The sequence below is a fragment of the Lycium ferocissimum genome, chromosome 12 (genome assembly GCF_029784015.1).
Source record: "Lycium ferocissimum isolate CSIRO_LF1 chromosome 12, AGI_CSIRO_Lferr_CH_V1, whole genome shotgun sequence".
In the NCBI taxonomy this organism is placed as follows: Eukaryota; Viridiplantae; Streptophyta; class Magnoliopsida; order Solanales; family Solanaceae; genus Lycium; species Lycium ferocissimum.
In genome coordinates this window covers 36,188,333-36,472,207 of record NC_081353.1, presented here as the reverse complement: position 1 = coordinate 36,472,207, position 283,875 = coordinate 36,188,333, and the positions used below count along the sequence as shown (strand labels likewise).

At 33.7% G+C, this 283,875-nt stretch overlaps 32 protein-coding genes, 1 long non-coding RNA gene and 4 other non-coding genes across 54 annotated transcripts; 12 read left to right on the top strand and 25 right to left on the bottom strand.

The window, feature by feature from the left end:
* Window positions 1-7,783: 7,783 nt before the first annotated feature.
* On the bottom strand, window positions 7,784-17,906 carry LOC132038943 (protein CLT1, chloroplastic-like). Of its 2 annotated transcripts, none has more exons than XM_059429448.1 (11): window positions 17,571-17,906; window positions 17,266-17,478; window positions 12,256-12,401; window positions 11,270-11,307; window positions 10,599-10,714; window positions 10,191-10,287; window positions 10,049-10,084; window positions 9,540-9,590; window positions 9,338-9,461; window positions 8,962-9,087; window positions 7,784-8,552 (listed from the first exon to the last, which is right to left on the bottom strand). In XM_059429448.1, the coding sequence occupies exons 1-11, from the start codon at window positions 17,762-17,764 to the stop codon at window positions 8,377-8,379; spliced, it is 1,317 nt and encodes a 438-aa protein (XP_059285431.1). In that variant the 5' UTR covers window positions 17,765-17,906; the 3' UTR covers window positions 7,784-8,376. The 2 variants fall into 2 exon arrangements, with proteins under 2 accessions (XP_059285431.1, XP_059285430.1); XM_059429447.1 differs by having other exon boundaries at window positions 17,266-17,487; window positions 17,571-17,905.
* Window positions 17,907-19,754: 1,848 nt separating this feature from the next.
* Window positions 19,755-23,580, bottom strand: LOC132040378 (signal recognition particle 9 kDa protein). 2 transcript variants are annotated; one of them, XM_059431011.1, is made up of 4 exons: window positions 23,377-23,580; window positions 23,199-23,267; window positions 20,293-20,435; window positions 19,755-20,094 (listed from the first exon to the last, which is right to left on the bottom strand). In XM_059431011.1, exons 1-4 carry the CDS (start codon window positions 23,446-23,448, stop codon window positions 20,043-20,045), a joined length of 336 nt encoding a protein of 111 aa, XP_059286994.1. In that variant the 5' UTR covers window positions 23,449-23,580; the 3' UTR covers window positions 19,755-20,042. The 2 variants fall into 2 exon arrangements, with proteins under 2 accessions (XP_059286994.1, XP_059286996.1); XM_059431013.1 differs by having other exon boundaries at window positions 20,342-20,435; window positions 23,377-23,575.
* A 2,867-nt stretch (window positions 23,581-26,447) lies between these two features.
* Window positions 26,448-36,132, bottom strand: LOC132041181 (serine/threonine-protein kinase BSK7-like). Of its 5 annotated transcripts, none has more exons than XR_009410922.1 (14): window positions 36,078-36,132; window positions 35,706-35,839; window positions 35,159-35,332; window positions 34,590-34,807; window positions 33,756-33,891; window positions 32,002-32,135; window positions 31,808-31,913; window positions 30,273-30,358; window positions 29,245-29,433; window positions 28,217-28,369; window positions 27,861-27,974; window positions 27,101-27,364; window positions 26,975-27,017; window positions 26,448-26,826 (listed from the first exon to the last, which is right to left on the bottom strand). XR_009410922.1 is itself a non-coding variant. In XM_059432006.1 (14 exons), exons 3-12 carry the CDS (start codon window positions 35,235-35,237, stop codon window positions 27,119-27,121), a joined length of 1,461 nt encoding a protein of 486 aa, XP_059287989.1. In that variant the 5' UTR covers window positions 35,238-35,332; window positions 35,706-35,839; window positions 36,078-36,132; the 3' UTR covers window positions 26,448-26,826; window positions 26,975-27,020; window positions 27,117-27,118. The 5 variants fall into 5 exon arrangements, 4 of the variants coding, with proteins under 4 accessions (XP_059287989.1, XP_059287986.1, XP_059287988.1 ...); XM_059432006.1 differs by having other exon boundaries at window positions 26,975-27,020; window positions 27,117-27,364; XM_059432003.1 differs by having other exon boundaries at window positions 26,448-27,017.
* A 3,911-nt stretch (window positions 36,133-40,043) lies between these two features.
* Window positions 40,044-42,768, bottom strand: LOC132039835 (pentatricopeptide repeat-containing protein At5g12100, mitochondrial). Its single transcript, XM_059430365.1, has one exon. It carries the CDS (start codon window positions 42,662-42,664, stop codon window positions 40,229-40,231), a length of 2,436 nt encoding a protein of 811 aa, XP_059286348.1. The 5' UTR covers window positions 42,665-42,768; the 3' UTR covers window positions 40,044-40,228.
* Window positions 42,769-48,025: 5,257 nt separating this feature from the next.
* On the top strand, window positions 48,026-53,996 carry LOC132039638 (rhodanese-like/PpiC domain-containing protein 12, chloroplastic). The gene is made up of 8 exons (XM_059430137.1): window positions 48,026-48,378; window positions 49,914-50,042; window positions 50,563-50,654; window positions 51,012-51,112; window positions 51,189-51,299; window positions 51,753-51,861; window positions 52,658-52,708; window positions 53,656-53,996. Exons 1-8 carry the CDS (start codon window positions 48,147-48,149, stop codon window positions 53,734-53,736), a joined length of 906 nt encoding a protein of 301 aa, XP_059286120.1. The 5' UTR covers window positions 48,026-48,146; the 3' UTR covers window positions 53,737-53,996.
* A 503-nt stretch (window positions 53,997-54,499) lies between these two features.
* Window positions 54,500-58,858, bottom strand: LOC132039635 (calcium-dependent protein kinase 17-like). The gene is made up of 9 exons (XM_059430135.1): window positions 58,622-58,858; window positions 57,381-57,983; window positions 56,795-56,938; window positions 56,090-56,242; window positions 55,855-55,970; window positions 55,556-55,723; window positions 55,340-55,467; window positions 55,068-55,167; window positions 54,500-54,955 (listed from the first exon to the last, which is right to left on the bottom strand). Exons 1-9 carry the CDS (start codon window positions 58,713-58,715, stop codon window positions 54,854-54,856), a joined length of 1,608 nt encoding a protein of 535 aa, XP_059286118.1. The 5' UTR covers window positions 58,716-58,858; the 3' UTR covers window positions 54,500-54,853.
* A 4,905-nt stretch (window positions 58,859-63,763) lies between these two features.
* Window positions 63,764-67,728, top strand: LOC132039760 (uncharacterized). The gene is made up of 4 exons (XM_059430279.1): window positions 63,764-63,951; window positions 64,912-65,430; window positions 66,339-66,533; window positions 67,354-67,728. The coding sequence occupies exons 1-4, from the start codon at window positions 63,934-63,936 to the stop codon at window positions 67,399-67,401; spliced, it is 780 nt and encodes a 259-aa protein (XP_059286262.1). The 5' UTR covers window positions 63,764-63,933; the 3' UTR covers window positions 67,402-67,728.
* A 1,708-nt stretch (window positions 67,729-69,436) lies between these two features.
* On the bottom strand, window positions 69,437-69,509 carry TRNAR-ACG (transfer RNA arginine (anticodon ACG)). Its single transcript has one exon. It is a non-coding gene; the product is annotated as a tRNA-Arg (tRNA).
* An 859-nt stretch (window positions 69,510-70,368) lies between these two features.
* LOC132039686 (mitochondrial fission 1 protein A-like) lies at window positions 70,369-74,029 on the bottom strand. The gene is made up of 5 exons (XM_059430186.1): window positions 73,781-74,029; window positions 71,273-71,411; window positions 70,915-71,036; window positions 70,582-70,645; window positions 70,369-70,486 (listed from the first exon to the last, which is right to left on the bottom strand). Exons 1-5 carry the CDS (start codon window positions 73,871-73,873, stop codon window positions 70,401-70,403), a joined length of 504 nt encoding a protein of 167 aa, XP_059286169.1. The 5' UTR covers window positions 73,874-74,029; the 3' UTR covers window positions 70,369-70,400.
* A 1,712-nt stretch (window positions 74,030-75,741) lies between these two features.
* Window positions 75,742-81,888, top strand: LOC132039689 (homeobox-DDT domain protein RLT1-like). Of its 2 annotated transcripts, XM_059430193.1 has the most exons (9): window positions 75,789-75,807; window positions 75,900-75,992; window positions 77,620-77,727; window positions 77,823-78,449; window positions 79,414-79,493; window positions 80,011-80,481; window positions 80,566-80,649; window positions 80,736-80,833; window positions 81,535-81,888. In XM_059430193.1, the coding sequence occupies exons 2-9, from the start codon at window positions 75,986-75,988 to the stop codon at window positions 81,605-81,607; spliced, it is 1,548 nt and encodes a 515-aa protein (XP_059286176.1). In that variant the 5' UTR covers window positions 75,789-75,807; window positions 75,900-75,985; the 3' UTR covers window positions 81,608-81,888. The 2 variants fall into 2 exon arrangements, with proteins under 2 accessions (XP_059286175.1, XP_059286176.1); XM_059430192.1 differs by having other exon boundaries at window positions 75,742-75,992.
* A 3,973-nt stretch (window positions 81,889-85,861) lies between these two features.
* Window positions 85,862-98,775, top strand: LOC132040790 (PH, RCC1 and FYVE domains-containing protein 1). 2 transcript variants are annotated; one of them, XM_059431462.1, is made up of 9 exons: window positions 85,862-86,634; window positions 89,767-89,853; window positions 91,130-91,219; window positions 92,601-92,681; window positions 92,833-93,027; window positions 93,156-95,285; window positions 96,764-96,910; window positions 97,057-97,430; window positions 97,978-98,775. In XM_059431462.1, the coding sequence occupies exons 1-9, from the start codon at window positions 86,563-86,565 to the stop codon at window positions 98,108-98,110; spliced, it is 3,309 nt and encodes a 1,102-aa protein (XP_059287445.1). In that variant the 5' UTR covers window positions 85,862-86,562; the 3' UTR covers window positions 98,111-98,775. The 2 variants fall into 2 exon arrangements, with proteins under 2 accessions (XP_059287445.1, XP_059287446.1); XM_059431463.1 differs by lacking the exon at window positions 92,601-92,681.
* A 1,075-nt stretch (window positions 98,776-99,850) lies between these two features.
* On the bottom strand, window positions 99,851-105,751 carry LOC132039267 (histidine kinase CKI1-like). Its single transcript, XM_059429792.1, has 7 exons — window positions 105,698-105,751; window positions 105,506-105,586; window positions 104,177-104,555; window positions 102,555-103,147; window positions 102,008-102,019; window positions 100,504-101,577; window positions 99,851-100,063 (listed from the first exon to the last, which is right to left on the bottom strand). Exons 1-7 carry the CDS (start codon window positions 105,749-105,751, stop codon window positions 99,851-99,853), a joined length of 2,406 nt encoding a protein of 801 aa, XP_059285775.1.
* Window positions 105,752-114,167: 8,416 nt separating this feature from the next.
* LOC132040539 (uncharacterized) lies at window positions 114,168-115,409 on the bottom strand. The gene is made up of 2 exons (XR_009410708.1): window positions 114,751-115,409; window positions 114,168-114,710 (listed from the first exon to the last, which is right to left on the bottom strand). It is a non-coding gene; the product is annotated as an uncharacterized LOC132040539 (long non-coding RNA).
* A 2,060-nt stretch (window positions 115,410-117,469) lies between these two features.
* Window positions 117,470-122,018, bottom strand: LOC132040453 (uncharacterized). The gene is made up of 3 exons (XM_059431091.1): window positions 121,870-122,018; window positions 119,042-119,079; window positions 117,470-117,668 (listed from the first exon to the last, which is right to left on the bottom strand). Exons 1-3 carry the CDS (start codon window positions 121,940-121,942, stop codon window positions 117,555-117,557), a joined length of 225 nt encoding a protein of 74 aa, XP_059287074.1. The 5' UTR covers window positions 121,943-122,018; the 3' UTR covers window positions 117,470-117,554.
* Window positions 122,019-123,319: 1,301 nt separating this feature from the next.
* LOC132040037 (lipoyl synthase, chloroplastic) lies at window positions 123,320-128,171 on the bottom strand. Its single transcript, XM_059430644.1, has 6 exons — window positions 127,536-128,171; window positions 126,079-126,169; window positions 125,799-125,956; window positions 124,230-124,401; window positions 123,877-123,987; window positions 123,320-123,663 (listed from the first exon to the last, which is right to left on the bottom strand). Exons 1-6 carry the CDS (start codon window positions 128,027-128,029, stop codon window positions 123,577-123,579), a joined length of 1,113 nt encoding a protein of 370 aa, XP_059286627.1. The 5' UTR covers window positions 128,030-128,171; the 3' UTR covers window positions 123,320-123,576.
* Window positions 128,172-131,737: 3,566 nt separating this feature from the next.
* Window positions 131,738-138,904, bottom strand: LOC132039266 (uncharacterized). The gene is made up of 4 exons (XM_059429791.1): window positions 138,098-138,904; window positions 134,625-135,170; window positions 134,007-134,189; window positions 131,738-131,836 (listed from the first exon to the last, which is right to left on the bottom strand). Exons 1-4 carry the CDS (start codon window positions 138,902-138,904, stop codon window positions 131,738-131,740), a joined length of 1,635 nt encoding a protein of 544 aa, XP_059285774.1.
* Window positions 138,905-142,394: 3,490 nt separating this feature from the next.
* Window positions 142,395-153,474, bottom strand: LOC132040674 (uncharacterized). 2 transcript variants are annotated; one of them, XM_059431331.1, is made up of 3 exons: window positions 152,460-153,474; window positions 143,524-144,069; window positions 142,395-142,602 (listed from the first exon to the last, which is right to left on the bottom strand). In XM_059431331.1, the coding sequence occupies exons 1-3, from the start codon at window positions 153,300-153,302 to the stop codon at window positions 142,504-142,506; spliced, it is 1,488 nt and encodes a 495-aa protein (XP_059287314.1). In that variant the 5' UTR covers window positions 153,303-153,474; the 3' UTR covers window positions 142,395-142,503. The 2 variants fall into 2 exon arrangements, with proteins under 2 accessions (XP_059287314.1, XP_059287313.1); XM_059431330.1 differs by lacking the exons at window positions 142,395-142,602; window positions 143,524-144,069 and adding exons at window positions 149,841-150,048; window positions 151,006-151,551 and having other exon boundaries at window positions 152,460-153,451.
* An 11,251-nt stretch (window positions 153,475-164,725) lies between these two features.
* LOC132040442 (histidine kinase CKI1-like) lies at window positions 164,726-181,392 on the top strand. Of its 5 annotated transcripts, none has more exons than XM_059431080.1 (6): window positions 164,726-165,009; window positions 166,372-166,522; window positions 166,632-168,552; window positions 169,327-170,415; window positions 170,474-170,523; window positions 181,361-181,392. In XM_059431080.1, the coding sequence occupies exons 3-5, from the start codon at window positions 168,412-168,414 to the stop codon at window positions 170,519-170,521; spliced, it is 1,278 nt and encodes a 425-aa protein (XP_059287063.1). In that variant the 5' UTR covers window positions 164,726-165,009; window positions 166,372-166,522; window positions 166,632-168,411; the 3' UTR covers window positions 170,522-170,523; window positions 181,361-181,392. The 5 variants fall into 5 exon arrangements, with proteins under 5 accessions (XP_059287063.1, XP_059287065.1, XP_059287062.1 ...); XM_059431082.1 differs by having other exon boundaries at window positions 166,372-166,867; window positions 167,959-168,552; XM_059431079.1 differs by lacking the exon at window positions 166,372-166,522 and having other exon boundaries at window positions 167,959-168,552.
* Window positions 172,161-172,873, top strand: LOC132039265 (uncharacterized). The gene is made up of 2 exons (XM_059429790.1): window positions 172,161-172,503; window positions 172,560-172,873. Exons 1-2 carry the CDS (start codon window positions 172,161-172,163, stop codon window positions 172,871-172,873), a joined length of 657 nt encoding a protein of 218 aa, XP_059285773.1.
* On the top strand, window positions 172,870-182,025 carry LOC132039264 (histidine kinase CKI1-like). Its single transcript, XM_059429789.1, is given in 7 exon segments — window positions 172,870-173,199; window positions 177,054-177,134; window positions 177,762-178,128; window positions 179,538-179,706; window positions 179,708-180,116; window positions 180,652-181,263; window positions 181,710-182,025. Coding segments are annotated over 7 exon segments (2,181 nt in total). The 3' UTR covers window positions 181,923-182,025.
* A 1,360-nt stretch (window positions 182,026-183,385) lies between these two features.
* Window positions 183,386-193,214, bottom strand: LOC132040615 (glucosidase 2 subunit beta). Of its 2 annotated transcripts, none has more exons than XM_059431270.1 (16): window positions 192,979-193,214; window positions 192,569-192,691; window positions 191,221-191,316; window positions 190,603-190,842; window positions 189,281-189,477; window positions 188,346-188,459; window positions 188,186-188,251; window positions 186,133-186,472; window positions 185,949-186,053; window positions 185,732-185,833; window positions 185,571-185,628; window positions 185,418-185,486; window positions 184,562-184,649; window positions 184,187-184,248; window positions 184,035-184,086; window positions 183,386-183,898 (listed from the first exon to the last, which is right to left on the bottom strand). In XM_059431270.1, the coding sequence occupies exons 1-16, from the start codon at window positions 193,082-193,084 to the stop codon at window positions 183,836-183,838; spliced, it is 1,881 nt and encodes a 626-aa protein (XP_059287253.1). In that variant the 5' UTR covers window positions 193,085-193,214; the 3' UTR covers window positions 183,386-183,835. The 2 variants fall into 2 exon arrangements, with proteins under 2 accessions (XP_059287253.1, XP_059287254.1); XM_059431271.1 differs by having other exon boundaries at window positions 189,299-189,477.
* Window positions 193,215-195,944: 2,730 nt separating this feature from the next.
* LOC132039263 (uncharacterized) lies at window positions 195,945-198,653 on the top strand. Its single transcript, XM_059429788.1, has 4 exons — window positions 195,945-196,179; window positions 196,617-196,953; window positions 198,288-198,388; window positions 198,486-198,653. Exons 1-4 carry the CDS (start codon window positions 196,123-196,125, stop codon window positions 198,651-198,653), a joined length of 663 nt encoding a protein of 220 aa, XP_059285771.1. The 5' UTR covers window positions 195,945-196,122.
* A 524-nt stretch (window positions 198,654-199,177) lies between these two features.
* On the bottom strand, window positions 199,178-199,729 carry LOC132039631 (photosystem II 5 kDa protein, chloroplastic-like). Its single transcript, XM_059430131.1, has one exon. It carries the CDS (start codon window positions 199,657-199,659, stop codon window positions 199,321-199,323), a length of 339 nt encoding a protein of 112 aa, XP_059286114.1. The 5' UTR covers window positions 199,660-199,729; the 3' UTR covers window positions 199,178-199,320.
* Window positions 199,730-200,309: 580 nt separating this feature from the next.
* On the bottom strand, window positions 200,310-204,865 carry LOC132039630 (uncharacterized). Its single transcript, XM_059430130.1, has 7 exons — window positions 204,751-204,865; window positions 203,547-203,729; window positions 202,221-202,303; window positions 202,048-202,134; window positions 201,311-201,459; window positions 201,096-201,227; window positions 200,310-200,736 (listed from the first exon to the last, which is right to left on the bottom strand). Exons 2-7 carry the CDS (start codon window positions 203,689-203,691, stop codon window positions 200,547-200,549), a joined length of 786 nt encoding a protein of 261 aa, XP_059286113.1. The 5' UTR covers window positions 203,692-203,729; window positions 204,751-204,865; the 3' UTR covers window positions 200,310-200,546.
* A 4,611-nt stretch (window positions 204,866-209,476) lies between these two features.
* On the bottom strand, window positions 209,477-214,845 carry LOC132040494 (mitochondrial thiamine diphosphate carrier 2-like). Of its 2 annotated transcripts, none has more exons than XM_059431144.1 (8): window positions 214,761-214,845; window positions 213,693-213,830; window positions 212,151-212,267; window positions 211,884-211,995; window positions 211,309-211,436; window positions 210,776-210,928; window positions 210,455-210,598; window positions 209,477-209,715 (listed from the first exon to the last, which is right to left on the bottom strand). In XM_059431144.1, exons 2-8 carry the CDS (start codon window positions 213,807-213,809, stop codon window positions 209,497-209,499), a joined length of 990 nt encoding a protein of 329 aa, XP_059287127.1. In that variant the 5' UTR covers window positions 213,810-213,830; window positions 214,761-214,845; the 3' UTR covers window positions 209,477-209,496. The 2 variants fall into 2 exon arrangements, with proteins under 2 accessions (XP_059287127.1, XP_059287126.1); XM_059431143.1 differs by lacking the exon at window positions 214,761-214,845 and adding an exon at window positions 213,929-213,952.
* Window positions 214,846-215,777: 932 nt separating this feature from the next.
* TRNAD-GUC (transfer RNA aspartic acid (anticodon GUC)) lies at window positions 215,778-215,849 on the bottom strand. Its single transcript has one exon. It is a non-coding gene; the product is annotated as a tRNA-Asp (tRNA).
* Window positions 215,850-217,733: 1,884 nt separating this feature from the next.
* Window positions 217,734-258,280, top strand: LOC132041100 (pentatricopeptide repeat-containing protein At4g32430, mitochondrial). Its single transcript, XM_059431876.1, has 2 exons — window positions 217,734-220,973; window positions 258,169-258,280. The coding sequence occupies exon 1, from the start codon at window positions 217,846-217,848 to the stop codon at window positions 220,327-220,329; it is 2,484 nt and encodes an 827-aa protein (XP_059287859.1). The 5' UTR covers window positions 217,734-217,845; the 3' UTR covers window positions 220,330-220,973; window positions 258,169-258,280.
* On the bottom strand, window positions 220,986-222,284 carry LOC132041102 (flowering-promoting factor 1-like protein 1). The gene has a single exon (XM_059431879.1). It carries the CDS (start codon window positions 222,271-222,273, stop codon window positions 221,950-221,952), a length of 324 nt encoding a protein of 107 aa, XP_059287862.1. The 5' UTR covers window positions 222,274-222,284; the 3' UTR covers window positions 220,986-221,949.
* On the bottom strand, window positions 221,264-221,335 carry TRNAD-GUC (transfer RNA aspartic acid (anticodon GUC)). The gene has a single exon. It is a non-coding gene; the product is annotated as a tRNA-Asp (tRNA).
* TRNAD-GUC (transfer RNA aspartic acid (anticodon GUC)) lies at window positions 221,812-221,883 on the bottom strand. Its single transcript has one exon. It is a non-coding gene; the product is annotated as a tRNA-Asp (tRNA).
* LOC132039962 (probable protein phosphatase 2C 40) lies at window positions 224,969-229,848 on the bottom strand. Its single transcript, XM_059430527.1, has 5 exons — window positions 229,646-229,848; window positions 227,351-227,819; window positions 226,453-227,051; window positions 225,844-226,108; window positions 224,969-225,369 (listed from the first exon to the last, which is right to left on the bottom strand). The coding sequence occupies exons 2-5, from the start codon at window positions 227,811-227,813 to the stop codon at window positions 225,242-225,244; spliced, it is 1,455 nt and encodes a 484-aa protein (XP_059286510.1). The 5' UTR covers window positions 227,814-227,819; window positions 229,646-229,848; the 3' UTR covers window positions 224,969-225,241.
* LOC132039262 (uncharacterized) lies at window positions 239,535-239,975 on the top strand. The gene has a single exon (XM_059429787.1). It carries the CDS (start codon window positions 239,535-239,537, stop codon window positions 239,973-239,975), a length of 441 nt encoding a protein of 146 aa, XP_059285770.1.
* LOC132040590 (WAT1-related protein At3g30340-like) lies at window positions 240,419-243,843 on the bottom strand. Its single transcript, XM_059431242.1, has 6 exons — window positions 242,603-243,843; window positions 242,410-242,472; window positions 242,019-242,135; window positions 241,531-241,942; window positions 240,897-241,048; window positions 240,419-240,799 (listed from the first exon to the last, which is right to left on the bottom strand). The coding sequence occupies exons 1-6, from the start codon at window positions 242,782-242,784 to the stop codon at window positions 240,652-240,654; spliced, it is 1,074 nt and encodes a 357-aa protein (XP_059287225.1). The 5' UTR covers window positions 242,785-243,843; the 3' UTR covers window positions 240,419-240,651.
* Window positions 246,800-250,589, bottom strand: LOC132040328 (heat shock factor-binding protein-like). Of its 2 annotated transcripts, XM_059430969.1 has the most exons (5): window positions 250,438-250,589; window positions 248,066-248,119; window positions 247,617-247,640; window positions 247,492-247,534; window positions 246,800-247,231 (listed from the first exon to the last, which is right to left on the bottom strand). In XM_059430969.1, exons 1-5 carry the CDS (start codon window positions 250,438-250,440, stop codon window positions 247,089-247,091), a joined length of 267 nt encoding a protein of 88 aa, XP_059286952.1. In that variant the 5' UTR covers window positions 250,441-250,589; the 3' UTR covers window positions 246,800-247,088. The 2 variants fall into 2 exon arrangements, 1 of the variants encoding a protein (XP_059286952.1); XR_009410665.1 differs by lacking the exon at window positions 250,438-250,589 and adding an exon at window positions 249,450-249,523 and having other exon boundaries at window positions 246,800-247,534.
* Window positions 253,788-264,540, top strand: LOC132041101 (probable histone-arginine methyltransferase 1.3). Of its 2 annotated transcripts, XM_059431877.1 has the most exons (15): window positions 253,789-254,115; window positions 255,810-255,872; window positions 256,484-256,586; window positions 257,853-257,996; window positions 258,200-258,303; window positions 258,435-258,533; window positions 258,714-258,783; window positions 259,291-259,387; window positions 260,040-260,094; window positions 260,872-260,955; window positions 262,004-262,081; window positions 262,771-262,874; window positions 262,958-263,130; window positions 263,212-263,342; window positions 264,250-264,540. In XM_059431877.1, the coding sequence occupies exons 1-15, from the start codon at window positions 253,918-253,920 to the stop codon at window positions 264,337-264,339; spliced, it is 1,593 nt and encodes a 530-aa protein (XP_059287860.1). In that variant the 5' UTR covers window positions 253,789-253,917; the 3' UTR covers window positions 264,340-264,540. The 2 variants fall into 2 exon arrangements, with proteins under 2 accessions (XP_059287861.1, XP_059287860.1); XM_059431878.1 differs by lacking the exon at window positions 258,435-258,533 and having other exon boundaries at window positions 253,788-254,115.
* A 10,752-nt stretch (window positions 264,541-275,292) lies between these two features.
* Window positions 275,293-276,881, top strand: LOC132040616 (F-box/kelch-repeat protein At3g06240-like). Its single transcript, XM_059431272.1, has one exon. It carries the CDS (start codon window positions 275,349-275,351, stop codon window positions 276,447-276,449), a length of 1,101 nt encoding a protein of 366 aa, XP_059287255.1. The 5' UTR covers window positions 275,293-275,348; the 3' UTR covers window positions 276,450-276,881.
* Window positions 276,882-277,664: 783 nt separating this feature from the next.
* On the bottom strand, window positions 277,665-278,827 carry LOC132039260 (uncharacterized). The gene is made up of 2 exons (XM_059429786.1): window positions 278,793-278,827; window positions 277,665-278,532 (listed from the first exon to the last, which is right to left on the bottom strand). Exons 1-2 carry the CDS (start codon window positions 278,825-278,827, stop codon window positions 277,665-277,667), a joined length of 903 nt encoding a protein of 300 aa, XP_059285769.1.
* Between the last annotated feature and the right edge of the window lie 5,048 nt (window positions 278,828-283,875).

Genomic DNA, 283,875 nt, shown 5'->3' with positions numbered 1-283,875 from the left:
ATGTTATTAAAATAAGAGCAAAATACTATTAATTAACGTCTTCACTCTTTCCGAACAATTAGGGAGGCTAACTATCTATGGTTAAAATGGTGAGAATGTCTACTCTTGTGAAGATGTGGGTTAACTTTATTCATTATTAGACAATTACACCATTATTTATGAGCAAGAACCCTCACAAAAGGAAATTATGCTTTCTTTTTAATCTTTTCATATGTAGCAAAATATGTTCTCCGTTGAATCCATAAAAGAAGCTTAATTGGATGAGTCATCATGAGAGATAGATTTGATGAGCATTGTTGACACCCAATTTTGTCCCTCCTTTCTTCCAAATTCATTTCCTTGAGCTTCTAAGTTGTTATTAGACTAAATATTTTAACTGTTACTATTGATACTTCTACTATATTTATTATTAATAACTATTATTATTATTATTATTGTTATTATTATTTTAAAGTATTGTTACTTTATTAATACCTCATATTATTATATTATTATCTACCCATTACATATTAATCATAAAGTATAATCTATATAATATTTTTATTCTACTATTACCTTACTTATATTTTTATCTTTTAATAATGAAATTATCATAGTAAAGTCCACTAGTTACTAAATTATTATTATTATTATTGTTAGATACATGTAGTATTTTGTTAATATAAAGAAGCTCAAGGAAATACAAGGGAAAATAGGTTTAAATCCTAAAATAGGCCAAAATATTGTCCATCACATAGACCCATCAGCAGCCCACGTTTTACATTCAAAATAAGCCCAATTCGTGTATCCACAACTCACATAGCTAATTAATCAGCAATGTTGAAGACCCAGCCCATATGTTATGTCCAAAATCTGTCTAATAATGGCCCAAAACCAATTAAATTCGACTCCCCACGAGCCCAAGTCTCCAAAGAGTCAAACCAAGGTAGTAATTTGGGATAAAAACACAAATAACCGGCCCAATACTATAGTTTACTTTCTTCTTTTTTTTTTTTTTTTTTTTTTTTGCATTAATAAATACGGATTGCCCTTTATTTGGGTATGGTCTTTAATTTTGCCCTTCAAATCGCCGGAGTGGTCTTTAAGATTTTACCGTAAAAGTTTGCCTCGCGACAGAGCATGGGTGGGGGAGAGGGGGGGAGAGAGAGATGGGAGGATTTGTGGAAACAATAATGTAATTCGTATGAATTATTTTATATATATATATGTGCTTTGATGTTATTTATCATATAATTAATTGGAAAAAAAAAAAAAAAATGAGGGAGAGAGAGATAATGTTGAATAAGTTATGGGGTATTTTATTTTATATATTTCGGCCCAATACTATAGTTTACTTTATAAATATGTACTAATGTTTTTTTTTTTTATATATATACTTTCTTCTTTTTTTTTTTTTTTTTTTTTTGCGCGCTAAAATGTATTATTACTTTATTTGGGTTGGTCTTTAATTTTACTTTCTTCTTTTTTCAAATTGGTGGTCTTTAAATTTTACCCCTCGCTTTAAACAAGGTTGTGGGTTCGAATCCCAGCTCAATTAAAAAAAAAAAAAAGGGGTAAAAATTAAAGACCACCTCCGGCGAAGGGCAATCCTGCAAATTTTAGTTGGCCTTACAAACTTAAGCCATAAATTATTTAAGCAACAAGTTTAAAAAATGGAAGGAGAAAACAATCCCTCTAGGACTGTTAGCTAATCACGGACTTTTCATGCATTATCTCCAAATATCAATTCCTAAAATTTCTCCAACAATTACATCATTTCATTATATTCAAAACATTTGTTTCAAACGTTGAAAAAACTTTGGTGAAAGAAGTAATTTTTTGTTACCACATCTTCACCAAAAATTCAGAAAATTTATATGCGTATAATAAATGTATAAAATAATGTATAATCAGTACATAAGTTTTTTTTTTTTTTTAACCACATCTTCACCAAAAATTCAGAAAATTTATATGCGTATAATAAATGTATAAATCAATGTGTAATTAATATATAATGTATAAAACAGTGTATAATCAGTACATAACGTACACACACCGATTATACACATATTATACAATGACTATACATGAATTACACAATGTAAAAATGACTTCACCAACAATTACGTGTATAAAATCAGTGTATAATTAGTATATAATGCATACACACTAAATATATAATATATGTATCTGTATATATATATATTATACAGTGATTATACACAAATTACATAATGTATAAATGACTTATTTTCTCTGTCTCTTATCTTCTCTGAAAATATACATATTATACAATGATTATATAATGAACGATAGTGAAGGAAGACCGTCGAATCTAGCTGGACAAAATCACCAATCTTCCATTGTTTCTTCATCTTCGTACGATTAAAATCAGTAAGACAGAAAATATGAAAACACTTTTGAAGGTTATGGGCAGTGATACAAATTATCAAAGAGAAAGAGAGATTATAGGGAATGGGTGAATTGTGAAGTAAGAAGTGTGCTTTAGTGGAAGAGAAAGAAATATGGTATATGCTTAATGAAAAATAAATCCCTAAATTAAAGGAAGAAAAGGCTGTTTGAGAGAGAGAAAACGTAGGTTTAGATTTGGCTAAAAAAAGTTATTCAAGTACTTAGAAAGTTAAAGTCGGATGGTTTTGAAAAAGTAGGGTTATTTTTAGTTTATTGTCAATATGGGCTGTTAATCTAGTTAATTTCTGTAGTAATAATTTCCTCTCTCCACGCCTCCCTCTGTCATATTCTCCATTTTCAGCAAAAAATCCAAACTTCTCCATTCCTAAAACAGAGTTTGTCCTGCCATTTTTGTGCAAGAAACTGTATTATCTGTATAGAGTTCGAGGCCCCGACGTCCTAGTTCACTGCACCACAAAAAGGTTAGATCTAAACTAATACTTATAATTTTCATTTGATAGGTTACTGTGTTTACCATGCTATAGTTGGAACTTATAAATTGACTCAAGATTCTGTTTTGATAAGTTGTTAGAGACCACGAGTAAGATTTTTATATTATCTGTATAGAGTTCATAATTTAAGAATTACGTTCTGGCCACATTGCGTTTAAAACATTACTAACAAGGTATTTATGTATTAGTTTTGGATATCATGTTCATTAGCCATATCATTTTCCTTGCCCAACGTTAAAATGATATATTTGTAGTTGTTAGTCTAATGGCTTTTGTTTCATAACCCACGAAGTCATAGTTAAAAATAACAAGTTGGAATATTGTTCATGGCTTAGGGATATAACTGCATAATTCCTTGTTTATCATCTGCCTAAATATTGTCACAAAAGGGATACATGTAGGGTTGTCTGGAAATGAATATTAGTGTCTTCATCTTACTATATTTGCTAATGTTTGGAGTTATGTCTTGATCAGCAAATTTTATACTATTGTGAAAGAGAATTTGGTATAATGATTTTCACCATCCAATTTTGCTTTAAAAATCAAACCCCCCCCCCCCCCCTCAACTTTGAACAATAGACATTTTTCCCCCTTTATCCAATACAATGACTATTTCACCCTTGCTTTTTTCAACCCTCCATTTATGTAATACATTTTTATATTATACTATATGATATTTATTTATTTAATATAGGTATTTATAAATTCTTATTTAAGTTCATTAACATTATGAGTAGAATAAACTTTTATGAATTTGTAACAAAATCTAATCTCTTTTTTTGTGATTATTATTTCAATATCATATGCCGTAAGTATGTATATATGCATGTGTGTATATATGCATGGTACTACTCCACCCTTAACCAAGAGGTCTAGAGTTCGAGCCCCCTTGGATACGAAGTCACCATTGTTAGGGAGTTTTTTGCCCCCCCCCCCCCCCACAACCCCCCTAATGTGGGACTACCTGGCATGAATGCGGATTTAGTTGGGCCTGGATATCGGACACCGGATGGGAAACCCAAAAAAAAAAAGTTTCATTTCTCTCTTATAGAGAGGAAAACTCTGTAGCAGATATTCTGTCTAAACAAGGCTCTGTGTATGGTCTGAATACTGTATTTCTAGACCCTTAAAATCTACCTAGGATTGTTGTTGGTGCTTATCAACCGGACAAGTATGGCATGACCAATTTTAGGATTAGGAAAAAGAAAGTAGGCATTGACTAACTTGTATAGAACAAATGGTGAATCTGCTAAATGAAAGAAGATTCATCATTTGTTCTAAATTAGTTTTTTGATAGTTGATAGTATAAGGAGGCAACCCCTCTGTCTTTGCAAGAACGTTGTTGCCATACTTTGCAGGATGGTTATCTTGTAACTATCCCCTTTTTGGGAGTTCTGTTCATAATAAAATACCTATTTAAGTTTTAAAAAAAAATTATTCATATAAATAAATAAGTATTGGTTATCACTAGTGGAATATTTCTTAAATTATAATAAAACTCATTTACAGTATAAATAAATCATTTTTAAAAATATGCCTCTATTTTTAATTGGATTTGCATTACCTGCATAGATATATATTTATGAAGTTATTATGACCTGTCATTTTTCACTTGTATAAATAAATATTAAAGTTTTGATTATTTTAAATAAAATTATTTTTTTGTTTATTTTGCTAATTTATTTTATTAAGAACACCATTAATTTATATACTCAATTAGTATTTCTCACTTTTTTCTTTCGGCTAAAAGATAATATTTATTTTTAATAAGAAATATGTTACATAAATTGAGAAATTTAAAAATGTCAGGATTTTAAAGAAGTAAAAAAGTAAGACAAAAGTTATAATGTAAGGGTAAAATAGACATTGAGAAAAGTCAAATAGGATAAAGGGGAGAGAATGTCTATTGTTCAAAGTTAAGGGTGGGGGGTTGATTTTGAAAGCATAGTTGGGGGTATAAATGATTTTCACCCAATGTTTATTTTTGTACATTATTAAGGATTATCTTACTCTTTCTAATTCCTATTTCTCCCATTTCTTCTTTGTTTGACATGTACACTGGAGCCCAATAGTTTCACTTGAGACTCAACGACGCTGATATTGCGAGAAGTTTTAATATAGGACTCCATGTCTTTGCTAAGTCAGGAATCTGCATCTAGAGTCTTCAGTCACTCCTATATCCTGTTCCATCAAATACATCCGAACAAAAATGAAAGAGGGGCGAGGAGAAAGTAATGGCTATTCCGCTCCCTATCACGCTCATTAGCTTTATTTTGTGTTGCGTATTTTGACTACCAATCTATTTCTCTTTACTTGTTGCTTGCCTTGTGTGATGTTTTTAAATTGAGTAATATTATAGGTTATAACTCTATTAGACAGTTCATAGATCATTAGATTCAGACAAAAATGGTCCCAAAATAATATTCTTTGAAAAGTTTAACTAGGACTCTTTCTCAACTGTTACATTTTTCATCACTTCAAATTGAGCTTTTCTGCATTACAAAGCCCGTGAGTTAATTGCTAAGACAACGATTTGGAAACTTTTCTCAAGTTAATTTGTTTCTTTACTCTGAAAAAAAAGAACGTTTTTCTTTCTTTAAGTTTGCACTACTTTTCAATTCTTAAGTCCAAACATTAGTCTTCCACTTTTGAGTCTACTTTTAATCAGTTTTTTACAAAGACACCAAAAAGCCATTTACTTTAAATATGAACTGGATAACTTCTCTAGTTATTAGTCTAATATTGTAGCTTATTTTCTTATAACTCAATACCTTTTTCTTAAAATAAAAAAGTCACTCTTTAAACATTTTTACGTTCACACTTAGCCTTTTAATTATAAGTCCGGTCGGTTAATCATTGTTAATGGATCTTAAAGGATGTTTAATACCTTTCCTTTAGATTAATTGAACTCTTACCTAGAATTTTTTGGTTTCGTAAACTTTAAAATGGAGTTAACTTTAGACAATAACTTTAATTAACTTTAGGTGCCCTAATTCACCATAAATAATTAGGTGGCGGCTCCTTAACTTTAATTAATCCCGAAATTACCGGAATGTTGTAAACTATTTTAATCCTAGTTAAAATGGGGTGTAGCAAGCATAACTCCAACTTTCGATTAGATTTTAATTTGAAAACAATACAAGTATAATCTAATCAATTTTTTATTTTTATTTTTGTATTTTAATTATGTTTATTTCAAATACAATACACACACACGCGCGCTCTTACAAAAAAAAGATTTCAACACAGTTTGACCCAAATTTTTAAAAAATCAATATCGAACTTTTAATTCATCTTACAAGGGTATGAGGAGCTGGTCTTCCTATTGATTTTTTGTTTCTAATAAATTTTGTAGATTCTCAGTATATGGCTAACAATAATTTAAGTATTTTGATTTTTGAGAATTAATATGTTTAAGATGTGAAATAAATTGAAGTATTTCTTTAATAAAACGAATGTCTATTTCTTCTCACGACCGCACAAAGCGCGGACTGTTTTACTATTCGTAATACAAAGGAAGGCCCACCGGTTACATTTTCTCCCACATCGATAATTCAGTAGTAAATTTTCCACTATAAAAAGTGCTGGTATAGTTCATAGCCATTACTTGGGGGTGTGGGGTTGGGAAATACACACAATTGTACCAACCTGAAACCTATCTGCTCTGTTATCAGAGTATAAAAGTGGGGGTTATTTGCCCGGTTGTTTTCCTCTGGAAAAAAATAAACACCGACGCCTATGTGTGTGTATTCCTCAAACGTTGTTTATATCCCCTGGCAAGTTTGCAGGTAGTGCCATTGATATGCACGTGTCATATGGGTCACTTTCTTCCTCGCTTGCCAGCACCCCCATTTTTTGACCTTTTTTTTTAAATCGAAAAAGTCCTCTCTACCTCTCAAGATTAGAGTAAGATCTGCGTACACCCTACCTTCTCCGGATCTCATTTTGTGAAATTTTACTGGGTATATTATTGTTCGAACTTATACGTGACCTTAGCTAAGAGGTTATGAAGGACACATATTAGGGCAGAAGGGTAATAGGTAATTGAGCGTTGTCCCGCTTATCCAACATTTTCCATTTGATACTAGTAGTCGTAGTATTGTTCTTGTAGTCTCTCAAAATTAGAGTAAGATCTGCGTGCGCCATATTCTCTCCGGACCCCATTGTGAAATTTTACTGGGTATATTGTTGTTCCAGCTAACGAGGACGTGACCTTAGCTAAGAGATTATGAAGGACACCGATTAGGTAGAAGGTTAGTAGGTAATCGAGCGTTGTCCAGCTTATCCAACATTTTCCCTTTCATACTAGTAGTCGTAGAATTGTTCTTGTAGTTTCTTGTGCTTTGGTTTCTGATACTATCTATTGTTCATTATACTTCGATTATCTTATATAATTGTGGTAGCTATTTCTTCCTTTTAGGCTCTATCATGATCTTTTTCGCTTTCGTTATTTCCTTTTTCATACTACTCTGAATTGCTTGTCCTTTTCTACCCTTCCCAGATGCCACTTTATATGAATTTATTGGGTATATTGTTGTTGTTAGATACAGTTAAATTTGTGCTGGTTAAAAGAAGTTACGTTAATAAATAAATAGATTATTAACCCACCTAAAGATTATTGTGTTGGGTTTTTGGCCCGGTGTTTTCCCCATTGATTAAAAAAGTAAACACCGATGCCTATGTGTTTGTATTTCTCAAACGTTGTAACTCATAATTATCATAGCATGTGATCAAAGAGACCTTCCACCATCCAAGCAAATTGGAAACATTTTTAAAATTCTAAACATTTTGCAAAAGAACTTGTAAGTTAAAATTCTAAATGTCAATTATGTTACACAATATTATGATAAAAGTTGTCTTCCACAAAATAATATTGTGAATAGTCTCAAACCAGCAAAATGAATAATGTCCAAGAACGAACTTTGAAGAGAGCCTTAACAACACCTGTTTGTTAGTTCTGAAAGAATAGCCATATACAGTTTGTCATCAATTGACTTTTAACTTAGCCAGAACCCCTAGAATGCGGCTAGAAAAACAAAATTTATGTTACAACAGCAAAACAACCAAAAACCAGGAGCAGATTTTCATACCCCTTTTTAGTTCTGTTCAATTAACTTATGGCGAAACCGGGCTTCTCCACTGTTAGATATACAAGAACCAAGTTTACTCTGGCATTGGAACTACAAATTTCTTCCTTATAACTTCCAACTTCCTAAGGACATGAATGGTAGAGACTCCATGCATTTCAAAAAAGAGCAATGGATTCGAGTAATAATCCTGTCAAACCTCCACTGATCGATAACGATTCAGAAACGAGGTTTGAGAAGTTATAACACAAGCGCCGTGTTCCTGAGGTTTGAGAGGTTATAACACAATCGACCATGCACGTCTTGATCCCTCGTTTGCTTATTGTGGGAAGTTAGAAGGATAGTATCGTATCTTCTTCTCCCTCAAACGTGACAAGGGACACAAGTTAAGTACAGTGGCAATCAACTTCCTGATTTTTTAGGCTACTTGATGATGGTCTCCAAGTATAAACAAGCATTCCCAGGACAAGGATGATGGCTCCTGCTATGAAACCAGGTGGAAGAGAGGATGCAACGCCAAGATATGGTAATGGTAATGTGAATAAAAAGACTGATATTGGTACTGCAAAGAAAAGAATCAAAGGCAATTAAGGTTAACAGCTAGATACTCATCTAGAAAGAAGGAGGTTCAACTGCAATAAAATGGGACTGATAGCCTATTTGGCCAAGCTTTTGGGAAAAGAGAAATGCAATATTCTATAGAGTTGAGGTGTTTGGCCAAGTTTTTAGGGGGAAAATAAGTGCTTTTGAGTAATAGCTGAAAATAGTTTTTCCATTGGGACCTTTGCTAAGCACAAACTGATGCTCTAATATTGGTGAAAGTACTTTTCAAATTAATTAGCCAAACACAAATTGCTATTCTCGAAAAGTACTTCTCCGAAAAACACATTTAACGAAAAACACTTTTCGAGATAAACAAATTTGGAAGGTTGGCCAAACAGACTATAAATCTGCTAGTGTCAATAAAATACCTGAAACTGTAGACGCGAGACAAGATACCACAGCAGAAGAGATCTTAAGAAGATGTAACAATGATATATTGAAACCCATGTTGACAATGATAAACAGCAGCGGTAAAAGTGGTGCACCATCACACCCTAGAACAAGAAGAGAAAGAAACAAACTCATGATCTAGCTTTTGCTTCGAGTGAAGTCCACGGTTCATTTTCTTAACACATATTAATATGAGAAATGGTACAGAAAATGTGAAATAATCCAAGTAATTCAATCATGCTTCTCCTTCTTTGCATCATCAAAAATTAGCTAGTTATTGACACTTACGAGCATCATTGATGAAATCACATAATTCCATAGATGAAGCTGAACTCAAACTATACCACTACTTACCACCGGATAATGTGCCGATATTCAAAAAGCATGCAGCACCGTCTCTAAGATAGTTGGGCAGTTGAGTAAATGGAACACCCCATAACTTGGACAAAAATGGGAGGAGAAGGCATATAAAAACTGCCTGCAAAAGAATTGAACCAGTTTCAGTAGTTCATTCAAAGAAAAGAATACAGTGGATAGAACAGTATAAGATGCCTACCTGGAAAGCAGATCCATAGGAGTTCACGACAAACAGATCAACGGTACCTCTCTGCTTATACCATGGTAAATTAGGACAACTACCATCAGATCGTAGTATGTCAAGCAATAACAGAACAAAGTTAAACATACATAGGCAAAGTTGCTAAAGACGTTCAAGTCTTGGTACAACTCATTCTAGTAGCAGAACAATTTTCCTCTTTCTTTGTCTTTCGATAAATATATTTAATACTTTCTCTTATGTGAGTCACTTTGTGATACGGACGATATTAGTAATGTTAATGAAATTATGCTCTCATCCTAATCCGACTTATAATGAGTAACTTGTCCAACTACCACTTGATTGAGCATTCTAGGCAGCAATAGATCTGTCTAGGAAAATTAGAATATGTTCACCATAATACTACCATCTACTCCAAAAGGACTGTTCTAAACAAATAAAAACTTCTTATTCAGATTATAGTCTTCTGACTTTTAACAGCTAAATCAAGTAGTAGAAACAAAGCCTACCTTCAGCCTTTGAGCAGCATCCAAGAATATTACTTCCTGCATATAAGGAAAATGAATCCTCCAGGTAAATCCTACTGCAATGATGAAACCTCAAAAACTCTATTGGAATAAGAAAAGAGGAAACAAGAGGGAAGGTATTAACCTTCAAGACAGTATCTGCAGCTTGGAACAAAAAGGAAACTATCATCAAAAGACTCCAAAATACACCAGCTTCCATCAATGAACCAGCACTAGATCCACTGCAAATTATCAGGAAATTGAGCCAACACTTGGAAGTATAGTTTCTTGTTTAAACCTAATTAAAAACTAGGATTTTCTCAAGATTTTCCAAAGAGGATGACTTTTGTTGGGAGTAGATTATCACTTCAAATCTTTCATTTATCCAAGAGGAGCACCATCGTCCGTTTTAGGAAGAATTATCACCACAAACTAAATGAACGATGAGGCTTCAGATCTTAAAAAGTTAAGAAACTTCCAGCAACTTGAACAAAATTTTCAAACTGCTAGTGAGGTAATCACAAAACACTATAGACAGAATTGTGTCACAAACCTTGCTACAGTTACAATAACACCAACTGCCACGAGAAAGCACCCAAACAACTGGTTGAGGCTATATCTTCTCCCAAGGAAAATAAAAGACAGGAGAAGTTGCCAGACAAGAAAGCTCTGCAAGATCAATAGATAGCCGAGTTAAATAACAAATTCAATTTACTTGTTGAAGGAAGCTTTAGTAAGTCTACAAGCATGTCAGTAAGACAACAACAAGGACTATGCCTCAATCCCAAAATATCTGGGGTCCTCAATATTCATTCGGCTCCATTTGGACCGTTTCATTTCAATACTCAGTGATTTGTCTTTTGTCTATCTCCCAATACTAGAAGTTCTCTACATTTTCTATCGACATACAAATCTCAAAACAAACTAAAAAGATTCCTGACAAACATCTGTGGATCTTTTGCTTCCATTTTGTTCTATGTTTGCTACTAACTAGCCACTCCTATATTAGTTCTTGCTCCCTATTTTTGATTTTTGTTTCCGTATCTTCTAAGTGTTTGGTCATGCAATCAAATTTAAAGGTAAGCTTCCTAGTTTTCTACCAACAGACATACGCACTTGAACTGATGGATTGATTTCCTAAAGACCTGACATCATATGGATCACTATCAGTAAATGCTCTCAGAAGTTCATAAAAAAAGCTGAAAGAAACAAATTTCAAATTACCTGCGAGAGTATTGGAATTGTGGCCCCGGAAAGAATTGCTGTTTGGGAGGAGAATAATAAAAGAGGATTAAGTAAAGAATAAAAAATTGACAAAGTTATATAAATTCCCATGTTCAAGATTTTATTAAATGAACAGAAGTGCAAGAAACAAATTTCAAATAGATGAGTCCATTGACTAAATAAAAAAATGATACAAGATCTCAACAAATTGGCATATCAAGACCAACTTGTTGAAGTCTTGTCAAAGTGACTCTTTGTATTTTGTAAGCAATGAAATGTTTTTAGATGTCTGCAACTAATTATGGTGCTCCTTTGCAATAAACACTTCGAATAAACATAATCTACTTAGAGGATTGTGTTTCATAGCATCTTCAATTCATACAGATATCACTTTCCTTTTCAGATTCCTAAGATCCAAACAGCATAGACATAGAAATATTAAACTCATACCAATTTTATCTTCTTTAAATAGAAGATACGGTCTTACGCTCTAGAAATCAAGAGAATGCAATGGCTCAAGACAAAGGTAATTTAGGTCATGGATCTATTCACTTTAATTTATTACTCAATCAGAAAATTTAAAGCCTTTGATGCAAGTTTTTCATTTCATAAACAGGTCAATACTGTTGCTTGACATGCAATTAGTTATGTAAATTAAATCGCTGCTCTGGTGTCACATTCTTATTCATTATAAGCTGCTGAGTATCCCTTCTTTTTGCTTTGGATTTTATTTCAAATATTGACAAATTTCCATCTCCTCTTCTCTAGTTTTCTGTAGCAGTACATAATGCAGGTGACACACATCTAGTTTGTTAGCAGTAAATATAGGACATGAAGAGATAATGGTTTGATGAACATGATAGTTGACAAAGAGGATAACCAAATCCGGCAAGAAACATCTAATCTGAGTAAAGAAATTAGGAAAATACTTAAAAAACATATCTTGGACATTCTAGTAATGGGATTCAGTATAAAATTTGTATTACCTCCAGCTGCCATGCCGGATGCAGCAGCAAGAGCCTCTAATAGACCAACAGCAACAAATGGAATTTTTGGAAGGGAAAGCATTTCATTAGTAACCTTGCCAGCATGATACCGAAGATATAATATAGAGAAGTATACGAGTACATATCTGGTGAAAGGAGACAGAAGAAGCAATTAAGTTATTCCAACCATTAAACAAAACAATTGGAAATAAACAACTTCTTTACTGTTGAATCTGAATACATATTTCTCTAAAGATATCCACTGCTTGATTTTGGAACATATGAATTAAAAAAAAGCTAAAGAAAAAATATTAATCAGTAACAAATGTGTCTAATAATTTTTATTATAGATGCATTGTACTCAGGAATTCAGCATATCCCGCGCCAAAAAAAGAAATTTGCACTTTCTTATTGTTATTTGTTAGATGGATATTCACACAGACATACTAAAACATACTATCTTCCCTATATTAGACAAAATGCTTTGTGTCCAAAATATGACAGATTTAGGGAAGATAAGTAACTTTAGTTCTCATATCCGTTACACATTTCACCTTTTTATGGAATAAGCTCATTGTATGGAAGCTACTTATGACATATTAATACACCTTTTTAGATGAGAATGAGTTGCACCGTTTCTATTTTCACCTATATCATTATCCCTTCAACTCATTGTTAGGAGACTACTGGTGACGTATCAATGCCATTTTATGTTAAAAGGCAAAGGTTAACCATCTTAACGATTCACAAACACATTACCACGATACTGGCAGTGCAAGAAGAGCCCGACATAATCAAGGAAAGATGAGCAAAGACGGATCCAAGATTTGAAGATTATGGGTCCTAAAATGACTTAAGTTAATATTCATTAATAAATGGGTTCATAATCAAATATTTTTACTCCCTCCGTCCCGATTTATGTGGCACCTTTCAGACTTCGAGTTTCGAACAAGTGTTTCTTTGACCGTAATTTTTTCATATAGCTTTTAAATATTTTAAATTACAATCATTTTGACTTATAGTACTTTTTACGTCATTTCCAAATATGTAAAATTTATTTCAAAAAACTTGACGATTCCATGGCCGAATTCACGCTCAAAATTAAACTGTTTGACTCTTGATATCCAAACTGTGCCACATAAATTGGGACAGAGGGAGTAGATATTTTTTGAATATTTTAATACATATATAGAGTTTGAGAAAAATCTACTGGGTTTCCTGAACCCACACATAACATGCTGGATCCGCCCCTGGTGCCATGAGTAGAAAAGCTTGGATCTAGTTTGGGAGCACATGGTAAAATAGGACAGAAAAGCTAGTAGATCTAAAACTAAGTGAATACTATAAATAGCTAGTATTAGAATAGAAAAGAAAACTCTTGACAGTTAATGCTAAACCTAGTCTCCACACTAGGAGAATCAGACACATACAAAGAAAGTATATTATACTAGCAAAAATGCAGATACTCCTTAACCACTCTTGTTTGATGGCATATGCAGAAACAATAAACTATTAAAAAGTACAATAATGCACATGAACTGCTTTTTTATGTCTTTAGTAATGTGAATCCATGTTGCTCGGACTCTCCAAAATGTTGTAGCCCCGTGTCGGATCCTCCAAAATTGCATTACTTTTGGAGGATCCGGCATGCACCCGTCGACATTTTTGAAGAGTCCGAGTAACACAGATGTGAATTAAGTGATACTGGAATATTTACAATAACTTTAATAATAAGTTTACAACATCAAAGAGTTCCAGTTGCACTTTCAATACTGCCTAAAGTTGACTTAAAATTGAACTTATGTGGCTAAAGTTAACTAAATAACTAGTTCATCAGGACCAATGTGACATTTATAACAGTTCTGCTATTTCTGGTTCATCTCATTTAAAGCATTCTTTGAACCAAATATGGAAACCAAGCAAAACAGTTACAGGGCACGCAATTCAATCTCCCCTAATAAATTGCATAATAAAGTTACTCCCTTCATCATATATCATCAATCAACTCATTATCACAAACAACATAAAACAAAATCACCCTGCTGGAGCATTTTTTCAGTGACATTGTATATATAGAATAATCATAATGTAATACTTGTTCTATGTATAATACTTAATATTTTTCCTTTAAACTATAGCAAATTAGAGCCACTTCTTTAATCCTACCACAGAGATTAACAATGGTTTCTCACTTATTCTCCACATGAATCAAATTCCTGACATGATAGATGTTTACCATTAAAACATCTTCATTCTCAACGAATTTTAAAAAAGAAAAAGGAACAAATGTAGATATGTCACACATGGGATGCAAAACTACAACCTAGAGCCAGTGGCGGAGCCAGGATTTTCATCCAGGGGGTTCAAAAATTCTAAAAGGTAAATATACGAAGAAGTCAGGGGGTTCAACACCTACTATATATACAAAATAAAATAATTTTAAGTTTGAAAATACACTGTAATTTTTCGCCGAGGGGGTTCTGAACCCCCTGGATATAAGCTAGCTCCGCCCCTGCCTACAGCAATTCTCTAACGACCTTTGTGTTGTGTAACGCCAATATCCTGCCTATGGAGAGGCCTCGACGACGCTTTTGCTATGAGTTATAGCTTTTAGCATGATTGGTAAGACAACATGCTACGTATGGCAGGTGTTGGGGGAATTGCACGGTAATACCAACATCCTGCCCAAGGCGAGGGCCAGGTAATGGGCTGGTCATCGCATGAGCCGATCGCTCGTTAGGGACGGTTTATAGATCATCTCTGGGTTGGGTCATGGTCAAACATGGTAGTTGCTTGATGAACTTGGTTAAGAAATAAAATTGTGCCCTTGTCATCATCTATAATTTTGGCAAATGATGAGTTTTTTATTCTAACAATTGAGCTTGATTAAGAAATAAAGTCGAAAGTCAGCACCCATGCTATCAGCCATATAGCTTTTGGCTTTGATGGTAACATTCTACCTATGCTAAAATAATAAACCTACAACCCCAATAATTGATCATGCATCATTAGATTCACTAGAAAACTATGGTAAATTGTCCAGTGGGTCCAATGTGCAGTCAAAAGAATCCATTCTGTGTAGGGAAAGTGATGAATTGAAAGAGACTCTGCAAAGTACTACTATTATTCTTTCATTGTGAATCACCAGTGTGCATTATCAACATTGAGAATTACTCTATTGCCCTCATCTATTGGAACAGCCTGACAAGGACTGACACTGACATAAAAAGGCAGTTACTTAAAATGACTTTATTACCCTTGACATTTTGTAAGACAGACATCATATCAATTGACAAATATCACGTGATCTTGGAACTTTCTCACGTGACTTTTCATTCTCACATTTTTTTTTTTATTATTATTTTTTTTTTGTAAAGGAACTTTTGTCTTTCAGCTAAGGGCACACATCACAAAATGTGGATTTACAATTTGCGAATTACTAAGAAAAACAAATTTATGAAAATATAATAGACTTCATTTTTAAACATGTAAAATCTAGATGTTCTTAATTTACCTGAAAATGACAAAAAATTCTCATACCAAAACTGCAAAACCATAAAGTTGAAAAACCATAAATTTTAAATGTTAATCAAAGTTCAATTAACTTAATTATAGGAACAGGAAAGATTGAGTATGTTTTACCGAATGTACCTTGCCGCTTGATATATTTTCTATTTTTGTCTTATCTTTTATTAAAACTTTTAAGTGCAGTTTTCTTTCATTATTAAATCATTGACCAAGTTAATTATTCTCTCCATTCTGTTTTACTTGTCATGTTTATGAAAATAATTCCAAAATACTTCTAGCTACTAATGACTTTCTATTTTTAATTTTATCTCTCTCTATAATAAACGTGGAAAGCGATTAATGTGGTGAAAGCAAGAAGTAGTGTATTAAATTGAAATTAAATATAATTAAGGATATTTAATTAAATTATCTTTTTAATTAATATTTTCTTAAATTAAACGTAAACTAAAGGTGACAAGTAAAATGGAACTGAGAGAATAGCAAATAGATCGTTGCTTTACACTATTCACGGAGTCTCTTCCGTTTCCAATAATAAAACCAAAAAAATAGCACAAAATCAATAATTCTATTTTCTAACCCCTCATTTTACCTTCCAAAAATTGATAATCAATATTATAGCAATATGATAAATATTTATGCACCGCGTGTTTACATCAGACTCATAAATGCATGTCATATATTTTTATATAGATTTATGTAACATAACCCTGGTTAATCTATTCATATTTGCTATTTTATTAAATTACTTAATTTTGATAAATAGAATTGATTTGGCGTGAAAATTCGATACAGGTAAATAAGTTCCATAAACAATAACATACTCAGTGTAATTCTACAAATGGAGTTTGGGGAGGGTAGGATATACATAGTCATTATCCTACCTTTCTCGGTTAAAGAGGTTGTTCCCGATAAAGCCTTGGCTCTAAAGTAATGTAATCAAAACAGGATTAAAAGAAAAATGACAACAGCAAAATAGTAAGATAAACAAAACATATGAAACAACACATCATAGTAAGAAAAATATCTACCGTAAAAATATTCATAATGAAAATGAAAAGGGTCATATTTGTCCCTTTACTATCGAAAATAAGCTATATTTGCATTCCGTTATACTTTTCAACAAATATACCCCTACAGTCATACTTTAGAGCTATATTTACCCGACTTATTAAAACTAGCTATATTTACCCCTCACCCGTCAAGATTTTATTTTCAGCATTAAAAATTACGTGTCATGCATAACTAATACCTACATTATAACAAATACATATAACAAACCAACATCTAAAAAAAATAATTTATGCATAACTAAATCCTGCATAACTAACTACTACATTACTAATATCTGCGTGATATTACGCTACCAAACGACCCCTTAATTGACCGAAAAACCCAGCCCTATTTTTTACCAGCTCATCAAATGTAAAAAACAGGAAGAGACAGTTGTGAAAATATAAATTTTAGAAGTAAAAAAGAAAGTACCCGAAAGTGGCGAGTTGAGCGAGAAAAAAAGGATAGTTCTTCAAAGGAACTAATGCCAACTTATAAAGCACACGATTCCCTACACCTAGCACCACCGTAGCTGTCGCTGCAACCGCCACCTCCACCGTCCGATCACTACTACTTTTCCTTCTCTCATTAATCTCCACCACTTGATCTCCCACTGCACACCTCCTCCTCCATTCGCCATCGCCCCTAGAAAAACTAAAAGAAAATCATACATTGATTCAGATAAATTCATTTTTTATAAAAAAATATAAAACGAAGAATTTCATGACTTTATTAACCTGACTCTGTGGCGGAATTCTGCTTCCTCAATTACGTAAAATCTCGTCGTTATTGATTTCGGTTTTTGATGACGAGATATTGAGGAGAGATAATCCGGTGACCGGACAGCTGTCAGTTTTGTTACCGGAAAATGACGTGTTACCGCCGGCGCAGACAATTCGCCGGTGATTATCCGGCGAGTACAAAGCGACATGGTAAGAGCCTGATTTAATTGTATAGTAATTAAATTATCACTGCAAAAATACGATTTTTGTTTCAGTTAATAATAATAAGAAGAATTTTGAGAAGAAGCTCTAATAGACAAAACTTAAAAATCACACAAACACTATATATATAAGGTGCGTGTGTGTGTGTGTTTTTTGTAACGTGTGATGTATTATTACGATGGAGAGACAGATAAGGACAAAATGGGAAATAAAATTATCTCATTTTGTTTTATGTTTTTGGAAATTACAACGAAGGAAACATATTGATAAAAGAATTTGAAAAAGAACACATATAATTTAATGGGAAAAAAAATAAAAAATGACTCAAAATGTCATCTTTCCATCTATTGAATAAAATTTGCCGCTCGTTCTACCTATTTGGAACAAGAAATTACATGGTGAGGTTATACAATTGAATATTCAGTTAAATAATACTCCCTCTGTTTTAATTTATTTGAACTTATTTTTTTTTAATCCGTGCCAATATAAATGACCTTCTTCCTAATTTGGAAACAAATTCACTGTATGAATGATATACAGCCACACAAATTTTCAAGGCTTATTTTGAACCACAAGTTTCAAAAGTCTTCTCTCTTTCTTAAATATCGTGTTCAGTCAAATGGGTTCATATAAATTGAAACGGAGGGAGTAATAAGAATTTTTTGAAGAAGAAGCGTCAAAGGATGATGGACAAAAGTCACACATACAGTATGATTACGACCAAAAGACAGATAGGGACAAAATAGGAAATAAAAGTACAGGTCTTCTATTTGTTTTTGGAAATTACAACGAAGGAAACATATTTAAAAATGAGAATTTGAATGCAGTTTTAATTTTAGTCAATCCCCATCATCGCATACGTACGCATTTTATTTTACTTCCAAACTTTCAAAGAGGGAAGTTCTTAATGAACTTTTCTTCTCTTGTTCTTTTTGCTCATGCATTCGATTTTCAATTTAATTTTAAACCATTCAATTTTACAGAAATGTCACCTCACTATAGTGAGTGTCGTATACAAGTATAAGTGCGTTTCAGATATAGGTATAGGTACGTAAAATTGCGGTGCACATCAAGTAGAAGTGTATTTAAGTTTCTAAAATAAGAATTATCTTTATCACATATAAACAAAGTAAATGAGCAAAGGAAATGAGATCTCTTGCCCTCTTATAATTTACACGCTTGGTGAATAGTTTACGAATTCAACTGAGCTCGGCAATTTTGCTCTAAATCTTATATTTATCTTAAGAGATCCATTGAATGTGTATAAGTGATTAATTGAATTCAATAACTTAAAAAAATTAAAATCTGAAACTCATAAATTTCAAATTTTATCTCTGCTCCTGAAAATAAGTACTTACGTTAATATTTCCCACGTATTCTGTACAAATAAGTAAATGTGAATTAAGAATTTAGGTGACAATATTGACTTCCAAAAAGATAAAAATATCTACTTATTTCATTTTTAGCTAAATACATCGGATTCAGCAAAAAAAACTGTCATTATTTAAAGTTGACGCAGCCTTTGGCCATTGCTTTTAGGAGAATCTCGTTGGCTTTTAATATTTAATGGTCCTCCTTCACTAACCCCAAATATTTTATGCAGAATAATTACACTTTATAGGTTGTCTTAAATCATCAGAGAAGGTCCCCCACCATGAAAAGGCAATATAGTGACTAGGAACAAAGAGAAAGGGTAATTTAAAACTTATAAAAGACGATAAATCCTCAGGACTTTTGGAGTAACGCTTTTGTTGTTTCACATTCTTTTAGCTAGTTCAAAGTGACAAAACCCGATAGAAGTTGAGAGAATATAAAATGGATATCACTTCTGCGAGACGTTAACTACCCCTTCATCCTTAAAAAGAAATTTCGAGTTCAAACCTGAGAATAAAATCGCTCTAAAAGAGCTTTTACCCCCAAAGTAGGGCTTTCCAGCGTGAACCCAGAGGGTCAAAAGCAGATAACGGACACTGGATGGGAAACAATAAAATGACTACTAGGATAACATTTGTCTAGTCTAATTAATCATTGTCAAGTTTAACTCTGCAAAGATAAAGAAGCTAAGATACCAGAGCTTGCGAGTTAGATGAAGAAACCAATCAGGAAAAGAACTATCTTCAAAAAGCAAAAAGATGTGCTCCACTAATAGTACAAAAAAAGTTGGAGAGAAAAAATTCCTTGCAGGTTTCAAAAATATCTTCACAGCAGTAAGAGAGTTGCATAAACCCATCATTGAAAAATTATTGTTTCCTTCCTCTACCCTTCTTAGGTGCCTGTGCTTCGGTTTGTTCTTTGCCACCCACTTCTGATATATCCGCTGCAGTAAAACGAAATAACAAAACGTTACGATGAGAGGAACATGGCGAGATGCAACTACGCAAGTATCAAATAGAACTGCTTAGGAATCAATACACGAAAACATAGAATCATGCCTGAGTTTCCAAAAGGGGGACAAAAAAGAGAATAAAAGAGAGACAGACTCAACAAAAAAGATCAGATCGTCATTGGACGTTACTTATACAATACAAAAAGGTACTTGTGAGGAAAGTTTGATTGTGCAATACCCTCTGGACCACGAGCCATCAAGGTGAAAAAAATGTTGTTAAGCTTCTCCATCTTCTTGGCATCCTGGGCTTGGTCAGTCTTGAACTTGAGACACTAGCAAAATTCAAAAAACAAACCATCAGGACAAGGCAACTCATATGGAGAATTCCTTGACTAGCTTACACCAAGCATGGGATACATCTATGAGATACCAGATGCATAAAAGGGAAATATCACATAATGGAGCAGCAAATGTCCCTCTTTTCATTCAAGAGACAACAAAAGGAACCCAAACATTTGATGCAAAGACCGATAACAACTCTAATTCAACACCATAAAGAAACAAAAACATTTGCATAGCTAATGGGTCCAGCGCTTTGAAACAATGGCAGAGGTAGCACAGTGCAAGATGTCTGGTAGTGCCACGTTGAGAGTTCGAGTCCTGATGTGAACTAAGTTTGATATTCAAGTGGAGAAGGGTAATGCCTAACCCCAACCAGCCAAAAAAAAAAAGGTGGAGAAGGGTAAAAGGGACTGACCATATCCATCTAGTTTCGAAGTGGACATCTCAGTTATAAAAGCATAATCATCGGGAGAGTTTAACCATAAAAGAATATGAGAGAGTGGAAATGCATGGCAGGTACTGCATCAAAGATCTTAAATGTGCCGTCTGCTGAATATGAAGCCTAGAAGAGATTTCCAAAAAAACATCTGGACAATACTAAATTTGTGATTTGAAGATCAAAAATTTTGCTAGGCCATATATGCAACCTCTCCTAGTAAGCTTCACAGAAATAAGCTTACAAGCCACCCCCTGGTAATCACAAAACTGTAATTCACAGGTCACCTGACAAAACAGATCACCCTGTCTGTCTCTACCCTTTGACTCCACCACACACCTTCCCTTCTCTTCGCCTTAAAATGTTAACTTGTACTTTCTAGTGCTTACTACATCTTTCACAATTTTCCCTCTTTGCCCTTTGACCAGAAGAATCAAATTCAAGAACATCCAAACAAAATCATATACATGATAAGCTTTAGAAATAAGAAAGAGAAAGGTCCATGTTATTGTAAATAAAACGGAATATGGTCTGCCAGTGATACCATCCATTTAAGAACAGTAAATTGATAAGGAAGAACAGTAAAAAAAAAAATGATAAGGAAGAACAATAAAAAAGAAAAAAAAAAAAAAAAAATATATATATATATATATATATATATATATATATTATCCCGGTAACTATAAAATTTTGGCTACTTGGCCTTGATACACTAAAATTTCAGTCTGCCAAAAGAAGATAATGTCGAAGGATCGCAAAGGACTCCACCTTTTAGACCTTAAAAGCTTTTCTAGGAATGCTTTCTAACTGTTGGCATCAGTGCATAAAAGCATGTTCTTCTTTAGGTGTTAAACTAGTTGGTTCCACCATGCTTGGTCATAATGGATAGAAAAGTATTTTCTTCCCATCAAACTTAACTAGCTTTCCTCTTAATAATTTCTTTCCATTTATCCCAACTAAGTAGTGTTCTCATCTGATTCTGTCACTTTAACTCCTTCCATTTACTTCCCAACTAAGTAGTGTTATGGTCTGATTCTGTCACTTTGACTCCTTCCCTACACTGAATCTCTTCGAATTCAATCTTATCGAGGTTATAGCTGTACGAATTTTAACATCAGAAAATTAACTATACCACAAGAGAAATTGTAAAATGACTACGTCATTATGAGTCCAAAATGATTAGGAGAAAAGAAAATGGTGCATATGGATTTACTAATTTGCACATACAAGAATCTTCAACTTGCTACTTTGCACATTCACAAGCAACTAACTCAAAATATGCCATCATGTATGATCTGATATCTTCATATATGCAAAAGAGTTCAACTTCCAATATGGAGTCCCAAGGCACTCATATCTATAAAGCCTAAGCAGCATACTAAAAACCTACTACAAAACAGACAAACATCTCAGCCAACCAGGTTTTAAGCAATCTTGCTTCCACATGAAACAAGAATAACAACTATGTCTCAGTCCCAACTCCCAAGTAAGTTAGGGTCGGTTATATGAGTATTTACTGACTACATACATTGCTCCATTCAAGCACATCTTAGACGGTAGACCCATATTATACAAATATAATAGTGATAGTATTTGATCAGTCTCTTGATAGAATATGACCCTTAAATACATGTCAATTAGAGCCTCAAACATGACCATCTTCACTCAGTTGTTTTTATTTCACACACAAAAAGGAACATTGTATGCTTGCTCTAATCATTATTACATCACATGTCTCACTATGACAAATAGCATCTTCAATTGCATCAATTCAATCCCGCAAATATGAAACATGTCGATTTCGATAATCAAAACTTAAGAGAAGCTAATCAATACTTTACACAAAATCACTGTACTGCCAATCTCGTACAGCATTGTATTTTTTCCACACACCCCAGTAGGATTCAAGAGAGAACAACAACAACAACAACAACAACAACAATAACAACAACAACAAAAGCAACCCAAAAATTTGCACTAAATTACACTCCCTCTATCTCAATTTATGTGGCATTTTTCTCTGTTCGAAATTCAAACTATGTGAACTTTGATTTTGACCACTGTATTTTTTTTTTCATCACATAGACATGAGAAGAATTGCAACTTATAGTATTGCTCGTGTACTTTCTTAATATCTAAATTTTAAGTTTAAAATATTGAGTTGATCTAATCTAATTTAGCTTCACAGATTAGTCAAATTGACTCTCGATAAACGAAAGGTGCCAAATAATTTGCGATGGACGGGGTAATGCAAAGATTGAAACTATAGCTAAAATTCACACAAACATTAAAAATAAAAAATAAAAAAATGTTATACCTCTTTATCATCGGTGACCTTGAGAACCAATTTACCATCAGAATGTCTGTATTTCATCACATACCGAGTCTAAACAACCAACAAAATTACTACCATCAGTTACATTAATTCATACATTAAAATAACAAATTAAATGATGATACTATATAATTAGCGGAGTTGAACAAAAATTAATTACTTTCTCGGGATCGGAGCGAAATAACTGTACGGATCTCTCAACAAAATCATCCCATGAAGTGATATACACCATTTTTTTTTCTTCTTCACTCTGTATCAGATATATATATATATCTATATATATAACGTAATCAAGAGGTTTTCGATTTTGCTGCTTTGGGGGTTTTTGTTTGGTGTTTCAAAAGTAGTTTGGGAGTCGCTTTGAGCAAAGGGAATGTTAATGGGCCTCGATAAAACCGGGTCTCCACCCGCATCGGCCTGTGGGCTGGCTTTCAAGCCTGTTTTTTTTTTTTCGGGGAAAACTACGTATATATACATTTTAAGGAGAAATATTTACGAAATATGATGATAGTTTTATATTTACAAAATATACCATTACAAACCCTATACAAAACGTTCTTTTTTTAAAAATATTTTTTTATTAAAAAAATATACTTTTTTTATATATTTTTTCGCTCAAAATTTTATGTATGAAATGTGTATATCCCGCTCGACGCTTAAAAAGTTCGCTCAAAATTTGGTGTTTGAAAAATTTATGAAATGTGTATATCTCATTCAAGGCTTTAAAATTTCGCTCAAAATTGTGTGTGAAAACAATATGAAATTTGTATCTCGCTCAAGTCTTAAAATTTCGCTCACATTTTTGTGTCTAAAGTTCATGTTAGATTTACTCGTAAAATTAATACAACTACAAAAACATTGTATACAACTTTGATACAACATTCAAGACTTAAAACAATCGCTCAAATTTTTGTGTATGAAATGTGTATATCTTACTCAAGGATTAAAAAGTTCGCTCAAATTTTATGTATGAAGTGTGTATATCTCGATCATGGCTTAAACATTACACTCAAAATTTTATGCATGAGAATGGTATAAAATGTGTATATCTCGCTCAAGACTTAGAATTTCATTCACATTTTTCGTATATAATGTTCATATTAAGTTTCTGGAAAATTAATACAACTACAACAATATTATAACAACTTTCATACATTATTCAAGGTTTAAAGTTTTGCTCACACTTTTGTGTATGAAAATTATATTAAAAATTTCGCTCATACATACACATTTCATACATTTTTCGTACAACTTTCATACACAAAAATTTGAGGTAATTTTTTAAGCCTTTGAGCAAAAAAATTTTTTTTTTTTAAATATAATTTTTTTTTAAATATAAAAATTATTTTTTTTAAAAAAAATAATTTTTTCTTAAATCATTTTTTTCATTTTTTTTAAAAAATAAATATATTTTCTGGAAAAAAATAAAAAAATGAAAAATATATGAAAATCCGTCATGTTTCGTAATATATCGTTATGTTTTGTAAATAAGGAAAACTATCATCGCGTTTCGTAAATATTTCTCCTTAACATGTATATATATATGTAGTTTTCCCTTTTTTTTGTGCGGAATGCTATCACAAGCACGGTCTTTAATTTTTGTCCTTCGCTATAAATCTTTTGGTTTTGGGTTCGAACCCCCGCTTAGCTAAAAATTTAAAAAAAAAAATCGCAACATAGAGTTTGGATTCGCAAGGCAGAGTTTGCCTCAAACCCTCCCTTATCAAGCAGAGTTTTGCTACCTTCCGGCAGAGCTTAAGGCAAACTCTACCTTAAGGTAAAGTTTGAAACTCTACCTAATTAGGCGAGTTTTTCACCGCGCAGTTTGAGGCAACTCTACCGATCGGGCAAAACTCTACTTTTTGAGGTTGGCATTAAACTCGCCTTTTGCTATACCTGAAGGCAAAGCTTTACTTTAAGGTAGAGGTTGACATTAAGATAATTTTTTTTTTATTCAGTTGAAATTTTACAAAACTCTGCCTTAAGGCTTAACTTTTGCCCGAATAGGCCTAATTTTGCTACGAAACTCGGCTTGCAAATTTTTTTTTTTTTATTGAGCCGGGGTTTGAACCCAGGACCTTGTGGTATTAGCCGAAGGACAAAATTAAAGACCACCAATTTGAGGGACAAAATTAAAGACTACTGCCTTTGAAGGGAAACTGTGCAAATGACCCTTTCAAGCTTCTCTTGTTTAGAGCATAAATTTCATAAATAGCTATAGTTTAAAGCGTAATTACAAAACGTAGCTATAGTTAGGTATACTATAGCTATAGTTTAGAGTTGTATCAACACATACGCTATTACATGCGTGTATTGTATATTTGCTACGGAACCCAAAATGTAGCTATCTTTCGTAAATACAGTCTAAATGTTTGTCACATTGCGTTATTTTTCCTGAGAATAATCTGGATTTGTGCCATAATTTTTACTTTAAAGGGTGAAAAAAGTAATGACTAGCAGGTATACTTTAGTGGTAAAAGTATTCATTCTATTATCCCATAAGTTGTGAACGGGTTATTTGATTTAATTCGTATTCCAAAAAAAAAAAAAAATCTTAAAAAGATTTAATTCCTTTCCTCTCAGAGACAAATTCGAGAACAAAAACACATTCTCATAATTTGTGACTTTTGAACTTTCACAAACTATATTATAAAATTGCGAAACATAATTTTTGAATTGGATCAATACTTCTAATTGATTAAGTATGAACAAAGGATTCATGAATGAAGATGAAAGTTGATTTATAATCGTAACTAAATCTTCTATTTGCTATTTGTAAAGAAAAATTGAAGGAAAATCACTATTAAACTGTGATTTGATTTATTGTATACATCAACATATTATTTAGCTCGTTAGAAACAAAGTCATTTTCCTCAAAAAATTCTAAAGCAGCGGAGAACGAAATAACTAAAACGGTTGTTAGAATCACCCCTTTTTAGAAGGATAATCTATAAAGCTAGTCGTTTTATTTTACTTAGACCAAAAATTAACATAGGTCTTTTTTCTTTTGAATTTTATTCACACCTAAGATCTATAAAATTACTTACCTCCGTAAAGGAGTTCCAATGAAATCAAAGTTTAACATTCAAATTTGAATTAGAGACGTTTAGAATAATGAATCGACATCAATTAAAACACTTAAATGCTAGGCTCTTTAACCATTATTGTAGCTCACCATATGTATTATATGGCAGTACCTCGCCAGTTGCTACTGACTACAGTACACAAGTATCATTGTTGACACATCATATTTGAATTGGTGATGTAGCATTCATACTACAAGAATCTTGAGAAAGGATACAACATTACAAACAATATTTTGCAAGTTACATCAGTTACAAATACTTAAAAATAAGTATTGTAAAATTAATCCCACAATAAAACCATAAGAGAGAAAAAAGGAAGAAGAAAAAAAACTCAGTTGACCAACCACATAGCACTGTACAAAAATTACAGCTTGCTATTCTCTCTCCATACTTTTCCACAGGTCTTATATGTTTAGGAACCCATGGTACTATTTTTTTTTAAGACCGAAAAACCCGTCAGGAACCGACCATTTGGGCCAACCGCAACCTTCAAAACTCGGAGATGATGGGCCCGCCCCATGACACTATAAAAAATTTCCAGAGATTGTGTTATTGGCAAAGATCAATCAACTACAAGAAGGACTAACTTGTAGATACAAAGGGAAATATATGACCAAAACCAACCCCATCCAATTATGTTGCAAAAGAATGCTCTATAAACAATTTACCAACCATTGCGTACACGAGGTGAAAGATCAGTAGCTCCTCTAGGTTTCTGCTCCAAAAAAACAAGATAATTTTGTGATTTATGTGCCAAGTAAACGAGGATTCGATCTACAAAGTAATGATAATACATACAAGCTCCACTTGCCACTTTCAAGAAGATGCGTTCTTTTCTTGTTCGAGTATGGCAGCCTCTCTAAGTGCGATTAGTGCCTCATTTTCCTTCCCCAATGTGAAAAGAGAAGCGGCTTGCAGATATGATGCAATATGCCAAACAGGAGATATCACTTGTGCTTGTACTATGTCATTGAGAGCTTCTTGTGGCATATCATTCATGAGATAAGACAGACTACGACGAACATATACAGTTGGGGAGACCATAGTTCCAACATCAATAAACTGCAAGAGCAAGCAAAGTAATAAATAAAAATGTAGTCCAGAAATAGATTACATTCACATTGCAAGGTAGCTTATAGCATAAACATTCAACAGAGATCAAAATTCCAAGAGGAGGTAAGTAACAAATCAATTACTCCCTCTATTTCACAATTTGTTTGCCTTACTTTCCTTTTTAGTTTGTTTCAAAAAGAACGCCTCTTTCCTAATTTGACAAGCATTCTTTACTTTCTTAAACTCTGTGCCCAGTCAAACTAAGACAAACAAATTGAAACGGAGGGAGAGTATTTTCTATATGCCATTTGTTTTTTTCTCACCAGTGTGTATAAGCCTTCATCCACTAGACGATGCCTATGTTTAGAAAGAGTACTTGGTAGAAAGAACTAGGACTTGAAATACACAAGGAAAATCTTGCTAGTCATATCAGAACTGTCAGCGGGAAGCGAGATTGTTTATCAAAATACATGCTGGTTTAGAAGAGGAATAGCGGATTTCCAACCTGCGTATAGCAATCAATGGCAGCACTAAAATCCTTATTCTTGAAAGCAACATCACCCTTTTTCTTTGAGTTCAATGTTTCCAGCATCTGATCTGTCCACATTTGAAATGAAAGCTGCAAGCAAGAAAATAAGTGTAATTATCATGAGATGCTAATTAATTGGTTCGTAAAGACATATAAGCTGTTGAATGTGATCACAATATGAATTACCAACATGCATCTAACATCTCTACACCAAGAGAGAGCTCATACAACATTAAGGAAACGGCATTAATACTATAGAACAGGAACAAGTTATAGAAGTTCAGAAAGCATGCATAGACAAGACCAGAAAGAATAATTATTGATAGACAAACCTCAGTAGCTGCTCCCCCGTCATCTTTGTACCCAAGCGCTTCTAAGATCTCATGGATGGCAGTCAAGTCCGTTTTCAGGCAAGCTTCACCAAGTGGAGATAGAGGCATAGTTTCGCCATTACATGATATACCCATTAATACATGAGAGGGAACCTGAAAAACAAGTAATGGATGATTTATGGTGCATTTTTCTATCAGCCGTTATAGATGAGATAAATCAAGTTAATGGAAAATAAATGTAACCTAGATGCTTCTCACCATATTCTAGTTCTCGCTTTGACTATAACTACTGTATCTCAGAAGTGTTTAGAAACAGAGAAGTTATTTATCTAATAAAAAAAATTAAACAATTCCTTGCAAGCAGCTCCATATCCTCCTACTCTCTGACAGATTTTTTATTAGATCAGTTTCATTAATCATAATCCATTTTGTCCGTCATCTAGAAAATCCATTTATAGAGCTAATAACTAATCAATTTTCAAGGAAACTGATTCTTACTTACCATAAATAAGGATAAACAGTTGTCTATTATACAAAACATTTTAAAAAAAAAAAATTATCATTATAGCTAATACTTAAAATTCAAGAAATTGGATAATCATTATCATTTATAGCTAATATAGAAATTCATTATATCCGTATCATACATACAAACACCTAGAAGATTTCACGGGTGACTTTCCAGGTCTAAGCAAACAGTCTCACATAAAATGTCTAGCAAAGTTCTTAAAGACATTTTGTTTGGTTGCCGTGGAGAAAACCAGTACTAAAACAAAATTATACAAACGAAAAAGCTTCAGAAAAAAAAAATGTAAAAAGCAAAAGCAACCAAACATATAGGCAGAAAAAGAAATACAACAAAAATTATGCCTCGGTCTCTAACAAGTTTGGGTTAGCTACATGAATCTACATTGACCATATTTCTCCATTTAAATTCAGCTAAGGAAAACATTACGCGTAGGACTCTCAGATCCATAAAACTCGAGAAGCTAATAATTGATATTAGACAACATAAGAAAAGCACAAACCTCGGCTTCTTTTTGAAGAGGATATAATGCAGCAACTAATGACTTTAGATTCGGCCGCTCACGAGGCTCGTATTGGAGACATCTTGAAGCAATCCGTACCAATTCAGTTATGTCATCAGTAGAAAACTGACCTTCCAAGCAAGAATCAGTTAGCATCTCAAGATTCCGGTCTTTTATCAGATCCAGTGCCTGACATAAGTAGATACATATTAGAAGGAACAAGAGCACTGGGAAGAATTGTGTTAACTCATGTAGAGCTCATCCAAAGTGCAAATGGTGCCATGCGATCACAGTTGTCATTAAGTACGTAGCATATGATACCTTCAAACTCAAAACTTGAGTTGGCTCGAAAAGAATCGATAATCTATTTATGTAGCCACAGAAAGATATACTTATTGAAGAGAAACTAAAAAAAATGTAGGACACTTGTTGTCATGTTTTCTTGTCACAATCTAAGTTGCCCGGACTCTTCAAAATCCCTGCCACACTCGTGTCGACATGACACGGGCGTGATGTGGGTGTGGGATGCACACCAAATTTGGTCAACTTACCTCGGGCGCTTTGGCCACATGAATGACCAAGAAGTATAGATTAATTGGGTATTTCGTTCAATTTTTGGTTTTATGTCATATATATATAATTATTTTTGAGAAGGGTATATACATCTATAATTATATTAAGTATGAGAATGCTTTGCTATAACACCAACTATCTTATGAATAAAATATTAGACGTTTATCAAGAAATAAATTTTATTTGCAAGTTCAGTAACTTTAATTAATCGAAATATATACTTTATATGTTGCGATATACATTTATTGGGGGTATCCCAGCATCCGTATCCACACTCGGATCCACACCCCTGAATCCTAAAATTTATGTGATGAAGAATCCGACCTCTAGATCCATACCTGTATCAGATACCCACACCCAAGTCCGAGCAACATAGGTCACAATAAAGTGTGAGCAATATGGTTGTAAGGAACATTTAACTTAAAAAGGAAACAAATTTAGCAGGAAAACCATACATGGCTAGGAGGGATGTGCTTTCCACTGAGAAGGTCAAGCAAAAGTGTCCCGAAGCTAAATATCACACTCTCGGGGGTGATCCTTCCTACAAAAGTTTCAAAAGAACTGAGTGAACTAAAACAAGTTCAGTAATACAAGAAAGATAAATGTAATTAACACCATGAATTCAATGAACCCTACACATTGAATGGGTTGCAACAAAATCCTACAAGGCTACACAAATGCTATAATAGTCAAAGTGGCTCCTTTTGTCTTAATAAGTCAAATTAGCTCGTGGAAGACATTCCCCTTTTTTTTTTCTTTTGAAATTGGTAACTGTAGAAGACATTCCCCTTTAATCTTGTAAGTAATAGAAAGTGTTAACAAGGGCTTTCCAGGGAACATGCAAGAGACCTCAAATCAAAGATTTTTTTATACTTTTAGCATACCATACATAGTAGCAAAACATATCATCCCCCTCTCTCCCTACTCTCTCTAATAACTAAAACTTTTCGACAAGGCAGTTTTAATGTTCATAGACTTTAGTACAAACATTCAAATTCATTCTCCAACATCCACAGCGACCATGACTTATACTACAACAACAACTGCTCTCAATCTCAATCAAGTTGATGTCCACTATATAAATTCTCATTATCCATGTCGTCCTATGTAAACCTGTCTTATTCTAATATTTACAAAAAAAATTAAGTTTTCTAGCATAAGAAGTTCTCCGCATTTCCTATTAGCATATAGATCTCCAATAAGAATAAAACGCTCCTAGCAAACATTGGATCTAAAGTAAGCATATCAACATGAATAAAACTTAATCCCAACTAATTGGTATCACATACATGGATCTTTTTCTTCCACTATGTCCTATTTTTTGCCAAGTCCTCATGGATTCAAGAGATTCTCGATCTTTTGAAACACTTTCTCTCCATGCGATTTTAGGTTTACCCCATGCCTTTTTAACACCTTCAATCATCATATTTTCACAGATAGATGCATCTGGAGGTCAACGTAAGAAACTACCAAACCATCTCAAGAGACCTTCTCTTCATTTATCCTCTACGATGATAGAAAGTCTCTTGAGATGGTTTGGTCATTTCCTATATCGACCCAGGGCCTAGTGGTAAGAGCGGAGTGAGTGATGTGTGTTTAGACGCACGCAGAGGTTCAAACCATTCCGCAGACAAAAGTCTGGTATTTGAGTGGAGAAGGGTAGTGGGGCAAGCCCATTATCCATCAAGTTTAGAACCACAGGGCGCAGGCCAGTACAGAGATTTCTCAGTTATCAAGAAAATGCATTACATACACCGTGCGCCGAATATTTTCTAAAGATAACTCAAGAGACCTAGTTCTATAACCAGTACCCATATTAGCACTTCAATTTCAATGGATATGCATGCCATACAACTTCATAACAACTGAAAGTGTTCCAAAGAAAAACAGCAGGCAGCTCAACTGGTAGTGGTTGGTTAGTGTGTGACTCATTAAATGACAGAAAATTATGCCTTAAGTTGGCCACATTTTTTATTAGGATAGCTCTTACCTGTCCTCAAATATTCAGGAGGAGTAAATGCCAAGTTTGTGCTGTAACTTTTTCCATCTCGACTGTTCTTCATCAAACCAAAGCAAGAGAGTCGGGGATCACCATCCTGCGAAATAGACGGAGGCAACCATTATAGGCATTTAAGTACTTGAACTGCAACATATAATAATACCAATGAAAAGATATCTACTTACTTCATCGAATAATATTCTATAAGCATTAAGATCATGATAAAGAGCACGCCCTTTGCCTGTACAATATTCAAGAGCCTGCGAAATATACAAGGCCACCCTTAACCGCATCGCCCACTTCATTGGTTGTGTATCCCCTGAGTTAAGCTCTCGTAAATAAGTCAACTGAATTTCATTAATCATTATCAACGAAATAATAAAGGAAATTCATGGTTTTTCAGTCATCCTTAAAGCAGTTAAATCAAATAGGGATCCCATATCAATATACTATCCAATCTCATTTTTCACTTTCCCATAATTGCTCTATAGGTGAAGTTTGGATAAGCTCTTCACAATTTCTAACCAAAGCTAGAAAGAAAAAGATAGAGAAAAGAAAAAGAAATGTACCAAGTATAAAAATTGCCAAACTGATTAACCTCGTCTGTTTCTTTGACTTCATTATGATAGTCATTCCTTCGCTCTCTTCTCAAACTAATCCAGTATGCTTCTCTCATCACATAAATCTACCATAACAGATTCGAGCTAACACTGAAAACACGTCTAGTTGAGCATTTAAACCACAAGTAACCGACCCACTTTAGCTTGAAACAGACAATGCTGGTTGCAAAAGTAGAGCACAATTTGAGAAACAGAGGAAGACAAATATGTGCGATTAGGGCTGGCAAAATGGTTCAAGAAACAAGTAACCATCCAATCCGACCCATTAGACATGGGTTCAATAACTGACTTTTTAAAAATGAATCAAATATGGATATTATCCATATTATCCACTAAAATAAATGAATATAAAGATGGATAATATGGATATCCATATTATCAATACCCATTTGTCCGCTTTCATGAGTTCTTACTTTCTGGAAATCTAAGCTTTATTTTGGCTTTTAACTTGTGTTCTCACCTGACTATTCCTGAAACCATGGATAATATGGATATATATATATATATATATTATCCACCAGTCAACCCATTTTTTATCTATGTTAAATATGGGCGGGTCAGATATTTTATCAGTTTTTGTTTAACCCATTTTCGACCCGCCCGCTTGCCACTCCTATTTGTGATATTGGGTCTGGGAGACTTAAGGTGATCCGTTGTAGGATTCCTATCAAGAGACATGGTAAAAGGGGTAGCTGTGCTACTAGCCCTAGTAGAAGGAGAAAGCAACAGCAGTAGCGGTGTGTGAACATTTGAATTTGTGGATGAACGAGAAAGGTGATGATCTTTAAAGACTCTGTATAATGACCTCCATGTATGGACATGCTAGCAAGAAAACACAATTTCACTTCAGAATTTAAGCAAATATACATGAGAACAAAGTTAGAACCCAAAGAACTATTTTTTGATAAAGCAAAAGAAATGGGAAGTCATTCTCTAATCTTTGTTTGGGGAATTTCAGAACAAGATTGCAGATTGGATCCGCTCTTGTTATCTAATTAGAACTGAAAAAATCTAGCTGCACCATCATCCAGCTTACAACTATCAATTAAGACAAAAATCCCTTCAATAAAATTAGTTCCGCATATCTAATATTCAACATTTATATAAATATAACATATCATCAGTACATAAAATATGTATTACCAATGAACAAATAGAGAAAATAAAGAAATTAAAAGAAACAGCAATACATGTTTATAACTTATAAGCACGTTTCTCTGTAAGCAAACTAAATTTGAATTTGTTTCACTCTAAGTCGCCCTTGGAATAAAACCGGTTCAGAGGTGGGGAAACAAAAGTATCAATGTAAACGGACTTACAATGAAATAGATGCTTTGCAAGTGTCTCATTGGGCAAGAATTCTGCAACTAGCAACCTCTCATCACCCTCGCAACAACAGCCAAGAAGATTTGCTAACCTATTGTTGCGGAGTTGACCAACGGACCTTGCTTCTTCCTGAAGTTTCCCATATGAAGTAAGAAAATCAAGTTCGAATCTATTGCTTAACTAAGTTAAGCATTGGTCAGCAGGTGAATCACAAGTTAACTACAAGCTACAAATACAGTCAAAAGAGTGTAAGCAGCGAAAATCTAAGGCACGCATTCATTTCTCTGTTTCCATTTTGTTGTTGATGCATCAGATACATAGAACTCCTTCCGTTTCAATTTGTTTGCCTTACTTTCCTTTTAAGTCTGTTCAAAAAAGAATGCATCTTTCCTAATTTTGGCAACTCCTTAATTTCAACATTCCACCTGGCATGATTAAGACCACAAGATTAAAGGGCATTTTGGTACATTATACATAACTTTGGTTAATAACCACAAGATTCAAAAGTCTTCTTTACTTTCTTAAACTCCGTGCCCAGTCAAAATAAGACAAATAAATTGACACGGAGAGGGAGTATACGGAGTAATTTAAAAAAAAAAAAAAAAAAAAAACTGAACTGGAATGATGCCACCTCATACTCACTTAATATCCAATTACCTTTTTATTTACAATTTTCTATTCTTGTCACAATAAATCATCACCAACATTTAATATAAGAAGAGAAAAAGGGAATCATATCATTTTAGATTAGATAAATATGGGGACATTTTCCATAAAGTTGAAATATATCAAGGAATTAACAGACAAGCTCTTTCAGAACTACTTACTAAAAACTGGCGGGAATCAGGCCATGCAGATCTATTGAAGCGTTTAACAGCAACCGACCTCTGGTTTTCCAGCTTTCCTTTATAAACAACATTTGGAGCTTTTTCACCATGTTCCGAAACTATATTCTCTACAGCAAATGCAGATGTAGCTATCCTGAGCTGATCAAATGTAAACTCACAGAATGCTGGCAAATCGCCAACTTCGTCTTTCTCCTCATCTATTAGAAGCACGAAACCAAATAAAATAACAATCATTAGACACTGCAGGAGGATGGTGACATAGTAAAGCTTTCAATAAAAGAAAACTCCCTCAGTTCACTTTTCCTTGTCAAATATACTAAAAATAAATTCACTTTTACTTGTCCAGTTCAGCATATCAAGAGAAAAACAATACTCTTTTTCCTGTTTTAACCTTAACATTAACTACTCATTGCCCAAATCATTTCCCAAGTCGTCTTGAAATCCTGATAGTTAAGGGTATTATGGTAAAATGCACTTCATTAATTATTTCTCAAGGGGAGTGCAAAGTCTATTGTGGACAAGTAAAAGTGAACAAAGGGAGTACATACCAGGATTTTGAGCCTCGTGAATGGGGCCACTCTGTCCTTCCCAGCAACAAGAGGCAAGTTTAGAACACTCACAACCCATCACACTACCCCACTGGTTTAAAGCCTTTAGTAGCTTTGAGTTTGTAGCACAACCCGACAAATCACACTTTCTATTGCTTCAACATCTGCATTCGGCTGCATTGAACCAAACGGTCAGTTCTAGTTAATTCTAAGCTCAATTCTAGTTAACGATTCCCTGGGACCTCCAAATGTTTCCTGATATACACAACAGAAACTGTACAACAGCACTTTCAAATCCAAAACTCAAGAACTGCATAGAAATTCCAGGGTCCCGATATGTCAAAAAGGGAAATGCAGTAGAAAACTACAGTAAAAATCCTAAACCTCAATCACAAACTAGTTGGGGTTTGCTATATGAATCCGTTCTGTCCATTTGCTTTATACGTGCCTATTCCGTTCCGAAAGAAGGCCAAGACCATATACATTTTACTTTAGCTCCATCAGAAATCAAGCAAATAGCATTAGCAGAATCAGCAAAAGAAAGTACCTTTAATATCACATCAAAGCTGAGTCAAGCGATATCCAAAACACAAACTTTCTCTGCAATGAAACCAATTCCGGCCCACCAAAAAGCTTCCTTTTTCAACTGAATCAACAGAAAACTTCAACATCACCTGAACTCTATATAGGTCAACCCAAGTCAAAATCAAAGCACAAGCTTACTGCATAAAAAATCCACCTAAAAGGCTAAAAACACACAACCTTAAAAGCCTATAGCTCAAGAAACAGATGAGAAAGAGCAATAAAAATGAATTCTTGATTCTTTCTCAAACCCACATCAAAATTAAAGCTTTAAGCTTAATGCACAAAATCCCACATACAAAATACAAAAATAACAAGAATCCATAGAGAAACTAACCCAATAACAGTTCCTGAACGAAGTGGCTGAATTGGTGGTTCTTTGTTTAAATTAACTGTAAAGACAAAAGATTTAGAGTCAACAGACCTGAACCTTATAAGTCAACCCAAGTCAACATCAAAGCTAAAGCTTAATGCATAAAAAATCCACCTAAAAACACATAACCATAAAAAGCCCATGTAAATATACAAGTATCTAAGACAGCTCAAGTAACAGACAAGAAAGAGCAATAAAAATGGATTCTTGATTCTTCCCACAACCCACATCAAAATTAAAACTTCAAGGTCAATGCACCAAAACCCACATACAAGACACAAAAGTAACAAGACCCATACACATATATCTACAGACAGCTCAAGAAATAGATGAGGAAAAGCAATAAAAATGAATTCTTGATTCTTTCTTCAACCCACATCAAAATTAAAGCTTTAAGCTTAATGCACACAAAAATAACAAGAATCCATATAGAAACTAACCCAATAACATTTCCTGAACAAAGTGGGCTGATTTGGTGGTTCTTTGTTTAAATTAACTATAAAGACAAAAGATTTGGAGTCAACAGACCTGAACCTTATAGGTCAACCCAAGTCAAAATCAAAGCTTAAGCTTAATGCATAAAAAATCCACCCAAAAACACACAACCTTAAAAACCCATATATATATACTACATGTGTCTATAGATAGCTCAAGAAATAGATGAGAAAGAGTAATAAAAATGGATTCTTGATTCTTCCCACAACCCACATCAAAATTAAAGCTTTAAGCTCAATGCACCAAAACCCACAAACAAAACATAAAATAACAATACCCATATAACATATATACATGTATCTGCATATAGCTCAATAAATAGATGAGAAAGATCAATAAAAATGGATTCTTGATTCTTTCTTCAGCCCACATCAAAATTAAAGCTTTAAGCTCAATGCACCAAAACCCACATACAAAACACCAAAATAACAACACCCACACAAATATATCTACAGATAGCTCAAGAAATAGATGAGGAAAAGCAATAAAAATGAATTCTTGATTCTTTCTACAACTCACATCAAAATTAAAACTTCAAGCTTAATCCACAAAACCCCACATACAAAACACAAAAATAACAACACCCATACACATATATACATATATCTACAGATAGCTCAATAAACAGATGAGAAAGAACAATAAAAATGGATTCTTGATTCTTCCCACAACCCACATCAAAATTAAAGCTTCAAGCTCAATGCACCAAAACCCACATACAAAACACAAAAGTAACAGCACCCATACACATATATCTACAGATAGCTCAAGAAATAGAGGAGGAAAAGCAATAAAAATGAATTCTTGATTCTTTCTTCAACCCACATCAAAATTAAAACTTCAAGCTTAATGCACAAATCCCACATACAAAACACAAAAATAAATATATACATATATATATATGGCTAAGAAATAGAAATAGAAACTAAACCAATAAAAGTTCCTGCTGACAGTGAACTGAATTCTTGATTCTTTGTTTAAATTAAACTGTAAAGACAGAAGATCAATAAAGTGAATAAAGAAAGAGAAAGGAGTCAGTAAAAAGTGAGAATATTCATATTCATATAATATAGTAATAATCATTATAGAGTAGATGGGATAAAATGAAAAATGTGACTGTACAGATCCATTTTAGTGTGTACAACTGTACATGTACAGTTGCTCCATTATTTATTATTATTAAGCATAATTTTTGTGTTTCTTTCATGATGACAAAACTTTTTTTTCCCCTATATTTAGGACACCTAAGAACCATAATCATTAGTCTTTTAAAATTTAGAAAAAAGTTGTCAGTATTTGAAAAAAAAAAAAAAAAGTAGAACTTGTCATCATTCCGCCTAAGTTGATCAACTGTCACTCCCTACGTGAATATTAGCGACTTCTCTTTTTTTTTTAAAAAAAAAAAAATCTATTTTTAATGATTTGTTCGGTTTTTTACATTGTTTCTGGTTTAATATATTTGATATCTATTTTGAGGTTCGATTAACTAGATACGCGTCGGACGCTTGCTTGTTTAATATTACTAGTAACTATTATAGAAAAATATTGTTCCTTGAGACAACCACTAGTTTAAGTAGGCGTTTGGTTATGAAAACCAAATATTTTTCACTTTATTTGAAATTTTGAAGTTGAAGTCGAAGATAGAGTTATGTTTGGTTATAGTTTTTGCAAAGAATATTTGATTATTTGAATGTATTGAAAGTGAAAAATGTGGGGAAAAAAAAGTAAAAACAAGGTTTTAGGTGTTCAAGTTGTATTTGAAATTTTCATGGCCAAACGCTGATTTTCAAATAAAGTGAAATAATTTTTCAGAAAAAAAGTGCAAAATTCTCATGGCCAAACGGGTCCTATTGTTGAATCTCGTTCGGTTATTAATTGTACTAATGATTCAAACTCCCAATAAATACGTAAGTTGATTGTATGATTAACTCTATTAATTGGTATTATTTGAGGATGTCAACGAATTATGTAGGAAATGAAGTTTCTATTGTTAAATCATGCTTGTATTAGTGTAAATGTGACTAAAACTCTCAATATAAATACGTAAGTTGATCGTATAATTAACTCTAGTTAATCCATATTATTTGAGGATGGTAATGAGTTAAGTAGGAAATGAAGTTTCAATTGTTAAATCTCGTGTGCTTGTTAATGCAAGTGTGATTCAAACTCCTTATATAACACGTTAGTTGATCATATAATTAACTCTAGTAATCCATACTATTTCAGGATGTTAATGAATTAAGCAGGAAATAAAGTTTCAATTGTTAAATCTCTTGTTTCTATTAATGCAAGTGTGATTCAAACTTCCGACATAAACACGTAAGGTGATTATATAATTAACTCTAGTAATCCATAGTATTTGAGGATGTTAATGAACTAAGTAGGAAATGAACGTGGTAAACATTTCTAACATTGGGGTGTTCTTCAAGCTTGAATCCAAATGGTTCAAACCTATAATTCTGATAAAACTAAAGAATATTAGTTGACTAAAACTTCAAACCAAAGCCTAATCCAATAATCTCAAAATGATGTTATCCAAATTCAACTGAAGTTTTTTTAAACCATTAAGGTTGGTTTAGCTATTTGCAAATTTAGAAGACTTGCATCTTCTTAAACACGAAATATATTCTAGCAAAAGATACAAAAAAATAAAAAAGAAATCATTCTCTAACACTTCAAAGTTTACATTCCATTATAGCTTTTACATAGTTTTCAAGCTGTATTTTTTGTCATGAACAATTTTACTCTGCTAATGCGTAACAGGATTCAAATGGTAAAAGAATACTACTCCAACATTCACAACATAACTTCAGAAGACAGAATACCAAGTAATAGAGAAATTGAAAACTTAACTAAATTATGAACTATCACATTCAAGTTCTAAGTATACATACAATATGAACATCATCAAGGAACTCATCCCAAGTAATAGAGAAATTGAAAAATTAACTAAATTATGAAATATCACATTCAAGTTCTAAGTATATATTCAATATTAACATCATCAAGGAATTCATCAACTTCCAAATGTCTAATTCATCTCCTAATCTTCTTCTGTAAGCGCAGCAACTGTACTCTTAGTTTTAAATCTAAGGTCGACTTAGAATTAAACTATACATAACAAAAAGGTGAACACACCAAACAATGGAATTCGATAAATTAACATCGCAATCATCCAGTCTGTAATAGAATTTGTCATCACGAATGGCCATTGCCTAGCAATCAGTTCATGACACAGCACCTACTTTGAAGAACAATATTCTTTCATTGTAGCAGAATCATCCAAGAGCGTTGTCACGCCTAAAATGGGAGCTGTTTTTATGCGAAAACAAAAGGAGGATAAAGGGGAGTTATTCGGCATCTAAGACGATGAGTTTTAGCTGGAACAAAGAGACTGAAAATCATAGAGGTTCTAATAATAAGGGCAGAAAAGAATAGAAAAAGAAGGGCATCTTCCATCAACTAAACAACAAGGGCAGTATAAGGGAATAGGTATCCTGAATGAATGTCAATGAGGAAATAAATTAATAAGAATACACTGATTTTTTAATATATTACAAGCTTTTCATTTGCTGCCAACGTTTTTAACTAACAAGTTCGAGTGCAATGTCTTCTCTGTTCTACGCTTTCACAACAGTAGAAAGATCCTCATTTGTGTTACACTCTTCAATTCCTTTAGAGCTCATTTCTGAACATATAATCTGTGCCTCTTGCAATCTTCCTTCTTCTCGAAGGCCAGATAATAACTCGTTACAGATATTGGCTACCGGGAGAAGACCATTGTCAACCATCTCTCTATACCAAATGTATGCACCAGAAAAATCTTTAACTTTGCAATGCCCTTCGACCAGAATATTATAAGTCTCATCATTGGGAACAATATTGTTAGCCTTCATCTGATCAACAAGATTCTTGGCTTCTTCACGTTTTCCCTCTTTCAAATGCACCATAATCAAGCTATTGTACGTCTTCTTGTCAGAAGGAATCCCTCGTTCCACCATCTCTATGTGCATATCAAGTGACTTTTGAACCTCTCCATGTAAAGCATAGCAATGGATGAGCTCGTTATATACCACTCGGTCAGGAGAAAGATCCATCTGAGACATTTCTTGAACAATTTTGTCGATTAACACCAGTCCATTCTTTTCCTTTTTGCAAACTCTAATTAGAGGATGAATTGTGTTCATTGTAGGCTTTATTCCAGAAGTTTTCATCTTCTCATACGTTTGGAAACACTTTTCGGTGTCCCCTGCATCTGAATATGCAGAGATTAAAGAATTGTACGTGATAACATCTGGAGTTAAACCCTTGACTAAAATATGCGCAGCCAAATCCTCAGCTTCTTTGATCATACCCTTTTTGCAAAACCCATTTATTAGAGTATTGTATGTAACCAGTGTTGTTTCTATATCACTTTCTAGCATCTTCTCGAAACATACGAAAGCATTACTCATTGTTCCTCTCATGCAATGTCCATCTATAAGCATATTATAGACCTGTGCATTCGGTTTAACCCCTCTACTAATCATGTCACTTAAGGCTACATCAGCTTCAAGAAGCCTACCATCCTTACACAAAGACTTGATTAGAGAACCGTATGTAATTACATTAGGCTTCAATCCATTCTTTTCCATCTCCTCAAGAATCTCAAAACACCTCACGAAATCCCGCTTGCGACCATATCCATCAATTAAGATGTTATATGTCTGCTCATTCGGGGAAACTGGCTTCTCGAGCATTTTCCTTAACCATTCTTTTGCCTCTTCCATCATACCCAATTCACAGAATTTCGCGATTAGAGTATTAAATGTGACACAGCTCGGCTTCACCCCAGAAATTTCCATTTCGTCAATAGTTGAATAAGCCTTCTCCATATTGCCTTCTTTGCAATAACCGCTCAAAATGGTATTAAACAACACCTCCGTAGGAGTAAGCCCGTTTTCCATCAACTTCTTCAAAATCTCTTCAGCCTTATCCGTCTTCCCTTTCTTGCACAAGCCATTCAACAAAACACTACACGTGTACTCGTTCATTTGCACCCCTTTCTTAACAGCTTCTTCAAACAACGCCAACGAGGAATTAACATCATCACATCTCGAATGCCCATCGAAAAGTATACTATAAGTAAACCCATCAGGTACAAATCCACAACCCTTCATTTCCTCAACTACGCGATCAACTTCCTCCATCTTCCCCGACTTACAAAGTCCACTAAGCAACGTATTAAACGTCACGATATTAGGTTCCACATTATCACTCCTCATCTTTTCTCTCAACTTAAAAGCCTCATCCAACTTCCCAATCTTACAATACCCATCCATAAGAATATTATACGTCACCTTACTCGGTCCAACTCTTCTCTCAAGCATTTCATCGAACAATTTTCGCGCTTCGACAACTCTCTTCTCTTTACACAACCCACCTATAACTACATTATACACAAACTCATTAGGACTCAACCTAACACTTCTCATACAACTCAACAACTCCAAACCCTTACCCAAATCACCAATTTTCACAGCTGATTGTATAGCTTTACCATAACTAAACCTATCAACTCTTATACCCCAATTCATAACATCACTAAAAACTTCAAGGGTCTTTTTGTACATCCTCAAACTATTCAAAGATTCAAGAAACACATTAAAACATGATAAAGATACAAATTTTTTATCATTTCTTATCAAAAAATAAAGTTCTTGAGCTTCATTTATAAGTTTCTTCTCTAAATAAACTGATAACAACAAATCTGAGTAAATTGGTTTTGTTGGGGAAGGTTGAAAAAGAGTATAAAGTTGAAAAACTGAGTTTTTATGAATAAGGGTACCCAAAATACCCTTTGCATTTTCAGTACGATGTTGTTGGAGTAAAATTCGGAGTTTCCTAAGATGTTCTTCAAGATTTTGAGTTGATGGATTTGTGGGGTTTTCATTTTTGATAGTATTGGTTTGTTCTTGGTTTAGAAATTGAGTTGAATGGTAGAATTTGCAAGCAAAAGGATGATTATTTGTGGTGGAAACTTTGAAGGAACGGCGAATCATAAAGCTTTTGGACATTTTATCGAATACCTGAAGTGCAGTTTTACAGTTCAGTGGAATGCTTGTATCATTCGATATTTTCGTTGTTTTATTAAGTATTTGTGACTTGCGGGGATGAAATATTACATTAAAATGATAAAATAATAGTGTTAATTTAGTTTATTTAAAGGAAAAATGGTTTAAAATATCCCTCAACTATTCGAAATATGTTAAATTTACCCTCCGTTACGTTTTTGCTCAAAATGTCCTTGTCATTGTGTTTTTAGCTTAACGTTATCCTCCAATCAGCAAAATAGCTCAAAAATACTTTTCTGCTGACGGTTGAAATTAGTCATTTTCTCCTTTGAAACAGGGTAATTTTGTTTTTTCTGGGGTGGGGGTGGGGGTGGGGTGAATGTGTAGACATATAATAACAACATGATAAATTAGTAGTATGAACACTTTCAATTTTAACAAATAAAAAATGATAGGTACTGTTTTCTTTGAAGTATTGCGACTTCAGGATGAAATATTACATCAAAATGATAAAACAATAGTGTTAATTTAGTCTAGAGATAATGGTCAAAAATTCACCTCAAGACCTTTTTTCGAGTTTATGAACTATCACCAATTAATTTGCAAAACACAATACCATCAACACCAACTGGTTTGCAAAACACACATCAACTATCAGTTGTTCACTTTTAATGAGGTGTGTTTTGCAAACTAGTTGGTGATAGTTCAGGTAGGAAAAGTAAACAATTGATAGTTGAGGAGCGTTTTGCACATTAGTTGGTGATATTTTAAGTAGAAAACTCTGACACTTGATAGTTCAGGCAAGAAACTCAAAAAAATATGATACTTGAGGTATGTTTTTGATCTTTAACTCTTTAGTTTAATTAAAAGGAAATGGGCCAAAAATACCCCTCGACTATTTGAAATATCAAAGTTACACTCTGTTAGGTTTTTTGCAAGTTGAAGAACAAACTTGCAATGCAATTTCAGGTAAATGCAAGTACATCTAAAGGTTGTGGCTTTGCATACTGGTTTTTTATGGCATGTTATATGATCCTGCAAATGGTCGTTACGGGTCCACAAGCAAAAGCATAAAATGCATTTGAGGAATGCACTTTAAGGTTCGTATTTTGTGACCATAGATCAGCAACAGTAGATAAGTTTTTGGGGTCAATTTGACGGTCAAGATTAACAGGCCGTCTTTGATCTATGGTCCGTAAAATGAAGCGTACAAGCAGAAGCATAAAATGCATTTGAGGAGTGCATTTTACTGTCCGTATTTTGTGACCGTAAAACCGTAACAGTGAGCTCGAATTTTGGAACCAATTCACGCCTCAATTTACGATCCGTAAATTGCCTCCGTAAAAATCCTTTGGTGATGACGTATTATATTTTGTACCTCGATATTTGGGCTGGATTTTTCTGAATATTCATTGTATTTGAGGTACCTTGGGCCCACTATATTATATGTTTTGCTAAATTTGGCCCAACAAACACGTTTTTACTTTTTGTACTTGAAATTTGGATTAAAAGACTTTTTTGGTCATCTTTTTCCTCATGAATTTATGAAGAATCTCAAGAACACTATGAACATTCAAATTATCAACCCCTTCAATTTCAACTCTAATTGATCCCAAATTTCGGATCTAGCCTCCCCTCAACCTAGAGAACAAAGCTCACTCCAAATTGAGACCAATTAAACGCCACAAATTGAAGACCCACTTGCTTGTTCTTTAAGTTCTTTAAAAGCTTCAAACTCAACAATGGTGTATGACCCAAAAACTTTAGATCTAAGTAGATTTGATATCAAGGAACTCAAATCTACACTCAATTTCGCACAAATCCAACAACAAACCAAATTTTCAAATTTTTTTGGAATTTTCATTTTTTTTTTCAATTTTTTATTTGAGATTTTCAAAATAAGATGAACCTAGGATTGGGGATTGTAGAAACAACACTCTAGCCTAAGCTCTGATACCAAATAATACGATCCGGCTTGTAGAAGACACGGATTCAAATAACAAAAATGCGGAAATAAAAGATAGATTAGAAATCAAGGATGAGAAGTGAAGAAATTGGGATGAGAAATAAAGAGATAGAGTAAGACCCAATTAGTAAAGGAATTATAGGCAAACTTAGGTATGTCAAATCTAAAACCTCCTAATCGATTCCTACTAACAAACCTATACTATTTGATAATCAATCAAGAGTAATCCAAATGAACCACTTTATTGAAAATCAATAGAAAATGGTTTCATAGCCAACAATGGAATCCACCATAATTAACTATCACTAATCACTAGATTAGCACTACACTAAACAAACTATCACTCAATTTAGAGTATTCATCTCAACATCATTCAAAACTAACTAATGAAATAAACTAAGGCTAGTATTTATACTATTAGGCTAAAGAAGACTAGACTAACCATTACAAAAACACCCTTAATGAAATAAGGGCCTTGTTTGGTAGTCTTCTTTAGGGATAATGGCTTGAATCGTGAAATTAGCCCAACATGGGATCTTCATCTTCCAAACACCAATTGTCTTGCAATTTGTAGCCCAAATTCCCTAGCCTTGAATTTGGGATCTTGGCCATGATTTGCATCTTATAGCCACAATTTGCACTTTTAACTCTTTGCGCTTTTAGCCACTCGGTGTAGAAGCCTCCACAATCTCTTCCCATGTTATCATCCAAATGTCCCACGTCCTTCTAAGCATCCTTGTGCCATTTGTGCCATTTACGATCATATCAGTTAATAAAATAACTTAAAAACACCCTTCATGCTAATGGTTACCGCAAAATAAGAAACTGAGCAAATTTTATCCTTGAACTATTCGAAATGGAGCAGTTTTATGATATTTTTGGCAAAAAACGTAATCGAGGGTAAAATATTCGATATTTGATTCTTAGTTTAGGGTCAGTTTCGTTGTTTTTTAAAGTTAGGGGTGGCAAAAAAATATGAAAAACCGCCGGAACCTAACCATACCGAACCGATTTATAGTGTTTTTTCAATAAAACCGTGGATTTTTATTTAAGCTTATAACCGTCCCGAACAATTAGGATGGTCTTTTTAATTTATTCAAAAAACTGAAAAATTCCCGAACCAAACCAAATAACCTTACATGCATGAAATATATTTTATATATTACAAATATGTTAAATTGAATATATAAAATATATTTTATAAGTTCTGTTTCAAATATAAAAAACAATTTTGGCCATTAAAATTTTGGGCCTTTAGTTGATTGGATTTAGTTTCAAAAGGATACCTCATCTACATAGTCATACGGTCATAGATTTAGATGATTTAAGTAGGCATTTTTGGTTATAGTTAGCAGTAACAGAAGTTTACCTCTATCTTGATCTCCTCTACTATGTTGTTTGATGTATATGTATCAAATTCAAGCTGTGGTTTCTGTGACCTACAAGCTAATGTTTGTTTTGGCTCAATTCAACATTGTTGTCTTTGGCAAGTTATTCTTCTCCTTGGTCAATCAGTGAGGATTCACGTCGCGATGATGCCATCGTTGTTGTCTTGCTACTTGATATAACACATTTCAGTTTAATTACTTTGCGTAGTTTTTTAATAGCTTTTACATTAAATATTTCATAAGAAACAAATAGAAGCTTTATTTGATGGTGTACTACAAATAGGTTTGTGGAGGTCTGTTTCGTTACATTTAAATGGTGGTGTATTCTTAGGTGACACTTTAAAACTAAAATAATCGAAAATTAACCGAACCGTACTGATACCGAAGAAAAACCGAGATGATGGGACGGTCTTGAAAAGTCTAATTTTGGTTATATAAAATAAAATAACCGAAAAATTGGGATGGTATAATTTTTTTAAAATAACTGATCGAACCGTCCCATTGACACCCCTATTTAAAGTATTGCAACTTGTGAGAATGAAATACTACATTAAATAATCGGAAAAGAGTAAAAAAAATAAAATGCATTTTTTTTTATTCGAAACCCACTGCCTACAACAGTAGGGAATTTGCCTTCTGGGTCGAGCTAGTCGCACCGGGCTTGCCTAGTGCGGGTTACCTCTTTTGTGTGGCTTGCGAGCTATTACACAGAAGCTGGGTTTATCCTGTGCGCACCCGAAGGGTAGCGGCTGCGGGTTCTCATATCATAAAAAAAAAAATGCATTGAACTGTGCAAAATTGAATAAAAATGCGCTCCCTAGTAGTTTGGCACTTTGGCCCAACAACACTTGGGCTGTTAATGATTTGATTAAAAAATGAACCTATTGTTATTTAATCATTTTTTTGCGCGGAGTGCCCTTCTTTTGGGGTGGTCTTTAAATTTTGCCCCTCATATTTGTGGTCTTTAAATTATGCCCCTCATATCTTGCGGTCTTTAATTTTTGCCCTTCGCATTACAACTTTGAGCTTTCGCGCCGAAATAATGAGGTTACGAGTTCGAATCCCGCTCAGCATAAATTAAAAAAAAAAAATCGCAAGACAAGGTTTGGGTCGCGTGTATGACCGACCGCATACTTTTGTTAAGGAATTACACATTTTATGCGGGACTCGGCATACCTACGCTTATGGGCGACTTGGCGTAAGTATGCCGGGTCCGCATAACTTTGATAATTCCTTTACAAAGTTATGGCGGTGGGGGCATACTTTTAATGGGCAACTTATGCGGGCCGACTCCGGCATAACTTTTGTGAAGGAATTATCAAAGTTAGCGCCGACCCGCATACTTATGCCAAGTTCCATAAGGCATAAGATCTCGTCCGTATTAATTCCTTCACAACGCCGGTGGCATACTTTTAATGGGCAAACTTTTATAAAGGATCCGCATAAACTTTGAACGAATTATCAAAGTTATCTGACAGACCCGCATACTTATGCCAAGTCCTACCTAAAGGCATAAGTATCTTATCGCATAACTTTGGTAATTCCTTCACAAAGCCGTATCGTCGTTGAAAGACAGTTTAAATTTAAACTTACTATGCGAATTTTTTTTTTAAAATTTTAACCGCGTGGGTTGAACTTGGAACTATGGGTTTTAAATTTGAGGCAAAATTTAAAGATTTCAAATATGAGGGAAATTTAAAGACCACCTGAGCATTAACGCTCTTTATTTAATTGGTCGCCTTTTTCCTAATAAGGTATTATTTCTTTTCATTTTAAATATATATTTTTTTCTAATAAAAAATTCCTTTTCTTGTTTCTTTTCTTTTAAAAAGACCTTTTCTTCTTAGTTCTTTTAAATATGAGTTGAACGTGTCTAATTGGAACGTTTATTATACTTTTAGGTGCTAAATTGGAACATAATAAGAGGCCGTGTATCAATTAGATAATTTGACAATTCCAAATGTCTCACATTAAAAGGGTACTATTTGAAGTACAGTCGTGCCTTAACAGTTTAGTTTGAACATCAGCAGATATAGTTTAAGTTTCTTGCAAGTACAAATTGCAGAACATAGATTTCAACCAGTATCTCAATTTCTCAATTTTTTTTTTTTTTTTTTTAAAAAAACAACAAATGTTGAGAGTTTCTTCTTCTTTGCATGTTGTTCCACCATCACCACTAGGTCTCTCTTTCTTGAAATTCACATCACAAATAAATCCAACTAGTCGTAAAATATCATCATTTACTCGCTTAGCTTTACTTAATTCAAGAACCCTTTTGTCCAATTCGCGTAATATACAGTTTCCAAGCTTTAAAAGGGTGTTAACTATGATGGGTCGTCAATCTTGTTCTAGAGTAATTACAGGTAAATTGTTTATTGTATGTAGGAACCCTCTATTTTGCATTACTGTTTTCTCTTATTTGTAACTAATGTTAAAAAAAAAATAAAAAAAAAATTGACCTTGTATATGTAGTGTAATTTTACGGTAAACCCCTTTTCGCCCCTCTAGCACCGTCCCCTAGATCCCCGGTGCAACTATAGAGTTGCTCGTTTGGTGAAATGTAGGTCAAAATGGAGATGGGGTGTGTGGGGATTGGGGGGGGGTAGAGTTGCTCTTTCCGATGACCTGTCATTAACGGGATTCAAAATATAAAAAAGTAAACGCACAAAGAATCCCACTTAGAGGAATGTTTTGGTAAAACTTCATTTGAAACGATGTGGTAGAAAGGATAGTATGGTAGGCCACAAATTGGGAGTCAACATTTACTATATATACGTATAAAAAAAGTGATTTTGACCTTGTATGTATAATGTACTTTTTCCGGGGATTGAGAAGGTTCTAGAATGTCATAGCTGGGATTTGAACTTATGACCTAAAACAACTTTTGAACCCCTTTTACTACTACACTATAATTGTTCTTCATATCAAGGTGATTCAACGGTTTATAACCAAAAGATTTCATTTTTTACCATTTTTGCGCAAGATAATTGTTTGACGTGGGATTCAGGTGAACCCCCTTCCTTCTACTTAGATCCGCCACTGCCCTTCCCATCTCCGTATGTAATTTTAAATTAAAAAGGGGGGGGGGGGGAGGGGGGGGGGGGCTAAAAGCTCACTCTCCCCCTACTCTGGCACTTGTGGGGGAGCACTTTGTGTGCGGTGGGGTGAGTACTTTAGCTGCTGAATTGTTGGAAACTAGATAGGGATATACAATAATAGGCAAGACCCTGATTATCTTCTCAACCAAATAGCTTAACTTGATTCTAATTAAGACTAGGTGGGTTTAAAGCACAATGAAAGATAGAGATGCGTACTCTAGAATGCAGTAGCAATACAGAGTTATGGAACTCCATCAGTGTGAGCTTCACAAAGTATAGCTGGTGAAAAAGGAGGAGGCTGTTGGTGGGTTGACGGCCATTGGAGGGTTGACGGCCATTGGAGGATAATCTAACCATGACGAATCCTCTGAATATTCTATTTGGACATAAATATTCATATGGATCACACTTATTTTTAGTATGTTTTACGAGAGTTAACCCCCTTGGACAGACGATCTCAAACTTGTGCTTGTTTTGGAACTTCAAATACAAGAGAATTGCTATTCCTCCAAATAGTTAGGGAGTGGTTATTAGTCAATGCATCAGGGCTTGAATAGTCCATTGAGCTGCTTTAATATCTTTGCCACAAGGCTCCCTATTGTTGGAAATACACGATTTGTCTCTACTAGGCGGTTCCTTATGCTACCAAAAAGTGGCTTCATCAGAAATTTGAGTATAGCTTAGTATAGGTTTGAGATCGTGTAGTGGTTGTTCCAGAATCTGCAGGGTGAAGAGAGTTCTTTTCCTTTTGCTATCATCTGTACATGCTGGTACTAAATCTCACATTATATAAATTTCAGCTTCATATAGTGCTGGAAGTGGTCCTGGAGGCAGCACTGGAGGTGGTCGGGAGATATTGGTACAGCATTTACTTGTCAAAGAAGATGACCAGAAGCTTCTACTGGAGCTTCAGAAAAGAACTAGAGAAGGTTAGTTTTCGACTTAATTTCTTATAGCCTGTTTGGCCAAGCTTCTCCAAGGCCAAAAGTGCTGTTTTCCAACAAAAAAAAATTGCTTGTTTTTCAAGGTTGAGGTGTTTGACCAAGCTTTTAGGAGAAGAAATAGTGCTTTTCCCCGAAAGTACTTTTTGAGAAAATGCACTAGAGGAACTTTTAAAATCTTGGCCAAACGCTAATTGTTGCTCAAAAGTGTTTTGCAAATTGATTAGCCAAACACAAACTGCTTCTCAGCAAAAGTACTTTCTCGAAAAGCACTTTTCAAAATAAGTTTTGGAAGTTTGGCCAAATAGGCTATTAGTGAGAAAAGCCCAAGTAACATTTCCTTCCTAAATTTAAGAAGCTGAGAGCAAATGAGGATTAAATTTATAAGCTAAGTTATCCAAATGTCATGATTAATTTTGAGAACTGGGTATATTAGTATGAAAACAAGTTTTCTCTTGATGCTTAACCTTTCATTTATAGTGCTGACTGAAATGCTTGTTATATTCAGGAGAGGATCTAAGTGATCTGGCCGTTGAGTATTCTATTTGTCCATCAAAAGAAGATGGGGGAATGCTTGGTTGGGTGAGAAAAGGACAAATGGTATGCTTCTTATGATTATATCTTCAAAAGTATTGTTCTTCTTTTTCTCCTGCTCTTGGTGAAAGGAATCAAAATTTTCTCGTGACTATGCTTCCAGAATGTTAATTTTCATACTGAGAGGGCTTCGATGATAGCAAACAAATATTATACATGTGCTGTCTGACAAACATTTCTATAGAGATTTGACTTTAACTATGATATTAAATTTCCAATTCTACATAACTACATCGTTGTTTCCTTTGGTTATTTGCATCCTAATAAGGTAGTTTCTATAAGCTGCACTTTTAGTCACCTTGATGCCCAAGCTTAGTTGACTTGATTTATTTCTTTTTGTATTTTCATTGTTAATATTATTAGGTGCCAGAATTTGAAGAAGCTGCATTTAGTGCACCTCTGAATAAGGTTGTAGGGTGCAAAACTAAGTTCGGATGGCATTTGTTGCAAGTTCTATCTGAGAGGTAATCAAAGAAATCCTTCTTCACTTGAACAGCACAAGAGGCTTGTTTTCTTACTTGTTGTTATTGCTACGTGCAGGGACGAATCTGTACTTGAACACATCCAACCGAACGAGTTTCATGTGAAGCTGCAAGATCCCTCTTTCCTGGAAGAGGCTCAATTGATTGATGTTCGCGAACCAGAGGAAGTGTATGAGCTCGTTTTTTTTCACTATTTTGGAATACTCACTTGCAGCTTTTATTTATTTATATAAGTTAAACAGCATACTGGACTTAAAATAGATAAGCCTCCGAGGGGCTTCCCAAGTAATGAATGTGGCTTTGGTTTCAAAGTTTGTTCTCATGGTTCATTTTCCAAGAGACCTGGCTACTGAAAAGATTCAAGAGCTTTTCATCTATATTGGTATTTGAGTGATAAATTTGCAACACAAGTTTCTCAACTACATTAAGTTGCACAAAGCCAACGAGAAACAATTTGGATATGCTTGTATGACAAAAATCTTGTTGCAATATAATAGATAATTTATGGGTTTTAGTTTTCCCACAGTTTCGTTTATATGAATTTAACTTGCCAAAAGTAATTCAAGTCACATGGCTTATCGAGTAATAGTAGTAGTGATTCTGCTTTGTGTGTTTGTGACAGGGCCCAGGCTTCTTTACCAGGATTTCAGGTTCTTCCTCTTCGCCAATTTGGAAACTGGGGACCAGAAATAACAACTAAGTTAGATCCTCAAAAGGACACTTATGTGTTGGTTAGTGCATGTTCTTCTCTGCAGATGCTTCTTAATGAACTATTTAGAAGCCAGTCCTCTGTTCTGTACGCCTTGAGCTAAGAGTTTCTCCTTAAACAGAACTGTTTCACTCAAGTTATTGACTGCTTATTTTTTTAAAATATGACATGATAAACCATGATAACACATAGAGAGGAACAGACAGTTCAATATTGGTTATACAAAAATAGGGTTAATAGTATTTTTGGTCCCTTAGTTATTGGTAAGTTCTGATTTTAGTCCCTATAGTATCTGACTAAGGACATTAAACCTTCTATTAATTGAAATTGTGCAGTTTTGATCCATTTCCTTGTGAATATTCACAAATTTAACATAATTATTAACCATTTCAACACTCAATTACTCATGTGATATGTTAAAATATGTTTGTTACTTTATATTTGACGGTAATATAGTTCTGTAAATAGTCAAATATAATTTTTTACATGAAGGGACCAAAAGCATACAACAACAACAAAGCCAGTGTGCTCCCACAAGTGGGGTCTGGGGAGGGTAGGATAGGATGTATGCAGACCTTACCCCTACCTTTGTGAGGCAGGAGGCTGTTTCCGGTAGACCCTCGACTTAGAAAAGGGATCAAAAGCACACATTTTATTAATTGAAGGTTAAATATGCCGAGTCATATAACACAAGGACCGAGAATTTATCAATAACTCGGGGATCAAAACTGCTATTTATCCCTACAAAAATATGTTTCTCCTCTTCCCTTCCCTCCCTTTCCGGTGTCTCTTCTCAAAAACTTATGTCTATGCTGCAGTGTCACCATGGCGTGAGATCACTACAAGTCGCCAAGTGGTTGCAGACACAGGTAGGGTCTTTACCTTTATTTGTAGTTTGGTATAATGTCAAAAGATTAACCTGTTCTACATGTATATAAGGTTTTCCTGTTCCTATCACCCTTCTGAGATGCAAGGCATATATTGGAACGTTTTTCTCTCATATCAGTAGATGAAGATGGTCTATAGATCTTCGCTTCTAGACGTCGAGGCATAAGTAGTGATGTGTACAAGAATAAAGTTGGGGTTTGGGTTGAGAATAAGGTTCACTAAAGCATCTCTCCAGTTAAGTATGCAAAAAGCCTAAATACATGATTATATAAGAATTATTTATTTTCACAGCATACACTTACAGAAACTAGATCTTTCTAAAAGGTGCTGGTTTTAGCGTTTTCACATAACGATGGACCTAACGCTAGCTAAGTAAAAAGTCTTTTGTCAACTTACCATGAATGCAATATTTTTTAAGTTTTTTTTTGGTTTTGATTACTATTATGAATGTTAAAGCTGTTAATGAATACTACTTGATTTTCCCTTTCAAAAAAGAATTTCTTAACGGGCTTTTCTTACATCATCTAAGAGGAAGAAAAGGACAGTTACATAGGAACTACCATATTAGCTTCTGGTTATAGCACATAGCTGGTGTATTTTGATAGTCAGTGTAAAGTCCCACCTCAAGCGGCTTATTTATGCTATTCAATTCAATGTACCCCAAAATGCATGTTAGTTTTGCATTTGGTCCTCTTTAGTGCCTTGCATGCTGCGACATGTTCCATAAACCAAATGATATGAGAAGTGGTGAAACTAATTATGATGGCTTACTTCCAGTATGTCGATAGATCTTAGGTGGCATTATGACTAGAACATTAATCATAACACAAAATCAGGCTATGCTGCAATTCTGTCATTGTTCATCCTCTCTTGTTGAACCATTGTTGCTTCTTTACAATTTTTTTTTTTTTTGATTTGGGATTCTCAGGGATTCAGGAAAATATTTAACGTGGCTGGAGGAATCCATGAATATGCTGTCAAAGTTGATCCATCGATCCCTACCTATTGAAGCGGGTACTCTTTGTGTCCCTGCTCTTTCCCCTGCCCCGTCCCCTGGTGACAGAGCTAAGTTTGCACAAAAACACTTTGTTTCCGATTTGTCCTACAATTTTCACTCAAACATCCCGAGAACACAATCAATATGAATGGTTGATATCAGGACATCTTTTTATACACTATTTTTGTATTTCCAACATGCCTCAAGCATCAAATCATACAATTTGCTATGGTTTTCACCATATTAGTGATAATTTAAAAAAATTCTCCATATTTTGAAATGCTGGTAGATGTTGATGGATTTATTGGTATTGGTTTTTAACTACTCTTGCTTGTATGAAGTAGTGATTATTATGAGGTTTTGCTTTCTGTTTCAAATGGTGTTAGCGTGCATATTTTTTTGGAAGGTATCCTTCGAGCAATGGTAAAATTGTCTCCGTGTGACTTATAAGCTATAGGTCATGTGTTTGAGCCATGAATCAGATGCTTTGTGCACCGGGCTGCCTTTTATGAATATTCCATTGAACTTTAGTAGATCGTAAGGATCTCAATAAGATATTCTTTTTTTCTGCTGCATCATTCTCTTTTTAAATTAAATGTTTTTGTTGTTGTTGTTGTAGAAACTTTATACTTCATGAGATCTCAATTGGTAAAAAAGATATTGCTCTTAGTCACTACTCTTTCAACAACTTGATATGTACATAACAGTAATATCCAAAAGTTTATTGATTAGAAAACAACACTTCAAATCTATCTCTAGTGTTGCAGAAAAAATATATACACATGTATTTATATATTATACATTATGTTATATTTATATATAGATAGATACATTGAAGACCCCATTGTTTCCAACTCAAAAACAACCATTATAAGTAACCATTAACAAAAAAAGACCCTCAAATCCCAACCTATCCATCAAATTCTACAATCTTATTTTAGTTTTCATTTTTTTTTCTCTTTTAATATTTTTAACATCTTAGTTAGTAATATACAAGAGCATCTATAACTTTGAAACTCTCTTGAAATTTGGTCTCCCTCCCCTCAATAAAGACACAAATAACTTTACTTTTTCTTCTTTTTTTTTTTTTCTTCTTTTTTTTGCCAAATTCTTTTGATATCCACAACAATTATTCGACGAAAACCTCCCTTCGTTTCTTTGCATTTGTTGCTGCTTCTGGATTTCCTTTCTTCATCATAGCTACAAACTCATCATAATTGATACGACCATCCTGCAAAAATAATTTTTTTTATTTGTAAATATTAATAGAACTGTAAAAAGATGCAAAACTATGAATCACTATATGCATAAAGATTGCATATTTAGATGTGTTTTTAACTTACATTGTCAGAATCAACTTCAGAAATGATTTCTTTTATATCCTTTGCATCATTCATACCAAATTCTCTCAAAGCTTGCTCTAACTCTTCCATTGTAATATACCTGAGATCAAAAAGGAAAATTACATTTTATAATATAATGTTAGAACAAAATTTGCAATAATTCCGTGCTGTTTGTGCACAAAATATTTACACAATCAGGGCGGTTATGACTTAATTTTTTTTCTTCCTCTTCCTAAAAGAATTTAAATTATTTGTGGAATTAATTAACTTACCCACTGTTATCCTTGTCAAAGTATTGGAAAGCTTTGTAAAGATGTTCTTCTCTGTCCATTCTATTCATGTGCATTGTTGCTGTGATGAACTCTTCATAATCAATTGTCCCATTTCCATCAGCATCAGCCTACAAAAAAATATAAATATATATATGCTCATCAAAATTCAGAAAAGATATGGTTTTAATAATTTGATAGAATCATTAAAGAACTTACAGATTCCATTAATTGCTTGATTTCATAATCTGATAATTTGTTCCCTTGTTTGGCTAATCCTTGCTTTAACTCCTCAAGTGTAATTGTGCCACTATTATCAGTATCTATTCCTCTGAACATCTGCTTCAATCCCATAATTTCTTCTTCAGAGAGACACCCTGCAATAACCTGTAATTTTTCCAAGTAAATATATATATTTTTGATTAATTTATAAATTTATAACAAGTATGACTTGGTAATATGTAAATATTACCTGATATAATTTAAAAATTATTTACACTATCAGCGTATATACTTACCCGAAGAGCAACTTTCTTGAACTTGTTCATAGCTCTAAAGTTTTTGAGCTTATTGAGGACTGCATTGTCAAGTGGTGTATCTGGTGCTTCTCCATCCTCCTTGATCCATGGATGATCTAATTTACATACACACACACACACAAAATTAGTTAGAGACTTTTTTTTTGGTAAAAAGTTAGAGAATTGATTTTAAAAATGGATATACTTCAATAAAAATGTAAATAGTATAACTTACTTAGGACTTGGAGTGCAGTCAACCTTTGACTGGGATCTGAATTCAACATTTTTCTTACAAGGTCCTTAGCACCCGCAGAAATTGCAGGCCATGGGTCACTTGAAAAATCAACATGTCCACGCAATATTGCATTGAATATTCCATTTTCAGACTCTGAAATAAATAATATTTACACAATGAGATTACTTATTATAAATAAATCTCTATAATAAATATTTAGTGGTACAACCTGATCGTTATTTCACTTCATTTATCTTATTATCTTGTTGCTGTTATTGCCTATTATTACTGCTGTCTTTTGCATCTCTTCTTGAGCTGAGGGTCTATCGGAAACAACCGCCCTACCTTGTGAAGGTTGGGGTAAGGTCTGCGTACAGTCTACCCTCCCCTGACCCCACCTGGTGGGATTATACTGTTGAATAATACTTAGTGGTAAATTGGTAAAAATAATAGGAATAATTAATTTGTTATCACATGTTAAACTGCACAGATGATACGTCTGGTACCCTCCTTGGGCCTGACTAGTCTAGATTCGTGTCGGGAAGACTCACTTTGAGGTACAAAGCGTTCTCTACCAAGAGCAACTTCATTGTTAGGCCTCGAACTCGAGACCTTTGATTAAGGATGAAGTTATACTTACCACTTCTACCACAACCTTTGGTGCTAAGGAACATAGATGTGTATTGTGTGATTCAATATAATTACCTGCCCAAAAAGGAGGAACACCACAAAGAAGAATATATAACATAACCCCAACACTCCAAATATCAACTTCTGGACCATATCTTCTCTTCAACACTTCTGGTGCTATGTAATATGCACTCCCCACTATGTCTTTAAACACATCTCCTGCAACATTGAGAAAACCCCAAAAAGAATTAAGCATAGAAAGTTGAAATATGTCATATTTAGATTATTTTTAGAATTATATTACAAAATGAATTAGCGGTATAAAGTTAATGTAACACGTGTTGGTTAGTAATTTTGGTTGGTTTATATTCACAAGCAGAAGTATCAACTTAGTTAGATATCAAAGGGACTAATATTGCAATTTGTAGATATTTGAGGGATTATAAATGCAGTTTTCCCTATGTTGACCAATCGCTGATAGAAAATCGTTAATTCTGATGGATGTCCTGTTGGAATTTGGCTCATCGGCTAGGGATTTTTGATGGAAAATCAGTTGGAAACGATACCGGCGAGCCAAATTCCGTCCGAGATTAGCGGTTTTCTGGTAGTGAGTTAAATATTATCATATAAAATGAAACATATGAAGTAAATTTTATTATACCTTGCTTGTAGAAGACAGAAAGACCAAAATCAGTAGCCTTGAGAGGTGCATCTTCATCCTTGTTAAGTAGGAGGAAATTTTCAGGTTTAAGATCTCTATGAATGACCCCCATTGAATGACAAGTATGTACAATTTGCACAATTGTTCTTAACAATGAAGCTGCTGCCCTTTCTGTATAATGCCCTTTAGCTATAATCCTATCAAAAAGTTCACCTCCAGCACACAATTCCATGACCAAATGCACAGAATGTTTGTCTTCATAAGCCCCTTTAAGTTCAACAATGTTTGGTTGTTCTGTCAAATGGTGCATAATTTGCACTTCCCTCCTTACATCCTCAATATCCTCTTTATTCACTAATTTCCTCTTGGCAATTGTTTTGCATGCAAATTGTTCCCCTGTTTGTTTGTGTGTGCATAAATGTGTTACACCAAATTGGCCTCTTCCTAGTTCTTTTCCTAGGGTGTATGTTGCCTTTATGTCCTCCATTGGCCTACCTAATACTGGCCCTATTGGGGCTGCTTTAGATGGCTTTGAAGAATGGTTTGGTGATGCATGAGGTGGAACTTTTGATGGTGTGGTGGAACCTTGCATGTCATGGTTTCCTGCATGTGACAACAAGAGATGTTTAGATACCTTTTCGTCGAAAAGTTTCAATATATAATAGATGTGCGCGCGTGCATGTCCGTGTAATTATGCAAGTTATAATAAGAGATGTCATCAGCTACCATTTCGCCATAATAATTTTAATTTAATATGTGTGTATCCGTACATATGCATGTGCATGCTCGCATATCTGTGTTTTTATGCATGTAACGAGAGATGTCACCAGACATTATTTCGTCGAGAAATTGCAATATAATGTGTGTGCATTTTGTCAACATGTGTGCACCCGCATTTGTGTGTTTTATACATGTAACAAGAGATATTAACAAACACTATTTCGCCAAAAAGAATCAATATAACAATGTGTGTGTGCGTGCATATGCATTTTGTGGACATCGTATGCACCTTTTTTCAGGGCTAGCCATAATAACCCTCTCATAAGGTTAGTTTTGTTGGAAAAAAAACGTGTGCACATGTTTGTGTTTTTATGCATGTATTAACAAGAGATGTCATCAGACACAATTTTGTCGAAACAACGCAGTACAATATATATGTGTTTGCGAGCGCTTGTGTATACGATTATATATACAAAGGCTGACATTGCTTGAAAATAATGAAATTTACAAGATTAAATTACCTGCATGTGATTCTCCTTGTTTTGAATATGATTGTGCAATTTCTTCATTATTTTGTGCAGGATCAGCCTCTGCCTTTGAGCAACAACCCCCCATTGAGACGGAAGGCAAAGAGAAAAAAAATCCAAACTTACTTTTTTTTAATTTTTTTTTTTTTTTTTTTTTTTTAGAGACAGAGAAACCAAGGAGAAAGGAAAGGAAATGTTAAAAGTGAATGAAAGGAAAATGGGGTGGCCCAGAGGGAGAGCAAGAAAGGGAAAAATGGGGGGTTTGAAAGGGAGTCAAAAATGAAAAAGAATTTGTTAGAGAATTAAGAGTTCCATTGATGGTGTAAAGAGAGTTTCACAAAACACACAAAGAAATGGGAGAATTCTATGATGAAGTAAGGAGGTCATTGTTTAGCATTGATTCCGAGAGATTGTAGGAAATAACAAATATAAGAGTTAAAAAAAAATTAATTATTAGGAATTAAATTTCTTATGTGATAAAAACTCCAAATGCTGTTGAAAACTTGTGGGAGGAATCAAGTTTGAGACTTCTTATTTGTGGAGAATATAATTTAGATTATTATTATTATTATTAATGGCTTGAATTAGGCGTTTATTTCACAATGGGTGATATTTTAAAGAATTTTCTTAAACTTGTCACAATTATACATTTAGACACTTCTATTGAGGATTTGAGGCGACCATGATCTATTGAACATCTTATGTTATTAAATCATATTGAATCCTTCAAAAATAGTCTGTCAATAAAAATTGAACTTGTGAAAGTGCTTTTTTGTTCCTATCCCACAAATGAGTTTTGTAGTCAAGTTTCCTTTTTTTTTTTAACCAAAATTTAAAAAAAAAAAAAAAATCCTTTTTACCTCCACACTAATCGATGTTTCTAAGGTCCCTCTCCCTCTCCTAGCTTGATCACAGCAAGAACTATAAATAAGTCATCTTTTTACCTGTGGCTATTTATCTAATTTAAGTTCTATTCACTAACGGTATACAAAAAAAATTATACAATCAGATCATTTATAAACATCATTTAAGTAAATTCTTGTGCTACTATATGTTATTTCCTGTACTTTGATTATCGTATTTTATCTGTGATAGCTACGTTTCCCTTTGCAAGCTTGTTTCATCATAGGCTTAGAATTTCTTGGCCTTATTTCTTTTTATTTTCATTTCCATATCGCTTGGTAGGAGAAGGTCTCTTTGTCTGTTTTCTTTCACGTACAGCGTAATTTTTATTTGAGGTTGTTGTTGTTCAGTAAATTCTCATTAACTGTCCTTGATTAAAAAAGGTAAGTAAATAATATGACTTTATTATCAATGTATATAATTTAATCCATTCTTCCTCAAATGTTCGTTAGAATAAAAATGTAAGTAAAGAACAAAAAAATAAGTTTGTAAAGTATGAGCACGATGGAAGGAGTGTAATCCCATAAGTGGGGTTTGAGGTGGGTAGGATATACGCAGACCTTACCCTTACATTTGTGAGGCAGAAAGTTTGTTTCAGGTAGACCCTCGACTCAGAAAAAGTACAGTAATGTCAGAAAAGAGATAGTAAAACAACAAGATATAAAACAAGTGTGCCAACAGATAGTAATACCATCAAGGAATAAGAAACTACACGATAACTGAATACTGCTACTAAATGATAAAGAGGAGAGGAGGAGATTCTGTTAGAGCCCGTATATTGTACGTTTGGAAATTCCCAGGGTCGTCGTGGAAAGTTAAGGGCGAGACCATTTTCAAAAATTATTTTAATGGACGAGTTGTTATAAATATTATTTATGATTATTATTAGTATGGAAATATTGGGAAATTAAAAATGGCATCATGGTGGAAAGGCTAATAAAATGGGAATTTATGATGTTAGAAAAATTCATGGAATGGCCATGTTGAAAATATATAATTGTATCGCATTTTTTTTTTATGAGGGCTAAAAGTGTACATAGGAAGACAATTAAGTCTTCTTTGTTATTTGAAAATTTCTAGAAAAATGAAATGAAAATGATGACAAAAAAAATAAGTCATCTTTGCCATGGAAAATAAGAAAATTCTAGAAATAAAGAAAAAAAAATCTAGAGAGCATGTTCACATGCATGTAATATATATATATATAACAAAGGGTGGTCATATTTTATCAAGGAGAGAAAGAAAGAAAGAAAAGAAAGAAAGAAAGAAAAGAAAAGAGAAGGGAGAGGAAAGCATGGCTAAAAAATCTAGCCATGGAAAATTGTGAGAAAAAAAATTATTCCCTCCTAATATTCTAGCTCATTTGGAGGTCCTACAACATGGAGTGGTTGTGGGAGCAAGAAAGCATTGGTTATGTAAGTTGGCCTAGCCAAGTGAGAAGAGATGTGGAGGAAGGTAAGATTCCATCTTCTTTTATATGTTATGAATGGTTATGCATGTTGTAGTATGTAAAAGGGGTGAAATTCGCGAGAATATAGATGTTGTGTGTTGGTAGTGTGTATGCATGTTGTGGTCGAAATGATGTGGAAGACAATGAATTAATTGTTCTTAGTATTGGTTGTTGTCGTAATGTATAGAAATAGATGAAAAATTCATGAAAACTTGTTGGTAGTTGATAAAAATGATGGAAGGTTGACAAGTTATGGTGAATTAATTCTAGTTAATGTGATATTGGCTTGAATTCTTACATTGCATGGATAATGTTGTTAATGTAAATTGATATTATTGGATATTCTAGTTGTCGCGTTATGAATTATGTAGGAAGATAGAAGGTTGTTGTTGAAGTTAGTATACATGAATGATGATGAAATGTATAGTTGTTGTTGTGAATTGGAAGGTTTCGGTAAAGTAATATGTTAATTGAGTTGTTAGAAGATTATGTGAATTGAATTGAAGTGAATTGAATTGAATTGAATGAATATAGAAGTGTTGCTTGAATACTTACTAGTATTGTTGTTGGATTGGCCGAGTTAATTCTCGGGTTTGTTGATGTTGGTTTACCTCCATATTCCGGTGTATTTTCGGGGGGCATCTAAAGGAATATAAGTGAATTTATTTGAAAAGTTGAGACAAGTGAATAACAATGGATTAAATGATTGTGTGAATTCTTTGGTATGTAGATTGACAAGTTGGACGAATAAACGTAGCTAGTGAGGCGCGGCACGGTATGTTAAGGCTCGTCCCTTTTCCTCTATGGCCTACGTTGCTATTTTATAAATGCTCCCATAACGTCCTTATTTTCAAAGTTAGAAGTTATGATTTCAAAGCATGGTTTTCCTTCCTAAAAGTTTATGAATGTTTTCTAAAAATATCCATTTTTCTCCAAAATCCAAGTTTTACGATTTTCGAAAGTTTTATGACCAAAACAACGACTATGATTTTATGATGACCATGATGATGCTAGATATGAGGAAATGGCTAGAACGAATATGTCAAGGATATGTTCTTACCATGAATATGACGATATGAAATGTTAAGCTATTTTTGGATAATGACTATTTTAAAGGTTTCAAAGTATGTGAAATGATATGTTATGACCCTATTTTATGTTTTCCCGTGATGTTATCCTTGATTGATAGTCTCGCCTTATAATTGTTCCTTTAAGGTGATACAAAGCGCCCATGATTATTCCATAAAGTAATCGGAGGTTTCGACCTTACGTCGCTCCGATAAAGTTATAGCTTTTGATTGGGTCTTATGCATGCCAGTTGTGATAGTTACACCGTGCCTAGATGGCGGGCATGTACCGCTAAGGCGGGCGGCTATTGGATGATTACACCGCGCCTATATGGCGGGGCGTGTCACCGTCAAGGCGGGTCGGCACTATGTTTTACCACCCAACTGAGGCATGATCACCACTTCATACGAGATTACCCCGGACGCGGGCTAATGATGTTATGTGATTCACAGCTATGGATGCATATGAAATGCGATAACATGCATGACTCGCCTTAAAACTCGGATATGAGACTACTTTTACTGAAACACATGATATGATTCCCCGTTATTACAAATACGGATTTTTACTATGTTGCTTCTTATATCTCCTATTATGTTACTATTCATGTCTTACATACTGCACAATGCTCGTCCCTCTTCTTCCGCGTTTCATTTACACCCGGATGATCGAAGCCATTATGAGAAAGTTCGGAGTTGGCATCTCGTTTGCTGGAGATAGGGTCAAAGTCCATGCTATGATGTCATGTTCGAGTTAGAGACTTTGCGCGAGTCGTGGGTCTAGAGTGCCGGTTTGAAAACGGCCTCATCGACATGTTTTTATTATACATTATCTTCGAGTCCTTACGCTTCTTCGTGTTTAATTTGAGAAACGACAAAAAGATTTTGAAAATTTTACTATGTATTTTACTTTCATCGATTTAATCCAAAGAGAATATGTGGTAATAAAGTCGGCCGGGTTGCTCGGTCATTCCGGGTGCCCATCACACCCCAGTAAGAGACACGATTCGTCCACTGCACTGCATAAGCGACAATATTTAGCGGAGCAACACCCTAATTTTCAACCTCCATACCTTCGCATCTAGGGTCATGTCCTTGGTCGGTGCCGTGCAATCATGCCAGCCTCCCCCAGCTTCTTTTTCGGCCTACCTCACCCTCTTTAATTCTTCCTCTGACCTACATCTGGCGCATCTTCGCATCAACTTTTCACATGCCCGAACTAACTTAATTTCGCTTCCCTTATCTTGTCTGCCACTAATGTCACTCCCACCTTGTCCCGTATAACTTCGTTCCCAATCATATCTCTCTGAGTATGCTCACACATCCATCTGAGCTCCCTCATCTCCGCTACCTTCATCTTCTGAACATGGGCATTCTTGACTAGCCAGCACTCTGCTCCATACAAACAATCTTTGGTCTAACCACCACTCTGGAAAAATTACCTTTAAGCCTTGGAGACATCTTCTTATTGCATAGTACCTCGGAGGCAAGCCTTCATTTCACCTATCCTGCTTCAATGTGATGTGCGACATCATCGTCAATCTCCGTCTCCTGAATTACGGACCCAAAATACTCGAGGCTTCTTTAATGAACTAAATAATTGCAAATTCCCTTTTTCCACTTCAATTTACGCATCTAGTAACCAAAGGCAATGGACAGTATGGAACAATTGATAAATATAAATATAATTACCAGTCCCAATGCTTAGTCATAGAGCATGTGGTAAGTTAAACTTCAAAACATTATTTTCATAAATAATGAATGAATGAATAAAGAAATGTGGACATAATAAAATTAGAGGAGTATATATATTTTGCAATCCGTTATAACCTCCTCCAAAGCCTATTTTTCACCATTTCTCTCCTGTCTTTTCCTCTTTGTGCTTCATGGAAAAACGAAGGGAGGTATGTATTATATTGGATATTGAGAAAATTGAGAAATTTAAATTTAAATCATTCATTTACTTTCTCCATTTTATTATCTTGAAGATTGTAATTTTTCTTGGGCATTTATTCAATCTTGTTTACTTTTTGTTTAGATTGTATGATCTTTTAATGGAAAATGGAGGAGAAATAAATGTTCTCGATTGATTTAGATGAAAATGATCTACATGAAGAGCAATTAATGTTTAGGAAGATTGTATATCTCTTAGGACATTTATTTATTAAAATATTCTGCATGCATTTTTATGATTGTTTAACTCTTTAATTAAAATGCAGGGAGAAAAAAATGATTTATAAATGGAAAATGACCTTGAAGAAAGAACAATTAAATTCCGTTTTGCAACTGCTTTCTCATGCATTTGTTTAAGGTTCTTTATAGTAATATTTCAATTTTTCACCTCTCCTTTTCTTTCTCCTTTTTGATACATTAATCATCAAATTCCATCAGCTCCATGATCATGATTCATCAACTCACTATCAATCTTATGAGCATTATTGCTTTTATTTATTTAATTATGTTTTCATTATGCCCTTTTATGTGCAAGTCCGATTGTCTCTTCTATAATGGGTGGTGGTGAGAATTGACGCTAGGGCAAAGGTGCATGCTTTGATACCATATTGAATTGCTCGATCATTTTATCTAAAAAAAATTAATTTGTTAAAGATGACACTTTACTTAATAATTATATGTTCAAAAAATAGGTTTTAGTTATTACTCGTCTATTGTACTACTCACGCTCTCTGTACGTAGTAGGGGAGGAAGGGGTTCATCCGAATCCACTTCACATGAAAATCACATTGTGTGTGTATATAGACATCTGCTATGTCTATATACAACTCATACTTTTATCTAATCACCAAAGAAAATTGATCTAATTAATTTATATTTACTGATCAAATGACATTATTCTAAATTTATAGAAAAATGGTCCAACATTCGTCCCTCAATTTGGAGCATGGGATAGCAATGCTGCAGCTGGAGGCAATGGTGGTGGTTATACCGTGGAGTTCTCCAAAGCTCGTGCCAACAAACAACATCAGCATAAAAATGATTTAGGTGCACGTCACGGGTTGACAAATGATGAGGAATTTCAGCATCAGCAGCATAAAAATGGTTTAGACGCACGTCAGGGGTTGAAAAATGCTAAGGAATATCAACATCAACAGAATAAAAATGGTTTAGACGCATGTCAAGTGTTGAAAAATGATAAGGAATATCAACAACAACAGAATAAAAATGGTTTAGACGCACGTCAGGGGTTGAAAAACGATAAGGAATTTCTGCATCAACAACAAAAAAATGGTTTAGGCACACGTCACGGGTTGGCAAATGATAAGGAATTTCAGCACCAGCAGCATAAAAATGGTCCAGGTGCACGTAATGGGTTGACAAATGATCGGGAATTTCCTCGCAAGGAACAAGAGGACCCTGGCAATATGGTATAATTTGAGTTTAGATGGACTCTTTTTCTTGATTTTACTCCTTCAATTTCTAAAACATACTGACTCGACTAATTCGAAGTCACACTAGATAGGCCCACTGAGGCGGTAAAACGCTACCCACAAAAAGAAAACAATAAGGCGTACTCGGTGAACAAAGCATCCCGCATTAGTAGGGTCCAGATAAGGACCGCAACCTAAGAGGTGTGATGTAGACAACCTACCCTAATGCAAGCATTAGTAGCTGCTTCCACGATCGAACCCGTCACCTATAGGTCACAGGGAGACAACTTTACCATTGCTCCAAGACTACCCATAAATAAACTTTCCATTATATTCTCGTGGCTCGATCATGAGGAGCTTTAGTTAAGGGTGGTGAATCACCTTACAATATAGAGCTTGTCTCTGGTTTAATTAACTGATTGAAAGTAGTTGATAAGCATTGAGTGTTGCTGAACTATTTTTTATAAGTAAGCAGACACATATTAGGATAGAAATGTTGAAGCTAATATTAAAAGCAGTTGACATGTTAGGTAAAATGCGTATACATTTCTTGTTTCTCTCAAACTATTTTCTTTAAGAATCAAAATTGGACTAGAAAATTTGGTTTTACAAACTAACAATGCTGCAGAGAAAAATAATGAGAACCTCTTTGAACATCACTAGCCAAAATTGTCAAAATGACCATTAATGTACCTAAGAAGTCAAACTTCATATTTGAACTTATTCCCATTTCAGCAATTTCTCCCTCAGATGTTAATTTCATTTCAAAATATACTGCACTTATCATATATTTATGCTATAATCACACATTAGTCATGAATTCCACTATCATCATTCACAACAAATGATGAATTTTCCAAATTACTAACCAAATGTCCTGTTTTCTAAATCTGTTGAAATTGCAGAAAAATGGATACAGGTCTGTACCTCAATTTGGAATGTGGGATCAACAAGCTGGAGGTGCTACAAGTTATACTGTAGAATTTTCGAAGGCTCGCGTCAACAAGAAACAACACAAAAATAATGATCTTCTTGCGCGACCACCTAGTATCGATCATGAGCAGGAAGCTCTTAGGAAGCAGCATGAGGAATCTTGCATGGTAAGACTCATTACTGTCATATAACATAACTTCAAGTACATAATATGACTCATTGCGATATGCAATCAATAGGGAAAATGTTATAACTTTGTGGCATCTGGTGCAGGCAAAACTGTTACCTTCAACTCTAACATATAGTATATATATACATACATTTGAAAAAAATCATATACATGAAATGTACACATACAGAGTTCGTACACATTACCACAAAAGAATCTGCATCGGATGACATAAAATTCTGAATCCGCCTATATTACTCTATATACCAAACAAGCTGCTATATAAATTATGTTAATTAAACTCCCCTGCTATCTTTACCTATGTTTCTTTTATTGGCATAACAAGACTTACTAAACTCAGAAGCATTTCTTTTAATGGTAAAATAATCTTCTTCATACATTATAAGGCTCGGAAAATAGGATGGCTTGTTCTGATACACCAAATGTCCACTTGCCAAAGTTATGTATCAGTATGAAAAATGCAGCTTTGTGGCTCTTCTGTCTAGTCGTTAGGTATCACAATGAGGCTTTCCACCGGACTGGGGGCGGGGGTCAGGTAGAACTGTATTTGGCGAGGCAAGGTTGGACCAGAATCACCAGAGAATGGTACTACGAGGCCGAAGAACAACCACTACCTTCACCTCAAACATATCTACATATATTTGGAAAAAAAGATTCATATACACATACACGCACAAATTCGGTACTCGATCACACAAAAGAATTTGCATCTAATGATATAAAATCCTGAATCCGTCTCTGTGATAATTAAAACTCCCTTGTTGTCTTACCTATGGTTTTTTCTTGTGTGTGTGCAGAGGAAAAAGAATATGCTGACATACCTTAATTGTTGCATTAGGCCTTGATCTCCAAAAGGTCCTAAGTGCAGCCTCCTTTTGTAATAATAGCCTTGAAGTGACTAGATAATTCTCCTATTATAGAGAGTTATCTCATGTTTTCTCAAAGCATATTTATGTATGCAAAAAAAAAAATCATGAAAAATCTTTAAATTATAGAACTAATTAATAATTGTATTATTTGTGGGGTGTATTAACATTCTGCATAAATGAGTCTCATTATTCAATTCAAATTATATATAGTGTTATATAAACAAGTGATTTCTTGATCACTGCTGTTCAGTTGATCTTTTAATCACTGCTATGCAGTAAAAAAAGTTTCTGTTCTTTGCTAATTGTGTAAAAGATAAACAAATCAAATATGTTATTGAAGCTAATCTTGGTCAAACCTTTGAAGAAAATCGCCATCATTTTAATAATTACGCCTCAATCCAAATTAATTTAGAGTTGGTTACATGATTCATCATTATCCATGTTTATGTATTAGAATGATTCATCATGAATTGCTAGTTTTATGCTCGTTGCCAACTGCCCTTAATCCGAGCTTGAGACAAGCAATCAGTAAGCTCATATAGACAGAGTTCTCGAACATGATAAAACATCTTTTTCTTTAACAAATATAATGAGACATCTTATTAGGTGAAAAATAGTTTGACAGGGGCGACATGAGAACACATATTTAGATATTAAATCACACAAATAAATTCAAGAGAAAAAAGAAAATTACCACCATTAAAAAAAAAAATACAAACCTCAACACCTCGAACTTAATAAACAAATAAATCTTCATTGTTCATTTATCTGTATTGTGAGAATACTTCATAAATTGGCTAATTTATGCTCACTGTCAACCTATTGCATCCCTCCTTTATCCGCACTTGATACAGACAATGTGATCAACAAACTCATAAAGACGTAGTTCTCGAACATCTTATTCAATGAAAAATAATTCTACAGGGGCGACCTGAGAACACATATTGAGATATTCAACCGCACAAAATCAATTCAAGAGAAAATTAAGAAAAGAAAAGTGTGTCAACATGTGATCTCAGGTTGCCCCTATTGAACACTTCCACCAATTAGAAGATTCATTGCATCTATTTTTCTTACCAAAATTGGTTGATTTTGAATAGATATTTAAAGGAAGATTTTGGATGTGTGTGTAGTATTTCATCATTGTACTAGTACTTGGTACTTTTTTGACAGTACTTTGAAATGTTGACGTTTTGTCTATAAAGTACAACTTTTTGTACTCCACATAATGTTACTTCATAGTTCGTACTACAACATACAACAATACTTCTAAGTTAGCTTGTTGAAACCGTAATCATTGCATGTGGGAGCCAAGGAACAAAAAGAAAAAGGAGAGGAAAATTACTACACACATATAATTTTCTTTTTGTTATCTTCAATTTATTTGTCTGTATAAGAGATTCGAGGCAGATTCAAAATTACTATTGAAAGATTTAAAATCCTTTTAAAAAATTATGAATCTAAATATATATGTTTCTCATGGAAAATACAGGTCTAAAATGAACTCGTCAAGGAATAGTTGCATCCGCTAACAAATCAGAGGCGGATGGAGCACTATAACTTGGGGTTCAATTGAATCCCAAACTTTTAATGCGGGGTATAAATTCATGTGTAAAAATTACAATAAATAATAGATATAAACCCATAACTTTAGAAATATAATGGTTCAACAACAACAACAACAACAACCCAGTGAAATCCCACAACGCGAGGTCCGGAGGGAGAACAGACAAGTGTAGCCCGACTCCTACCAAGGTAGGACGGTTGTTTCCGAAAGACCCTACTCAATAGAAAAGATAAAAGATAAAAGCATAACAAGAGGTCAGATAAGGCCAAGAGAGTCAAAGCGATATAGAAATGCAAATAACTAAAGCGACTAAGCCATGATGACAGAAATATAATGGTTCAATGTTAAAAAATTTAAAAGCTTGAACCCCTAGAGATTAAATCCGCCTCTGAACAAATGCACAAAACTCCGAAAAATTTGGAATAAATTTTAAATAAAAATGGACGACTCTGCTGGGGATCGAACCCAGAATCTCTGGTTTCGTAGACCAGCGCCTTATCCATTGGGCCACAGGGTCATCTTGTTGCTTTTGTGTGTAATAAATATATATTACTGTCATATAAATGCTTTTGCACCTTTAAAAGTGAAGAATACTAAGAGAGTGCTATTAAATATTATCTCATCAGTTTTCAATATTTTTGGCCATACATTTTGGTGGTATTTTATAATAACCGATGATGAGCACATACCGAAAAATTCTAATCCTTACAATCAACCACAACCTTCAAAACTCGATGATAATGGGTTCAACCCTTTACCCTTCTCTACTTAAATACTAGAATACTAGATTTAATTTGCATGACGCAGTAATCAAATTTGTTATTTTCCTCAACATTTGTCACTTGAACTAAGCCTTAGAGGCTTAGGGCCATGAGCTCAGTTGTATGAATCATATGACCTAAAACATATTGCAACTTTACACCTTTGTTTGTGCTCGAGAACAATTAATTGTACTTGGTTAAAGCTCATACAGCATAGTTAATTGTTAGTATTAAAAAGTGAAAAACAATTTCTTAGTTGAAATAAATACTTTGGAGTTAGATAGTTAATTTTAGAAGATTTTGTTTCAGTCTCCAATATTTTTTAACATAGTAACATAGCATGAGGGTCGACCGGTGAGGCATGAGATTTCCAAATCTGGTGTTGATAGACAACCATAGAGTATCTTCACATCACAGAAAATATATTGTGCTATGCTAAACGAGTCTGAATAGTTATGCTTTTCACAAATTTATAAACTACATAATAAATTAGAAAATGAAATCGATTCTTGCTTCAGTTGTACATATAACTGTTTCTACCATTTCAAAGAAAAGTATCAAAACTTTGAGCTAACAAATAGGAATTCATGTGCTTCAGAAGAGGCATGGTTGAGTTCAATATGCACACTAGTGGTGTTTATGGCAAGTCAATTCTTGCGGGCCAACGCAGCTGCAATTCCGCCGACCAAAACTCCAACAGCAGTAGCAGCGATGCCAATGCCAATAACTCCATCTATTTCAGACAAGAGCAAAATGCACAAAATAAATACTCTTTCTTCAACTGAAATGATATATGATAAGAAGTGATGTTGAGAATTCATTTACTACCTTTAGTAATTTTTTCTTCAATTGTTTTCTTGAGGGTCAACGCCTGCCTCCAATCTGGTGCAATCTGTAGATAGATTTGGAAGAAATAAAAAACTGTTGTTCCAAAATAAAAGAACTAGCACAGGTATGCGACCCAATCGCTTGAAATAACAAAGCTTCAGAGTTGCATGAATGCAGTTCAAGCATGCAATGTCACTAAAGATGGGATGAAGCAGGAAAAACCGACAACCCCTTGGGGTTATCCTGCACAACTGATGCGATCTTTACAGCCTGGAGATAAAGACTTCAGCATTAATGTCAACAGTGAAGCAAAGGTAAGAACAAAGATCAAACCTCCAAACAACGATCAACAAGCTGCCTGCTTCTTGGAAAGTCCCCACTTCTATAGTAACCAACAGCCAGAAGATAAAGTTTTTCTCTCATTTGCAGGGGACTGTTACTGCCACCCAAAGAAGCTGCAAATGACAAAATAAGTCAGAGAATATAGTTCTCTCCGTCACCTAATGCAAAAGCAAAAGGAGAAGGTCAAAAAGTAGTAAACGAAAAAAGTAATCTGAACTAGGTAATGCAAAGGCTCAAAGCATTCACGGAATTCTTTATAGGAAATGTCAGGGTAAGGGAATGAATGATGCCGCATGTAGCCAAAAAGGGAAGGAAGGAAGAAAGAAATGAATAGCTCTACTATACTGACCTTCAAGCATTGCTATCCCACGCTGTATATCTTCAGGCCTTCTTGAGTGAACAAGAGCCCAAGACAAACGCATAATGCATTCACTTTTAAGTTCATCAGATGAACCTTTTTCTGCCTCAGCGACTTCACGTTCACATCCCTGTAGACACATTACAACTTTGAAGTATTCAACTACTGACTAGATGCCAAAATGATTGCCAGAAAATTCAAACTCTGTTTGCAGTTAATGAAACATCATTGCATATATAACTGAAAATCATTTAGATGTCCCACAGGCTATCTCCTGATTCAAGTAACTTTCAGCAAGATCCACAGAGAAAATTTCTGCAGTCTTGTACATGATGTCTTAACCAATTTACCAGCAAGAAAAATTTGCTGGAAAATGTATTGCTTACGGGGCTAACCGATGTTTTAAAAACCTGGACCATACTGCCACACTGGTGCAACTGTTGCTCAGCACAAAAAAAAAAAGAAAAAAAAAAAAAGGCCAGTTTGACCTTCAAAATTATTCTGGCAGTTAAAGCTGCTCTAACTAGCAAAAACCAAAGTAACTGCCAGTTGAACCAGACTGTTGAATCATATGGTTGGGTTTCAAACGTGCACAAAATATGAAATGTAAAGATCCTCAAGTCACTGCCCACTACCACAATGCAACCCTTGAAGTCATGTACCATAGTGTGCTTTCTATATAACGGAGCAAGGATAATTGGCTGAATATTTTGTCAAAGCTCTAACTACTAATTGACTATATCAGTCTTAAAAGACCATTAATAAGTGTTTGACATTTAAATACCATTTAAAAGTAGTAGTACTTCTATCCAACAACCAAACTTCAATTGCGGAAAAGAGAAAGGAAGCAAATGATTTCAATCAGTAAACTGTTTCCTATCAATTTTAGTAGCGAAGTATCCAGGATATAATTAGAACTGCAATAAAATGAAGAGAGTCCTACGTGAAACACTTATTCTTTGCTTTTGCTCATGTTTATATTTAGCAAAATAGCCAAATCACCAAAGTTAATGTAGAATTTAAGGAACCCAATGAAAAAGTTTCCAAATAAGCTGCATGTTCTCCTTCTCCCAAAGAAAATAAAATATATGAAAAATTACTTACTATTATTGGAATGAAGTGGACCAAACATAATAAATCTAAAGAAGAACTGATATAGATGATTGATATACCCGACCCCAACTAGGTTGGGATTGAGGCATGGTTGATTGGTTGAGGTGGAAATAAGGGTTGAATAGGTTGGGGTTGAGGAATGATTGATTGAGGTGGCAATAAGGTTTGAATCCTTATGCCACTTAATTCTAGTTTCTAAGTCACCACCACAGAAATTTGAAACCAAAATTAGGATGTTTGAACCATTCTACATATTTTAACTCTTGATCTTGATCACGGGATCTTTCACTATGAAAATCTGTTTCCATCATAAATAGAAAACATATCAAGCATTTAACCAACATGACTCATAAACCTTACTTCTAAAGTTCTAATAAATATCAAATAACCATGCTTCCAAACTAATTGCGACAACCAATATAATCCTCCATATCAATTCTGCTCTATTTAGACATTCTGGATATGAACAAATCATCAAAAACTAGCACTTAACAACATACCACATAACGTCATTTCTAGCTAAGAACAATAACCAAAATCAACTTCCTTTCAACCCAAACTAGTTAGTGTTGATCTCTGCTTAAATTTCTCTATTCGGACATTTGAAGACAAACAAACAAAGAAAATACAACATTTCTTCTTTCACATTATACAACTATCAGATTGAGAATAACACCGATTTCAACATTTAATCTCATATTTTTTGTTAAGTACATTAATCCAACTTTCATCTATAAACTCAATGCACAGAATCGATTAAGCATTTTATTCAAAACATTTTTTTTTTTTTAAAAAAGGAGAATTTTTACATCAACAACGGTCCACGAGTTCCTAATCATATAACGTATTCCAGATGTTCAATAAGCTCAATTTCAACTAAAAGAAAGATCAAATACACAAATAATGAAGACAATTAACGTCGATTTCATATCTAAGCTCGAAGCACAGGATTGATTAAAAGCATTTAATTCAAAATTATTTTCTTCAAAAACAACATATAAAAACAGAAAATTACGCTCTATGTCTATTTTCGAAAATATTTACGACACCTAGCCCATACTTTGCGTATAAACACCCGATTTAGCCCATATTTGTGTATAAACACGTTTTATACACTATTATATACATTATGTATAATGCTTTTCCCCAGGTATAATGTTGTATAATTGTATATTGGGCTACGTGGCGACAATATTTTCAAAAACTGTATATTTTTTAAAATATCCCGCGATAAGCTCAATTTCAACTAAACGAAGTACCAAATACACAAATAATAAAGAAATTAACATAGAGAATTACCGCAAATCTATAGTAAACGCTCACATCTGTAAATTAAATCAAATAAAAATTTTAAAAAATAAAAATGGAAAAAAAAAAAATACTTACAGCGACTATATCAGAATCGCACCAAGGAATTTGATCTCCACCCGTAAAGAAATCGCCGATCGATTCGAAGAATTTTCCAATTTTCACATCCATTTTCAAGCTGTTGAATTTAAGGTTGAATTTGTAATGAAAGAGAGGAAAATGTGGCTATATATGTAAAATTCAGCTTCCTGGTTAAGGAATAGGAAACCGTGTGCTAAATTGGTTGTGAAGGAGGAGAGAAAATACACTCACTGCTCACATAGAAGAAACTTTGGCAAATAGCCACTTTTTTTGGGTCGCTAATTATGTTTTAGTCACGGTCTCAAAATTATTTAATATTTAGCCACTTTTTGATGAAAAGATTAGGGAAAAGGATAAAAAAATGTCTCTCTACTTTGGGAAATGGGCTAAAACTATCATCCGTTATAAATTTAGATCAAAAATACCCCTTCCGTCATTAAATTTTTTAAATACATCCCTATCTTAACAGAAATATCCAAATCCTCCAAAATAACCCGATTTTATTTTTAAACCCGCTCTATTTAAACCCAACCCAACTACATACGAAACCCATAAAATCAACTTGCTCTCGAGTCCTACATCTGGAGCCAGGCACAGGAGCGGATATTGGTTTAGTGGATATTTTGGAGGCTTTATTATTCTCGCTAGTGATCTTTTATTAATTCATGCTCATTTTTCTTATTTTTCAAGTTTAATTCTAGGACAAATTTCTTTGAGGAAGGGAGCATGATGCAATATGGATTTACACACACAACATAAAGTTTAGACAAGTGAACATCAAGACTTTGAAGTGCTACAAAAATTTCAAAATAAAGGCCACAAAATGAGGGTATGAACGCCATTGTGGAAGCATTACCATATGAACAGGCTGCATGAACGCAAGGAAGGCTGTACTAACGTGAAAATGACTCAGGCTTTATGTAATAGCCCTTAATAGTTACTCCCTCCGGATCAAAAAAATATCCTCATATTACTTATTAAATGGTAAACAATTTATCTTTTTAGATTTGCCCCTATTAAGTGTTATGTGATCAAATCCCCATGCCTATTTAATTAGGAGTAAGTTAGTCAATTTACATATGTTTTTTCTTGGAGTTAGTAATTTCTTAAAAAAAATCGCAAATAAAGATTTCTTTTTTCCGATCTGGAGGGAGTATACTATAAGTAGTTAATTGTAAGGTTTGTTTCCACTAAATTTATCTCCCTTTTTTTTTTTTTTGTGCGGATATTGCCCTTCAAAGGCACTAGTCTTTAATTTTTGCCTTCAAATTGCTGGTCTTTAATTTTTTCCCTTCGTTTTGCCTAATACCATGAGGTTTGGGGTTCAAATTCTGGTTCAGTAAAAAAAATCACAAGACAAAGTTCGTAGCAAAATTAGGCCTATTCGGGCAAAAGTTAGGCCTTAAGATAGAGTTTTGTAAAATTCCAACTGAGTAAAAAAAAAAAAATTGCCTTAGAGCAAACTCTACCTTGCCTTATGCCTGAAAGCAAAACTCTATATTAAATAGAGTTTGTAGTCAAACTCTACCTAATCAGGCAGTGTTCCTGAAGGTAACAAAATTCTGTCTGATGCTTTGTGAATCCAAATTCTACCTTGTAATTTTTAATTTTGATTGAGCGAAAGTTCGAACTCAAATCAAGGAGTTTTTAGCGAAAGGCAAAAATTAAAGATCACCCATGAATAAGGAAAATCGTGCAAATTGGCCCTTAACTTATTGTTTGATGAATTGACTATCATAAAACTTTTAAGAAAAAGTATTAGTACTTTATTTAAGGTGGCTTTGCTATCTAAAGTCAAGACTAACTAAGTAATTCCAAAGTGACTCTTAGACGTTAAAAAAAAAAAAAAAACTGAATTAATTGGGTGCCCTTGAAAGATGTAGATTTTGAACCTAGTCCCTTCACATGACAAAATTGACAAATACTATACAGGATATGCAAATCTATTCAATTCACCTTTAGTCCTTTTATTATTTTCCTTTTGGCACAGCAAATCTCTTTCTTTATTTTTCTTCCTGAAAATGGTACTCATTAAAATATATGTCAATTTTGAATTATAACATATGCTTATATATAGTCTCTCTCTGTTCTCTATACTTTTTTGTTCTTTGTACAGATTCATAAAAGACATCAATTGGGGTTTGAATTTTAAGTTAATAGACAAGGGGTTAAGCAAAAACCCATAGAAATTGAAGACAGATCATGGAAGGTATCTAATTTTCCCTTTTTTTCTTTTTCATTACATAGTAAAATTAATTATGGAATTTGGGTATATTAAATTATGCTTAATTTAGTTTCCATATATCGGAAAGTCACTATTTTGGGTGTTATTTGGAATCTTGAATTTGGGTTTTAGATGTCTAGTTTCATTATTTTATATTGCTATTTGAATTTGCTCTTTATTTGACAATCCTGGTGTCCAAGCTAGCTGGCGTGCGCTCGACTAGTTCCACGGGGTACCTGCTACCTCCCATCGGTACATATACGGGGTAACTCTGTCCAAAAATTACCTAGTGTTTTTGCCTCCATGGGATTTGAACTTAAGAACTAATGGTTCTCAACTCACTTCATTGACCACAAGACCGTACCTTTGTGTGCTATTTTGTTTTAGTTTCCTTGACCATGAGGCCATACCCCTTTAACTGCTTTATCATGACTTTTTCGCTTCCGCTATTTTCATTTTCATATTGCTTTGAATTGCTTCTCCTTATTTGACCTTTTTTGCCTTGCTTGCTCTCGAGCCGAGGGTCTTTCAGAAACAACCTTCCTACCTTCAAAGGTAGGGGTAAGGTGTGCGTATACTTTACCCTCCCCAGCCCCGACATTGTGGGATTTCGCTGGGTATGTTGTTATTGTTGACCATGAGGCCATACCGTTGTGTGCTATTCCAATGACAGTATAACCTTGAAAGCTGCACTTTTAGCTCTTCTATGGATGAAATGAATCGCTGTGTGGAGGGTAGGCTAAGCTGGTTATCTGGGTAACTCCTTTTTTTTTTTTTGCACATCACGAATCTGATTTCAACTTAGTTTCATGTGTTCTTTTATAGGGTGTATTACCCACTATTAGTTTTTTTTTTTTTTTTAAAGAAAATACAACATGGTGGGAGTTTGATCAGTTACTTGATAATTTCCTTTCTCGTTGTGGATTATGTCGTAAACTCCCTGTTAATCTGGCTGTGAGAATAAGTTTGACTAGATTACAACAACATACACAGTGAAATCCCACAAAGTGGGGTCTGAGGAGGGGAGAGTGTACGCAGACCTTACCCCTACCTTGAGAGGTAGAGAGGTTGTTTTGGGCAGTCCCTCAGCTCAAGGACCAGCAATTCAAAGCAATACGAAAAAGAAATAACGGAAGAGAATAAGCCATGGCAAATATTAAGTCTGACTAGATTGAGTCATTGAATTCTTTGTCCAAAAGAGAGAAAAGGCATGAACAAAAAGTGAAAATTCAGGACGAGCTTGAATTTACACTAAACAGGTAGAGGAGGAAGTATAGGTCCCTTGGTAAAGTACTTGGTTGTCACAGCGCTTTTATGTGTGATACTCCGCCAAGAGTTTTAAATGATTGTTGTGAGGTATAAGATGCATCATTCCATAATTCTTTTGACTTCGATGAAGAAGAATCCCTCAACACTTGGGGGCTATGAACATCTGCTTTCCACCCTAATACCTAGATAGATTTTTTCCCTTTGGTTTGACTATTAGATATCTCAAAGCTTATGAATTTGTTCAATTTGAAGTTGTACCTTGGTGTTGGAACAGTTGATTGTGGTCTTTATTTCCATCTTGCATAATTGGTGGCTTTATTAATATCTTTTATCCATACACTAGATTCACGTGAAATGCATTCTGAAGATGATAAAGGTCATACTGGGAAAAACAGGGCCAGAATAATCAAGACACCTGCACAAAGAAAAGGTCTCGAGAAATTTTATCAGGGTAACATATCTTACTAACTTTTTCTTGTTTTACAATGAGCTGCTATTCCATATGTTATTTCAAATATAACAATGAGAGAGCTTGCAAACTTTCAGAACATAAGTATCCTACAGAGTCGATGAAATTGGAAGTGGCCCAGTCATTGGGATTAACAGAAAAGCAAGTTTCTGGGTGGTTTTGTCATAGGCGGTTGAAAGACAAGAGGCTATTAAGTCGGGGAACATATGCAAACGGAAGACAAGATCGTTCAAGTGGCGTCATTCAGGACCGTGGCAGTGGTTTTAGGCAGGATTCTTGCGGAAGTACTAAGCAAGGAGATGATAAAAATTTTGATCATCGGGAAGTTGAGAGTAGAAGATTTGCTGATGTGACGCGTGAAGTTGATACTCGGTATAGAGCAGAGTCTAATCTCATGGAGGACACACCTTCAGGAAGTACCTCTTCCTTACGGGATGCACGTTTTTCACAAAATGTAGACTCATTTGATATGGCAACTTCAAGATATCTACCGTGTAATCAACTCACTGATCTTAAGAGTGTGAAACCAAGGACCGGCCCATCAGGGTATTTAAAAGTGAAAGGCCAGGTAGAAAATCCTTCAATTACTGCTGTGAAGAGGCAATTGGGAAGTCTCTACCGGCAGGATGGTCCACCACTTGGTGTTGAATTTGACCCGCTTCCACCGGGTGCTTTTGAATCATCAGAGCAAACTCCTGTTGACGGTGAGTTAAAATGGTTGCTTCTTGTCTCTTTCACTGTTCGTCTTTCTCGGATCCAAGTTTTTTTCATCCATTCATTCCATTGACTTTTGAGTTGTGCATGCCTTACTCTCCCAAAAAAGACTTTATCTCCTTAAAGCATGCTAGTTCTGTTCATATTTAGTTTAGCTTTTGATTTTTCGATTTTGTCATGCCTCTCTAGAATTAAAACACTTCTCTTATCAATTGCTCTGTGAAAATTTATGTGCAATTTCATAAGGAACAAATATTTTTTATTTGGAATAGTTCTTTTTCATGTTTTAAAAAATAATTATGACAATACTGTGTTTATTTTATAAGAAAAGCTAATATGTTCCGGATAGAGAACAAAACCAGCTCATATATGACAATATTATTAAATTTGGATTAAGACCTAAGCTGATTCTTTTCTCTAGGTTTTCCAAGATCTTTTATTACATATATAGTGAATTAGGGTCAGCTTGTCTTTAATCTGCAAGTTATGAAGTCTTTTTTGTGCTAGTCCTTTTATTGAGGCCATCTTGTACATGCTTTTGTCTATCCAGAATTACCAGCTTCTCTGCTTTTATATTTAAGATTGAGTTGGCAGACAAAGCTCAGAACCTCGTAACTCTTTTGAGAGGAATAAAATTAGAATCTTATCATTACTTTATCAACTTCGCTGAGCCCATTATCATAACTATGTGATGTTTGAAACTTCCACATGCACGAGTCCATGGTGTATAACGTTCCTGTAGTATTCAAATCAATATTTGTTTAGATGTAAAAAAGAGTTTGAGGGCTCTCTCTCTCTCTTTTTTTTCTTTTTTTTTCTGAATGAGTGTAGTTTATATGCTTGAGCATGTATTCACTTTCTTGGTTTTTGCATCTCATTGTGGATTCCGAAAGTGTAACTTAGTGTCTAATACAGAGAGTTTCTGACTTTTACTTTCATATTAATGTTTGTCAGACCCTGAGTGTGATGGAGAACCTGTTCCAGATCTTACACCAGATTTCACTGAAGTCTACAAGCAATCCAATTCATGCATAGTAAGTGCATTTTGTGCATATTGATCTTAGTGATTTGGTAACCTTGATTTCATAGTAAACAACCATGAACTTACTGCATATTTACAGGAATGCTTAACTTTGTGTGAAGTTGATAATTAACTGAATTTAGACTAGGCAATTTATAATTTTCTACTCTGTGACAACACTTGCTAATATTCTTCAGTCGATCTTTCAAATGAATAATGCGAAGGAAGTACCAAACATAAAACTGTGGAACAGCTAGACTACACAAGAATCCTGTAGGGTTATTATATTTCAACTTCTTTTTCATTTGGATTTTTTGCATCAGACCTTGGATAGACCTTTTTTAACAAAAATAATAATAATAATAATGGACCGTGGATGGAGACTTGTTTTAGCGGGACCTTACCTATCTCGGGGATCAAACATTTTTTCATTTTTCTACTGGCGCAAATGTGAATGGGTTGAGATATAATTGTGCTTTATTTTGCTTTTGTCCTACCATACCTACTCTGCTTTTCCATTGGTCCAATAGGAATATGGGTCCATCTCCAAGACAAATTCTCATGTCTCTGATTTGGATGGTGCAAGTTTCAAGAAATCACTCAAGTCTACTCATCCGGAATATTACATCAACCAAAAGCCTGGTGAAAATTCCTCTATGCACAATGGCGATCGTTACTATCTTGGGCGGAACTCATCAATAGACATGCGCAAAGATTCCAGAAGAGAAGTGGCAGTTGATGGCAGATGCAACTATAAGTTTATGGCTAAACATGATGGTGCAGAAATTAAAACTAGTCCTGGCTCTAGCGGTGGTTTTCGAAGTCCCTACATTGGAAAAGTCAATAGAGAGCAGGTGACGCCTAGAGTCACTAGCTGCAATGAAGTGAGCCTTAAGATTGTGGAGGAGGAAGATCTTGAATGCAAGCCTTCAAATTTTGTCCGGAAGGGAAGTAAGCATCGTTATTTTCCACAGAGAGAGCTATCCAGTAAAGTTGAAAAGGTACAAATATAATACTATTTTAGTGCTGTGCTTCTTTGTTTTCCAGCAATATCCTGATAATTTTGCCTTGAGTATGATATATAGGATTACATCCATGTGGACAGACCAGCCATTGATGAAAATTATAATGTTGATCGCGTGAAGATACCCTGGGATAATGAAATGAGGGTAAGCTTCTTAGCTCATGTTAGCATGTTACTATTTGCAATTCCTTTAGGTATAGATATGGTTAACTGAACACAACAAATTTGAAGGCTGCCAAAAGAGTAAGGGATGAAGCTCGTAACCATCAAGAGTATATGAGGAAAGCATCAGTGACACGAATGCCATCCCAGACAAATCATCAAATAAGGTTTGGCCACGTTAAGTTTTGAATTCTAACCATAAGTATGTGTACTGTCCAATCGCGAGTGTGCATCTATATTTGAACCTATATGGCTCCATCTTGAGATGTCTGACTGAGATATCATGGTTTTGGAGAATCATATTTAGTTATTTGATATCTTATGTTGAACCGATTTTAAAGATAGATTTGTGAAGTGCAAAAGAATATATAGTTGAAAGTTGTGCCTCTCATAAGTGATTTAAGTCTCCTGTCTCCATTACCTTCTCTTACCCATTCGTAGAAGGTTGACTTATGACTCTGCAGAACAATGTATGGTCCATTTTCTGTACTTTGTGCATCGTATAGTGTTCAACATAAATGGCTCTAGCTTTCCATGTTTTCCTGATAGTTATTGTTTGAGTGTATTAAGTTCTGGTGTCTGGTTATTAAGTGCTTCTATGTGCTATTACAAACAAAAGAATTAAGGGTATTATGAGGTGGTGTTTTGTCATATTATAGGAGGGCCTTGTATTTTGCTGTGTGATAGCAAATGTGTTAAGAATGACTCTTGAATTTTATATATGGACAGTAGTGGGACTAGTAACTTGAAAAAAAGAGCAGGTTCCGGTAGGGTGAAATTATTTGCAATGTCGGTGTATATAAGTTAAATTCTTCAAGAATTGTCTTTACAGTTATGTTAACAGTGGCACTCGTTGTGTTCGTTCTAGGTCTGCTGCACAGATGCCATCTAGCTTTAGTGAAGATGACAAAACAGAAGAAACCAGTTCTTTTGAGGGTTGAGAGACTTGCTGTTGATTAGAGAAAAGTTGAAAGTCCAGAGAAGCTGTAGTGATTCTTGGATTCCTATTTGTTAATAGAACTTCCTTTGAATTTGTACAGATCAAAACAAATTCTTCTGTTTTGTGAAATTGTGGAACTTTGGTCTTTGTACAGTAAAAGTAGTAGTAAAATATTTCAATTGTAGTAGCTGGATGCTGAAATTAGGAGAATATGAGTAGATGTTGCAGCCATTTGAGCTTTAGATGTAATGAGGAGTTAATCAAAATAAATCTTCATTTGTTGTTGCTCGGACTATTCAAAAATGTCAGCCGGGTTCGTATTGGAGGATATCCTCCAATAGTAGTGCATTTCAGAGGATCCGGCACGGGCGTGTGCCGGTTTTGGAGAGTCCGGACAACATAGGTTCTACCCAGTGGCAAAGGCACCCTATAGAAAGTGGTGTCTTTCGACATTGGTTTGCCAATTTTTTTCCGTATACATGTGCATGTAAATATATTTTTCTAAAAAATATGTATATATAATAGGCCGATGCCATCTGGAAAAAAAAAAAGAAAAAAGAAGAAGCAGCAAATATCAGTTGGACATGAAATAAAGTCTAAAAGACGACCTATCTTAAATCCAAACTAATTTAGAAGTCGAATTGTGATAATAGACCGACAACTGTTTGATAAAATCTTGAGTACGCCACTTATTCTACCTGATTTTTCTGTCCAAGCAACCAAAATTAAAGACTTGTACATAAAAAGTGAAGGAAAAAGAAAACATACTACAAGAAAAAAAACCTGAAAAGAATAACTCATCTAATTGCTTTAGATTGATGAGATAATGAAGCATCTCACATGATATGTTTTTCTTTTCTTTAAAGCTAAACTCCATTTTAATTTTTCACATGGAGAGTTTCTGTTATATATTATTGATAAGTACTTCACCCCCACCAAATGTTGTGGTGCAGTAGATGAGACTACTCCTCCCTTAATTAGAGGTATCCGGTTCGAACTTTGGGTATAGAAAAATCTTTGATAGGGAGCGATTCTCTCGCATGGGCCCTACGTGGTGCGAATTTGAATTTTGTCGGACTGCGGATATCAGATACCAGGTGGGAAAAAAAAAATAAGTACATCACCACACACGAGTATGTTTATGGAAGGGACCATGTGTAGTTCTCTTTTGTGGCTATTTCTGTTTCTATAAAGTGCTTAAGCTCGTGTAGTTGTGGTGTTGGTCATTTTCAATAGGTTGAAAAGACGAGTGTTCTTGTCAAGGGCATTTTTTGGGTCATAATATTTCTTAAAAATAAATAAAATAAAACAACCAGATTGAAGTTTATTTATGTAATGATAAAAGTCCAAATTACCAACAGAAGTAAGGTGGAGCCACAAGTATCCTTTCATCTTTAATAAAAAATCTTGAGTTCAAGTTCTGTGTATGGAATGACCTTTGTAAGGGAACAATTTACCCTCCAATGCGGGACTTTCTGACACGAATCCGAATTTAATCTTATCCTAATACAAGTATCGGACACCAATTAAAAAATAAAATAAAACAACTCCAAATTATACAAAAATGTAATTTGTTTGTATGTTCAATCACCATGATTGATTCAACAACAAATGCATTTATACACAACTATACTTCATCCCCAACAATCAAAACTAATACTTCCTCCGTCTCATATTAGTTGTTGTATTGCTTTTCGAGAGTTAACTTGATCAATTTTTGGAGCTAAATTGGATTAAATCAATTCAATATTTTAAATTTTAAATTTAGATATTTAAAATCTACACAAAAATTATTACAAATTGCAATTGTTCTCATATCAATGTAGTAAAAAAATATCTCAAAATGTAGGGCAAAATTTATTTATAAAAAAATGAATACTGGGGAGCATTCTGTCAATAAAAAGTCAAATCAACCTTGATAAGCCACTTTTACTGGTTTACGCATTTCGAGGATTAAGTGCCATTCCTTAATTAATAATTTAAAATAATTTTATTTTCTCCATTTTCTTTTCAAAACTTTCCACTATGAAGAATAAAAAGCCCACTTTATTCAGCACCCACAAAAAACAAAGAGAGAAAAAGAGAGGAGAACATAGAATTTTCCGCTTATTTATTTGGTTCGACAAATGAAAGAAAAAGAAGATATTTCATGTTGGTTCATTCCTTTTTCTACTTTTATTATATTCTTTTCATCCAGAATTAGAGAACAAGAGTTAAATCATTTAGTATTTTATGTGAGCTCAAACATTGTATCAACTTCTTGTAAATAAATTGAACACATTCAAATGAAAAGTACTCTTTCTGCCCTAATTTATGTGACATTTTTCACTTTTTATAGTTTAATTTGATTAATCTTTAGAGTAAAATTGAATTAGATTAACTTAATATTTTAAATGCTAAACCTAAATATTAGAAAATTATACGAATAATACTATAAGTTGCAATTCTTATCATGTCAATATAATGAAAATTATATCTTAAAATATTGACAAACTTCACATAGTTTGAATCTCGAGAAGCGAAAAGTGTCACAAATAGAGATGGAAGGAGTATTATAAATCTCTAATTTGTCAAAAAAGAATATTTTAAAATAAAGTATACAATAACAACATAAACAGACTCACAAGAAGGAGTATTATAAATCTCTAATTTGACAATAAAGAATATTTTAAAATACACACCGAATGGTCTATTACCCCTGGACAATTTTTTTCAATATTACACGAAGAACAACATAAACACCGTAATCTCACAAGTATATTTCCCTCATTTTTTATTAATTTCCCCTTCCTCCATCCACTCTTCTTCAAATCTCTTAATCCTATCATGTAAAGGTAGAGAGGTCATTTTCAAAAATCATCATCCATCTTCAAGAAAAAAAAAAATCAACTAAAAATTTGATTTGAAATAAAAAATACGAAAGTGAACAAAGTTCATCCATTAATTTGACAAAAAAAATAACAAGCAAGACATAGTGTTCTTCATAGTTTTCTCCAAATTTGGGAAAAAGGAGTAGTAATAAGAATTAGTGCTTAGCTTAAACTTTGTCCAACCAAGCAACAAGTAGTAACTCCAAACAAGCAACTTTCAAAGACAAGAGATTAAAATCATTTTTTTTTTCGATTTTTTTTTTTGAATTTGATTTGGGAAAAAAATTCAAATCAAAGGAAGCTTCCTAACACCAAGTAGAACAAATTTCATCCATTAATTTGATCAAACAATCAAGAATTTAATTTAACTTCTTATGGGGTGATTCTACAACACACAAGCATAAAATAAAAAAATTTTGACCATAAATTTCAAAATCTTTCCGTTATTTTTTAAACTACGTGCTTAATTTTTTAAAATAGTTTAGTTATCTAACAAATTTTAGTTAAGGCATAACAAATTATGCCCCATAAGGCAAGACGGACTTTGCCTTATAGTAATAGTAATAGTAATAATGAAAAAATAAAATAGGAATATATATATATATATATATATATATATATATATATATAATCATGGTTATTTCCAAAGTATATTTTCTCACCACACATAAGATCTCCCTCCAAGCCGTACATACGCATATATATATTTTTCATCGAATACTGCTTTCCGCAGAACTCTATAGGTATCTATGAGATCGAGTATAGAATTCTATTTACTACTAAAAATAAAAACTTAAAATACTTTTCCATCCCAAAATAGAAAGAGGTAGAAAAACACAATTTAATTGAGTTATTTTTTCTACATAACATAAAAATCCACACAATCGCATTTTCTTTAACAAGATTAGATTTTCCCTTTCTCTCTCTTCAGTACCTTTCCTTTCTCTCTCATCTGCAACAACACTGTCTATGTGTGTGTGTGTGTTTCAATTAGATCAATCTGATTCCCCTAATATAGCAGCTAGCTACATTCTACTTCTTCACTTTTTACCTGATCAATCTTTCTCTCTCTAAATCATCAAAATCAGTAAACCTTAACACTCATTGTCGTATTTCTTCCACTTTCTTCAAGAAGGAGTAATAGTAATAAAAAAAAAAAAAAAAACAAACTTTTGATAAAATTTTGTAAATTCACACATATTTGGGGTTCTTACTTTTTCATTTTATTTGTTAAAAATTAATCCCAATAGAAACAGGTAAAAAAACACAATTTAATTGAGTTATTTTTTCTACATAACATAAAAAAACCTTTCTCTTTTAAACCTTTCCTTTCTCTCTTTACAATCTATGTGTGTGTGTTTTTTGTAATATACTGTTACTACAAATTCTCAAAAAGAAGCAAAATATTTTAGTTTTTAGCTATATGGGGTTCTTTCTTTTTCATTTTTCTTGTTGAAATTAACAATACCCAAAAACCCATTTTAAATTTACAATCTTTTTTTTTGTAATATACTGTTACTACAAATTCTCAAAAAGAAGCAAAATATTTTAGTTTTTAGCTATATGGGGTTCTTTCTTTTTCATTTTTCTTAGTGAAATTAACAATACCCAAAAACCCATTTTATATTTACAGTTTTTTTTTTTTTTTTTTTGGGTTGAAATGTGGGGTTTACTCATTTAATATACTGTTACTACAAATTCCCAAAAAAGAGGCAAAATTTGTAGTTTTTAGCTGTATGGGTTTGTTTCTTTTTCATTTTTCTTGTTGAAATTTACAATACTCAAAAACCCCATTTTAAATTTACAATCTTTTTTTTTGTGGGGTTGTGATTTTCAGCATTTAATACTATACTGTTACTATTACAAATTCCTAAAAAGGTGTTGCATTTACTGTAGTTCAGTTCTTTAAAGTTTTAGTTTTGAGGTGGATTGATGAATTTGGTGAACTGTTTTGGAAAGATTGAATTTTTGGGGTTGAAAGATTTGGTGAAATTTGATGAATGAATGGAAAGATTTGGAGGTAAAAATGGGTTTTTTGGATATTATGGTTTAGTGTTAGCAGTAAATTTGGAAGTGCAATTTTTTGATGTTTATGACTGGTAGAATGAATTCAGATGTTAATAGAGCTAGTGGACTAGTTGAAAGGGATATTGAACAGGTAAAAATAACTGTCTCATTCTTGCAATATATTGCTTATTACTACTATATGTCTTGTACTTTGTTTATGGTACTATTTTGTTGGAGTTATTGTTCAGAATGCTTTGTCACTCTTTCAATTATATTTTGCCATGGCTTCTTGATTGCCGTTATTTCCTTTTCCGAACTGCTTTGAACTGTTTTCCTCGAGCCGAGGGTCTGTATGAAACAACTTCTCTACCTCTAAGGTAGGGGTAAACGTCTGCGTACATTCTACTTTCCCCAGACCCCACTTTGTGGGATTACACTGAGTATGTTGTTGTTGTTGTTGTTTCTACTATTTCTTCATTGATAAAATTGGAGGATGCCCTTAAGGTTTTAATAATTAGTATATCTGGCAACTTATGTTGATTGAAACTCCCTTCATCTTTTTAAGTGCTGAGCAAAAATTACAGATTAGGTAATGTTATAGAGTGAATAGGTTAAAACACACCTAAACTATCACTATTTTGTGACACCCAATAGTTTAGGTATGATACTCGCAAAACGATGATAGTATAGGTTTTTTTAGCCCATTCACTCAATTTTTTTCCACGTGTACTACCACTTGGAATTCTTTGTACGTACTTTTGGAGCGTGATGTTCACTTAGTATGTCATAATCCTCCAGGGGTTATTATTATATGAGTTCATGGTAGTTCAGGGCTTCTGTGAACGCCCAATAGTTTAAGTATGAAACTCCTAAAACGGTAATAATTCAGGTTTTTTTTTTTAACCTATTCATTCATTGTTATATGGAGAATAATTTACTGCATTGTTTGTTGAATATTCATTTATTGTCATACTGGTTATTTGTATTGAGCTGGATATGCATGTTTAATCTTAAAAAGAAGTTATTGGATTTAGAAGATTTGTTTCCAGTAATGTCTTGCCCCTTTAAAGAAGAACCTCCTATTTTTTTATTTTTTATTTTTGTCAAGTTTTTGTAATAATGAAGAATTAAATTCGATTTTCTCTCTTATTTACTGCGGGGACGAAGAATCAAAGAATAGGGAAGGTATAGTAATGATATGAATGACCCAGTATCAAATACTGCCAATAATATCAGCAAAGAAAGTTCTCCTGTGCTTCCACTGGTTAAATAGAAATCTTAGTGAATGATGTTATTTAAACAAGTATTAGTTTTGTTTCATTGGCAAGTTTTCTCTCGCTATTGAAACTAGAATTTGTCTAATTCAGTTTGTGTAATTTCCCAAAGCTGAATTTGTGCGACACCAAAACGAAGAATTTGATTTTAATAATTAGTTTACACACACAGTTTTGGTGAAAGGAAACTTTAAATTCATAACTGGTAGAAATTCTTACCATTTAGGGTGTTTTGGTATGAAAGAAAATGTTTTTTTTTTCAAAAATAAGTTGGTTTCTTACTTACTTTCTAGTGTTTGGTAGGTTAGCAAAAGATATTATCCCAAGAGCATTTATATGTAATCTAGCAAAACACTATGGGGGTGGGATGGGGTGGGGAGCGGGGGTTCGGGGTGGCAGGGTGGTCAAGGGGTGGGGATAGGGGACATTGGGTCTGTGAGAAGGAGACAATGGACTTGGAATGTCACTTATGGAACTTGTTTTCCTTACTTTCATTAGGAAAGTCATTTTCTCATTTTTAAGGAATTTGTTTTCCTAGAGAATGTTTTCCACGACATTTTGACCAACCAAACATGAGAAAATTGGATCCATACCAAACACACCCATAATCTATCAGATTCTTAATGTTAAAAAATGATTTTGTTAATAATGCACCTTACTTTAAAGAGGTGCCTGACTTTAAGGGTATTTTTCATTTCAGATGCTCTTGTCCTTGTTAATACACGGTTTTTTGGTTCATCATTGCTTGTTAATACTTTTTTTTCTTTTCTTATTACACATTATAGTTAATACAAATAATAGAAGGATTGCTGCAAAATTATGCCGAGTATTGCTTTTGGAGAATTGAAAGCTATAACCAAATGCCTGTTAGATTCTATCGAGTCTTAGATAGCGACTATTTTCTTGTTATACATGGAAGCAAATGAATAAAATTATGTTGGGTTTACCCTGTAAGATTTGCTGATTGCTAGGGATAATCTTAGGTCTAGAATGCTCATTTTATCCACAAAGTTGGAGAGGAAAGGAGCTACTACTACACCAACAAATAAGAACTACACCTTAGTGACAAACTAGTTTGGGCCCGCTATATGAATCCTTAATATTCACTTCGCTCCATTTGGACATATTTCATTCAAACCTCAATAGTTTGATTTCTCATACTCTAGAGGTTCTTTAAATTCTCTACTGGCATTTAAATCTTAAGCAGACTAAATGGCTTTTGCCTAAATGAAGTGTAGTCCTTTGGTCTTTAATTATTTGTTTCAAATGATTCAATGACTTTAGTTGTAATCTAACAATTTTAAAAAGGTTAACTTTTATAAGTGACTTGGTTCAACCAGTTCTCAATACTATGCTTCCTTCACTACATGTAATGGATCACTGTACTGCTCCTTCCTTCTCTTCTATTTGTATAAATATCACATGCTTATCTAAATGTAGATTTATTTGATTATTTTCCAACTGAAAACTTCAAGGAGCAACTTTTCACCTCTAGCTTCCCAATTTCTCTCTCAGGTCATTTTCTTTGGTAATGATTCAGATGATGATATTCCTATTGCTTGGAGTAGAATAAGTGGAAAAGGAACTAAGATATAGATCAAGACGAAGTAGGGTCTTTACTTGTATAACACTTTGTTGCTTTTGGATAGATGTTCAGCTTAAAGCTAGAGATCTCAGGGAGAAGTAGGTAAAGAGAAACAATATGTTACCTGCTGGTAGTGGATTACATAAACAAATCCAGAAGTACTTTATGTAAGGTAACTTTCGCCAGGACTATGTGCTATAAAAGAACCAAACGGTTTTCTAGAGAACTACTTAACGGTGTTTTGCACAAAAGCATAGTTGAAAGAGGCATTCAGATCTGTCTTGTTGTATTTCCTTCCTTATCCTAGTTCAGAAGTCTTAACTGTTTGCGAGCTTTTTAATCTTAGTTCTTCTCTCTTTGCATATGTAGCATGAGTTTAATGTCCTATATTAGCTTCAAGTTCCTATCATTTGATTTGTCTCAGGCAATAACCGCTCTAAAAAAGGGGGCATGTTTACTGAAGTATGGAAGAAGGGGAAAGCCAAAGTTTTGTCCCTTTCGGCTGGCAAATGTAAGCTTCATTTCTTTCTTTTCCTTACTTTTTTCTTACATTTCTTTTGCTTTTCTTAGCATTGAAATCCTGCACTTAGATTTGTTTGGTGAGACCCGCATCTAGACGTTTTTACAAGAATCCCTATCATTTATTCGTGAGATCGAGATAGAGTTTTCCATACTGAGGGTTCCAGGACGTAGCACTGGATGTGAGGAAGCACCTATAGGAGGACATCCGCATCCTCCAAAGTTGGAAGTGTAGGCTTACCATGACTTTGGTATCTTAATGAAGCAACTTAGGACATTGCCCTCGATCTTTCTTCTTGATTTTACAGCGCTGTTGAAGTCTGTGTGTTGTCGGATTGTAGATATTTCATCCTCAACACTTGTTTCAGTTCTGATTAGTGACTGGTAATATTTAGTAGTAAAAGATGTTTACAGAAAAGTAAAAGATGTTTACTATCATGATTGCAATTTGTTCCTTTTTGTTACTCTGTCTTCAGTTTTTGCATGCGTGTATCTCAGACTGAAGTAGTATCCTTTAAATGATGTAAATAATACCACAAAGTGAATGTTTATTGTGAAACTTGCAAAGTAAACATAAAGGAATGTAGGTCCTTCAATCTCTGTGCTAATTTTAAAGTAATAAATGGTATCCCAACCGCCATATGCTAAAAAGAAGCAAAAATAGTAGCTCTGTTTCACGGTAATAAATCAGAAAATTAGAGTTCACCAAAAATTGGAAGTCTGAGTTCTCTTTCAAATGCTTGCCTTATCACATCATAGAGAATTCCAGAACTTCAATATTGATCATTCATGCTCAGTGGATAGACAACATTCATTAAAGGTATCCATGTCAAGGTTCTTTGTTCGTATTCCATGCTATCATGTAACCATGGTGAAGTGGTACTGCTGTTAAAATACACACGTGAACTTCATTCCAGGTATTTTGTTCTTTGTTTCCTTGTCCCAAATAGTGCCAACATTTGAGCTCATGTCTCTAACTTTTTGGGGTTTAAACCTAGAGCCTTTGAGGGATGGCCACTACCTTATTTGTCATTGTTGATGACTTTGCTTATAAATAAACTGTTATTGACATAAAATAGTCCCAAGCTTGCTGTATGTGTATCGATTGTTTCAATTTACCTTTCATTATTGAGGTAGGAATTTACTCCAAAATTTCCATGTATCGCTTCACTGTATCGCAGCTAACTTAACTACTGTTCTCCTTGGAACTTAGTCTTAATTGAAGGTAATGCTTGGAGTCTAAAAAGAAATTTGTCATTATGTTTCAGGATGAGTCTGCTCTGATATGGTTTTCAGGTAAAGAGGAGAAGCACCTTAAGCTAAGTCACGTGTCAAGAATAATATCGGGACAGCGCACTGTAAGTTTTCTCCGCTGAAGTAGCTAATCTCCTTTCTACAAACTTTTTGACATGTTTTTATTAGATTCTAGTCTACAAATTTATCCTTCTTCGTATATCTCTTTGTGTGGTTTTAAATGGAGATCGAAGAACTTATATGGTGAAAGGTCAGATGACTTATTATGTATGCTCACTCATTTCACTAGAGATTTGTGTGGTTAAATATATGGGTATTAGTGGCTTTCACCTTTCAGATGTTAACCACAGTCAATGACAAATAAATTTATAAGTCATCAAAGCTCTGCAATTAGTTTGCATCTTTTCCTGGCCCATGAGCTTCTGTTTCAGTGAATGTAATTCTGTTGCTTGGCAAAGCAATCCCTTCTCTCTTTTCATTGGTGAACAGAAAGAAAGAAGGTAATAGACTAGGAGTTACTTGGAGAGGATTGTAAACCAATTTGCATTGAATTAGTGAGATCTAGCCAGATAAGCAACCTGAATGATAAATTTGATACATAATTTTAATCAATGTTATGGAACTGTGTCGTCAGTGTCCACAAATGTGTCTAAGAATAGCTTCTTTATCTTCTTTTGGAAAGATTGTGTCAATATATTTTGTCTTTTAAAAGACAAAATTAAGAGAAAATAAAAATTGGAGGATGGATAGGGATCAAACGTCTTCTACTAAAGGAATTTTTGTTTTTATATCATGGTTAATCAATAAATGTATGATAATCGTTTTGTCTTCATTTCTCTATCTCTTCCATATGTGTACCCGCGTCCTCAATAAGTAAACATAGGCTACACATAATGTATATTCTTTTTTCCCTTGGACTGGTAAACAAAATTTTATTGATACTAAAGGAAAGCACTACGATGGTGCTTGCCGATACATAATGTGGGAACCTCTTATTGAAAAACAAACAGAAAAGCTTCCTTGCGGAAGATCAATAAACCTGTAAAGAACTAATGGACTCTAGCATGCTGTCTTCATCCTTTACATCTTGCATGTTGCACCAAAAACTATGCTAGAATTGCACTCTTGATTTCTTTTCAAATGTTATATACCTCATTCTGAGGAAGTATTGCTGAATTTGCATGTTTGTTTTCATGTTGAAACTAGGTGGTCGTGTTACATAAATGAGCACTCTTGGTTAAAGTCCATGTTAAACTAGCTCTCATTGGTTTGATTTTGTTCGCCATGTAGTTGATTAATGATTTCTTTTGTCTTGTTTACATAGGTACATACATTGATGATGTGAATTTGGAGTCAATGTCTTTTTCTTTTTTATTTAGCAATTTCTAGTTCTTATTGGACATGGTTTTCGGACTCGTGTAACCACCTATATGAAGTGTTTAATGGTAAATCTGATTAATAAGCACTGCTTCTGCTCTTTTCCAGCCAATATTCCAAAGGCACCCACGACCTGAGAAGGAGTACCAATCATTTTCTCTCATATATAATGAGAGATCACTAGATTTGGTAAGAGTTTCATTAGTAATAGCTGTTTTTTTTTTCTTTTTAGAGGGAAAGTTTTGTATGTAGTTCATGCAATTCTATCTTATTCCATTGTCATTTGAAACTGGTCACAGCAACCGACTCTCTCACCTTGCTCTTCAATCTTATGTCTTAGATATGCAAAGATAAAGATGAAGCAGAGGTATGGTTTAGTGGTTTAAAGGCTTTAATTTCACGTGGGCACCAGCGAAAATGGAGAACAGATTCAAGGAGCGATGGAATTCCTTCTGGTGCCACTAGTCCCAGAACATATACGCGGAGAAGCTCCCCTCTGCATTCTCCTTTTGGTAGTGGTGATAGTTCACAGAAGGTACATTCCATCCCACACACCTAACTATGCATATGCAGATGAGACTATATGTTTGTCAATACTCAGGTTGAAAATATATAATTTCACTCTGCTCTTAGTTGTTGAATAACATCCTGTATTTCCATCAGGATGGTGGTGATCAACTTCGCCTTCATAGTCCATATGGTAGCCCACCTAAAAATGGTGTAAATAAGGCCTTTTCTGATGCAATTCTATACGCTGTACCTCCCAAGGCCTTTTTCCCTTCAGATTCTGCTAGTCCTTCTATTCATTCCTTATCTTCTGGAGGTTCAGATGGCATTAATGGTCAGATGAAGGCAGTGGGTATGGATAACTTTAGAGTAAGCCTTTCAAGTGCTGTTAGCTCATCAAGTCAAGGTTCTGGTCATGATGATGGTGATGCATTGGGAGATGTTTTTATGTGGGGTGAAGGGACTGGTGATGGTGTCCTAGGTGGTGGACCTCATAGGATTGACAGTTGTAATGGTGTCAAAGTAGATTCTTTATTACCCAAAGCTTTAGAGTCTGCAGTTGTACTGGATGTCCAAAATTTAGCTTGCAGTGGAAAACACGCAGCACTAGTAACAAAGCAGGGTGAGATTTTCTCCTGGGGTGAGGAATCAGGAGGCAGGCTTGGGCATGGTGTCGATTCTGATGTTTTGCATCCAAAGCTTATAGATTCCCTCAGCCATATAAACATTGAGCTTGTTGCTTGTGGTGAAAATCATTCCTGTGCTGTAACACTTTCTGGTGAATTGTACACTTGGGGTGCCGGTGATTTTGGTCTACTTGGGCATGGGAATGAGGTTAGTCATTGGGTCCCCAAAAGAGTAAATGGACCTTTAGAGGGCATACATGTTTCTTATATCTCCTGTGGTCCCTGGCATACTGCTGTTGTGACCTCTGCTGGCCAATTATTTACTTTCGGGGATGGAACTTTCGGAGTTCTTGGTCATGGAGATAGAAGGAGTATTTCAAAACCTAGGGAAGTGGAATCTCTGAAGGGGCTCCGAACAGTTCGAGCAGCTTGTGGGGTTTGGCATACTGCTGCAGTCGTTGAAGTCATGGTGGGAAACTCTAGTTCAAGCAATTGTTCTTCAGGGAAACTTTTTACTTGGGGAGATGGTGATAAAGGTCGACTTGGGCACGGTGACAAGGAGTCAAAACTTGTTCCTACTTGTGTTGCAGCTCTTGTTGAACCCAACTTTTGCCAGGTTACTTGTGGACACAGCTTGACAGTTGCTCTAACCACTTCAGGTCATGTATATACAATGGGAAGTCCTGTATATGGCCAATTAGGTCATCCTCAAGCTGATGGGAAGCTTCCTTGTCGTGTTGAAGGAAAAATTTCAAAGAGCTTTGTGGAGGAGATAGCATGTGGTGCGTACCATGTTGCTGTATTGACTTCCCGAACTGAAGTTTACACATGGGGAAAGGGAGCAAATGGAAGATTGGGTCATGGTAATACAGATGACAGAAATTCTCCCACCTTAGTGGAAGCTTTAAAAGACAAGCAAGTCAAAAGTATTGCGTGTGGCACTAATTTTACTGCAGCTATTTGCCTTCATAAATGGGCGTCAGGGGTTGACCAATCCATGTGTTCTGGCTGCCGTCTTCCTTTTAATTTTAAAAGGAAGCGCCACAACTGTTATAACTGTGGTCTTGTCTTTTGTCATTCATGTAGCAGCAAGAAATCACTGAGGACATCAATGGCACCAAATCCCAATAAACCTTATCGTGTCTGTGATAATTGTTGTAATAAATTGAGAAAAGCTATTGAAACCGATGCTTCATCTGAGGCTTCCATGAGTCGAAGAGGAAGCCTGAACCAGGGGTTAACTGATGCCATAGACAAAAGTACTAAGTTGGATATAAAGTCTCGACCTCATCTTACTAGATTTTCTTCGATGGAATCCTTCAAACAAGTTGAAACCCGCTCTTCCAAACAGAAGAAAAAGTTTGAATTCAACAGCAGTCGTGTGTCACCTATTCCCAGTAGTACCTCGCAATTGGGAGCTCTCAATAGCTCCAAATCAAATCAAGTGTTTGCCTCGTCCAAGAAGTTCTTCTCTGCTTCAGTTCCCGGTTCAAGGATTGTTTCTCGAGCAACATCACCAACATCTAGACGGCCCAGTCCACCTCGTTCTACTACTCCAACTCCGACACTGGGTGGACTTACATCTCCAAGGATTGTTGTGGATGATGCTAAAAGGACAAACGAAAGTCTTAGTCAAGAGGTTGCTAAATTAAGAGCACAGGTACGTTATTTATCTACTATGCAGCCATCTCCTTCTGATGAAGCTTCTTCACTTCTCTATATGTTTTTATACTTGTTTACTGATTTGGCCTGTCAAAAATAAAAAGTACCAAAGTGTATCTAGTCTCGTGAAAAATATTAAGCTGCATTACCTAGTTGGTGGTTGGAAAACCGAGATATAAGCTGTGTATGAGTTTAATGTTTGTGCCAACTTTTAATGCTACGATGTGTCCAAAATGCAAGATGTTGGTTAAGAAAAGTATCATTGGGCTTTTAGACACTCAATGGTGTGTATAACACAGTTAAGTACTTGATGATTAACAGAGGCAATTTACACCTGATCTTTTTGTTTAGGGTGAAAAACTTATCCAAGTGCATAAACAAGTAAAATATTAATTTGACCAGATAAGTAATAAAAGTATTGATAAGGTGATAGTGCAATCATATCTATTATCTGTACTATGTATCTTGTACTGAGATTTCAATTATTTTCCCACTTCAAGGACACTACTTTGGGTTCCTGGTGGAGGTACTGTCGTCATGTACTCTGGTTGCTGTTTTGTAATATATCTGAATACATCTGAACTGCCCAAAATCTACTCTAAAGGACAGGCAATCAATCTGATTTTTACTCCATCTAGAAAATAATTCGGAGTATTTGCAATAGAATGTCAAATAGCATGCTGTGAATTTATTTTATTTAATACTATTTTAGGGAAAAGAATGGTACTACTGTGTGTTTCTTGTTCCTTGTCCAACTCTAGGTCTATGCTTTTTAGAACCGGTATCACCCCATAGACACTATTCTGCAGATTTTATGGCAACAACAATATACCCAGTGTAAGCCCACAATTGAGGTCTGGAGAGGGTGGTGTGTACGCATACCTTACCCCTACCTTGTGAAGGTACAGAGGCTGTTATTCTGCAAATTTTATGTCATCGAGGAAAATGAATCTGTCATAGAAGCTTCTTACAGTCTTATGGTAGAATGAATGCCATACTCAAGATCTGTGTACTTGGCAAGTAGCTGTCTTTGATAATGCCAATAGCGGTGAAGGATTGTTGAGTTGCATGTTTTCAGCTATGCCTAATAACTATATAATCAAAATTATTAATTTGTTTGGGGTACATTTTTTCTTACGCCTATTTGGGGGAATTGAAGATGGGTGCAACATCCTGCATTAAGATACTAGATGATTTCTCAGACACGTCATTTGAAATAGGAATATTACCCATCTGTTTTATCCCAAATTCGGTAATTCTTTATTAAAAAGATTCCTCTAACTACTTTTCTGCTTTTCTCTTTCCTTTTTGCTTTTTGTTTTGTCCGGAGGAATGAATAGGCTGTCTGTGTAAATTGCGAGGCTTTATCTTCATATGAAATGCAATTGGTTACAGTAAAAAATGCAAGTCTACCCCAACTCGTGAAGCTACTATATATTTTTTTCCCTTTTTAGCACTTGACCATCTTTATCATAGGTGGAAACTCTTACACACAAAGCTCAACTTCAAGAGGTAGAACTGGAAAGAACTAGTAAGCAGCTGAAGGAGGCAATAGCAATTGCGGGAGAGGAGACTGCCAAGAGCAAAGCAGCAAAAGAAGTGATCAAGTCACTTACTTCTCAGGTAAGTTAAGACTCATTTTTACCATTAGACTTTTATGTTGTGTCAAAGTTGTGCATATGTATGAACAATTTTGTGCTGCTGTTCATGTTTCAGTTTCGTTAGTTTCTTGTCCTGATATTCTGTACTGTGGTCTTTATTTTTTATAGCTGAAGGAAATGGCTGTAGGTCCTGCCCGAAACATCAAATCTCCTAAATCAGCTTCCTCCGAATCCAATATTACATCCGGTGATATACCTAACAGCTGTGTTGACCAAGTTCACAGTCAACTTACTCATCAAGAATTGGAGTCAAGTATATCTAACAGCCAGTTGCTTTATAATGGATCAAGCAATGGCAGTAATCGCAGTGTTGTTCACAGTAGACAAGGGAATCAAGAGGCACCAACAAAAACTGGGAGCAGAGCTAAAGAATGCGATTCTCGTAATGAGAGTGAATGGGTTGAGCAAGATGAGCCAGGTGTATATATTACTCTTACCTCCCTACCTGGAGGCGTCAAAGATCTTAAAAGGGTTCGCTTCAGGTAAACAGTCAACTTAAATCGTTAGAGTGTTCGACTTTCCGCCTTTCTGCATTATTCTTCTAGTAATGATCTCCTGTTATTACTCTATCCACCACCCAAAAAAATGAAATAAACTACGAACTTCGTTGCTAATCTGTTGCTAAATTGCTCGTTGCTTACATAATTTTTTGATAATCTGTCGCTAAATAGGATTAGTGACGGATTTTGCTGTTTAGCTACAGGATTTGTCCGTCGCTAATTCCTCTTTTTTTTTTTTTTTTAGTAGTGTTCTGGCTGCTGACTATCAGCTGCCAACTTCTCTTTGTCTTCTATGCGTACATTAAAGGAAAACATGTTTGAGCATGTGAACGAGATCTTGCTCGTGCTTTGATCTCTTCCAGTCATCCCGGAGTCGCCTATTAAATTTATGCTTATTTGCTGTTTGTGATATAGACCTCTTTTTACTTGTCAAGATTTCCAAAACTTCACTATACAATAATTATACAATGAAATCATATAATTATTGTTTTTGGATGGAATCAAGGCTAATGTATGTCAAAACTTGCAGTCGGAAGCGGTTTAGCGAAAAACAGGCAGAACAATGGTGGGCAGAGAACCGTGCCAGAGTTTATGAGCTTTACAATGTACGTGTGGTCGACAAGGCAAGTATTGGCACTGCAAGTGTGGATTTAGCACATTGAGACGTGCACTTTACTATTTGTACATGAGTTTTCCTTTTTCTTTTTTGGTCTTAACTCAACTTCATGCCTCACAGTGAACATCATGTTAATCATATAGGTTTAGTTTTCACAAATTTGTAGGGAGGAATCAAGGGTTGGCATAGAAGAACTAGGAATTACATGTTTGCTTGTAAGTCTTTGCTAGTTTTATTTTTTGATAACCGAGATCCCTGAGGACTAGTGGCGGACAGTTCGAAACTCGGTAGATAATAGTCTGCTCCTCTTATCATTGTCCACTTACATACCAGGCTTTTGTCTGCGGCAGGATTCAAATCTGTGACATGCGCCTAACAACCCACACATCACGTGTTGCGCTTTTACTCCTAAACCAAAGCATTGGGGGCTTTCCATTATTCATATGGCTTGACCTCTCTATTTGATTTTCCCCTCCCTAATTGATGTGTGGGGAATAGAGATGTAGTTTTAGTAGGTTGATTGCCCTTGTTGGGAGATGCTTCCTTGTAAATTTTTCCCAAGTTAATGCATATTTGGATTTCAAATCCATACTCCTTTTGTATTCCCTTTTAGATGTAAACGGTTCTTTGAAATCCCTACTCTTTCTATGTTCACTTTTAGAATTATGATATTGAAATTTAAAAATTTAATTTTAACTATATATTCTATGACGAAAGTGCACAAAACTCGTAGCAAACAGGCCACATTTACCTTTGTGGAATTCAAAGCTCACCTCTTATTCTGGAATGCAAAACTTGTTACTTTTTAGTTTTAACTTACTATTTGTCAATTAAGACTCTGATATACAACCCACTGCCATAACGTTTTTTTGTTTGACCATCCGGTCTCTGAAATTCACTAGTCAGGCCAATTTAGATTTGCACTTAATGAAGGTCTTAATCTTAATCATTCAGATTTCAGTCATTAAGTCTTCATTAGTTGTCATGGGCTATAATAAGTGATTGAGTTATATATTGCACGAAAACTTGAATCAGAAAATCTGCAGCAAAAAGGTGCAAATTTAATAAGCCTATGATCATAAGGAACCACAACATATAATTAAGAGTATTCACATAAATTTTTCTTGCATCTCAATCACGAAAAGAAGGATAGGAAAATCATAGACATCTCAAGACACAAAGTAAAGAAATAAAAGGATCTAAACCAGAATCTTTAATTTTTTGCTCATTAATCCAGAAATCCATAATATTGAAAGCAGTTGATAAAAAAGAAACTAAGAAAGAGTGCTTAACTGGCATGGTGGAATAGTCGAGATGTGTGTGAACACCACCATTATTAAAAAGAAAAAAGATTGAGTGGCATGGTGTAGGCAGGTAAGAAATAACAAGAATCGCGAAGGGTAAATACTTATCTGCACCCGTCAGAGCATATTAACTCGTCATGGTTTAGTGAATGAGGTATGAATATATATAATTAACTACGGTTGAGTGATAAAATTCAATGAGCATACACATGTCATGCATCTGTTGATTGGTATAAATATTGAAGAAGCCTTCTTGTAACAACTACGGAGTACAATAAAACAAATCAAAGCAGATACCGATATGTTGGTGTGTGTATTTCAAAAGTGAAATCTCTGTGTATGCATTTCATGTTGTACATATCACAAAAATGTTTACATAGGAGTAAAAACAAGACACTTAACTTTAGAAAGAACATACAAAGTATGTGAAATCTTAGTTCATGTCTCACATAACAACTCGACGAAATAGACCTTCTATACTCTTAAACGTTTCTATGCTCGATATAATCTATGGCTTTCAGAAGCTTAGCATCACTGATCGGTTTTTCTATGTAATAATCCATTCCAGCTTGAAAAATCTTGTCTGTCACTTCCTTTGTATGTGCTGTTAAAGCTATGATGGGAATTCGAATTCCATAATGTGCCTCTTCTTCCCTGATGCATTTGGTTGCTTCAAATCCATCCATCACTGCCATCTGCCAAACAACGACACAAAGAAGGATACGCGTTATATACACTGATAATGTAAATAAATAGTAGTACCATTATGCAATCAACATTTTAAATGAGTAGCTCTACTAGTTGGAATTCCAAAAGTAGTAATTTATGCAAATGAAATCTCAATGCTTTAAAAGTTTATCTTACTTCAAAATCTATTGCTCTTAGCAATTAATCTTTTCTTTTTTAGTACAAAAATTTAGGACTTGCCATTTTGTGAACATTCAATAAAAATATTGATCCCAACTGTTCTTGTCCAACCTATATTCTCGGATCCTCCCAAGGTGTCATCACACTTATGTCTTATCCTCCAAATATTATGCATTTTTGGAGGATCTGATATGGGTCCAACAATGTTTTTGGAGGATCCGAGCAACATGGTTTTCAACTAGAAGAATGAATACGCATAAAATCTTACCTGACAATCCATCAGAATATAATCAAATGGTGGTGAAGGAGTGGATGGCCCTATATCTCGTTGATCACTAAGGCCTTTGCGAACAAGATCTAGAGCTTCTTCACCATTTCCGCATGTGTAAGTGGTTGCACCAAGCTTAGAAACCACGACTAGGCAAATCATAAGTAACATGTTATCATCCTCAACCACCAAGATTTTCTTTCCTGTTAAAGGTAAGTTATTACTAGAACTTCCGTTAACATCAACAGAAACATCCTGTCTTTTCGCTTCTAAGGGTGGATTCATCAGAGGCTGTTGTATCTTCATTCTTGAAGTTGTTTCATCCTCCATTTCTTCTTGTGTGACGGTTGGTGGTAAAAATTTATCTCTAAACTCTGGTACAAATTCGAGGGCACGATATAAATCAGAACCATGTAGTGGTTTTGCGATGACTATGTCAGTTGAAGGTAGCTTATCCTCGTCTACGCCTGGTTTATCGAGCCAAACAACTCGAAGGGACACATTCTTAGGGAAGTCCTTTCGGAACTCAGCCATAGCACGGCTTATTTCTCGAGTTAGTCCAACACTTGTGTCAACTATAATCAAGATGAATCTTATAAGTCCTCTGCCCCTATCATCAATATCTGTTCCATCTAGAGCCCTTAGGGGAATTTCCTTCGATTTTCCTGAGGATGAGGAGTTGTATGATGCAAAGTTGATTATTTTCCTTTTTAACTTCTCCAGAGTTTGAGAAAACTTCCCGCGTCGATTAATGACATGTACCTTTAAGCCTATTATATTCATCATGAATCCACGAAGAACTCGACATCTTTCTTCCTCCTTAATGAAAAGAATGACATTGGAATTTTCTGGTTTTTGATGGCTAGTGATACTATAATAGGAGTCACTAGATGTATAACCTCCTCCTAATTGGGACTCCAAATCATCTTCTCTTGCATAATTAACACTAATTGCTTCATGATCTTGAGCTTGAGGTTGATCACATGCTATGAGGAAAATGTTGAATCTAAAGCAAGTGCCTTTTTCACCAATGCCCTTGTCGCCAATACCTATTTCACCTCCCATTAACCGAACCTGAAAAAATGAACGTAAAATAAGAAAGTAACATGAGAGATGAAGTAAGAACTTCATTAAACTCTCTATGAAGCAAAATGTGATGTTCAGGCATAGTGAAATATTGCACCTGCTAAAAAAAACAGTTGAATTGCCATTGGCCCTGGGTTAACCGGAAAATTCTTTAACCTTTATTCCGTAAACATTGTTCTATTTTTATCATCACTCTTTGTGTTTATTTTCCGAAGCAGCACATTTAATAAACAACTACTAGCTAGAGTGCTATCTTGCTCGGACTTTCCAAAATTGCTGATGCTGTGTTTATTTTCCGAAGCAGCACATTTAATAAACAACTACTAGCTAAAGTGCTATCTTGCACGGACTTTCCAAAATTGCTGATGCAACGGTGTTGAATCCTCAATTCACTACTTTTGGAGGATCCGGGACGCACCCAAGGAGATTTCTGAAGAGCCAGAGCAACATAGATTTAGACAATGTTGAGAAGTACAATGCTTCTCAATATCCATTTTCCTTTGGAAAATATGTAAAAGAACTGTTATGGCTTAATGATTATAACTACTGGATGGGGCTAGATGAGTCAATGTGAAATATCACTTAGATGATTGACACGGAAAAATAGAAGAAGGAAACAATAATAGATTTGCAGGCTTTTTACAGAATCTATAAAACTAGAGGGTCATTAATATGATTGACCCCACGTATAGAATGCACATATAGACAGTTTCGGTTCTAGACTATTCTAGACTAAGACTCAACACCTATTTAGCTACGGACAAATTTTGTAACTAAACAGAAAATTTGTCACTGATCCTATTCAGCGATGGATTATCAAAAAAATTTGTTAGCTATGAGCAATTTATCAACGGATTAGCGACGAAATTCATAGCTAATTCCATTTATTTTTGTAGTTGTGTGTGTGTGTGAAATTGGCACATTTATAAAGAGCAGAACACACTGCTTCTAAAAGATGCACGTACCAGCGACTGAGTTATCCCGAGACCTAAGCCAGTGCCTGCTTGTGATCCATGAACAGAAGTTGTTTGATCATTCACTTGAACATAATTCTCAAAAACTGATTTCTGTTTCTCTTTAGGAATTCCTTTCCCCGTATCATCCACCTCGAATATGAACTCTACACATTTGGGATCTTGCTGAACTTTATTCAGGACTCGCAGTTCTACAGAAGCTTCATCGCTCTGTAAACGTAAACATGACATACAACCAGTACTAGTATTACTTGTGTTCGGAGTAAGATTGGAACTTTGATCAAAACTAGGTTTTCGAGCCCAAGCACGAAGAGTAATGTGCCCCTCTGAGGTGAACTTATCTGCATTTTGTAACAAGTTATTCAAGATCCGTTGTAATTGTATCTTATCTCCTTTAACACGAGAGAATCTTGCGACAGAACCATCACATGGATCTAGTATCACGTCGACATTCTTCATCACTCCATTAGTGTAAAGGGGGTAGACAATATCTTCTAGTAGCTCATCCATCTTGAATTCTTCTTCCACAAGTTGCTTCTTTCCTTCTTTGATCTTGCTTTCGTCAAGAATTTTATTTAATAAGGCTGAAGAAAAAAAGTTCATAACTTCGAAATTATATACGCTTCATTTATGAACTAGTTACTGCAGTTAGAGCAGGTCAAGAATATATCATTAAGGATTATAAAGGAAACCTCTATATGCATGGCAGAAGGGCTATACGTTCGTGCTCGCGCAGCCATATACACAACAGCTTCGATCATATATACGTATGTGTGAAATAAACTTATTCAAAAACACACACACAGATATACACACAAAAAAGATAAACCATATCTACCCGAGCAGACTGATCCTAAATCTGGAATCCGCTTCTATATGCATACATAATACACATACGTAATGACAATTTAACTACCCTAGCAACAATTCAAATGCACTTCAACCCTCCAATTCCAAAAGTGTGCTAGATTTTATTTAAGTTTTTTCTATGTAAGGGGATGAGGACGGAAAGGGAAGGGGACATTGAGAATTGAACCAACACGTATTGTGTGCGAGATTCTCACCGATATTACTAGACTGTAAGTCTTGGTGTTACAAAGTAACCTATATTAGATTATCTCAAAGAGTTAACTACAACAATAATCTAAAGATCATTTATACAAAACTCTATATGATAGTGTCTTCGCGCAACGGTAAAGTTGTCTCCGTCTGACCTTAGGTCAAGGGTTCGAGCCGTGGAAGCAGCCACTAATGCTTACATTAGGGTGAGTTGTCTACATCACACCCCTTGGGGTGCAGCCTTTCCCCGGACCTGCAAATGCGGGATGCTTTGTGCACCGGCTGCCCTTTTTTTCCCCTTCTATATGCTAGGTAACGTAGAAAATAAGGCAAGTTTTGCAGAAACATGTTAAGATATATCTCAAAAGACCTTTAAGTAAGAGGGCAGCCCGGTGCACTAAGCTTCCGCTATGCGCGGGATCCGGGGAATGATCAAACCACAAGGATCTATTGTACGCAGTCTTACCCTGCATTTCTGCAAGAGACTGTTTCCATCAGTATATAAGTTAAATCCGATTGATCACGGAGAGTTAATTAACTAACAACGATATTACCTAAAAGACTGTCCACGCGAGATTCCATATGATTCAAATACTCCACCAATTTGGATCCAGGCGAAGCATGAGCGCGACACATCCAAATTAATCCAGTGATTCCAGCAAGAGAACCTCTAACATCATGATTTGCATCACCAAATGCAGTGCTTTGGTCCGTACTCGTCCTTTCAGCTTGATGAGTTGCTTCCATTTGCTTAATAAGTGCGGAACACAAATACATTTCCCTTCTTCCAGATCGTATTGTTAGTATCACAAAAGTGAATATTGAAACAGCCAATGCAACCATCATTAAGATGATTAACATGAATCCAAATTTAATGTTCTTGTGAAAATGGCTTTGTAGAACAACATCTTTTACATTGGCTGATGCATGCACCTGAAAATTAAACCATACATTGATTATATATGTTGTCAATGTAAAAGAATTTTTACCTTTTGTAGCCCAACTTAACCCATTGAAACCTTCTCAAAATATTTCCAAAAAAAGTTTTTTTGTTTAATGTGAATTTTTTTCAGTTTTATTAGGTACTTAAAAAGTTATAAAAGAACAAACAAAGAACTTAAAACTTATACTCCCTCTATCCCAATTTATGTGATATACTTTCCTTTTTAGTCTGTCCCAAAAAGAATGATACATTTCTATATTTAGAAATAATTAAACTTAAAACTTACCATTTTACCCTTAATGAAATGATTTACAACCACACAAATATCTATGACTTTTTTTAGATCACACGTTTCAAAAATCTTCCTTTCTTTCTTGCCGAGTCAAACTATATCACGTAAATTGGGACGGAGGGAGAGTAAGTAACAATTGGTCTGGTTGGTTATGACACACATTTCAGCCCATTTCCGTCCAAGTAACTTTTGGGCAGGTCCTCCGATTTATTAACTAAGTCCATTTTGATCTGCTGAAATCTAGCTCAACCCGCCCAAATCTTGTCCAATCCGCTCATTTGACACCCATAGCTGGTAGTGTAAAGAATTTTGTTATTGTTAATTCGGTGCAATTTAGTGGGGTTTAACAAGTTATTACTCTATATTATTTCCAGGTTATCATGCACGTTAAGCTTGTTTTGAAAAGTTGTGTGTAGTTATACGCCAACAATATAACCATCCAGATGGCTTAGAGACTATATGTACAAAACTTAAACTGTTTAGTATACAATAACAATATGATATGAACTCTGGTCTCCCATAGTTTTCATCCTACTGCATTCACTGTAATGTTACACTCTTTGATGCAATTCTTATTATTCTTGTGTTTTCATTTAAGTTGTATGCACTAACAGAGTAAAAGAAATATAAATAAATGTGAGGCAGCACCTTAATCCGGCCTTCAATAATTCTGACCTTATTGACCCAAAAAGGTATCAATAGAGCAGGTACCAATAGCATTGTGAATGACTGCATGTGACAAATATTATATTCAAGAAAAAAACATTAGTCAGCTAATTAGATATTTTTTTTGTTAAATATTAAATTGACCAGTAAATATTTGAGCATTAGAAAACTTACCAGAACTAAACAGAAACAAACAGGCCTTGGTACTTTAAATGTGCGTTGCTTCATGGTGAATGATATGAGTGTGTATTATCTTCTGATGATTAAAAAAATTAACAATAGTGATAATGCAAGTCAAAGCAATTAATAAATTCAAAAATTGGAGCTAGGTGACAATTTCATGAATGAATTGATTTTAATAAGCTTCAACATGATAGATTAATGCATGCATAAATTCACCAGCGAGAGGCAAAAATACTGGGGTAATTTAAATGTAGCTATCGATACTTTGTCATTTTGGGAAATAGAAAGATCCAATGGAATCAATCGAGTGTGTGTAAAATATGGTCCAGTATATATACCGTTATATATATATTTGTAGGCACGATCATGTGTACCAAATACAGCTTACCTCTACTTGTTTGCTTCCATGGCTTTATTATCATACACTATATGGCAAAGACAACCAAGAAAGAGCTTTTTAAAAGGTAAAATATACAAGAATGGATACAAATGGACACTTCCTTTATTGTTATCCATTTTACATTAGTATTTTTCAGAAGCTCATGTTTTTTAAGAAGATTTTATTGAATATAACTTTGGTAATCAAAGGAGAGGCATTAGAGGTAACGGAAAAGGTGACGAGAAAAAAAAAAGGAATAAAATAAAATAAAATAAAAGCAAAGATATTTCATTAAATGCCAAAGATATTTCTTTTCCTTTTCAGTAAATGCAAAATTATTTTGGTCCCACACCCAAAAGTAAGCCAAGAAGACACAAAGGGAAAGAAAAATAATAAGAAGGGCACTGGGAATTCGCTATTTAAGTAAAGGAATATGAAGTACGAAAAAAAAAATGCTTAATGCATATGCGGCCCCCTAAACTTGCTCTTTTTTTCTATTTTGGCATCTCAACTAAGTGTTGTTCCTATTGAACTTCTGAACTCATCCTCAAGTGTGTCTATCAAACACAATTCGGCTTACATAGTATTCCATATTCAGTGTAGCAACATGCTGATATATATTCTAATTTAATTATGCTATCTTTTAGCTAAGATTAGCAGCAATTGAGAGGGAAAAAAGAGTTGCTCTTGATTAAGCTGGTAGTGGAAGGGTAGAACCAGCAGAAACCGACACATCCATGAACTAAAGAATAACTTAACATATGTCTAAAATAGTACTCCACCTTTATTTCTCCAATGTAATTTCTGCTTCTAATAAAAATCAGAAAACACTCATCCAAAGAGGTGTAGTTGCAAATCTTCAAAATGTTTTGCTTCTAGTCGATACTCATCAGCTTCGTGCCTTCAAGAAAGAAGAAATCAACAATTGCTAGTTTATTGAGCTGAATATTATAAGTTTTGTAATAAATACATGATATTGAATGAGTATACAACATATTAACATCTAATTATTTATTCAAATTCTATTTTTCTTTTCTCTCAACTTTTTAATTTCTGATTTTTTTTTAGGAAAATTCTTATTTCGTTTCATTTCCTTTCTAATAGTTTTATTTAACTGAACTTCATGTAATATGATAATATAACAATAAATGCTAGAGAAGTATGATCAAATCTAGGGGGTTTGATGGACATACTTGGGGGCGAGTTCAGAGATTCAGTAGGAACAACGCTTACTTCAGGCGCCAACATGGAAAAAAGGGACAAGTTTAGGGGCGCATATGCATTAAGCCAAAAAAAATAAAAAAAAAATAGCATATATCTTGTATTTACATTAAACTACATCTATTTACTATAGTTAGTGATAAAATTGATTTCAGAAGTTGTATCATTTAACTAACAGTTTAGTAAAGACATAAATCACTTTATAAAGTCTCGAGTTCTAAGGGAATCAACCCACCCTACTCGTCTTGAAATCTCTATTTCATTTCCCAACCGACCAATTTTATCTGAGTATGGGTGTGGTGAAAAGGTAAACCCTGTTCAAGAAACTAAGGGCAAATTTGCGGCAAAATAAGATGAGAGGGGTATATTTGGCCCCGAAAGTATAACGAGAGGTATATTTGATTCTTTTCTGATAGTACAGGGGTACATTTGACCCTTTTCAGTTTTTTAATCATATTAAAATTTGAATTTGAATATAATACACTACATGCATTTGATTTTATATTGGAGAAATTTTGCTTTAAATACTACCCTTTTTCGTATATTATATTCTTTTATCTAATTTCATGTTTATCTTGTTATCATGTGTGAATAAAGAATAGCTAGTAATAATAATAAGATTAAGACGTTGGTAGTGTTTAATTTAGTTGTTCTTTTAGTGACATGTACCTCACCCGTTCGGGAGATGAAGACACGCTTTTTATAAATAAAAAAACATATAAGATGAAGTTTAAGATAAGCCATAGATAATACAAACGAGTAAATAATATTAGAATTAATATGCCAAACTTATTGGAAACAAATGAGAGATAATAATGAAATACTGTTAACTAATCAATTTCATATTTTTGATCTAGAGATGGCAGTTGTGTGTGTGTAATTCCATGTTTTACACCTGCTCGATGTTCAACCTGCATAATCTGTCCCACTTCACCTTGCAAATAATTACTTGATGTAACTTCTTATAAAACCTATTTATTGATAATAACTACCCCTTTAGTTATTTACATTTAGTAACTAATTTACTTTTCTAATTTACCATCCATAGCTATATCAGTAACTATACACATACATGGTTAAACAAATCCCTTAATAATGCGCATTGACTATTATTAAAATTGGTTCCTTAATTTTAACTTCCCTTTCCTTCTTCAATCATGTTCCTTTTCCTTCTTCCACTAAATTCTAAACCCTAACTTCTTCTCAACAACGACTATCATTGTTAACTTCTTCTTTTCCACTAAACCCTAAACTCTTAATTATTTTTGTTTTCATTAATTAATATGTATGTAATTTGTGTATTTGAACTAGTGATGCATATGTTTGCATGTTTTTGTGTATTTGAACCAGTGATTGACTGCTTATCGAATACACATACATTCAATTTTGTATATGAATGTTTTATGTACTGGTGTATTTGAAACAGTGACGTATTTTGTTGTATGTATTTGTGTATTTGAAATAATGATCAACTGCGAATAAAATACACAGTCATTTAAATTCGTTTATGAATGTTTCTATGTATTTGTGTATTTGAACCAGTGATGCATATGTTTGCATGTTTTTGTGTATTTGAACCAATGAGTGACGTATTTTGTTTGTATGTATTTGTGTATTTGAAATAGTGATGAACTGCGAATCAAATACACGTCATCATTTAAATTCGTTTATGAATGTTTGAATGTATTTGTGTATTTGAATTTTTCAATAAAAACTTAAATACAATTGTTTTTTAAGTGTTTTGAAGTTACAAATCACGTATTTTTCGAATTACCTGTTGAATGATTGATGGGTGTAAATTATTCATGTAATTTTATACATAAAAAAATAAGTTTTAAAATAAAACATGAATATTTATATCTTATTCTCGCATATTTTCTGAGAGAATCTTGCAGGAAAAAGAATATCTTGGAAGAATAAAAAATAAGCAAATGCCAAAGAGATAAGGAAATATTTCATGGGTGCAACCACAAGTTCACGTTCACAACCGTGAAATTTCACATGTGGAAATTACATAAAGATAGCATTGGGAGAAGTTGTAAAATCCACGGGTGTGACCGCCACTTTCATACTCACACCCGTCAAGTGTTGAAATCCACGGGTGTGACCACCACTTTCATCTTCACACCCGTCAAGTGTTGGCATCAAGAAAGAAGTTGTATAATTCACGGGCGTGACCACCACTTTCATACTCACACCCATCAAGTGTTGAAGTCCACGGGTATGACCATCACTTTCATACTCACACCCGTCAAGTGTTGAAATCGACGGGTGTGACCGCCACTTTTATACTCACACCCGTCAAGTAAGGTCACGGATGTGAGCACTACTTCAAGGAATGCATTCGTAGGGGGAGACACTATATTTCCTATAAATAAAGGCATCACTTTGCTTAGAAAATATATAATCCAATCTTGAGAAAGACATAAGAAATAGTCTTTGCTCTATTTCTCTTCTTTTTATTTTATAATATTTGTAGGAGTAGTATTTTATTTTTAATTTCTTTCTTACATACTCCTTAATGGAGTGGTTTCTATTTGTTGGGATAGTTGAAAAGGCTTGGTATGATGTTATAATATTTTCTTTACTTTAATTTTTTCATGTCTTGATATTGAAATCTTTGATCTTGCTTCTTTTATTCCTAATCTCACGGAGGGATTAATTCAAGCTAGTTTATCGATTCAAAAATCCCAATATTATTTCTTTTAGTCCTAATTCTCATGGAGGGATTAATTCAAATAACTTTGTTGGTTTAAAATTGTTATCTTATTTCTTTCGGTCCTAATTCTCACGGAGGGATTGACTCAAATAAGTTTAATGATTTGAGGGGTCTCTATCTTATTTCTTTCGCCCTAAATTCTCGCGGAGGGACTGACTCAAATAAGTTTTGTAATTTTAAGGGCTAATCGCAAGAGGTCTTTATTCCTCATAACACAAATCAAGTCAAATAAGTTTTTCTATTCTTTTGTGGAATTTAATAGAATGAGATTTTATTACAATTGTACCAAGTGGATTCAACGACTCCAATCACTTTTCTTTTTAAATTTTCTAATAAGTTGTTTATTTTATTTTAAGTAATTTATAATTTCAAAACCTCTCCTTTCATCAATTTGATTCTCTCAAATAGTACCCAAGACAATACACATCTGTAGCCTAGGTGGTTTCAATCTCTGTGGGACGATATCTTAAACTATACTAGAATTTAACAGAGTACGAGCGAATTTTCCTATGCACTTTGGCCTCGTCAATGATCGTAGTCTCTGTTTTTGTGTTTCATTCTATTATCAATGTTTTTGAATTTTGAATTTAGTTACAAAAAGAAGGGAAGAGAGAAGGAAAATCATGGTTGGAGAAAGAAATGGAAGCTAAAATTATGGAACAAAATTTACCTTACCAAAAGAAGGGAAGAGAGAAAGATATTAAAAAAAGATATTATTCTGTCTATTCATAAACACCACCGTTAATGCCTAAATTTAAGGGATCTGGTTATTGTTTACAGGTTAGTTATGTATTTGAAGACCTTCAAATACACGCGTCCAAATACATAAACTAATGAAATGATAGCTACATAATGTAATATTGAAAAGGGTAACTACAAATGGTAAGAACCTATAATAAGGTAGTTATTTCTGTAAGTTTTATTGAAGGAATATAGAGCCAGGCCTAGGCCTGATCTGATGTGAGCCCAGGAAACAGAGAGGCAATTCGCAGAAATGCCCTTATTTTGGGGTGGTCTTTCATTTTTAACGATTAAATTAGTGGTTTTTAATTTTTGCCCTTCGTTAGAACCCCTTAGTTTTGGGTTCGAATCCCCGCTCAGTAAAAAATTTTAAAAAAATTCGCAAGGTAAAGTTTCGATTCGCAAGACAGAATTTTGCTACCTTCAAGCAGAGTTTGAAATTATCTACCTGAAGGTAGAGGTTGCAGTCAAACTCTATCTGATCGGGATCAGGTAGAGTTTTGAAGCAAACTCTACCTTAAGGTAGAGTGTTGCCTTCAGGCATGCCAAAACTCTTCCTTAAGTCAGAGTTTTGCCTTATACCTGAGTGCAAAACTCTACATGTGGGCAGAGTTTTGCATGTGAGGTAGAGTTTTGCAAACGCTACCTGCAGGGAGAGTTTTGCATGCAAAACTCTGCCTTGCAAATGCCTTGCGAGATTTCTTTTTTTTTTTTTTTTTTACTGATCTAGGGTTCGAACTCAAAACCTTGGGGTATTAGGCGAAGGGCAAAAATTAAAGACCACGAATTTGAGAGGCAAAAATTAAAGACCAGTGCTTTTGAAGGGCAATCCGCACAAAAGAATGGAAAAAGAGGGGGCCATAATGCCCTCGGACCAATTGACAGGTCCCAGACCGATTAGGGGGAAATGCCCCTCGTCCATGAGTGTGCACGCTCCAGACCGGACAATGGGCCCTGAATAAAAAGAAAGGATGTCTGGATTTGAACGTGAATGTGTGTGTGTGGGGGGGGGGGGGGGGGTGAAGGAATATAGCACATCGGTGATGGACGAGATTCTTGTGCTCCTTATAAGTCTTAGATAATCCTCCTCCCTTTGAGCTAGCTTTTGGAGTGTGAGTTAGGTCCAATGCTTAATTTGACATTTATCTTCATTTTTAATGAGTAGTAACTCGGTGGTAAATCATTTTCCACCTTGAGAGGTCTTTACTTCAACCTTGACTACTTTCATTTTTTTTTCCAGCTTAATTGAGATAGTTTTTTTTTTAAAAAAAAAAAATATCTTTATATAGTGAATTATTGATTAATATACTCACTTTTTTCCCTTCCCTAAAGGTGATGTGTTTACGTACGACACCTTTTAAAAGGAGTACAAGAAGGAGTATTTAAAATGAAAGACTGAACTATAATATTTGAAAAACAAAAACTCTTTCCTCTCTCGAGCTCTTCTTCAATGGCGGAAGATCTTTTCGAAAAACCGCCAAACACCCGCGGAGTCCTTGTTTGTTCGCCTTAAGATTCGGGAGAAATTTAACTAGTGGATACTTCTATTATCTGATCCTGGTTACTTTGAAGACAATTTTGTGAGATTCATGACCCGTTGCATAAGATTTCGGAGTGATGCGCTCTTAAATCCTGATCTATCTCCTTCGGTTCATCTATTCGAGGTCTTTCAGCATCTTATGACGTCTCAAGTTTTAAGGGAAATGAACTAACCTACTCGTTTTGAAATTCAATTTCATTTCCAAACGGACCCGTACCTGATTATGGGTTTTAGTGAAGTGGAAATGTATTTTTCATTTAAAGAAGGATTTCACTTTTGAACTTGCATTTGTTGATAATGTTCCCTCCACTTCCCCTCATTGTCATGTTCCAACAGCCTCAACAGCAAGACTTTCTAGAGTGGGTTATGATCATTTTCATAGCTTTCATACTATGCTGGCCATGGCCAAATCTGAGGACCAATTTCACTTGGTGGATGATATCACTTTATCCTACACTAGGCACGGTTCTTGAGAAAAGAGGGACCCGTACAAGTGGATCATGGCCTATTTGACTACCCTTCTTGAGACACGAGGGACCTGTACAATGGGATAGAACATGTCTCATACCAGAGATGCTATCGACAAGAAACAAACTGTAAGGATTTTCATTTGTAATTATTCTTGGTCCAGATTCTTCGTCTGATAACATAACCGATTTTTCTCAACCTAACACGATGTGTTTCATGAAATGTCAGAATGTTTTAAAATGGAAGAAATGAATTGTAGCGTTTCAGACATTCCCTCTCATCCTGACTAGTAATTCTTGTTTCCTTACTTCTTTGTATTTTTTAAATGATGTGTACGATTTAATTTGTAGAAAGCATGTTAAAGTAGTTTTTGTTTTGGTTGTCTTAAAATAGTATTCTTTAAAGACAGATTTCTTACTTCACATAGTAATATTGTTATTTATAATAGTAAATGATTAATTCAAGTCAATAAGATATTAGTCATGTGTTTTCAATACATTACCTTTGATGCTGTTGTAATTTTATTTATTTATTAATATGAAGATTTGGATAGTTTAGTTCAAAGTTTTAGAATATTTCTGTTAAAAAGTAAGTATATTTCTTTCTGTCTTTCTATATTAATTTACACTTTTTTCGCAATCTTCAAGTTTAAGAGATATAAAATCATAAAATTCACCATTAAAATCTTTTGAGGCCTCAAAGCAAAGGCTTTAATAGCCTCATCTTTGAGCTGCCTTTGGGGTTATTGGCTCTGTGTTATGATATGATTAATGTAAAATTTACACAAATAGTTACCTTTTAATAGCTTCTAACAAGTTATAGCTACAAGTTGAAGATTTACAACTCGTAGCTGTTTTTAGCTGTATTTTAGTTAAATCTTGCATTTTTTAAATTCAGTGAAATATAGCGAAATACAGCACGGCTGTTGAGTAAAAAATGGCTATATTTATGGCAATAAAAATCTCTTTCAAATTATATGGTAATTTGTATTAATGGTTCCATGATTCACGCAAACCTCATGAGGTTCCATTACAGCTAACGTCTGTCAATCAAAATCACTCCATATTTTCGGGTTGAGTAAAAATAGGCTATATTTTTAGAATAAATTCTTCTTTTTCTTTTTAAATGGTAAGTTAAATTAAATCAACCATATTTTACGCATAACAACTGATGTTTCAATAAAAGCTCACATCTTTCTCTCCCCCTATTACTCCATTCCAAATAGAAATACACTGAAATATATTGAAATGCACATAATCAATGGCAAAAATAATACACTGAAAATATACTGAAATTAGATAAAACACAGTGAAATACACATAATCAATGGCAAAAATAATAAAATATAAACATAAATACACTAAAATACACATAATCAATGGAAAAAATAATACACTGAAATATCTTTGAAATTAAATATATTGTTTGTTAATACACAGAAATACACTGAAATATACTGAAACATTTTATCAAACACTTGGTGGGCATGAAGCTCCACAACTCTCATCAATGGTGTTTCTACACCAATAACCTATTCTCTTGCTCCTAGACGATGCTAGAATATCATATTGATATAATCAATACTATTCTTCATCACTCATAAGATAAACAACACCACATGATCAGCAAACATAAGAAGGATTTTCCTCTTCTTTTGGCCCATCCATGGAGATTTAACAGACGAATTGTTATGGCTGAGCTTCGGCCGTTGGCTGGAGATCCTCCACTGCTTTTCTTGTTGCCACTTCCTCCACCACCAACAACAATCACGACAACCACGTTTCTCTCTCCAAATTACTCCATTCCAAACTTTTAGAAATACTTCCACATACAGAAAAATATACACTGGAATACAATGAAATATGGTTGATTGTTTAAGAAATATAAAATTGTAGTATGCGTCTATACAATGGAATACAATGAAATATATCAGAAACTGTTTCATAAATTAGAAATTCATTGAAATACAACGAAACATACTGAAACAGTACACTGAAATATATTGAAATATACTGAAATATTTTATCAAACAATTGGTGGGCATGAAGCTCCACAACTCTCATCGGAGGTGGAGTATGCGTTGTATTCATACCGAAGGGGCAGTAGAATAGCGCCGTTATCAGTGAGAGAAGGGAATTAGCAATATTTTACAAAATCATCATCGCCTCTTTCAAGCCACCATTTATACTCACTAGGCACCAACACCACTTCCACCAACTCCACCGGCAGCATTCAATGCTCAGGCGGAAGCATTAAAAAAAGAAAAGAAAAAAAAAATAAAAACCCTTTGAACGATTTGTAACAACAATGAAGAAACGGATTGCCCTTCAAAAGGAGCTGAACTTTAATTTCTGCATATCAAATGCCAAATAAGCTGTTTATAATACTCCCTCTGTTAAAACAGATCTGAGAGTGAGATAGGTAGCAGAGAGAGAGAAAGAGAAGGGTGAGAGAGATAAAGAGAGGGGTGAGATCTCATGGACCGTGTATTTAGGGATAGAATAGCTAATGGACCGTTTATTTAGGAGATGAAGAAACACAGTAATTGAAATATAGTTAGGTAGTTATGAAATGTAATTTTAGAATAATATAGCTGCGAAAATTAAATATTAAATAAGGTAGTTATTATTCATAATTAAGTTTTAGGGGTAGCTAAGGCATAATTTTAGATTCCAAATCTAGTCAAGTTAGGCCTTAAGGCATAACTTTACATTCCAAAGTTAGTCAAGTTAGGCCTTAAAAATCTATCTTTATATTCCAAAGTTAGTGCTTTAGATTCCAACGTTAGTCAAGCTAGGCCTTAAGTTAAAACTTTAGATTCCAAAGTTAGTCAAGGTAGGCCTTAAGGCCTATCTTTATATTTGAAGGTTAGTCAAGTTAGGCCTTAAGGCATAACTTTAGGAACAGTCGATTGAAGTTCAATCTTTTCCCGACAATTGAATGAGCGTAGCGTTTTGACTTATCTGTAGCTAAAAAGGTGGTTTGATTTCTTAATGAATTGAATTCACTGATTAGCGTTTTATGAGTAAATTATTTGCTAAACTCAAACTTTTTCTATCAATTGAATTCACGAAAATTAGTGTCCAGCAATCGACCGAATTAGCTGATCAGCTTTTCATATTAGATTACTTATTTGCTAAATATTTCCGAGATGTTCTAATCCTTTTTTAATCAATTGAACGCACAAATTAGCATTTTATAAGGTTATTACTTATTATTGCTAGATAAATTAGCATGCCAACGTAAGCTTCAAACCGTTATAGAGAAGTTGATGGCGAAATTTGAAATCCACCATTGTTGATATTTGGAGCTCCTGAGTTTGAAATCTGAAGGAGGAGAGAAAGATGAAGTTGGGGAAGAAGATGCGTTGGAGAAGAAACTATGTGGGATGGGAGGGGTAATTTCATCCACTTGTTATTAACTTGAAGGGTTGAAGGACAAAAGCTAAAACAATGAGATAGGAGAGGCAAAAATTAAAGACCAGCCCAAAATAGGGCATTTGTGCTAATGACCCGTGCTATGTTGGTGTTGCTACTTGGCATTCCAGACTTTATATTATACTATGCTTTTGCTATTATATACATGTAAAAGGAAGGAAAGTAAGAAATCATATATTATAAATTAGATTATGCTTTCGTGAATATCATAAAGTAAGAAATCATATATTATAAATTAGATTATGCTTTCGTGAATATCATAAAGTAAGAAATGATATATTATAAATTGGATTATGCTTTCGTGAATATCATAAACTTTAGAATAATATATTATAACTTGTCTAAATGAAAATTTGGTATTGCCATGTTGAACAGTTAACACAATTGAACCAAGAAAGATGATAACGTACACAACTAGGCATGAAAGATGCTAACGTACACAACTAGGTAATTTTAAAGAGAGAAAGAAAGTGGACATTTTCACACTCCTGGTAATCAAAAGGGAAAAAAAAAAAAAAGGCATAATACATAAACATGCCGATAAACATGGCTTAAAGGACAAGTATGCGCTTTTTAGGTGTCTGACAAGAAAGTAGCACTCTTGTATAAAGTTGAACATGTAAACACAAATGCTAAGATGACACATAAATTTTGGAGGTATCTAAATGATCATTTTGTAAGTTGGAGTGTTCAACTAACAAAGTGGAAACAAGTTGAGGTGCCTACTTGTGCACACCCAAAGTTAGAGGGCATACTTGCCGGCTGAGGCCAAATTTGAGGGCTTGTTTATGTATTATGCCGGGGAAAATAAAAAAACATCCGTATGATCTTTTGAGGTTTCACAAAAGTTTTCATTACAAAAATAAAATCTTACTCTTGGATATTGACCTCAGATTCCGACTTTTACAAGTGAAACTCTCAAAACTCTTTCTGAATTTCCTTTTAGTTGTAATTGGCTCATTGGGTTTCTATCCCCTACTCTTTCTAACCCACAACAGCTCATCTGAGACGCACAAGTAAACACTATACTCATCAAGAATGTCGTTCAGAGTCATATTTGTCATTCAAGAAAGCAGGCACTGTGACCTACGACCCGATGCCTATAATACATTTTTTTGGTTTAACCACACGGTCTCTGAAACCCACTAACACGACTAATCTGGATTCACCACGTGCAAGGTTCCACTATATCGAGCAAAAAGCTAAGAAAAGACTCAATTTGAAACGGAAAATTAATAAACGAAAAACAAACTGGAAGTACACGAAGCATTCTTCTGATAATGATGATATTGTTCTACGCTCAAAAGATTAAAAAAAAAGTTTGTCAGCACTAAAAGAAATGCTTAGTATGACTTTCCACAGTGTATCAAACTTCCAGCCCCCAAGAAGAGACCAAATATGGCAGCACTTCCTAGAGTAGTTTGTCCAATATATCTAATTTTCAGTAGACCGGGAACCTGCAAAATGTCAGAAATTTTGTGTCGTCATGGGCATTATATAGCAGGAAAACTTAAATCAGGATACAAAAAGTTGGACAAACTTGAGCAAATTTAAGAAGACTATAATAAGGAACCACAACATGGAACTTTGAGGATTCACAGATTTCTCTTGCATCTCAATCGCAAAAAAAAGGAAGAAAAAATCATAGACATCTCGACACAAAGGTAAAGAAACAAAGAGATGAAAAGCAGAATCCCTATTTTTTACCTAATTAATCCAGAAATTGATAGTAGTAAAGGAACAAACAAGAAATCGATTAAAATGAAAAAGAAAAGAACGAACTGTTGCTCTCATAAGTAGTATCCTCAACGCCCTCAATTAATGCTCGTCTACTTGACGTCTGAATTGTCCAGAAAAGACACAGGTATTACTTATGAGGATATCTTTATCTTGTTGAAGAAGAGAACTAACAAATGAAAATGGATCAACCAGACCACGACACAAAAACACCCTTTTGTTTTGTTTTCCCTTAATGGGAATTGTGTTCTTTTCTCTAAATGATCCTTTTGGAAAGAAAGAAAGAATATGTTCTCCTTATTCTCCAAATTGGCTGGAAAGAAGAAAGAATATGTTCTCCTTATTCTCCAAATTGGCTGTCTGTAACTAAATTTAACTCAGCTACCTTTTGAGAAAAAGTTTGGGACAACTTAAAGGATTAAGGCCCCAGAAAAAAAAAGGCCCCAGAAAAAGAAAAAAAAAAAATATATATATATATATATATACCCATCCAAGCATCAAGCCCTATTGTAACTCTTCTCATCAACTGCATTGAACCACCCTAGCTTGTTGAACTGCATTTGTTGTTTTAGTTTCCACCATACAGAAAATAACCATGCAATTTTTGCTAGAAATGAGCAAATTGTTGATCTAGCCATCACGCAAACATGTAACGAAATTTTCTCAGAGTTAACACTGTAATGAAGGGGCCAACATAAACCAAACCAGCTTGGGAAACAAAGTGTTAAGACCCCTACATGATATCATCGATAGATTATGATATGTTTCCATTGTTTAAAAACATCAAGTTGAGGATATCAGAAACTGCAAGCTGGTTAACCATCAATCATAAACTGCAGTATTGTTCCACATGTAAATAGCTTTGAAGGCACTTCAGTGAAATCAATGATTAAAAAACAAAAGCCTACATTATTTACTTGCACCACTACAACCAAGAAGTGGAGAATTACCACTAAAATCTAGCTAGCAGATTTTTAGAGCATAATAAAGAAAGGAAAAGAGTTGAAGATGGATTGCATAAGGAAAAGAGTGGAAGATGGATTGCATTCACAGATTATTAACTTATGGTGGTAGAAAAGGATAACGAACTTACCTTGTATCTAACAGCCTCATATGTCCCATAAACAGCACCTACAAATGAACACTATGAATTAAACAAAGTTCAAATTAAAAAAGGCTCTTTTGGTAATGTCTGATCGAGATATTGCCATCAAGCTAATCATACATCATAAACATCATACCACGTAAAAAAAAAAGTAAAGATACGTTCAGTAAATGGCAAAGTCCGGATCAGTAACCAATGAATAAAAGGAAACTTTTAAAATATACTCAGACAACCCTGAGTGACCCTTCATTCGAAAAATAGAAGTGAGGGATTTACTTCCTCCTTTTACACCAACTACAAAACCCAATTGTTTTACTACTATTAGGGCTTCTTTTCTTTTTTAGTCCAACAAACTACACAAAGTTGGTTTGGTCTCTAAGTCTCTTTTCTTCGTTCCTGATGTGGCAATGTGATTAGAATTGCCAGGTATAGTGCATCTATAATCCAGTTCATAAAAGGTTGCTCGTCATTTATTTACCTTATCAGGAAGAAAAGGTTGCTCGTCTTTTATTTACCTTATAAAAAAGGGTTGCTCGTCTTTTATTATCTTACCTTATCAACGTCTTTTATCTGCTGATGCCAATAAGCAAAATTATATGTTTCCTTTCTATAAAAAATAAATTACTAAGCAAAAAGCCCCAAGGGCTTTGGTCTAGTGGTAAGAGAGTAAAGCGAGATGTGTCGATTAGGCACATGTCACAGGTTCGAACTTTGCCACAGATAAAAGCTTAGCATTAAAGTGGAAAAGGGTAGTTGGTGGACCCGTTACTCACCCAGTTTCAAACTATCTGCTACTGACCCGCGGGGATTTCTCAGCTATCCAAAAACAGAAATTACTAGGTAGAATTATATGTTAAGTCTCATTGTCAAAAAAAAAAAAAAATTATATGTTAAGTCCAATTCTAACCTGTCCGCTCATATCTGCTAATACTCAGCTCAGTCAATCAACTATACCTCAATCCTAAACTAGGTGGGTCAGCTATATGAATCTTCTATACCATTTTGCCCTAATCCATCCCATTTCATTCCCCACTAATTGAAACCAATAGCTAAGGTTACTATACCCTAGCTCTGTTGCACTTCATTAACTATGGATATGCATATGATCTTTCCAGTTTGACGGCCCTACCTAAGGTTTATTAAATAAGACTTCCTTCTGCCTTTTCCTACCAGTATCATTGATAAACAAGCTTCAATTGCTTTTTCTTTTGAGCCAAGGGTCTATCAAAAACAACCTCTCTACCCCACAAAGGTAGGAGTAAGGTCTGCATCATCCTATCCTCCCCAGATCCACTAGAAGGATTACACTAGGTATGTTGTTGTTGTTGTTTTATCATTGATAAACAAGAAAACAGTATATATGGTCGATGTAATATCAGCAATGACTACTTATCCAAAAAAAAAAAAAAAAAAAAAAAAATCAAATACCAGCAATGACTACCAAATAATCCATCAATTACAGTCAAACCTCTCTATAACAGCATTGTTGGGTCCGAAATTTTTCAGCTGTTATAGAGAATGGCTGTTATACTTATACACTTATAGCAGCATTAACATTTAAATAATATTTCGCTGTTATAGTAAAAAAAGATGCATAAAATCTAATTTTCATTTTTAATTGCTAAATTTTAAGCTTAATCACACTTTGTATAACGAAGGAAAATCGTTTAATGATGAAAATATATATATTCATATAATTTTTTTTTTTGTTGTAATAGCGTATTAAATGATCAAATATTTGGTCAAAATCTCTACACTTATTATTGGTAATCATAGATATTCTATTTTTATAAAGATGATTAATTATTATATTACCAAAAAAAGAAGATAGCTGTTATATGAGGGTAATTTTACAAAGAGCATACTGTTATAAAGTTGGTTATTGCTGTTATAGGTGAAATGTTGTTATAGAGAAGTAAAATATAACATAAAAAATCGGTTCCGAAAAAAGTTGGTTGTTATAGAGAGGTGCTGTTATATGCGGGTGCCGTTATAGAGAGGTCTGACTGTACACCTCTCAGTCCAAATTAGTTCGGGTCAGCTATACAAATCTTCAATATCAATTCCACTCTATTCGGTCTCATTTAGATGATTGACCATATTATGACTAATTATACAGTGCCCATCAACATACTCCAAACTCTCCTTTTATCTAGACTAGAAATCAATTATGCAAAGCTCCCATAATTAGAGCTAGGAACCACTATCAAAAAAGCTCATAAAATCTAGAACACAATTGAGCAACGAATACAACAACAACTACTCCTCACTCCCAAATAAGTCTGAGGTCAGCTATATGAATCCTCACTGACTATATTACTCTATCAAACAACAACAACAACAACATACCCAATGAAATCCCACACAGTGGTCTACGGAGGGTAGAATGTACGCAAACCTTACCTCTACCTGTTTCTGGTAGACCCTCGACACGAGGACAAGCAGTATAAAAGACATGAAAAAAAATACTGTAAAAAGCACGAAAAGCCGTCTGAAAAACAAAGAAGCAGTAACTACCACATAATAGTACGATCATCGAAGTACAAGAAACAACAGATTGTAGCAGAAATAGAAAGGATATTACTCTATCAAACAAGCTCATAAAATCTAGAACACAATTGATTATTTTACCGTTAAATATGGCGTAACAAGACAAACTTAACATAAATACATGAGTAATTAAGTGGTGAAACAGTTAATAAGTGCATAATTTAATTAATTGAAGGTTTAATGTGTTTAGTCAAATATTATAGGAACTAAAATCATAATTTACTAATAATTGAGGGACCAAAACTGCTATTAACGTAGAAATTTACCAACGGCGCCACCAATTGCACCGCCGACCGCCACACCTGCCGTCACACGCGCCACGCAGCTATCTCTTGCCATCTCTCACGCGCCAAGTAAAATTGTTTTATTTTTTCTTCTTTTTTATTTCAAAGTAGCAAATGGTTTAATATTGTTTGTTTGGTGGACTGCAGAGAAAAACAATGACAAAACAGATACCATATGTTCTAGGTAAGTTTAAAAATAGTCCCTCAAATTTATTTTCCAGCACTTTAAGTTTGTTAAAAGTGAATTTTTTTACAACAAACAACAACAACGTACCCAGTAAAATTCCACTAGGTGGGGTCTGAAGAGTATAGAGTGTACACAGACCTTGCCCCTATCTTGTGAGGGGTAGAGAGGTTATTTCGCCAGTTAAATTTTCTGCAGAAACAACATGAAAGTGCCGTCAAATTTTGAAAACTGCACCTCATGAAAAATGTATTAGACTCTAGAAATAGACCAAGAATAACATCAATTGCAAAAACTACATATTCAAATATGAGTTCATATTAAATAATTGATTTACATGTGTTCCCCTTTAAATCTGTGATGATTGTAATATGGTACTCCCTCCAGATCAAAAAGAGTCTCCAGGTTAGCCAATTCTGACACCCCTTAAAAAAATACTAACTTATAGGCAAAATAGGTAATTTGACTAAACTATCCTTAATTAAATAGGTATTGCGATTTGATTACTTAACACTTAATAAGGCTAAAACTGAAAAATAAGGTTAATTCTTTCTTGATTCGGTAAGTGGACATTCTATTTTATCCGCGTAAACAATAAGTATTTAAATAACCATATTAAAATTTTGAATACTAATAATACTACATGCCTTTGGTTTTATATTAGAGAAAATTTGCTTTTTACCCTTTCGTTATTCTATTCTTTAATCTAGTTTCATATTTGTAGGTTGTTATCATTGTGAATAAAAAAATAGCTAGTAATAAAATTAAAGATTAAAACATTGGTAGTTTTTAATTTATTTGTTCTTTTAGAGACATGTACGGTGTATCCCACCCCTACGAGGGATGAAAACATGCTTTTTATAAATAAATAGAAAAAACATATAAGATGGAATTAAAATAAGCCATTATGAAATATAAGACAAACGAGTAAATAAATATTGGATTCCTCTTAGAAAATTAGAATTGATATGGCAAACTTATTGGAAACAAGTGATGGGTAATAAATGAAATATTGTTAACTAAATAAGTAATAGTGTAAATGGCAAATTGTTAAAATATGCTTAATTTGTAGAACATGATTGATATATTCAGAGTGGGTAACACATGAAAATCACTGTCTAATTCAGGTAGAAAAAAGGAATTAATAAATAATTGATGATAGTTCAGGTAGGAAACTCGCATATTTCGTTTGTTTTTTACCATTATCTCATATATTTATGAGCTAGTTATCCAACAAATTGGCCAAACTTCATCAAGAGATTTATAAACATTTACCAGCATCAAAGAAATTGATTTAACCATCTAATTCCCTTCTAGTTTGTATACAGAATCAACTAAACAGACTTGAAAAAAGTAAAAGTACAACAATCAAAAAACAAATATTGGCCTTTTAACTCTGTCATATTCATCCATTGATCAAAGCTCAGAGTTCTTGTCATAATCATCAATCTCTCAAAAAATTTGATTTCAGCTTCTTCTATGTGTGTATGAGAAGATACAACAAATTATTGCGACACAGTTTGTGCATTTCTGGCACTTTCTTTTACCATAGTCTTAACAAACAGTTCTCCTGCTCGGTAGGAAGATCGAACCTGGAGAAGAAAAACCTTCGTTAAATCACAAAACTTAAACAATCGGAGCAGTCAAAAAGATGACTGCAAGCTTGACAGACGATACGATTAAGAACAAACAAAGTCCAATTCTCCTGTTTCACAAGAGCTGGCTTTTTTTTCACTAGTACCATCCATGATCTCGTTAAAATTTCCACATTTAAAAACTAAAATCATAACAGTTTAAGGTCTTACCAAGGGACCACTGGCAACATAACGGAAGCCAATAGACTCGCCATAGTCCTTCCAAAAAGCAAACTTTTCAGGGGTAACATATTCTTTGACAGTAAGATGTAATGGGGTTGGCTGCACAAAATAAGAAATAATTGTTAAAGCCTATAGCTATTTGCAAAATATAACAAGTCTAAGCTGCTTGGAGCCTCAGACAGGAGATACGACGAAAAGATATTCAGCATCAATGGATCACAAAATTCAAACATCTAAAACAGATTAGATGAAGTCCTTCAAGAACACAAAAGTGGCATAAAATTTGAACCAGTAAAGCCACTTTCTATGTAGAGGTTGAATGCGGGTACCATATAGCTCACCTGTAAATACTGACCAAGTGTTAAAATATCAACATCTATGGCCCTTAGATCAGCCATGGCTTCCTTCAGCTCATCATCAGTTTCACCAAGTCCCAACATTATAGAAGTTTTTGTTATCATCCCTTTCTTAGCGAGTTTTGCATGTTTAAGCACAGATAAACTTTGTTCATACCTGCATCATCCAATATGAAATAGCTTAGCACCTCATACTTGTAATACAATCACTTGACGACACACCCATTATTAGCATTATTACTATTCTAGGGACAAATATCACACAAGTCTATTATTTTTTTTGAGTAACTGGTTGTACTGTATCACACAAGAATATTATGAAATGCAGTTAGTTCATGAATTCACAAACAAATTGTGAATCAGTTTGTTCCAATACAGGAAATTATGCTTAGGTACCCCAGTTGTGACAGGGCTTTAAACTGAAACAAAAATGTGGTCAGTGTCCTTCCCATTTTCTTCACACAAACAACACCAACTCACTAAAATTCTTCTTCTTTTCTTTAGATTATTATCTGTCGCTAATAACACATCTCTTAAACAACATGTGAAAAGAGCTGGAGCCCATTTGGATTGGCTTATAAGTAACTTATAAGCTGTTTTCAGCTTTTTTGAGTTTTTGGCTGACCAGCTTAAAGTCATTTTGTGCTTAAAATAAGCCCAAAAAAATAATTGGGCCCGTTTGGCTTAGCTTATCTAAAACAGCTTATAAGCCAAAAAAAATAAGTTGGGCTACCCCAACTTATTTTTTGTAGCCCAACTTTTTTTTTTTTTTTTTGACTTATAAGCTGGAAACAGCTTATAAGCTGCTTTTTTTAAGCCCATCCAAACAGGCTCCTACTCTTTTTGGTGCTATGGTATTCCTCTTTTGGTGCTATGGTATTCCCCACACCCACTTCTACACCTATTTCTTCTCTCGCTCCACAGATATAGTATGAAAGACACAATGCATTACAATGAACCCAACACCAATAGAAATTCGAGTCCAAACTTAAAATTCGAAACATTACGACTAAACCTACATAGAGCAGATAGCACCGAGATTCTTTATCTCTCTCATTACCCCTTAAGACAGTAACTGGACGTCCTCCCAACCCTTAACGTAGTTAGTGAAGCAGAAGTATGCTCTCTATCATCAGAAGTACCCAAGATCCGATTGGAAACATACAATTACCTTTTGACCATAACATGACCCTATTTAAGGGATAGTTAGAATTGCCAGAAATACCAAAAATTCAAGCTCAAGTTTCATCTATAAGCTAGCAGAGGCAAATGCTCAGTACATATAATGTTTAAAACAGAGAAAAGGAACACCAACTGTAATAGTCTAGCAACTACTATTCATTATATGTTTGGTAAATCATCTGTTTACCTCATTATTAAAAAATGTTTGGCAACTCATAAATGACATAGTTAAGATATATTGATCAATGTTTTGGTTCAGAATGTATACATCAAGTCACTAACATCGATGGATGTACATAAAGGCTGTAAATTACCAAAAATAGGAGTTTTTCATAGCACAGAACTGAGAAGAAAGTTTTCTCCAGAACGTACCCTGCCCTAGGATCTCTAACAATCCGCTGAAGTCGTTTCACAGTTTCGATGTTGTGTGCAAAAACGTCTAATCCAGAGTGAACTAGAGTAGACACGGCATTTAGATCACCACGGAAATCAGAAGTTAAACACTCGACCATGATATCAGGCTTGAGCAACTGAAAAAGTAATATAAGCATAGGTCCAGTTAATTGCACTTGATCCAATTGTGTAATATATACAGTTACTTTTGGAGAACACAAAATATACTAGGTTTAGTGAATATCAATAAACTCTGGACCTTCATGGCTTTGACTGTTTCAGCAAAGTGGCCACTCCCTCCATCAGGTATATCGTCACGATCAACACTAGTTAATACAATGTAATCCACACTGCAGAAGAAAAACAAGTCAACAAGGAACTATAATGCATATATAACTTCTAACACAAGTCCAGTAAAGGCAACATAAGTTTCTTCTTGTTGATGTACTATCAATTGGTAAGCAGCAAAAAATGCTTCAACTTTGCAAAACAAAAGCAGTATTTTTTGGTATATATCTGTTAAATGAAGGTTTATTTTCTATCAGACACCCTCTTTCATATTGGAACTCCATTTCTAAAGCTATAAACTACGGAGATTCTACAAATTCAAGCACAAAGCAGATGAGTTTTGCTAGTGACTCCAAAATACTAACAATCAACCAATATTAATCAATCAACTACACATCATTCCCACTAGTGGGGGAAAGGCTAGATAAATCCTCTATATTTGTTCCGCTCTACTGGGGCCGGTTTCTTTCCAATTCTCAACATGTTCTCTAGAACTACAGTTCTCTAAATTTCACATTTACCCCTACTATAATAAGTGAAAATCAGCTTTAAAAACTCTTGGCAAACATGCTCTATTCGAGCTTGTTTCATTCTAATACTCAACCCTTTCTCTAAAGCTAGGGAGTTCTATAAATCAGGGGCGGAGCTAGAGTTCTAGCTACGTGTCCGACAGAACCCAGTAGCTTTGGCCAAAATCCTGTATTTGTATAAAGAAACTCACTTTATATGTACAAATAATTTATTAAGATCCCAGTAAGCTATCTTTTCTAGAATCCAGAACCCATAAACTCAAAATTCTGAATCGCCACGGCTATAAACTACACCCTTATCAATTTAAGAGTTAAAAAATAAATAAAAAGTTCCTAGCAAACACAAGACCTAATGTAAATCATTGTTTATTATTTAATAATCTTATTTTACCCTTTACCCTACCCTTTTTTATAACAACTCTACCTTGTATCCTACTTTTCTTTATAATATTGTAAGTTTATTCTTCACATTGCTAATGTGCGGCATTGGATAACAATATTATCTATCCAAACGTCATATTCATCAAAACAATACAATATATAAAGGCATATATAAATAGGCCCTTAAATTTGGCCCTCGGTACAAGTATGCCCTCCAACACAGGTGTGCACAAGTAGGCGCCAACATGTATAAAGTTGAACAAGTAAACACAAATGATGACATGGCACATAAATATTGGAGGGTCACGTCAGTGCCACATCAGTATTTGTGTTTACTTGCTCAACTTTATACAAGTTGAGGTGCCTACTTGTGCACACCCCCAAAGTTGAAGGGCATACATGTCAACTGAAGCCAAGTTTAAGGGCCTATTTATGTATTATGCCATATATAAACAATATGGTACGATAATTATGAAACTAAGTGTGACAAAAATCTAGTTACAGATAGAAAAATTACCCCCAACTGGCAATAGCTTTAGCAGTATTAAGAGGTTCCATAGGATCAGGTGGAGCTGGATTTCTACTAGTCTTAACCGCACAAAATCTACACCCACGTGTACATGTATCACCCAATAACATAATCGTCGCCGTAGCAATACCATCACCACCACCATTCCAACACTCTCCGATATTCGGACACTGAGCTTCTTCACAAACCGTATTTAATTTAAGCCCAGATAACGTTTCCTTAACCTCTTCATATTTCTCCCCTTGTGGTGCTTTTTGTCTCAACCAACCGGGTTTTTTCACTGACGGATCTCGACCCGTGTACGGGCCCGGATAGGGCGACCCATTTGTGGGTGACGATTTGGGTTTTAGTTCAAGTGATTCGCATCTAATGGGTTGAACTGTATTTGCTTGTTTTGATGAAAAAAATGGAGAAATTGGGTTGCATTTGTTGAGGGGTTTAGGGAGAGGAAAATATACAGGTGAAGATGAAGAACAAGACATTAGAGAAATGGGAAGAATTTAAAGGTAAGAGAGAAATTTAGGTAATATGTGTTGTAAGGAAGATTTTGGAGATTAAATTTTGGATTCTGCATTGAAGTTTCCGCCTGTAGTTAGGTTAGCTATTCAGGAAAGTAGTTATTGAAGGTTTTTTTATTTGCTATAAGTTAAGTGGGTAAATCCACATTTATATATTAGTGATATATTCAACTTTAAACTAATTGAAATGTGCATTTTTTATTCATTTGCTCGTATTTATTTATAAATTTTTCATAATTATTAAATGTTACACCATTTAATTACTTATGTGTATATTAAGGTTATATTATTTCTCCATATTTGATGATAATATAATTCTAAAAATAGTCTAAATATAGCAAACTTCTTTCATAAAGTGATAAAAAAAAAAAAACATAGATTTCAATTAAGTGAAGGTTAAATATGATTTGGCAGATATCAGAAGACCAGAATAGAATTTACTAAAGGATTAAAATTGTTTTTTTCTGCATTTTTATTTTTACTAGTTTCTACGAACGTGCTTCGCGCGTTAATACCGTGTTGATTATTAGAAAGTGCTTTGAATCACAAGACCATTTGTAAGTATCATATTTATAATTAGGTGGTAATCTAAAGTAAATTTGTATATTAACCAACAAATTCCATTATAGGAAATTTTGGTCCTTAAAATTATTATGCATCACAACGTCTCAATCTTACTGATTTCAACCCTAAATACAAACGCTACACCAAATACAATTTGCAAATACTACTATATGCTTCAATTTTGCAATTTGGGAATATTATAGATGATGTTATTTATCGATAAATTAAAATAAAACCTAATTGACAAACAAAATATTATTTGAGAATATCAAGATAAAATTTAAGAGAAAGAAAAAATAGTACTATTGGATGAAAAAAAAGCTAATATATTTTCTATGATTAGATATTTTTGATATATACTATGCCTACTTACTCTTGCTTCTAACTAATTATATATAAAGATCGGCATAGTTAACTGCATTGACACAGATTATCGATTAGTGTGATTTGTCGTGATAGAACAATACACCATTAAATGATTAAGCAAAGAAACTACAAAAAATTTGGCAATTTTAAGAAAAAATATATAAATTGACTAAACCACCCCTAATTAAATATGCATTGGGATTTAATCACATAACACTTAATTAAGCAAGTTTTCAAATACTGGAAAGATAAGGTTAATTGTTTTTGATTTATGATAAGTGGACACTTTTTTTATCCCAAGAAGATTAAGTACTTTGGATTTGAGGAATACAATAAATATTAAACCAAACTACAATATAAAATTCATTCTCAATGTTTAAACATAAAATTATTTTGAGAGTTGCTTTATACAAAAAAAGAGACGGTAACAAAAATGTTTACCGACTTGTATACCTTTTAAAAGTTATATTATTTCTTCAAAAGATAATTCCATTAAAGATAACTTGTAAGATTAGGTGTACTATTATGAATTTCATAGACTTCTAAATCTAATCATCTTCCAAATTAATTCTATATCCTTTGAAAGTTATATTATTTCTTCAAAAGCTCATTCCATGTAAGACAAAACTATAAAATTAGGCATAGTGTTATGGATTTTCATAATTTTTTAGATCCAATCAAGACATCAAGTTTCACACCGATTTTTATATCCTGCGAAAATTAAATAATTTCTTCAAAGATAATTCATGTAGAACAAAATGGTAAAGTTAGGTATAATATTATAAATTTTCTAAATTATTATTTTTCCTATCTTTATCTAATTTTTACACACGTATATTTTATATAATCAAGTCTTTGTATTTTTCCATATATATATTTGGACTTTAGTGAAGGATGATCATATCTTTTTACCATCTGATTAATGGGAGTATGTAATATTTTTTTTAACAGGAAATATGTATTTTACATAATAAGTCATTATGTAGTCGTTAGGAAAACTTTGGAATCCAACGTGGTGAATTAATTCCACTAAACGATTTATAAAAGGAAATAAAATTCTTATTTGTTGATTGTATAAGGTAAAAAAAAAAAAAAACTGTAGGGTACTCACTGTGAAAAATTCATAGTAGTAGATTCCAAATCCTGAAAAATAGTACATCCAAATTTTTTGTTTAAAATAATTGATTTCCAATTCTCAAAATTAGTTCTATAATGATTACTACAACTTTTTACGAAATATATTATGTATTTTCAAAGATTTAAAAAGATCATAAGCTTAAATATCCGTACACCTGGCCAGTGGATCTCTTCTTCAAAGGAATGAAAAAATGGGATAATATGATATTAGAGGAAATACAATAAACCAAATTTAATACATTTTCAAAGAATTAAAATTATCAAAAGCCTTAGTACACGTTGAATTGTTAGGGCTGCTTTAAACTTCACCATTAGTAGGACACTAATTCTAAAACATGTTGTGAGTTGATTAAAATTAGAAGTGCACGAATTCACATTAGAAAAAGTTTTAATATTACAATTTTATCCAATATGAAATTATTTTACCAAGACATTATTTATCTTTAAGAGTATAAAAGTCGTTCAATATTTAAAGGATATTTTGGTCAACCAACATTTATATTCATGCTTTTATAATAATATAGATAGATTATTATGTATTATGCATTTATTTTGCATATGTAAAAAAGTTTCACTAATAAACACGTTTAACTTTTACATCCTTTTGCCTTAAAAGGCCAATTTTCAAAATTAGTTCTATAATGTACCACAACTTGTAAGAAAATATATTATGGGCCTTAAGAGAGAGGTAGAATTGCATTTTGCCTGGATCGCAAAGGTATATGGGACAAAAATTAGAAAATACAATAAACCAAATTTGAGGGACAAAAATTAAAGACCACCCCAGCGAAGGACAATCCTGCAAATTGGTGGTGATTGTAACTTACTTTATTGACTGAGATGTGTGTTTTGTAGCTATATTTTGGATCTGCTTGGTTTATGAACGTCCACTCAAACTAATTTTGGCCCAATACATATTATGTCTCTTCAACTTGTATGCAAATTCCCCAAATGACATATTTTATCTTTACGAGTAATTTTCACATACCAATTTTTTTTTCTAGGTGTGTCTTTTACATTCCACTTTGGTTATATGCGGTGCTTATGAAAAATAATAATACATAACCTGTGAAAAAATTTCCTCATACCTAGGACACGTCAAGATATTATATTTTTGTCGAAGATAGTGAGGATTCATCAGTGGCGCTAGTTTAAACTAATCGATCTAGTGAGTTTCGAATACCAAAATATAATTAAAGAAATAAGTTCTTTTTATATTTCTTTTTGGAAAGAATTAGCCTTAGAATTTGCATTATGCTATATTACTACAAGTAAGCATCTGTAGTAAGTAATATATATATATATATATATATATATATATATATATATATATTATATTTTTGTCGAAGATAGTGAGGATTCATCAATTGGCGCTAGTTTAAACTAATCGATCTAGTGAGTTTCGAATACCAAAATATAATTAAAGAAATAAGTTCTTTTTATATTTCTTTTTGGAAAGAATTAGCCTTAGAATTTGCATTATGCATGCTATATTACTACAAGTAAGCATCTGTAGTAAGTAATATATACATATATATATATATATATATATATATATATATATATATATACCCTCCACAAAAAAGAGGAAGTTCTATAATTTGACTAAGCAATTTTCTCATTAGTAGAGCATTCCCTCAGTTTGACCTTTGCCATGTTTGAGCCAACTGTGTGAATAACATCACAACACTCACATCGATCCATCTGAAAAATAGGGAGAAAAATACAAATTAACATTTAATTTAACATATATAATTAAACTCTTCTTCATATTTCTTTTATTTTTAATGAAAATAAATATGCAAATCATGGTAATAGTAATTAGTTAAATGAAACATACCGATTGACATAAAGGACAAGAACACATTTCATTAATGTATACTACAACTTATAAAACATGGGTTAAACCCATGCTTCACTTATAATCGATCACGGATTAAAAAAAAATCAAATCTCAAGGCTCGTACTAAAAACACCAAGCAATATTTTTTTTTTTAAAAAAAAAGGAAAAAAAAGTGGACCCCACCATCACCAAACTCATGTAAAAAAAAAAGTGGACCCCATATTAAAAAAAGAAGCAATGTAAAAAAAAAACGTGCACCCCATATTAAAAATCAAACAATATTCATGTAATTCCCAAAGTATCCCCATTAAGTCAATAATGGTGGATTCATTGCCACATGCGTATTAACCCATTAGTGAGAGCAAAAAGTATGGGTTAAACCCATGCTTCGTCGTCAGTCACGGATCAAAAAAAAATCAGGTGGGCCTCATACTAAAAACACCTAGCAATATTTTTAAAAAAAATTAAAAAAAAAAAGAGGAAAAAAAGTGGACCCCACCATCACCAAACTCATGTAAAAAAAAAAAAAAAAAGTCAACCCCATATTAAAAAAACAATGATGCCAAAAAAAAAAAAAAAAAAAAAAAAACGTCACCCCATATTAAAAATCAAACAATAGGCAAGTGAGGGATGGCTCGGTGGTAATTACCTCCACCCACGACCGTAGGTAGGTTCGAGTCACCAGGAAGTGTGGAAACACTATAAATCCTCCTAAAAATGGGTGGGGGGAAAAAAAAAAAAATCAAACAATATTATGTAATTCCCAAAGTATCCCATTAAGTCAATATAATGGTGGATTCATGTCACATGCGTATCAATCCATTAGTGAGAGCAAATGAAATTATTGTACAACAAAAAATATGGACTCCATATTATTGCTTTTCTTAGCTTGTTTGGCCAACCTTCTAAAATTAGCTTATTTTAAAAAGTACTTTTTTTTAAAATACTTTTCAAAAAAGCACTTTTAGCAAAAAATAGTTTGTGTTTGGCCAATTAATTAAAAAAGCACTTTTTAATCATTATGTTTCGTCAAACTTTTAAAAAGTGCTTCTATTTGTATTTTTCAAAAGTACTTTTCAAAAAAAGTGCTTTTGGACGTAAAAAGCTTTTTTAACTACGATACCTTTCCGATAAGTCCTTATTTTACTCCCCCAAAGCATTTATTTTCTCCCAAAAGCTTGGTCAAACACCTCACTTTTTTTTAAATAATCACTTATTAAAAAAATAAGTACTTTTGGGGGAAAAATAAGCTTGGCCAAACAGGCTAAGTAGCCAAACTATACAATTTCCTTTCTTTTCTTATATTAGCCTGAGATCTAATCTAGATATTTAATTGTTGTATTTGCCATTCCGCCATGTCATTTATTTATTTACTAAAATAAATATACTTAAAATATTTATATTTTAAAATAAGATAGAATTTAATTACCTTTTCATTTTTATTCTTACTCTAATAAATGTGAAAAGAGATTAATGTCATAAAAGAAAAAATAATATTAAATGGAGATCAACTACCAAATTAAAAAATAGTTGTTCTTCGTTTAAATAGAAAATTAAATTTCTACTTTGTTTCGTTTTAAACATGTAAGATTAATTTAATAATTTGAATTAGAATTATCCGAATCAAAATTTGATAAAAAATAATAAGTATTGTTTAGGTCTAATCTACATACATTAACAATAGAATATTTTACACCTTTAAATTAATCGAATTAAAATTCAAAGTATCAACTAATGCTTAAATATTGCTATTGTTTTATCTCAAAGAGAGGAAAATAGTTTCCTTTTAAACAAGTCTTCTATTTTAAAAAGTATTAATAAATTTTTGCCAACTTTGTATTCGTAGCAAATACTAATATAATAAAGTTTTGGATACGGAGCACAAACTACAATGTTATATTAATCGTGTTTTGAACATAGTATGTGTGTGTGTGTGTGTGCATAAAAACAGTGCCAACTTATGTATGTTTATTAGCAATATAAAAAATATATATTATCACTACCCAAACACAATTACATACACATAGATACACTATAATCCAAAGTGCGCACGGGCATACACCGTCTAGTATATTGAGAGAATAAAGAATCTCTATCGTCGTCGTCTTCTTCTTCTTCTTCTTCTTCTTCTTCTTCTTTTTTCCGTTTCTCAAGCCGGTGTTTAGCACCACTGCGGGGCTCGATTAATTTGTATTTATGCATGAAAGTCCTACTCTGAGATAAAACGCTCCTACACATAGTGATTGCATTCTCCAGAGCTCAAATCGGAGACTATGGTCAAGGATGGCAGTGTTCTTACGCCTCGCTATAACTTTTAGTGATTTTAGTTATGTGAAATATATATATATATATATATATATATATATATATATATATATATAAAAAAGATAGATAACGTAACCAACATATATATATATATATATATATATATATATATATATATGTTGGTTACGTTATCTATCTTTTTTTTTTCTCTCTATATCTAGTGCGGTAAAGAAATTGTAACTTTATCTTTATAGTGAATAAAGTTTAGTGATCATACGTGAAATTATCCTTACTTGATATCTCAAGTTCACAAGTCATAAAATAACATTAAAGCATATGTATGTGTATATATAAATGCAAAAGTACTTAAAGAAAGAAACTTACCTCTGTACGTTTTGCTCTAGGAGAGTAGACTTGAATCTTGTTGACATAATTTGCTGGATGGTTGCCGTCGGCCGAACAACCCGGCAACCGCCGTATCGCCCACCGGGAATATGTTGCCCAAATTTCACTGTTATTCCATGTTTCCCCAATAGATTTTAAGAAAAAAACATGGGGAATTTCACAATAATCCTTTGCATACGACCTTGTATTAAACATGTAATGTGGAGGATTCTCAGGTTCATTACCCCAAGCGTCAAACGTCTCAATAGGGTTTATTAAATAACTCCTTGGCATAATTTTCTCGTAAATATGAACTGAATATCCCCATGATATTGAAAATGTCCAATTGCTAACCCTATGGTGACATATTGTTTGTTGCAACAGGCGAGATTGATCGAATTTTGCTGCTTTCATAAGGTGTTTTATTGATTGTGTACGGTCCATTGAAGGAAAAATTGGCAAGAAAAAATCGAGATGGTGAAGGGACATTAATGGCACTTTTGGATGCGACGATAATAATCCTGAAATATCACCAGTCAAATCGATCTACAAGAAAATGATCCAGTATTATAAGTCAAACTAACAATAGAAAACGAAATGCATAAGTGAAAATTTGTTGCTTTCTGTCAATAAAAATATTTTGGAGCAGAAATTGTGTCAAAATTATATATTGTTTATAAATGCTTTTATAACAGAAAGCATTTGTCGGAAGAGAGAAAAATAATAGTAACAGGAAGCATTTCAACATTTAAAGTCATGGCCCGTGGCAGAGGCAATAATTTTATTAAGAAATTAAGAAAAAAAGAAAAAAAGAAAAGATTTTCACTTATATACATAGTACAATTTTTCAAAGAGGATTCAGTTGAAAACGTGGCTCCACCACGGGTGTTGACATAAAGTTACAAATTAAAGTATTGGAAGTGTAAAAGTATTTATAAAATAACTAGACGGACTTTGGATTATAGTGTATCTATGTGTATGTAGTTGTGTTTGGGCAGTGATAATATATATATATTTTATATTGCTAATAAACATACATAAGTTTGCACTGTTTTTATACATATATATATACACTATGTTCAAGACATGATCAATATAACATTATAGTTTGTGCTCCGTATTCAAAACTTAATTATATTAGTGTTTGTTACGAATACAAAGTTGGCAAAAATTTATTAATAATTTTTAAAAGAGAAGACTTGTTTAAAAAAAATTATTTTCTCTCTTTGAGATAAAACAATAGCAATATTTAAGCATCAGTTGATACTTTGAATTTTAATTCAATTAATTTAAAGGTGTAAAATATTCTATTATTAATGTATGTAGATTGGACCTAAACAATACTTATTATTTTTTTTTATCAAATTTTGATTTGGATAATTCTAATTCAAATTATTAAATTAATTTTACATGTTTAAGCAGAAACAAAGTAGAAATTTGATTTTCTATTTAAACGAAGAACTACTATTTTTTAATTATTGGCAAATATTCTTGGTTTAGCTCATTTTACTTGTCATGTTGTCTTTTGCACGATTTTTTAAGGAAAAGTCAATTAGAATTATAATTTGACTAATTTACCTTATTAATTATTTGATCTCCATTTAATATTATTTTTTCTTTTACGACATTAATCTCTTTTCACATTTATCAGAGTAAGAAAACAATGAACAAGTAATTAAATTCTATCTTATTTTAAAATATAAATATTTTAAGTATATTTATTTTAGTAAACATAACAAATAAATGACATGGCGGAATAGCAAATACAACAGTTAAATATCTAGATTAGATCTTAGGCTAATATAAGAAAAGAAAGGAAATTGTATGGTTTGGCTACTTAACCTTTTAAAAAAAGCAATAATATGGGATCCATATTTTTTTGCTGTACAATAATTGCATTTGCTCCCACTAATGGGTTGATACGCATGTGGCAATGAATCCATCATTATTGACTTAATGGGGTTACTTTGGGAATTACATAAATATTATTTGATTTTTTAATATGGGGTGCACATTTTTTTTTTTTAACATTGCTTTTTTTTTTAATATGGGATCCACTTTTTTTTATTTTTTATATTGCTTTATCTTTGTAATATGGGGTCTACCTTTTTTTTTTTTTAACATAAGTTTGGAGATGGTCGGGTTCAACTTTTTTTTTTTTTTTTTAATATTGCTTGGTGTTTTTAGTATGGAGCCTGCCTTTTTTTTTTAAATTTTTTATATTGCTTGGTGTCGGTGGAATAGCAAATACAACAGTTAAATATCTATATTAGATCTCAGGCTAATATAAGAAAAGAAAAGAAATTGTATGGTTTGGCTACTTAACCTTTTGAAGAAAAGCTATGGAGTCCATGTTTTTGCTATACAACAATTTCATTTGCTAATGGGTGAGTACGCATGTGGTAATGAATCCACCATTATTGACTCAATAGGGATACTTTGGAAATTACATGAATATTGTTTGATTTTTTAATGTGGGGTGCATTGCTTGTTTTTTTAATACGTACCCACTTTTTTTTTTTTTTTTTTTTTTTTATATATTGCTTGATTTTTGTAATATGGGGTCCACTTTTTTTTTCACATGAGTTTGGAGATGGTGGGGTCCACTTTTTTTTCCTTTTTTTTTAAAATATTTCTTGGTGTTTTTAGTATGGGGCCTACCTTTTATTTTTTATTTTTTATTTTTTATTTTTTATTTTTTAAGAGTGATGACTGACGACGAAGCATGCTTCTATATAGTAGAAATAAATAAAAATATATATAAATAAAAGTTTCAGGATTTGGTTTTTGGTGAAGTTTCTGGCTTTGGTAATATAATAAAGTAGATGATTTTTTGGTAATAAAGTACAAAATGTCATTTTTTTGCTGTATAAGCCGACTCTTCTAAAAAGTAGAAATAAAAAAGTGGGGCCTAGGACGGACGACGATCTTGCTGTATAAACCGACGCTTCTAAAAAGTAGAAATTACATATAAATCTTTATCATAAACATGAGCAAATTAGAAACCTTATAAAAATAAAATTAACATACTACGATAAGTTAAACTATATTAAAAACGTATTTTTTTTATACACTGTCAGTAGCTATAACTCAAATCCCGATGTAACTAGTGTAAGATTACAAAATTCTTTGATCTTTCAAAGGGTTGACCAATCTCTGTCTCTCTGCATTTCTTCTTTTTGTTTGGCGAAGATGTGGGATTTCATCGAATTTTTTTAAAAAAAATATAAGTGTGTGTTTCAGGTTCTCCAAAAGTAGTTCATTTTTGGAGAATCTGGCTTGCAACCATCAATTTGAAGAATCCGAGTAACATCGACAAAATCCCACATCATTTTCACCAAACAAAAACAATAGAGGAAACGGAATGCAGAATGAGAGAGAGATATTGGTCAACTCGACACTGATACGACAATATCTTTGGAGAGTTCGAGCAACGTAGGATATATGTCGAATTAAGAAGAAAATTAACATACCTGATGAAGACCTTTAAGAGGAGAAAAACTAACTCCAAGATCCACAATACAAGCCATCGTAATAAGATCAGCAGATGTTAAAAATGGATATCTCCTTAAACAACTCTCCATATCTTCAGCCAATGCTTTTGCCAATGGGTAACTCAAAATAAACCCAGCCCCCCCAAAACCTTGATTAAAAGAGTACCAAAAATTTGACAAAATGTACTCACTTTGAGCCCCAAAATAGTAGTACTTGTTATGATCATATTTTGCAAGAACATCAACAATATTATCCAAGAAAAATATCGAATCGTCGTCCCCCATAACCACCCATCTAACACCTTTATGTTCTTCTAATTCGAAAATCTCCTTGATTCCATGTACCATTCTAGCCATAATTGGTGCAGCATGTTGAGTTTCTTTGACTAATTTGGTTATATTTGTTGAAACTCTATAAGGTGGTGAATTTTTGGACCATGGTAACAAATTTGCTTTAGGGGCCACATCAAGAAATAAGTACCCTCTTGTCAATTTTGGCCTCCACCATGATTCAATGTAATTTTTCCTATAGTGCCATGCTTTTTCAGAGCCAAGTAGGCCAAAAACTAAATGGCTAAGATTTGTGGGGTCTGTGTCATTTGATGAAATGAATTGAGAAATTGATTCATAAGATGATGAACAATTTAGATCTTTGAAAAGAAAAATCGAAGCTAAGTAAAGAACTACCCCTGAAAATATAACAACTTTGCAAAGGCCAGCCACAAAATATTTGTCAAATAAAGATACAAACTTGTCTCTCAATGAATCAAATGAAGGTAGTAACATTTTCTTTGAATTTTGAATGAAGAATCAACTCAAATTAAACAAAATGAAGTATTTTGTGTGCTTGTTTTAGAATATAAAGGTGAAGGCTGCTAGAGATATAAATTATTTTATTAATTCTTAAAGTGGTTGCTTCTGATTATCCGAATTGGTATGTTGAATAGGGTGACAACTTGGAATTTATTTAATTAATTTCATGTTGTTGAAATCCTTTACAACTTGCAAGGAAAGCAACTGAATATTTGTAATCTATTGCCATATTCTAAAAAGGTAACTACAAAAGCCATTGTAAGGAAAAATAATAATGACAAGCAATTTTCATTAAAGCTAAACAAATAATTTCAACATGTAACATATTTTTAAAAACATACTATTTGGTAGAGAAAATGCTAATATTTCATGTAGTACGAGACTTACAATTAGTGATTGTTTATAGTGTAGGTGAGAAGCAAGAAGGAGTCGCTATGGTTAGGCTAGAAAAAATAATCAGCAATAGCTATTAAATTTGTCGCTAACTAGCTCGTAGGTAAAAGAATTTTGATAATACGTTGTATAAATAGGATTACCGACGAATTTTTAGTTTTTACTATTTACTGATAAAAGTTGTACGTAATGATTTTTTTTTTTTTCCGAATACAGTGGTTGAAACATGACTATTTGGAAATCTTCCCAATCTTTAGCATACATAGTTATATTCACGTTAAGTTTCAAATTTCACAAACATTATTTTAATGCATTTGGAGGAAGATTTCGACGCCATGTCGGCAATTGAAGAAGACAGATTAAGTTTGGCTATGATTTGTCAATTTTAAGACATACTTATTAGATTAAATGTGCCGATAAGAGAAATATAGTCTATTTTGTGCCAATTTTTATTACACTGGGATATACATGTCAATTTCTCTATATACTTGCAGGAAAGTTGAGTGGTCACAATATTACAACTATAATAGCTAGTGAGAAAAATGTGTCTCATCCAATATATGAATAAAAATGTGACTTATCCAAAAACCAAACCTATTATATTACTCAGATCCCTATAACTCATCCTCGAACTTTTATTAATCTTATATAGAATAAGAATTTGGAATTAAAATGTTACAAGGTTACCATCAAAGGATGTGGTGCAGCGGATGAGTCTGCTCCTCCTCTAACCAGAGGTTTCGCGTTTGAGCCCTGGGTATGGAAAAATTCTTGGTAGGGAGCACTTCCCCCCAGATGGGCCCCACGCGGCGCGAATCCGGATAGTTGGACTCCAATGCGGGTACGGGACACCGGGTGGAAAACCAATTTCTTTTTTTTTACAAGGGTTGGTGAGTTGGGTGGGCGGACAGTTTCCCACATGGGAGAATCTGGAATCGATTCCCCTCATCAGCAGTCTTCTCAGTCAGAGCTCGTCGCATTAGGCTTGCCTAATGCGGTTTATATCTCCTGTGTGGTTTCCAAACTATTATACAATGAGTAGGTTATCCAGTGCGCACCCGAAGGATAGCAGCTGCGGGTTTTCCTGGGGTTCCAAAAAAAAAATTTGGAATAAAAATTAACTATACGTAAATACTTAAATACCAACAAAACAAAAAAAAAATGCTCTCAATTAGGCGACCAATACATAACAATTCTTGTATTATTGTGTCATTTATCGTCTTTTGTAACTTTGTCCGTCCATTCCAGAATAAAACACAGGTCCATACAGTTTTTGCCTGATGATAGGAAGCTTCTTCTAGGATTCTAGTTATTTTAGGGAAGCTCTTGCACGGATTGCCCTTCAAACGCATTCGTCTTTAATTTTTGCTTCTGTTGATCATTTAGTGAAAATATCTAGATTTGCTTCGCTCGGCATAAGTTCTGTAACATTTTTATTTTTGAAAGCTGAACTTTTGTCTCGGTCGGCACAATTTCTGTAGAACTTAAGTTATGTGGCATAAGTTGTGTAATATTTTTCATATTATGTTGAGTATTGAAAGTTTTGCCGTGTCCGGCATAACTTGTGCAATGTTATGATACATATGTCGAGCGAAATGTAAACTTTGCAGAGCGAAATCGAAACTTATGTCGTTTTTAAGATTAAGTTGAGTGTTGAAAGTTTTGCCTTGTCCGGAATAACTTGTGCGAAGTTATGATACATATGCCGATCTAAATATAAACTTTGCCGAGCAAAAATATAAACTTATGCCGTGCCAAAAACGTTGATGGGAAAAATTAAAGACCACAAATTTAATGGACAAAAATTAAACACCACCTCAAAATAAGGTCATTTGTGGGAATGACCCAATTTTAGGATCTTTCATGTAGGGGAATCCTTTGTTTAGTAGGATTAGCAATGCTCTGATTTTATCCATCAGTTTAGAGTTAGTGCCCTGGCTCTTCTTTATTGTTTGGAGGTTTTGGTATAGTCTCCCTCCATATTCAATTCATGAAGAAAGATTGCAGTAATTTACTTAATTGAGTAGGATATGTGTTTATATAGCTATCTTTTGGGCTTAAAGGCAATGTTTCAATCTTAATTTTAAAATTATTGGTATTGCTTCTATTCATTTGGTGAAGTAATTTATAACTGTAATAGCAAAAGGGTGATCATGATTAGAAGGGAAAGGCGAAAGTAGAAAAGTGGGTTCACTAATAAAATTTTCACTTATAAAAAGCCTGAAGTTCGTCCTCAATTACTAAAGATCCCAAATATCCAAACAAGGAAGAAGAAGTGATATCTATAATTAAAATGCGACGTCTTATACATGATTCATGGATGTCCACTCAAAATATTTTGGCCCAATACATACATTGCCTCTTAAACTTGTTCTCACGGACACATTATGTTTTTCAAGGGTAGGTTGTAATGTACTCCCTCTATCTCAATTTATGTGACACTTTTCGCTTTTCGAGAGCCAATTTGACTAACTTTAAAGCTAAATTGGATTAGATTAACTCGATATTTTAACATTAAACTTTATATATTTGAAAACTACATGAAACTACTATAAATTGCAACTTTTCTCAATTCGATGAAAAAATACATCTTAAAATGATGGTCAAAATTCATACAGTTTGAATTTCGGGAAGCAAAAAATGCCACATAAATTGAGATAGAGAGAGTATCAAATATTTATTCATAAAAGTCTTGTAACGTGTGAAAATTTGTCCCAATTGTTACGTGTCAAATATTATATTTTTCCTTTTTATTCTTTTAGATATTTTTATCACTTTCTTTCTCCTCAAAACCTCCCCGTCATCATCTTCCTATCTTTTTTATTATACAAAAATATATCGAAAAATTTCCCAATATAAAACCCACCAGAAAGCTCACCCGAGTGCTCCCCAACCAGGCAACATCACACTTCACCTTCATTATTAAAGTAGTTGAGAGATATTGAGGATTTTCCATCAGAAAATTTCACCGAAATATGAATGAATATGTGAGTGCATAAATACTCTGTGCAGTGCAAATTCGAACAAATCGAGCTAATGATTTCCATATATCATAATATGCTTAAAGAAAAAAATGCTTTTTATATTTCTTTTTGGAAAGAATTAGCCATAGATTTGCATAATAATATAGCACTACTAGTAAGCATCTATGGTGAGTTAAATGAAGTTTTATAATTTGGCTAAGCAATTTTCTCATTAGTAAAGCATTCCCTCAATTTGACCTTTGCCATGTTTGAGCCAACTGTGTGAAAAACATCACAACACTCACATCGATCCATCTGAAAAATAGGGAGAAAAAAATAATTAACATTTAACTTCAACATATATAATCAAACTATCTTCTTCATATTTCTTTTACTTTTAATCAAAGAAATATGCAAATCGTGGTAATAGTAAGTAGTTAAATGAAACATGTCAATTGACTTTCAAATAGGAAAGGAACACAGTTCACAAATGAACACTACAACTTATAAAGCATGAGAAAATTATAGTTCAAAAAGCAAAGAAAAGTTTAATTGAGTGACGAAAGCAATGAACTATGAATCTGCTTATGATGGATCTTTTCTGGTATTTTTTTTTGTTTTTAAAAAGAAATTAGAAGTTGCCCTTCATAACATTTCATATGAATATTTCGTTTGGTTTATATAATTTTTCTATAACTCAAACTGAGCTTTATGGTGCCTGAAAATTGCAGTAATGTCAAAGGAAAGTTGATTCTGAATATTTGTGTTACTAAGTCAACTTGAAAAGTTGCATCCCTCGGAAATAAATTGCAAAGAGAATAATAATCTCTAATTTTGTCTTCTTTTTTTGAGATTTCTGAACTTAATGTCCTGTACACAATATGGGGCCCAACTAATCCGAATTCCCGTAAGAAATCCACTTAGGAAATAAAACGCTCCTTATCAAATGTGACTCTATTATCTAGTCTCGAAATCTTTAATCTTAACACCTTAACACAACCTTTGGTGGTTCTAATTTGACAACTTACTATGAAATATGTCAACTATCTATCATTTTCTTCTCTATATCTAAGCATGATACAAAAATATTTTTTTTTACTTATTTTATAGCGAATAAAGTTCACTAACCATAATTCTACTTGATATCTCAATTTCACCTAATTAATAAAATTGCATTGAAGCATATGTATGTGTTCATACAAGGTAAAAGCAACTAAAAGAACAAAAGAAACTTACCTCTGTACGCTTTGTTCTAGGCGAGTAGACTTGAATCTTGTTGACATAATTTGCCGGTTGGTTGCCGCCCACACGACAACCCGGGAACCGATGCACCGCCAACCGGGAATATGTTGCCCGAATTTCATTTTTATCCCATGTTTCCCCGATAGATTTTAAGAAAAAAACATGAGGAGTTTCACAAGAATCATTTGCAGACGATCTCGTATTAAACATATAATACGGAGGATTTTTAGGTTTATTAGTCCAAGTTTCAAATGTCTCAATAGGCTCTGTTAAATAACTCCTAGGCATAATTTTCTCATAAATATGAGCTGAATATCCCCATGATACTGAAAATGTCCAATTGCTAGACCTATGGTGGCATATAGTTTGTTGTAACATGCGTGATTGATCGAATTTTGCTGCTTTCATAAGATGTTTTGTTGATTGTATACGGTCCATTGAAGGAAAAAGTGGTGCTACAGCATCAAAATGGTGAAGGGACATCAGTGGCGATTTTGGATGCGATGATAATAATCCCGAAATGTCACCATGCAAATCGATCTGCAGGAGAAAATTCAATTACTATAAGTCAAACGAACAAAAGGAAAACGAAATACGACTTTCTAATATATGTTTCTTTCTGTAAATAAATATATTTCAGAGTAGAAATTGTGTCAAAAAAAATATATATATATATATATATATATATATATATATATATTGTTAAACTATATTATTTTCTTTTTCGAAAAAATATTTCTTATTATGGAATATTTTTCGAAAAAGAAAAATAATATAGAACCATTTCAACATTTGAAGTCATGGCCCATGGCTGAGGAGGATTCAACAATCTATATATATATACACACACAAAAAGATTTTTTTATCTATGTTTCATACAACTTTCTATATATACACACTAATTATATAAAGATATTTATATAATCATGTCCTATGAAGTAACACGGTACAACTTTTAATAAATATGAATGTGTTCAGATATATATATATATATATATATTTTATATTTTATATTAGAAGCATGAGTTGGGGGTGGTTTTGTCGTCCACCTCCAACTCATGTTTAAAAAAAAATAAAAATTGGACCCCATACTAAAAAAATCAAGCAATATAAAAAATAAAAAAATAAAAAAAGTAGACCGCATATTAAAAAAATCAAGCAATATATGGACCCCATATTCAAGCAATATCAAAAAAAAAAAAAAAAAGTGATCCCATATTAAAAAATCAAACAATATTATATAAAGATATTTATACAATTATGTCACTTATGAAGTAATTACAAGTAAATCTTTGTAAGAAATATGAATGCATTCGCATATATATATATATTAATTACATGTCATTTATTTGTTATGTTTACTAAAATAAATATACCTAAAATATTTATATTTTCAAATAAGATAGAATTTAATTACTTTTTCATTTTTATTCTTACTAAATAAATGTGAAAGGAGATTAATGTCGTAAACGAAAAAATAATAGTAAATAGAGATCAAATAATAAATAAGTAGTAAATTTTTAAAAAAGTGCAAGACAACATGACAAGTAAAATGAGCTAAGCTAAGTATATTCACCAAAAATTAAAAAATAGTAGTTCTTTTTAAATAGAAAATCAAATTTCTACTTTGTTTCGTTTTAAACATGTAAAATTAATTTAATAATTTGAATTAGAATTATCCCCAATACATTAACAATAGAATATTTTCACTTTAAATTCTTAAAACCAAATAAAGAAAATATTTCTATTGGAAGAGGGAAAAATGTTTCTTTTTAAACAAGTCTTCTCTTTTTAAAAAGTATTAATAAAGATATTATATTTGTAGCAAACACTAATATAATCAACTCGTTTTGAACATATATATATATATATACAAAAAAAAGGTGCAAACTTATGTATGTTTATTTAAAATTTAAAAGTACGACCCCCGACTGCATCATACCGTGGACAAAAAAGTGACCAATATTTATTATTGAGGATACACAAAAAAACTAACTCCAAGATCCACAATACAAGCCATAGTAATAAGATCAGCACCCCTTAAAAATGGATATCTCCTTAAACAACTCTCCATATCTTCAGCTAATGCTTTAGCCAAAGGGTAACTCAAAATAACTCCAGCACCCCCAAAACCTTGATCCAAAACTTGATTAAATGAGTCCAAGATCCAAATGAGCCATACCAAAAATTTGACAAAATGTACTCACTTTGAGCCCCATAATAGTAGTACTTATTGTGGTCATATTTTGCAAGAACATCAACAATATTTTCCAAGAAAAATATCGAATCATCGTCCCCCATGACCACCCACCTAACACCTTTATGTGCTTCTAATTCAAAAACCTCCATGATTCCATGTACCATTCTAGCCATAATTGGTGCAGCATGTTGAGTTTCTTGGACTAATTTGGTTATATTTGTTGAAACTCTATAAGGTGGTGAATTTTTTGACCATGGTAACAAATTTGCATTAGGGGCCACATCAAGAAATAAATACCCTCTTGTCAATTTTGGCCTCCACCATGATTCAATGTAATTTTTCCTATAGTGCCATGCTTTTTCAGAGCCAAGTAGGCCAAAAACTAAATGGCTAAGATTTGTGGGGATTGTGTCATTTGATGAAATGAATTGAGAAATTGATTCATAAGATGATGAACAATTTAGATCTTTGAAGAGAAAAATTGAGGCTAAGTAAAGAACTACACCTGAAAATATGACAACTTTGCAAAGGCCAGCCACAAAATACTTGTCAAATAAAGATACAAACTTGTCTCTCAATGAATCAAATGAAGGTAGTAACATTTTCTTTGAATTGTGAATGAAGAATCAACTCAAATTAAGCAAAATGAAGCTTTTTGTGTGCTAGTTTTAGAATATAAAGAGGAACGCTGCTAGAGGTATAAATTATTTTATTAATTCTTGAAGAGGTTGCTTCTGATCATCAGAATTGGTATGTTGAATAGGGTGACAACTTGGAATTTAGTTAATTATTTTCATATGGTTGAAATCCTTTAAAACTTACAAGGAAAACAACTGAATTTTTGTAATCTATTGCCATATTCTAAAAAGGTAACTACAAAAGCTATTGTAAGGAAAAATAATAATGACAAGCAATTTTCATTAAAGCTAAATAAATAATTTAAACATGTAAAACATTAAAAAATACATACTATTTGGTAGAGAAAATGCTAATATTTCATGTAGTACGAGACTTACAATTAGTGATTGTTTATAGAGTAGGTGATAAGTAGGAAAGAATCACGGTGGTTAGGCTACAGAAAAATAATCAGCATCAGCTATTGAATTTGTCTCTAACTAGCTCGTAGACAAAAGGATTTTGATAATACGTCATTAAATAGGATTAGCGATGAGTTTTTATTATTTAGTGCCAAAAGTACGTAATGATTTTTTTTTCCCGATTACGGTGGTTGAATCACTACTATTTGGAAATCATCTTTAGCATATATAGTGATATTCACGTTAAGTTTCAAATTTCACAAACATAATTTCAATGGTTTTGGATGAACATTTTGACGCGATATCAGCAATTGAAGAAGGCAGATTAAGTTTGGCTAGGATTTGTCAATTTTAAGACATACTTATGTTAGAATACACACCAATTTTTTGCACGGATTGTCCTTCTTTTGGGGTGGTCTTCAAATTTTGGCCCTCAAATTGGTGGTTTTTAAGTTTTTCCCTTCGCTTGAAAAGTTGGCCGAAAATACTGAGGTTATGGGTTCGAACTCCCGCTTAGGCATAAAAATAAAAATAATTTTGCAAGGCAAGACTTTGAGAAAAGTCTGCCTTATGAGGCATAGGTTGCCTTAAGGCATAACTAAAGTTATGCCGGATCCGATAAGTTGCGCTTAAGCGCATAACTAAAAGTTTGCCTTATAAGGCAACCTATGTCGGATTCCGCATAATCTTTAGTTATGCCTTAATATAACCTATCGTTCGAGCGAAGTGCAGGTTGCCTTAAGGCATAACAAAAGTCCGCATTTTATAAGGCAACCTTCACGGGATCCGACAGAACTTTAGTTATGTCTTAAGGCAACCTATACCGCATAAGGCATACTTTTCCAAAAGTCTTGCCTTGCGATTTTTTTTTTTTTTTTTTTAAATTTTTATGCCTGAGCCGGGTTCGAACCCGTAACTTCTCGTATTCTCCCAGGCGAAGGACAAGAATTAAAGACCAGCAATTTGAGGGCCAAAAATTAGAGACCACCCCGAATAAGGGCCATTCCTGCGAATTGGCCAATACACACCGAAGGCATTACTTAGCATTGGAGTATTGGGCTGCTGGTTATTGATTCATTTATTTGTACCAAGCCAGGCCCACATATTTTGTATTTGTACCGGGCAAGGCCCACATATTTTGTTTTCTATTATCATTTTTTTGCGCGGATTGCCCTTCTTTTGGGGTGGTCTTTAAATTATCTTTTTCATCTTTAATTTTAATTTTTCGCTTGCAACTTTGAGCGTTCACGCAGAAATCATGAGGTTCTGAGTTCGAACCCCCGCTCAAGCATAAATTAAAAAAAAAAAAAAAAAAATTGCAAGGCAAGGTTTGGGTCGCGTGTATGCCGGACCCGGCATACTCTTGTTAAGGAATTACCAAATTTATGCCGGACCCGGCATACTCATGCCTTAGGCGGACTTAAGATAAGTATCCGAGTCCGCATAACTTTCGTAATTCCTTAACAAATTTATGCCATCGGGGGCATACTTTTAACGGGCAACTTTTATCTTGGGACCGGCGCATAAACTTGTGAAGGAATTACTAAAGTTATCGGGCCCGACATACTTATGCCAAGTTTGCCCATAAGGCATAAGTATGCGGGTCCGGGTGATAACTTTTCTGTGTATCTTGGGGTGGGGGGCATAGCGAAATTTAAACTCTGCCTTGCGAATTTTTTTTTTTTAAAATTTTGACCGTGTGGGGATTCGAACCTGGGAACTCCAGTGGGTTTTTAATGAACCAAGAAAATTTAAAGATTTAAATGTGAGGGAAAAGAAAATTTAAAGACCACCCCAAAAGAAGGGCAATTCTGCTAATTGCTCGGTTTAGTCTAAATCGGGTCAGTATATAAGAAAGGCCCAGATACTTTGTAAAAGGATTTTCCCATTTTTTCTCATTCAGTAAATACAAGTCTCTCTCTCTCTCTTTTCTGTAGAACCGACTAGAACCCTAACACATTTCATCAACATTTTCATGATTTTAGCAAGTTAACTAACTTATTAGATTAAATGTGCCAATAAGAGAAAAATAGTCTATTTTGTGCCAATCTTTTATCCGATTGGCATAAACATATCAATTTCTTTGTATTATTACTTTCATGAAAGTTGAGTGGTCAAAATATTACAACTGTAATAGCTAGTGAGAAAAACGTGTCTTATCCAATGTATGAATAAAAATGTGTCTTCTCCAAAAAAACCAAAGCTATTATATTACTAATATCCCTATAACTCATACTCGAACTTTATACGAATATGGAATAAAAATTTTAAAAATATACTATACGTAAATAAGAGTACTTAAATACAAAAAATGCTATCAATTAGGAGAAGGTGAAAGTACGAAAATAGGTTCACTAATGATATTTTCACTCAGAGAAAATCTGAAGTTCGTCCTCAACTACTAACGGTCACAATGTCTATGCAAAAAAGAAGTGGTATGTATATATAAAATGTGACGTCTTATACATCATTCATGTGATGAATGTCCACTCAAAATAATTTTGGTTCAATACGTACTTTGCCTCTTAAACTTGTACGCGAGTTTCCTTTAATTTGACACATTCTTATTTTTTTACATATCAATTTTTTTTTTCATATGTATCAATACATTCCACTTTGGCTATATTGCAAGCGTATTTAATCTCAAAAAAAAAAAAAAAAAAAAAAAGGTTCGTAACCTGTGAAAATTTGTCTCAAGTGTGACACATGTCAAGATATTATATTTTTCCTTTTTATTCTTTTCGATATTTTTATCACTTTCCTTCTCCTCAAAACCTTCCCTTCCTCATCTTCCTATCTTTTTATTTTACAAAAATATATCGAAAAATTTCACTAGAAGTGAAATATACCAATGTAAAACCCACCAGAAAGCTCACCGGAGAACTGCCCAACCATGCAAAAACGTCTCACTTCACCTTCATCATTAAAGTAGTTGAGAGACATTGAGGATTTGTCATCAGAAAGTTTCACCGAAATAGAATTTATGAATGAATTTGTGAGTGCGTAAAGACTCTGTACGCGGTGTGAATCTAAACAAAATGAGCTAATGATTTCCGAATATCATAATATGCTTTAAGAAAAAAATGCTTTTTATATTTCTTTTTGGTAAGAATTAGCCATAGAATTTGCTATAGCACTACTACTAAGCATCTATGGTGAGTTATATAAAGTTTTATAATTTGGCTAAGCAATTTTCTCATTTGTAAAGCATTCTCTCAATTTGACCTTTGCCATGTTTGAGCCAACTGTGTGAAAAACCGCACAACATTCACATCGATCCATCTGAAAATAGAGAGAGAAAAACAAACAAATTAACATTTAATCTTAACATATATAATCAAACTATCTTCTTATATTTCTTTTATTTTTAATGGAAAGAAATATTCAAATCGTGGTAATAGCAATTAGTTAAATGAAACATGTTAATTGACTTTCAAAAAGGACAGGAACACATTCCGCTAATGTATACTGCAACTTATAAAACATAAGAAAATTATAGCTCAAAAAGCAAAGAAAAATTTAATTGAGTGACAAAAACAATGAACTATGAATCTGCTTATAATGGATCTTTCTTGGTGAATTCTTTATAAATTAAGATAATTAGAATCCACCCTTCATCTCATTTCACGTGTTCATTTTATTTTGGTTTATAGAAGTTTTCTATAACTTAACTGAATTTTCTGGCACCTGAAAATCGCAGCAATCTCAAAGCAAAGTTGATTTGGAATAAATTAATGTGCTATTAAGTCAACTTGCAAAATTGCATCTCTTCGTATATTGAGAGAATAAAGAATCTCTAATTTTGTCTTCTTCTTCTTTTTTCCTATTTCTTAGGCCAGTGTTTGGTATCCACTACAGGCCTCGACCAATTCGTATTTGCGCATGAAAGTCTTACTCTGGGATAAAGCGATGCCTACCAAAAGTGATTGCATTTCCCAGGGATCAAGTCAGAGATTGTGGTCAAGGATTGGGGGTTCTTACGCCTCACTATTACTTTTAATAGTTTTAATTATGTGAAATATATATGTTGGTTATCTATCTTTTTTCTTCTTCTTTTTTCTGTATATCTAACGGGATAAAAAAAAAAAAAATTGTAACTTTATCTTTATATTGAATAAAGTTTAGTGATCATGCGTGAAAGTGTCCTTACTTGATATTCCAATTTCACTAGTCATTAAATAACATTAAAGCATATGTATGTGTATATAAAATGCCAAGTACTTAAAGAAAGAAACTTACCTCCGTACGTTTTGCTTTAGGAGAGTAGACTTGAATCTTGTTGACATAATTTGCCGGATGGTTGCCGCCGGCCGGACAACCCGGTAACCGCCGTATTGCCGACCGGGAATACGTTGCCCAAATTTCATTCTTATTCCATGTTTCCCCAATAGATTTTAAGGAAAAAACATGGGGAGTTTCACAAGAATCTTTTGCCGACGACCTTGTATTAAACATGTAATACGGAGGATTCTCAGGTTTATTAACCCAAGCGTCAAATGTCTCAATAGGGTTTATTAAATAACTCCTTGGCATAATTTTCTCGTAAATATGAACTGAATATCCCCATGATATTGAAAATGTCCAATTGCTGACCCTATGGTGACAGATTGTTTGTTGTAACATGCGAGATTGATCAAATTTTGTTGTTTTCATAAGGTGTTTTGTTGATTGTGTACGGTCCATTGTAGGAAAAATTGGCCTTATAGCATCAATATGGTGAAGGGACATTAATGGCACTTTTGGATGCGACGATAATAATCCTGAAATATCACCACGCAAATCGATCTACAAGAAAAAAGATCTAAGTATTATAAGCCAAACTAACTATAGAAAACGAAATGCATAAGTGAAAAGTTTGTTGCTTTCTGTCAATAAAAATATTTTGGAGTAGAAATTGTGTCAAGATTATATATTGTTTATCATAAATGCTTTTATAATAGAAAGCATTACCGAAAAAAAAGAAAAATAATAGTAACAGGAAGCATTTTAACATTTAAAGTCATGGCCCGTGGCAGAGGCAATAATTTCATTAAGAAATTTTTTTAAAAAAAAGATTTTCACTTATATACATAGTACAATTTGTCAGCAAAGAGAATTCAATTGAACCCCTTCAATAATGTGGTTACCAAGGGTGATGACTTAAAGTTACAAGTGCTGGCAGTGTAAAAATATTTATAAAATAATTACAGATAAATCTTTATAATAAACATGAGCACATTAGTAACATGATAAAATAACAATTTACATACTATGATAAGTTAAACTATATTGAAAACGTAATTTTTTGTATAACACAAATCCTAATGTAACTAGTGTAAGAATACAAAAACTCTTTGAACTTTCACAGGGTTGAACACTCTCTCTCTCTCTCTCATTCTGCATTTCTTCTTGTCGTCCTTCTTTTTGTTTGGCAAAGATGTGAGATTTCATCAAATTATCCAAAAAAATGATAACTGCGTATCAAATTCTTCAAAAGTAGTTAATTTTTGAAGAATTTGACTCGCAACCGAAGAATCCTAGTAACATAGACAAAATCCCATATCACTTTAAACAAAAAAAAAAAAAAAAAAAAAAGGAAACGGAATGCATAATGAGAGAGATATATTGGTCAACTCGACACTGATACATCAATATCTTTGGAGAGTTTGAGCAACATAGAATATATGTCGAATTAAGAAAGAAAATCAACATACCTGATGAAGACCTTTAAGAGGAGAAAAACTAACTCCAAGATCCACAATACAAGCCATGGTAATAAGATCAGCAGATCTTAAAAATGGATATCTTCTTAAACAACTATCCATATCTTCAGCCAATGCTTTAGCCAACGGGTAACTCAAAATAAATCCAGCACCACCAAATCCTTGATTAAATGAGTACCAAAAATTTGACAAAATGTACTCACTTTGAGCCCCAAAATAGTAGTACTTATTGTGGTCATATTTTGCAAGAACATCAACAATATTTTCCAAGAAGAATATCGAATCGTCGTCCCCCATAACCACCCATCTAACACCTTTATGTTCTTCTAATTCAAAAACCTCCTTGATTCCATGTACCATTCTAGCCATAATTGGTGCAACATGTTGAGTTTCTTGGACTAATTTGGTTATATTTGTTGAAACTCTGTAAGGCGGTGAATTTTTTGACCATGGTAACAAATTTGCATTTGGTGCCACATCAAGAAACAAATACCCTCTTGTCACTTTTGGCCTCCACCATGATTCAATGTAATTTTTCCTATAGTGCCATGCTTTTTCAGAGCCAAGTAGGCCAAAAACTAAATGGCTAAGGTTTGTGGAGTTTGTGTCATTTGATGAAATGAAGTGAGAAATTGGTGGATTTGGTGAATTATTAGAAGATTCTTCTAATAACTTATAAGATGATAAACAATTTGGATCATTGAAGAGAAAAATTGAGGCTAAGTAAAGAACTACACCTGAAAATAGGATAACTTTGCAAAGGCCAGCCACAAAATACCTGTCAAATAAAGAAACAAAACTCTCTCTCAATGAATCAAATGAAGGTAGTAACATTTTTTTTTTTTTTTAAATTGTGAATGAAGAATCAACTCAAATGAAGCAAAATGAAACTTTTTTTGATAGTTTTAGAATATAAAGATGAAGGCTGCTAAAGGTATAAAGTATTTCTTATGTTCTGGATTATTTTATCATTTTTTGAAGAGGTTGCTTTTCAGAATTTGTATGTTGACTTGGTTGACAACTTGGAATTATTTAAATAATTTCATATTGTTGAAGTCCTTTTCAAGGAAATTCATTTGACAAGGTCATATACTGGTTTCCAAATTCCTACTGATTATTTGTAATCTAATGGCATATGCTTAAAAGGTAACTACAAAAGCCATTGTAAGGAAAGATAATAACGTGACAAGGAATTTTCATTTTAGAGGTAACTAAAATAATTTAAACATATAATTCAGTAAAAAATATACTATTTGGTAGAGAAGTTGCAAATAGTTACGTGTAATAATACAAGACTTACATGATTTTTTATATAGTAGGTGATAAGTAGGAAGGAATCACTCTGGTTTGGCTACAAAAATATTAGCATTAGATACGAAATTCGTCGCTAAGTAGCACGTAGACAAAAGAATTTTGATAACTCATCGTTAAATGTGACTTGGGACGAATTTTTTCCGTTTAGCGATAGACGTTATCCGTCATTAATTTTTATTTCTTTTCTAGTAATATAAAAATGATACTCCCTCTGTTTCAATTTATATGAACCTATTTCCTTTTTAGTCCGTGTCAAAACGAACGACCTCTTTCCTAATTTTCGAAACAAATTCACTTTATGAACGATTTATACCACACAAATATTCAAGACTTATTTCAACACAAGTTTTAAAATTTTCCCTCTTTCTTTGTCGTCGCGTCAAATTAAACGGGTTTCACATAAATCAAAAAAAGAATTAAGATGAAAACGTATCTTGACAATATTACCATTCTGAGAAGAACAGCCAATTAGTAGTACATTATAATTAGATTATGAGTAGTACTGAGGTAGGATAAAGTTCAGGACCTTTTTTTCAGTTTTTTTATTTTAATATTCTTTTGGTCAACGAGCAATTTAATTGCTACTAATAGTATATTTCCGTCAACTATCTTTACTTTAAAGATCATCAATTTGGATTATGATTGAAAGCCTCATAGTTTAGAATTTGCTTGATTGTAACTTGAAATTTATCTAGCTAAATTCAAATTGCACTAATATGCCACTTATAATATATATCATATGATTGTTTTCCCAAAAAAACAACTAATTTACGAGCTTGGCTTTCGTTTCCAAATCAAGACAATCGTTAGATAGAAATAACTTTTACTGACCATTTTTCAGTTATATTGTTAAAACTTCAGAACAATAATTGTTTTTCAATTTCAAGGGCTGAAATGTAGTTATTTGTGAATCTTTTCTATAAATATTTAGTATGTATAGTTTGATGAAAGTTGAATAGTCAAAATATTACACCCAGAATGCCTAGTGAGAAAGTGTGTTCTTATCCAACATGTGAGTAATAGTGTCCTTTTGTGAAGTCATTGACATTGACATCGGTATATTATTTGAGGACTAGGAAAAATTAACCGTACAGGTTGGGCTGAGCTACCTTTAGCACTGCGTACAAAAAGATTTTTCTTTTTTAGGTTATTATTGTACAGTCAGATCTCTATATAACGACATTCGCATATAACAACACCTTTTTATAATAGCTAAATTTTTTCAAAACCGATTTTTTATGTTATATTTTACTTCTCTATAACAACATTTCACCTATAAAAGCAATAACCAACTTTATAATAGTACACTCTTTGTAAATTATCCCTCATATAACAATTATCTTCTTTTTTGGTAATATAATAATTAACCACCTTTATAAAAATAGAATATCTATGATTACCAATAATAAGTCTAGAGATTTTTTACCAAATATTTGATCCTTTAATACAATATTTATGACAAAAAATATCATATGAATATATATATTGTCATCATTAAAAGATTTTCCTTTATTATACAAAGTGTGATTAAGCTTAGAATTTGGCAATTAAAAATGAAAAATTAGATTTTATGCATCTTTTTTGCCTATAACAATAAAATATTATTTAAATGTCAATGCTGTTATATGTGTATAACAACAATTCTCTATAACGACTAAAATTTTTTGGACCCAACAATGCTGTTATAGAGAGTTTTGACTGTATCTGTGGCGGAGCTAATGAGGCAGAAAGAGTTTATCCGAATCTTTTCATCGGAAAATCACACTGTACATATAAAGTCAAGATTCTTAAGTAGGTGTTTGAACATGAGATGAAATCAACGTTTGCACATGCGTTTTTATCTCATGAGATGAAATCTCAAATCATCCAAAATGGCATGATTTGATATTCCAAATCATGATTTCAAATTTTTTAAATGTAAAAGTTGACCCATAAGTTTATATTTTGTAAAAATAAATTCATAAGTTGGTAGATATATTTACTAATCATGCTTACCAACCATTTATATCAAATATTAGAAGATCTACAAGTTTGTAGTATATTTATACCCAATTTACTCTTACTAATCATGTGGGAGGATTATATTAAAGAGTAGTTACACTACAACTCATGTTCAATTTTCCATTTTATTGAATTTTCCATTTTATTGAACTAAAGTTTGATCAATTGATGTTGTATTTTTTTAGAAAGACCTTCTAGTAGCGTATTAATTATGTTATGAACTAAGACTTGCTCATTGGTAAGATTGTATAAGAATTGAGAAAGTTTTGATGGTTTTTACGACTTGTGGGTTTTTATGTCTATAAGAAAATTTACAACTTAAGAAATCCAAATCGCATGTCCAAACAAAACTTCAACTTCAAACATCATGATTTCATCTCACGATTTCAAATCATGTCCAAACAGCTCCTAAATATATAATAAATGATGAACTCCTCGGTGAAAGTCACGTTCCGCCATTGTTATACATGTATGATTAATGATTTATGTGGTATATAAATATCCGACTCTACGGGGGAAATGTTAGTTAATTAAATAATTTATTATTTCTAAAAATAAATAAACTAGATATTCAATTTTGATAAAAAAAAAAAAAAAAAAAGGAACAAAAAAGATTTGCGATCCAAATTTCTTTCCCCTTTAATTAACTCCTTTGTCAAATTAATTACCACTTTCAGAAACATTATCAGATAGATGTATGAAAATTCTTCTTTCCAGGCAATTTAATGTTAACATCAAACTAAACAATTTGACTAAACATAAATTCCTCTAAAGTATGCTCTTAATTCCTCAATCCTCGTAGGCTTTAAATATTTTTATCGACCTATAGGATAATATATTATTTTCAGACATTTTATAGTTCATTTCCTCCCCCACCCACCACCCCCGCAGGAAGGAAAAAAAAAAAAGAGAACTATTAAATAATAAAAAAATGTTGATTAATGAGGTTTGTTAATTCTTGATTTGCACGTTAAAGGCACCTTTTTCTTGAGTTCTGATCACTGACCCGTAGTAGAAGGATCTGAGAATCCTTCCAAGTTAAATTCAATTTATCTAATCTTACTCATAATTATTTCTTAATAAGATATTAATGTTTGACTTAAACCACCAAGGATTTAGTGTGATTACTGAAATTTCTTTACTCTTAATCAAAAGCTTCGAGTTCGAATACTATGATATATAGTGAATTTCTTAGTAAGGAACACTTTATCAATATAGCGAGTTTTCCTAACGCAAATATAGATGTATCATGCTAGTGGATTTCGAATACCATAGTTAAAAAGAAAAAAGATACTTGACTTGGAACCTATGGCTAGCCAGACCAATAATAAAGACGAGTAGATTTTTGATGAAATAATTTCAAGTCAGATTCAGCGGGAATATGAGATTTTCGATAATAAACCATCGGAATGGCCGCAATTGAAAAGTTATACTGCCTAACTAGAATAAATATATATTTTTAAAATATATTTAGGATTCTGACTTTTCTTATCATAAGAAAAGTAGATGTGTAAATTACAGGAGTAACATTTTTGAATTTTTTTTTTTATATAAAATTTCTAGCTCTGCTGCTAATTAACATTGTAGCGACTAAGAGGATAAACAAAAAAAGAGGTCTAAGTTTCTGATTAATTAATAAATGACGTAGCTTTTCATTAAAGTGGTCACATCACGTGCATTATGGTTACCAAACTGACTATAAAAACCATATGTATTTGTACTGGAGCCTAATTTTTTATTCTCCAATCATTGTCACCATAAGTTTGAGAAAGAACAAAAATAAAAGGGATGATGAAATATTCCAGCTAGATAGTTTGGTGGGGATGATTAGGAGACAAACAACACGGAAAGTTATTTTTAATTTTTAAAGAATTTATTTTGCTAAAAAAGTTATTTTTTGATCAACCAGACATAAAAAATTAAATATATTTTCCATACCAAACACACTCGTATGACGGGATTTGACTAGATTATTACCGAAGCATTTTCAATGAAACCATTGAAAAAACGCAAGCAATAAAAATTTACCCACATAAAGCACACTTAGTATTTATATAAAATTGCTGAATATAAGATATATATTTTTCAACAACACATTTCAGATTTAATGACTAAATGATATCTGTCATTACTTTAAATTTCTAACTACTAAACTAATTGTTTAATTTTGTATAAATATCAAATATAAGTAAGTATTTATCAAAGATAAGTATGATTTATACGAAATAAGTAGCTTTTCTATTTTGTTTTTGGTGTATGATTTGTGCAAGATAAGTAGCTTTCCTAATTTGTTTTTGGTGTATGATTTGTACGAGATAGGGAGCTTTCCTATTTTGTTTTTGGTCTTTCGAATCTAATAATAGTAAAAACAATTAACTTGTACCAATTTTTTTATTTTAAAAAGTGTAACTAGTACTCAAAGTATAGGTAATTTTAGATAACTTTCTCACCTTCTCATACTCTTCCTCCTTTTTCTTCTTAATCGTTGAACAATAATATTTTTCGAATTTACAAGTATCTAAAGTATAATATTTTGAAGAAATGGGTCTTAAATTTTGAATATGAAAGCAATTTAAAATCACAAAGTTATTGTTGGAAAAACTTGCAAACAATGGTAAATCACTATTACTGCAAAGTGAGTTTATTAAATTTGTTATTGTTTTGGCAACTTGATGACTACGATTTATTCTTTATGATATATGAAACATATGTTTCAAATTTAAGCTCATTTGAGGTAGTTTGGGTGTTGAATATGTGTGTTGAATTGTTGAAATTTGATGAACTTATTGTTTCTGAGCAAAAATTTGTTCACCTGAACTTCTAGCCATTTATATGCTTGAACCTCATGCGAAATTGTCTGAAGTGCATCATTACATGTCCGAAGTTTGGCCTAGCCAAGGCCAGAGCTTCAAGAAAGATATCCGAAGTTGGCTTTGGCAAGGCGGACAAAACTCGCGTAAAAATGTGCGATGTTTGGTCGTGACAAGGGCAAACTTCGGACATATAATGTTCATGTTTATCAAATTCTAGACACGTACTTTTGTCCCAGTGTGGAGGTATGAGAAATTGGCTATGGTTTCAGGAGAGGTAGAGGAAGACCAAAGAAGTATTGGGTCGATTTAAATGATTAGATTAAGGCATATGACGTATTTTTAGCTAAATTGGGCCAGGTAGTGAGATGACGAACCCAGTGGAGTTACGACCTTCGCTGAGATAGAAGGTTGTGGAGGCATTTCAAAACTAATTAAACGCTATTGTTTGATATTAAGATGGAAGGTTAGTTGGTAGTAGAGAGTTCTCTTGCTTATCTTTCCGTACTAGTAGTCGTAGTACTACTCTTATAATTTGTTGTCCTTCGATTTTTGTTACTATCTGTTGTTTATTGTACTTCGATTATCGTATTAAATTGTTTTGGTTACTGTTTCCTTTTTAGAATGTTTGATCATGCTTTATATAGTATTTCCATGGCCTCTTCACTTCAGTTGTTTCATCTTCCCGACTGCTTTCATTTGCTTGCCTTGAGTCGAGGGTCTATCGAAAACAACTTCTCCACCTCCCAAAATAGAATTTAATTACTTTTTCATTTTTATTCTTACTCTAATAAAAGATAAAAGAAAATAATATCAAATGGAGACAGTAAATTACACTCTACCCTTCCCAAGCCTCACTTATGGGATTACACCGGGTATGTTATTGTTATTAGACACGTACTTTTGCGATTCAGTCTCATATATCTGAAGTGGTTCTAATATATATATATATATATATATATATATATATATATACGTATATTTATAAGACAAAAACTTGACTTGGACTACAATTTAAATAATGGTCCCCAAATTAAGTATTTGTGTGCACTTCGTCCAATTATGCAAGGTCTGTGACTCATCTATGGGCCAACCCACCTAAATTGGGCCAGTGAGATGACGAACCCAGAAAAGTGGGCCTAAACCATCACAAGTTACCATAACTAACTTCGCTGAGAAATGGACAAATAACAACTTTTTGAATCGTCGAGCTTTAGTCCGCATTTCAAAACTAATTAAACTTTAGCTATTGTTTGATATAGAGGCATTATTCGGATGATAAAACCCTTAAACCAAAACAAGGAAACCTTTACGACTTTGGAGATACTCGCAAAATTAACCAGTGTTATCAATTTAATTCATCTCAAACCTCTTAGTCTTATTTAATATATACATTGTAGAATAAATTACCGAAACTAACTACTAGTTAGTAACCACTTTCTCTTATTTCCATATTTTCCTCTTCGTAAAATAATTACAAATAAATTTATATGATAAACATTAACTAGTAAACTGATATAAAAAATTCTTAATATGCCATAACAAGTTAAATTAAACTAGTAATATAAAAAAAATTTACAAATAAAATTATATGATAACCATCAACTAGTAACCTGACATAAAAAATTCTTAATATTCTATAATAGGTTAAATTACATTGGTAATATATAAAAGAATCTTTATAATGCAAGTATATAACTTAAACTATTCCACAAAATTGTCTATTTCTTCTCCTCATTAAATTGTCTATCTCTCGTTTTTCTACGGTCAAACTAATTAAAACTTGAGACAAATTGAAAGAGAATCATATGCATGTGTCTGTTTATTTGCAATTTATGCATTATATATTCTTTTCCATTTTTAAAAAGTGGCACATACTTTATATAAACCTTTTTGTGTATAGGCTTAATGACGACAGGTTTGGTAGTGAAGTGAAGAAAAGCTAATTTTTCTCTGGTATAATGCTATATGCACCGAGTTTTTATATCAAATTAAATTAGCTTGTTACGCTTAAATAATTTAATGAGGTGATGACGACTGATTAGTGATAATTGTGTATGTTCAAACACATATCGTGCAACTAACGAGCCTTTATCCTATAACTGTATGCCCTCACGTTCGAAAGATCGAGTATGAAATTGACTTTTTAGGAAGAATTTTACCTCCAACGTGGAATTTCTCAGTACGAATTCAGATTTAGACTAGCTAGCTCCAATGAGTATTGAGGCCTGATTAAATCTAAATTCGCAGTGAAAAATCCTACATATTCAATAGATGCATGATATGTGTTTTTTCTTTTTTTTTTCTTTTTCTCGCATGATGTTTGTTACTCGAGTTGGAGCTAGCTCGTCTAAATCAGGATTCGTGCCAAGAAGTTTCATGTTGTTGTAAAATTCTTCCTAAAAAAAGCAACTCCATACTCAGTACTCAAACGTATGACCTCTGGTTAAGGATGAAGGTTCGTTGGTTGCATGTTATGTGTTTGAACATACACAACTATCACTGAATATGTGTCTTCACCTCATTCAATTATTTAATTACAATAAGCTAAATTGATTTGATATAAAAACCCGGTCCAGATAAGACTATACTAGAGAGAAAGTAGAGAAGCTTTTCTTCACTTAACTGCCAAACCTGTCGTTATTAAGCCTATACACAAAAAGGTTTATATAAAGTATGTGCCACTTTACAAATTGGAAAAGAATATATAATGCATAAAGTGCAAATAAACAACACATAGAGGAAAACAAAACTTTTACAGTCAACCTTTTAAAATTTTAAGACAGATGGAGGAAAAAAAAAATATGCATGTCTTTGTATTATATATTCCTTTCCTTTTTAAAAAATAGAAACACACATACTTATATTTAAGCATTAATATTATGTGAAGTGAAAAATATCATCTCTCTTCTTTTGAGTAGGTTTTTTCCTATTTCTTCGGTTTGCTTCTCTAACACCATTCTGATTTCTGTGATATGATCCGAGTCGGAGATGGATTTAGGAGGAATTACGCAGTTTAATTCAATCAATTATCTTCGATTCGAACATAAATTAAATACATTCATGTGGAAAAAGTTAAAAAATAGTAGATTTATATAATAAAATCATATTCATTCTAAACTGACGTTTGACACTAAATTTTGGGTTCATTGCATGTGGGATATGGAAAAATTGATAGGTTTTCTGTCTTTATAACTATGTACTTCGAAGCTCAACTGACTTCGAATTGAGGCATAGTTATTATTCTTGTTTTTGAACTCTCTATTCTTTTTTTAATATTTGCAGAGAAAGAAGAAATCATCACCATGCAGCTGTAGTTGGCAATATGCATGACACCAATTAAAGATTTTCATCAAGGTACTCACCATGGAGTACTAAAAATATTGACTCTTCCTTTTTTGTTTTTAGTATTCCAATAATTTTAATATTCTGATTTTTTTTGTTTTTCATCTGATGTTCTGTATTTATTTTGGAATTGATTAATTAGGATTCACGCCGGAAAATCCCCTTGTAGAAGTAAAATCTTTTTTTTATTAAAGACGATTCCGTTTTTAGTGTTCGAGACCTCTAATTAGGAATGGAAGGGATGAAACTGATAGTTAGGTGCCACCAACAACTTTTCTCAGTTGTTAAGATAACTAAGAAATATAAAAAATATTAAACGGCTTCTTTTTGAAATTTAATTAGTCCGAAACAAATATTTTTCTTTTTATTACCCTTTGAAATCATTTATACGTACGTACAACATAGAATTTTCTTCTTCTTTTTTTACCTGATCATGATATATAAACATCACACTTAAATTATGTTATTCTTTGTTGGTGCTAAGCTAATTTCTCAATTCTAATGCCAGAAAAAAACTTATATATATTTATATATACTAGTATTCTTTATCAGCTGGTATCAATACTTCAAAATTACTTCTTAAGCCGGGTTAAATTATACAACATCTGACCTAAATTTTGTTACTAATTAATTGTGATAAATTCATATAGTTTGATGTAAACGCCACATACGAATAAATATTTTTCATACTTCAAATTAATCTTTTCCACCATGAATTATGATCATTCATCTCCATGAATTAATCCCAATGCCCGTTCTTATTATTTTTCCTAATTTTCCTTTTTTTCTTCTTGGCATATTTTACATGGGACCAAAAAAGTCATTATGTATCCGAGGAGAAAAGGAAAACAATAACTTTGACATTTAATGAAGTGACATCCTTGCTTTTATTTTAATTTGTCTTCCTTTTTTCTCTTGTCATCTCTAAATGCATTTCCTTTTTCTACATAAGTCATATTAAATAAAAATCCTTAAATTCTCTATATATTATATGTATTGTCCGTTCAATTGATAATCTTCTTAAAAAAATACTACTCTAAAATGGAAAAAACAATAAAGAAATTATGGCCTAGGAAGGGAAAATAGCCATTTTTATCCATCATTTTATATTTTACCATTTTATGAACTCATTTCTTGATTGTTTATATATATATATATATATATATATATATATATCGAGAAAGCCATAGACTTAGGTAAATTAAATTAAATATTCATAGAGTAAACGAATAGAGGTATGTTGAAAATTCCTCTATGAAATTTTCATCTAGCTGCAATTTTCAAGTTATTAATTTCTAATATTTTATGTTGCATTAACACAACTTTTTTAATTTTTTTTTTTCTAATCATCAAGAAAAAAATACAAACTCAAATATCAAGTCATGAAGCTAAGCACATTAAAAATGCCAAGGCCTGTCAGTTTTTGCTTGGTTCTGGTAAGTTTTCTAGTGCTGAATAATAGTATTATTTAGTGGTCAATTTAGTATTTATCAAATTCTAGTTAGTTGATTAAAAAGTTGTACTTCAAATATTTTTTCCAATGCAGGCATTGGTAATGCTATTGGTACCAACTGTACTGATACCATTTTGGGTCAATAGGGTCAAAAGAATTGAAGGCAAGATTTAGGTATTATCTCACATCTATTATTTTTTGTATACTGTCAGTACGTAAAACTTAAACTCATCTTAAATTCACATATATGCACTCTTGCATGTTGTTTCAAAGACGATGGTTCTTTAACTAGATAATTGTTGCATGAAAAAAATTTCAAATGTTACATGATGGAATCTCATGCTTTTGTTAACACTTCTCAAATACATTATTATCCTCGTGTGGGTCCCACATACCTCGGGTTTACTTTAGTTGAAATGGACAATGAAGATTTCCATAGCCGATTCCAACTAGTTTGTGATTGAGTCATAATTGTTAGTATTTGTTTTGGGTCGTAGAGGAGAAATGGTAAAAATAATTTCCTTGCTTCTTACCATCTTTAGTGACTTTTTACATTATCACTATATTTTAACCCGTTGTAACAGGTATACCTTGTCTTATTATCTAGGCTATCTCGAATCAACTTATAATGTACTATTTCATAACTGGCGTTACAGTATTTGTTGGTACAGTTGTTTAGCGTAAGCGTTGTTCGAAAATCTATGGAATCAGCTATTAGGAAGATCTAATCCACTTTAACGTAAGTAAAAGTTCTTTGACACTGACGACGTATTATCGATGTATGTTTTAATTTTCAGGTGTATACATCAGTCAATGAACTACAAAGCCGTTTTCACAAGAACATTAAATTTGGATTCAAGTTAATCATCTTAATGATGGTTGCATTGGCTGTTTCAATATTCACTTTTGTAATACTAACAATAAGAGCAGGAAGAAGAGAAATGTATTTGCGTTCTGCACTTATAAAGCAAATAGAAGAAACTCAACAAGCAGAAAGGAAAAGCATGAACAAAAGCACTGCATTTGCACTTGTAAATCATGATGTTAGAGCTTCTCTCTCTGGAATCATTGGATTAATCGAGATGTGTCGCGCACAGGCTTCGCCAGAATCCGAATTGGTGAAGAATTTGAATCATATGGAATCTTGGACGAACGATCTTTTAGGTTAGTGTTTTATAGCTCAGTTCATTTAACTTATATATTCTGACAATCTAAAAAACGGTTATAGTAGCAAAGTACTTTAACATGTTATGTCGTAACAGTAATTTGTCTTATTTCCTACGTAATTGTAATGTGGCCTTCATTTTGATTGTTCTCAAGTGGGCCTTTTCATATAGGCATAAGCCTATTAGCAACAAATCTGGTGGAAGATTAAACTTGGGTACCAAGTTTTGATATGTGTGGTTTGATACATTTGTTCATGACATAAGCCATGACATCACAAGCTTGGAGACCAAGTACTTCTTGCTATAAATAGAAGAGCTACCATCAGTTGAAAACACACCAAAACAATTTGAAGAGCTTCTCTTTCTCTTTGTCTTCTTCTTTTCTTTTAGAGTATTATTGTAAGAGAGTTGGGAAATACTTGTGTGAATCCTTCTTTTGGAGTGATCTCGAGGTTATTCTCTTGGAATACTTTTGGGTTAATTAGAGTATTTACGGGAAAAATAAAAAAAAAAGTTTTCTAATTTTTATACTCTATGGAGTTTTGGACATACAAGTATGCAAATAAAGAGATCGATATTATTGATATAGTGAAATTCTTCTCCACATGGTTTGTGGACGTCGGGTCAAGTAAAAAATAACCACCCGGTTTGGTTATTGTCGGTTTGGTTCGGTTTCAATTTATCGAATTCTCTCTCTACATTAAATTTGTGCCTCATTATTTTCTTTACTTTCCGTTGTTATCAACTAACTATTGTCTTTGTTTTGTCATTATAATGTTTTTTGGCTAAATTCCTCATTACCCGGGTTACCGATCCGAACAATAATTGATCTCACTTTTATTGAGCGATTACCTGTCATATATGGAATCTTGCATAAATAATCTTTTAGGTTAGTGTTTTAGTTAACTTTTTGAGATAAATCGGATTTAACTTATATAATTTGACCATCTAAAAAAACTCTTATGGTATCAATGTATTATAACATGTTATGTCATAGCAGGTAAATCTGTCTTATTTCCGACATTGTTAATCCCACTTTACAGTCCCAGAACATTCAATCTGTTTTTGCAAATAGTCAGCCTCTCAACGGTTCCTCAATCCTGGAGATAAATTTTCAATGGAGATTGCCAAAGTTTCACCTTTACACATTCCGGGATCGAACCAATGCTCTACCACTTGTTATATTTCTTCATTCTAGTTTCAATATTACCTGAAAAGATGATGATCGTTTACCTTTTCATCCCGTTACCTAAAACATGTTGGAATAATGGAGAATGAATTGCCTATAGTTGTGAAGGCGTACGCAAAGAGGATGTTGAAAACGTAGCTAAAATCATCTTCCACTGCCCAATCCTAGGATTCAGTCGTGATTCTTGTCCAGCCTCATGATACTTAAGCATTGGAAGCTGAAGAACCCGTGCTTCAATGGTGGTCTTTGACAAGTTGCCCTTAGCATCTCTGTTAACTGTCTGCGGTTTAACATTTTTGTGTATCTTTGTCCTGGGACAATTAGGCAAATCTCCATACATACATGGGTTTTGCATCACTGCCAGCCTGAATCGCAGGCAACATCAGATACCTAAGTCCAATGTTGTACTTCTATTGAAAGTAGTCAACAACAGATGTCCTTGTTCCGATGCCATCAATGGAAAACATTATATCCTTCACTGGTTGAGTGAACACCTCTGAGATCTTGTAGCGTCTAACACCTTGATGACATAAATCTACCCTTTACAACTTTCAGAATGCTTTTACCCTTTTTACGGTCCTGATCAGACATGAACTGTTAACATGAATCTCGTGTTTCTTAATAGGTATTAAGGGTTCTGAAAGGTATTAAGGGTAGAGATACGTCATCAAGGTGACGCTACAAGATCTCCTGGGTGTTCACTCAACCAGTGAAGGAACTGGAATAAGGACATCTGTTGTTGACTACTTCCGGCAGAAGTACAACCTTAGACTCAGGTATCTAATGTTGCCTAGATTCAGGCTGGCAGCGATGCAAAGCCCGTGTATATATGGAGATTTGCCTAATCGTCCCAGGATAAAGATACGCAAAAATGTTAAATCGCAGGCAGGTTACAGAGATGCTAAGGCAGACTTGTCAAAGACCACCATTGAAGCACGGGTTCTTCAGCTTCCAATGCTAAAGTATCATGAGTCTGGATAAGAGTCACGAGTGGCTCCTAGGATTGCTCAGTGGAAGATGATTTTAGCTACGTTTTCAACATCCTCTTTGTGTACGCCTGCACAACAATAGGCAATCCATTCTCCATTATTCCAATATGTTTTAGGTAACGGGATGAGAAGGTAAACGATCATCATCTTTCCAAGTATAATTGATACTAGAATTAAGAAATCTCAACAAATGGTGTCAATAGCGTTGACCTGATCCTTGAAGGTATAAAGGTGAAACTTTGGTTATGCAAGATACCATATGACAGCTCCAACAAAAGTGGGATTAACAACATAGGAAATAAGATAGGTTTACCTGCGACGACATAACATGTTATAATACATTGATACCATAAGAGTTTTTTTAGATTATCAGAGTATATAAGTTAAATCCGACTGATCTCAAAGAGTTAACTAAAACACTAACCACATTGATACCTTCTACCACCAAGACTTAGAGTCTCGTGATATATGTGAGAGTCTCTTACACGGTATGTGTCGATTCAATTAGCGTTGTCCCGGCCCTTTCCCCCTTTTCCTTTTTCTAATCCCCTTTGTATGTTATACAGAAAAAACATGTTATAGAGAAAAAAAGTTGAAATAAATATAGCGTTTCACTTTTTAAACTTGGAGGGTTCAAATGCATTTGATCTGGTAAGTTTTTGTTTAGTGATTCTACTAGTTCTGTAATCTACATTTTGTGCAATACATTAGTCCTCATATAGATACACATTGAACTGCCGTACAATATTAAAAAAAAAAAAAATTAAACTTTTACTGCTAGATTAGTTAAGTATCCATGTAGAGGTGGATTCAAGATTTAAGGGCAGTTTTCTAGGTTACATATCGTTTACTTTTGTGCGTGTGTGTGTGTGCGCGCATGCACGTGTGTATAGCCTTTCTTATGCTAGTAAGGGTTTCCTTTATAATCCACAATGATATATATATATATATCAAGGCTAATTAATAGTTTGATATGCTTTAATTGAACTTACTAGTTCATAAATGAAGTGTATGTAATATCAAAGTTATGATCTTTTTTCTTCAGCCATATTGAATTCTATTCTTGACCAAAGCAAGATAGAACAAGGGAGGATGCAACTTGAAGAAGAATCCACAATGATATATAAATCAAGGCTAATTAATAGTTTGATATGCTTTAATTGAACTTACTAGTTCATAAATGAAGTGTATGTAATATCAAAGTTATGATCTTTTTTCTTCAGCCGTATTGAATTCTATTCTTGACCAAAGCAAGATAGAACAAGGGAGGATGCAACTTGAAGAAGAAGAATTCAAGATGGAAGATCTACTAGAAAATGTTGTCAACATCTATTACCCGAATGCAGCGATGAAGAATGTTGACATGTTACTAGATCCGTGTGATGGTTCTGTCGCAAGATTCTCTCGCGTTAAAGGCGATAGGGGAGAATTCAGACGAATACTGAGTAACTTGTTGCATAATGCAGTTAAATTTACCTCAGAGGGCCACATTACTCTTAAGCTTGGGCTCGAAAACCATTTTGGTCAAACTTCCAATCTTGCTCCGAGTATAAGTAATTCTAGTATTGGTTGTGTGTCATGCTTACGTTTACAGAACGATGAATCTTCCGCAGAAGTGCAAGTACTGAATAGAGTTCAGCAAGATCCCAACTGTGTGGAGTTCCTATTCGAGGTGGATGATACGGGGAAAGAAATTCCCAAAGAGAAACAGAAATCAGTTTTTGAGAATTATATATGTTCAAGTGAATGATCAAACAACTTCTGTTCATGGATCACAAGCAGGCACTGGCTTAGGGCTCGGGATTACTCAGTCGTTGGTACGTGTATCTTTTACTATATACTATGTACAATAGTGAATTCAGAATTTAGAGTCAGTATGTTATGCTTTTGTATATGTGACAGTTACGCACAAACAGACCTTCCCAAAAAAAAAAAAAAAACAAACTAGAATTAGCTATGAACTTCTTCGCTAAATTGCTCGTAGCTAACAAATTTTTGTGATAATCTGTCGCTAATCCGACGCTAAATAGGATTAGAGGTGGATTTTGCTGTTTAGCTACGGAATTTGTCCGTCACTAATTCTTGTTTTTTAGTAGTGCACGCTGTGTTCTGGTCTAGATCATTAACTGTCTTACATCTTCATTCTATATACGAGATCAATCAGTATTATCTAGCTAGTAATGTTTAATTAAAGATGTTGTTTCAGAAAATAAAAAAAGAGTACTGATAAAATAGAACAAAATTCACAGAACTAAAAGTTAAAGTACTTTCCTGTTAAGTCTGGTTTCTTTTTTTTATCGGGGCTATTGAAGTCTCTTTTTGGTACTAATATTTCTCCAAGAGACAATCTAATCACTACTGTAGAAACATCACCAATATATAACGATGCTAAATAACGTGTGAACTAATAAAAAAGATACTCATGAGAACACTATGAAACACAAGATTTTGTTCAGCTACATTTAAGCAAGTTTCTGCTAAAGGAAAAAAGCCTAGCATTTCAATGCATTTCAAGATTTGCTTCATAGAGAGTTTAATGAATTTCCTTCTTCACATCTCATGTTACTTTCTTATTTTCATTCATTTTTCAGGTTCGGTTAATGGGAGGTGAAATAGGTATCGTCGACAAGAAAATTGGTGAAAAGGGCACTTGCTTTAGATTCAACATATTCCTGAAAGCATGGGATCAGCCTCAAGCTCAAGAAAATCAAGCAGTTAGCGTTAATTATGCAAGAGAAGAAGATTTGGAGTCTCAGTTAGGAGGTATATCTAGTGACTCCTATTATGGTATCACTAGCCATCAAAAACCAGAAAATTCCAATGTCGTTCTTTTCATTAAGGAGGAAGAAAGAAGCCGAGTTCTTTGTAGATTCATCAAGAAGATAATAGGCTTAAAGGTATATGTTGTGAATCGACACGAGGATTTTTCTCAAACTCTCAAGAAGGTAATAAGGAATACAACCAACTTTGCATCATACAACTCCTCCTCATCCTCAGGGAAATCAAAGGAAATTCCTCTCAGTGCTTCGGATGGAACGGGTATCAATGATCATATCAATATCTCATCATTTCAGAGGAGGGGTGGAGGACTTATAAGATTCATCTTGATCATAATTGACACAAGTGTTGGACTAACTCGAGAAATAGGCCGTGCTATGGCTGAGTACCGGAAGGACTTTCCCAAGAATGTGTCCCTTCGAGTTGTTTGGCTCGATAAACCAGGTGTAGAGGAGGATAGGCTACCTTCGACAGATATAGTCATGGCAAAACCACTACATGGTTCTTGTTTATATCGTGTCCTCAAATTTGCACCAGAGTCTGAAGGTACAAATTTACCAACCGTCACACAAGAAATAAAGGATGAAACAACTTCAAGAATGAAGATTCAGCAACCTCCAATGAGGTCCGGAAGTCCACCCTTAGAAGCGAAGAGACAGGATATATCTGTTGATGTTAACGGAAGTCCTAGTGAGAACTTACCTTTAACAGGAAAGAAAATTTTGGTGGTCGAGGATAATAGAGTACTACTTATGATATGCAAAACCAAGGTTTCTAGCTCAACCACTGACACATGCGAAAATGGTGAAAAAGCTCTAGCTCTTGTCCACAAAGTCCTTAGTGATCAATGTGATATAGGGCCATCCACTCCTTCACCACCATTTGATTATATTCTGATGGATTGTCAGGTAAGATGTGGTTCGTATTCATTTTTCAGGTTGAAAACTATGTAGCTTAGATCCTCCAAAAATGCCTTTCCACCCACGTCAGATCCTAAAAAATGCATAATGGTTGAAGGATCAGACATAAGTGTGACAACAACGACACCTTTGGAGGATCCGATAAACATAGGTTGAAAAAGGACTTCAGTTGAGGTTTTATTGAAGGGTTCACAAATGGCATATTTTTTGTATTGAAAAAAGAAAAGATGAACTGCTACGAGCAATAGATTTTGAAGTAAGATAATCTTTTAAAGCATTGAGATTTCATTTGCATAAAATACTGCTTTTGGAGGTCCAACTAGTAGAGCTAGTCATTTAAAATGTTGATTGCATAATGGTACTACTATTAATTTACATTACCAGCGTATATAATGTATATCCGTCTTTGTTTTATGGTTTGGAAGATGCCAGAGATGGATGGATTTGAAGCAGCCAAATGTATTAGGGAAGAAGAGGCACGATATGGAATTCGAATTCCCATCATAGCTTTAACAGCACATACAAAGGAAGTAACAGATAAGATTGTTCAAGTTGGAATGGATTATTACATAGAAAAACACTTCGATGGTGCTAAGCTTCTGAAAGCCATAGATTATATAGAGCGTAAAGAAGTTTAAGAGATCATAAAAAGTCTCTATTTCTTCGAGTCGTTATGTAAGATATAAAGTAAGATTTCTCCGGAAACTCTTGCAAAGGGCTGCTCTCTAGCAGCCCTCAAGTGTCTTTCTCATAGTTTTATGTTGTTTTGTTAAGTTTAGTGCCCTGTTTTTACTTCTATGTAAACATTTTTGTGCTGTGTACAACATGAAATGCATGCATAGAGATTTAAAACTTTGAAATATTCACACCAACACATAGAAATTGACTTTGATAGAATGTTTTATTGTAACTTAGCTTAATGCATCATTGGACCTTGGAGAAATGGTAAAGTTGTTTCTGTGTGACATATAGGTCGTGGGCTCGAGCCGTGGAATCAACCACTATTATGCTTGTGTCAGGGTAGACTGCCTATATACACTCCCTTGGGGTGCGGCCTTTTCCCAAATAGTGCGTGAACACGGGATACTTCGTGCACTGTGCAGCCTTTTTTTGTTTGGCTTAATGCATTATCAACATGCTTTCTAATTGGTACAAGAAGGCTTCAACAATCCCTTGAACTAAATTTCTGATTATAGAATATGCCTTAAAGTTAACTCAATATTAATGACATTCATTGCCTTCAAAGCTACCAGTAGGAATTCATTTATATCCAACAGATAATCAGCAAAGTAAATTCCATTATAAGAAGGAGAATGACAAACAAAAAAAGATGATGAAATGCAATTTTATGGAAACAGAGTCAGAGAAGTTTAACTGGTGATGGAATCAACAAGCATTGATTGGGTAATCATCCACTAAGCATTCGATCTTTTTTTCTTTAAATAATGGTGATGCTCACGCAGCATTTCCACTGGGTACCTGCTACCTTACGCACCTACACCATTACAGTCAATCGCATAGCAGATCATATATGTGTTCAAATTGGACTTTCCCTTCGATTTTATTGGAGTACTTGTTTAGGTTATTCGAGTTCACAGTTCACTGAAAGCAGCACAAATAAGTGAGCACATACATTACCTATTTTATTGTTGTTGCCACTTTAATTGTCTCCTCTCCCAAACCTATTAGCTACTTGTATTTTCTTTTTTGGACCAGAATGATCATTTATGAAATTACTCTCACTGACCTTGAGAAGGCTTACGACAAAGTCCCAAGAGACGTCTTTGTGGAGATGTCCAGAAGCTAGAGGTGTTCCTGTAGCATACATTAGAGCGATTAAGGACATGTATGATGGAGTCAAGACCTGGGTGAGGACGGTTGGAGGTGACTCGGAACACTTTCCAGTCACGATGGGCCTGCACCAGGGGTCCGCGCTTAGCCCGTTTCTGTTTGTTGTGGCAATGGACGCTCTGACAAGCCACATTCAAGGAGAGGTTCCGTGGTGCATGTTGTTTGCAGATGACATTGTGCTTATTGACGAGTCGCGGAGCGGTGTTAACGCGAGCGGAGGTTTGGCGACGAGACTGCGGAGTCGAAGGGTTTCAAGTTGAGCAGGACTAAGACAGAGTACTTAGAGTGCAAGTTCAGTGATGGGAGTCAAGTAGAGGACGAGGACGTGCAGTTGGATACTCAGGTCATCCCGAAGAAAGAAAGTTTCAAGTACCTGGGGTCGATCATCCAAGGGACTGGCGAGATTGACGACGATGTCACACATCGTATTGGAGCGGGATGGATGAAATGGAAGCTAGCATCGGGGGTGTTGTGCGATAAGAATATGTCGCCTATTCTAAAGGGAAAGTTCTACAAAGCGGTGGTTAGGACCGGCTATGTTGTATGGGACGGAATGCGGCCGTTAAGAAAGCTCATGTCCAGAAGATGAAGGTAGCTGAGATGCGGATGCTGAGATGGATGTACGGGCATACCAGGAGAGATAGAATTCAGAATGAAGTGATTTGGGATAAGGTGGGTGTGGCCCCTGTGGTGGATAAGATGCGGGAAGGGAGGTTGATGTGGTTCGGCCATGTGCAGCGGAGATGCGCTGATGCGCCGGTGAGGAGGTGTGAGAGGATGGCAGTAACGAGCCTGAAGAGAGGGAGGGTTACGCCAAAGAAGGCCTGGGGAGAGGTGATTCAGCAGGACCTGGCGCTACTTCAGCTTACCGAGGACATGACTGGTGATAGGAGGGGGTGGAGGTCGTGTATCAGGGTAGAGGGCTAGTGGGGGGCCGCGAGGTTTCCTTTCTCATATTAGGAGTATTTTTATCCTGCTTCTATGTGTTGGGTCTTGTCTATCTTTGTTGTTTTATCATGACTTCGTTGCTCTTGCTATTTCTCATTTTCGCATTGTTTTGATTTGCTTATCCGTATCTGACTCTTTTCCTTTGTTTTCCTTGTTTTCTTTTGAGCCGAGGGTCTTTCGGAAAGAGCCTCCCTACCTTCCAAGGTGGGGGTAAGGTCTACGTACACTTTAGCCTCCCCAGACCCCACATTGTGGGATTCAACTGGGTATTTTGTTGTTGTTGTACTCTCACATACTCCCTCCCTTCCCCAAGAAAATCATCATTTGAAGAAATTTTGCTTGTCTTTTGAGAATATGTTTGTTAATTTGGTAATATGTTGTGCTCCCTTCTTTTTTAGTACTGTCTTCATTTCATCGAAGGTATTCAACTTAGTACTGGTTTAAGATGTTAATTTGATTTAGATAACATGTTAGTAATGCCTGTAGAATATTAAAGTAGTTAACAAGATTAGCAAACGTTACAAAAAAATTGAAGAGTTAATAGCTTCATAAATTTACATTCCTGGAAGTCGTGAAAGTTTTACAGAAACAGAATTGTGTTAAGTATCTTAGAACGTACTTAAGTTGAAAGAATGTCATATAAAGTTGGAATGAAAAAGTTGTATAGAAATTGAATTATGCCAAGTAGGATTATATGTTTAGGTTGTTCAAGTTACAAATTCAATTAAGGGGTCATTTGGTTTGGAACAAGGATGTCTCTGGGATCATGATCCCGGGGTTATAGTCCTAGGATTATTATCTCACATCTTATAAGGGATCGATATAAAATTTATACCCGTATTGGCTAATATCAAATAGCCAAACACGTGATAAATGTAATTCCAAATTTTATACCAAGATTAATATCCTAACCCGGTGACAAAACGACACCGAAAAGCATGAAAATGAGTGTGCACATTACCATAAACAACTCATTCCCAGTGCTAAGATGATCTATGCAGTGTATCTGTACAAGCCAAAAGTCCTTTCATAAGCAGGTTCTTCATGAGGTTTATTTTCAATCTCATAGAAAGTGTCTCAGTTCAGATAAAAATGCAGTTCTCAAGAAGAAAATTCCTCCACAATTTTAGCTACAATCAAAGAAATAAATGCATGATGTTTTTTTTTTTTTTTCCTCGCCTGATGTTCGTCACTCGTGTTGGAGCTAGCTCGTCTAAATCTGGATTCGTGCCGAGAAGTTTCACGTTGGGGTAAAATTCTTCCTAACTAAGACAACTCCATACTCAGTACTCAAACGTGAGATCTCTGATTAAGAATGAAGGCTTGTTGGTTGCACGCTATGTATTTGAACATACACAACTATCCTTTGAATCTATCGTCTTCACGTCATTGAATTATTTAATATAATAAGCTAAATTGATTTGATATAAAAATTCGGGGCAGATAAGATTATACCAGAGAGAGTAGAGAAGCTAGTTTTCTTCACTTAACTGCCAAACCTATCGTTATTAAGCCTATACACAAAAAGGTTTATATAAAGTATGTGCCACTTTTTAAAAATGGAAAAGAATATATAATGCATAAAGTGCAAATAAACAGACACATACTCGGGTGAGGAAAAAAAAACTTTTTACAGTCAAACCTTTTAAAAGTTTAAGACAGATGGAGAAAAAAATAATGCATGTCTTCGCATTATATATTCCTTTCCGTTTTTAAAAATAGAAACACACATATATTTAAGTACTACTTTTTATGTGAAGTGAAAAATATCATCTTTCTCTTCTTTTGAATAGGTTTTTTTCCTATTTCTTCCGTTTGCTTCTCTAACACCATTCTTACTCCTATGATATGATCTGAGTCGGAGGCGGATTTAGGACAAATTCTGCAGGTTTAATTTAATCAATTACCTTCAGTTCGAACATACATACATTCATGTGGAAAAAGTTAAAAAATAGAAGATTTATATAATAAAATCATATTCATTCTAAACTGACGTTTGACACTAAATTTTGGGTTCACGTGCATGTGCGATATGGAAAAATTGATAGCTTTTCTTTCTTATAATCAATTCTTTATGACTATGTACTTCGAAGCTCAACTGACTTCGAATTGAGGCATAGTTATTATTCTTGTTTTTTGAACTCTCTATTATTTTTCTAAAATTTGCAGAGAAAGAAAAAGAAATCCATCACATGCAGCTATAATATTGACATGCATAACACCAATTAGTGATTTTCATCAAGGTACTTTTACTATGGAGTACTAAAATATTGACTCTTCGTTTTTTTTTTTTTTTTTAATGTAAAATTCTGGTTCTTTTTTGTTTTTCATCCGATGTTCCGTATTTATTTTGGGATCGATTAATTAAGATTCACGTCGGGAAAGTCCCAATGTGAAAGTAAAGTTTTTTTTATTAAAGAAGATTTCATTTTCAATGTTCGAGACTTCTAATTAAGAATGGAAGAGAGATGACACAATTACTAATAGTTAGTTGCCGCCAACAAATTTTCTTAGTTTCTAGGGTAACTAAAAATATTAAAAACATTAAATGGCTTCTTTCTATAGTTTAATTGTAACCCAAAACAAATTTTTCTTTTTTATTACCCTTTGAAATCATTTTTTACGTACGTAAAACACGGAAATTTCTTTTTTTTATTTTTTTATTTGATCATGAATATAAAAAGGTCGCGCTTACATTAAACAAACAAATATATATATATATATATATACACACACACACCCCTTCTTTCTTGCTGATTAAGCTAATTTTTATCAATTCTAATGCAAGAAAAAGAACTCATATATTTATATATTTTATTGTTTATCAGCTTGTATCAATAGTTCAAAATAACATGTCTAGGTAGACTATTATATATATTTACTACCCGAGTTAAATAATACAACACCTGACCTAATTTGATAAATTAATATAGTTTGATGTAAACGGCGATGTACGAATAAATATTTTTCATACTTCAAATTAGATCTTTTCCACCATGAATTATGATCATTCATCTCCATGATTTTTTTTTTATTATTAAATAGTGAATTCCCAATGCCCATTCTTATTATTTTCCCTTAATTTTCCTTTGTTTCTTCGTGGCATATTTTACATGGGACCAAAAATATGCATTTGTAGAAAAAGGGAAAACAATAACTTTGACATTTAATGAAATGGCATCCTTGCTTTTATTTTAATTTTTCTTCCTTTTTCTCTTGTCATCTCTAAATGCATTTCCTTTTTCTACTTAAGTCATATTAAATAAAAATCCTTAAATTCTCTATATACTATATGTATTATCCATTCAATTTATAATCTTCTTAAAAAAATACTACTCAAAAATGGAAAAACAATAAAGAAATTATGGCCTAGCTAGGAAGGGAAAACAATAAAGAAAATAACCTTTTGTATCCATTATTGTATGTTTTACCATTTTAAGAACTCATTTCTTGATTGTTTTCTTCATATATATAATGATAAAGCATGCACATAGGAAAATTAAATATTCATTGAGTAAACGAATATAGAGGTAAGTTGAAAATTTCATAGCTGCAATTTTCAATTTATTAATTTCTAATATTTTATGTTGCATTAACACAATCTTTTTTAAAGTTTTTTTCTAATCATCAAGAAAAAGATACAAACTCAAATATCAAGTCATGAAGCTAAGCACATTAAAAGTGCCAAGGCCTGTTTGTTTTTGCTTGGTTCTGGTAAGCTTTCTAGTGCTCAAAAATATTATTTATTGGTCAATTTAATAGTTATCAAAATTCTAATTAGTTGACTAAAGTATTGTACTTGAATATATTTTTCCATGCAGGCATTGATAATGCTATTGGTACCTGCTGTACTGATACCATTTTGGGTCAATAGGGTCAAAAGAATTGAAGGCGAGATTAAGGTATTGTCTCACATCTATTTTTTTCTCTCTATTGTCAGCACGTCAAAGTTAAACTCGTCTTAAATTCACATATATGCACTCTTGCATGTTGTTTCAGAGACGATGATTCTTTAACTAGATAACTGTTGCATGAGAAAAATCTCCAGATGTTACATGATGGAATGTCATACAGTTGTTAACACGTAAAATAGAAGTGTTTTATTATCATCGTGTGTGGATCCCACATACCTCGGGTTTTACTTTAGTTGACATGGACAATGAAGATTTCCATAGCCGATTCCAACTAATTTGCGATTGGGACATAATTGTTAGTATTTGTTTTGGATCGTAGAGGAGAAATGGTAAAAATAATTTCCTTTCGTAGTAACTTTTTATGTTATCATTTTATTTGACCTGTTGTAGCAGGTACCTTATCTTATTATCTAGGCTATCTTGATTCAAGTACTCGAGAATGAACTAATGTCCTATTCCATAACTGGTGTGACAGTATTCGTTGGTGCCGTTGTCTTGCATACTCCTCGTTCAAGAATCTATAAAATCAACTTTTAGCAAGATTCAATCCTATAATTTGAAGTAAAAATTCTTTCACACTGACGACGTATAACCGATGTATGTTTTAATTTTCAGGTTTATACATCAGTCAATGAACTACAAAGCCATTTTCACAGAAACATTAAATATGGATTCATGTTAATCATCTTAATGATGATTGCATTGGCTATTTCAATATTCATCCTTGCGATACTAACAATAAGAGCAGGAAGAAGAGAAATGTATTTGTCTTCTGCACTTATAAAGCAAATGGAAGCAACTCAACAAGAAGAAAGGAAAAGTATGAACAAAAGCACTGCATTTGCACTTGCAAATCATGATGTTAGAGCTTCTCTTGCTGGAATCATTGGATTAATCGAGATGTGTCGCGCCCAGGCTTCACCTGAATCCGAATTGCTGAAGAATTTGAATCATATGGAATCTTGCACGAACGATCTTTTAGGTTAGTGTTTACCTCAGTCGGATTTAACTTATATATACTCTGACAATCTAAAATACGTTTATACTAGCAAAGTACTTTAACATGTTATGGCGTAGCAGTAATTTGTCTTATTTTCTAAGTTACTGATTCCACTTTCATTGAGTGATTACCTGTCATATATGCAAACTTGCATAAATGAACTTTTACATTAGTGTTTTAGTTAACTCTTTGAGATCAGTTGGATTTAACTTATATACTTTGACATCTAAAAAAACTATTGTGGTATCAATGTATTATAGCATGTTATGTCATAGCAGGTCTTAAACAATCACTTTACAGTCCTGGAATATTCACTCTTCTTGTTCAAATAGTCGGCCTTGATACCAGAACAAATTGGAAGCCAAATTTTACCTTTCACCAAATGGTATCAATACTTGTTGATATTTCTTCATTCTAGTTTCAATTTTTTACTTGAAAAGATGATGGTATAAAATGTTGGAATAATGGAAATGAATTTGGTTGTGCAAGATACCAAAGAGGATGTTGAAACAGCTCCAATCAAAAGTGGGATTAACAGGCTCATGATACTTAAGCATTGGAAATGAAGAACCCGTGCTTCAAGGTTTACATCTAGAGGCGTCATCAAGTAGTCATCCAAGATCTCATGTTATAATAAATTGATACCATAAGAGACATCTTTGTTGATTGTACAAAGCATATAATGTTGTTGAATGCCCGATGCCAAGCCCATGTTCTCTATGGGGAAATTGTCCCAGGATAAAGATACACAAAAATGTTAAAACAGAGACTAACTTGTCACCTCCATTGATACGGGTTCTTCAGCTTTCGATGCTAAAGTATCACGAATCTGGATAAGAATCACAAGTGGTCTAGGATTGGTCAGTGGAAGATGATATGTTTTCAACGTAATCTTTGTGTGATCTGCACAACAAGAGCAATCCATTCTCCAACTATGCATATGAGAAGGTAAACAATCATCTCTTTTCAAGCAAAATTGATACTAGAATTAAGAAATATCAACAAATGGTATCAATAGTGTTGGCCCGATCCTTGAAGGTATAAAGGTGAAATTTTGGTTGTGCAAGATACCATATGACAGCTCCAACAAAAGTGGGATTAACAACGTAGGAAATAAGATGGTTGCATAATATGCTATAATAAATGCACGTGTGTAGATTGTCCTTATCTTCCATGATGTAAGAGTTAACTAAAACACTTTCCTTAACCACATTGAATCCACAATGATATATATATATCAAGGCGGATTAATTTAATAGTTTTGTTACATAACGTGTGTGTGTATTGATGCACGTGTGTATAGCCTTTCTTCCTTGCATGTAGTTCATAAATGATATATATATATATATATATATATATATATCAAAGTTATGATTTTCTTTTTTCTTCAGCCATATTGAATTCTATTCTTGACCAAAGCAAGATAGAACAAGGGAAGATGCAACTTGAAGAACAAGAATTCAATATGGAAGAGCTACTAGAACATGTTGTCAACATCTATTACCCGAATGGAGCAATGAAGAATGTCGACGTGTTACTAGATCTGTGTGATGGTTCTGTTACTATTCTCTCGTGTTAAAGGCGATAGGGGAGAATTAAGACGGATACTGAGTAACTTGTTGCATAATGCAGTTAAGTTCACCTCAGAGGGACACATTACTCTTCGGGCTTGGGCTCGAAAACCTGTTTTTGATCAAAGATCCAATACAAGTAATTCTAGTATTGGTTGTATGTCATGCTTACGTTTAGAGAACGATGAATCATCTGCAGAATCTCAAGTACTGAATAGAGTTCAGCAAGATCCTAATTGTGTGGAGTTCATATTTGAGGTGGATGATACAGGGAAAGGAATTCCTAAAGAGAAACAAAAGTCAGTTTTTGAGAATTATGTTCAAGTGAATGATCAAACAACTTCTGTTCATGGATCACAAGCAGGCACTGGCTTAGGGCTCGGGATTACTCAGTCGTTGGTATGTGTATGTTTTACTATACAGTACATAGAGTAGCGAATATAGAATTTAGAATCAGTGTGTTCTGCTCTTTAGCCATAACTGTCTACATGTGCATTCTATATATGGGATCAATCAGCATTATCTAGCTAGCAGTGTTTAATTAAAGACGTCGTTTCAGAAAAGAAAAAAAGAGTACTGATAAAATAGAACAAAATTTACAGAACTAAAAGTTGGAGTAAACTATTTTCCTGTTAAGTCTGGTTTCTTGTTTTATCAGTGCTATTGCAGTCTCTGTTTGGTACTAATATTTCTCCAAGAGACAATCTGATCATTATATTATTATAGAAACATCACCAATATATAATGGCGCTAAATAACGTATGAAGTAATAAAAAAGAACCTACGAGAACACTACAAAACACAAGAATTTGAGCGAGTTTCTGCTAGAGCAAAAAACATAGAATTTGTATGCATTTCAAGGTTTGCTGCATAAAGAATTTATTGAATTTCTTACTTCATATCTCATGTTACTTTCTTTTTGTTCATTCTTCAGGTTCGGTTAATGGGAGGTGAAATAGGTATAGTCGACAAGAAAATTGGTGAAAAGGGCACCTGCTTTCGATTCAACATTTTCCTCATAGCATGTGATCAGCCTGAAGTTAAAGAACATCAATCAATTAGTCATAATTATGCAGGAGAAGAGGAGGATAACCTACGTTCGACAGATATAGTCATGGCAAAACCACTACATGGTTCTCGTTTATATCGTGTCCTCGAATTTTCACCAGAGTCTGAAGGTACAAATTTACCAACCGTCACACAAGAAATAAAGGATGAAACAACTTCAAGATTGAAGATTCAGCAACCTCCAATGAGGTCCAGAAGTCCACCCTTAGAAGCGAAACGACAGGATGTATCTGTTGATGTTAACGGAAGTTCTAGTGAGAACTTACCTTTAACAGGAAAGAAAATTTTGGTGGTTGAGGATAATAAAGTACTACTTATGATATGCAAAACCAAGGTTTCCAAGCTTGGTGCAACCACTGACACATGCGAAAATGGTGAAAAAGCTCTAGCTCTTGTCCGCAAAGTCCTTAGTGATCAATGCAGTATAGGGCCATCCACTCCTTCACCACCATTTGATTATATTCTGATGGATTGTCAGGTAAGATCGTATTCATTCTTCAGGTTGAAAACTATGTGGCTTAGATCCTCCAAAAATACCGTTCCACCCATGTCAGATCCTAAAAAATGCATAATAGTTGAAGGATCAGACATAAGTGTGATGACACCTTTGGAGAATCCGAGAAACATAGGTTGAAAAAGGACTTCAGTTGAGGTTTACATTGGAGTTAATATTTTTATTGAAGGTTTCACAAATGGTAAATTTTTTGTATTGAAAAAAGAAAAGATGAACTGCTACGAGCAATAGATTTTGAAGTAAGATAAACTTTTAAAGCATTGAGATTTCATTTGCATAAATTACTGCTTTTGGAAGTCCAACTAGTAGAGCTACTCATTTAAAATGTTGATTGCATAATGGTACTACTATTAATTTATATTACCAGTGTATATAACGTACATATCCGTATTTGTTTTGTGGTTTGGCAGATGCCAGAAATGGATGGATTTGAAGCAACCAAATGCATTAGGGAAGAAGAGGCACATTATGGAATTCGAATTCCCATCATAGCTTTAACAGCACATACAAAGGAAGTGACAGATAAGATTTTTCAAGTTGGAATGGATTATTACATAGAAAAACCCTTCGATGGTGCTAAGCTTCTGAAAGCCATAGATTATATAGAGCATAGAGAAGTTTAAGAGATCATAAAGTGTCTCTATTTCTTCGAGTCGTTATGTAAGATATAAAGTAAGATTTCTCCGGAAACTCTTGCAAAGGGTCTTTCTCATAGTTTTATGTTGTTTTGTTAAGTATCTTGTTTTTACTCCTATGTAAACATTTTTGTGATATGTACAACATGAAATGCATACATAGAGATTTAAAACTTCAAAATGTTCGCACCAACACATTGATATTGACTTTGATATGTTTTTGTAACTTAGCTTAATGCATCACCAGACCTTGGAGCAATGGTAAGGTTGTCTCCGTGTGAATAATGGTAAGGTGGAATGTCCACTAATGCTTGTGGAAGGTGATATATAGGCCCTTCGGATGCGTGAACACGGGATGCTTCATGCACCGTGCAGCCCTTTTTCTGGTTTAATGCATCATCAAGATGCTTTTTAATTGGCTACTAATGACGATCCTGTGAACTACATTCTGATTATAGAAAAGGCCTTACCTCAAGATTATATCATTCATTGGGTCAAAACTGCCAGTAGGAATCCATTTATGGACTCAGCAAACTAAATTCCATTAAGAAAGATAACGAACAAGATGATGAAACGAAATTATATGGCAACAGAGTCAGCCAGAGACGTTTTTTGGAGATGGAATCAACAAGCATTAATGCATCATCAAGATGCTTTTTAATTGGCTACAGGAAGGCTTCAACGATCCTGTGAACTACATTTCTGATTGTTGAAAAGGCCTTAAAGTTAACTCAAGATTAATGACATTCATTGCCTTTTCAAAACTGCCAGTAGGAATCCATTTATGTCCAACAGATACTCAGCAAACTAAAATCCATTAAGAAAGATAACGACCAACAAAAAAAGATGATGAAATGAAATTATATGGCAACAGAGTCATACCAGAGACGTTTAACTGGAGGTGGAATCAACAAGCATTGACTAGGTAATCATCCACCATGCATTCAATCTTTTTTTATTTATTTATGTAATGGTGATGTTCAAAGCAGCGTTACCTCGACTGCCATAGTAATCGTATGTGTGGTCAAAATGGACTTTCCCTTCAATTACATTGGAGTACTTCTTTAGATTATTCGAGTTAACAGTTTACTGAAAGCAGCACAAATAAGTGAGCACATAGATTACCATTTGAACCAAGAGTAACAAGGCCAATTATCCAATCTTTTTGATGACTTTTCACCCATTTGAACCAAGAGCGACAAGCACATACTAAAATTTTCCTTTTGGCCAAATTTTAAGTAATACTTATACTTGAAATTGTCTGCAGTGGGAAGATTCATATTTGGGATGTTCAAATTGTGTTGTGCCTGTAAAGCACTTACTCTTATTGATGAATGCTTATTTCCAAACTCATAGAAAGTGTCTTAGATCAGACAAAAACGAAAATCTTAAGAAGAAAATTCCTCCACAAAGTTTCAGCTACCATTAAAGAAAAAGAAGAGACAATGAAGTAAAACGACAATTGGTACAACTATGATAAATTTCCTGATTACAAAATACATAATTCCGTATGCTATCGTTCTCATTTCTAAAATCTGAGCACCAACTATGGCCTCAATGGATCATCAATGTTCCTAAACCAAGTAACATAGTATTCCAAATGAAGTCGAAAATATAAGTCCTTAAAATGGATAATTGTGTCCTAATACTGGCTTCACTCATTCAAGAAATCTTCAAAAAGCCTCCAAGCCATCCATCTTCGATATTCTTGTAGGAAGCAATGTTCAAATCTTAAGAAAATTGGCAACTACATCAGGAGTTCCGGAGTAAAAATATAAAGAGGTACGACTTCATATATAGTTAATACTCTTCTTGAGGAAATACGTCAATGGATCAACTTTGCCCGTTTTTGCGTCCCATGAGGCCAATGGTGCCATTCCCAAGCAGCCGAACTGGAGGGATCATAGTTCATCATGACCTTGTGGTTGCTCACTATTCATCATCTCTAGTTTATTTTGTAGTTCCTATAACATGAAGTTATTTCATCAATATTAGTTAATGTCATAAGAGGATAAGATATATTTCTGATAGAAGTATTAGAACAAAGCTTCGTAGGGGGTGTGCTGGGGTGGGGGGCCAATATAAGGGTTGCGAAAGTACCTTCAGCTTTTCTTCAAGACAAAGTGCCGGTGTAGACAAAAAGGCTAAATATCTGCCACATCAAACTACATGTCAGATTAAAGTACACAAAAATTCACTTAACACATAAAGCATGCAAACTTTTGTGTACACAAACACAGATAAATGCTTACTCGCAGCGGCTCGGTTCATCTATATCAGTTAGTTCATTTTTCAAACCACACCTTAATTTGACCTGAACAAATCAAAAACAATGTAGAGGTCAACAAAGAGGAAAACTAAGAAGAACGCTTAGTGAACAGAAGCGGATCCAGGATTTAAACTTTAGGGGTTCAATTTTTTAAGATTTTTATTTGAATCCGTTGTATTTTAAAAGTTATGGGTTCATATCTACTATTTATTATAATTTTAATAAATTTTTACACATAAATTTATGCTCCGCGTCAAAAATTAGGGGTCCAATTGAACCCCCATCTTTAAGGCTACAAACGCCCCTGTTAGTGAATGTTGTAGATAAAAAGACAATCAAATTACTCAGATATCCTCACCTTTAAACTTCTATCTGGCCCATTCCAGCAATGGTCACCACTTGTAAATTGCATGGTTCTGTAGGAATCCTCAAATTTATCCCAGTTCCTATAGATGACACATGTGAAAAAAAAAAAAAAAAAAAAAAAAAAAAAAAAGAAGGGATAATGAGTTATGAACTCGTAACATTAAGGCAGAAAAATAAAGATCTCGAAGAGGAGTCCAGATCATAATTTTACACGTCAAACCTAGAACTATTTAAAGCCGTCTTTTTGTTTTTATGACCGAGAAATCCCCGAGGCCAGTGGCACATTGTTCTAAACTCGATGGATATCACCCCCCCTCCCCCAACCACAACCCATCCTTTTATTCACTTAAATACCAGGCTTTTGTTCGTAGCGGATTCGAACCCGATCACATGCACCTAACCTACCACTAGACCAAAACTCCCTACCCTTATCCAGGATTCGAATCCGTAACATGCACCTAACCCAACACATCACGTGTTGTGCTCTTACCACTAGATCAAAACCCTGGGAGCTTATCATAGAAATTGTGCTTCACTAGACCAGCGTTATGTAAAGCTGTCTCTTACAACTTACCTACTAAAAATGAGATTGGCTAGTCATCAACCTGTTTTATCATTTCCACGATAGATCTGCCATGAATATTTAATACTAAAAAGAGGAAAACAAAGTGCAGAAGCTCTGAGTTGTGAAAGGGTATTTACAGTACCAGTCATGATTGCCTACTACTTCAGAGACAATCAACAATAATTTACTGTGTAGAAGGACTCAGACAATGCATACATTCTAAAAGAAAAATCTCAAAAAAGGACTCAGATAATGCATATGCTTAAGATGTTAAAGAACCTACCCCAACCGAGTTGTACTGTAGCCCTCAACTTGGGTAGCTTGTTTGAAAGGGCAAATCTTATATGTATACCTGAAGTCAAAACGTTTGTTAGTGTCTGCTAAAGCATAACATTAACTAAAACTTAGGATAACAAGACATAGGAAGATTCATCACTTGTTCTCCTTGCTTTCGAAACATTGACCATGGAATGAATAGAATTCCTTCTCCGGTCCTGCAATAGAACAAGCAGTTCAGCATTGCAAGATCATTCGCCTTCTTAGAGAAGGTAAGTTATAGAAGAAAACTGATAAACGCAAACACATAAATTTCTATACCAAAATCTTGTTTCAACTTTTGCTTCAAGCTAGATAGCCTTGATTCGATTTTTGTCAACTTAGCACTTGCCTCATCGTACTCTTTGCGTATGCTGTCAGCATCTATGGGAGTAAAAATGAAACGTCATCCATCATTTTCCTTCTCATCAGACCCTTTTTTTTTTTTCTTCTCATTAGAAATAAAGAACAGAAAATTGGATGAAACCTCAATTACTACCAGAAATGTTCACCGGAGTTTGGAACAAATTGACAGCCCGAAAAATTCTCTTTACAGTTTTTTGTATCTTCTCCGTCCACGAAGGATTCCTTGTAGTTGTAGTATCTGGATAATTAAAATATAACAAATTAATTAGTACTAGCTCTAGTCATCAAATGCAATATAGAATTATTTTCCTGCATACCTGCAGAATCAGAATCATCATCAGAGTCAGACTTATGTGAAGAACTTGAATCATGATCCTCTCCAACAAAATCTTCAACTTGGTCCTCACTGTCATCATCGTCATACTTGTGTTCATCATCATCATCATACTTGCGGTCATCAACATCAGAATCATATCCGTTATACTCCTCTTCATTGGTATCAGATAGCACATCATCATGGTTATCATGGTTGCTATCTGTACCAGCATCAACTGACTCAGTTTCCTGTTCGCTCTTTTTTCCTAACCAACGAGAACCAATAACACGACCTAACTCTTCCTTTGACAGTGACTCTGTATTTTCAGTAGCATCTTTCTCCTAAAAAACATAAAAATGAGTCACAAGATTAAGGTTGTTAACATCGTTGAACAAAATCTGGGACCACTTATTCCCATGCCATTTAGTAGACAAAGCATAGGAGCACCGAAATTAGGTCGCTCCTAATGCACTATGATTCGGTACAAGCAATTACTCCAAAGCTACGGGAAAATCAATTCATTAAACAGGAGAGTGCTATGTGTCCAATAGTGACAAGTTCCATATGCTTTTTAGCCCTGTGCACATGAAGTGACAACATATAACCACAATCAAGCATGATCAGGAAAAAAGATCTCGTATAAAAGTTCTAGGAGCATTTGTATTTCCTGAAAGCAACATTTCCAAAGACGACACCAATCCTGAACATTAAGCAACTCACAGAATTCAATTCAATTTCGCACCTCACTACCACTGCAACCACCCCCCCCCCTTCCCCCCCCCCCCCAACAAAAAAAAAAAAAAAAAAAACAAAGCAAATTAGGTGGGACTTGGGTCTCAAGATCTTTCTTTTTAAACATACAAAAACTATTGAAATACACTAGAAATTTTACTTCTGGTCCAGGTGCCTAAGGAGGACACCTTTTTAACCTCCTCATGCTACTCTGATTGAGCTTAAATATTTTTCCACTTGCATTGAAGATCATATGCTCATGAAGACTTGAACTACCTTGCTTTGAGCATAGCTAAAAACTGGAAAGTTGAAGTTCAATTATTAGAGAAATGAATGTAATAACCATAGTTCATCATAGAAATTACAGCAAATGAGTTGAGGAATGATAAAACCGCTATATATATACCATACAATGACAGATCTATCTCATCCCAAACAAAATGTGCCCTGTTCCAGAGTAATGTGCCTTTGGATAGGGACTTTAAGCTAAGTACTTATTAAATGTTCACGAACTGCTAAAAGCTTGTTAATGGTAGTAATTCTTGCTTTAGGTAATAGTAAAAGTACTATTGTGAAACTAAGTGCAGTGTTTTCCCAGAAACAAGAATTTGAAAGATTTGACATGATAGAGTTTATAATTCCAACTTGATCTACTCCAGCCATACCTTTTTTTTTTTTTTTTTTTAATTAGTCATTTTTATTAAAGGAAACAGTATCAAGGTGATACTGTTAAAAATACACAAGAAGACATCAACTCCAGCCATACTTCAGAACGGGGCTTTGCATATCTCTGGGAAATAGTTTTTCCTGATATCTATCTATTACATGTGATGGTACAAATAAAACAAGCATAAACAGAAAAGAGAACAGACCTCATTTTCAACATTTCCTCATATTATGCATGAAACTCCTAACTCGGAGAATCAAAATCCTTTTTGCATGTAAGCAAGTTATTTAGGAACCCACACTAAAAGAAAACAAGCTATTAGGAAGCCACACTAAAAGAATGGCTTTCATGCTGTGGCACCACGATTTCATTCAAATACCACCTTTTCCTAGTACTTCATCACATACTAGCATATTAAATTACACTGCTCTAGTTTTCATCAAAAAAAATTACACTGCTCTAGTAATAGCTCATTACTTTATTGAAAAACAAAAAAGAAGTACACTGCTTCTGGAGCAACTTTGCAGAAGCAAAGATTCATATTACATTAAAAGAAATTAGGTCAAACCAATTGAATAATAAGTACGTAGCTCAGAACATAGCCAAAGAAGATAGAGATAGAGCAAAAGTGGAAGTTTTAAATCAATAATTGTACCTCATTTCTGCTACTAACATCAGCCTTATCACTGTTGGTGGACAACTCCTCTTTTATTTCAGGATGCTATACAAAATGAGATTCTAGTTAATCATGATAAACCAAATACTTTTTAAAGTATCACATGTGAAGGAACTTGGGCTTCTCAAAGACAACAAACCTGTGAAGAATCCTCAGGCACCTGCTCTACCTCGTCAACAGGGAACTCCTCGTTCACGGAATGGCCACCATGGTGTTCTTCATCCGCAGCTTTGTCATGGCCTTCTACCACATCCTGATATAAATATATAACATAAGTACTAGATCAAGCAACAAAAATGCATACAGGAGATTTTTTCTTTTTGACCCAAAAAAAAAAAAAAAACATACAAGACTCTTTACAGCATGAATATACATAGTTGGAATACGAACATCTAATTTCCCTCATGTCGTACGTATTCAGATCATTTTCCCTTATAAAGACTCCAGAACATGGTGGAAATTATCACAAAAGGTTTCCCAATAAGCTAAATATTTGCAATATCTAGTCTTGTTATGGTTGACACAAGGCTTCTATTCACATCTTCCCTTCCTTATTAGGCATCTAATGCCCATAATTAAAGAGCTAACTGTGCAGGCTGGAACCATGAAATATAACTGTAAAATCCTCCTACTGTTAACAATTGTATTTCTTCTTTCATAGTAATTTTGTAGATGCAGCATTTTCTCTCTATCAATTTTTCTACTCCTTTTTTTAAGCATGGGGAAAATTTGTAACAACCCTCCTTCTGATAAACATTTCTGAGGAAGAATCAAGTAAAGATACCAAGTTTTATACCCATGAAAAAAAAAATTACTATCTAAAATCGTAGAGATATTTTGATAGATTGAACATCTAAAAAGTCCAAAAACAATGGTCAATTTAGAATGCAATACAGATGTGGAGAATCAAATGCCTAAAACATGTGAAGGAAAAAAAAAAATTAAGTCAGCAGACCAGAACTCCTTTTCCAAGTTCCACTATCTACTTTCATAAGATATTCTGATACCCTTGCCTACTTTTATGTGTTTAACATCATCTAATAATGTAACAGCTATACAGATAAAATAATTAACCTTTACGGAAGGAGAGTCTTCCAGGAGGCCAATCTTATCGTGGATGTCACTCTTCACAGCTTCTTCTTGAACTTCAGTTTTCTCCTCAGCTTTGTTTGCCTCTAGCTTAGCATCATCAGCTTCCTTTCGCTCCTTCTCTTCCTTTTCTCTTTTTAACCGTTCTTCCTCCTCAGCCTTCTCAATTTGTTCTTTTTTCTCTAGATCAAGAGAAAAAAAAAACTTATAAGAAATTACTAGAGCAAATTGTCGAATTGCTTAAGAGCTATCAACTTGCTAGGAGAGACAGATATTTGTGCATGAAATCTCAAAAAGGATACAAACAATTGGACTTTTCTCATGTCACTCGTAGTCGTAGAAAATCAACAACCAGAAAAGTGACAAGAATATCAATAATTAGTCTTGAAGGCTGCTATACTTGGCATAGGTGAAAAACATTATTGAACGTGACAACACCCTTCTACTTTCTACAAGGTCTTAGATCAGGGAACTTTTAGGTATATACTCAGAAATTTCCCTATAAATTAACGAGTAAGATATGTATAACAAACAGTTCTAGTCATTTCTAAAATTGCTCTAGATGGTCAAAATCAATCGCGATACAATCTGCTTTTTATGTGGTGGAGTAGCCTTGTGGAGAGGTACTATATAGATATCAGAGTAAGTTCTTGGAAACAAATGGAGACAACCTCTTGGGTTATGCATTTCTGCTATATTTAGGATATCTTCCCAGCAAAGGGACTGGTTATTCATTCTACATGGAGCAGAGAGTGTGAGTTGTATAGGACTTCATATTCAGGAAAAATTGCAAGATTGGGAGATGGTATACCTTCAAAACTTGCTTGAGCTTTTATACAGGGAAAAGATCTCAATAACGTGCAGATACTATTGAAAGAGGCTGGAACGAGAAATGCTTTCTTCATAGTAAGATCGTGCTATTATCTATTAGAGAGTTTGACAAGGGGAGACAATGACGTTGCTTATTCTTTCTGTGGATTCCTGAAGCACCAAAGAAGGTGTGTTTCTTTGCTAGGCTGGCAATATGGAGGCAATTCTTTTAGCATGGATTCCTAAAAAAACTCGTAAAATGCAACTATGTTTTGATTCTCCAAGTTAAGAGTGTCATGAATAAAAATGACGAAATGTAGGAAATGAGGTCCATTCTCCTTTCTACTTATGCTTGTTTCATTTGTACCATAACATAGAAGATACTGATATCACCAGGAACAATTTCTCAAGAGATATGCAAAGCGGCCCCGCTGTTGATCAAATTGGGATGATAATCCTCTCATGTACAGTCTTACTTTGGGGGGAAGAGAACTTACCCTTAAGCTGTTCAACCTTCTCTTTAAGTATCTTCTCCTCATTTTTCAGCTTAGAGAGTTCAGCTTCCTCTTTTGCTATTGCAAGTTTAGCTTCTTCAATCTCCTTCTTCCTTAGAGTTATACCTTCCTGAAACGTTGCAATCTTTTTCTTCAATTTATCTCTAGCTACTCTGCCGACCTCCCAACATGTATTTGGGCACTTAACTTTACCATCATACTCATCACTCCCGTCGCAACAATCTGCTCATTTATGCCATTAAGATAGTTAATAGGAGATTAAAGTAAACCAACAATATTAAGAAACATCAGATATACATCAATATGATTTTATCGACAAGAAAACTGTCAAAGATAGTCCAAAGGCAATGAAAATCATTCTACAGTGGCTATTTATCCAAGAAGTAATATCCTATACTGAATGAATTCTTCAAGAACCGGAATGATAGATGCTGTGCAAAAGTTTTTTGCTCTTCTTTTTTATAAGCACTTCTGTATTAATCGTCCTTTGTATATCATTTTAGTTACCAAAGATGCACTATTTCAGATCACACTGAGCACTGCATGTAGAAAAAGATGCTATCAATGCTATACAGAAAGGCAAGAAAGAATGCTTCATACCGCAAATGCCATCATTAACCCTAGATGAGTATACGGAAAGAGGAACATGTCCTGCATTTTTGCAATAAAACTTCCCACTGGGGCATGCCGAAGTTCCTGCAAACCAATGACCAAGCACAAACAACTTTCAAAGACATACATACATTAAAATTATAGCCATAAAAGAAAGGCAAAAACTGTTCGATCCAAAATGAAATTCTAACATACTTTTGCCTCTGAATGCACCGCAAATAATTTAGTATTTCCAGAAACAACCTCTCTACCTCCCAAGGTAGGGGTAAGGTCTGCGTACACTCTACCCTCCCCAGACCACACTGTGTGGGATTTCACTGGTATCTTCTTCTTGTTGTTACAAATAATGTAGTATTTGAATGAAATGAGCCCAATAGGGTCAAATGTATATAAAGGATTCATATAGTCAAACCCAACTATGGTGTTGCTGACCTAAAATAAATAAATGAAATTGTCCATTTCTACATATGGTTCATACAATTCATTTTGATTTCAGAGCATGCAAAGATCCTACTTCCTAGCTATATTGCCCGGACTTTCCAAAAATATTGTCGGGTGCGTGTCAGATCCTCCAAATGTAGTGCATTTTTATCGGATCTGACCCGGGTGCACAACATTCTTGGAGAGTCCACACAACATATCTTCCTAGTGGTTCAAGTCTCAGCACCACTACGAACAAAATATTTTCACATGCTTGGACTAATAAAAAATCAGGCTCGCACATGCAGGGGCAGAGGTAGAAGCTCACAACGAGTTCGGTCGAACCCAATAACTTTTGCTCAAACAATGTATTTTTGATAAGAATGTACAGATATCAAATTTAAAACCTAGTTACAGTCAGACCTCTCTATAACAGTTATCCCCTATAACAACATTCTTTTTTTGAAATCCTCTATAACAACATTTCACTACAACACCCATGTTTTCTGTGGAAACGGTATTTCATAATGTTATATATTATATGTTCTCTATAACAGCATTTCGTTATAGTGGCCAGAAAATATCGGAACAAACAACTCTATTATAGAGAGGTTTGATTGTATTAGCACTTGAAGTTGTCGTTCTAAAATCCCGAACCCATATAGTTGAAATCCTAGCTCCGCCTCTGCCCACACGATGAGCACTTTACAAAGCTAAAATAAACAACTAAAGTGTCTCTCTAGTTGTTACACAGTTAAAAAGGGCAGCCTGGTGCACTAAGCTCCCACTATGCGCAAGGTCCGGGGAAGGACTAGACCACACGGTCTATTGTACGCAACGTTACCCTGCATTTCAATAAAAGGTTGTTTTCACGGCTCAAACCTGTAACCTCCTAGTCACATGGCAGCAACTTTACCTGGTTCATCGGACCCATCAAGGCAGTCACAAAAATCATCATTGAGCTGATCTTTAGTGAATTTCTTTGACCCATCTTTGCATTTTATAGCACCCAATGATAAACCCTTGTAATAATTCACATCTGCACTTAAATAGCAAAAATTAATGATCATTTCAACAGAATATTAATAAAATCAGAAAAATGGGTCATCTTTAATTCCATCAAAATAGCAAAATCAAACATTATCTCTACTAAAAAATTGAAATCACCAAAATGGGTCGTCAACAATCCCATTAAAATAGCAAAATTAATGCTTATTTCTAAGAAAAAAATTGAAATCAAGAAATGGGTCATTTGTAATTCCATTAAATAGCAAGAATAAATCTCATTGTTTATGGAAAAATTTGAAATAATGAATTAATAGGAACCTTGAGGGGCAATTCCAAGATTATCTATGGAGGGAAGAGATACAGATCTGTTGATTGAAGATAGACATAAGAATATTAAGAAGATTAATTGCAATCGAATTTCCATCTTCTTTTTTTTTTTTTCCACCAAAATACGTAATTGGAAAACACTCTATCTCTCTCTAATATATATTTAAATCACCATTGGTTTCAATTTACTGCAAATTGTATGTGTTGATGAAGAACTAAGAGCTCTTAGTGTGTTTGGATAGTTGTTTTCTTTCTAAAATTGGAAATGGAGCTTGGTGTTCATTGGTGGGTATTTTAACAATTTTTTTTTTTTTATTATTATTTATATTTTCGATGGGAAAATGGTCGAAAAAATTGAGTAATTTTACTTTTTGAGTGTGTTAGGTATGAACGATAATGTGTTATGATTTCTAGAAAAATAAGTGGGATTTTTTATTTATTTTCTTGAATTTAGTACGTAAACAAAACTATTATCTTAAAAATATTTGTATATAACGTAAGACGGAATTTGGTACAATACGGTGTGCCAATCAAAACCACACGATATAGTAACTCCATACAATACAATGGGTAACAACGTTCCAAACACATAGTGAGTTTTTCTTTCAAAAAAATTCTTGGTGTTCATTGGTGGGTATTTTAACTATTATTTTTCGATGGGAAAATGGTCGAAAAAATTGAGTAATTTTACTTTTTGAGTGTGTTATGTATGAACGATAATGTGTTATGTATGAACGATAATGTGTTATGATTTCTAGAAAAATAAGTGGGATTTTCTATTTATTTTCTTGAATTTAGTACGTAAACAAAAATGTTATTTTAAAAATATTTGTATAGAACTAGACATTGAGGTGGGTGGTGCGGGTGTGGCCTTCTACCTCCACACGATATTGCTCCATCAGGCTTTGTGTTCGAGGGTTGGGAGGAGACAATCATATGGGATGGAGGTGAACATGAGGTGTGTTCGAGGGTTGGGAGGAGACAATCATATCATTTGAGCAACTTCTTTTGCCAACATTCATTAAGGAAGTCATTTTTCTTATTTTCAAAAACTTATTTTCCTAGAGAAAAATATTTTTCAAAAATTTTGACTAATCGACCATGGGTAAATCAGAAAAAAACAATCAAAAAATGTCCCCCCCCCCCCCACACACAACAAAACAAACACACCCTTAGTCTAGTCTCCTATTTTTGTTAGGATTTTTTTTTTCGCTCTCTTGATCCCTAACTCCAACATTAAATCATAATAAACGTTAAGGGTTAAAACTGAATATTTTTTTCGAGGAATTTGGATATATTGTCTCTACTCATTTCGCTTTGAAGTTTCGTTAATAAAAATGACAAATATAAGATGATTTGCTAATGACAAAAGAATGAATGAATGAACTAAAAATGAAACGAATGAGACAATTGCGTGAACATTTTCTTTTTCAATTGCGGAGTTGTGACAGTAACAAAAATAAGGTTAGCAACCTTCACGACAATTGAAATAGTATAAAAGAACAAAATAAGTAGGCATTGGACATATATTTGATTGAAATTTGAAACAAAAAAGTGTTTTTGAAGTTGAACTGTATTTATACACAACAGGTATGGACAAGACTTATACAATAGTTACAGAAGCAACATCACTAATATACCTGCTGGGTCAACACCTCAATCATAAGCTGCTCTAAAGGAAAATCTCAATATGCTCAGATATTTAGGATGGTTTATGTTGAGTTTGTGTATGCTATTTGGATGGAGAGAAATCAAAGAGTATTTGAGAAAATAAACAGCAGGTAGGATGCCATTGTCAAGAAGATTGTCTACATTTGTAATGCTCGAGCTGCTAAGGGGATTACAAACTGTTCACCAACATTTTTTTTTTGTTTCCCACCCGATGTTCGGTACCTGCATTGGAGCCTGCATTCGCGCCGCGTAGGGCCCCATTTGGAAAGAAGCGCTCCCTACCAAGAATTTTTCCATATCCAGGATTCAAACCCAAGACCTCTGATTAAGGAAGGAAAAAACTATCAGTTACATCACATCCTTTGGTGGTTCTGTTCAACCAACTTATATATTAGTTTAGTCTTTCTTTTTGTGGTCTTAGTTGTATGATTTGAGAATAGCAAGCTGTGTCTTAGCTTGGTTATAGTTTTGTAACTTTGACACTAGGTGATTAATACAATCTGTTGGTTACCTAAAAAATGTAAAAATTGAAAAACAGTCTATTTTCAAGTTGAAAATGGTATTTGAAAATTGAAGTTGTGTTTGGATATGAATATAAATTGGAGTTGTTTTTGAATTTTTGTGAGTGATTTGGTATGAAAATTGTGAAAACGACTTTTTTGGAGTTTTCAAATTCCGAAAAAAAATTGTAACAATTCTATGTCCAAACAATTTTATGAAATATGTTCCGGTGAAAAAAAAGTAAAAACAATCCATGGCCAAACGGGCCCTTACTCTAGACATGTGATTAATCATACATCAGAAGAATCAAAGTTAGGATTTAGTAATAATTAAGAGAATAAAGTGTTATTAACCGTTTTTTCTATATTGAAGATGTCAACTGATTACAATAATTAACGAAAAACAATTCAAAAAAGATAATTATTGTACACCAGCATGATCCATGAAATGGACATCAATCAATATTCTTTAGTAGCAGGGCATGGGGCACGAAGAAGAACTATGGAAAGATGTAAATAACTACTATATTTTTATGTCACTAATTGATTATTCAATAAATCATTTAGATTTTTTTTTTGACAAAAAGATATTTAATTACTTTAAAAGGACACTTCAAATTAAATTAGTTCTTTCTTCCTAAAAAATACTTTTAGTATGATAATAATTATACATATATTACATAAGCAGTGTCTTTAAATTAATAACAAGGATATTTAATGAGATTCTTTTTTTTTTAATATAATATACATTACGTAATTGAAATCCCAAAAGGAATAGGACTTAATTAGTTTCTTGCTTCCCTATCCTTGTTAGCATAGGATTTATCGTATAATTGATGGTTATATATTTGGTTCTTTGTTCTCAAAACGTAACATTACTTTCTTGTTTTCATCTACAATTAATTGCTCTCCTTCTTCTTTCACAAATAAGAACAACTCTTTAATTTCTTTAATACCAATTATCATGGCAACTTATCCTTTTGAACGAAGAGAATATTTAGAAGATGTGATTGAGAGTCAGGTATGTAATATTTAACTTTTTCCCAATTAATTAAGTCTTCAATGTTTTTGTTTCAAGTTTAATAATTAGGTATTCATAGACCTTTTTGTTAATTTTTATGTTGTTCTTATTGTTATTCTAAGCTCTAGATGTTTTCTTGAATGTTAACGTATGGAGAATCTTGTAACCGTTTCTTTTATAATTATTCCCAATCACATATTAACACGTTCATGTGATGCATCATAATTTCAACTCTTCGCTTATTGTGTCATTATGTTGTTATTGATATTCTAATTTCTAACTTAACGTTTGTGTTTCTGAATGATAAAAATATAAAGTAGTACGATAATCGTCTTTATATATGTGGATTATGATTTCCCTCTCTTTTTTCTATAGTAATTTTACTTATTGGTTGTTGAATAATAACTTTTCATTTTTTTAATTTTTTTTATATGTAGGGTTTCTATGTGATGAACGATTATGGAAGGAAGATACCTTGTGGTATAAGGAAAATTGGAGACAATTCTGAAGCTTTTGAAAAAGCAAAAAAAGCTGCTATTTTTGCAGTTGATAAACACAATGAGAAATTGGAGAATTCATCAAAATTGAAATTATTGAAAATTGTAAATATCAATTTTGAACCAACTGCTGGAGCAATTTATTACATAACCTTGGCAGCTATGGATACTTCTACTGGAAAAATTCTTCATTATCAAGCTAAAGTACTGGAAAAAATCAACACTGGTTTCAAAGTTGAGATGTTTCGACTTGCCCCATATGTGCCAAAAGTCTCAGGTAAAAATTTAAGTTTTATATATTGTTAGAATATTTTTTTTTCTTCGTGATTGTTCAATTTAAATGGATATAAGCTAATTACTACTACTTTAATTCGCATGTTATTATAGATTAACTTAACCTCTGAATGACGTAAAATATTTAGATGTTGTTTGTGACATAGCGTATGCTCAAATTAGTACAGTGTTGAGTCAGCTAAAAAATAATATTCCACCTCTAGTCTTTCTTTCTTTTAGTAAAAAAAACCTGGATTTATTTGCACAGCATAACCTTTTTGCGGTCACCTTTTTAAATTAGGTCCCAGTTCACTAGGCTCAATTTCGTCTCTAATCGTTTGGTACGCGGATTAAATTATTTCGGGATTATAACTCTTATAATTTTGGGATAAATTTATTTCATCTAGGAGGTGGGATAAATAATTCTAAGGTCAATGGAATAAGGTGGGATATCCCATCTTTAAATTTAAGCTTTATTTTATACTTTGTTTGGTAGAAGGTATAAATTTATCCCAGGATAAATTTATACCTTCTACCAAACATGGTACAGATTAATCTCAAATCAAAGCAGGGTAAAAAAATAAAAAATCGTAGCGGTTAAATTTTCATAGTTAAACTAGCGTATTCTATATAAAGTTATGTCTTAAGACATAAGTTCTTATATAGACATAGTTCTTTAGAATAACTTAATTTATATAGAACTATGCCTTAAGGCATAATTTTAACCCGAATAGACATAATTTAATATGAAATCTTGCCTTGCGATTTTTTTTTTTTTTTGTTGACTCTGCTGTAATACTACAAGGGCATAATTTTATCCCGAATAGACATAGTTTGTTATGAAATATTGTCTTGTAATTTTTTTTTACTCTGCTAGAGTTTGAACCCAAAATATCAAGATATTTTTTACCATCTTATTAGCCGAAAAGCAAAAATTAAAAATCATCCATTTGAGGGGTGAAAATTAAAGACCACTCCACAAAGAACATTCCTGCCACTTGAAGGCCGAGCCGTGCAACTTTGTTCATTATCTTTTACCAGACCCGCTGCATTATCTTTTCTAAAAGTTGCTGGACAAAAATTTACCCTTTTGACTCACTGGGCTAAGACGGGCCTCTTTCTAAATAGTGACCTAAAAAGGTTATTTGTGCAAATTCCCCAAAAAATTGTCCAATGTTTTCATAGAAATTAACTATGAGACAAGAAAAATGTATAGAGCAATTATTGTTTAAATTGATGGGATTATTTTATTTAGATTAAAGAAATTATTTACCTAATTTTTTTCTTATGATTATCTCACTCTTTTTTTTCTCTTGCCATATTTTATTTTACGTGCAGAATATGATGAAGAGAAAAATTGTTGTATTAGGATTAATAATTTGCAGGACTGGATGGATGAGAACTATCTTTATTATAAGTGCTGCTACATATTCAAAAAGGTACTATTTTTTTTTAACAATAATTATCTAATTTCATATTTTATGTTATTTAACATGGAGTAAATCCTGATGATTAATTATTCTTTTTTATTTTCAGCTTGTTTCTGTGAAGGTGATTAAAGATGAAGAAACTGGAAAATCAATGGGCTATGGTTTTCTTAATTTCAAAACTCACTCAGTAGCAATGGAATTTTCAGAGAGAAATAAAGGAAAGCCAATGCCAAATTCCAACCAAATTTACTCATTGGCGTTTGGAAAAAACTGAAGGCTTTACTAGTTTAATTGTAATAGATAAACTTGGGTTTGTAATGTTATTTAGATGATCTTTTCTTGAGTAGTTTTTAATAAAAGGTGTTCTAACTTTTGGCAAATTTTGATGAACAATAACAACTTTTTAATTTACACACACGTCGTCTAATTAAAATTATGATCTTGTTATTTATTGATTTCAAAAAATTATATATAGTCATGGTATATAAAGAGTAGATTTAAGAACAAATTCACACACATACTTATGGAAAGGTGGTTAGACCATTGACCAACTGCCAAACAAAAATTAGTCACATATAAATTTTTGTAGCTAAAAATAAAAAATCGCTAATCCTATTTGGTAACGGATTATTAGAAAATTTTGTTAGCTACGAGTTATCAACAGCTGAAATTTGTACCTAAGTACATATTCTTTTTGTAGTAACGGAGTTTGAATCGTGAACTAATTCACCCTCAAGGACATATAGATCACACACACATACAATTAGCTACATAAATATTGAAAAAGAAAAAAAGGAATTCAGTAGAAGGGAAATCGAAATACTAGAATTGCATGAGAAAGCTTTTACAAAGTCTTAATTATTTGTTCATTTTTCACATTAACAAAAACCATAGCATAAGTACAAGAAATTAAGAATAAAGACAAATTAAACACTTGCCCTCTAAGTTGCATCACGGCAAATTCTAGCAGTTGGGTTTGAAACACAAACTTGATAGTACTTCTTCTTGGCCTCGGGCGAGCCGCGCTTCGGCTCGTCCTCAGCCATGGCGGCCCCTGCAACAGAACAGGCTGCAGCGGCCGCCATGGCAAAGAACAACTCCCTTCGACCACTGTTATTGGTGGTCTCATTCTTGTTGCTCATTACAACATTTTCTGCCTCGGGCACTTTTGAACTTGCTTTTACCATAACAACCCTAGGGCGGTTAGTCGCGGCCGGGGCTTTGGTCAGGGCCGCGACGGAACCGCCGGCCAATGAGGTTGTCATTGTCATTGAAGCCATTTTGATCAACTCAATTTTACTACTTGATTTCTTGTGCAAAGAGAAACGGTTTGGAGTGTGTTAAAAATAAATATCATGTAAGGAACAAAAAGGAAATAGTGATCTTCCATTGGTATGTCTTATCCATTTTGTTATCTAAACAAAGGGTTGAGAGCCAATGAGCTTTTGCCATGTGGAAATCTCAATCTTGAAAAAAATTATCTGTGGTTATTGAGCCTCTGTTGTAGGTACCAATTTTGAGGATAATTTTGTCCAAAGTTGTCTTTTCATGTTTTTTGGCTCTTCATCTAATGATGGGGGTACTCTTTTGATTTTACTGTTTCTTTATCTTTTTCAAATAATTATCTAAACTTTAATATTAGCAACCAATGAATATTTTCTTTCCTCCCTAACAAATTCTTCTTTTTCCAACCATTTATCCATTGATTAGCCTATTGAAGAGCAAAAATGTGCAGCAAAATATCTCATTTTTCAAATTATTTTACTCCAACTACCATAAAAGAATTCAAAGCCCCCTCCCTATCAGGGGCGGAGTTAGAAGCCGACATATAGGTGAGGCCGAATCTAGTAACTCTAAATCCTATATTTGTTTTAAGAATTCATCAACCATGTACCAAAGCCAATGGTGAAAACAATAACACGCAAAGAAGAATCTCAAATGGGAGCTAAACATTTACCATTAACAAGAAATTTTTCAAGACACATCAAACTAATAAAGTTGAATGAATCAAAATACACGAGAGAAAAAAGGGGAAAGATAGAGAAAAAACTGTCTAATTCTATTTCAAACTTGATCATCTCATCAACGCGTCTTTTTTCTTCCACGTCCATACTCTAATGAGGGCGAAAAGGAAAGGAAAAAGAAACTAAATTAACCGCCTATCGAGTCAAGGTTTTACATTCTCCCTGATGAACTGTTCCAACTGAGAAATTTCACCGGTCAAACCAGAAGCTTCAGCAACAATTACTTTGTTACAGCACAGAGAAAATACAAATGGTTCTCCAGGTACTCCAAGCGTAAACTCGTCAGAAATGTCTGCCTCAGATACTGCAGTTCTTGATGTACGAAGCTTGTCTCTGTATATCAATGGTAAAACAAATGCGGAACACAAATTCAGAAGCAGAAAATTCGCAGCTCAACATAAGGTTAAAACAATTTTAGATAAGTCCATTGACATAAGGTAATCAAGTATAAAATGTGGAACTATTGAGTTAGCTTTCCCATGAGGTAGCCCTGGTAGAGGACGCATTTTGGATGAGATATATTCTACATTTACACCTACCATAGTCAACAAACATTAATTTTCAGTTTTTGAAATAGTCAACCGATATCGTTGAAACCCTTAATAATATCGACTTGAGAAGCTTGTTATCAGCAAATAGCAGCTAACTATATCCCTACTATGACTAAAATGGGGAGTATAGAGTAATCTTACATTTCCTTCTCCAGCTGTTTCCTTATGAACTCCTTTGTATGTGCAGTTATTTTATCAACCTTGTTGCACAGGAGAAGTACTGGAATCTTTTTCTTGATGACAGTTGCTTTTGTGAGTATTTCATACAGGTACCTTTTGTGAGAAGGTGTTAAAATGTTAGAATCAGTTATCAAGCATATAACCTTTATGGATATGAATAGCAAAAAGTAAAGTACTCTGCAGCAGGACGGCTATTCGGTAAAAATTCCACTGAGTCCACCACGAACACAATTCCAGCTGCTTGAGGCAAAAACTCATCTAGTTTCGGGCGTAGACGAGAATGCCCTGGAACATCAACAATGTGAACAGGTCTGGTTTTCCCCTTCTGCAGCCAAATAAAAACAGGTCCGATGAGGAGGATTTTGAAGTCAATTTGCAGAAAAACAATGAATAGCACTTCAGCATATTAAGAAAAAAACTAGGGGTCGTTTGTTTGTAGGTTAGAGTTATGCAGGGATTAATTATGCAGGAATTAGTTATCCATGTATTAGTTATTCCATCTTCTAGACTGCATAAAATAATGTATAGATTCCTCATAACTTATACATGTATTAGTTATGCGGGATTGTAACCAAACACCGTACTTGGTGTGCTTATATATATAGCAACTAAAATGCTAGCAAACATGGTACTTGTTTTTGAGAATGTTACCCAACATGGTACAAGGTATGTTGATCTTAATACATGAATAATTCACTTCCTAACCAGCAACCAAACGACCCTAAAGATACAGTCAAGTTGGACTACAGGCAATAAACAAAATCCATCCATCTTTGTGGAGGTTGAGAGAATGATAATCTAAATACATGGCATGGAAAAAGGGAAAGAAGAAAGAGATGGTTGTTAGTACCTTGTCTCTCTTAGAATGTAGTATAAATCTAATGGGAAAGAAGAAAGAGATGGTTGTTAGTACCTTGTCTCTCTCAGAATGTAGTATAAAACTATCTTCATTTGGTTCCATTGATGTCACAGTACCCTGATGAGCCGAGCCATCTCTAAGCTATAACATACAAAAAACGTCTGGAAGTCACATAACCTCTTTAAAAAGTTAAAAAGGTCCTCAATCATTTACTTAATGGAAATTACCTGGTAGAAAAGGAAAGTTTTGCCACTTCCACTGAGCCCAGTGAGTAAAATCGTACTAGATGTTGTACGTTTAAAAATGCGAACTGCAAAAAATAGACTAAGCATTTACAAATTTCAGCTTTTAATGAGAGAAAAATCCAGCAGCATTTCTAAATATAGAGCAGAGATTAAGGATCACTAACGCGAACAGAAGAGACATAAATGATTCAGTAGTAGAAGTATAATTAAAAAAAAAAAGGGAAAAGGGACAAATATACCCCTCAACTATTGAAAATAGATAAATTATACCCTCCGTTTGATTTTGGGCTCAAAAATACCCTTACCGTTAATATATTGGCTCATTTTATCCCCTCAAGGAGGAATACTAGTATGTCAAAGATTTCCGTAAGAAAAATATGTTGAAAGAACCAGCATCATGAAGCCAGAAGCAGAAAAGCACCTAATGACTTAAGAAGACCATTTGCTGGAAAGAAGCGTTACAAAGTTTAGGAGAAATTATTCAGGGGAATTTAGGGCTTCAAGTCAAGAGTTAGTAGATCTGATTTAGATATTGTATACAACATGCTGAACAGCGGAAAACATCAAGTGCTTGAAATTAGCACGGTCGGTGGCTTTAGATAGGTTGAAATTCTAAGAGAGTCCCTGCGATCCCCTTTAGCCTATTGAGAATACAACAACAACAACTGCTACGCCACGATCCCAAGCAAGCCAGCGATATAGCACGACGAATTTCCAGGGGGTAACCCATCCTAGGAAATTTCAATTTTCCAGAGTATTAGGAATCTTCTGCAAATAATTGGCTCAAAAGCTGATCCGGACATTGAAAGCAGAAATTTGGCAGAGTCGACTTGCCGTTATTCTTTAGCTCCTTTCCTAGAATACTTATCCTTTCAGTTACTACTCCAATTTTTAAGGTATTTCCGTATCAAAATATGCAAATTAAGTTGCCATGAAGATGATTCTTAAAATTAGTTTTCAAGTTACAAGAAGAAAACATAGTTCTTGACTGTGCTGCTTGAATTAGGCAAATCTCTGGACGAAGAAAGCCAAGATTCGTGTTACAATTAAAAAGTCCCCTAACATCTTCAGGTAATACCAAAGTACTAAACAACAATGTATGGTGCTATCCAGGTCTCATTCTGTTTATAATGGTTATTGTTTTGCCCCCCACATGTTGGATTATCAAACACAGAAAGGAAGATTCGTTTGATTAAATAGATGACACATGCAACGATCTCAAACACAAAAAATATTTAAAGCCATTAGAACTACTCAAAAGAGACTCTTAAGTGAGAAATGTGTTAAAGGAATACAGTAAGAGCTTACTTATTAGAAACAAAATAAAGGTAACTAGCACAACTCCAACTGCAGCATAAAGTTGAGTAGGGGGTATCTGATGAACATATTCTTCAACTTCATATAACCACTGTTGCAGTTGAATCTTCAACGGCTCAAATTTCTCCGTATCCATTACTTTATCAATTCCCTTAACTGAATTCGAATAATACTCTAAGAAACAACATTTACAGAAACAGTGTCAGTATACAGCACATAGAAAATCATTCTAGTGTTTGACAAAGAATAAATCAGAAGTTTATCAACCAGAAATATCATTCAACGTGGGGCAATAGCTTGTTAGAAAAACCCAATAAGAATTTCTTTTTTCCAATACATAATGAGGCAATACAGTCAGAACTCTATAACAGTCATCCTTTATAACAACATTTCATTATAACGGCAAAGTTTTCTTTGGAAACGAATTTCATATTATTTTATGTTATATGTTCTCTATAACATCATCTCAATATAGAATTGATAATATACAAATAAAAAAACCCCAAAAAGAATTTCTTTTTTCCAATATCAGCTGAGGCAGTATATATGTGCAACCGATGCCTAGTTCTTTCGACTCGATCTATAAATAATTGAGCATTTTAATATACAAATGTGTATGTATAAACACACTTAGTTGAGCAATTTAAATATTTCAAAAATGCATATACGCGCGCGCGCACACACACATTTATTTTCCCAATAGGCTGATTCAGAATATGTGCAAGTATGTTGCTCCGACACTTCAAAAAATGTTGCACCACCCGTGTCGGATCCTCCAAAAATGCATTACTTTTGGAGAATCCGACACGCACCCATTGACATTTTTGAAGAGTCGGAGCAACATAACAGTGCAACCGGTGCCCACTACTTTTGACTAGACCTATATCTAATTGAGCATTTTACTATACAAATGTGTATGTATATATAATATATATACACACATAGTTGGGAAATTAAAAAAATATATAATGTGTATATATACACAGGGGGCATAGCCAGTGCTAATTAATGTTTACTGACTTATAATTTTGGATTGTCTCTCAAACAGGTCATAAATTCAAGAAAAAAAAAACATCTCTTAACATATAATAAGCAAATTTCAACAATAGTACACAGAGAAATGATTAAAGATATTAATACAATTTTTTGCTAAAAGAGAAATGAGAGAAAAATGAAGAAAGGGTGAAAGGGAAACCTGTAATTAACGCAATTAAATGTAGAAATGAAGTAAAATTTCAAAAGTGGAGACAAATATGTAGAAATTTCGGGTCAAGATTTAGAATTACAGTTGAATTGAGTATTTTGGCCTGTAGTTAAACTACTCAAATGGGCCTATTCAGATATTTGGTTCATTTGCACTTCATGTTTTTTGCGCGGATTGCCCTTCTTTTGGGATGGTCTTTAAATTTGCCTCTCATAGTTTAGTAGCCTTTAAATTATCCTCTCATATCGCTAGTCTTTAATTTTTTGCCCTTCGTGTGCCTTGAAACAATGAGCGTTCACGCAGAAATTATGAGGAGATAATTACGAGTTTTCGAACCCCGCTTAAGCATAAATTAAAAAAAAAAAAAAATTAAAAAAAAAAAAAATGTCTCAAGGCAAGTCCCCCTCCGCATAACTGTCGGACCGTGATGCCTTAGGGTATAACTTGTTAAGGTATAATTTAAATTTATGGGGCAAAAATTTTCCTTAAGGAACATACTCATGCCTTATGGGCAGACTTGGCATAAGTATGCCGGTTAAAAAAAAAAAAAAAAAAAATGTCTCAAGGCAAAGTCGCATTTCCTCCCAAGATAACTTCCTTAAGGTAATTCCTTAACAAGTTTTACGGGGCAAAATTTTTCCAGAATACTTTTAACGGGTAAACTTTTACATAACCAAAATATCGACATAAACTTGTGAAAAGTTAAAAAAAAAAATGTTCAATTTCGCATGATCAGATGCTTTATGCCAAGTCTTCCCATAAGGCATAAGTATGCCGGTCCGAACGGGTTTGATAATTCCTTCACGAAGTGCAAAACTTAAAGCAAATGGGGGGCAAAATTTAAACTCGCCTTGCGAATTTTTTTTTTAAAATTTTTGATTGTGTGGGGGTTCGAACCTGAATTCCGTGGTTTTAAATTAGCTCTCGAAGGGCAAAATTTAAAGATTTCAAATATGAGGGCAAAATTTAAAGACCATCCCGAAAAAGAAGAAGGTATTACGCAAATTTTGCCACTCGGCATTCATGCCTTTGTCTTTGGTCTTTAGTTTATGTCCTTCAAATTGCTGGTCTTTAATTTTTTTGCCTTCACCTAAAAACTTATGGGTTTCGTGTTCAAACTCTCACTCAGTCAAAAAAAATTTAAAAAAAATCGCAAGGCAGACTTCGGATTCGCAAGGCAAAATTTGTTTGCAAACCTCTACCTTAAGGCAGAGACTCAGCCTTGCGATTTTCTTTTTAATTTTTGATTGAGCAGGGGTTTGAACCAGGAACCCATGGGTTTTTAGGCGAAGAGCAAAAACTAAAGATCAACAATTTGAGGGACAGAAACTAAAGACCAGTGCCATTGAAGGGAGTCCACGCAAAAATTGAATCAAGGAAGCTTTTGCACGGATTTCCCTTTAAACGCACTGGTCTTTAATTTTTCCCCTCATATATGTGGTCTTTAATTTTTTTTTCTCATGCAGCTCATTTAATGAAAATATCCAGACCTGCTTTGCTCAGCATCAATTCTGTAACATTCTTATCGGCATAAAATATATAGGAATTAAGTTATCCGGCATAAGTTGTGTAGTATTTTGCTGATTATGTTGAAAGTTTCGCTATGTCCTGTATAACTTGTGTAGATGTTATGAGACATACCAAAACTAAATGTAAACTTTGCCCATTGAAATCTAAATTTATGCTGTTTTTCAGATTATGTTGAGTGTTGAAAGTTTTGCCTTGTCCGCCATAACTTGTGATATGTTTTGATACATATGCCAAAATTAAACGCTAACTACGTCGGCCGAAATTTAGTTTATGTCGCGCTAACAGGGACTCAAATTAAGGATCACCCCGAAATAGGGACATTTGTGCGAATAACCCCTTGAAATGAGTATTTGGGCCTGTAGTTAACCTACTCAAACGGGCCTGTTCGGATATTTAGTTCATTTCTAGTAGGCTTATTAGTCACTGAAATCAAGTATCGAATTTTTCTCAAATGCGATTTATAAGAATTAACTAATACCTTAATAAAATAGTACTAATTCATTAAAAATATTTATACCGTGAGTGTATATAAATTAGATCCTTTTATTAAACTATGTCTTAATTTATTATACTTCTTTTTGCCCGCAAGACCGAAAGACAGGATCGGAGACCTTTATTAATACTATCTTATATTAATAATTTAATAAAAATAATACTAATTTAAGTAAAATATATTTATATCAGTATATATAGCTTAGATACTTTTATAAATGTCTTGAATTATTATACCTTTTTTGCTGGCAAGACAGAACCGGAGACATTTATTAGTACTATCTTATAATAGGAAAACTTTCAAAACTAACTTTGGCAAGTAAATAAATTAACACTTCTTGCCAAATAAAAATAGCAAAAAATAACCTAAGGTCAAACACACACACACACACACACACACACACACACAAAAAAAAAAAAAAAAGGAAAATTGAACCCAAATCCCAAATGTTATGGTCGGCTTTTTAATATTTGCTATATATAACAAAGTCATGAAATAATTCAGAAAAATAACTTCTCCTTCTAATTAATTCTTCTTTTCCTACATACCATCTATATTTGGCAACTAAACATTTTTACCTTTTACTCAAAGTTACCAAAAATAATTACACGTACTAAACAAAATTACTTAAACACTTATTTGATTCTGTAAATATTTTTTACACCGTCAATACAACACAATACCTATCCTCCACCTATATATAGTCACACAAAACAACTCCTCGAACACACACACTATTCAATATTCTTCTTCTTTCCCGAGCTCTAAACTCTGAAACCTAAACGCTGTTTAGCCATGGACGAAAGCTTATTTTTTGTCTGCGGGTTTGGGTTCTTGTTTTTGTTTGTGGTCATGATAAAATGGATGTTTTTTCCAGCAGCACCAGTAGTAGTAGCAGCTGGTTCATCTTCTTTGTCAATGCCAGTGATTTTGATTGGTATTCTTATTATTGTCCTTGTTGCTTCACTTGCTAAGATGCCACCAAGTGGTGGTAATTAGTCTGTTATTTTCTTTCATAATGAGAGTAGTTTTGAGATGTTAGAGAAATTTTAGATAGTTATTTTTTTTTAAAAAAAGTTTGTTTAGTTAATTGTCTTGCATGCATTGCATGCAGACTAGTAGTATTGTTGTTGGATTCTCTTAGTTTTTTTCAATGAAATAAACTTTAATTGTTTTTAGTATTTTGTTATTGAATGTGTTGTTATGACATTATGTTATATATATTGTTTGGTTATGTGGATGTTTTCTGGTACATATGAGTTCGTTTGGCCAGCAGAGGCAGATTTAACATGTACATATGAGTTCAAGTGAATCCAATAGTTTTTGCTCAAACCTTATAAATAGTGTAAGAAATTTGTTAATTATTTATAAATATTTCAATCTGAACCTAGTTATTATTGTATTTTAACATGAAATCATTGTATGAACTCATATACTTCAAATCCTGAATCTGCAACTTTTGACCAGACATCCAAGACCTTTTAACCACTATACATCGAATGGACATCGAATGGTTAATTCTTTAGAAATTTTTTGGTCAAGCAGCCAATGGAAAACTGTTAAAAATTTACTAAATAACATCAGCCATCCGTTATATTGGCTAAATAACATGTAGTTAGATTTAGCAATAGAATTTTGATCGCATAAGTTAAAAAAATATATACAGTTAGAGAAGTTGATATATATGAAATATAATGTAAGTTAATATATATGAAATATAATGTTCTTTCTTCAGCATTGCTTATCCGTCACTGTTAATTTTCTTCTTTTATCTCGACAATCGTGATTTTGTCGCTAATTAATTCACTGCTGATTAGTTATGTCTAAAACCATGATCTATATCAAGTTTTGTTCTAAATATTCCACCGACAGAAAATTGATTATCCTTGCATATGGCTTAAAGACATGCTATTAATCTTCTTGGTATCGTTCTAACAAAGTCGGAAAATTACGTTATATGTACTTCTTTGTATGTTTACTTCTTTGTGAAGATACTGATTCCACCATTAAACATCAAATAAAAGGAGTAAGATCATGGACTGAGTTTCCCAGTGAAACCTTTTCTCCATACGTTTTTTTGCTAGGCAAACATCATTCATCATTCATTAGGAGTCCATATTCAAGCTCATTAGTAACAAGAACGGTAATTTACACTTCAAAATCATTGGTATGATACAATTTCACAGTTGATTGTCAAACATTGGCCATTTTACAACTACATTAGTGAATCATCCAGTAAATAATGTATCATCAATTACATCCATGCAACCGCAATTATTGTCAAAAGTTAAAACTATAACTATATAGTAAAGAGCTCAGCGTCAACCACGATTGTGGTGGTGTGACGCATAGAATCCCTCCACACTTTAACAAAAAATCGCGAGCTCAAACCGAGTTCCCTTAGTTCCTTTTAATGGGCTTTACGAGGCGCGAATCCAAATTAGTCGTGCTCCCAAGTGAGTATGGGAGACATGGTGGGGAACCAAAAAAAAGAAAGAAAAAAAAAGAGCTCAGTGTCTTAAACTGACCACGCCTAATTAAAGCTCTAATGTCTACTTTGTGGTTACAAACTATACATTATCACCTGTAATTAATCGATATATGGAACGATATAAACACTACCCCCTTTTGCCTCTGTGGGGGCTTCTTCTTAAGATACAAAGAGAGAGAAAAATGACAAAAAACAAGAGGGAATAGAGCAAGCTTTAGCCTTTTTAAGTTAAAATGGATTCCAGCCAGTCTGATGTATATTCAAAGGCAACAAATGTTACAGCACCAGCAGGTGCAGCTTTAACAATCGATGGGACGATGCCTTTATAAAGTCCAGCCCAACCTTCCTCTAGCAAGATTCGGCGGAGGCCATCGTACATATTTCTATATGCACGATGCTCAAGGCGAGCCCCGTATCTTGGATGCCTCTGTAATCCTTCAATCTGAGAGAGATAGGTAGCACATTAGCTTGGTCCAAATAACAGTTTTCTATGTGGTTGAACATCAGATGCTCATACAAAATGCAAACATTCTTTTTTTATGATGGAGAAATTTGTCTGTTGCCAACCAAGCCTTCGAAAGTTGTGGATGCGGGCCCGCCCTCTACTCTCCACTTAAATACTGGACTTAGTTTGCTTGGCCCAGAGGCTCAAACTTGTGACCTAAGACACAAGTCCCACAACCTTTGCCAATCGAACTAACCCCTGGGAGCCAATATGCAATAAATTTAGAGAAAATACATACTCAGCTCCTCCAACTATGACTCTTTTTTGAAAAAGACACTTAAACTTTGAAGGGGGTGATTTGCATTTTCTTTCCTATTCTTGATGCTCAGTCCCTTATTCTTAAATAGGGATCCCCCCTTGGCATGTCTTATTCAATACTTCCTCTGTCCCAATTTATGTGAAGGTGTTTGACTGGATACAAAGTTTATGAAATAAAGGAAGATTTTTAAAGCTTGTGGACTGAAATAAGCCATTGACATTTGTATGGCTATAAATCATTTCATTAAGGGTAAAATGAGTATTTTAAAGTTAAACCTCTTACTGAATATAAAAATGTGTAATTCTTTTTGAGATTGACTAAAAAGGAAAGATGTCACATAAATTGGGACAGGGAGTAATCCTTTAAGCCTGTCTGATGATTATACCGAGACACGAGATCAATAAGACAGAGATCTACCTGGAACCTCTTTTTAACCACGTCAAGAGGATGACAGACAGCTTTAGCACATGTTCCAGCAGCTAAACCACAGATAAAAAGCTGGAAGCTCGAAATATATTCATCACCGTGGCTCGAATTAGAAGACCTAAGATGATTCCAGGCCTACAAAAAAATTAAATCAAATTGTGTGACCCCAAAATAAATATGAAAACACTGTTAGAATAAACTTTACCATCAAGTAAACTTGCTAAATTTGAACATTTATCGCATCAAACATACAAAGAGCTGGACAAAAAGAGGATCGTAATGAAAATAATTGGGAGGGACCACGAGGTTTACCTTCATCCAGCGTTTGAATGTATCATAAGTTCCGAACTGCAAACCAGCATAAGGAACAATCTCAACTAGTGTTGGTGTCAATCCAGCATAGAGTCCAGGAATGCCCCGAGTTTTGAATATGTCAACAAATGCAGACCTCATGTTTCGATAAAACTGTACATTGGCATAACAATCAATCTCATCAGACCTTCATTAACAAGCAGTTAGAAATGGTATTCCCTCCGTCGAATTTATGTGACACTATTTCCTTTTCAGTCAGTCCGAAAAAGAACGACATATATTTAGTATCAATTTAATTTTAAACTTCCAATTATACCCTTAATGAGATGATTTATAGCCACACATCTATGGCTTATTTTGGACGGAAAATCACAAGTTTCAAAAATGCCCTAAGGTCACTCCTGGGTAGCGATATATTCATTTTTTCTTATATATATCCTGGCTCCGCCACTGTCTGTGCCCAGTCAAACACCTTCACATGAATGGGGACGGAGGGAGTATATACATTAACTTACAAGAGACGTGCCAACTACCTTTGGCTCCCCTTGCGAGGCTAAAATGGTTCTCAAGAGATCAAATGGATATGAACCAACTGTAGCTGCACATCCTGCTAATGCTCCACTGATATAAGAAAGATAAGGGCTCAAGTTGATGTGATCTTCTGCATCATACAAAACAGTCAAACCATCAAATGATGAGGCTTGCTATCGGTTTGCACAAAATGCTCTGTGCAAAGCATGTTTTAACATCCTAATAACTATATCAGCTTCGGGAAGATCATTGACGAGACGTAACACCTAAAAGAAATTATATTCTAAAACCACACGGGGTGCAAGAGTTTGTAGATCTTAGGAAAAGGAAATGCTTCAAATCACACTGAATAAGAAACAGACAGGGACATCAGACATGTCACGTATAATTTTCATTATCCTGGGAGGGATGAATAATCTTGATGTAGCGAGAAATTCCCAGTATACTAGTAGTATAACAAAGTAAAGAACCCTTACAAAGATATGGTTCTCTATGAATGACACCTAGCCATAAAGTTAATCAAAACCGTAAAAATGCTCACAGCCATACAAAGTTCATATCAGGGATGAGTACGAACTTGACTTTGAAGAGCCAGCAGCAAAAGTTTTCAATTGGTGCAACACAGTGAATTGTATGGCAGTATATGGCATAACCATCAGCAAAGCTGGAACATTACCCCGCCAGAAGCCCTGTGACAAGAATGGATATGTGCAACCAAAATGAAGTTACATAAACTAGCATCAAGTTTGAAAGACAAAACAGTGGTCAGAATGTTTGGGATCAATGCTGGCATTGAGTATCTGAGACAGATTTCTAAAATTCTCATGACAAAAATAACAAATACCTTTAAGCCTTCTTCCCTGAGTATGTCCTTTGTAGCTTGCAGCATCCCTGTGTATTTAGAATTTCCAGACACGTCTCTTCGAAGCGAGGCCCACTGACTAGTGGGTTCCAGTTGAACCTGAAAAATTGGTAAATAAGATAAATTCAGCTTTTGATGTACAGCCAAGCAAAGATATTGAGAAAATACACAAAATAATGCAAAGAGAGAGTTTTTTCAGCAAGCACAAAGTTAAAAAAAAAAAAAAAAAAAGAAGGCATGCTTCTTGATGCTCAGCATCACAAAATTTTGCAGTATAAATTGTTCCTTAAGTGGGGAGATAATGAAAGAATGTATGAGTGTATCGTGATTAACTTGACCAAAGAAGCACCGGAGAAATGCTTGTATATCTACTGAGCTTTACTTTTATTAATATAAAGAAGCACCAAATGAATATAATTTTCACAAACTGACTGATGTCTTATATGGCCTTTTATTGGAAAGATTTGTTCCTCTTAAGCTTTTAGATATTTAGTCACAGTGGATTCGGGGGCAGAGCCAATGTAGTAGTTACAATTCCGCAGAACCCAGTGACTTTGGCTCAAATTCCGTGTTTGTGTTAAAAAAATTACTTAATATGTTCAAATAATCTATTCAGAACCAGAAGGTAAAATGTATTGTTGTCCAAAACCCATAAACTAAAAATCCTGGCTCCGCCTCTGAGTGGATTGTGTTGAACATTTTCTAGCAGCATGAACGCAACAATGAAATAACCAAGAAAAGGTTAGGCTATCTCTACAACCACGCATGTCTATAGAGTAAAGGAACCCAAGCATATAAATTCTGAAAACTTCGAGCAGTCGTTCCCATTGCCCCTGACAGAGAAGGCATAACATTATCCAGGCATTTTCAAGCGTAAATTACAGAAAGAAAAATTACATTAGTCGACTTTAAACAACTTCAGGGTTTATATACAGAACCAGTTCAAAACAGTGAAGCTTTCAAACTATTTCACAACCTACAATTTTATCGTCCAGGATGAAACTTCTGAAAGTGATCACTAAAACAGGAAAACTATAGCCTGTTTGGCCAAGCTTGCTTCTGGGAAGCCAAAAAGTGAGGTATTTTGCCAAGCTTTTAGGGAAAATATAAGTGTTTTTGAGTAGTAGTAGAAGCTGAAAAGAAGTAGCTTTTCCCCAAAAGCACTTTTAGAACACTGGCCAAGCACAAAGTACTGCTCTAATATTGGCAAAAGTGATCAGCCAAACACAAACTGCTACTCTTCAAAAGTTTTTTTTTTTTTTTTTTGAAAAACACTTCTGATAAAAAGCAAAAATAAGTAGATTATGGAAGCTTGGCCAAAAAGGCTACTAAATTACAATGTGGAGGTTCACTTACATCCAACTAGTATTTTAGATTGGTTAAGAAAACAACAAAGCTTCCTTAGTTGTGAACTAATGCTGTGCTATACGCATATAAAGTAACTGCATTAGACGCCCCAATGGCCAGTTCATGTTCCCAAACTGCAAAAGTTAAAACACGACTAAATATACGCAAAATATACACCTGAAACCTGATCTTGATTACATCGAGAGGCGAGGTTACTGTCCTCGATATACCACCAGAAATTGCCCCCGATGTGGTGTTTATGAATGCTCTTTTAAGCTGCCCTTTCTCCTCCATCTCCACTAAAGACTAAACAACCTGCACTCAAATTCCCAAGAAAAAACAACCTCATGTTAAAAATCCTTAAACTAGCCCTACTGAAACCGAAAAGCCACCATATCCAAAGACAAGCTTACATATTGAGGTGCATTTTCTATATTCTTTTTTAAAACATGTACATACATACATACATAATAAACTCACTACTTAACAAGTAGATAAACACTTTGAACTAGGCTACAAGATATAATATCAACTAGCAAATATTTTCTCCGTTTCAATTTGTTTGTCTTACTTTCCTTTTTAGCCTGTTTCGAAAAAAATATCACTTTCTATATTTAGTAACTTTTCCACTCAATATCCTACGTGACATATTTAAGACCACAAGATTCAAAGGGCATTTTGGTATATTACACAAATCTTTAGTTTAGACGACAAGATTCAAAAGCCTTCTTTATTTTCTTAAACTCCGTGCCTAGTCAAAGTAAGACAAATAAATTAAAACAGAGAGAGTATTAGTTTTAGACAACAAGATTCAAAAGTCTTCTTTATTTTCTTAAACTCCGTGCCTAGTCAAAATAAGATAAACAAATTAAAACAGAGAGAGTATTAATTAACTTTGCTTCCAGCCAAATTAGTTGGGGTCCCTTATATATTTATTTACTTTCTCTAAGCAGCTTAGGCCTGTTATATAAATACAAATTGAGCTAACAGTCAACAATAGCAAAGGTGAAAACACAAGTTTTATGGATTTTAAACAAAAGAAAATCAGGGAGATTAGGATTAGAAAAATACAATGATGGGATTATAATAAAAGAAAATATCAAAAGTTGGTTTTTTGTACATGGTCGATAAGTAGTTAGTCAAATGATGCCACGTAAATTAGGACGAAGCGAGTACCAATTATTAATTCTAATAAATTGGAATTTTGTTAGATGGGTAGATAATTAAATAAAGAAAAATGAATACCTGATAGATGAAAAATGGGAGAGAAATAGAGGAGTTGCCATTGGAGAGAATTATTATCAGAGCTAAAAATTCAAACTTTATATGTAAAAGTATTTATAAAACCGCAAAATATGAAGCAATATAGGGAAATGTAAAGAGGCTTTATTGCTAGTGCTCAAAAATAGTCCCTTATGTTTGAGGGTAGGTTCAAAATAGTCCCTTAAAATGCACTTAACAATTTTGATCCTTTAAGTTTGCCAAGAGTTATTTAACAGAAATAATGGAAAAAAAGATTTAACTATAATCACCAAGAACGTCCCGTCGAATCCTAAAATATGCAACACAAAAAATACACTAGAAACTAAAAAAAAAAATCAAATATTACAGCTTAAAAGTCGCACCAGACTTAAAAAATAAATTTAAAATTGAAGATACTGCAAAAATTGTACTTCTAAATATGAGTTCGTACTAAAAAAAAATTTCATAGTTCTTGTCAAATCTATCAGACAAAGTTCGGTAAATATTAGATAGAGACTAACAATGTCAATATTTGACAAGCTTAAAAGGACCAAAACTGTTAAGTGCATATTTAAAGGACTATTTTGAACCTACCCTCAAACATAACGGACCGTTTTTATCATTTTCTATCTCAAAATATGAGCAGAGGCAACAATTGGGAATTCTTGGAGTGAGGAAAAGTTTGCAGGTGTATTTGGGCGGTGTTGTTTGGAAGAGAATGGAAAGAAAAAAAGAGGAAAAGAAAGTATAGTTAATGGGAAAAATGCATAAATTTGGGACTAACTAAACTTGATAAGGTCAGTGACGGATCCAGGATTTTCACTCAGCATGTTCGAAAAAATAACTGGACCTAAATATACATTGTAATATATGTTCAGGGTGTTCAAAAATTAATATATGTAAATGAACACAGAAAATTTACCTTAAATATACACTGTAATTTTTAGTCCAGGATGTTCGAACACCTGGCCTCTTACTGCATCCGCCCCTGGATGAGGTGGCAAAAACAAAAAGGATAAACGCCGTTGCCGGGGATCGAACCCGGGTCACCCGCGTGACAGGCGGGAATACTTACCACTACACTACAACGACGTGTTGTTTCAAGTCTGCTATCGAAAGACAAGTACTGAAATTCAGATGTGGTTATTTGACAAGGAAAAAGGGACACTAGATGAACGGAAAAAAGAGAGAATTTCTTAGCAAACCATATATAATCGTGATCAAAGCTTCTTTATTATTATTATAGCATGCCAAGCTCATCACTTTGCAAAATTAAATATATTTATCGTATTTTATATTTAAAAATAATTTATACGTTCCCTATCCAAACATTAGCCCTTTAGCTCTGTGTTTTCACATTGAGTATTATTTGCATATGAAGAGATGTCAAATGGGCTTCTTACTTCCCAAACAGATCCTTCTACATCGTACTTGCGGGGTTATTAACAGTATCCTTTTTAGAAAATGTTAATAAATTTCAAAATTTATTTCGTCGTTCAGTAGTATGATTGTCTTTTTGATTGGTACCGCAGTCGCCCTTTGGTTGGGAGCGAACTCCGGGCGAATATGAAGCGTATGAATACAAGTTATGGCTTGAAATTGAATATTAATCTCATTTTATCCTTAATGAATGATTTATAACCATGTCGACTGTTGTTACACTTTACCTGGGAGAGCCTCCTCCTATTAGTAGTAGTTTATAATCGCGTAGTTTTTTATTCTTCGATGTGTGGCACTAGCTGTTGTTTCTTTGCTTTGTATCATGATATTTTTTTGTTATATTTTTGTTGCTTCGAAATTTTTTCTCTTCAGCCGAGGGTCTATCAGAAACAGACTCACTACCCCACAAAGATAGAATGCATACATTCTATCCTTCCCATACTCCACTTGTGGGATTACACTGGTTATGTTGTAGTTGAATGACTTAGGAGCAGTTTGGACATGATTTGAAATCATGATGATTTGAAGTTGAAGTTTTGTTTGGATATGCAGTTTGAATTTCTTAAGTTATATTTTTTCTTATAGACATAAAACCCCACAAGTTGTGAAACCATCAAAACTTTCTCAATTCTTATACAATCTTACCAAATGAGCAAGTCATAAGTCATAACAAAATTAATACGCTACTAGAAGACCTTTCTAAAAAACACAATATCAATTGATCAAACTTTAGTTCAATAAAATGAAAAATGGAATATGAGTTGTAGTGTAAGTACTCTTTAATATAATCCTCCCACATGGTTGGTAAGAGTAAATTTGTTATAAATATACTACCAACTTGTAGATCTTTTAATATTTGATATAAATGGTTGGTAAACATGATTGGCAAATATATCTACCAACTTATGGATCTATCTTTACAAAATATAAACTTATGAGTCAACTTTTACATTTAAAAAATTTGAAATCATGATTTGGGATTTTGCATGTCCAAACGTTGATTTGATCTCATGAGATAAAATTGCATGTCCAAACGCCTACTTATAACCATACAAATGTCTAAGCTTTGTTTTAGACTATAAGTTTCAAAGTCTTCATTTATTTTTTTTATACTTCATACCTAGTCAAAATTGAGACGAAATAAGTAATATTTTTCAGGAGTATAGGATGAATGAAATTCCTCAACCTTTAATCACATATTTTGAATCAATCGAGCTCCCGAATTGAAAAATACTCGATTTTATGCGGTGCAAATTTAAACTAATCTGTCCAGATACCAAGTTATTATGCTACAAAATATATACATATATTCCCTCCGTCCCAATTTAAGTATCTTAATTTGATTGGACCTAAAGGTCAAGGAATAAAATGAGAATTTTGAATCTTGTGATCCTAAATTAAAAATGTGTGTATTATACTAAAATGTCTTTTGAATCTTGTGATTTAAACTTATCATGAAGGATGTTTGAATGTCAATTTGATAAATATGAAAAGAGACACTTTTTTTGAGACACATCTTTTTGAGACAGATAAAAACGAAAAGCAAGAAACTCACACAAAGAGAGCATATAAATACTTATTCTATTCAAAGGGGTTTTAGGAGGGCTTTTTAAGGTTGCGCCTTTTAACGGTTCTTTCTTTCTTACCCATGTTTACCCGCCGTCCTAAAACCCTCTACAGAGTGTTCTTAGTTCAAAATCTCCATTCAATTCACAATGCACACCAAGTGTTCGATAAAAGTACTAAACCAGCTCTCATTTCCATTCACCATTCAATGCTCAATTCAATACACCAAAACCATAAAATCAAAGCTCTAAAACTTTTCAAGAATCAACTCCAAACGGGCATCTCAAAAATCGGCGAAATAACACAACATGTCCGTTCAATTCACAATGCACACCAAGTGTTCGATAAAAGTACTAAACCAACTCTCATTTCCATTCACCATTCAATGCTCAATTCAATACACCAAAACAACAAAACCCAAGCTCTAAAGCTCTTCAAGAATCAGCTCCAAATGGGTATCTCACAAATCGACGAAGTTGCAATCGCGTTAGCTCTTAAGGGTTATCGCGAAAACGTAAATTTAGGGACTCAAATCCATAGTTTAACGATTAAAACCGGGTTCATTTCTTATCAAACAGTACCAAATTCATTAATGAGCATGTATTGTAAAACTGGAAATTTTAATAAAGCTTTATGTGTGTTTAACAGTCTTGATTTTGCTGATAGAGTTTCGTATAATACACTGCTTTCGGGGTTTGAAAATGGTAAAGAGGCATTGAGTTTTGTGCATTGGATGCATTCTATTGGTTTTGTTTTTGATGCTGTGAGTTATACTACTGCACTTAGTCATTGTACGAACGAAGAGGAGTTTCGTTTAGGTATCCAATTGCATTCACTTGTATTGAGGTTCGGATTGGAGAACGATGTTTTTGTTGGAAATGCACTTGTGACTATGTATTCGAAGTGGGGTAATATAGTGGAAGCTGAAAGAGTGTTTCTTGAAATGCCCTGTAAAGATTTGGTTTCGTGGAATGCGTTGCTCTCAGGGTATGCACAGGAAGGGAATTACTCAAAGGAAGTGAGTTTCGGGTTCAGGGAAATGATGAGGGAAGGGGTAGGAGCCGATCATGTGTCGTTTACCAGTGCTTTATCTGCTTGTGGACAGGAGAGGTGTTTGGAGCTTGCAAAGCAGATACACGGATTGGTTGTTAAAATGGCTTATGGTACTCATGTTTCGGTGTGTAATGTTTTGATATCGTTGTATTATAAGTGTGATGAAAATGGAGATGCGAATAAGGTTTTCCAAAGTATGAATGAACGTAACGTAGTGTCTTGGACGACGATGCTTTCCATGAGTGATGAAAAGGCTGTATCTATTTTTAATGGGATGCGGAGAGACGGTGTTTACCCTAATCTCGTAACGTTTGTCGGATTAATCCATTCTGTAACTGTGAAGAATTCGTTGCTGGAGGGGCAAATGGTTCATGGAGTTTGTTTAAGAACAAACTTCTTCTCTGAACTAAATGTTGCTAATAGCTTCGTTACCATGTATGCTAAGTTTGAATTAATGGAAGACGTGTTTAAGGTTTTTGAAGAGCTCGATCAACGAGATCTCATATCGTGGAACGCTTTGATTTCTGGATACGCTCAAAATGGGATGTCTCTAGAAGCTTTAAAAACATTCTTGTCAATGTCGATGGAATTGCCACCAAATGAATACACGTTTGGTAGTGTCTTGAGTGCAATTGCCTCATCCGAGTGCATTTCATTAAAGCATGGCCAACGATGCCATGCGTGTTTGACAAAACGTGGGTTCAACAGTAATCCAATTGTTTCCGGTGCTCTTCTTGATATGTACGCAAAACGTGGGAGTATTTCCGAATCTCGAGGAGTTTTCGATGAGATAATAGACGGGAGCCAAGTTTCATGGACTGCTATTATTTCCGCTCATTCAAGGCATGGTGATTATGAATCGGTAATGGCTTTGTTTAAGGAAATGAAGGAGAAAGGCGTGAGTCCTGACTCAATAACTTTTCTTTCTATACTAACAGCATGTGGTCGGAAAGGGGTGGTTGATATAGGGGTAGATATTTTCAATTCCATGGTTAGAGATTATTCCATCGAACCATCTTCGGAGCATTATTCTTGTATGGTGGATATGTTTGGTCGGGCAGGAAGGCTAAAGGAGGCTGAATTCTTTTTGGCTCAGATTCCAGGAGGACCAGGATTGTCTGTGTTGCAAAGCTTACTTGGTGCTTGTAGGATTTATGGAAATGTTGACATGGCGACAAGAGTAGCCAATACTTTGATCGCGTTAGAACCAGAGGAGTCGGGTTCATATGTTTTGATGTCAAATTTGTTTGCAGAAAAGGGGCAGTGGGAAAAGGTAGCGAACATTAGAAAGGGAATGAGAGACAAGGGAGTGAAGAAAGAGATAGGATTCAGTTGGGTAGATGTAGGTAGTATTGATTATTCTTTAAATTTGCACGGATTTTCATCTGATGACAAGTCTCATCCCCGGACTGATGAGATATATTGGATGGCAGAATGGATAGGTTCTGAGCTGAAGCATTTGGAGCACGAAGACGAAGAGAGTGAGTCAGTAAAGTTATCGTGTATTATATGAGTTCCTTGGACAAAACTGTATCCATATCTTTCTTTCCGCTTAATCGGTGAAGCTATCTGTAAATACTTATTGAGAAAGAATCTTTGAAGTAACTGCTTTGGCAATCAGTCTTGAGATGCTGAACTGATGTTTCTTACACCACAAAAGCACTACAAGAAAGGGCTAATGAAACTTTTGATTGGAGGACCGACTGGCCCAGGTTTTCACGAGCTTTAGCGGGTTGGAGTGCTTGTCGAGGGGCTAGCGCATACCCTGAGTTCTCAGTACAGTGGAATGTGTAACCCGCCCGCAGTTCCATTCAGCTACATTTGTTCTTTAATCCATAGATTAAAAGAACACAGCAGGAAGGGACAACCCACCCATATAGCCAGCGGGGAGGACGGCACTACTGGCAAAGACCGTCCGGCGAAAATGCCGCAGGCCCGAAGCGTGGTAGGCATGCTCAAGAATAAAGTAATGCTGACTTGTATAAATGTAACATGTTCTTGTCCTTATTTCGGAATGTCCTTTGACAAATGGAACAGTATCAACTGTGAAAAGAAAATTTAATGATAAAATACAGACATCTTCTGCCAAAATGTAATTTCACTACTATGGGCAACTATTGCATCAGCAGAATATGTTGCAGGATTTTGTAAGGACAGGTTATGTTCTCAACTTTGATTTTGTCTATGTTCTTTCGGACTCTTCAAAATGTTGCTGCATCTGTGCCGAATTCCTACTTTTAGAGGATCACACATGCACTTGGCAGCATTTTTAAAGAGTCTGAGCAACATAAATTTGTCTATGTTTTCCCTTGTATCATGAACTGTGAATTTCCTTGTAGAGGTGTTCATATTTTGTCTATGTTCATATTTTGTCTATGAGATGAAGTGCCGTCTTTTGTTGCTCCTCTTACATTAAATCTTATATGTGCCACAAAAGAAAAAGAAAACGCCGTTGCCGGGGATCGAACCCGGGTCACCCGCGTGACAGGCGGGAATACTTACCACTATACTACAACGACCTTGTTTGTACATTCACTTTTGTTTTTATATCTCAACAGTTAATTTTGAAAAAGTGAATCAGAAAAATCAAATTGATACCTAGATCCTTTGAATCCAAGCCATTTATCTTCAACAAGTAAGTAGACTAATAGCTACTTCCTGTTATTTCTGAACTTTGATGTTGTCTATGTCTTTTTCCTTGTATCATGAACTGTGAATTTCCTTATAGAGGTTCAGATTGTATCATGAGATGATGCTGTATTTTGCTACTCCTTGCCTTTTTAAAAGATAACACCCGGTTTTGACACGTGTAAATATGAGCGGGTTGGGTTAAAACCCTTTTTTATTCAACCTGTCCACTTGCCACCGTTAATATTTAGACTCTCGAGCGGAAAAAGCAGTCAAGAGTAAGGAGATAAATTCTCGGATGAGACTAAGTAGCTACCGACCGTTCTGACTTGCCCCCAAGCGAAACCGAATAAAGAAAAAAAGTTAACGCCGTTGCCGGGGATCGAACCCGGGTCACCCGCGTGACAGGCGGGAATACTTACCACTATACTACAACGACTTGTTTGATCAGCAACTGTTGTTTTTGCTTTCTCAATAATAAGTTTGACAAACTTAAAGAAATTAATTACACATCGCTGACTTCAAATTCATTGCGATTTTTTACGACAATATCATACATGTGCATGGACTTAAACCTACTAAAATCCACTGGGAGAGAAATAAGATGAACTGTGGATCTCTTATGGTATTGAAGAAGTTGTGGATCATCATAGTACCTCTCCCATCCAAGACTATAAAGCTTTCTTTCAAGACTTGCATAACATGTAATGACTTCATTACTAGGAACATGGACAAGAACTTTCCGGCGACTGGTCGAGCCGACAACGTGGCAGTAGCCGGGGTTTTCTAGCCGGATGACGCCATTTTTGAATACCCAAACACCAGACATGATGTTAAGTAGCTAGGGAGGGAGGGAAAATTGAATATAAAGATGGTGTTGCAGAAGAAGAAGAAGAAGAAGAAGAAGAAGAAAATAATGTGTAGGGTTTTATAGGGTTGATGTGTAACATACTACTAATGATATGACTTGTGCTGAGAATTTTTTTCTTAAAGAAAAAGAAGTTTTTGCTTGGATTTTTATTTCTATGTTCAGTATTCGTTTTGGGTCCCGATTAATATGGATTAAAGTGAAAGTGCTCTTTACTGAGATACTTTTCATTCGCATGACTTGGTAGGGAGCACTTCCCACTTTAAGTTGTGTAAAGACTCATTGGTAGGAAGCGCTTCCCCTAGTTTGAGCCTCGGGCAGGTTTGGTAGGAGCGCTTCCTTTTTTTAATGGACTTTGCTGCATGTATCTGAATTAATTGGGATCACGAATACCTAACGTTGGGTGAATAACCAAAAAAAAAAAAAAAGGAATATATCTTTCCAAATATATATAGTAATCATTAAATGCATGGGAAGCAAGAAGATGAACTTATGGAGATGTCTCATGTCCCATATTTGGTGGAACTATTGGATTGGATAAGATTCACGATGAGCAGAAAAAGAAAGAAATTAAAGAAAAGTAAAATAAAGCTCTCTTTTCCTCTTTGTTTCTCTCTCTCTCTATATCTTATCCATTATCAACAACATTTCAGTGTTATAAGAAAAAAGAAGTAAATACTTGCCCATTCATTTAGAATGTGGCATAGACTGACAAGAATAAGAAAGAACTTAATTTACTATAGAATATACTCATCTTGTTTCCCTCACATTGTACATGTATTGATAAGGCACTTAACTACACAATGTAAATCGGATTAAAGTAATTGCACTTTTTTAGCACATTTAGTTTTGGGATCCTTTTCTGCATAGCTAATAATCCCATTCATGACTTAAGGGGGTGTTTGGTACGAAGAAAACACTTTCCAGAAAATCTTTTTCATGTTAGAATGGTCAAAGTATTTGAAAAATATTTTCTTTGGGAAAACATTCCCCATGCCTCGATTGAACTTCAGACATCGTATGTTTGAAGTTGTTCCGAAGTGCGATGTGCAAAAAAATATATTTAAAAAGCAGGTACAAATTAAACGGCGACGTCAAAATCGGGTTTTGCCCTGCAAAATCTCTTTTGGTTGAATCCATCGAATATTTGGGCCTCCACGGCGAAAATTGTTGTTGTTGGGCTGTTCTTTACTTTTCTGTAATGTGTTCAAAAGGCCCAAAGGTATGAAAGCAATTAACAAGAAGCCCATCGCATAGTTCATCTGAAAGTGTTTGATTGGCCGGCATGTAAAATACACCGGAATAAAAGTGAAGCTAGAATTTTGAGTTTGTGGTTTTTGAAGTCTAAAAAAGACAGTTTATTAGGTTCTAGATAATTAATTATACAAATTAGGTAAAATTTTGACTATCGAACTCATAAGCCGACCTGTAACTCTGTTCCTGACCAGGAATGTCCCAGAGCTTTAGTCTAGCGGTAAGAGTGTGACATGTATATAGATTAGACAAAGTATCATGAATGTATAGATAGCCATTTTTGAGCTCCTATAATTAAAAAAAATAGTACTGTGGTGAAGTTTCAACTTGTTGCTAGCCCTATTTGCTAATATTAGTTTGTTCAAGTACCATTTAATTTAGTGATACTTGGTCACATCAAAATAAACTTACGCCGCTCTTTCTAATATTATTGTATACCGTCTTCAGAACAAAACTATTCAGAAAAAAATATACTGTGCTTCACTTAGGTCAGATCAGAAAATAAATAAAAGACATATAGTATATACTATATAGTTATAAAAAAAACAGAGGAAGAAATATGGTGAACACCAGGAATTTTTTTTTATTTATAAAATGAAAAGAGTCTTAGAAAGTATGCAATGGCACTGTACCATTGTCACACGTTAGAATTGACCTAATATATTTATCTATTAGTATATTAGAAGATATTTGTTTTGCTAACTTCACATAAAATAGTATTCCTATCTTTTTCTTTTTGCTTCATTTATAACCAGAAAAGTACAATGGGTCACATCAGACTAAATCTTTTGACATGTAACCTTCACAAACTGGAAAGGCCAAAAATCATTTTAGAATAAAAAAGAAGGGGCAAATCTAGATGAGTCCTCTTCAGCCATTGGTGATATTTGTAAGCATTAAGATTCTTTCTGTTACTTAAAATAGGAATAAGAACATTTTTTATTTTAGCACAATATCTGAATAATGGTGTTTGGATTTGCATGCACCTCGTCTAGTTCAGCAGATTTTTCTTGTTATCTCTTCCAAACACAGATATTAAGTAACTTTATTCACAATAACTTTTACAAATGGAAATAAATCACATGAGTTTTGCATTTTTTTCGTTTTTGTGTCACGGGAGTTGAACTTGGTCCTTCTGGGTTGAGGGTTAGTTCACTTGGTGAGCTCTTTGTCTTCCACGGTTGAGGTGAAGAGTTCAAATCTCATCAGTTGGACAATTGCGTAACATTCCCTTCCCTTTTCCAACTCCCCCTCCCCGATATAATAAAAAACGACAGCTACTATATATGTTTCAGTTTGAAACAAGTTGGGGTCGATAATATGAATTTTTACTGCTTCATTTAAGCTCAATTTATGTCATCAATGAACCAAATAAAATAAAAGCGAGAACCAAGTCCTACAATGCTCAAAGAAAATCCAACACTTCCTTCCTCTTATTCATGAAAATGATGAGCAAAACTATACATATAGATTAGTATAGATTACAAATGAAGTGAAGGTCTTTTTTTTGCAGAACAAGTTCGAACAAATCCAGAAATGGTGAATAACACAACACTTCTAAATTCTAATATAAGCAAAAACAATTCCTCCACCCCAAACTTTCCTTACCGCAGTGTCAAACTACAAAATAAAATGGAACAAAATTGACAAAATTGTTCTTCAGATTGACAAAATTTCATAGACGCGTTGATGCTTTTGAGGTGCGTTTGTTCATTCCTAGGATTATCACAATTACTGTCACATCATCATGATATTTCCTCCTCCTCCCAGCTGGTATGCTCATCAACTCTTCCTTGCTAAATCCTGCAAATTCATGGAATTAATTCATAATTTTACCGGATCCACAACATCACTTCATACAACCTCAGAGGATCATCAGCTCAAGATTATATACTTTTGCTGATCTCACTGCATAAATTATTAACTAAAAAATGCTTAATATGTGGCTAATGTGCCATGTGGTGTGTCTACTCTAATATAATGTGATTTCATTGACCTTGTTGTACTTTAAGGAAGCAAGTGCTGACAGTCGAAATAGTAGTCGAATAGGTATTATTTGATTAAATTTAATATAGAGCACCCAAAGAAAAAGAAAGGTGATGTGGTCGAATGTAGAGAATATCAATGCGTATGTCACTACTAAAAAACAGGACGTAGCTACGAACAAATTTTGTAGCTAAACAGCAAAATCCGTTGCTAATGCTATTTGGCGACGGATTATCAAATAATTCTGTTAGCTATGACAAAATTTAGAGTAGTTTTTGTAGTGGGACATACCTGCAGAATCTGCTGCTCGCATGACGAGCTGCTCCACAAGAAATTTGGCTGGATCACCGAAAGGGTGACGTAGGATATAAGAATAGACAAGCTTTACAACATCATCATTGTTGAAGAAGTCAAATAGACCATCGCTTCCAAGTACAACGAAGTGATCAGAACATGATATTTCATGTACAGTCAGAGACGGTTGTACAGAAATATATGGAGGACTAATTAGATTCCGGACACGAAGAATGCCCATCAAAGCATCATTCATACTTTTCTGCAATAAGAAAATGAAGTGTTATCCTTTCTAATAGGTAAGAAGCAAAAAATTGAAAGATTATATCAATTTCGACACCAACACAATGCGACAACTGAAAATCTTCTAGTGTCTATTAGTAACAGAAATTGGCTACATAAATGCTAAATTTCAAAAGTCTAGGTCATTTATAACAAAAAAATGCATTTTGCTTGAGATATTTCAATTGAATCAATTCTCCATCCCAGTATTTAGAGCAAAAATATTGAACCGGTCTGCTAGCAATGCCAAAATCGTTTAGGTAGTGTCAGAACTGTAAGGTGAACTATAAGGTGATGCTGAAGTAAACGAAATAGAAGTTGTACCTTTTTCAAGTAACCGACTCCAAGTGCCCGAGTAACCTTTAGCTTTCCCTTAACTTTCCCACCCACGATTGTTGAGCGATCGTCGGGATGATTCTTTAATAGTTGAATTTTTTCAGATTCATTATCAACAGTATGACTAATAGTCAGCTGCACAGCTTGCAACTGTCCATCACTATTAGTACCGAAGCCTTGATCACCAGAAGTTGCCAATACAGCTCGACTATCTCCTGCATTAAGCACATACATGTTCTTCCCAAGTAGAAGTACAACTAATACACAGGATCCAATCGATACTAAATCAGGGCGGTTATCCTTTTCTTGTTCAACCATGTGAAGGAAATCGTTCTCAGCTTGAATAAGAGCCTGTTCCATGCTATTAAGTACCCTTTGCTTAAAAGAGGTACACGACTTTTCCACCTCTAAATAAGGAAGCCCATCCCAGTCCAATAAACCGAGGTAATGCCTAATTGTTTCGTACAATGTTCCAGCCAGAAAATCAGCTGCATCTCTTCCATTAAATCCATCATATACGGCACAGAAAAGCGAGTCGTTCTCTTCTGAACAAACAGCCTGAACTCTGTCTTCACCCGCTGCACCGCCTGCAATTAGGAAGGCCAAAATGGTTAAGAAAAAACAAGTAACCTTCCAATCCTACCCATTAGACATGGGCTGGATAACTGACTTTTTAAAAATGGATCAAATATGGATATTATCCACTAAAAAATGGAGATCGAGATACCCATTTGTCTACATGAGTTCTTGCTTTCTGAGAGTCTAAGCTTATTTTGGGTGTCGATTAACCCATTTTCTTTTTCGTATTAAATATCGACGGGTCGGGTATTTTACCCGTTTTTGTTTAACCCTTTTTCGACCCAACCCGCCTGTTTCACATTCCTACCTGCAATTTTAACTTCTGTTGAATTAAGGAAGCTTTCACACCTAGACGGAGCACTCGTGGATCTCAATGAACATGAATTGTCTTCAGCTAGCTCACTTGGAGAGGATGGACTACAACTTAAGTTTGACAAGCTACTCTGAAAAGAAGACGATAATAAATCCAACTTCGAGAAGGACGGAGACGAGGGTATCCGGCGGAAAGAAGTAGGTGAATCAAGTGCGGGAAGTATCTCAGCCCCGAGCAATCCGTTGCAAATATTTGTGTTTGCTAGTGTGGCATTGGCACTTAGAGCTGCCCCAGACAGGCAAGAGAAGGAACCGTTGGCTCTTCGAAGTTTACTTCCAGGACGAATGTCACTAACATCTGATTCCTCGCCGGAATCATCCGTGCTGTTATTACAGTGATATCCAAAACTTATTTTGATTTCGCCTGCTGGATCAGTTATTGCTTGTCCACCCAACATTTGTGCCTAGAAACAAGTAAACAATCTCCATTAGCTGCCATTCTGACAATACTATGTGAAGTTGAATGGAAAATGGATTCATATAGCTAACTCATGCCACATTTTGAGAATTAAGAACTTCCATATTGAGATCTTCATCAAAAAATAACTTCTATATTGAGATCGCCATCGACTAAAACTAACGAAGACAATCTCATTCACTCTCTTCTTTTATCTTCTATAGATTTTCTATTTATTGATAACCGTGGTGTTCAGGCTAGCTTGCCCGCACCTCGACTAATTTCAAAGTATACGTGCTACCTCCCACCAGCACACCACCAAAGGAATTTTTTATAGATTTTGATAGGTACAACTAGCTTCTTTGGCATATATTGTGCACAACCTTTACCATTGCATTTCAAATAAGAGGCTGTTCCACTCCCTAAACTTAATGACCAAACAGATTACTGAAGGAGTAACTCTACCATTGAGGTAATACAGACATGCACTAAGAAGCAAAATGCTACTTCCTCCGCATCAATTTGTTTGTCTTATTTTCCTTTTTAGTCCGTTTCAAAAAGAATGTCTCTTTCCTTTTATGGCAACTCTTTAACTCCAACTTTCCACATGACATTTTTAACATCACAAGATTAAAGGATATTTTGGTATATTCTACATATCTTTAGTTTTAAGACCACAAGATTCAAAAGTCCTCTCTACTTTCTTAAACTCCGTGTCCAGTCAAAACCACAGGAACAAATTGAACAGAGGGAGTAAATGCCATAAAAAACAAATTTTTTTTCACAGAATTTCACCATTTTCAGGATTACTATTAACAATCCTAAAAATCTCCTGAATGAAAATAAAATCATGGCACATACAAATTGACTACACAAAATGTGAATCCAATCTCTCATGGCAATCAACCAAGCAAATCCACACTAACCCCATTAACTGTAATCAGTGGCGGATTTAGGATTTTCACTCGGGGGTCGAAAAAAAGAACAAAAGCTAAATATAAAAAAGTATGTTGTCAATGGGAATTGAACCTAGCACACATGACAATTTTGAACACCCTGGACCGCTTGAGCTAAACTTTTGCATTTATTCAGGGTGTTCAAAAATTAATATATGTACATAAACATAGAAAATTTACCCTATATATACAAAATTTACCCTATCTATACACTGTAATTTTTTATCGAGGGCGTTCAACATGCTATAAATCCGCCCCTGATTGTAATAACTGAAAATCATAAAAGAACTGGTAAATTTGACAAAATAAGCTAAAATTGAGCCCAAAAAACTAACCTTTCTTGAATCTATTATGGATTACAAAACAAGCAAATCCACACTAACCCCATTAACTGTAATCGGTGGCGGATTTAGGATTTTCACTCGGGGGTCAAAAAAAATAACAAAAACTAAATATAAAAAATTATGTTGTCAATGTGAATTGAACCTAGCACACATAACAATTTTGAACACCCTGGACCGCTTGAGCTAAACTTTTGCATTTATTCAGGGTATTCAAAATTAATACATGTACATAAACATAGAAAATTTACCCTATATATACAAAATTTACCCTATCTATACGCTGTAATTTTTTATCGAGGGTGTTCGGCATGCTATAAATCCGCCCCTGATCGTAATAACTGAAAATCATAAAAGAACTGGTAAATTTGCCAAAATAAGCTAAAATTGAGCCCAAAAAACTAACCTTTCTTGAATCTATTATGGATTACAAAACAAGCAAATTTAAACTAACCCCACTAACTTAAATAACATAAAAACAGCAAACAAATGGTAAATTTTCCAAAAATGAGCTAAAATTGAAACCAAAAACTGACCTTTCTTGAATCAAAAATGTTAAACCCAGATGAGAAAAATACCCAGATAATTTCTATCAAGTTTGATTCTTTTTTTTTTTTTTTTGCAAAGAATAAAAGAAATATGAGAAGAGAGAAAAAAAAAAGTTTTTGTGATTAAATGGATGGTGAAGAATGGTTTATTAAATGCAAAAATAAAAAATGGGGCGGCTCGATTGAAGAAATTTTTTTATGGATGATGTTGATGTGAGAAAGAAAAAAAAAAGTCAAAATTCTGTATATGAGATTCAATTCACTTGACCAATGGGCGTAATTTTGTTACAGTATAGTTGATTGATTTGAGGAAAAAGAGACAAGAGAAAAAAGTGCGGTTTTTGTTTTATATGAAGTGTTGTGTTCTTTGAGAGTTTCTCTATGATTTTGACTCTTTATTTTTAAGAAAAATAGCGGAATATTATATCATTAATCAGAGGTCTCGGGTTCGATCATTTAAAAAATAAAAAGAATTATGTCGGGAATCCGCCCCCGAAATGGATCTTGTAGTGCACAATCTAATTTAATCGGACTCCAATGCCGATATCGAGTGTCGAATGAGAAACCAAAAAACAAGAGAGGGATTTGAGCAGCTATATTGTTCCAACAACAACAACAACATACTCAGTGTAATCTCATAAGTGGGATTTGGGGAGGGTAGTGTGTACGCAAACTTTACCTCTACCTTACCCCCTGTTTAGATGGTGGTTTCTGTGGTTCATTAATGTATGGTTTTACGTAAACCATGTTTGTTTCTATTGTTCTTAAAATTATGTGGTATGGTATTGTAAACCCGTGGTTCATTCCACGGTTATATAACCATGAAAAATCCTAATTTTTTAAACCACCGATTTGGTGATTTTTCCGTGATTATGTATTTCATTTCTCGATTAGACCCCACCCTCCACCATCCTCCCCACCCCACCCCCACCATACCCCTACCACTCGCCCCCCCACCCTCACCCCACCCCACCCCACCCCACCCTCCTCCTACCTTACCACCCACCCTCACCCCAACTACCCCACTCTTCCGCCACCCACCCCCACCACGCACCACCCCCTCACCACCGCCCAACCCACCCCACAACAAGTCACCCTCACATTACACACCACCCACCCTTCCACTACCCCTCACCACCACCCAACCCCACCCCCACAACCACTCACCCCCACCCTACCACCAACTACCCCCACTCTCAACCCACAACCATCCACATCACACCACCCACCCTCCACCACCCCCACCCACTACCTAATTATTTTTAAAGTTTCTATTTTATTTTTACCGAGTTTTATTAATATATAAATTAATTTCTAATTAGAGTTAAGGGTATTTTAGTAAACTTACAAGTTATTATACGGTACTACACGGTCCAAACCACGCAATACAAATGTTATTAAACCACAACAAAGATACGATCTATCCAAACATTGTATTCATTAATACGATGCAACAATTACAATACTATACCATACCATACTGTACATTAATGAACCACGGGAAACAACCATCCAAACAGAGAGTTAGAAAGATAGAGAGTTTGTTTCCGGGAGACGACGTATTGTTCGAATACTGTAAGAATATTAGGGTGTCTATCTTCTAAAATTAGTTTATTTTTGTAGGATCCAGCACAAGTGTGATAACATTTCTTTGAGGATAACAGTAGTTAATTGATTGAGCAAAGAGAGGAGAGAGAAAAGTGCGGTTTCTTTTTTATTTTTTATAATTAGGACTTCTTTAAGAGTTTATGTACGTTTTGGACTCTTTTTTTTATTAAACTAGCAGAATAATATCAGATATTTCCCTAATGCCTAAGCTGGAGAGAGATTTGTCGCGACTTTGTTCGGATTTTTGAAAATGTTATTGGGTGATTTTAGAAGTGTCGAACACGAGTATAAAAGTGTATAATAATGTATAAGAGGTGTCTATACACACTTTGACACTAGGTATACAAGATTATACAAATTTATACAAGAGGTGTAAAACACTTTTACACTAATATACAAACTTATACAAGATGTGTTTATACATAAAACACTTGGGATAATAGTCAAAATACCCCCCAACGTTTGACCAAATAGTCATTAATTTGGGGTCCTATACCCCCCCAACAAATTTTTATGTTCTTCTAAAATGACCTTTTTTCTTGAAGAGGCGGTCCAATATGACAACTTGTCGTTCGGGCGCTTGTATACACGCGACGGCCCACGTGCGAAATCATCATTGTAAACATTCATTAGGAGTTGGAAAAAAAAAATCACACTAAATCAACTCAAAAAAAAAATCTCTAATTTTCCATACTCTATTTTTAAAGGATCAAAAACCCATAACCAATTCTAGAGCTTTGAATCTTTGTATTACATTATCATCATCATCATCATCATCTTCATTTAAAGTTGAAAAAAAAAATCACACCAATCCAAATCTAATCCAAACAAATCCAAATATGAAAGGAAGCTTCCTAACACCTAATAGAACAAAGTTCATCCATTAATTTGATCAAACAATGAAGAATTTAAATAAACCCATTTTTTTCATGCTTTCTCCAAATTCCTAGCAATGGAATATATAATTTTCTCCCAATATCAACTCAAAGAATTAGTGCTTAAACAACTCCAACCAAGCAACAAGTATAACTCCAAACAAGCAACTTCCAATGATTTTCTTTAACAACATTAGATTTTTCAACTTTTTTTTTTTCCAGATTTTTCCTTTTTTTTTTCTTCAGATTTTTCGTTTTTTTTTCCTTCAGATTTTCGTTTATGGTGGAAAGTTGTTCTTTAACAAGTTGTTGGGAATCATATGTGGATTTTCTTCAGTTCAGATTTTTGTTTATAATGGATATTATTTTGACAAAAAAATGGAGATGGATACCAAAACATCCAAATCTTTTTGGTTAATACACTTCAAACTCATAACGATCTTTAATTTCCACTATGCAATCGGTAAGAAACCACGGGATTATTGTTCGCTTTGCCAGTGGTGGTATGAAAAGGAAAATGGGTTTTGTGTTTAGGGCTTGTTTACTGATTGAAAAAATGAGAAGTTGGGCTAAAAAATGAGAAGTTGGGTGTAAAAATGGAGGGAATTTAAATATATCTATGTGGCATCATATGTAACGACTTAGTCTATCAAAACACGTCGGATCTGCATTTTTTTTTTTTTTTTGTATTTGTTAAGAATAAAAGAAAAAGGCATTTTAATGCGAAAAAATTTGTCCAGGGGGGTAATAGGACCAACAAAAAGGTTAGGTGTGTAGTTGGCATTTTGGTCAAACATTGGGGGGTATTTTGACTATTATCTCTAAAACACTTCTACATATTTCTATTTCAATTCTAAACACGGGTGGCTTTTTGTTTAATTGGGTTGTAAGCTATCACACAAAGTGCACTTGGAGGTAATGTTCGCTTTGCCATCTCCATTAGGATTGGTGCAATTACTCACCAAAATCTTATTCATTAGTTTCTTAATGAATTAAATATGTTTTTTCCTTGAATTTGTAATGCGAATTTCTATCAAGTTTGATTTTTTATTTTTTTTTGCAAAGAATTAAAGAATAGAGGAAAATTGAGAAGAGAAAAAAAAAAGTTGTGATAAATTGGATGGTGAAGAATCGTTAATTAAATGCAGAAAAAAAAAATATGGGGCGGCTCGGTTTGGAATTTTTTTAATGGATGATGTTGATGGGAACGGAGCGGAAAAATTGTCAAAATTCTCTCTAATGATGGTAATTTTGTTACAGTATGGTTGATTGATTTGAGGGGAGAAAAGAGAGAAAAGAAAAATGTGTGGTTTCTGTTTTAAGGATAAGGTAATATTATCCTGAACGTTGGCGGCAATTGCTATGACACACCTTATCTTTTTAGAGGTCCTATTATCCTCTTGAACTTTTTTAAACGGAATAGTTACCACTCTGAAACTGGATATCTACTCTCTTATGTGAGAGTGACATACACTATCCTTGCCACATGTATATTTATTTGTTTTTTATTTTTTTTTAATTCTTTTCGGTTACGTGGAATGAATTTTCTTTTTAAAAAATGAAAAATGGATTTTTTTTTTTTAAAAATCTGAAACTTTGAATTTTTTAAAACCTGTTTTAAAAAAAAATAATCTGAAAACATGGTTTTTTTTTTAAATATGGAAAAAATGGTTTTTGGCTTCTTTTTTTTTAAATATGAAAACTGGATTTTTTTACAATGTCTTAAAAACTCAGGATTTTCATGATTTCATTTTTATAGGACACTTTTGTTTTTCAAATAAAATCTGGATTATTTTTTTTAAAAATGGAAAAAGAGTTTTTTCTTGTCAAAATGTGAAAAAAGCTGAATTTTTATAAAAATTTGGAAAAACTAATTATTTCTTTAACATGTGGAAAACCCATTTTTTAAAACTAAGTTTCATAAAAATACACTCTCCTTGCCACGTTAGTGCTTAGGGTGATAATTATTTTGTTTTAAAAAAGTTCAGGGGGTAATAGACATATGTCAAAAAAAGGTAAGCTACGTGTGTCGTAAATTTCAACTTTGGCCAAAGTTTAGAAAGTAAGTGTCATATCCCTTTGTTTTATATAAAGTGTTGTGTTCTACGAGAGTTTCTCTACGTTTTGGACTCTTTTTAAAAAAAAAAAAAAAAAAAATAGCCGAATAATTCATGCTCTTCCCTTGTATGGCTAGTCTCAGGTTCGAGCCTTTAAGAAATAGAAAAAATTCTGTTGGGATCACCCATAGAAATGGATTTGGTAGTGTGCAATTCGGATTTAGTCGAACTTCAATGTGGATGCTAGACACCGAGTGAATTTTTTTTTTTTAAATAATAATAGAGATTTGACCATCTATATAGTTCGAACGCTCTAAAAAATATTTGGGGGCGTGTCGATCTTCTAAAATTAGTACTCCCTCCGTCCCAATTTATACGGCTCCTTTCGGATTTCGAGATTTAAACAAATTTTTCTTTGATTAGAATTTTTTCATATATCTTTTAGGTATTTTGAATAAGTAATTATGGGGACTTATAGTACTTTTTATGTAGTTTCTAAATATGTAAATTTTATTTCGAAAAACTTAAAAATTTCATGTCTGAATTCAAGGTCGGTATTAAACTGCTTGACTTTCAAAATCCGAACTGTTTCGCATAAATTAAAACAAAAGTGTATTTTTGCAAGATCCGGCACTGTTGCGATAACATTTTTTTAGGATAACAATAGTTGATTGATTGAGGAAAAAGGCAAGGGAAAAAAGTGTGACCTTTATTTTTTATTTTTATAAAGAGTTTAAGTTTGGTGCACAGTCGTGTATTATTTTTTTACACCATCAGGTAGTATTAACCTGCTATAGTAGGTCACCAACTTTTTCTTGATTTTTTTTTTATTTTCCTAAAATTTAAACATTTACATTTCCTTTTTTCTCGCTCCCTCCCCCAAAATCAAACCCACATCTTGCTGAATAGTCTTAACTTATTCACATCTCTTTATATATCTCTCGATTAAACCATCTATATAAAATTCTTTATCACCTTAATAATTAGTAGAAATTTGCATACACCTTTAAAAGAGAAAAACAATTAAGTCAATCTTGTTTTCTTGGATACTCTACATTTCCCTTTTATCTTTCAAGACTATTTCTCATTAATCTTAGTCATTATTTGCTTTTTTCCTGCAATATTTTAAAGAATCACCAAAACAAATGAAGCTTTATTTGTTAAAGCGAAAACTTCAAAAGATTGTAATTTTGACTCTAAAATTATTGCGACCCCATTCCTTATATTGCCGGATTCCGACTCGGGGTGGGCATTCGGGCAATCGGATTGGATATGAAACTTTCGGTTTGGATATTCGATTTTCGGATTGAAGAAATTACAATCCAAATAAGTTCGGATTGGATTGGATATTTTAAGTTCTGTTTCAGATTATTCGGTTTGGATATTTCGAATTTTCGGATTTGACTCTTGAGAATTAAGGCAAACTTATTAGAAACGAAATTCATGTGTTAGTTCCACAGAGGTAAATCTAAATCTTAATTGCTCAGTAAAAAAGCCTTCCAGTTCAAATTAGGATTAACAAATCCAAGTCATGTCCAACATAGTAAATCTATAACAAATAAAAGCATTCTGGAAAAGTGGAAATGAATAGGATAAACCCTAAGTAGTCATCTGGAAAAATAACAAAGAACTCTACCGTGGGTGACATTAACGTGAGACTTTTGAGACTTGAGAAGTAAGAAAACCCTATATTATATTTGATTTAGTAGAGAATTGTATATTGGACTTAATATTTTAACAGGTAGGGCCTTAGGTACTAATCTATTGGACCTTTAGAAACTATACTTATTAGTACTAGGCACATATGATATAGGTAGGGCTAGATAAAAGGTATAAAAATTTCGGACTTTCGGATATCCAAAAATCCATAGTACTAAATCCATATCCAATCCGAAATCCATAAATTTTAAAAATAAAATCCAAAGTCCAATCCATAATCCAAATATCCAAACCAAATATTTAAAAAGTTCGAATTTCGGTTTGGTTTACGGGTTGACCCAAACTGTGCCCACCCTTAATTCCGACTGGTGCTGGCCAGAAGTTCACTAGGAAACATAGTAAATAGATGTTGGAAATGGAAATACAGTAATTTAGTTAGGAACACAACTAGGAAGGAAATTTGATTAGAGTCCAACAAGGATTCAACTTTCATTTCATATACTTTTGGTAAATTATAGTAATTATTATATACAAAAGTGACATTATTTGAGAAAGTAATTGTAATTACCTTTAAAATTACTTGATGGAGTAAAAAGTTTTGTACACTGTCGGTGCACAGAACTTAAACTCTTTTATAATTTGTTGTGTTCTTTGAGAGTTTCTCTATGTTTTGGACTCTTTTTAAAAAAAAAATAGTCGAATAATTTGTGTTGTTTCCATATATGCCTAAGATAGAGAGAGATTTGTCCCGACTTTGTTCGGATTCTTTGAAAATGTTAATGGGGTGTGTGCCAAATTCTTTAAAATTAATACTTATATTTTTAGAAATCGAACACAACTACACAAGTATGATAATATTATTGAAAAATTCAAACAACATAGATTTGACCCCATTTCTTCAATGTTCATTTGGAACTTTTTATTTATACAAAATTACATTAATTTATTATGATTGAAGCGATACGTTGTTTTAGAAATGCACGTCAATGAATCATAGTGAAGTTATAAAATTGTATGAGGAAGACGCATGTCAAATAGTCATTGATTTGGTGTAGATAATGGGTTTATAAAAGATTTTTATGCTCTTCTATCAACAACCGATGTAAATCGAATTCATCTGAATCCATTTGACTCGAAATTCATGTAAAATTTCACTAAAATTGTAATAAATAATTGGTCTGAACCTATAAACTTATAATACCACAAGTCTATTGTTAAAAACCTAAAAGGTTGGACTATAGAGCTTTGAATATTTTTATTAATTATTAATGATTAATCAAAATCATGATGCTTTTATACTACCATTTAAAGTATGTGTGTGAATGTTATCAACAAAGAAAAATAAATAAAGAGTATTTTTAATTAAATTAATATAATTTGGTGTATTTTAAATGTGAGTAAATTTTTTAATATTCCCATAACTATAATAGTCAGATTTCAGATTTATATGCCCCACAAAAGCATGGAGAAAGATTTTATGCCTCTGCCTCTACCCATCCTTCTCAACACCTTTAAGAAGATTTAAGATATTTGTAGCTTTCTATCTCCACCTTTTGTTTTTTCCTTTTCAATATTTTACTATTAAAATAAAACCACAACTTCTATTTTAAGATAGCCTTTTTTTTCCCATTTGTGTCTGATATCTGTTCCCGATTATATTTGAATGCGCCGAAAAATCCTACATGGAGGGATAAAGCGCTCCACAACAAAACTCATACATAGAGCTCAAAATCGAGACCTCTAGTTAAAAATGAATAAGTACTTATTAGTCCACCACAATCTTTATTGATTACTTAAGATAATTTTATTTCGAGAGATATGACAATATGTTAGTTTCAAGACATGTAAATATTCCAATAATTATATTAGCAATCAACCAATTAACAATCTGTCTCTTTCTTTTTATTTCTCTTTTTTTTTTTTTTTTTTTTTTTTTTTTTTTTTGAGAGTGTATTTGGTATGAAACAAGTTTTGCAATAACAACGACGACATACCCAGTGTAATCCCACAAAGTGTCTGAAATATTTTTAACAATATTTGATTGGTGCATAAAAAATATATTTTAACATATCTTTATGTAATAATAATAATAGTAGTAGTAATAATAATAATAATAATAATAATAATAATACTATTTCCTAGATTCCTTGCTTTAGTTCTCTTCAATTAAGTAGATTGGGTTAGTGGGAGGGGGGCGAACCTCCAAATTCTACATTAGAAATCTCCAACATTTATCACCAAAAGTGAGAGAGTTATAATAATGAAATTCTTAGATATAAAGATTAATGGTTATATAAAAAATTAAATGTTAGTTGTAGCATATAATATGAAGTTAAAAGTTAAGATGCAAGAAAAATGACTTCCGCTCATAGGCGAGGAAAGTCATTTTCTCTCTAGGGATGATTTTTCAATAATAATATCTTCCAATAATCAAATATCAAAAATTGATTTTCTAAAAAAAAAATCTAAAAAGTTACTTCAATTAACATGAAGCCCATTCTTAAAAGTCTGGCAGAAGTGAGGGGAAGGAACCATATTGGGCTAATGCTGTAATACAGGCCCATCATTTTATTAAGTAATTGGGCTCAGGTCAGGCTGAGTACAGGCCCAACATATGTAATGCTCTTTTCGTTCTATGTATCAGTTATTGTATTGTAAATCACCTCGAGTGAAATGAAACAATGGGTGAATAAATTAATTTCGACCTGAAGTGGAATAAATTAAGTTGAGATACCATGGATGAAATGAATAAATTATTAAACATACTATATTAAAGTTTGGAACTGCCAAGCCAAACTTCAAATATTCATATAAGAAGTTTGCTTCCTCAAGCAATATGTCAAACTTTCGTGAAATTACTCACCAACACAACGTGTAACATCAGAACATGAGAATGAAAAACAGTTCTAGTTTTTCCTTTTCTTTTCCATGAAGATAGAGTGCAAATTGTAAGTGAAAAAAGTTGACAACTTAGCAACCAATAAAATAAAGCTAATAAAGATGCTAAAGTAAGATGAATCCAGTGGACACCAAATTATCATATCTCTTCTCTAAATTGTGTAGGTACCAGAGTGTGCAACTGTTTTACTATCAGTGTTTGTTCCTAAATAATAATCTCATAACTCTATGTTCACATTAAACGACATTAATCTATCATGGTAACACGATAAATTGAAGTAATGGCACATGCTAATTGTCATAGTTAAATGATAAAAGTCCATATAAAAGACACATGACATTTACTTATTGGCTTGGTATAACACCAGGCATAAGTAAGTTTTTCCCCTCGACATAGTGGTTTATGAATATTGGATATAATGTGTAATACTTAATTCTTAGTCATGTTGAAAAGAGCAGTGGACCTAGTGGTACTTTATACCAACTGACTTAAAATTCGTAAAATTGCAAACGTAGTGAAAAAAATTTGAAAGATGACAAAACCCTTGAACAAGCAATGCTTTTCTTTTTTTTTTTCTTTTTTTTTTTCATTTCCAAGAATATTAGAAGAAATTCTTATATTGCCAAATAAGTAAGGCATTTAGTCCCTCAAACAACTTTAATCAAACAACATTGTCTTCTTTTCCTCTTTAAAGTCCAAGCCACAAACTATATCCATTGCATACAAAATTCTTGTTAAGTCTCTCAATTTTTTCCCATTTTGATCAAAATATTAAACCAATGGCTGATAATGAGATCAAAAACATGATATCTGATCTTATGAAACGCCTTGGCAGCCTTAAAAATGTTAGTAATAAGGCTGCACCGGGGGACTCAAGCCAGAGTGAAGACAATGATCATGGCACCAGGATCATCACTCTTGCTGGTACTAATGTAGGGGCCAGTATGCGCGGTGAGACGGAGGAAAAAGTTGGCATTGAGGGCGATCCATCGGAGGAAAATGAAGCGTTGAAAACGTATGTAAACAACAATTTTCAATCACTCAACAATTCCATCATGTTGGGGGGTAGATATTGTACTAATGACCCTGGTGTTCATTTGGACATTAGTGATTATATGGAACAACACAAGCCACCACCACAAGGGCGTGGAAGTAAGAAAGCCAAGAGAAACGTAAGGGAAACCTCCAAAAGTGACCACTATTCAGAACTTTCAGACTAGCAGAGACGGATTCAGAATTTTAATCTTTATAGGTTCAAGGTTCTGAGTCCTTTGAGAATACGAGTTCAAAACATAATATTTGGTAGTAATTTTTAAAGCTTTCTCTCTCTCTCTCTCACAGACACACACACACATATATATGGGGTCCAAATAAAGTTCAACAAAGCATAAAAGCTGAAATGTGAAGAAGCTGCTAAAAGTTCATTACATGTGTCTTTTACTGTCTCCATGTTTTCCTAGTTTTTCACTTTCCTGATCTCTTGGAATGAGAATTTTTTCAATTGAAGTTTATAGATACTACCTTCGAAGTTAATCTGTCGCTAAATTGCTCGTAACTAACAAAATTTGTCCATCGCTAATTCGTGTTTTTAGTAGTTGAGCTGAAAACCATTGATATAGTATTGCTTCTTGTCATCCTTCTATGCTTTAGTGAGTCCAACAAGTATAAAAAAATGCAGAATATTATACATGTATTTTCAAAATGATAATTACAACTTGCTACTATAGATCTTTCTTCTGTGCAAGAATCTCTTATGTCCATCCAATTAAGGTATAGACTTTGATTCTTGAACATTGCAATTGACAGTTTAAACAGTTCTAAAAGTTAGTTCTTAAAGAACAAAAGTTGCATAACAAAAGTAGTTCATAGTTACGATAAAACATTGAAATACTGATATCAAGGAATCTCTGGTTCATCATTAGCTTCATGCACTTGGAAATTTAACTCCTTTTCCTCTCCAGTTTCTTCAACTTTCTGTATTTCTTTGGTCTTGCCCCATAGTAGAAAGTATAGTCCGACGATTACAATAACTGATCCCATCACACTGATCATATTCATTTCGCCAAAGAATGAGTCAGTTGTATAATATTTATAAATTGAATTCAATATAGTCTTAGGAAATTTTTGAAGTTTTGAATCACCTTCCGAGGTTGAGTTGTTCATGTAGAAGTGGAACGTCTAACATGGCAGCCATAACTTGTACTAAAGGACTAAATGCTGCAGTAAAGACCGGTCCCCTCTGCTTAACACACCACGACATCCCAACGTAGCATAATCCTGAACCTATCAACCCCTGTCCACATGAAGAATTCGCAATTGTTAGCTCGGGAACTTGGACTAATCGATTATGAGTAATGGAGTTGATATCATAATCGGTTACAAGTCATGGGAGGACTATCAATCTATCATTCATCATATAGTAGCTTTGAAGGACTACATTTTTTCGACTCATGAAAAACTTCATTCTGACTTATTTATGTTCATAGGAATCAAGAAAAAGAAAGATTGGAAAATCCAATGAGCTTTAGTTTACTTCAAACATTTAAGGATTTTTCCATGATCCTAAAGACTGAAACATATTCATTGTACCATTTTTTATGATATTGGTGGACAATGATCAATAACTAGGACATGTTTTAGCATGTGCAATGAACACTTGAAAGTAACATTAAAATTGATTCAAGTTTTCAGGAACAGATAGTTGCCGACTATAACTTGTTTGGGACTAAGGCATAGTAGTGGTCGTCTTAAAGGAGGAAAATTAAGTGTACTTACCGTATAGACGACACTCAAAATGTCGATGGTCTTTTCCTTTGGAATCCAAATGGAAAGCCTTCTATCAGTGGACAACGTTAAGATAGTTGATTGTATGGCACTGAAGAAGGTCATAATAACCGTGCTCGAGTACTGACATGGATATTTCTTCCCAATCTTCGATTGAATAAGGAACCACGAGGACCACAAAATTGTTCCAGCGAATAGGATCATCGAGCCAAAAATCCATTGTTCATTTTTTTTAGAGGAACTGATAGGTTCTTCCAAAGTTTGAGATAAATCTTGTAAGTGTGAAAAATGGATTAAAGGTATGCCTTTGTAGAAAGTCAGTAAGAAGGCACCTCCAAGGCATATTGATGTACCAATCACTTTGGCTATTCCACTTCTATCTTTTATGTTAATTGTCTCTAACCTGCATAAACGCGTAAACGTGTAACTTTTCAGCTATTTTATTACTTGTTGAGACGAGAGAGGATGGTTTCTCATACCTGAAAGGTAATGCCATGAGGAATGTTACTACTGGAACCATGTTGACAAATGCACATGCAAATGTTGCAGAAGTGTATTGTATGCCAAGAAGGAATAAGTATTGTGTAAGAGATGCCCTGCAAGCAAAAAGGCGTAGGCAATGGTGCTAAATTTTAGCTAAAAAGAGATGTAGAGTAATATAAAGGACTAATCAGCATCTTTATTGCTCGGACTCTTCAAAAATGTCGAAAGGTCTTCCAAAAGCAGCGCATTCTTGGAGGATCCGACTCTTGTGCGGGCAGAATATTTGGAGAGTCCGAGCACACATAGCTTAGCATTACTAAAAAAGACTATCTTGAAGATAAAAATGAAAGATGATAGATAAATCTATATTATTCTTGTTCTACTTACCCAACAATTGCACTCAAGAAAAGATAGCACAAGATTTGAGGTGTGAGTTTTGGTCTTGTATTCCTGCAAACAAGTTCTCATAAGAAATAGCACTTATGCTAAGCAAGACAATAAGGTTATCATATGGTGAAAACGTTTCCAAAAGAAGCAACATAGTATCAAATTAGTGAAAACTAGAAAGCATTCTTCATACCTTTCAAGAAAGAAGGCGATTGGGGCTAAAAACACGGTTGAAATGGACTGTCGATAAGTGATGAACACCAGATGGTTCATACCATCCATGATGATCTTCTTGAGAAGTATATTACTAATGGCAAAAGCAAAATCAATCACCAACATAATAATGATAGGATACCATTCCACATAGCTCTTCATCTTAGTGAATTACCCTGTGTTTTTTAAGAAACTGAGGCAAAAGGCAGATATTTAAAGTCTGTTTTAGGACTGTTCATTCCACTAAAAGGAGTGTGAAGAGAAATGGATTAAATACGGGCAATCACATCAATCTTTAACAGATTTGACATTATGTTAAACATTTTACTTTCCTTTTGGTTGAAAGATTGAACTATTTCCCTTTTCTCCTTACTGTTGATTGATACTTTCCAGCAGATGTTAACTGTAAGAGAATCATTTAAAACACACGAAAATGTTCATAAACATACAGTATAATACTGTATGAATACTGTATGTTTCACAGAATGTTATTTTGGGAAAGAATTCATTTTTCTCGGTCTTAACTTAGCTAGAATATTAGAACATTTTTAACATGTGAGTCAACTAGTACCTATTTTTCAATCTCTCTTGTTTAGTATATGATAAACAGTTCTATGGCATCTTGTTTGTGGGGTTCAATTAAAGATTTATTCTCTTTTTCCACAGCTCTATATGGCATCTAATGCAATATTTATGAAGTGTAAGAGGCATCTAATTCTACTTTTAGTAACTTGTAGTGAAGAATCTAAAGATTACAACATTGAGCAGAAAAATTATACCGTAAAACATCATATATCCTGAATGGATAATAGCATCTGCTACTAAGGAATTCTTTTTAAGTCAGAAGCACACACCCTTTGTCAAACATAGTATAATTCTGTTGATATGAATCGATAGCGGGGACGATATGCTCTCCAAGTTAATCAAAATATGCCGTAGGCGTACTAAGATGAGATCAACGTGAACAGAAAATCTCACGTGGAATACGAGGCCGGTAAAAGCTTGTTTGATTCCGATTTCCAGTATAAATATGAACCATGAAAGCGTGGCGTATTAAGCTAGCTCAAGAAATCAAATTCAAGAGTCCAAGACCAGTTGACTCATCAATGGCCCTAGGCAAAAAAGGAATGTAGAGTGTCACACCATTTGAACCATGCAAGGCATAGTTTGACTTAATCCCAAAATAGAACACTTTGTGTGGTACTTAATCCCAAAATAGAACACTTTGTGTGGTATCAACCTTTATGCCATGCATTGGATACAGTGACAAATCTAACAATGAGTTCACGTATTTGGCAGGACCTAGTGTTTCATGGTTGAATCCTATATATATGTGCCAAAAAAGAAAAGGTATAGACGAAATTAGATAGACATTTCAGAATTAATTAAGAACCCACAATGTCTAAATACTGAACGTGCTCAATTATTGGATAATGAATAAACATATAAGGTAGTGTTAGCATAAGTCATTAATCATTTGGCCAATGAATATATGCAAGTGCATTGAACCAAATGGATCAAATGTTTAAATTCTTGTACAACTAAAAAGCTTTAAATAGAAATATCCCACTTTCTTAATAACTATGAGGACTGCCAAGAAGTATTTTGGCTAAAAATCATATCACCAATGCTTTTTAAGTAACATCCAAATTCTTTTCAGTGGAAAGTAGAATAGACTTGCTTTCATGCATGCATTTGTCTTAATCCATATTCTTCTGTTCCTTAATCATGCTTTGAGCTGGAACCCTTCATCTTTATTAACAGGAAACACATGATTATGTGCTTTTGTGCTTCTACTTTTAGTTCTTTTATGTGTGTGGGACCTTTAAAAGTCCATGCATTATCACCCTAATTAATGGTCGAGAATTAATCAAGATTAGGTCAAGTTCTGTGCAGGGCTAGCTATAGCCGGAAAAGGGTGGTCAGTTGAATATGCTTGTCCGAAAATTATATTATATATATTGGTCAAATATTATCTTTTAATCACCATAGTGAATAGCCAAGAATAACTCAAGATTACCAATACCTCTAGAGGACTTCAATGAACAAGCGAATCTAAAGTGAATTCTCTACAGGGGCGAGCTATTATCGGGCAAGGATGGTCAGATGAACACCCTGTGACAGAAAATTGTTTATCTAGGTCAAATATTTTGGTTGGTCATCCTAACAAAATGGTCAAGAATAAATCAAGATTATAAATACCTTTAGATGAAATAACCCTACTTCAATAAAGAAACAGATATAGGGCTAGTTTTATATAGGGGCGAGCTACAACCGAGAAAAGGTGGTCAGTTGAATATCCTCTGTCGAAAAATTATAATCAGGATTACCAATACCTCTGGAGGACATAATCTTATTTCAATGAAAAAGTGGTTCTACGGCGTGTTTCATGCAGGGTCAAGCTACAGCCGGTAAAGGGTGATCAGTTGGACACCCTTTATCGGAACATTATACTGCTAATACAGGTCAAATGTTATTTTTTTTCTACATGTCTATTCAATCCTGAACACCCTCAGTGAAATTCCTAGCTTTGTCACTGGTCGTTTAACTGAACTCACCGCTCAGCTTGAACTATGTATACATATGCAAACAAAAAACTATATACACATAACACAACGATACTCGTTCTAAATTCACCCAGTATAAATCTTGAATTCGCCTCGCTTCCACACCTATATTGACATAGTAGATTCTCCACTTTTAGTCCCTTTTTTTCTCATATACTTGTGTTTTTCTCCTTTTCCTCATCTTTCATTTATTAAAACAGAAAAAAAAAATGTTATTCGAATAATTTGCTTCATCAACAGCCTAATCACTATTTAATGCCTTATTTCTTACATCTATACTTTATAAAAACGGGTCATCATAACAACTTTCAGTTTTAACTCCTTTTATGGAAAAAATACTTAAACATCAGTGTTTTATTTATAGAGAAAAGTGATTAATTCTACAAAAACGATCATCCTTAAGTAAATCTGCATACACTTAGCTCCAGAGCTTGGTTAAGTGGCAAGAACGCAATATTAAGAATCTTAAAGATTAAATACATTAAATTAAATCACGGATCAGCTCCTAAAATTTCGACTATATAAGTACAAATAATTGATTTTGACACCTAACTACATGCCAAACATGTTTCTTTTCAAACAACCCCATGCAAATTCATCTTAATTCCATGCATAAACGGATATTAAAAGATTCTTTATAGCTGTATTTAATTAAAGAGATGAACTTCAGTATATGGAAAATGAATCATCATTCAATAATTCAAAAATAGATAAGACAACAATAACTGACAAAATAAGCTATAATTGGTAATTAAATATCCTAACCACACAAGTTATAATATCAATCATCTAATCATAGAATGCCAGAATGAGAAAAGAATTAAAGCATAAAGATGGGATATATCTAAAAACTTAAAAGCATTAGTATCCAGAGACGAATTCAGAATATTATAGGTTCGAGATACCGCTAAACTAACTGACCATTTGAGTTAATGGGTTCGAAACTTAATATGTATACATACTTATATGTAGATTGTTTTAGCACATTACATGATATGCAACTTAGTACCATTTTAATTAGCTGCTTATTTCAACTCAAACACCATAATTTGTCACATAAATGCTATAATTTCCTAGCACAGGTTTTGTTATGTTAAATAGTTAATTAAAGTAGTCAATTACTTGTCTTAAAAGTAGATGGAATCTTATAAAGTATGATAACGTACATGATCCATCATGGAGTTTCGGCATGTCCTTCAATCAGTACTTGTTCCTGCATTCTTGAGTCAGCATCCACCCACAACACTATATACATGCACGAGTTTGCGAGTTCATCAAAATTCAATATTTTCTTGTCCGACTCTATATTTATAGGCAAAAAATTAGTATAGATAAACTAAACTTCAGGCAAAATTTGCCTTTGTACTTTGCATGGGACCTTTGCTCCGTTAGGAGGAGTAGATGTGACCCAAAGGCTAACGTCGAGGGCAAATTTATGCGAAAGCTACGGAAGGTAAATATAAACAATCTTTCGAAGTCCAGGGGTAAATTTGGCCCGAAATCTAACAGAAGATACAAAGAGAGGAAGATTGTACAAAACAAGTAGAAAAAAAAAAGAGAAAATAACGTGTAGATATTCAAATTTAGCACCTTTACTGAAGGCACAAATCTCAACAAATAACTCTTTGACGGAAATGTATAAATTAAAGTATTTCTAAATCAAATCCACTTGTAAAAGCATATTTTGATAACCTCAACAATGACCAATAACACAGGTCAAAATCATTCTACCTGCGGAGGTCAAAATCATTCAACCCAAGACACCATGTACATAGTATATGTATCATATTACAAACCAAATTTCATAATAGACATAATGGGACAAGACTTTCAAAGCTAAGCAATTGTAACAAACATGGCTAATTGGCTCCAAAGCCAACTTGAAGTATCATCATTTGCTTATGCACTATCATCCGTTGTCTTCGGTTCCTCTTTCGGTTTCAAAGATGCTGAAGGTGATGGAGCACCATCTTGACCCATTTCACCTCTCAAATCATTGATGCTCTGTTCAAGTTCATCAATCCGGTTTCCCATCTCGTCAAGTGCAGCTTTGTCAAGGACTAAACATACTTTGTTCAAGCTTGATCTAATAATAGAGAGGTAGACGCCATTTACAATATAAAGACAAAATTGAAACAGTAAACGATGAGCCACTCAAGAGCCTCAGAACCAAGAGCGCAGTTAACACATTCTTGAATTCAGAGTTCTATTAAATGCTACATATAAGTAAATGCATTTTATATGACACTAAAGTTAGTAACTATTGAATCAAATAGGGAACATCAAATTAAAGAAAGGATATTTTTTGAGATAATTGATTCAGACATTGTCTGAAATCTGGTTTGCTGCAAAGAGAAAAATATTGGTTAGATAATTCTAATTGATACTTGTGAAGAATCCAAGGGGTTGCAGAGTGACTGGACTCACCATTTGCTGAAGAAGATTCTGGACCTGGAAGAGAAGGAAGGACGATAGTAAGAGTTAGCCAGCATAAATGCATGTTCTAATTTCTGTAAATGATGTGCTAGTGAAAGCTGTCAGAGACTGAAAAAGGGATAGTGACACCAAACGTATAATATGGCAAAGTGCATGAAAATTTATCTAAACGTCATGGTATTAGCATCATGCTAAAGCCATATTATGAATCGAGAAATTATAATTTGATGATGAAAAGATCGTACAAACGAGTAATATTCCATTGGAAAAAAAAATAACTTTTGATTCCAACTTTCCATGTAATCACGCTTCAATAACTCAGTGGTGAACAGGTTGAGATGACTAGAAACTTTAGATATTGTTAGCGAATGCAGAAGAGTGAGATTAAGCCGCTTAACATCAATTAAGGAAATTCGAGTTGTCTTTGCCAGAAAACTTACAAACACAGTCATATCAGCAGTGCTTTGTTTTGAATTATCTCCATCATGCCCATCCTGCCAGAAAATTGTGATAGCTTACACTTAGAAGAGTGCCAATAAAGCAGCTCAGAAGCAGATGAACACGCATCTAAATGAAACAAACTACAGATCTAAAGATATGTAAAAATAGAGAGAGAGGAGAAGGGTCTGGATAAATTAATCAAATGACCCGACCTCTATTTTCACATGGACTACTTTCATCAAGATATTCAATGCCCAAGAACATATTTATCTTGACTTGCATGATCACTAAGTTTAATTCTTCAAGGCAGCTGATTAGACATCAAAATGAAGTGGCTCAAAGAGCTTGCTACACCAATTCTTTTCCAAGTATTCAAAGCACGGAATTGTTATTGAAATTATAACTTGTTATTGAAATTATAACCATGACATAAAGAAATGCTAAACAAAGATACCCAACAAGGGAGTACAAAGTAGTCTCGGGACAAAATAGACATGACGACAAAGCTGTAAGCTATACAAGTTTCAAAATGAACACAAGTACCATATCCCTGACTTCATAAGGAACTAGATGATTCAGAATGCACTCCCACAAACCTTTTGACACATCCAACATAGATCTATACTCGTAATTCAGACATTATAGAGAAGTGGTATAATTTTCATTTGTATTAATAAAGTAATATCAGCAGTGCATTGTAAACTCTACGAGTTTCATAACAACCATATTATCCAATATCCAAGAGATAGACTAGAAAAAATAAGTAGGCGACAGCTAGTTGAGATTAAGTCGTTGCTGTTTGGACTTACATTAAATCAATTGTTAGTCATCAGTCTTTAGTTTTGTTAAAGATTTGAGTGTCAATGCATGGACAATTAGATTAAGTGTGGAAGTTAGAGAACCTCTTATTTGCCTCAAAAGACAATTGACATCATTGCAAATAGAATGATATGGATATAGACAAGCATCCCCAACCCACCCCCGACTGTCCACCCAACCACTCCAGCCCACAGCCAACCCCCCAACCCACACACACAAGAGACGGAGCCCTATTTCCACTAAGGGGTTCAAAATATGAAGAAGTAAACACACGAAGAAGCCAAAGGGGGTTCAACATCTACTATATATACATAAAAAATAATTTTAACCAACAATTTGCCGCCGAAGAGACGAACCCCCTCGACCCTACGTGGCTCCGTTGCTGCCTACTTACCCCCCATTAAATCATATTTTTATTTTAGTTTTTAGTTTTTTATAAAAATGGGAATTTTGTCAATGCCATGGACAATTCCCAGCCAAAGTGTGGAAGTTGCACTCCGAATTAAAAAATCTCACAGTGTTTTGCTTCGAATATATGAACATTTACCATCATACCAAACTCACCCTTAATGTGCTCAATAACCACAAATTCCTTCAACCCGAGTCCTCCTTTAGCTTGAAAAAAAAAAAAAAGAAGGAATTTCACGGATTTAAATTTTTAAATCTTCATAATTGCTTAAATTTCTACATGATTAAAACAAATCACACCGAAATAAAAGCAGCAATAGCGTAAATATTTATTCATTCCCATTATATAAAAATAGAATTGGTTATAAACCCTAAATCTGATTTTAAAAAAAGATCAAAAAAGTAACTTTTTTTTCTATTTATTCACTTATTTAAGAGAATAGATCAAAATGCAAATAAAACTGTTTATAAAACCTAAATCTGATTCCAAAATAAGAGCAAAAAAGTTTTTTTTTTTTTTAAATTTATTCACTTAATTGAACAGAGAATAGTCAAAATGCAAATAGAATTGATTATAAACCCTAAATCTGATTCAAAACTGAGCAAAAAAGGCAACTTTTTATTTATTTAAAAATCTCAAAGTGTTTTGCAAATAGAACTAGTTATAAACCCTATATCTGATTCAAAAAAGAGCAAAAAAGTAACTTTTATTTATTTATTTATTCACTTAATTAAGCAGAGATTAATTATTAAATCTTCAGAATTGCAATATAAATTTCTAAATGATTAAAAAAATCACAAAAATAAAAACAATTTTTTAAATATTTATTCATTCAGAGAATTATATAAAAATAGAATTGGTTATAAACCCTATATCTGATTCAAAAAAAGAGCAAAAGTAACTTTTTTATTTATTCACTTAATTAAGAGAATAAATCAAACTGCAAATAGAATTAGTTATAAACCCTATATCTGATTCAAAAAAGGAGCAAAAAAGTTTTTTTTTTTTTTTTAATTTATTCACTTAATTGAACAGAGAATAGATCAAAATGCAAATAGATTAAAAAAAGAGCAAAAAAGTAATTTTTTTCTTGGATTTATTCAATTAATCTGAAAATTAGAATTGATAGAGAAATGAATTTACCATTTTTGTTCAGAATTGTGATGATATAGAGAGAGCAATTTGCTTAATTTGGGAGCCCTAAAAATTGAAAGGTCGAAATGAAAGGGAGAAAAAAAGAAAAAAACGATAATTTGAATTTTGAAATGATCTAGCGGGTTATTATGACCCGACCCGACCCGTACAAGTCACCATAATTAGAGAAAAACTCGTTTAGATTCGCTTGCAATAAATGAGAGTAAACTTTGTTTAAATTCTTTTAAGGATTTAATACTATGTTATTGGCTTAATGCATATGGGCTAATTTTTTTTTTCATTTTAACACATCAACTAAGTATTGTTCCTATTGAACCTCTGATTTTGGCATTAAGTACTGTGTTTATCAAATACAATTCAACTTACATAATATATATGGTGAGTTTCATTTTTTTAGCCGTGCGTGTGAATATCAATGAAATCCTAAGTAAAAAATTCAAAGCGAAGAATTCTAGTTCTAGTTCTTCTTCTGCCTAATCTTTAGTACCACTTTGAGATTAAATCTTTAGAATCATGTGCCTAAGAGGGCGAGGACCTTTGTAGCCTATGTTATTGTTGTTTTAAGGATTTTGCAAGCATAAAATAATTCTTGCCGATACATTTCATGATAACAAATAAAAGATAATGTTGTTGTTGTTTTTGCCCAATTAAAATATCCCACCCTTTTTAATTATACACATCAGATATTAAGTTTGGTTTTGGTTTTTTAGTTTTCGATTTTTTGGTTTCTTATTTTTCGCCTTTTTGATTTTCCGTTTAGTTTCCGGTGTTTATTTCCCAATTGTGGATTTTTATTTTCGCCTTTGGTTTTTTAAGCTTTTAGTTTTCAATTTTGATTTCTTATTACCGCTTTCTTTGTTATTTGATTGGTTCGTTATGGTTCTTCACTTGTATAACACAGAGCACATTTCTTCCTATTCATGTGTATAATTAAAATGTGTGGGTATTTTAATTGGTTGAATTTTTCAAGTAGGATGTGATTGACATTCAGGCGCAACCCTAAAAAAAATGAAACTCACCATATATGCTATGTAAGTCGGATTGTGTTTGATAAGCACACTTGAGGTCAAGTTCAGGGGTTCGATAGGAACAATATTTAGTTGAGGTGCCAAAATAAAAAAAAGGACAAGTTTAGGGGGCGCATATGCATTAAGCCTGTGTTATTCATGTGTGATAGCTAATGCTACTTCTTTCATTTATTTAATACCATCCGTATTCATGACTCCTCCGAGCTTACATTAGTTAACTTACAATACGAACGACGCGAAAAAAAAAACTGAGGTGTAACATTCTCCCGCTTTATCATGGTTTTTTTTTTTTTTTTTTTTTTTTTTCGTTAGTTTCATTTTCATACTGTTTTGAATAGCTTGTCCTTATCTGACCTTTTTTGGTCATGTTTTCTCTTGAGCCGAGGGTCTTTCGGAAACAGGCTCCCTACCTTCCAAGACAGGGATAAGGTCTGGGTACACTTTGCCCTCGTGAGACCCTACATTATGAGATTTCACTAGATATGTTATTGTTGTTTTAAGGATTTTGCAAGCATAAAATAATTCTTGCCGATACATTTCATGATAACAAATAAAAGATAATGTTGTTGTTGTTTTTAATCTCTAAAATATGTTTTCGGTTTAGAGCCTATTTGAATGGGCTTGTAACTTATGATTTATAAGTCAAAAGGACTTTTGACTTATTTTTATTATTTTGACTTAAAAATAAGTTCTTAAAAATACTTTTTTATTTTACGCAAACGCTACAAAAGTTCTCTGCTTAATTAAGTGAATAAATTGGAGTGGTTCATTTATTCTTTGTGAGTAATTTGAAGTGAAAGTTGTAAAAATAGTTTTTTGGAGCTTTTCGAATTCTAAAAATTTCAAAAATTCAAGTTGAAGTTGAATTATGAAAAATTATAGCAATTTTATGTGCAAACAATTTTCCGAAATAATAATCCGAAAATAAGTGCAAACTATCTATGAGTTATGACCAAACTAGCACTTAAAAAACAAATTTTGAAAAAGTCCTACTACTACTAACAGCTTGTTTGGATGGTTGTTACCTATTGTATTGGTATTATGTTGTTAGTTTAAATACAATATTTGTTTTGATTGTTACTTTAATTTTATTATTTGTATTCTTAAATTTATTGTTACGTAACGACGAAAAGTCCCATTTATGTAACACTGATTTGGTGTTATCTCGTCGTTACCTTATTATTTTTTCTCTTTTGTCTTTATTTGTTATCTAATAATTTTATTTTAGCATTTATCCTACCTTTTTACAATAGTTCTACCCCATACCCTACTTTTTTCTGTAGGTTTATCCTTCAAAATTGTTGATGTGAGACATTATATAACGACGAGAAATAATACAATCTATCCAAATATTATATTCATTTGAACAATATAATACAATACAATAAAATATAATGCAGTACAATACATAATGAAACAATATTGTAACAACTAGAGTAAAAGTACTAGGCCGCCGTTTGGACATGATTTGAAATCATGATATGAAATCAGTGATTTGAAATCACGATGATTTGAAGTTGACGTTTTATGTGGACATGCAATTTGGACTCGTTTAGTTGTATTTTTTCTCATAGAGATAAAAACCCTACAAGTTATAAAAATCATTAAAACTTTCTAAATTCTTATACAATCTTATCAAAATGAGCAAATCATAATTTATAACAAAATTAATACGATACTAGAAGGTGAGCAAAATTAATACAAAATATAAACTTATAGTCAAATTTTATATTTAAAAAATTTAAAATAATATTTTGAAATCTCAAATTATTACTTTTTATATGATTTGAATTTTCAAATCACAATATAAAGTTGAAATTTTATGTAAATTACCCGACAAATGCTGTCCAAAGTCCAAACGTCTGCCGGGAGTAACAAGGAAAACTAGATTCTCCTTTGACAAAAGAACTATTATTATGTTTTTTTTTTTTTTAAATTTCTACTCCCTCTCATTCAATTTTACTGAATCCATTTTCTTATTAATTCTAAAAAATTTCATTTTATATTTAAAAATAATTTAACTGGACATTTATAATTAAAAATATAGGTAATTTTTTTTAAAATTTATGACTTTTTTAACCAATCAAATGGTTCACATAAATTAAAACAGAGTGAATATTATACTCCCTCCATTTTAATTTAAATAATCTATTTTCATACATTTAAAAAAAGAGAAAAAACTTTTAAACTTATAATTTAAAATAAGCCTTAAAAATTTATATAGCTATAAATTATTAAATTTATTTATAAATTAAGAAAGAGGTCATTTATTTAAAAAAGATATCATTCATTTTAGTATATAAATAAAATTAAAAAAAAGGGAATTGCGGCGGCGCCATTTTTAGACCTTCACTTTGCACTGAAAACCCTAACGTCACTCTCCTTTAACCTTTCTATTTTCACTCATTCGCCTTAATTTTACTTTGAATATTTGTTTTTAATGGAGGAAAATAAAAAACAGCAGCAATTTTTGGTTTTATCTGTATCGGAGCTTACAAGTTCTTCTTCGACTTCGTTGTTTGCGAAAACCGAACCGGTTTTTGCTCGGTTCGGGTTAGAATCCGGTTCAACGGAGCTCCGGTTTGGACCGGATACCGACTCAAGTGACGTCATTGTGTTTAACCTTCCAACTTGCCAAGTAAGTTTTTATGAAATATATCATTTCCTTTTTATGAATTTTGCATATTTTAATTTTTTTTTAAAAAAAATGAATTTTGCTTTTTTAGTGTTTTTTTTTTAAAAATGAATTTGCATATATCATTTCATTGTAATGAATTTTGCTTATATCATTTCATTTTTATGAATTTTGCTTATATCATTCATTTTTATGAATTTTGCATATTATAATTCGTTTGAGTTTTTTTTTTTTTAAATGAATTTTGCATTTCTCATTCGTATTTTGAGTGTTTTTTTTTTAATTATGAATTTTGCATTTTTCATTCGTATTTTTAGGTTTTTTTTTTTTTTAGTGTTTTTTCTTTTTTACGAATTGTGCATCTCATTCGTTTTTAGTTGTTTTTTTTTTAATGAATTTTGCATTTCTCATTCATTTTTTAGTGTTTTTTTTTTCTTTTATGAATTTTCTTATATCATTCGTTTTTTTTTAGTGTTTTGTTAGTTTTTTTTAATTGAATTTGGCTTATATCATTCATTTTTATGAATTTTGCATATATCATTCGTTTTTTAGTGTTTGTTTTAAATTTTGCATATTAATTATTGATAAAAAAAATTTAAAAAGCAAACAAGTAATCACATTTTTTATTAATTCAAGGGTTACTTTTTACGAATTTTGCATTCATTTTTATGAATTTTCATATATCATTCGTAATTTTTTTTTTTTTGTTTCATGTATGAATGAAACAGGTCTAAATAGTGCAGAATGGAAATCGAGGAGTTTGATAAAAAAATTAATTAAAAAAAGAACTAGTAATCACAATTTCTTTTAAATGAATTTTGCTTATATCATTTTTTTTTCATATATGAATTGAAATAGGTCCAAATAGAGCGGAACGGAGTCGAGGAATTTGATAAAAAAAAAATTAATGAAAAAAAACTAGTAATCATATTTTTTTTTAATGAATTTTGCTCATACTCATTATTTATTTTCATTCATGATATTTTATGAATTTTGCTTATATCATTTGTTTTCTTTCGTGTATGATTGAAAATATAGAGCCGAACAGAGTCGAGGAATTTGATAAAAAAATTATTTAAAAACTACATAATGTACTGTGTATTTAGAAACTACATAAAAAAATACTACATAGAACCAAATTTTAAGTTAAAAAGGCCGTTTGAATCATTTGTTTTTTTCCATGTGTTAATGGAACAGGTCCAATTGGAGCAGAAAGGAAATCAAAGAGTTTGATTAAAAAGTTAATTATTAAAAACTACGTTAAAAACTATGAATGACAATTTTTTTAATTTATTTTACGTAATCGACTGTATATTTAGAAACTGCATAAAGATACTATAAAGATCATAATTCATAAAGTTAATAAAGCCATTTGAATCACCAAATCATGTTATTAATGAATGAAAAGGATGAAGTAATAATGATGGTGGTCTTTTGGTTCTCACATTTTCTGCATTTTTTGACTAACTTAAAAGGTGTCATGAAGTTGCAAATGCATGAATAATCTTATGAATTTGTTAAACTTCCGGTGAATTTAACGTTTTATACATTTCTCTCACGTTTTTCTAGTAACCAAACAGAATGACTATAAAACTGAAAAGATGATATTTTTTTAACTGATACTCATTAGGAATTTAACTGGAGCTATGTGTTTGAGGGGCATTATCTTAGCTTTGGCTCTTCTCTCTTTTTTCCAGTTATTCAAAGTAGGCCCTGCTGAATCTCTATGCATATCTGAAGCTTCTGAAGCCAATAAAGAGGTATGATTTAGAGCTCATAAGGTAGTATTATATATTGATATTTGACGGATTAGCTGTTTTCTACCTGCAATTTAAAGTCCTATTCAGTCCTGTAAGGATTTCTAGAAATGTTGCATTACGTTTTGTCTATGCTGATTATTGTGGTGTATGTTATACCATCAACAGAATGAACAGACCATTGGGGATGCTTCAATGTCATTTATTTTTGATTAGCAAGAAACAACAAAACCTTATCTGGAGCAACTTTTTGGTTGATTGGCCTGACGACAACCTACCATAGTTGCATTACTATTATAAGATTATCTATTAGGCTATGCAGGCTCCATGAATCTCATGCTCATATATTTGTGTGTAGATGACCAAGCACTGCTCTGCATAATGCTGAGAACATGTAATACTGCAAGTTTGTGTTCAATGTAACATTAATAATAACGTGTTGCATTAGGATTAGACAGTTGCTTCTATGCAAAAATATTTGTGTTTGTTATACATCACTTATCTTGTCCTGGAAAAAAAAGTTAAAGGTACTTATTTTAAATTTCTCTTGGAATATGTTTGTGGAATTTGATGTAATATTATTGTTATGCATTAACTTTGGTCTTTTGAACCAGAAAACATATTCAAGGGGAATCTCCATTCAATTTAGAAACGAGGAGGAAAGTAGGACCTTCCATTGTGCATTTGAGCAATGGAAGAAGGAAGTGGTTGTTCAAGGTCTGTTTTGGTGTATGTCTGCAATTGCTCTGTACCAAGTTTCCATGCCACGTTGTGGAGTAGCCACATTCTCCTCTCCAATAACTGTCTTGTTTGTTGAATTTTCATGTTGATTCTTTGCAGTTGTCTGATTGCTGAGATGCTAGTCTCATGGTTCTGTATGGTAAAATAACAGCTATTTGATAGCATTCTCTACGTGACATTTTTTACTTAGATACCATTCTCTACGTGACATTTTTTACTTAGATACCATTCTCAACGTGACATTTTTTACTTAGATACCATTCTCAATGTGACATTTTTTACTTAGCTACCGAATTGTGAATGTTTGAAGTGTTTTGGAAAGAATCTTTACTGTCACTGGACTTTGTTTATGGCTTATCCTTTGCTGGTTAATCTTTCTCCAATACTGATAAATAGTAATGTCTGTGTAAGCTATACAAGGTATCACTTGTCAGGAGAATGCAGGTAGTCTTGAGATGGAAGCATAGTTATTGAATTGGATAGACTAGGTAGTTACTTTTCTAACATGTCCTGAGGTAGTAAGAGCTTTATAGTCGGCCGAGTGTTATTAACATTTGATTAGTTATTGCCATCAAGCTTCTACTATTGGTCTTCTTGGATTACTGATTCATTTCTTGAGTTTTTCTAACTACTTGCTTTTAATCCCCACAGAAGTTAGAATTTTGACTATTAGTTTTAGATATTGGACTTCCTTATGAGAAAAGGCTGGTTTTAGATATTTGATTGTGTTTATCATATCAAAAAAGAAAAAGAAGATACAGTATTAATTATGTTTAGCTTAAACTAGGTATACAAAGTCAAAAGTTCAAAAATGTTACTGAGATTCTCCATGTATGTTCTCCTTTTAGTATATAGTTAATGATTTTTCTTTCTTTAGCTCGTATAAATAAAAAGGGAACTTCTTTTACTGCAAATAAGAAAGAAACAAAAAACGTGGTCCTGTCAAAAACTTAGAAATGTTTCACAATAGCATAACTTTTCCTATTTTATGATGAATTAATTACGTAAGATCAATTGCATTTAAGGACATGTTTGTCATACTGCTCTACTCAGTGAGGCTAATTGTAATTACTTAATGAAAAAGAAATCTGTGATGTAACCGCTTTTTGATCTTTTAAGATTTTAAACTGATGTTTCTTACTCCACGAGAAGCACCACAAGATTGGGCTAATGAAATTGCTGATTTAAAAATAAATAATGCTGAACTTGTATAAATGTAACTTGTTTTTGTCTTTCTTTCAGAATGTCCTTTGATAAATGGAGCAGTATCAACTTCAAAAAGCAAATTTGATGACAAAATAGAGGCATCTTCTGCCAAAATGTACTTTCACTACTATGGGCAGCTATTACATCAGCAGAATATGTTGCAGGATTTTGTAAGGACAGGTATTCTGAACTTTGATATTTTCTATTTTTTCCCTTGTATCATGACCCGGGAATTTCCTTATGGAGGTTCATAATGTGTCAATGAGATGATGTGCTCTCTTTTGTTGCTCCTAGAATGTTATGGAACTCTTCCCTTTTTGCATTTCTTAATGTTATGGATCCCATTATGCAGAGTATGACTTGGCAAACATGAAAACTTGCAGGAACCTATTATTCTGCTGTAATTGAGAACCGTGCTGATTTTCTTGGTCGCGTAGTGGTTGATGTTGGTGCTGGTAGTGGCATTTTGTCATTATTTGCAGCCCAGGTGATCTATTTGTAACAAAGCATCTTGTGTTTTTCGATAATGATATCAACCATGGCAGCCAGTTATGCTGATATCTCTACTCTGTATCTTTTCTTTTCCTTACCTCTCTTCACATCCATAAACCATCATAGGCTGGTGCAAAGCATGTTTATGCCATAGAGGCTTCTGAAATGGCCGACTATGCAAGAAAACTTATTGCTGGAAATCCATCACTGAATGAAAGAATCACAGTAAGTGTTCTTTTACTTGTTTAATCTGACTCCACTTAGTATTGGGTTGAGGTGTTGTTGATTGATTTATTGATCTTTTGCCTTTTCCTGTGTCTTTTCCAAGGCTATCCGATATTCATATAGTATCTTGGTAGTGCTTCTTATTTTTCTTTTGTTAATGTTTCATCTATGGATGTTTAGGTAATCAAAGGAAAGGTTGAAGATGTAGAGTTACCTGAAAAAGCTGATATTTTGATCTCTGAGCCAATGGGTAAGCTTGTCTCAAAATGCCAATTCTTGGACTTTCTTCTTTAAGTCCCAGAAAAAATTTCTGTTATTTTCTTTCAATTCAGGTTTTCATTTTAGTTATCTGAACAACATGCTTTTTGTTCTGTCACTTATCTACGTCTTTTTTTTTTTTTTTAATACTGAAATTGGTTGTGGGGTGGGGGGGTGCAAAGCTGTAGAGAACTCTAGGAGTGGCTGCTTTGTTCATTACGAGTCGAATGCAGTCCACATTCTGCAAAAAGAAAGCTGGGTGTGTGTGGATGGAGAAGAAGAAAAAAATGGGCTATCATTTATTTAACTGGACATTCTTACTTTGCATGTGATATGAATTTTGTTGCTCTTTTCAGTTTCAAGCGGAAAATAAGATTGTAATCTTCCAAAATGTGGTAAAACGCGTTAATCCAGAATAACCAGAATTCCATGAATAAAATATTCAAAAAAGACATGCTTAAACCTGCTGAGTGAGTGACACAGTCCTTATACCTTACAGGTACATTGTTAGTTAATGAAAGAATGTTGGAATCTTATGTGATTGCAAGAGACCGATTTCTTGTTCAAAATGGAAAAATGTTTCCCGGCGTCGGAAGGTAATTTTTTTTTTTTTTTTTTTTTTTTAATTCAGCACATGAGTAGCCTTGCCTTGTCAAATCAATTATGATGTCTGCAATTTCTTATAAGGTGTTGTTTCTCATAGTCACTTTTTGAAATTGTTCTTATCCCTTTAAATGTCTTTGTCATGCCAAAACTATGAAGCTAATATTCTTTGTTAATTCTTTTATCTTATTATCTTATCTTTCTGGAATATTGGGTTGGCTGTTAATTTTTAGAAATAAAACATGAAATTAGTACGTTGTGAATTGCATTGTTAATGATTTTTTTCTTCATCTTGACAAAGTAGTGCAGCCTGTTCCTTAAATGGATTAGTTTGAGTATGTTGATATAATTCCCCATCTCTCCCCCGTCCTTCCCCCCCCCCCCCCCCCCCTTTGTAGAGTTTTTTTTTTTCCTCCTTTTGCACATGCTTGCCTGATTACTCATAGCATCTGGGCTGAATCTAATGCGTATTTTCTACCTTTCTTTATTTGTTGCATTTACATTTTCTGTACAAATTCCATCAAGTGTCTTGAGCATGCATTACATAAACCAGCATGTAACCTTTTTATTATTTTCCTTTATTTGTTTCGTATTGGATATGATGTTATTTTCATTTTTAGCTTACATCTCCTTTTATTCTTGTAGAATACACATGGCACCATTTAGTGACGAATTTTTGTATATGGAAATAGCAAATAAGGTACACAGTGGATTATATCACCGTTTCTTCTTGGTCTCAGAGTTTGTTCTGTTCTAAAAATTTCTCCTTTCTTCTCTAACTCCCTTTCATGCTTCCCTCCAACCGAGAGAAAGAAAACCATGTTTCTGTGCCATACAAAGGTTTTTGAATGGTTTAAGATGTTTGTTGAGGCGTAGTAGTAGTTGTTGTGGTGGCTAGTATTCGTTTGTAATTTTGGTGTTCCCAGTGAAGAATCTGAAAATTTTCTTCAATGCATTGTAGACCTCCTGTACAGTTGTTCTTTTTGCAGTTTGCCTAGGAAAAACACTGAACTCTTTTTCATCTTTTGCTCTTGAGAGAATAAGACCTCAATTGCTAAGGGGGAATACCTTATGAACTCCATGGCTGGGTAGATATTAGGAGAATAAGAGAAACAAATTGAATGCCATCTAAAATCAGTGTGAGTGAGTGTGCCAAATAGAACTTTTGGTATTCAAGCTTCATGGTCCCCGTGGATGCCTAATTTAAATCTTCATTTTTTCTTTTTAACAAGTTTCAATTATTCAAGCAAAGTTTATTGACAAAGATCTCATTGTCCAAAATCAGTCTCCATTTACTACTAGCATTTACCACTAGCTTCTACAAATGTCTGATAGTTTGCACTTTGGGTTTCTTTTGCTTTTATAGACTTTATGTCTTCCTTTTCAATGGTATGATTTAGTGATCATCATTTTCATTATTTATTTTTTTCAACTGCGGGTCAATGTATTAATACTATTTTTATTCCTTGTCATCCAGGCTACCTTTTGGCAGCAGCAAAACTACTTTGGGGTTGATTTGACAGCTTTGCATGGATCTGCTTACCAAGGATACTTTTCTCAGGTCAATATACCAAATACTAGGAACTCTTGATGTAGACCGGCTTTAGTGACCATACTTGTCTTTTCCATGAATACTTCACTTTGACTTGACAGCACATTTAGAGCTTTCTTGAATGTTCCATTTTCTTGTTGTGTGGAATTCTCTCATTTATTAGTTACTTTTACTTTTAAATATGCTATGCTAAATCCAATTTGCACTATGGAATCTTCAGAATATAAAGCTGTGTTGCATAATTGTCGCTTTTGTTTGACTTCCATCTTGCTACTACATGTATCTGCTGGTCAGTTAAAAACTATAGATGTTTTGAGGGTAAAAAGGAAAATATACACAAAATGTATAATGATGTTGATAGTTTATCAGAATTCCTCGGCTACCTAACATAGTAGAACAGCTAGGGGCCGGGTTTTTGTAAAGCTCCCAACATACACTTGTATGCATTATCTTGGAGCAATTATCAGTACAAGTCTCACTTATTTTTTATTTATTTTTTTAAAAAAGGAGGAAATTTAAAGACATTCATCTAGATTATATCGCATGTTTTATGGTCATTGCATTAATTGTTTAGGTGCTGAACCCCGGGGCAGCAGCCTCTCTACGTTCTCAAGATAGGGGTAAGGTCTGTGTACACACTACCCTCCCCAGACCCCACTTGTGGGATTACACTGGGTTTGTTGTTGTTGTTGTGCTTCCCAGGGCAAAGTCCGTATATTGTTATGCTTACACTAGTGTTAAATGCAGTTCGGTTTTTGGCATGAATGAGAGCGCTGTATTTTGTAATGGCTTTTCAGATATTTTCTTGGGATTTTTTAAACTACCAAAAATACTCCTTGAAAGTTCATTATACTAACACATTATGTACCACACCCCAACCCCCCCACTTCTTTTTGGGTGAGTTGGAGCTTGGGCTTATTCAGAGTCAATGATTTAAGAAACTATTTTGTGATTTATATTCAAAGCTCAAATATTAGATATAATTTTGCTTGAGTTATGCATGCTTCTGACTCATACTCTTTTTCCATTTTCTTTGGATATTCTTGTCCTTTTGCAGCCCGTTGTTGATGCTTTTGATCCTAGATTATTGGTAGCTCCTGCAGTCTCCCATGTGATAAACTTCAGTTCGGTAAAGGTAATTTTGGATCAACATTTTATTTGTATGATGTGAAAATGAAGTTGATGCATTCTTTATTCTTAGCGGCCTACTATTCCTTTTTTCCCCTTCTAATACAGGAAAAGCACTATCCAATAAAGGATGGTGATGTTTGATAAAGAAAACACTTTACTGACTTGGGGTTCACTTGGTTAAAATATAAAGGAAATGAACGGGAGGAAACTATACGGATACTGTTTCCTAATTTAAAAATGCATATTTTGACTTAAAATGCACTGCAGATTAGGTCTTTATCTGGCCAAGACAGTTTTTATTGAAAAAAAGAATCTGTATAGAGATACAGTTTCTGTTCTTTATATGAAAATTGAGTAAATGTTTTCTAGAGATTCGATTTCAGTACTTAAGATAGTGACATTCGATGGATAATCATGAAAAGAGATAAAGTTAACATAAACACGAGGTAGCGGTAACCTTTAGGGTGTAGAGTGTGCTTTTCCAATCTACTATTGATGTGCTTTCCAATTATATTCTTTATGGTAGTTCTTGAAATGAACGAAAAATTTGTTGGAGTGGGAGGTGTTAATTAAGGGAAGATTTAGCTGAAGTGAAATTACACTTTAATTGTGGGTTATCAGATTTAACTCTATCCAGAAGTAGTTGAAACATACTATTTCCATGAAATGATATTTCCCGCATCTGTATTACAGGAAGAGGATCTATATGAAATTGACATCCCGTTGAGATTTCTCTCTACCGTTAGCACTAGAATTCATGGGCTTGCTTGCTGGTTTGATGTACTTTTTAATGGAAGGTAAACTTTTGTTAATGTCATCCTCTTGGTTCTGGCGCTTGGTCTTTTTGCTTTTGTTGCTAAATCGTTTCCTCTTTCTGCAGCACTGTGCAAAGGTGGCTGACCACTGCTCCGGGTGCACCAACTACTCACTGGTATCAGCTTCGGTGTGTCTTACCGCAACCACTTTATGTCATGCCAGGACAGGAGATAACTGGTCGGCTTCACCTAGTTGCCCATAAGGCACAAAGTTATACCATTTACCTAACATTGTCAGGTGGGTCTTTATCTCTAATTCCTGTCAAGTCAAGATTGCTGATATTTCTTCAAGAATCTAACATGTCATTAATTTGTATAGCTCTTGTTGGAGATATGCTCCAAACATCATCTGTTAAACTTGATCTGAAGGAACCGTACTACCGGATGTCCCAGCCCCAGGCATATTCATCAGCACAAGATCAACAACCTAACCAGCTATTACAAACACAGGTTTGCAGCTTTCATAATCACAATTTTCTCTGTCAAGCCCTCTGATTCCACGCGCCCCCTAAGTTTTCTAGGTGTACATAAACCTTTGGTGATGATTTGAAATTATTTGAGGCATAGAGATTCTTACTGAATTCTTTCAAGCCTCACCTTTACAATGGTAGTTTTAGGCATCGGTTTCTATTAATAGCAAATGATGGCATCTTACCTTTTCCAAAAATAATAATAAAACAAATGATGGCGTGAGTTTAGCCACATCCTGAGCCTACTTCAGCTTGGGTGTTTTTACGCTTGATTGATCTAATTAATTTTTCTTAAACTTGTTTTTTTATTCTAATGAGCCCCTAAGCCACCATCCTTTCGTCTTCTTGGTTAAACTGAATTTTTTTAATTTTTTTTTTATACGTATTTGGATGTTTCCTGGAGGTGCTTAATGTAAAGGCTCTTTAAATTTCTTAACATCCAAAAGTTCAAGTTCTTAAGTAGATGAGGGCAGAGGAGCGTGCCCAATTATCCACCAAGTTTTGAACTGAGCCTTCGGGGATTTCTTGATTATTAAAAAAAAAAAAATACGTTAAAGAGCAGCTACCTTACTTACTTTAGTCGATACCACACCCCGTCATGTGCGATCTCAACCTTTTTTCTTGACAAAACACATGGAAATTCTTTTTGACTGTGGGTGGTGGGAGATTTGAATTCTGGACCTCTGCATATGTAAGATCACATTGAAGTTTGTCACTATCTTCTATAAAAGCTTAAATTGTTACACATTAGTTCATTTTAGATTTGCAACAAAAGCTCTAATACTTGTTTGTAACTTTAGCATAGAACTTTATAGGTTGGCCAAAGTTCTATTTTATCTTTGTAACTGTTAGTGTGAGCTTAAGTTTACCTTCTCTATCTTGAACAGGACATGCAATTTCCATCTCGGGATGAAGACGGCTCAGTCCTAATGCAACCACCCTCCCCGACTTCAGGCCTTGAGCTACATTCTCTCTGATAGAAAAATCCAACTCGGGAGATGTGCATCTCGACGTGCTCTTGCATGTGTAACATTATTAGTGCTTGGCTAAGCTAAAGCATGCATCTTTATGTTAGTCCAAGTTCTGACTTAAATGATTTACCATCCAGTGTATTTTCCACTAAACACTTGCAGACTCCATGTTGAATGCTTCCATATTAAACTTGACATAAGTGGTTATTAGCTGTGCAGTCGTTTTCCAATTTCAAATGCCATTTACGTGAAGGTTTTCTAACGTTGGCTATGTTGCTCAGATTTTCTAAAAATGTCACCACACTGTGTTGATGGGTTCTATAAAAAGTAATGCGCTTTTGGAGGATCGGGTGAGTGCGGTGGTATTTTATTTTTGGAGTATTTCTAGCAACATAGGTTGTGAGCCAAATGTAGGAATTCAAGATTTTGCTTGACATTTAAGATTTTTTAAAATATTACTCCCTCTATTCACTTTTACTTGTCGTTTATAAACTTTACACGCTTTTTAAGAAACAATAAATGAAGTACATATTTTACTATGATACCATATTAATTGATGTATAATTGCATTGGATTTGGAAAATGATTTGGAATGAAAGTGAAAATCTATTTATGGAATGGTAGATTAGCCACTATATTGGGTTTCACAGCAATGGAAGTTCAAGGTGGAACCAAATTTCAATATTCAAAATTTTTCCAAATGGAATCTTGATATAAGTCTTTATAATATGAAAAAACTTCAGAAAAAAAGCCAACTAAGTAGGGATTGTTTTACCTAATTCGTTCAACCAAAATACACATTATTTTTCTAAGGAGCCGTTTGGACATGATTTGAAATCATGATTTGAAATCATGTTTGGACATGCAATTTGGATTTATTAAGTTGTATTTTTTCTTATAAACATAAAAATCACAAGTTGTGAAAAGTATCAAAACTTTTTCAATTCTTATACAATCTTACCAAATGAGCAAGTCATAGGTCATAACAGAATTTATTGGGAAAATTTCATAAATGACTAACTTGGAAGGCCTTATTTATGCATTTTAGCTACATTTTACCTATTTACATGACGTAGCAAACATATAGCAAAACTCAGCACTTGTTACTCATTGTATTTGCGTCGCTGTATTCATGAATACAGTCATTAAGATTTCTTTGAATTTTGTATTCAATTTAAATGTATTCAACTCAACTGTATTCATTAGAATTACTTTTACAATATATTCACTTTATTATATTTAATCGGTTGTATACAAAACACAAAATTTTGCACTAAAAAAAGTTAACGAATACACTCAAAAATTGAATACAAAGAAATAAAATTCACTCTATTCATTTGTATACACTTCAAAAATCAATGTATTCATTTGTATACAAGAAATAAAATTAACGAATACACTCAAAAACATAATACAAGAAAATAAAATACACAAAACACTGAATTGTATGCCAAAAAAATAATGAATACACTGGATTGTATGCTAAAAAATTAATGAATACACTAAAAAAGAAACATGATTTTCCAGATCCGGCACCAGAATCTGACCGGAAAAGTCACCGTCGGTTAGATTCCGGCAAAGAAAATCTGAGCAGAACTGAGTATATCCGGTCAGTTCTGGCCAAGATCTAACCGGACCTGACTGTCAAAAGCCACCGTCGGCCAGTTCGCCGTCAACAACAACAACACCGTCGGCCAGTTTCGCAGTCAACAAAATCATTCTCGAATAAAATCTTATAATTATCAGTAAAATTATGAAATTCCTAAATCAATGGTATTTTTAAAGTCAAACAGCAAGTTGGAGATGGCATCAATTCAGTTATGAGAAGGTTTATGAGAAGAAGGGACGCCAACTGGATGAGAAGGTTGAAAATTGAAAATTGCCTGATTGTTCCTCGCCGGAGAAGACGGGGCTGGAAACTCCTCGCCGGAGCAGTGGGTAGGGGGGTACGGGAGAGGGGAGAAAGAGAGATGAGAGGTTTAGGTTGGAAGTGAATAATGTGATATGGGGTATTCTACTTTGTATATATATGTAGCTATAAGTTATATTTAACATATTATAATTAGTTATGGGATGTAATTATTTTAAACTATAGCTACTAAATATAAATATGTTATGCCATGTAGTTATCCCTAAAATTAATACGCTACTAGAAGACCTTTGTAAAAAAAACACAACATCAATTAATCAAACTTTAATTTAATAAAAAGGAAAAGTTAACATGAATTGTAATGTAACTACTCTTTAATATAATCCTTCTGCATGGTACGAAGTTAATGAGGTTGGTAAATGCTTGGTGGGAGTAATTGTTTAAAATATTTACCAACTTATGGTCTTTTTTTCACAAAATATAAACTTATGGGTCAAGTTTTACATTTAAAAATTTTGAAATCATGATTTGAAATCCCAAATCATGCTTTTTTGGATGATTTGGGATTTCATCTCATGACATGGAATCGCATGTCCAAACACCTAAGAGAAACATGAGGATACTGCCTAATATTCAAGTAGAGAAAAACATATACACCATTAGTACTCACGCATTTGTCGGTTATACAAAAAAAAAAAGGGGTAGAGAATTAGAGTAAAAAGGAAAACACCATTAACCTACAATTAGGGGCGGGCAGTAAAAAGTTAATGAATGAGAGAAAAAATAAAAAAGAAAGAAAAAGAAAAATATATCTAGGTATTTTAGTCTAAAACAATAATCGTACATATAATTAGGGTTGGACACTTGGACAATTCGGATTGAATATGAAAACTTTAATTTGAATTTTCGATTTTGATATTTAAGAAATTGCAGTCTAAGTCCAATCCAAATAAGTTTAAGATTGAGTTTTTTTTTTTTTTTTTTTTTTTTTTAAGTTCCGATCGGATATCTGATTATTTCGGATTTTCGATGTTGAACAAATAAGTTCAGCTCCTCCTTCTCACAAGGATGAACATCCAAATAAAATACTCATATCAAATTAACTTAATAATATTTCTCATGCCCACCGCAATCATTCAAATAAAATATTCATGCAAGCATTGAAGTTGTTATCAACAATGAAGCCTTAAGACCTAAGATTTAAGGTCAAACATAGTAAAATAACATCCAATAAGGAAAAATTCCAATAACCAATAAAAAAATTCAGATTTCCAAATAAGAAAACCTAAGATAAGAAAACAAACAACAAAAACAACATCAACAACCACAACATACCCCTAAACATACCCCTTATAATCTTATCAGTAAGGTCTTCCCCCGCCATACCAAATAACACAATTACAAGTGAAAATACAACATCAAAGTATTTAGCCAACCTATAACTAGAATCTGAATCCTTCACTTCCTTGATGATTTCAAAAACAATATTCTGAATTGGGATATTGTTATCAACTTCATGTTGTAACTTTAATTTCTTAACCTTCTCGCAAAACATATTTGCCTTTGATATCCTATAAAGCCACAGACAAAAATAAATCCCCGTTGGTATTATTGCTGCAGAACCAATAAAGTCCCAAAACCATAATGAAATCCATATAGCTAGAGAAATAAATGCCTTAGTTCCATAGGATGTTTTCAATGTCTCCGTTGACCTTAACAATATCTCCATTGATTTATGAAACTCCTCGGGTGTTATGTTGTAGAGCTCCTTTGGTAATACATCAAGAAACTCTTTATGATACGAGTTGGATTTATAGCACGATATTCGTCTCTTTTCTAAATTTGATGGGTTGTCATGTCGTGCCCCGGATAGAAAATACGTGCTACTATCATTCAGGAGGAGAGGGGGTGAGGACAATGATGATTTTGATGTATCATCATGGTTGAAAGAAGAAAAATTTGGAGTTGTTGAGTTGTAAGTGCAATTGAAGATTGATGAAAAGAAACTCGCGATTTTTGTTGGATTTAAACAAGATTTTGAAGGGTTATTTTTGAGAAAAGAAGATGGGGTGGTTGAGTTGTAGTTGCGATTGAAGATTGAAGAAAAGGAACTCAAGATTTTCGAGTTTAAACATTGATCTTTAGAATGTTTGATGTATGAGAATTGAGAAGCAGAAGAAGAATAAAGATTGGATTTGGTGGAAAATCTACGAGCGAGATAAGCCATTGGTTTGATTCACATATTATGTAAAAAAAACTTTACGTTAATGTTGTTTATTACTTAAACTCTTAATATATATATATATATATAAACTCAAATAACAAGAAAACCCTAGTCCTCTAACAACTAGGATATCTATTTCTTATCAACCAAGACACTATTTATTGGTCCCAAAAAAAAAAAAAAAAAAAAAAAAAAAGGAAAACCAAGAAAATATTTACTCAAAGTTTTAAAATTTATAAGCGGTGTTGTACAAACAGAAGGTTAATTATAGAAACGTCGACTAGTAAATTATAGGGATTAATAATGAAAAAGATTAGAATTCTTTTGTATTAATATTATTATTATTATTATTCCTTTTGGCGAACAAATTAAATTCATTTGTCTCTAATGAAATTCTAATTTTTTACCTCATCGGGTAATTTCAAAGGTAACTACAATAACTTCTTAAGTAATATTACCTTATGAACTTTTGAACGTGCACAAACTCTTTTTTTCTTTCTCGATAAAAGATTGATACACTAATGTGTACAAATTTAAACTCATATTTATATATGTAGCTTACTTAGCCCTCTTTGCATTTAATGAAAATTTGATTGTTAATCATCCAGATCTTAATATTTATGCAGGATCAAAGATTTTGCTTGACATTTCCGATTTATTTTATATTATTTTAAGAGAAAATAACAATCCCGTTTTTACTACTACTACATTGGAAGTTCGCAGCAACAGAAGTTCAAGGTGGAGTAACACGAAGATGCTGCATTTACTAACGTAGCAAAAATTCATATATAGTACTTCATTAAATTTAACTAAGTTTCAATGTTCAAAATTTTCAATAATTATATTAACTTAACCATTCATTGGATTCCTCCCATAAAGGTTACTACAAGCTTAACACTGATGGAGCGGCTAGCCTATAGAATTTATTGGATACTTTTGGGTAACGTGGCAAGTACAAATCACGTTCATGTAGAATTTACAACTCTTTATAAGATCTATAAATACTTGAAATGGATCTGCAATTAGATTAAAGTTCCCTTACTAGCCACGGGAAGTTGAAGCCGGTAGGCAAGGGCGGATCTATGTAGTGGCGTGGGAGTGCCACGCCACCCGGTCGCCTCAGTGTAAAGCTAATGGTAGTGTAGCAGCTCAATCTAGCAGCACTCACTCTGATGGTATAATATGTGATCTCTCATGTACACATCCTTAATCTAATATACAAGTTTTATCTTTCCTACCAAAAAAAAAAGAACTATAAAATTAAAGATAGTAGCATGATATTTTGCTACACGTAGCAAGACATGTATGTTTTCATCTCGAAATATCGCTATCACCACTGACACCTATCCTTTTTTTTGGTGCCTCGATACATTATTCATCTCGAAAAAATTATGCAATAATACATAATCTCTCAAAACTTGGCTTCAGCTAGCAAGGATGTCTTTCAATTTTAGGTGTGGACAAGTAGGCACCTCAACTTATCTCCACTTTGTCAGTTGAACACTCCAACTTACAAAATGATCATCTAGACACCTACAAAATGATCATCCAGACACCTCCAAAATTTATGTGTCACATCAACATTTGTGTTTACATGTTCAACTTTATACAATTTGAGGTGCCTACTTGTGCACACTCAAAATTGGAGGACATACTTGTCAGCTAAGGCCAAGTTTGAGGGTCTGTTTAGGTATTATGCCAAAAATTATCTATTGTTCATGTTTTTTATCTATTCACTTGTCGTGATCTCATACTTATATTTTTCCCTCTTCTGAAATAGGATTGTACCATGTTGACGAAAAAGAAGAAGATCGGATACTAAAGGTGTAGACTATTGAAGCAGTATTGTGTCTTTAGTTATTGATTTTTAATAGTTGGCTTCAATACTGGGAAATTGAAGAAGAAGCTACTCCATCAAGACAGTGAACATCATATTAACCAATTTAATAAGAGAATTTCCGCAACTTAACGTATCTTTTCTTGATCTTTCTCTTTTAAGAAAAATTATTGGTTGAGGATTTCACCTTTCTAATTATCTATTTTGGAATTTGAATGTTTGATTTGTTATTCATACATATCAGCGTTAGTATATTCGATGAATTGTTGATTTCTCTGTATGTTATGTAGCTTGGAAAGCATATAAAAGTTCGATGAAGAATTGAAGTGAAGTTCGACGATTCGAGCTTTGATTTAATTTGTATACTATTGTTCCATTCAACATGTAGATTGCAATAAGCAAAAAAGGTGCTAGAGATACAATGATCCAATGGCTTTAAAAGACGAATCTTCTCAAACACATTATTACATTTTTAGCAAGTATTTTTCGGCACGAAACATATTCTTTTCGTACAACTTTGTGGTTTCACTATTCTCCAAGCATAACAATTTTTTATGAATACTTCTCTTTGATATTATTCGTGCATCACGCGGGTACGTATATCTGTATAAATTAAGGTAGAGAAGCACTAAGCCTGCTGTTGAGGTTGACAACTCTACATTTTGCTTTTAAATTTTCTGTGGCAATATTACTTTGTGAATAGCTCAGTGCTGTAACTTGCTTTCAGTGGAATATATGCGAGAAAAATAAGCACTCTTTTGTGAAATCTATAGTTCATTGCAAGTAATATAATATTGCTCTTTAGAGGAACGTATGTGAGAAATTGAGAATAGAGAAAAAGGATATCATGCAGTTGAGTACCCAAAAAAAGACATAGGACTAAATGTTATGAATGGGCCTGGACAAATATTGACAAAGCAGCTTAACATCGGATTAAGTAGTTATGTTTGGGATCCCGGTTGATAAATAGCGGTTTCTGAGAGCAAATAGGAGTATGCTATTATGAAGAAACTGTATGTTCTTCAAGTAAACTTTATAAGTCTAAACTTACTCATTCAAATTCTTATTTCTATCCTTAGTTACTTGATTTCAGTATTTTTCATTGTAATTCGATAGTTTGAACATTATAGTTGTAATTTGACTATCAGTGATTATATATATTTGCATGTGTTGAGAACTCTGGTTTGTTACATTAATTTTTGTCAATGAATTGTGGGAAATGTTTGTTAGTGTTGAAATCTAAAATTTGTGAGGTTGATGTGATTAGATGACCAGAGGTGAAATTCAAGTAACACATTTGCTTTAGAGAAATTCTGTGGCCAAACACTTGTTACAAGTAGACTCTTGTGTAAATTCAATGATATCCAAAGGGAATTAAGTTAGAGGAAAACTAAAGGTTGATTGGTACGTGGAAAATTTTCAATTTGAGGGACAGGCTGGTGAACATCACGATTTCCCTATATTCATTCTCCAAATCTCCAACAACCAACTCGTTCGAACAATAAAGACAACGTTAGTACTCAAAGATTTCTCGATTACAAACAAGATATTTACAACTTGTTATTGTATTATTTAAATGAATATAACGTTCGGATAAATTGTATCGTTTCGGATGCGATCACATCAAATAAGTTATTCCATAAAAGAAATACGGTATAATAAATTGAAGTAACAATCGAGACAAACGTTGCATTTAAAGTAACAATATGATCCAATCCAAACTATAAGCTGTTAGATATTATTATATATTAGCCTAAAAGAATAGGCACTTTTTCACATAAACACATGATCAGAAGTACAAGAAGAAGCATCTTATGTAATGATTTAACTCTCCTATAATGATAATCAGACTCTTTCACTTCCTTAATAAGTTGGAAAACAATATTCTGAATTGACATACTGTTACCAATTTCTTGTTGTACCTTTAATTGTTCAATTCTTTTCAACGGTTCCGCTGACAAATGCAAATGGGAAAAGATAACATAGATCAGATATGGTATCATTACTGCTGCACCAATAAAGTAGATATAAGTACAGATATAAGTAAGAGGAAAAAAGTCGTGAAAAGCGTAACGAGGCAACAAATTATTCATCGATTTTATTAATATTGCGATTGCTTTACGATATTCCTTGAGCGATATGTTGTAGAGCTCCTTGGGTAATACATCTAGAAACTCTTTATGGTGAGACTTTGATTTATTGCACGATATCCGTCTCAGATATAAATTTGATGGGTTGTCGTGTTGTGCCTCGAGTAGAAAATACGTGGACCATGATGATGATGATGATTTTGATGAATCATCACCTCGGGATTTTGGAGAGTTATTTGGAGTTGTTGAATTGTAATTGCGATTGAAGATCGAAGAAAAAGAACTCGATATTTTTGGGTTTATGGAGTGGTCTTTAGGACGGTTGATGCATGAGAATCGAGAACACGAAGAAGAATAAATCGAGGATTTGGTGGAAAATCTACGAGCCAGGTGGAGAAAAGCCATCACTATGTTATTGTGTAAAAATTCTTTACACAAATCAGTATATATAAGTTAAACTTAAATGAGAAAACCCTAGCTAGTCCCTCAAACAAGTAGGATATCTATTTCTTCTCAACCAAGACACTATTTAATGGTAAAAAAAAAAAAAAAAATACCGAAAATTTTAGAATTTATAAGGAGTGTTGAACAAGACAGAAGTAAAAAAGATTTAATAATTAAAAAAAATAGATTTCGTTTCTGTTAATGGCAATATTATTGTTATTATTATTCCTTTGGTGAACAAATTAAATTCACGTATCTCTAATTCTATAGACATAAATTCTGCTAGTCAAATCCAATGTTTTTTTTTTTTTTGGACCAAAATTATAAATGTATCTTACTTATAGTGTGCCAATTTTTATTTTTTTTATACAGGTGAAGTGATTATTGGTAAAGGGTACAAGAGAGAAATTGGTTGATGTATTTCCTATAGTAATAATGTTTAATTTGAAAAAAAAAACATATTAAAAATTACTTTAATTTTTTAAAAAGAAAATCGTCACACTTTTTGATAACAAACTCCAATTTGGGGATTATTTTTCCTTAATTTTTCGACCAAACAAATATTAATGCAGGAAAAAACTATTTACTGAAAATTTTATAAGCTGAGAAATTTCTAGTGGGGGGTGTTTCTTCTTTATTGGGTCCTACGCGACACGAATTTGAATGAGTGATTTGCACATACAGTCAAACCTCTCTATAATGACAGCGTTTGTCCGAATATTTCATGGTTGCCGTAGTGAGGTCTTTGTTATGTATGTATATTGGCATTTGATGTTTAGATCTCATTTAGTTGCTATAAATAAAAATACGCACAAAATTATTTTTTTGTACTTTTATGCTATATACAAAAAAAAATACATGTTAACTTTAAAATCTCAATTGATTTTCATAGTTTATCAATTAAAAAATGAAAAGATTAATAAATCCATAACTAGTTGTACTATACCGACAAAGAAGTAAACTCTATAAAGAACATATACAATTAAAAATTTAAATATTTCAAGTTTGACGTAAGAATTCTACAATTGTAGGTTGTTTCATAAATTCATGTCCCTTAGAGATAATATAACATTTGAATGACGAAGATTTTATCGAAACTTTCAATAAAAGGGAATTCAAGAGCTTTCTCCTGAAGGTTGTCTAAGAGCTTAACAATTGACTCTTGTATCTCACATTCTCACTACAAGTAGCAGTAGGTTTAGATATTCGTATTTGAAATTTACTATTTACATGACATTAGTGATATTACCATAAATATTTTAATATATTATTTTATACATAATATATTTCTTGCAAAATATTATTACGCAATATTTGAGTATGGCTGCTATAGAGAGATAATTTTACAAAAAATGTACCGTGATAATGAAATATTGTTATAAGGAATGTCAATTATAGAGATTTGACTGTATAGAATTTTTTAGTGTCACCGTTTAAATTTTGACTGCATTTGAAAAACTTTTACGAAAATAGAGTTGTGGTAAAGGTCACCAAAAATTAGCCACCAATGTTTGACAATTCTTGCAGATCGCCACAAAATTATCAGATTACCTTGTCAAAATTTTGATGATTGCCATAAATAGTTTTAAACTATGCTAAGATTTTTTGAAGAACAAATTAATTGTAAGCAGATATTATAAAATAAAACTAAAAAAATCAATGAATTTGTCAATGCTATACAAAAATCAAAGTAATTGTATCACTAACATACTATAAAAAGATAGTAGCATGATGTTTTACAACACGTAGCAAGACACGTTTGCTTTTCATTTCGAAAGATCATTATCACCATTGACACCTATCCTTTTTTGGTGTTTGAAGCTTATCGAGATAAATAGAATTAGTTGAATATAATTAAATTTATATATTATCCTCCGACCTCTATCTATAATTAAAAATCTCGAATTTTAATTTAAAATACGTTAAATTTCAAATAGAAGCTGCAAAATATGTGAGTGTTCGATAACAATTATTTTGAGGGACATCTTCTCTTTCCCTTATCAAGAAAGTCACATCTTATCGCCCTTAATGCCATTTTGATAATCGGCTCCATCACTCGATTTAAATTAAATGAAAAACACTCGGCTAGAGGATGACAATCCTTTATTTCGAAAAGATAAGTTTCATACCGGCAAGACCTCCAATCCCAGAACTTGACTCAAATTACTAAACATATGTATATAATAAACTGTAAATTCTATAATATAAATAAGTCGTGCATTAGATAGCAAGCAAGATATTCTCACAACTTATAAACTTTAAATTATTTATTCGTATTTTCTTTGAAAAGCAAATTCTTTTAACATGAATCTTAAGTAGTCAGGCTTAAAAATAACATTAAACAATATAGTGTTTGTTAGGAGAGTTTTGCCCCCGACGAGGGATTTTCTGATGCGAATGCAAATTTAGTCGGACGCAAATATAACTATCGAGTATCGAGACCGGGTGGAAAAAAAGAAGAAGAAAAACTCTATTTATAACAAGTGACTGCCAACAAGTGGAGGGTAAAAACCAAAATCAAGTCAGCCATTTCCCTCAAATCCTCAAAAAATGTCCATTTTCAATGGTGCAAACTTGCCTCAAGAACTCTTAATCAACATTTTTAGCAGATTACCTGTAAAATCCATAGGCCAATTAAGGTGTGTATCAAATCCATTAAATTCTCTTCTTTCTGATGAACATTTCCTCAAAACTCACTTCACAAATCACTTTCAAGAACCTGAAAAAATCATTCTGTTATCAAATTCTCACATTTTTCACACTATAACCTTCAATAAAAATTGTATCTTTATAAATTCCATCAATTTTAAGCAAACCCCAAGTGACCAATTTGTTGAAATTTGTGGTTCTTGCAATGGGTTGGTTTTAATTTTGAATAAAGATGGCACTAAAGTTGTAATAAACCCCATAACCTTAGATTTCAAGATAATCCCAAATTCCCCTTTAGCTCTTGAACCATATGGTAGTTTTAGTATGCATGGATTTGGATATGATTATGTTAATGATGATTACAAGATTGTTATGATCTCTAGATATGACCATGATAATGAAGTTGAACCTGATATTTTAGACATGTTTATGGATATTTATTCATTAAAAAATGGATCTTGGAAGAGAATTAAGAGTTCACCTTATGATCATGCTGTTCCTGAGCATGCTAATGGTGTTTTTGTGAATGGTGCTTTGCATTGGTTAGCTAGTAAAAAGCCAGATTATTCATCTGTTATTGGTGCATTTGTGTTAAGTGATGAGGAATTTGTTGAAGTGCCAGCTCCTAGTAGTCTTGATAAAGATAAATTTGTGTTCAATAAACTTGTGGTTCTTAAGGGTTGTCTTTGTATGGTTGATAATGTTGAGGGTAATAGAGTTGATATTTGGATGATGAAAGATTATGGTGTGGAGGAATCTTGGACAAAGTTTTGTGTTGATGGAATTGATTTTTATGACTTTTTGAAACCTTTGTGTTTTATGAGAGATGATGAAGTTGTGTTGAATGTGGATGGGGAGAAGTTGATGGTTTATAATTTGGAAGAAGAGGAATCAAGGGACTTGGAAGTTGATGGACTTCCTGATAGTTTTGAAAGTGCGGGAACTTTTGTGGAGAGTCTGGTATCTCCGGCGGACCCCAACTTGTTTGGGATTGAGGCGTAGTAGTTGTTGTTGTAGTCTCGTAAGGACAAGTGAAATGAGGAGACTAACGAAGAGTGTGGTGGATTGGTACAAGTTCTTTCAACTTTAATCAGAGGTATTGAGTTCGAGCCTTCGGAATGGAATCCTCCTCGGTAAGGAACACTATAATCTCCTAGTGGACTTTTTACGGTGTAAATCTGAATTAGTTGGTCCATTCACTGAATGCTCGAAGGAAAAAAGAAGTTTTTTTAGGAGTATTTAATCTTGATGTTTTATATTGTATACGAGTAGGACTTTATCATTTCTTCATTTGTAGTGTGGGAACTTTTGTGGAGAGTCCGTCATTTTCCAAATTTCACACAAGGGAAATGATGTATATATAACATGTTATGGAGTATTTGAACATTGATTCGTTGATGTTTTAGATTGTATACAAGTAGCACTTGTCTTTTACTCTTGCTTCTAGTATTGCATTATATTACATCTGAATATTGGACGGACGGGTTCAAATGGCAAGACATGGACAGTGAGGATATATATACACTCGACTCCAACTACCACGTGTCAATATCATGTTAGTTGGAGATTACATTTTGAATTGCGGAGAAAAAGGAATGAGTTTGTTCCAGTTAAATACGAAAAGAAAAAGCCTTGTTAATTTCATATCATCATCTGTTTTAACGAGGAATACTGAAATCTATGGCCAGTAAAGATGAACAGTTGATAAGACATTCAAATATACAGCTCATTTGAACTTTGTTGTTTTACATTTCTGCATATACTGTAATAACTCCTATAGTTTCATGTAAAGTTCAAGAAAACCAGCAATAGAACTTGAACAGAAGTTGCTACATGTAAGTCACAGAGGATTCTCAAGTACAAGAACTTTCATTCATAAGTTGAATAAGCATGGGACCTCAAATATATGTGCATCCGCACATGAATTCCTACCTTCATTCATTACCAAGAGTCCATCTTTTTCATTTATGGACATTCCAAACAGTGGGGGAATTTTTGTGGAGAGCCTTATCTCCAAATTTCCCAGAGGTGAAATGATGTATATATAGCATGTTTTGCTTAGAAGTATTTTAATCTTGATGTTTTGTATTGGATACAAGTAGCGCGTATCTCTTCTTTTTAAGATGAAGTAAGAGAGATGTCATTGAAAGGCATCAAGAAGATTCAGAATAGGTACAAATGCAAAGTAGTGCTAGCTCTAGTACATATGTAGCTAAGCTAAGCTAAGTTTAAGGAGCTAACAAAATCCAAAAAATTAATAGGGCTATATAAGCTACTCCAGCTGTAGAGGTTCATTAAACAGTTAGCCTTTGAAGTGTGTGGTGGAGTTGAAATTCCATCAAAACATCTTCGATTTCTTTCATTCCATAAACACCAAAAGTTAGTAGCTGGGATCATCATCCAGATCTTCTTGATGGCTTTATCAACTCCGCAATAACTCCAGCTTTCATAGGCATCTTTAATCGACTGAGGCTGCACCCAACTCAGTCTAAAAAGAGAGAAGAAGAAATTCCGAAGTTCTGCTGCTACTGGGCAGTGTATGAGTAGATGGACATTGGACTTCATGTTCCTCTGACACATGTAGCATCTATTAACCAACTGAATTTTCCATCTGCTAAGATTATCTAGGTTCAAACCGGCACCATATAAAGCTGGCCCATGTAAAACAGACACCTTAGTGGGAAGTTTAGTCCTCCAAATAAGTTTCCAAGGCCAGTTTTTAATCATTCCATTCTGCGGGCATAGATGCTTATGGCCAGCCTTGACTGTGCATATGCCTTTACTAGAACTGCCCCATGAGGTTCTGTCTGGCTGTGATTCTGTTGTGCTGTGGCCCTCAAGCAAAGCTAATAAGTTCAAAAAATCCTCACACGCCCAATCTTGTAGGTTCCTTCTTAAAGTGATACTCCAGATGTTCCCCTCTCTATTGTCAGCAATAGTGAGTTCAGGATTGTATGCAATTGAGTCAAGTGCTGGATATAGGTCTTTAAGCACTATGCTTCCCAGCCATTTATCCTTCCAGAACTTCACATATGCTCCATTTCCAACCCTGAAGGATATGTTTTGGAAGAACTCATCCCTGTACCTAGAGATATTTTTCCAAAGACCAGTGCCATGTGTTGATTTAACCCTCTTGGTGAACCAATTGTTTTGAGCTCCAATTGTTGGTTAATAGATGTGCAAATCAGATATGTGTTAATGTGCAAACTAGATGTGGCTTCAAAAATGAAGAGGGTAAAATTAAGATTGAGAACTTGAGTTTTGTCAGCTTCACAAAAAATCAAATGTGTCGTCTGCATAAAGCAGATGAGAGATGTTAATAGTGTCCAATGGATCTCTTCCCACCTGGAATCCCTCGTGGGAAAAGCAGCGCTTATCATTTCTTCCTGCTTTTAGTATTGCATTATGCTATATCTCAATATCGAACAAACGGATCCAATGGAGTGATATGGACAGTGAGAATTCATATAGCCGACTCTAACTTGCTTGGGATTGAGCAAGTTAGATATATATAGATATATGAATCAACAAAGAAAAAGTCCTGTTATTTTCGTGTCATCATCTGGTTTAACAAGAAATACTGAAATTTAAGGCCAATAAAGAAGGACAGTTGATGAGACATACTGAAATATACAGCTCATTTGAACTTTGCTGTTCTGCATTTCTGCATTATAGTCTAATAACTTCTACAATTTCATGCAGAGTTCAAGAAAACTAGCTGTAAATTTGAACAGAAGTTGCTACATATAAGTCATAGAGGGTTATTCTCAAGTGCAAGAAATTACATTTATAAGTTTCAATAAGCATGGGACCTCAGCATGTGTTTAATTATATAAATAGATTAAAAATTATGGAACTTAAAATCATTAGTATATGCCAAAGCAGTAGCCATACAAGATTCTCTGCTTTTAAAACTAAGATAGAAGAGAAATGACTAGCACAGAAAGCACTTCAACATCAATTTTGTCTTCGATTTTCGTTCTTGAGACTGATTCAGTGAGTGAGTGTAACGGTATTTGTTTGATGGTATCAATTGATTTCAAATACTAGGCAATATCCTGATGATAACAGAACCAGCAGCCTCAACTCTTTAGGTGCGCACAGGATAAATCTCACTCCAGTGTAATAGCCCGCAAAACCATCGAAGAAGAGAAAATCACACTAGGTGATCTATTTCAAATACTAGGCAATATCCTGATGATAACAGAACCAGCAGCCGCAACTCTTTAGGTGCACACAGGATAAATCCCGCTCCAGTGTAATAGCCCGCAAAACCATCGAAGGAGAGAAAATCACACTAGGTGATCTATAGGTGAATGCTAGACGAGCAAGCATTGGTATCGTGACTTTGGAAAGACTTGGAAGTGACTTGTAAGACATTAGGAAGTTAATGGAATTCCTGATAGGTTTGATAATGTTGGAACTTTTGTGGAGAGTTTAGTATCTCCTGTCGATCACAACTTGCTTGGGATTGAGACGTAGTAATTGTTGGTCTAATATCTCCTCATTTCAACAGTCCTATTTTTCCGAAATGAGGAGACCAATGAAGGTGTGGTGAAATGATATAAATTTTTTCAACCTTAATCAGATATATGTACCGGATTCGACCTTCAGAAGGGAAGACTAAAATCTCCAGTGAACATTTACTAACAAATACGGATTTTATTGGTATTTGAGCAATCGTTATTGTAACATCTCGTACATTCAAACTAAGCCTTATTCATGATTCAGGAGTTTAGAAAACCAAGAGGGGGAGTGTTAGGTGTTGACACCCAATTTTGTCCTTCCTTCATTTAATTTTATATACTCGGGCTTCTAAATTTATTGATGAGCTAAATACTTTATTTTCGCTACTTTTATTTTCAAACATTACTAGCAGTACTTTATCATAATTTTTAAATGGTCCGTCATCGTTCATTTTAGGATTTGTACTCGTTGAATTAATTTTTACTTTGTTAAATCACCTACTAATTACTATTCAATTTCACATAATATATATCGTTAATGCTTGGTTACCACAAATTAGAAGTTTCAGGAATAATTAAAATAAAGGAGGAATGGCCACAATTCAGTCCATTTTTCGGACAAATTTATCAGCCCACTTACCCTTTTATCAGCTCAAAATAGCAGCCCATCAACAGCCCACAATCCTAAACTACCCAGTCCAGCCCATACTCCTTGACCCGACCCGACCGGCCCACTTCCCCCTTTTCATCTCATCAGCTCCATACCCTAATCTCTTTCTCCTTCTTCTCTAACGCCGCACCCTCTCTCTCTCCTATCTTCAACGATCGGGTCAACGTAAAGTGCCAAAAAACCCTTCTGAAATTTCTGAAAGTAAATCAACTTCAGAGGTTTTGATTTTGAATTCAAACGGCTCCTTGAACTGTGTTTGGAGCCAAAATCGGAGTTAAAACAAAACCCTAGCCTCACTCTATAAATACGGAAAAAGAACACCAGAAAAGGGGCTCTCTTTTTTTAGCCGCCTTAACATTTTCTTGAAAATATTTACATCGATTATCCCTTCTGTTGTTACCTAAAAATCGAGGGTAGATCGGACTTAAAGCCTTGTTCACTGCACTAGAACAAGGTAATCCCTCCTCCCTTCTAGTTCATTTTAGTACTTTACTTACTTGATAGTTATGTGTGCCGAATTGCTAGTGTGTGCATGTTTCTGCTAATTGCCCTTCCTATTCGGCCGGATTTTGTGTTCAGTTATTAGTCTAGACACATTTAGGCATATTGGTTTGATTCTTGTTTGATTTATGTTTAGTATGCTGCTGTTGTCTAATGGATAATCTGGTCCTCATCGTGTTGTTTGAATAATGTTAGCATGAACATGAATATGTTTGAATCCAAGACTTGGTTATTGTATAAGGTATTCAAATAGAGCGTATATCATAATCAAATCTAGTCGTGTTTTGCTGATCAGTCGTTAGTTTATGTCTTTATAGTGTCTTAGCTTAGTTCAGGCAGTGCTGGATACTGTTGCTGTGTTTGGTTTAGTTCGTACTCCTGAATGCCTGCCTAGTCGAGTTTATGCTAGTTTCAAATCTGCAACAGTGATATCAATATATGCCTTCTCAAAGTGCTATTTTGGTTGAGTTTCATATCCTTACTTCAGCTAATCTTAAGATTTCATACTACCAAAAATAGCTTCGGAGTCAAAAGTTGAGAAAAGGACATAAATGGTCCCTTAACTAATAGAGTAGGTTCAAAATAGTCCCTTAACTATGCATGCGGTTTTGGTCCTTTAAGTTTGCCATAAATTAACAAAAATGGCCCTTAACTATGAGGGTTGGTTAAAAATAGTCCCTTAAGTATGCACTTAGGTTTTGGTCCTTAAGTTTAACAAAAGTTAACGAGTTTTAGTCTCAAGAACAAATTATTCATCGAACTCTGTTTGTTAGATTTGGAGCGAGAAATTTCGTAAAAAAAAGGAAAAAATTAGCGAGAACTCACATCTAGAGGTACACATTATTAAAGAAACGATTAAATACCTCGGGACGAAATCGACGGACATCAGTCGGTTATAGGAAAAAACCTACAGACTTGATAATGTCAAAAAGTGGCGTCTCGAAACACAAAGACCAACGGACTCTCTCGATTAAAACCGAGGGAATCCATCGGCTAAATAAAATACACTAAACTTTACAAATAAATTAGAAATAGCAGAAACTAAAAAAGTTATCACTACCAAAAACAAGCAAAAAAACGACGAACGGAAACCGATGGATAAAATCGAGGGACACTATTTTTTTTAATTTTTTTTTTTTCAAAAACCAACGGAAGTCCATCGGTTATTTTTGAGAAAAAATGTGCGGAAACTATTTTTTTTTTCAAAAAAGAATCACTACACTGGAAGTATTTATTTTTCTCGAGTTTTCAGTAAAAACGAATCTAGTGTATTTTACTTAGCGAATGGACTCCCTCGATTTAAATCGACAAAGTCCGTCGGTCTTTGTGTTCCGAGACACTATTTTCTGACATTATCAAGTCTGTAGTTTTTTCCTCAGTTTTTTCCTATAACCGACTAACGTCCTTCGGTTTTGTCCCGAGTTATTTGACCGATCTAGAGTTCTCGCTAATTTTTTCTTTTTTCATAGTTCTCGTCAAATCTAACAAACAGAGTTCGATGAATATTTTGTTGAGACTAAAACTGTTAACTTTTGGCAAACTTAAAGGACCAAAACTGTTAAGTGCATACTTAAGGGACTATTTTTAACCAACCCTCATAGTTAAGGGACTATTTTTGTTAACTTATGGCAAACTTAAAGGACCAAAACCGTTAAGTGCATAGTTAAGGGACTATTTTGAACCTACTATCATAGTTAAGGGACTATTTTTGTCCTTTTCTCGTCAAAAGTTCAACCCATGAATTTTCAGCATTATATTAGCTTTTAGAATCAGAATTTGATTTAGTTGATTCCAAGTGACCAGATATTATTTTAGGATTCAGCAGTCCAAAATATCCTATGAGATATACATGGATATCTGGTAGTCTTAATATGTCCATATGTGACTCAAATCTATGAAGTGTATCTCTATGTCCGACTCTATTTCGTCGGAGGAGGAATATGTTTGTTGCTAATTATTTGATAGATAAGACTTATGTCTCATGTGTGTGTGGAGCATAAGGACTGAACTGAAATGTTCAGCTTTCTGTGCACATAGATAAAATTGGCTTGGGAAAGACGAAAGGAATGAGTATGAATCCAGTGTTGTTTGCTGGAATGAAAAGGGTCTCAACTTGAACTTTGTATAATCCCTCATTTCAACACTTCTGTCCTTGTTATTACTGTTTCTGTCTTTTTTTTAGTTTAGTTTCTGTACTGTTTGGCTTCCTTATTGTTCTGCTATAGTGCACGATTTCCTCTCCTTATGTAGCTGGTCTTACCCTGTTTGCTGTGGTGTTTGAAGCTTGTTTAGTTCAGTGTCATCGTGTTGAGTATGGTATTTAAGTCTTTGTTTCATGTTCAAGCCTAGCTGCCATCATGTTTTGTCTTCCTTTTCCTGGTTTAATTTAGCTTCACCCTGTTATCTATAGTATTTGATCTCGTATTCCCGGTTTGGTAAAATATACCCTGTTTAGTGAAGGCTTTTGACCTACTGCCTCTGTTAGCCTAGGGAATCAAGTTTCAATGTCTCTATATTTGGAACATAGACTCATAAATCCTTAAGTCAAATATGCGCTATCTTTAAACCTCCTGCCCATTTCCATATGTTTTTAAGCTATTTTCCTTTTAGAAAACAGAACCCCCTCCCCAAAATAAGCGTAAGGGTAAACATACTTGAACCAATGAAGTTTAAGTTTTTTAAAATAGGATGGTTGCTGTTTTCTGTGAAAAAAAAAAAAAGAAACAGTTGCATAAAGAATTCGGTCTGAAGAATTATTCAATCCAGTATTATCGGGCCCTTAAAATGATTG

Bases quoted from the DNA above. Each gene is read 5' to 3' on its own strand.
- LOC132040494 (XM_059431144.1), bottom strand. From the start codon at position 213,809: ATGGAGGAGAAAGGGCAGCTTAAAAGAGCATTCATAAACACCACATCG. The intron at 210,599-210,775 runs GTAAACCTCGTG...ATTTTTTTGTAG, and splicing joins CATTCAAACGCTGGATGAAG to GCCTGGAATCATCTTAGGTC. The intron at 209,716-210,454 runs GTAGATCTCTGT...TATCTCTCTCAG, and splicing joins TGGTTAAAAAGAGGTTCCAG to ATTGAAGGATTACAGAGGCA.
- LOC132039262 (XM_059429787.1), top strand. From the start codon at position 239,535: ATGGCTGATAATGAGATCAAAAACATGATATCTGATCTTATGAAACGC.
- LOC132039631 (XM_059430131.1), bottom strand. From the start codon at position 199,659: ATGGCTTCAATGACAATGACAACCTCATTGGCCGGCGGTTCCGTCGCG.
- LOC132039835 (XM_059430365.1), bottom strand. From the start codon at position 42,664: ATGTCCAAAAGCTTTATGATTCGCCGTTCCTTCAAAGTTTCCACCACA.
- LOC132039630 (XM_059430130.1), bottom strand. From the start codon at position 203,691: ATGGATACGGAGAAATTTGAGCCGTTGAAGATTCAACTGCAACAGTGG. The intron at 202,304-203,546 runs GTAAGCTCTTAC...TATTTTTTGCAG, and splicing joins CTTTATTTTGTTTCTAATAA to TTCGCATTTTTAAACGTACA. The intron at 200,737-201,095 runs GTAAGATTACTC...ATTGATATACAG, and splicing joins AAACAGCTGGAGAAGGAAAT to AGACAAGCTTCGTACATCAA.
- LOC132040037 (XM_059430644.1), bottom strand. From the start codon at position 128,029: ATGTCTTGTTCTTCATCTTCACCTGTATATTTTCCTCTCCCTAAACCC. The intron at 126,170-127,535 runs GTAATTTTTCTA...TTTCTTCTGCAG, and splicing joins AAAGCTATTGCCAGTTGGGG to TGTGGATTACATTGTATTAA. The intron at 123,988-124,229 runs GTGAGCTATATG...TATTTTGTGCAG, and splicing joins CACTTGGTCAGTATTTACAG to CCAACCCCATTACATCTTAC.
- LOC132040328 (XM_059430969.1), bottom strand. The intron at 247,535-247,616 runs GTGAGTCCAGTC...TTCTCTTTGCAG, and splicing joins AGAATCTTCTTCAGCAAATG to CAAACCAGATTTCAGACAAT. The intron at 247,232-247,491 runs ATATCCTTTCTT...ACAAAGCTGCAC, and splicing joins TGAATCAATTATCTCAAAAA to TTGACGAGATGGGAAACCGG.
- LOC132040615 (XM_059431270.1), bottom strand. From the start codon at position 193,084: ATGGAAATTCGATTGCAATTAATCTTCTTAATATTCTTATGTCTATCT. The intron at 185,834-185,948 runs GTAGTAATTGAG...TTACTCCCATAG, and splicing joins AACTCCGGTGAACATTTCTG to ATGCTGACAGCATACGCAAA. The intron at 184,249-184,561 runs GTGAGGATATCT...TGATTTGTTCAG, and splicing joins GGCCAGATAGAAGTTTAAAG to GTCAAATTAAGGTGTGGTTT.
- LOC132041102 (XM_059431879.1), bottom strand. From the start codon at position 222,273: ATGTCTGGTGTTTGGGTATTCAAAAATGGCGTCATCCGGCTAGAAAAC.
- LOC132040790 (XM_059431462.1), top strand. From the start codon at position 86,563: ATGTTTATGACTGGTAGAATGAATTCAGATGTTAATAGAGCTAGTGGA. The intron at 92,682-92,832 runs GTAAGAGTTTCA...CTTATGTCTTAG, and splicing joins ATGAGAGATCACTAGATTTG to ATATGCAAAGATAAAGATGA. The intron at 97,431-97,977 runs GTAAACAGTCAA...CAAAACTTGCAG, and splicing joins CTTAAAAGGGTTCGCTTCAG to TCGGAAGCGGTTTAGCGAAA.
- LOC132040378 (XM_059431011.1), bottom strand. From the start codon at position 23,448: ATGGTGTATATCACTTCATGGGATGATTTTGTTGAGAGATCCGTACAG. The intron at 23,268-23,376 runs GTAATTAATTTT...TTGGTTGTTTAG, and splicing joins TTCGCTCCGATCCCGAGAAA to ACTCGGTATGTGATGAAATA. The intron at 20,095-20,292 runs GTAACGTCCAAT...GTTTTACTGCAG, and splicing joins TACCTTTTTGTATTGTATAA to CGGATATATCAGAAGTGGGT.
- LOC132040442 (XM_059431079.1), top strand. From the start codon at position 168,412: ATGATACGGGGAAAGAAATTCCCAAAGAGAAACAGAAATCAGTTTTTG. The intron at 168,553-169,326 runs GTACGTGTATCT...TTCATTTTTCAG, and splicing joins TCGGGATTACTCAGTCGTTG to GTTCGGTTAATGGGAGGTGA. The intron at 170,416-170,473 runs TGTCAGGTAAGA...TGTAGCTTAGAT, and splicing joins TTGATTATATTCTGATGGAT to CCTCCAAAAATGCCTTTCCA.
- LOC132041100 (XM_059431876.1), top strand. From the start codon at position 217,846: ATGTTTACCCGCCGTCCTAAAACCCTCTACAGAGTGTTCTTAGTTCAA.
- LOC132039265 (XM_059429790.1), top strand. From the start codon at position 172,161: ATGAAATTACTCTCACTGACCTTGAGAAGGCTTACGACAAAGTCCCAA. The intron at 172,504-172,559 runs GTTTGGCGACGA...GGACTAAGACAG, and splicing joins CGGTGTTAACGCGAGCGGAG to AGTACTTAGAGTGCAAGTTC.
- LOC132039267 (XM_059429792.1), bottom strand. From the start codon at position 105,751: ATGAAGCAACGCACATTTAAAGTACCAAGGCCTGTTTGTTTCTGTTTA. The intron at 103,148-104,176 runs GTAATATCGTTG...TTTTTTCTTCAG, and splicing joins TCGCGTGGACAGTCTTTTAG to CCTTATTAAATAAAATTCTT. The intron at 100,064-100,503 runs GTAAGATTTTAT...GTTGTTTGGCAG, and splicing joins ATATTCTGATGGATTGTCAG to ATGGCAGTGATGGATGGATT.
- LOC132041101 (XM_059431877.1), top strand. From the start codon at position 253,918: ATGGAGGAAAATAAAAAACAGCAGCAATTTTTGGTTTTATCTGTATCG. The intron at 255,873-256,483 runs GTATGATTTAGA...CTTTTGAACCAG, and splicing joins CTTCTGAAGCCAATAAAGAG to AAAACATATTCAAGGGGAAT. The intron at 257,997-258,199 runs GTATTCTGAACT...GAAAACTTGCAG, and splicing joins GCAGGATTTTGTAAGGACAG to GAACCTATTATTCTGCTGTA.
- LOC132039266 (XM_059429791.1), bottom strand. From the start codon at position 138,904: ATGTTACTACCTTCATTTGATTCATTGAGAGACAAGTTTGTATCTTTA. The intron at 134,190-134,624 runs GTAAGTTTCTTT...GTTTTATCTCAG, and splicing joins CTAGAGCAAAACGTACAGAG to AGTAGGACTTTCATGCATAA. The intron at 131,837-134,006 runs GTATCTATGTGT...CCTATTTTTCAG, and splicing joins TGCGCACTTTGGATTATAGT to ATGGATCGATGTGAGTGTTG.
- LOC132040453 (XM_059431091.1), bottom strand. From the start codon at position 121,942: ATGGCAAGAGATAGCTGCGTGGCGCGTGTGACGGCAGGTGTGGCGGTC. The intron at 119,080-121,869 runs GTAAATTTCTAC...GTTCATTTGTAG, and splicing joins TGCAATTGGTGGCGCCGTTG to GTGCTGTTTATGGGACATAT. The intron at 117,669-119,041 runs GTAAGTTCGTTA...GACATTTTGCAG, and splicing joins ATGAGGCTGTTAGATACAAG to GTTCCCGGTCTACTGAAAAT.
- LOC132038943 (XM_059429447.1), bottom strand. From the start codon at position 17,764: ATGTCGCTTTGTACTCGCCGGATAATCACCGGCGAATTGTCTGCGCCG. The intron at 10,288-10,598 runs GTTTGTGACACA...GATAATTTGCAG, and splicing joins GTTATTGTAACTGTAGCAAG to TGGATCTAGTGCTGGTTCAT. The intron at 9,591-10,048 runs GTAGGCTTTGTT...TGGTATAAGCAG, and splicing joins ATGCTGCTCAAAGGCTGAAG to AGAGGTACCGTTGATCTGTT.
- LOC132039686 (XM_059430186.1), bottom strand. From the start codon at position 73,873: ATGGATGTGAAAATTGGAAAATTCTTCGAATCGATCGGCGATTTCTTT. The intron at 71,037-71,272 runs GTCAGTATAGTA...TGTCATTTGCAG, and splicing joins TGGGATAGCAATGCTTGAAG to CTTCTTTGGGTGGCAGTAAC. The intron at 70,487-70,581 runs GTAGTAAATGAA...TGTCTGAAATAG, and splicing joins TGAAGAAAAAATTACTAAAG to ATGGAGTTATTGGCATTGGC.
- LOC132039760 (XM_059430279.1), top strand. The intron at 65,431-66,338 runs GTATAATTTGAG...TTGAAATTGCAG, and splicing joins AAGAGGACCCTGGCAATATG to AAAAATGGATACAGGTCTGT. The intron at 66,534-67,353 runs GTAAGACTCATT...GTGTGTGTGCAG, and splicing joins AGCATGAGGAATCTTGCATG to AGGAAAAAGAATATGCTGAC.
- LOC132039962 (XM_059430527.1), bottom strand. From the start codon at position 227,813: ATGTTGGGTGGACAAGCAATAACTGATCCAGCAGGCGAAATCAAAATA. The intron at 227,052-227,350 runs GTAGGAATGTGA...TCCTAATTGCAG, and splicing joins AACAGAAGTTAAAATTGCAG to GCGGTGCAGCGGGTGAAGAC. The intron at 226,109-226,452 runs GTACAACTTCTA...TTCTTATTGCAG, and splicing joins GAGTCGGTTACTTGAAAAAG to AAAAGTATGAATGATGCTTT.
- LOC132039638 (XM_059430137.1), top strand. From the start codon at position 48,147: ATGTTGAGAGTTTCTTCTTCTTTGCATGTTGTTCCACCATCACCACTA. The intron at 50,655-51,011 runs GTATGCTTCTTA...TAATATTATTAG, and splicing joins GGGTGAGAAAAGGACAAATG to GTGCCAGAATTTGAAGAAGC. The intron at 51,862-52,657 runs GTTAGTGCATGT...TCTATGCTGCAG, and splicing joins AAAAGGACACTTATGTGTTG to TGTCACCATGGCGTGAGATC.
- LOC132039260 (XM_059429786.1), bottom strand. From the start codon at position 278,827: ATGATAAGCGCTGCTTTTCCCACGAGGGATTCCAG. The intron at 278,533-278,792 runs GTGGGAAGAGAT...AAATATCTCTAG, and splicing joins TTTCCCACGAGGGATTCCAG to GTACAGGGATGAGTTCTTCC.
- LOC132040590 (XM_059431242.1), bottom strand. From the start codon at position 242,784: ATGAAGAGCTATGTGGAATGGTATCCTATCATTATTATGTTGGTGATT. The intron at 242,136-242,409 runs GTAAGTAGAACA...TTTTGCTTGCAG, and splicing joins TTCTTGAGTGCAATTGTTGG to GGCATCTCTTACACAATACT. The intron at 240,800-240,896 runs GTGATTCAAAAC...GAATATGATCAG, and splicing joins GAACAACTCAACCTCGGAAG to TGTGATGGGATCAGTTATTG.
- LOC132041181 (XM_059432003.1), bottom strand. From the start codon at position 35,237: ATGGGTTGTGAGTGTTCTAAACTTGCCTCTTGTTGCTGGGAAGGACAG. The intron at 34,808-35,158 runs GTATGTACTCCC...TGCTTCTAATAG, and splicing joins TCACGAGGCTCAAAATCCTG to ATGAGGAGAAAGACGAAGTT. The intron at 33,892-34,589 runs GTAAGTAGTTCT...GGGAAACTTCAG, and splicing joins CTGATTCCCGCCAGTTTTTA to GAAGAAGCAAGGTCCGTTGG.
- LOC132039689 (XM_059430192.1), top strand. The intron at 77,728-77,822 runs GTAACATATCTT...GCAAACTTTCAG, and splicing joins TCTCGAGAAATTTTATCAGG to AACATAAGTATCCTACAGAG. The intron at 80,482-80,565 runs GTACAAATATAA...TATGATATATAG, and splicing joins TATCCAGTAAAGTTGAAAAG to GATTACATCCATGTGGACAG.
- LOC132040616 (XM_059431272.1), top strand. From the start codon at position 275,349: ATGTCCATTTTCAATGGTGCAAACTTGCCTCAAGAACTCTTAATCAAC.
- LOC132039263 (XM_059429788.1), top strand. From the start codon at position 196,123: ATGGCAACTTATCCTTTTGAACGAAGAGAATATTTAGAAGATGTGATT. The intron at 196,180-196,616 runs GTATGTAATATT...TTTTATATGTAG, and splicing joins AAGATGTGATTGAGAGTCAG to GGTTTCTATGTGATGAACGA. The intron at 198,389-198,485 runs GTACTATTTTTT...TTTTATTTTCAG, and splicing joins GCTGCTACATATTCAAAAAG to CTTGTTTCTGTGAAGGTGAT.
- LOC132040674 (XM_059431331.1), bottom strand. From the start codon at position 153,302: ATGTTACTACCTTCATTTGATTCATTGAGAGAGAGTTTTGTTTCTTTA. The intron at 144,070-152,459 runs GTATGTTGATTT...TTTCTCCTGCAG, and splicing joins CTCTTAAAGGTCTTCATCAG to ATCGATTTGCATGGTGACAT. The intron at 142,603-143,523 runs GTAAGTTTCTTT...CCTATTTTTCAG, and splicing joins CTAGAACAAAGCGTACAGAG to ATGGATCGATGTGAGTGTTG.
- LOC132039635 (XM_059430135.1), bottom strand. From the start codon at position 58,715: ATGGGGGGTTGTTGCTCAAAGGCAGAGGCTGATCCTGCACAAAATAAT. The intron at 56,243-56,794 runs GTAATTATATTG...TATTTATTTCAG, and splicing joins TGTTCCTCCTTTTTGGGCAG to AGTCTGAAAATGGAATATTC. The intron at 54,956-55,067 runs GTAAGTTAAAAA...TTATTTTTGCAG, and splicing joins CTGAAGTTGATTCTGACAAT to GATGGTCGTATCAATTATGA.